This window comes from Syngnathoides biaculeatus, chromosome 1 (assembly GCF_019802595.1).
Source record: "Syngnathoides biaculeatus isolate LvHL_M chromosome 1, ASM1980259v1, whole genome shotgun sequence".
NCBI classification, from domain to species: Eukaryota; Metazoa; Chordata; class Actinopteri; order Syngnathiformes; family Syngnathidae; genus Syngnathoides; species Syngnathoides biaculeatus.
The window spans coordinates 520,038-751,420 of NC_084640.1; the positions used below are offsets into that span (position 1 = coordinate 520,038).

The window sequence follows — 231,383 nt, forward strand, 5'->3', positions numbered from 1 at the left end:
AGTTGTAATACAAGAAAACTCAGCTGTTAGCTTCTATGTTAACCACCTTGCCATCCAGCCATTCATTATCCGAGACGCTTATCCTCACAAGGGTTGCAGGGATGCTGGAGCCTATCTCAGCTATCTTTGGGCAGGAGGCGGTGGTACACCCTGGACTGGTTGTAACTACCTTGTGTTTGCATTTGATGAAAAAACGGCAATCACAGCATTACATTTGGTGGAGGTAATGCACTCAATGATGAAAACATCACCTCTTTGACAAAAACAGATGTAAAAAAAAGCACATTAACTGTGCTTTGCTAGTCTATGAAGTTCTTCTGTTTGGATATATTGTAAGGAGTTGGCCTATGCAGAAAAAGTTATTTGATTTTACTCAATTTGAACCTGTATAAACTCATGATTAAAATGTGTTAAATTAACATACATTCTTTATTATCAGGGAAAAGGGGTGTGGTATAGTCAGTTTCGTACATTTTAATCGAGTGCAATGGAAACTCCAGTGTAAATGGAATAAAATAATTGATTATGTAGCAAACAGAGGCAAATTACGGGTCCATTCTGCCTGCTACTGTACATCAATGATCTCGAAGCGTATCTCATGTTAGATTGTGTGCGTTCGTGTTCATTTAAACATTTCATCGGCTTTGTATAGCTTGTATACATCTCTGATGAATGCGTTTGAATGGCAGTGGAGAGAAGTCACGCTGTGCAATTGACTACAGTGGCAACACCTGGCGCAACCGTATCCGTGTGCCGTCCTGTGATTGGTCGGAACTGCCCCTTGCTCGGTTGTAGTCCCGCGATGATTGCGCCTCTGAGCTGTCAATCTCTCATTACAGTCCCACCCCCGAGGTATGAAATAGGCCGTACGGCCGCCTGGTTGGACCACAATTTAGCCAGGCGGCTTCCGCTCCGACCAGCCGCGAGTGCGCATCTGCTGCGGAGCTTCACGCGCGGGCAGGCTGGAGAGAGATGACAAGAGCCTCGCGGAACTGGCCAGACAAACATGGAGCTCCATAAAACGATGATTTCTTTGCTTTGGATATTCTTGCTGAACCCTTTGGAAGAGTGTCACGCGGAGGAAGGTATGTGGAAATACTTCAAAATGACTGATTTGGTCCTCAAAACAGGTCGTTTGTGGCGTGGTGAGCAACAGACAGATGCCCGCTTGTTTGGAGAAAGCAGGTGCATTCACTCCAAATGTTCAGCAACACAAGATCCAAAATGAAGTCAAAACTAAGAAAAGAAAGTCCACTTTGGGGGACGCGCATTTGGCAAGACTCAAAAAGCAGCTTTTACGCATTTGTGCTGTGCGCTTAATGCATTTCAGCCGCAGTCTGAACCACAATGAGTTTGTGACTGGCAGTTGAACATTGGCAGAGCAGCTGACCGAAGACCAAAACAAATATTAAGTGCGTCCTAACAATACCCTGTTCAAGACATTTGAATTGATTAAAACCGGGTCAGCCATGTTTCTTTTTTAGTTTAAATTCACAACTCGAAAGAAAAGTCTGTGCTTCATGCAAAAAATCTCATCTGAATGGTGCAGTTTGATTTATTCACAGCATCTTTGTGCAACTGGTTTCTTTGTCTTGTCATCCGCTGATGCTTCGCTCATTGCTTTTGTTTCGTCTTGCTGGTCCATATTTATTCCCTTTTTTTTAACACTTTGGAGCACTTTTCTAAGTGTGCTCTTCTTGCTGCTGCAAAACTGCGGTGGTTCCAAAGCTACATTTGAGCGATGTGATGGAACAAAATATAATTCATGCTGTGGTGAGATTTGCCTGTGGTTTCTTCATTGCTCCACTGATGTGCAGAAAACTGCTCAGCTCTGCACAAACATTGCAGCAAATACCAAAGCTTTTGTTTATTTTATTCTTAGTTTTGTCGGCGTGATTGACTCAAGACTCCCTTTATAATTTTAACTACTAGATTGGAGATTGTGAAATGTGTAATGGCTTCAGACCTCCTTCAGGTTTGGGTAAGACAAATTCAGTACATTAGGAATTCTTGTACAAACCCAACTTGTATCGGAGGTTCTGCTTTTACATTAAATAGTGTGTATTGGAATGTACACGCAAAATTGATCCTAAATGCTACAGCATTTATCATGATGCAATGCATCACAATTTAACTTGACAAATTCAAGAACTTTAAATAATGAATTAGAAATGTCAAAGTTAGTAACTTGATGTGCTTTTTGGTTGCTGTTTGCAGGTACAGTATGTGAGCACACTGGTTGTATGTTGCGGAGTATAATATCTGCTCATGTAGGTGGCCAAAATATTAGAAACAACTCTTTATAAGATGCTCTTTGACACCACTTTATCATGCAGCCACAAAAATACACATTTCGTACTTAATGCATCACATTAAATTTAAATTTCTCTAGTCTGGGCTCACTACAAGGGTTTGCAAGTGTGCCTAATTCACTGGCCGGTCCAGTGTGCCGTAGGAATTTATTTATTTATTGACAAGAAATAATGTATCTTTTGTTCAACTATTTATGCCAGCGAGGTGAACTGACAGACAGAACAAAAATGTTTTATTAGATGGCAAGAAGTACATCCATGATTTTTGATTTTTAAATTGTAAAATATGTCCCTTGGCTCAAAAGGTTGGAAATCACTGGAGTACTCAACCATCGTGATTTCACAACTCAGGTTCACGATTGCCAAAACATGCCATACTTGACACACACTGTACCCATGTCATGGCCATGCATCATACAGTACTCGAACACATACGCACACAAGTCAGGACTTAATACACACACTCACTTGACACATATAGTACATGCTGCGCTCACACACAAGCTTGGTCATGAAACACTTGTGTGCACCCATGATTGAAGTAATAGTTTCCGTTAGTGCTGCTGAAGTGGTCTCTTGGGCACACACATGTGGACACATGTTCAGAATCAAACCAGCGCTTTGGCACGTTTTGCCGCACTTGCACAAACACAGGGTTGCTGTTCAGTATAACGTGAGTCTTCACTGTCAAATTGATATGATCCCCTGGGCTGGATCCCCTAATATATGATTTTCTAGATGAATATTGGAGCCCAAGAGCATTATTTCATTATTTAGCTGTGTTATGTGGTGGAAGGAATAACAGTTGGCCCCTCAGCTACAATTGGGACTTCACATGTATGTACATGTTACATATACATTCATACATAGTACACATTTGCTTATATACTTTGCTTTTCTCGCTTGTCTGTATGCAAAACACAGTATTCCACGCAGTAATCATTTTAAAACATTTTCCACTTTCATGTGATTCTCTTTGTTGGTACCCAACTGGACTATGTGCATGTTGAGCCGACCTTGGAGCGGCAAACGAACACAACCGGGGGTGGTGCTTCACAGCCAGAGCCGGGTGGCCACCATCACCCACGACACACAGTAAATTCAGCCACTCCCCTCCCTCGCAGGCCGCTTTTCTCATTCCCCACACCTCAGCACTAACACACCTTGGCATCTCATCGGGCTCTCATTTACTTCCACATTCCTCCGTGCCCCCCCCCCCCCCATCCTTGTCCGGCCATCCATTCTGCAGCAAGCTGAGGGGAGGGAGCCAGTTGAACAATAAGCGCATAGTGAGGGCGAGGATTGGCAAGATTGAGGCTGTGTATGGGTCCATGCTGTCCGTATGACCAGTTTTCCACGATGCCTCGTTGTCATGTCAAAGTAATTTGAGGGACTTTACTGGCTTTGAATCCACTTATATTCACATGCAGTCTTATTACACGGATCTCCGGCCCAATTCTTCCCTGTCACGTGACTCCAGATGATCATTTCCACCAGGATGCGTAATGGGACAGGAAAAAAATTATTTCTATTTGTTTCTTCCAATGTTGGATTACTTAAACTGGAACGCAATCTTTGGCTCAGACCTGGAAAATTAATAATATAATAATAATAAAATTATAATGGTTTCATGACATCAACTATCTTACAAGTACAAAAATAAGCCAACTAATATTAATTCCAAGTTAATGATATCATTTATGTTCAAGATCTTCTGTTAACCCCTGTTGTGATGAGAAAGAAAAGGTAAGATCTAATCCTTTCCGAACAGAAGTGTTGATTGGTAAACTGAAGTGTAGTCTACTAAAGCTTTAATTTTTAGGGGCATGTTTCCCTCAATTCCTAAATGTATGAATTAATTTCCATTTTCAATGTTCCACTGTACCCACACACACACACACACACACACACAGTAGGCCAAAGCTCAAGACAACGTGCAATTGGTTTAGCTTCAACGACGTTCTTCTCTTTGGAATGTTGGTGCGTAGGTGAGCCTGCAGCTCGGCCATCTTTGACTCTCACAATGGGGACGTGTTTGCTGCAGTGTATTTCCATAAGCCTCACTATCTGCTCTCATCTGACAGAAATGATCCCACCGTGGTAATATTTTTAGCCCCAGAATATATGCATTTCTATCTTCCAGAGCATGCACGGCGCACATGCAATGGGGAAAATGGGTTAGGATTAAATTAGTATGGGGAAGAAGCACAAAATCAAATGTACCGGTATGTATTTTAATTCATTATGTGTATATTTTTTTCACAACTAATTACCTTTTCCTCTTTAAATGCATAAGGCTACTCAGATTTCAGTATGTTTGTGTAGCACCTCGTCTCTTGCAAGCGGCTTTGCAAAACTATCACTTCAACCTCTTTGAGGCAAGAGCTGTGGCAGTTTCACATTCAATTCAGTATCTTTAATGGTTGTGCACTAAAAACTGTACATTTGCATCATTCATATTGTAATGTGGCCAGAATGAACAGTTTTGCAAAAGGACATGAAACTTGTATGTCGACAATTTGTTTCTTCTGCCCCCAAGTGGCAAAAACCCCTGAGTCTTTTAAAGGTATTTTATTTCTAAAACTAGTTTATGACATAATTCAGCTATGTGCTTTCTGTTTAGTGATGAATGTACATGTAATGTCAACGGGGACTAATTGTGATACATTCACACGTGTGTACAGTACGTGTGTGGGGGCTCGATTCGATCATGCTGACCTCTGCGAGTGTGAAAAGTCAAAGTGATTTGTTTTGACGACAGGGCTGGTACGACGATATTGTCTTGTCAGTTTGTCAGGGACAGTTGGAGTAAAATGAAAGAGGACATTCACTCCAATATTAGGACAAAGGGCAGAGGAAGTGGTTGCTGATGTGTGGAAGCGTAAAGGGAACGACTGCAAGTGCAGGGGGAGCATTGAGGGAATTGCAAGCTGCCACCTCTGTTTTCCGCTTGTACGTTGCATGTAATCAAACAGTTCGGGTGTTGCTACCAGTCCGCGCAGCTGGTCCAGCAGATCCTTATTTACTTCCCAGTCCGCTGTGAAGACATCAACTGGGACTGATAGACTGACAAATTGCATGCGTGGAAATGAGATGCTGTGTGATTATTGTAAGCCAATAGGTTGATGCGAGTTCATTTTGTTCCCAGTAAGGACTGTGTATAGCATCAGCAGGCTCTTATGCTTGGATTGGCAAGACCGAATCAAGCAATCAAGGTGAAAAAAAAAAAAAAGATATGCCATAAATGTCTTTGGAAGGATTGCTTAGGCTTGATAGATGTCGTTATTATACTTAAGTCTGCTTATTCTTATTCTAGTTGTCATTCATTTCACCATTTATTTCTAGGTGCATAAACTGGAAATAGTTTAATAATAATTTTGCATTCACACAATAGCAGAGAGCAAAATAAATTATATGTGAGATACTGTATGAATTTATGAACATGTCAGAACAATGGCATGTCTTTACCGTTATTATAATTAAAAAGACAAGTGTGTAATTGGCGCAATAAGGAGTTAGAATCATTTATGCACATAACAGAGTTTGAAGAGCAACACGTAAATTGTGAAGTTTGGCAATTTTTATGAAGCTTTATCTTTATGCAAGAAGTGTATTTTAATGTTGCAGCTCCGTTTTTTTTTTTAACAAAGGTTTTTACCGTCATTGATAAATATAAAATGAAAATGACTCGTATAGTCTTGATTCAGAAAGACTGACTAATGCATGGCAGGTGACCAATATGTTCCATGATTTAGTGAAACAACTGAGAAATTGGTTAAGTTGCACTTATTTGACGTGTGGATAAAATCAAATTCGAGGCTTATGCGGGGAGATTAAGGGCCTTTTGGAAAAGACATGACCCAGTTGCATCCATCACAAGGGCCTTCTTCACCGGCGAGTGTTCAAAGATGAGATTAAAAGAAGAGAAGTCACCCACTGTAACATTTTAGGACAAATATTTGCACTTGATTTTTGTGCGGGTGCTCAGACACATTTTGCCACCACAACTATGAATGGATAAAAATGATCTTTGTCTTTGGTACTCAAAAGTGTATGGATGCCACTGGTGTATTTTTCCTCTATTTCAGCTTTGTTCTTGGAAGAATATTTAAAGTTTTGACTTTAACCTGCACAGTGAAAGTCTAAACACTAACTATATGACTTCAAGTAAGTAAAAAAAAAAAAAAAAAAAAGGAAATTGCTTTGAGCACAATGGAGTTTAAGATCTGTAATTATACCTCTGGACATTGAAAAAGCTCCAATTCAAAAAAAATATATATATTTAGCTCTCATTTGTAGCTTGCTTCGGTTTCTTTCAAAAGACCAAAATTTAGCTGCCGAGTGACCTTGTTAAATGAACTCTAACTTGCTCGCGGATGAGCTATTAACTCACAGCACGCTCTGTCACATTCTTTTTGAATCAGGGATGAGCTTTAGGGCCAATTGTAGAAGGTGTGCGTGAGTGTATGTGTGTTTTTCTTGCAGATGAAAGAAAAAGTCCTACATTCACGATTTTCTGGCTGTTTGACAAACTCATTTGTAAAACAAAATCATACCTTATTCACTATTTTTGTGTTTTTGCTATTAGTATTTTTATTCGTGTTCATGCTTGAGTTTGGGTCAAGTAGACAAGGTCATCCATTGTGTTTTAAAGGGTGGTTGCAGCAGAGGCAATAAAAAGCCCCGTAGTCCAGATGTGGTTATGCAATATACTGACAATCTTGTCAAGAGAAGGTTGAAGTTTGTTCAAATGTGATGTGAAACGTTTTCTCTTTGTGGGCCTGTGTACCAACATGGCAAGGCAGACCTGGCTTTGTGACCTTTCAGTATGTATTATCTCATAGCGTAGACAATTTACTGCACTTGAAAAATTCCATGAACCTTCTCAACATTTTCCTTGTCAACGCCTGCCTTGGTTACTCCGGCTGAGACTGGACGTCCATGAAAGCGACCTCATGATGTACTTTTCATGTCCACTGATTGTCCTTTACCACTACGGAACTCATAACACACGTTAGCAGACAGGATGAAAAATGTATACCATGTCAACATATGTATATGCCGCACAATCGAGTCACATTTTCTTGTTCTAAAAAGTTAATACATTATTTTAACCAGATTCTTTCTCAAGCCAAGATCTCAAAGCATTTTGTATTTTAAAGGTTCTTCTTAATCCTATGCTCTTAAAAAAAAATAAAATTATTAACTACCTGGAAATTGAAGCTGACCTGTTGATCTGACAGCATATTTGTTTTCATTGTCAATCCAGACCAATAATGAAAGAATTGGCCTCACTTTTGCAGTCCGTTTGGAGCGGAGCGCGTGTACTGTATCAGCTTGACTGACACTCGTCAAGTGTTTTCTATCTAATGCTGCTGCGCAGGAGTCGAGGGCCCGTCTTTCTCTTGGCTTGTAATCCCTCCTCCCGTCTCCACTGAGTAGTGGTAATGACCGTCATGTTGGAAATGTGTCCGGCAGGGCCTCATAAACCATTACCCTCATGTCTCAGAAACCCCATTAATCTTCCTGAGGGGTGTTTGACCTTTCAAACTCATTAACCGGCAGCCGGCAAAGCAGACAGTTGTGAACGTACACATAAGCTACAATACTTAGGCAATCTTACACAATCAAATACTCACAAGTGAAGTGTAAATGCTTTGTTTGTCCGAGTGTAAGTATCGTCTTTACCAGCCACTATCCCCCCCACCCCCATCACTCCCTTCTTCATCTTCTTGCCTCCTCACCATACAGGCTTGGTCAGCGACGTGTAAAATTGCCCGACCTTTTAATACACATCTTCCTCGGTGATGAATAAATACATAAATCGCGTGGCTGCGGCTCAGCCAGTTTTACGATAGCCATCCTGACCAACACCCCACGTCCCGTAGTTTTCCCACCCATACACCTCATCACACCTACCACCTGCACCCTCACCGACGTCAACACGAAAGAGGAAAGTGGGGTGTCTTTGAAGCGATAACCCCCCTGTGGATATGACTATCCTTAATGAAAGGGTGTTAGCGGCTGGGTTGGGGCCCAGAAAGCATGTATGTGAGGAGCAAACAGCCAAATGTAATAAGGGCGGTTTGACGAAGCGGGTTAAGATGCCAGCATGGAAGCTACTCTTCTCACTTTATCAGCAGGTGAGGGCAGAAGGCTGAGAGCACAGCAGGTGGGATAGGATGTAACTGAGCAGTGTGGGATCTGTTCCACCTAGTTTATTAAAATTCTGTAATGGTAGTTTGGATTAAACGAGAAAAAAAGTGGGTGTGTAAAAAGGGCAGCAGGACAATTATCCAGGTTACGAATGGTTGACCTAACCACTCGTGAACAGGTCTGAAAATTGAGAGTTCTTCTATGAAGGCATCACTGCCTAAGTGCCGTTCAGCAAGGCCCCAAATAGTTTCCCGTGGAGCGTTTCCTTTACAACTTTATTGGCTGTCCGTCAGACCATATCAATGTATCTCTGTTTCTATCTTGGTAACTGTGTGACAATCTTTTAAAGCTCGGATTTTACTATTTTTGTAGGAAACATGTTGGGTTACAGAGATGTGTATATTCTCGGGTAAAATTATGGTCTTTCATTCCATGTGTATTTTGAATATGAAAACCCTGCGTTCTATTTGAAAAAGTAGAAATGTGTATGCAGTGGCATCCTAGGGGAATAAATACATGCAGTACCCTATGGCCTATGACATTTACATTTAAATGCTTTCACCCATGTAGTTCAAGTTCTCTGGTGTTAATCCTTTGTTGGGTTTAAAAATTAGGACCGTGTCTTTTTTTTTTTTTTTTTTTTTTACTCAAAAAAATGTTGAATCACAAAATGTGACATGACATTGGTCTCCTTTCTGGTCACAAGGAATGTATAAGGATGAAGGTCCACAGTGTACACTAGCGAATAAAGCAACAGAACTGCACACCAAGGTGCAAAGCTGGCAGTTGTTGATAACTTTAATAATTATCTAGCCAATCTCACAGGCATACCTAACATATCAATAATCCCTCCTTCATCCTGTTAGCTGGTGATGCTATCGCTTATGCAGTTGCACTACTGCGCACGCTGTTCCCAAAATATCCAAATAGTGCAGACGGCACAGCTTTTTCCTCTCAGAGATGCAAAATATGACGTTAACGGTAACCGATATTTGTATGTGTAATACTCTTTGGAATTTTATCATGGTTTTAATAAACTCTGCAAGCAGAACTGTTGATCGTTGTGAGTTTTTTTTTATTATTATTTCTCCTAGCCTCTAAGACCGAGGTGTAAATATTTCTGTGTGCTTTCGTATTCCCTTTTGAAGCCTACTCGGCGGTGATTACAATCAGTGTAATCAGTTGGTGAGGTGCGCCCCGCCCCGTATCTCGGCAACCTCCCAGCCGTAAAATGTTGCTTTCCTGTTTGTGAGGCAATTAGTCTGCCAGTCAATCAGAGAGTTAGTCAGATAACCAGCTAGCTAGGTAGCTAGGTGAGGCAATCCATAGAACTAAGTCACCTCTACGGCAGCTGGTCAAGAGGCTATTTAGGGAGGTGGTCAATGGCCACGTGAATCAATGGTAATGATGATTTGGAACGGCAGAGCCAAGCCAGTCATTGTCAATGCAACAGTGCGAGCAAGAGAGACATTCCTTCCCACTGCCTGCTATGTTTCTAATTGCTAAAGCGCTCGCTGAACTGTGTTTACTTCCATTCATCATTGTTATTCTGCCTGGTTTCGCAAGGGGGTAAATACTGTTCCTACGGCAACATACAGAAGCAGCAAAAACAAGTGGATCATCCATTGGTGCCAGTAGAGCTGAAGTTTAATTTAATACGGCGACATACAAATTAGCAATATTGCATGAACAGATTTGGGGAATAAGAGGAAAATACAACTGAGAACGTGGATGCTGTTTCTTGAGATTCTTGATATCCTCATTGCTGACAGTGACTTAAAAAATACATTTTCCTCTCACCGGAGTTATGTTATTCATAAAAGATTCCAGCTCTGTCAACAACAATATATTAGTAAGTAAACACACACACGGGTATAAACAAACAACAACAAGAAAGTGTGTAACATGGCCATTTTATGTAAATCTCTGCACAATATTTAAATATAACTTTAAAAACACCTGCTTTATTTAGAAGATTGTCAATGCTTTCTGCTTATTTCTACACTCTAAAAATCTTAATCTTTTTTTAACCTGTAACTCCACTTGGTGCAGTGTGTAGCTAAAGAATATTTTGGTTATTACAAAATTTTGAGAAGGAGTGAGTGTTGGGCGACGTGCACGGTGTTCATTCTCACAAGAATCGGTTTATCGGTGCTGTAATTGATTTTGGCCTTGCAATAAATACATTTGCAGTGTGTTTAGCGAGTCTGAGCTGCCTTTTTGTGTTCAAATGTTTGTGCGTGGAAGAGCGTATTAAGTAGACCTTTTCACGGATAAATTGATTTGAATGGGGTTACTGAGGGTTATTATGAGGGTGATGGAGGTCTGTCTGTTTTTTTTGTTTTTTTTAACTACTGTATGTGTGGTGTAAAAATGCTGTTGTTTATCTCCTGTTACTTCAGAGGGATATCTGTTGTTTCTTGTAGAATTTCATGTGTTCTTGCTGGTAAATGCACTTCTGCACAAGAGTGATGCCTTATATAACAGTGGAGCGGTTAGACATTTATGGATGTCCTCTCAAGGTCAGGTTGAAACTGGTTACTTTAGCGCAGTAGGCGGTAGACTTTTATCACATTCACAATGGTTCTTTCCATCTGTCCTACTCTCTTATTCTCTTAACTTTCACAATTAAACTGGGCAGTGCTTCGTGGGTAGAGTGGCTGGAATTAATGGAAAATTAACTACAGTATGTCTCCCAAGTCTTAAGTTGATCGCAGTACATGTTTGGAGGACTTAAAGTAATGGACTTTACTGAAAGGTCATTTGAAGGAGCCTACTATTAAATCACTAAATGCTGGTAAAGCACTCAATGAATCCAATTCATTGGTAGGGATTGTGCAGATTTACACGAGAGTGCAAATTGGCTACCAGCTTGTGTGGTGAAGGTTCTCTCCCCCCCCCCCTCACCCTCCCTTCTTTTCTTTCACCTGTGCTATGGAATTTGTCTTCGGTACTCAATACTTTAATATTGGCATTCTGGCTCATACCGGGTCTATTTAGATACCTCTAGAGGAAAGCTTTAAGTCAGGGTTTAAGCATGCAATCTGATGACTTGTCTTGAGGCACATTGAGGGGACAACCTGATGAACTGTCATCCCATATTTGCACAATACTTATTCATGCCAAAGAGACATTTTACATTGTAGAGCTACTACCTAATATCTATCACCAGGATTTGAAATGGGTGTGTAGGTCAAATCCATTTTACTGCGCTTTATACTACTATTGTTGTGGCACTTCCAAAATGACAACCATCCAGCATCTATTTGGGAAGATTGAGGCATTTCTATTTGGTGTGGCTGAGAAATCATTCAACACATTAAAGACTTTAGCAGTGAAAAATAGCTGTACTAGTTGGTCAATATACAAATTTGACCTCTTTAGTAGAGGTGAAAAAGGATCATTTTGTTTTGTTCAGGATTACCAAAAAAAACTATACAACCAATTTTTACCCGGTGTTGCGGATGTGTCTGTGGTGTTGCGGAAGAACCCATTACAGTTTGGTGCAAATCATGATGCAGATGTAAACAAAACCACATTTTGACCAATGAATAACTTGATGTTCGTATGAATGGTAAAAGTGGAACTTGGAATTCCAGAAGTACAGCAATGAGTCTGTGGCAAAAATAACAGCGTTCTAGTGTGGCTGGGTGATCGGGCTGTTACATCATACAATCTACGGTTTTATTGGGTTTTATTTACTTTACACTGTACAAGAATCTAACAAAGTATTGATGGTATTGCAAGTGACAAGTACATATGTACAAAGATGTGTTCTCGCGTGCACATGCAACAAACAGTGAAGCCAGAAAATGTCCTAAAGCAGAGCAGCAGCTTGTCTGCCTCTGCTGATTTATTTTTCTCTCCTTGCCAGTTTCTGTTTCCCTGTCCCCCTGTCCCCCAAGTTGAACTGAAGTGTACATAGGAAATAGAGATCCAGTCATAGGTTTCTACGTAATTTAACGTGTATACGCAGTCATTGAAGAGTACATTTGTTCAATTGATTTTGAAAGATATTCAGTCTCCGACAGTGTGATGTTTTATCAATTTTTTTCTTTAACCTTGACTTTGTGTCTCCATTTTACATAGGCTTTTTTTTATATATATATATATATGTAACACAGACTTTGCTGTAATTCTGAGGATGTTGGCATCAAGTCAGTTAAGACTTGACATGACAATTAATTCATTATCTGACTGAAAATTAAGATTACCTCATCAAAAAGCAAACTGGGCTGTAGGTAGCAGACTCTCTGAGACGCTCTGTGTTTACTTGCCTTTAATTTTCTGTTAAAGACAATCGTTTGCTCTCAATTCATGTATGTTTGCCTTTTTTAGTCCATATTTTCTCCATCGAGTGTTTCCAAAAACTCCACCCTCTAACATAAGGGTAATGCTTTGCAAATAGCTTGTGACTGTGCCATGTTTCAAGCAGGGTTGACCATTGGTCACCGGGCACCACTTTGTGGTCAACATTTGCCCTTTACTTGGCTGTGATTACAAACCTTCTGCTCACTGCGATCATGTGACTACAGCGGTGTAATATCTTTTCTGACCTGTGACTTGGAATGGTTTGTGTTCATGTGGCGTAACGACTGCTTTGCAATCTCGACGACATCCCGAAAGAAGGATAGCTCAGGCTGTTGTTGATTTTCATTGCTCTATGGAAATAAATCACTTATTAGTATTGCATCTAAATGATTTCATGGGGTCTGTTTTTAAAGTCTTGCCGTCTCGCATGTGGTGCAACCTCGCCCGACAAGGGCAGAAGAAACGGCAGAGAGGACAACGATTGAAGGAAGTTCGGAGAGGATAATACTAAATCTAATCGGTTTCTACAACCTCACCTGCAGCCTCCCTCCTGTCCCCTCTAATTCCAAAGTAGACAAACAAATATACACATTAATGCATAAACACACTCACTCGCGCGCTCTTTCTCTCACACATACACAAACGTCAACACTTAATGAAATGAACAGAGGTCCTTTGCTTATCTTGCAGTTGGAATCTGGAAAAATGGATGCATTGCATTTGCATTTTAATTTGCCCTCAATCAGGCATTGTGTTTGATGTTGCAGCGGAATTGCCTGGTGTTTGCTCCTCGTCCCCTCCATGAGGGATGGGTACGAAATTCAAATCTGGAAATGAGGCTGTTACTTTTTCTCAATTTCTTCTTTGTCACTCAGTCTGCATGACTGTCACTCGGTTTGTTTTTCCACCACTGCTCTGCAATTCCTTTCATTTATTTATGATAACCTTCTAGTCTTTTTCCCTACCCACCCCCTTTTTTGTTTTGTTTTTATCCGTTTCTTCATTTCCTATCCTATCCCACCCGACAAACTTCTCATCTCCAGGACAGCGAATCCACAGATTTCATTAGTGATGCCATGTGATGTGTGAGTCTGCTCCAAAGGTCTCTGGCACTCATGGAATTATGACTCCAGACTCTGCTCATCATCTTAACCCTCTGTCATGCTTTCCCTCTTTACAGACATCCCACTGGATCCCTTTTATATTTCCCTCTACCAACTCCCCTGCAAGCCATTTTAAAATACCAAATTTGAGTGTGAAAGTCACAATGATAACTGTTAATAAATATTTGTAATTTTTTTTTATTTCATCAACCTTGGTCGGCACAGTTGCTGCCTCAATCAAAGTAACAGTATTTGAGACTTCAATGTTCTGTCATCAAAAGCATTCATGTCTATGGATTAATTCAGCTTTGTGAATTCTGTTTTCAATCCTGGTTAAATAAAAAATGGAATGAAAACTCAACAATTTAAAAAAAAAAAAGAAAAACAAACTACTGATAGATTGGAGAGGATACTTTTGTTCATGGTCAGTAATTTTAGTTTCTATTTTGTGCAATGTGGACAAGAAGTATGTGTAAAAAGATGAAATGTAACATCTTTTCTTGCATGTTATAAACACATCTTCATTGATCTGTTATTTTGTAGTTTAAAGTTGGTTACTCTGCTTTCTATTCCAGCCAGACCGATGTGACAAGTGTATTGTCACTAAATCACTTATCTCGACGTTTCGTGAGCGCTTGTAACAATAGTTAGCCTGGTTTGACATCGTCTTTGTCCATCCAATCCTTGTCCTCCCTTCACAATATTTTTTATAAGAAGTGTAGCCGATTTGCTACCAGGGAGGGGATGATCACTGATTTACAATGTGTTGACACTTGACGCAAAGAGAATTTCCGCCTCTGAGGCTTTCCAGCCACGGGAGTAATAAAATAACACGCCAAGCAGCTGTTTGACGGAGACTCTCTGATAATGTTAGCTGCTGGATTCCCCCCCAACCCACTATCCTGAACACTTGTACATCTGTAACGAGTCAACGATTGGAACATCAACAAATGATTTCTACGTAATGTTTGGCAGCTTTGAAATATGGACCGAAACCATCTGTGGCAGACTGAGGATCTAACCTCATGTAGCAAACTGCTCCTTAGTGTCTAGACCAGGAAAGGTTGGACTCACTTGGGCTGTAACATTGTAATACAGTACTCCAGACTTATAACAGCTCAAGCTCAGCGGCCCTGGCTACTCGCTGATTTCCAACTGGAAGACATCTATGTTATAGTCACGGATTCAGACACTATTTTGTGGAATCCAAAGCCTTCTGCAAATTGGTTTTGTTGAATAGTATTCTTCTGAAGAGCTGTAAATCCTCTGCTTTACCATGCAGTACAGGTTAAGGGTGCATCGTGCTGAGTTACTGGCGGTGACTGTATCCGAGTTGTGCAGTATGACAAAGCGTGTCCACCCCCACCGGAATGAATACGGGAGTTTTAGTTCACCCCTTTTTTTGCACATCTTTTAAAATACAGTAAAACATGAATATCAGTACAACTTTGATTGCATAGCTGTCCACATACTGGTGTATTATGCATTTTTAGAATTATAATAGTGAGCAGTGCTGGTCATTTAGGGCAGCTGCAGCATGGTGGCTGTGGTTTGTCAAGTGCTGTAAATACCTCTTATCGGTAATAATGGCGTGCACTTGACAGACAAAACATTAAGTAAAACCCCATCAGCTGCCATGCTTTTACGGATACACTATTGCTCAATGATAGATTGAATAGATGAGCAGCTGAGTGTGGGTGATAGGAGAGGTGCATCCAGAATTGTTTGCTGCTCAATCTCATGTCATGAATCTTATCACACGAACATTTATTTACACTCGATTAACCAAATGTGACCACACAATATCTTGAAAAGAACCCTCAAAGATGTATGTAAAGGCACAGTTTCCTGCTGTAAGTGCTACATGGCTGTTATCATTGCTGCAATTTTTATTTTTGGCAAATTTTGTAGGATATGAATATTCTAGATCGTGACAACAATTGGTATGTATTCATTATTATGTAAATGGTTGTTTTGCAATCGTGCATTTTAAATTGAAATCAAAGCTTTTTTTAAATTCAGCTATGGTTGAGCTTTCTTAAAACCCCATCCACAGACATTTGGCAGCATCTGGGTGTTTATTACCATCTGCGCTTGGATGCCTAAAGCACCTCATGACAAATGGCTTAGTCAATCCGTCATTTATGATTTGCAAACAAGGGTGCAAAATAACTGGAGGCTCCCTGGTTGCAAAATAAGATGCACGTACATGTAATGGAACACCCCCCACACCCCTTGCCATGTCGCTCCCTCCAGGTAGCCTGATTGGTTCCTGTACAGCTCAGCCACGTCAAAATGAGGACTCCTCTCAATAGCCCGATGACCCAACGGGGTTCACCTTTAATTTCCATGCAGGGTGTTATTCTTGTTTGCTGCATGGTGCCAAGGAGGTCACCGGAGATCAAGTCAGCTGGTGTTCAGTCAACTGCGGGGCACAAGGCTGTCTGAGTTTATGTACCAGTTTTTTTTTTATTATTTCTTTAGGCGGATTCTTTGTGTTTTGGTGGGCATGCTTAGATTTAAAAATTACTCACCTACTGTCAAACCTCGATCAAATTTTAAAGGGTGTTTTAGCTGTTTGAGATATTTATCTACATTTTCTATTCATTTCACCCTCAGTCCAGAAGACTTTACCGTATTTTAGGGCCTACAGAGCGCACCCGATTATAAGCCTCATTCAGTACATTTGTAAAGGAAATACCATTTGGTACATACATGGGCCGCACCTGTGTAAAAGCCGCAAGTGCCCACATTGAAACCGACATTGAAACACAAGATATTTACAAAGAAAGACTGTACACAGAAAGAGTCTTCAAAGTTTTAATAGCTAAGCTTGTAACGTGGTTAAAAAAAAAAAAAATAATAATCGTGGCAGCTGCACGTTAGCACAGCGCTAACAGGGCCGGTCAAAGAAAAACCATACCTAAATCGGTGAGATACAGCAGTAACACAGTAGCAACATGCTAGCGTGGCGCTAAAGCTAGTGCTATGCTAACAAAGCCGGTTAAAAAAAAAACATACAAGTAAAAATCACTGAGACGCGGCAGCAAAATGCTAGCACAGCGCTAACAGGGCTGGTTAAAAAACCAACAACAACTTACCTGTAAAAGTCACTTCCTCGGCACATATATTCCACCGGTCTCACTCTTACCTTTTCCGTTCGAGTGCCCCCTTGCAGCCAGTAAGCCAAAATGCACAAATTAGCCGCATCACCACATAATCCACAGGGTTGAGAGCGTGTGGAAAAAGCCGCGGGTTTTAGGCTGGAAATTATATTATTTATTTATGGTGGTATAACTTTGTCACATCTACCTATTTGCTTGAAGAATATTACCGTTAACTTTTGGTACAGCATTATTTTTGAAGAGAGTAAAACAATGGTTTGAACAAAAACTTCACACAAAGGTGTAATCCAGTTTAAACATTTTACCGTTTTGATTTAATATAAGGAAACAATGATCTGTAAAATCTCACAAATGTTGCCCTTGTTTAGAAGAGGAAAATTGGATGAACAACAGACTTAATAGCTTTGATCAAATATGAGTGATGACAATCAATTCCTATATTTATTTAATTTCTCCTCCTTTCGAAAGTTTTTTGTTGTTGTATTGAGCAGAGTAATACTGCCTAGGGGAGTATTTATCAATGAAAAGATTATGATGAATGGCCTTCATCCAAAACTTTACTGGTACCAATATAATGTTACAAGTAACAAATGCTTCATTGTTGGGGGAGAGTTCTGCTCCTGGCCCGGGCTGCTTTATTTTATAAATCACACGACATGTCATTTTGATTGCAAGATTAATTCGGAGATTAATGACATTCTCTCGCATCTTTCTAGAGGCCTTCATTTTATAGTGCTGATGTTGGACATGCTTTGCTGTAATGTGAGTTGTCTCAGGGAACTATGATTACGCTTTGCGGCATGTGTAAATTGTGTCACGTCACATTTCCTCTCTTGCTCATTCCGTGACAGCCGTGGCAAAATGTGAAGTATCTGCCGCTTGTCAACCCTCTAACATGCATTTGTAAATGAACACATGCATACTGACACTTGTCATGACTCAGTTTGCGTCACCAAAGTCCATCTGCGAAGATGAGTCTGTATTTGTAGCTTATGTGTATAATTTAGCACCAGTACCAAAACAGCATAAAGATGGAAAAAAAGAAGATCTGCCAAGATGATGCCAAAACTCATCGGAACAGGGACTGAAAAGAAAGACTAAATCCAACAGGGAGAAGTATAAAATATTACTGGAGCAAAAGAGGATTTAAAACAGAAAATGGCTCCAAATTATGCAATAATTATAATTTGATGTCTTCCTGGTGTTTATGCAGCCAGCGCTTTAAGACTGGGAGTTGATGAGCAGTCACCCCTTTCTCATCCCACTCAGGTCACAGCGCCCCCTAGGAAACGAGAAAAAAAACACAGATAAGTGTCAGCTGACAGCAAAGACAAAACAACTTAGACGGAACGTAACAACAACTTGCAAGAGTTTTTTTGTCTTCTTCCCAAGCACTGCCAAAGTGCCACAAAGTCAGGGACTTTCCCCCCTACAATTCTGTGCTGTGTGATATATTTCTGTAAGTTATGGACATGTCTGATAAACACTGGTACATGTTATTTGACCCCCCACCCCTTTTTTTCTCATCTTTCTTTCCTTAGCCAGCCTTCATGCGGTGCTTTCACGTTATTGTCCTTCAAATGTAACATCATACAGATGCAGCCCCTGAATTGGTGTCTTTTCTCCTGCTCATGGAAACCCACGTACCAAACATCCAATTGGTTCTTTTCACGGCATACAATTTTCTCATCTTAAAACTTCAAGTACTATTTCACAAGATCAAGAAAGAGACCTGAATTTTAGCAAAAGACTAGTTTCAACGGGTTTCATTCATTGCTAGTCTTGCGGAATCGCGTTGTAGCGATTACGCATTGTGAAAGATTTTTTGCCCTCCGTCTTTTACTTTGAATAACGATCTTTGCCAAATGGCATGCTGCCACTTAAGCTGACTAACAACCAAGTAATGATTTTTTTTTTATTTTTTTTGGAAGTCACGCAAAGCAGAGACATGCTCGTTTCCTGTGGCGTTATCTCACAGGCCTTCCCCTCCATTAGAACCAGAAGCAGCTTCCGACATTGGCACCTAAGGAAGTAGAGCAGCAGAAGCAGTGGCAGACCTGTGGGTAACTGTGAGAGGTAAACAAGTAATTAGTCCTGATAATTAAATCCTCCAGTCAGCTACCGTGCACCGTCTAAGCCACACTTGCTGTTTTTTGCTCAATTTACATAAACAGTAGAATTGGTCTGTTCAAAAAAATGAGGTATTAGCACATTAATTCTGTTCCATTATCTTCCAGGCGATAAGCAAATTAACAATTGGCTGTGGAGAAAGACATGGAATAATGGCTGGTGGGAGATGAGGCAAAGGAGGGGGTGGAAGACGCGGTTTTGGCGCCAAACAACTCGGGGAACAATGCGGGCCATAAGCTGGCTGTGTGCTCCCACGAGGCTGGAAAGACTTTGTTAAATTGTGTGTGTTTTGACTAAAATGTACTTGTCTCTTTTTATTTGCGTCGTTAGTCGTTTTCCGGCGCATTTGCATAGCCCTGCGTTAGCACATAAGTTATATTTGGGAGCGTACTGCGAAGATGTGTGGGTCCTACCTCTTTTTGTATTTCGACCAATTGGGTTCCTGTTTACTCAAGGCGGTAGATCATCAGCTAGGAATGGACTTTATACCTCTCATTAGAGTGCCTCTTTGATTTCCTTAATTACTGACCTACTGCTGTGGCTTGGCACAATCTGGCACCAACCACTCACGTTTTACTGCCGCTGTTTCACCCTGAATTATTTATTCGGCTTGAATATTAATGATTACCAAAGGACTCCTCAGTTTGTTCTACGCGTGTGCGCAGTGTTGATTAAGAATACGATTACTTGCTGGGCAAAAAAACATCACTTATTTTGGACTACTTTTGAGTTATTTTGGGGTTGCGTATCAGTAGAAGTGCAAGCAAATCTTTGGAGGACCCGTTTTACTTCTTATGATTTACTCCACTGTCATTTGAATATTATGACAAGCTGCACCCCCCCATGTAGCCCAATAATCGTCTAGTGTAAAATGTAACTATCACTCAAAACAATAATAAAAGCAGCTGAAACAACATGAATTTTTTCAAACATTAGCTCATAGTTTATCTTCTACCATTGCTCACAACATAATATTTAAGGACTTAGTTCTGCTCAGGAATTTGCTGTACGCATGAAAAAAAATCAGTAATACAAATTCAACTTTACAATATGCAGGTGTTACTGCTTTTATACTGTTCGTTTTTATAGCTACATGTATTGTGCCTCTGCATTTGTAGCTTGTTTTCATAATAACAATCAATACTACATTATTCTATATGAGGCAACCATTCACTCTCTCCAGGCATTACTTTTGTCTGTTTGAAGTTATTTTTAGGTTTTACTTTCACTGAAGGGTACCAACAGTTTTGTCAATGAATGAATGTAGGAATCTGGTCTCCTTTCCACTTTTTTAAATTTCTGCTGGAATGTAAGAACCACGATTTGGTAATATATTGAGTATATTGGCAGGCTATTGACATGATTAATACACTGGTCAGTGGTTCAAGGCCATCACATTTTTTTTTCCGTTTTGCTATTTTTACATGATACAATTGCTGTACTTATGGCTTAAATATATTTGAAAGATTTGGAGTTACTAGCAAGCATTATTCCTCTATTGTTCACTTGACAACAGAAAGATGCTTTTTGTGGTCACGGACACCCTTTCGCAGTGAGCCTCGATTTGGCTCCCAGGTTCTACAGTACCGCGTGTCCTATTGACTGGAATCATCTTTCCTACTCCCTCTTTTTTGCTGCTCCTGCCCAGCACAGCTAGTTCTAGACTCTATTGACTGATTGCCTGACAGTCCCATTGATCCCCAAGGTCACGCTACTGGCTATTGACAAATGGTCCCACTAAGCTCCCTCCCCCTTGCCATGATTTTCTCCCTCCCATTCCAAACTTGTATATTCCCCACTTTTTTTGCCCCCTCTACCAATCTTCTGCAATACAGTATATCACTAATTTCATCTTCAGTACTATCTCCCTGTCCTTCAACTCGCCCAATCTTGCGTCCCGCCTTTTTTACTCCTCCTCTACTGTTCATCGATGCAGTATGGATCGAAGAGGAGGATAATAGAGGCTCAGGCCGCTGGGGACTGAGCTTTGGCAACTTCTGACGTATGGCGCTGACCCCATTCTGGTGAGAAGAAGAAAAAGTAAAAATGATTGATATACAGGACGAAGAGGCAACGAGCCGGTGTCACTCGAGTCAATGACATGCAGGAGAGGGGAAAATTGAAGAGTCAGAGTTAAATGTGCTGTCTGGTGAAGTGTACAACAAAGCAAACATAAAAACACTTACACTAGAAGGCAAGAATGAAAATATCCCTATAAATGTCTTTTTTTATGAAATGACAATGGGTTCAATGACTACTAACATCCAAGTAAGCATCCAGACATATAGTATCAGGAAACTATTGCTCGCCTTTACTACAATACAGATTTGACAATATACAGCTACTATTCTAAAATGCCTTTCTAACATTAATCTTAAAAGATCAGCAGAGCAAAGAATCATAATTGTCCTACTTCTGATGCTTTTTTGCAATCTAATTATATACAATGTTCTGCGTGGTAACATCCACAGTATATGGTGTCTACATTCCTAACAAAAAGCCGCACAAATATACAATTCAAGTCATGCCCTCTTGAGGTGAGTTGTACATTAGTGTATCTTTTTGCACTATTTCTTAAATTCCAACAAGATGTGGAACTTCAAAAACTTAAATGTGGACCTGCCTAAGTGCGGGTCTTACATTTTGATGCTTCTGTAGTGATGCTGGAGTAGTTTTAAAGGATTCAGTGTAGATGTGTGTGGATTTTGTGTATTCATCAATATAGCATGAGTGAGGCACAGCAAATAAATGCTTAAAATATAGGCTTAGCCCTCAAGTGAAGTAGGTTTAAGGATGAGGTCGGTCTCTAATTCTTGAATGTGAAATAATCCACTTTTACCGACATGCTCACCACATGGCTAAAGCCCATGTATTAACCTAGTTTGACATTTGTTTTTTTTGCAAAACATTATATGACTAGCATGGCTTCAAGATAGAGGTTATTGGGAATGAGTGGAGACTGTTAGCGGATGGACAGCAAGCCCAGCAGTCTCCGCAAAGAACGCCTAGTGTATTTTACATTACGGGCCAGGAAGAAGCAAGGAATGAAAAGCAAGTAATGATGCATGCATGCAAATATTATATCCACATTTATTTCCCCCCTGCGGAAACATTGTGTCATTATTTTTAACACTTGAGTAGAGCCGCACAGTAGTTGTCGAGCCGGGGAGGAATTCTTGCTCTGAAGCTTTGATGTTGGTTCATATATGCGCGATCACCTGATGTCAGCGGAGCTCATCAAGTTCATAAACCCCAGGGTGGTTGTTTGTCGAATGACTTCGTAGGAAATTACATTCAAGTTCTGCTTTTTGTTAATGTTTGTCTGGATGTTTTTCAATCATTAATCAATTAATGAATAAAATGATCAAACACGAGGTGAAAGTGATCTTCCGCTCCTCAACCTTGGAAACAAGGTAAACAGGAAGGATGTGTAGGTGATGTCTGGTGAAGAAAGTGTTATGGGGGCTGCCGAAGGAAATGGATTGGAAGGGGCAGGCTAACAGATACTGAAGACACGATAGTAACAAGGGGGACAACGTATAGGAGGCCAGTGTACGATAAATGAAGACGTGAGGAGGAACTGGATGAAGGTGTTGCAAATGATAACATGAGATGATGATGCATCTGTCACTTTGTTTTCTTTGGGTCTCAGCAGGCTCGTGTCAAGATAACAGCCTGAGTGAGTGTCTAGTGCTTAAATAATACAGTTCTCTACCTGGCCGCCCACCCGCCGAGGAGGCTGGTCTAGAGTGTGACCACATTGGGTCTTGTCACAATGCAGAGTTACACACTTCTTGTATTATTTAACGGTTCCTCTTAAAGTTGGTGGAATGAGGCCACTTTACTGTGGTGTTAGCAATTTTTTTTTTTTTTTAAATGCACAGTTGGGGAAAAGGGACACAATAGGGAACATACTTAAACTCTATAGACATCTAAATAAACCTCTTTTCCAAATAATCAGACTATACTAATCAATTTTCAGTCATATTGAATGTAATTAATCTGTTATATAACATAATCGTGAAATGATTTTACTGTACCACAAGAAAGAGTGCTGGTAAATCTAACTCCAGTAGCTTGCTGCATGAATGAGCTGCAATATTTAAATACTAAAAGAAAACTTTGGTTCAGTTTGTTTAGCCAAAAGTATTTGTCAATTGTACAATATCTTGTGTACCCACAATGCACAAGTGAAGTATCTTATGCTGCTAAAGTTGCATGCATTCACTCTACTTTGAAAAGATTGGTTTTAGATACTCGACTCAGTCATTCTCATTCAAGAATCAATGGTGACCGGTGCTAGTTAATTTTGGTTAATTTGGCCAGTGTAGGTGAACGTAAAGATGGAAGTCTTTCTGTGATGCTGTCCTGCTTTGTTTGTTTTTCATGTTTGCAAATAGTGCACTCCATTTCTTTCTGCCTTTATTAGCATACTGGATCATTGACCTTTAATTTTTCTGGTTAAACAAATCTTTCAATGCCCATCCCCACTCCTTAACACTTTTTTTTTTTCTGCAGCTGGTTGAAACAGACATTTGAGAATTGCTGCAAAAACCAGTGAGGGAAGGTTTCACATCATAACTATGCATATATTATTTTACATTATATTCATAAAACCAAGCTATGTATACACATCATATGAAATGTATTTCTAATTTGCCTTTTAATATAAAAATGCCGTGTCTGCCTGTGTAGTCACATGGACATGCTACGTTTTCAAATATGATATATATATGTGTGTGTACTTTATGCTGTACAAACTATGCTTCAGACATGTCCTTGTACAGCTATGCATTACTTTTGCTGGACTTATGAAGTTGTGTTTTGGGATATGTGTATCCTGGGGGTTACCTTTCACACAGCCCCCGCAGAAGGTGAAATAAGAAAAGGATTGACCACTTATATTTTTGGGGATCATTTATGTTAAAGCTGGATGAATGAACGTGACCAGTCTTCTTAATCTTTCTCACACTCCTATTAACCTATACTATACTCTAATAAACACATTCTATACTCCTAAACACCTCATATATTTTATTCCTCATTGAGTTTAAATTAATTTTTTAAAATTTCGTTTTTAAGCGAGAAAATCCTCATTCACTCAAAATCCCCCGTTACAGTGAATTGTGTGATATGTATCGAAATCTTCAGTGCACTGAATCCACCATAGGTGATATAGCGAGGGATCACTGTAAAGCACAGTTCTTGATACTGTGCAAAAAACTATTTCAGATGGTCTTTATTTGTGTCACATTTCAATGCCTTTATCCAAATATATTACAGTACTGTTAGTTCCTTTTACTTTTGGCGATTTGAATAGGCTCAACAAATATTTCTTTAGCTGTATTGTGTTCATAGCTGATATAAATTTTGCGTCTCTGCTATTCGTAAAATTCTCATTGCAGGAACGTAAATGTGTGTAAATGACATATTTCAATTTTTGTAGCTCATCCATGAACTCCTCACTTAAAATGAAGAGCTGAAACATGTTGCATGAGCGGAAGTCTCTTTCTGTCTATATTTGAGAACTTGGTCACATTGGCCTGGCATGTTATCACCCTGGGAATAATTTAGTGATTTATTTCAGGCAGTGGGCACTTAACTAAAACAGTGACTGTTCTACATGTTCTCCCTGTCTTTACACTCTGTTCATTATTTAAATAGCTCTTGTGGCCCATTTTTCTCTTTTGAATAGTACCAGTCACGGAAGACATACGGTTTTACTCTCGGTTTATAATACAACTTCTGATCGACTATTATTACTATTTAAAATGTTGACTTTTTTAAAGGAAGGGGACAATTTTCTCTTCTGTTGCGTTTCATTGCAAGTGTTCAGTTGGCATCCTTGCTGGTTGCAACCAAGTTTTACAGTCACCTGTGCACTTTTTATTCTACAAGATTGAAAGATTCTTTCTCAATAACTGAATCGATTATTATGGTAATCCCTAGTTCATGGTGGTACATGCTGCGATGTCAAGTCTGTCCTCGTCCACTCAACGGCAATGAAATCCGGAGGCACTCTTGGCATTTTCGCTATATTATACCACACAACTAATTACAACCTCTTAACAGCCGCAAATAAACACTCGTCCCTTTTGGCCTCCAGTTGCTCTTATGCCGTCTGTGTTTTGTTTTGTCTCCCCGTTTGAATGTTAATCGAGCATTTTTTTTTCCATGTGGGAAAAGATAAATGAGATTTCTGAATGTTGGAGCTACAGTTTAAAGAGTGGAACCTCTAAAATAAGATTGTTTTTTTGTAATATTTGTATATTCACAAGATTAAAGAGAAAATTAACTTTTTTGATCATTGAACTAAAAATCCTTTCAAGACAGACTGTTAATGTATATGGGGCATCAAAGTGTTTGGATGAAGTGATAGTATCACTTTACTCTGATACTCTGAATCACTCAAAGACTTTTCTTTCCCTTGACTGCACGTGTCAATGCATTCGCCTTATCGGCGCTTTTCCTCCTCCTCCTCCTCCTCCTCACTTCAAGGAGTCTTAACAGGTGGTGATTCAGATTCAGGACTGGCACTGTGTGTGCGGTCTGGGTAGGAGCGAGGAAAATTACACTTTTAAGCTTGGCGACATTATCAGGAATATGATGTAGGGGGGAAAGAAAATAAACAGGTGTATCTTGAGGGGCATTATTATGCATTGTGCTAAAATCAAGGCATGTTCAGCTCAGTGCGGGACCTGTTTGTGGCGGCGCTGCTGTTTTCCGCATCAAATCTTTTCAAGTTAAAATGATCCCCTGTGTTTTGACTTTAGAATTTGGCGAGGACAGAAGTGCAGGCAGCGGCTTAGCGCCGCAAAGCAAGATGATCTTCTGACGTCTAACCTGCTGCTGAGTTTCCATGTTCTCCCCTCAGGGCTGTGTGGGTTCTCTCCGGCTGCTCGCGCTTCCTCCTAATGTACTAAAACACACTAATTGGGTTAATTAGAGACTAAATTGTCTGTAGATGTTAGCGCCCATGTAAATGGCTGTCTAGTTCTTTGGGGCTGTTTCTGCAGAGCAGTTCAACTGAGTTGAGAAATATTTAGTTTGGATTCTGAAAAGTTGGAAAGGGTGTCAACGTAACTACAAGGTAGCTTTTTTTTTTTTTTTTTTTTTTTGACATCCTTCCGTTGGGGAGTGACACAATTCTTTGCCCCTGCAAGAATACAGTAGGAGGAAAACAGGATGTTCTTTGGTATCCAACAGAGCTTGTATTCAAAAAAATCAAAAGCCAAAATACTGGATGCCCTCCATTTTTTCCATTTTTTTTTTTTAACCATGTCAAGTTCTTCTAACCATCAATTCGTGTTTCTTTTTTTCTTTACCCGCTTATCCTAATCAGGGTTTGCAGGGAGGCTAGAGCCAATCCCTACATTAATATGAAAAGCACTTTTACTTTTTCAACTTCCAGAAAAATTCTGAGATTACGACCCTTCATCAGATCGCACGATATTAAAAAAAATTAACTTCAGTATTCTTGGGCTGACTCAGCAAGAGTTGAGAGGCACTAAACCATATTCTCTTTTTTTTATGTGACCCTGCAGTCTATATTGCTGTGTGTGATATTTGCTTTTTGGGCTTTTAACATAATTTTATTCCCTTGTATTACTTTCTATAAAATCATTAATAGAGGGTGTACTGCTTGCTTTGTAGTTACAAATAGTAATTTTAAATGGCCCGTTAAACCAGAAATGATTGATAACAAGGATACAATCTGGGAGTTTTATAGCCATTGTTTATGGTGTAGAATTAAATGTTGCCAACTTCTCCAAACTGTTTTTCGCTGTATTGCCCATCTTGACAATTGCAAGAGAATTTTAAAGTATCCCGGCCGTGTTTAACAAGGGTAAACTTTAAATAATTATCGTTGGTACTTGCTGATTTTATGGTGTACATTAACGTACACATTCTCGTTTGATCCAGTAATGAACAGTGGAACAAAATCTGTGATGAAAACCAGCATTTGTCATCTTTCTACTGTATTATACTTTGTGTCATGGGCTGACCGCTTATTTCAGCATGTTGTATAGATAAGGAGACACACGCAGCGGCATTCATCACGAAGTTAATTGCGTAGTGGACTTCAGAGAGAGGACGGCCCAGTCTCTTTACAGTATGTCACATTACAGAAGTTGAAAGTTTAATGACTCTTTTAACGGGCGAGCCCAGTTTGAAGTTAATGTGTTCTGCCGTCACAGCTGCTATTACGGTCCTGCTGTGTGTGTGTCTGTGACAAAGTGGGTTTCCTGACACCATTTTTCCAAGAAAATAGTATGTGTGCGTGCGTGTACTCTTGATTTGCGCCTGTGTCCATTTATACATGGCATTTATCTTTTACATCCCTGTTTGTGTTTTTATGTGACACTCAATATCACCATCCATTTATCCTTTTTATCTGTTCCGCAGCACTACTGTATTACAGTATTGCTTTTGTTCGGCTACATCTTATCTCCCCTCCCATGTCTTTAAGCGGCAGGGTGGTGTAGTAAGCAGGAAGAACATTTCTCATATAAAGTGCTGAGATTCAGGCCACCCGTCTACCGTGCTTCCGCAGTGCTCAAGCGAGGCGGTAAATTTTCACCAAGCTCTAGGCTGATTTGTCTTCAATATTTAGGGGGGCAAGTGAATAAGTAGTGTCCTCGAGCATCAACAGTATCCTACTGAAAATGGCTCAGTTAGTCATCTCGTATGTGTGATGCATGTTTTTAAAATGCCTCTCCGAAACATATCGCTCCATAGTTAGGTGGAGGTTTCATTATATAGATTAAATTTCACTGAATTTGTCAAAAAAAAAAAAGTATTATACCTGTTGGGCTACATGAATGTATTTTTTTCTCAATAATATTCATTTACCTGAGGAATTTTATTGCATTTTTACAACCATATTGAGTATCTGACACAACTCATGTTTTTTAAAACGTCTTAGGAATCTTTGAAACTCGTTCTTGCAGGCGTTCTAAAAATGACGACGGCAGTAATCCTGTGGAGTTCATTTATTAAACAGATTGGTGCTGGTGCCTTTTTAAACACATTTCTCAATTTCTGAATTAAATTGAAATTTTGACTTTCATGAATTTATTCTCTTGACTTGATTTACAAGTGAGCTTCAGGCACTCTACAGTTCCACAGGGGTCACAAAACGGACTAATGTGACACACTTCTGAGAACATTTTTGCTTAAATTACCTTTAACGATGTTATGATTAATGATTAATATAATTCAATAATGTAAAGAGACTGATCATGTTCATCAACAGTGATTTCCATCCAGCCATTTTCTTTGCTGCTTATCCTCACGAGGGTCGCGGGGATTGCTGGAGCCTATCCCAGCTGTCAACAGGCAGGAGGGAGGGTACACCCTAAACTGGTTGCCAGCCAATCGCAGGGCACATTGAGACAAACGGCCACACTGACAATCATACCTTGGGCCAATTTAGAGTGTCCAATCAATGTTGCATGTTTTTGGAATGTGGGAGGAAACCCCATGCAGGCATGGGGAGAACATGCAAACTCCACACAGGCGGGTCCGGGATTGAACCCGGGACCTCAGAACTGTGAGACCAATGCTTTACCAGCTGAGTCATTGTGCCGCCTTAACAATGATTTAACAGTTTTTAACAGGTAGGAAATGGATATATATTTTGTAGAAATTGCTTAAAGTCCCTTTAAAATGTTGATAACATTCTCTGTGGTGTGTCACATTAGACTTTTTTTCATTATAGTCTGTAAAGATGCTGGGTGGTCTGTTTTATTATTATTATTTTATTATAGGCGTTCTCAAAATTTTGTTAAACATTTTTATTTCCAGGATTACCATGGGGGCAGGATTACATTTCACTGATAAGCACGTGATTGGGCAGTAGTGGGAACAAGAGCTATGATGTCAAAGTAGATGGGAGTGAAGGCCACCGTTTATTCATATCTTAAAATCAACAATATCAGTGACCGTTGAATTGTGATATACTGTAACGGGGTTAACATTGTGCCTAAGCAGGACAAATACAACATATCAATTGTAGTCCAAAAGTATTACACTAAAATGTCACTGTAAAATTTTGCAGTTTCTTGATCTACTTGGCAAGTATTCAATTTTCCTGTCAGAGACCAAGACTGAAGGTTAGCACATTGCTGTAACTAAGTCCTGTTCTTCATCTTCCTCATCCCATATTATATGCAACTTCTTCAAAGTCTGCGTGCCCTCTCCCACTCTTCTGTTTTCCGGGAAGGGGATAATACCTGGACAATAGCTAGGCCAACTAAGCATTGGCGGACTCTGCTCATCCAGGTCTCGGTGTTCTCTCCTCAGATTTTCTGAGCTACGCAGTTGGCTCAGTGTCGACTAGCTGATAAGTAGCCCGCGGGTTATGGAGAGGACAGCCAATGCCGGCACTAATCCCGGCATGAAACTATAGAATATTACAGAGGAGAATTATAAAAATGAGCCCCTTTCAGTGGGATGGATTAAAGCCGTCTGCCTTTGTTAGCCTGTGTGTCATTGTGTTACTGAGAGTTGTGTTTCACCAGACACAGCTATCTTTGTCTGTGGCAGAATGTTAGGTAAAACCCTAGCCTTTTAATGTCGTTAAAAAAAAACAAAACAAATACCAACAAAAAAGTCCCGGGGCCCCTTGCAGTCTTTCAAATGTCCCCCTTCTGACAAAAATACCTTCAGCTGAAGCAAAAAAAAAAAATTGGTTACATAGAGATTTATATCAGAACTTTGCTGTAGATGACATTTCAACTTTAGTTGTCAATGTTTCAACTGTACTTGTATGGTATTTACTAATATAATTTTGTAACAGGCACAAGAGAATCTGATTTGTTATATACAGCCTTTCACAAATTTTCCATCTATTTTCCAAAACTCCTCAACCTTTTGTGTTTTTAGTACTTCTATGATCTTTAGTTTTTTGTCGGTGCCCCTGGTTCTTTAAATATCCTCTTCAGGAAAATAAAATTAGGAAAAAAACAAAAAAAACAAAATGAAGACCCCCAAAATAAGTGCAAAGCAGCATTTTTTTGTTTCAGCATAATATAGCATTTGACTTTACGTTTGCTGCTAAATTCTCACAAGAATGTTATGGAAGACAAATACTGTATTACATACTGTACACACACTTCACCTTGCACAAACTGCACTGCAAACTGCTGATGCAAACATCCAGTAACTTTTTAGCTGATGTTGAAGTCACCATATCCCAGAAGGTCCCGAGGGTTGCGAGCAGCCTTGCATCATAGCGGCATGTCCTCACGGGATATATTGTTTTAGCGCGGGTGTATTTTGAATCTGCAATGCAAAGGATGATCTGAGCTGGAATCTGAGCGATATATCAAGTTTTACGATTTGTAATCCTATTTTCTGATGTGATATAGGATGATAGAATTGTCTATATTTGTTAGTTTTGAGTGAGCTGAGAGTGTTGCTCTGTTTTGTAATGTCCGCTGATTTTGTACTTCACAGACTTTTGTAAGAATCAAATATGAATCGTGTGTGTGTTTGTGTGTGTGTGTGTGTGTGTGTGTGTGTGTGTGTGTGCCATATTCATTTGCTATGGGGGCCACACATTAGAGTAGCGGTTAGCGCATATGCAATTTTTGTCACATCCACATTGTAATCACCTTGATTTACTGATGAAATCCAATTAGTGCTAGACCAGGGGTGCCCAGAATTTTTTTTTTTTTACCCAAAGATCTACTTTTCAAGCAGCCAGCTTCTCGTGAGCTACCGACGGGGGGGAGGGGACGATGATGATGACCCCAAATGTTATGTTGCCTCTTATATTTAAAATACAGAATTAGCTTTTTGTGCACTGTATTGTCTGTGCTTTCATTCTGGATCAGGCTGTGCCAAGGTGGAGTTTTAAAATTACACACCATCTCATCGTGAAATTTTCTACTTTGGCTTCAGACCAGACCTTTACCACTCGGAAAAGAGAAAATCTCATCCAGTTTAACCACTTTTTCTTCGATTATTCACATAGTCCGACAGTCATTACATTTTAAAACAACAACATTTATTTTTTAACATTCTCCATTAACATAGAAAGTAAACATAAGCAGCATGTTTAGCTCATCTTTGCTCTACGTTGCCCAGACTGCATTATTAACTCAAGCAGCAGTGGTGGACACTGTCATTATAAAACACATTGATGGGCTGCGTAAGTACTGTCTGTCTGTACTGAGTGTACGTCTTTAAGATGGGGGCGGGGGGTGTGTAATAAACTAGGACAAAGAGAGTGTGGCGGAGCAGCGGTTGTTGTTAGAGTTCCGTGTGCTGCCTAAAAGAAACCAGTGGTTTCTTCTTTTCATTTTCTACAGTACGTATGTGAATTGTGCCATTGGATGTAACAACCAGTCATCCCTCACTCATTGAATCCCACTGCAAAATGCCACAAACTGAATAGGTGTATGTTATTCTTTCAATTTGCATTGGACATTTTTTTGGCGCACAACGGAGAATATCTGCGAAGAGACTGCATCAGCGGTGCACAATTGCGCACGTGCGCAGTATAGAGGGAAGGTTAGTTGACGTCTTTTTTTTTCGACGCATTGAGCACCCCTGCTGTACACGATGGAACGTGGAGTAAATGTCTTTTGTGGAGCCGATCAAATACGTCATTGATTGGATCAGTAAATTATGACATAAAAGTCAATCAGCATGAAATTCTAATCACGATTTGTAGCAGTCAAATTTCTACCTAACCACACATACACTGTTACAACGGAATTAAGTGCTACAGCTTGATAACAGAAGTAGGTGTGAGGTGATACATATAGTATTACCCTGCTGATTTACTGTCCATCATCTAGGGTCTCACTACATTGAAAAAATGTTTTCTAGACCATATCTACTTGTCTATCGAGGAAATCCATGCTCTGGTGACTTAAATAGTCTGAGTGACGATGAATACTGAAATAATGATGCTCTTATCTCAATCTACTGAAATGACTGCTGAAATTGATGGGATGATATGCGACTGGTAAACACATCCACCTTACAGTCCTGAGGACCTGGGTTCAAATCTGTCCTCAGCTGTGTGGACCTCGCATGTTCTCCCCATGCCTGTGTTGGTTTTTCTCCGGTACCACAGTTTCTTCAACACATCCCAAAAACATGGACGGTAGGTTAATTGAAGACTAAAAATTTTCCATAGGTATGAATGTGGAAGTGAATAATTGTTTCTTGAAATGTGCCCTGTGTTTGGCTGGCGACGAGTTTGGGGTGTACCCTGCCTCCCGCCTACAGTTAGCTGGGATGGTCTCCAGCATGTCCACAACCCTGGTGAGGATAAGCGGTCCAGAAAATGCATGGATAGGCTGCTGAAGTCATTACCATGTCAAATACATAGCAATTGATACTACACTGCAGATTAAAAAAATAAAATAATTAACCATACTGTCTTTTTGTGAATAATAACAAAAGGCTCTCTGTTTCCATTTTGAGTAGGTCAAAGACTGAAAGACCAAAACATAAAAAAATGACTCTTATCCAAATCATCCCTGGTAATGATGAGCAATTATGAACCAACCTTTGAATTAGTCTTGGCTGTTATTTTGTCACAGTTATTCATCATGGCTAATAGAGTGAGCTTCTGCGTCCTTGTGCTATGTTCTCTAAGTCCATTTACGTCTCATCTGTTGTGGTTTCTTTTTTTTCTTTTTTTTACCTCTTTTATTGACTACTACCTCTAGTCTTTGTTCTGTCTGTCCCTGAAGACCCATTAGTGTGCCTAACTAGGCTGTGATTACATGACTTCTGTATTCATCCCGGGATCATAGTGCCAACTATTTCCTCCGAGTCGCCGATTTGACGTCTCACTAAGGAACATTTATCCCTTGGCGTTCAACCAATGTGTTCATTCGTCTCTGCTCATGTTCACCCCTCCTCCATCTGTTTGCCAGGGTTCCTCCATTTCCTCCTTTTTTCTTCACTATTTCATCCCTCCTTTGCTGATTAGTTTCTCTCCCAGTCCCTTGCCTCAGCCTTTCTTCGGCAGTTCTCCTGCAACCTTGCCCTCTGCTGCTGTAATCTCCTCCAAAAGCCTCCATGTTATCTCCTAAGCACAGAACCGTGCTTTGGGCACCCGCTGGTGTTAACCCAAAAACAATAAAGTTAAGTGTTTGGTAAATGATCTCTCATAGTGCGTCAAGCCTTCAGTTGTTGCACTCTAGCCAAAGCGCTGTGTTTGGCTTTCAGATCGACCTTAAAAAAAAGAATAAGTACAAAACTCTTCTCCTAATGGCCTTGAAGCAATTTGTCCTCATAAAAGCAAATTGGTGTCCCTTTTAAAGCTGTGTTTTTCTGTTAAAATTTAAGGTATTTCTGTACATAATATACGATGGGAAATAGGGATGAAACCATTTAGCGATAAACTGTCATTTTGAAAAAAAATAAAATAAATAACTTTAAGGTTGTGATTGTCACTACCTTGTTTAGCATAATGCGCTGTTCTTTGCGTTCACGGCCTCTTTGACGGTGACAGTGTTATTCAGAAATATTTAGTGGCAATTTTTTTAAGCAATGAGCAATAAATCTAACTATTTAATGGTGTTATTTACACTGATGGCACAGATGCACTTATAGCTGGATATATTGACGACCTCTGGAGACAGGACTGCAGGTCCGTGGACCAACACCTGGATGAAGTGGTCATGTTGACAAAAAGCCCTTTAAAATTTTGAATATAGCTGATTTGAATTCATGCTAGTTCATCAGTTCAAAATGCAACTCTACATCCTACTTTGTATGTGATAAGATGATGGAAAATTACATTTTCATGACTTTTTAATGTCTATCTTGTGTATGTCAGCATCTATTTTTGTCACTCATCAGAATTATTGTAATTAATCCATTGGTAGAAACACCTGATGATATTTCATTTCATTGAGTAATAGAAAGTTTCCCACGCTTCCACACCGTTTTGGTCTTATCGGCATAATGGAGGTATATCACGTTTTCCTTATCTATTAACTAACTGCAAGCTGACAATTTAACAATAAGAAAGAAACAATAGCGTGGTAGCTATCGCGAACATTAGCAATCTGTGTATTATTCAACGAATATGTTCTGAATTTCTGAGTTTTTTTTATATCAAATTTATTTCACAATGACAGAGTAGACAAGTTAAGCCTGACACAATATGAAAATTACAAAATGTAATTATTTACTCTGCAGCTAAGCACCATTTTAGCCTCCGTCGAAGAAAGAAATGCTGATAATGTTCATTATGGTTATGAAAAACAAATAAATGTAATAAAAGTACACAAGTAAATAAGAATAAAAGTACTTGGTAGTGATGTTGACCCTGTCGCTTACCGTTTCAGTTGACTTGTGCGCTGTCCTTGTTTCTTCCAATTGGGACTTTTCCTACCGAGCGCACAACCATGCAGCTGCAATCTAATTTAATGGGCTCTGATCAATGACGATGATAAAGTTTTTAACAGACTATTAAAATCCAACAATAAAATAACACTGTCCGTGTTTTGACAAGCCCGCTTCAGAGTCAATTATTCTTATTTCATTATTCCAGATGTAGCTTGTCATATTTTTTGTCATACTTTCATTAGTCCACCTTTAAAGAGAGTCGAAGGTTTTTGTGACTTGTCATGGACCATCGGACATCTATCTAATTAACGTTGTTTTCTTCCTGCAGTGGTGCTACTGAATTCTAAAGAGACTCAGGCAGAGCTGGGCTGGACCTCATATCCCCCCAATGGGGTGAGTTGGCATCTTCTGTTTTCTTTGCCGTGCGTGTTTGTTGACATGCCCATTTGGTGGATGCGTTTTATTACACAGCTGCCCACTTAACATCTGTCTGGGCAAACTGCCGGCGTGTTTTCTCCTCATCAGTCTTTCCCATACTTTCCCACCTTGTTAATCTCACTGTCTCAAAACTAGTACACTTATGTACATCTGTGTCTGTTAATGTCGTTTGGAAAAGGGAAGCCATAATGGTATTAGATTTATGGTTGTGCGATTTCAAAACCCTGTTGGCCCAATGTTACAGAGGGGCATTTGTTTGATGAAAACAATTTATACATTTACTATCTTGGCCAGTAAGTAGATTCTCCAACAGGAGCAGATTATTTTTTTGGTATATATTCTTCTTCTGCTTTTCTTTTCGGCTTGTCCTGATTAGGGGTCGCCAGAGCGTGTCATCATAATCCAACTAAGCCTATCTCGTGCATCTTCCTCCCTCACCACACCCATTAACCTTTTCTTTGGTCTTCCTCTCACTCTTTTGCCTGGCAGCTCCATCCTCAGCACCCTTCTACCAATATACTCACTCCCTCGCCTCTGAACATGTCCAAACCATCGAAGTCTACTCTCTCGAATCTTGTCTCCAAAACATTCAACTTTGGCTGTCCCTCTAATGAGCTCATTTCTAATCCTATCCAACCTGCTCATTCTGAGCGAGAACCTCAACATCTTCATTTCTGCTACCTCAAATTCTGCTTCCTGTTGTTTCTTCAGTGCCACCGTCTCTAATCTGTACATAATGGTCAGCCTCACCACTGTTTTATAGACTTTGTGCTTCATCCTAGCGGAGAATCTTCTGTCACATAGAACACCAGACACCTTCCACCAACAGTTCCACCCTGCTTGGACTTGCTTCTTCACTTTACCAGACTCTACATTGCTCTGTATTTTTGAACCTAAGTATTTGAAGTCGTCCACCCTTGCTATCTCTTCTCCCTGGAGCTTCACTCTTCCCCCACCGCCCCTCTCATTCATGCCCATATACTCTGTTTTACTTCACCTAATCTTCATTCCTCTCCTTTCCAGTGCATGCCTCCATCTTTCTAATTGTTCCTCCACCTGCTCCCTGCTTTCACGGCAGATCACAATATCATCTGCGAACATCATGGTCCAAGGGAAATGCAGTCTAACCTCGTCTGTCAGCCTATCCATTACTACCGCAAACAGGAAGGGGCTCAGGGCAGATCCCTGATGCAGTCCCACCTCCACCTTAAATTCTTCTGACACACTTACGGCACATCTCACCGTTGTTCTGCTGTCCTCATACATGTTCTGTAGTATTCTAACATATTTCTCCGCCACACCGGACTGCGCATGCAGAACCACAGTTCGTCTCTTGGTACTTTGTCATCGGCTTTCTCTCGGTCTAAATACATTCAGCTTTATTGTACAATATCATAATAGTAATAATAATTTAAAAGACACACACCATCCATTTTCTGTACCATCTCTTTCTATTTTCCCTGTCCCTCCTGAATTAATTCGTTCCCACCTATGAGCAATCCAGAGTATTCAATTATTTTGTTTTGGGAATCAAGCTGCAGTATACAGATGAAACCTGTTTTGCATTACATTGACTCTTAACAAAGAAATAGCTAAATAAGGTTTGAAATTGTTTTCGTCATGCATCTTTTTTTTTTTTTTTTTAAATCAGGAGGGTGTGGAGAATATTAGACCATGTTTCAATTTGTGCAGGTCTTTATACTACCAGATTATCACCTCAATTTTGAAGGTAGTGGAGCAGAACATCGCCGTAGCAAAATAGAAATCAATCATCATTAAATCGAGGTACGCTGTAATTTATGGTGGTATTTAATGTATGATTGAATGAAACAAAAACAGTCTACATATTGCTATCCACAAATAGTTTACTCATTAATCCTTTTTTTTTCATCTACTCATTCACTGATTTACACTTTTGTAGAAAAAACAGTTTGTTGGCAGGCTGGCGCTTGTGAGAGCTGAGCACAAACACAACAGTTTCACGAGATTGCATCCACTTGTCGTGCTGCCTTGTCAGAATGGCCGCTCAGTGAGAGAATCAATTGATGCATCAATCGCTCCCCTTCTGAAAAGACCATTTGTCACCGTGGCAGTGGTGTTGTTTAGCACAAGACCAGCACTAACAACCCATTTTCAATGCCTGCTTTGCTGCTTGACCGAATGTCAGAAAAAGACCTCTTTATCAATAATGGATCAATCAGAGGTTGGCCTCGATCTGCACTGAATCTTAATTCTTCATTTTTCCTGAGACATTTTGGACAACTTTATCCTTCCAAGTTTGTAGAAACGTGCTTGAGGAAGGACACATTTTGTTCCAGATGACTGAGTCCCAGTGCACAAACCACAAGTCAATAAAGGCATGCTATGGAAGAACTCGAGACCCCTGGGACCTGACAACTGTGTATTTGATTCAGTTTTCACTTCCCATCACTCTCAAAAGTCACAATGCTTTTCTCATCTTATCTGCAGTATGTTTGTGCATTTGCATTATGCACTAACATTTGCTCCAATCAGAATACATTAGTTTGCCGGGGGTGGGATTGTTTTAATGCCCACCAAAACCTGTTCAGATGCCCATGAGAGTTCACCCAGAGCCACAGATTCCCCCCCTTCCCCCTTTGTACTCCACTGCAAGGCTTGTGGTTTTAAATTATTCCTCTTGTTTTATAGCATCATAGTGGACTTAAACCAAATTATTCAACCCCATGCTCATTACCTGAGTAGTGATTTGTCTAATAATTTTTTGGGAGAACTGACATCTAGCTGGAAATGACAAGGACCAAAAGATGTGAAAACAAGACATAAAGCTATTTGCCATTTTTCTTTAACTCTTAAAAAGCTATTTATATCTTTGTTCATTTGAAACTGAAAGATTCACTCTATACTGGCTCTCAATGCAGCGTAGGCTATCAAACGATCCAATGATTCGTTAAACCGCACATTTTAATCACAATGTCCTGTTGTGCTTTTACTATATAACATTTTATAGTTTAATAACAAAAGATTGAGATAGTCATTTTCATCACTTGAAACGAAAACTTGAAGGTCTCTAACTCTTTTTATTTCCTTCAGTGGGAGGAGATAAGTGGCGTCGATGAGAAGTACAAGCCCATCCGGACCTACCAGGTATGCAATGTGATGGAGCCTGCCCAGCAAAACAACTGGTTGCAGACCGGCTGGGTGGCACGTCGAGGTGGCCAACGCATCTTCGTAGAGCTTCAGTTTACGCTTCGCGACTGCAACAGCATTCCAGGAGTGGCCGGCACCTGCAAGGAGACCTTCAACCTCCTTTACGTTGAATCGGACAGGGACTTGGGTGGCGTGACCCGAGAGGACCGCTACACTAAGATTGACACCATCGCTGCGGATGAGAGCTTCACGCAGGGTGATTTGGGTGAAAGGAAGATGAAGCTGAACACAGAGGTCCGGGAGATCGGTCACCTCAACCGTAGAGGCTTCCACCTGGCGTTCCAGGATGTCGGCGCCTGCGTAGCTCTGGTGGCGGTGCGGGTTTACTATAAGCGTTGCCTCGCCACCGTCCAGAACTTGGCCATCTTTCCCGACACAGTAGCCGAGGCGGCTTTTTCCACGCTGGTCGAGGTGCGTGGCAGCTGCGTCAACAACTCCGAGGTGGACGCCGACAGCCCCCCCAGGATGCACTGCAGTGCCGAAGGTGAATGGCTGGTGCCAATTGGGAAATGCAGCTGCAGTGCAGGTTACGAGGAGGGACACAGCAGCTGTGAAGGTAGGAAAAACATAAACAATGTACAATTTGGTGAGAAAATGAGTATGGAGAGAAAAAAAAATGACCACAAAGAACTTACTCTCATAAAAGGTGGTCAACCAATTAAAAGTGGCCGATTACCCAGAAGATAAAGTATAAGACAGGATTGATGTGACTTAATAATGTCTATTGATGTTAAAATGACAGCAATATGAGACCAATGAATAAATCAGATGAAACAACTGCAGAACAATAGACATCATCTCAAATATTTGTGCAGATTTTTCTTCTAAATCGAATAATTATTTAGAAAGGATATGAAATTCAAATGTAAGGTAATATGCTCAATAAACCTTCTTTTTACCAATGTAAGAAAAATGTTTACCCTTACATAGGGCGGCACAATGGAACAACTGGTTTAGAGCATTGGCCTCACAGTTCTGAGGACCCAGGTTTAAATCAAGGCTCCTCCTTTGTGGAGTCTGCATGTTCTCCTCATGCCTGCGTGGGTTTTCTCCTCTCACATCCCCAAAACAAGCATTCATCGGAGATGCTTACATGCCCCTTGGTGTGATTGCGAGTGTGACTGTTGTCTGTCTTCATGTCCCCTGTGATTGGCTGGCAACCAGTTCAGGGTGTACCCGGCTTCCTGCCCGATGACAGCTCAGATAGGCTCCAGTGCTCCTCCGACTCTTGTGAAGATAAGCGGCTCAGAAAAGGATGGATGCATATGTGTGTTCAGTTCTACTTCCTTTCTCCCAAATCAGCCCATGTGAAATATATGTAATCTAAATCGTTGACACAAGAAAAGATGAAGCTTTAAGTTACAGCAACATGCACACTTGGTAAGTTATAATGGGTATTGCAATTCAGCAAATATGACTGAGAGGCCATCACTTCTCATATCATATTCCACATTCATTTTTCCATCATCCATTCATCCATTTTCTTTGCCGCTTATCCTCACAAGGGTCGCGGGAGTGCTGGAGCCTATCTCAGCTGTCATCGGGCAGGAAGCAGGGTACACCCTGAAGTGGTTGCCAGTCTGTAATAGGGCACATATCGACACCATCACTGAGCCAGGAATCGGTCCCAATTTCATGAAATAAAAATGCCCACGTACAGTAAAAACTAGTGCAACATATTGCTAATGCAAACACTTGTAAGAATAAAAAAATGCAAGTACAAAGGAACATTCAGCTTCATATACTGCAGCTATTTACAAAGAGAACCGGAAAGCATGGAGGAAATGTGAGGCTTCACCATCACTACAGTATACACGTGCATAAATACATTGTAGGGTATGTCAGGTATGAAGATAAGATGAATAGAATTCCATGACATTGATATCAGCAATGAGGACTACATCGTATCAGTCATATCGCATCAGTATGTGTGCGCATCCAAATAAGATGCATAAACAACAACAAAAAAAACAGACACTGTTGCACACATCACAAGCCGTGCTTTGTGGAGTGGTGACTCTCCAAAATCTGATTGTGCTTGTGCTCCCGTGTGTGAACATGGTGACTAATGTCCTGTGCCGTCATTCTGTTGAAAACCACAGCTTCACTTCTGGCATTTGCATCCAGCCAAAATGACACACACATTTCGTCTCAAGCATCATCTGTGTAAAGCCACCGGGAGGTTGTAGTGGTGTGGGCGGAGGGTAGGTAGAGTGATGAATATGCTGACGGAGACTGAGTCAAACACTCTTCGAATGCATTGTCACCAGACATTGCTCATAGGCGAGCGACAGCTAATAGCCCCACTGTGGAGGTAAAATTTCACAGCTCCTCTTACTTTGTTGTCCAATGCATTGTGGGTGTTGGAGTCATTGGGAACACAGTTACTGTGGGATACTTAGCAGGCAATAATGTTGGCTTTTTGAATAAAGAAATATGTAAGCCTTTATTATTTAATATCATAAGAGTCACATAAATTTACCGTAATACTTTTTAAACAAATTCCTACATGTGATATGGGTATAAATGCAGAGGCATACCCCTACCAGGTGGTGCACAGTTTAATTTTGTTTAAATCCCCCACCTTCCCAAAAATCTGCTGATGTGCTAAATAAAGCAATAAATTGGATATATGATGTGGCATTGTTAAGACTGGGGATGTAGCAATGGAACAGAGTTATTGTGTGGTGAAGAATAAAAAATGTTTGTCATTCGATGAATGAGCCATTTTAACAAGTCTGAACAAAAGTGACAGCTGACAGCTCAGTGGAGGAAGCTTACAAAGTGAAAAGAAGTGTTCACTCTGATTCCATCTCCTCCTAAAGCCCAATTCTATTCATTTTGTCGGCAATGGAACTTGCAGACACACACATGCGCATGTACAGTATCATACACATTGTACATTTAGGATGCCCATGGGGATACATTTCCTTTCCTTTCCAGCAATGCCATTTATTAAACATAATAATTTGTCCACAATAAATAATCGGATCATATCTGATATAAAAAAAAAATGGGAAAATGTCATAGTAGTAGTAGTAAAAGTAGTAGTGATGAAAAGCAACATGGTTTGGGATGTGGGATTTGTGACGTAGCATTTGATCATTCTTGTTCTTGCTTTATTTGTAGGAATTTGCATCAGGTTCTGGATCAAGTTTTCAGTGATTATTATTCTTTACAATGCATGTTTGTCCTCTCAATATGTTCCACTTTTTATTCTTTTTGATAGCCCCAAAGTTTCGTGTTATATGCCTGAGCAAGATTACGGACTTGAGAGTATATGACAAGTGACTATTGTGTTGCATTTTAATACTTATTTGCAAGTGATCATTTTGCAAAGTATCTGCAGTTATTGTTAGACACTAAAGAAACTATATGTATACTCCTATTACCCCCATGCTAATAGTTTTTACATACAATATTTTGTAAACTCACAACTTGTAATTCCTTGCTGACTGGATTTAAATTCAGATGATGTTTTTTTCCAAGATCATTTTAGTTCATTTATGGTATAAATATGCAGACAACTCCCATCACACTTGGTTGGCCCTGATCCTCTGAAGAATTAGACTTGACAATGTTCATACCCATTCAAAGATAGGATAAACACACCGGCAGCACAACTACGCTCTAAGGAAAAATAGTTTTGTTGATTGGATCGTGTGTAAGACGGATGTGTGAAGGCTCTGTCTTCCTGATTGGAATAATTATGTGGTAACTACGGTCTGTGTCGACAAATAAATGTTTGTGCATCACCTGTGAAAGGCAATATAATAAATGCAAAACAGAGAATCACTGCATAGCATGAAGCAATCCTTGTCGCTGATACTCTTTAATAGGTGCGGCAGACTCTAAACACATCTTATTCAAGAGTGTAACGAAGCAAGTGTCTCAACACAGGTCAATAATATTGAATAGCCTGTGAGTAGCTACTGATAACGGAGCGTTGTGGAGCAGAGGATTATTAGCACATGCAATCTAACAGTAGCGGCAATCTCCGGAAACACTGGATTACGACAGTGTTTGCAGGGTCAGTAGTTTACCCTCTTTAGCGCTGTCACAGGCACGACTATTAAAGTCAGCGAATGGGTAGCGACACTTCTTGACGATCGTTGCTATTGTGCTTAATAGTTATAAAACATGTTTAGAAAATCTAATGTTACAATTAACTCATTCACATTGTTTTCATTTAATTTCATACACTGAGGGGACTTTTCCAAGGTACAATCGTATATTCTAATTTGCCCCTTTCTTGTGGATGTGTGCATTACAAATTACAAAAACCACACAGCTTTAAAGCAATACAAACAACTTCAACAAAAATATTTTCCAATTAATACCTTGAATGCTTCAATTAAAACTCAGAATTATTACGCCTGTTTTACAAATGGAAAAAGTACATATAGTACGCATGGAGATTTTTGCAAACATTGTTCTTGTATTGCCTCTCATTAGATTGTGCAGGTGTATGACATTAAGTGCTCTACAAGTACCTATTATTATATCAAATGTATATTTTTTTGGACATAGAAATAGCTGTAAAGAAAACCTCATGTACATAAGTGTTGTATACAGTACATGAAAGATGCGTTAGTGAAAACAAAGTCATCCATTCACATTACCTGAGCCACTTACCCTCACAAGGGCTGCTGGAGTGCTAGAGGCTATCCCAGCTATTTTCAGGCAGGAGGTAGTGTACACCTTGAACTGGTTGCCGGCCAATCACAGGGCACATCGAGACAGACAACAGTCGCATTTTCAATCACACCTAGGGGCAATTTAGAGTCTCCAATTAATGCATGTTTTTGGGATGTGGAAGGAGAAAGGCCCCGCACAAGGAGAACACACAAACTCCACACAGGCAAGGCCGGGATTTCAACCCTGGTCCTCAGAACTATGAGGCTAATGAATTAACCAGACACACCGCAACGTGTTGCCGACAACAAAGTCAGTGAATCATAAAAGTTATCTCTTGGTCTCAAGCTGTAAAATCTTCGCAATAAATGTTTCTGAGGAAAATATGTTGAAGAGGCCTTGGACTTAAATCTCTTTCTCGAGGGGGGGGAAGCGAAATTACAAACCTTCAAGTGCTTGTCGTTGGCTTCCTGTTTGAGTGTCTAATTGTATAAAATGTATGTGGTGTTAAAAAGCTCAGGGTCATTTCCCTCTGCCACTTGAAATTTAATAACTACAAATGAATGTACAGTACGCAAGGAACAGATAAATGAGGACTATCTTGCCAGCATTAATGAATAGGGAACACTTATTCCTGTCGCGGAGTAAAAAACTGTGGTGGCACTTGACCAGCCTCTAGTAAAACGTAGGAACAAATGTGCAGCAGGACATTACTGTGAATTTGCATATCTGCTCACTCAGCTTCTTCATGTGAAATGAAGATGTGAAAAAGAATAGAATAGAGAATTAAAGAGTACAGCATATAGCTTGGTTTTACTGGCTGTCAACAAGGCTCGCGTGCACGCTCTTTATCGTAAATCTCCAGCTTCACACTGATCGCTGCACACATGTTCTCCCGTCTCATTATGAAATGATGAAACACCAGCAGTCACTCCCATCTGAGGCAAAATAAATTATGTAATAATTCACCTCGCAAACTCTGTTTTCTGTGCTCCCACGTTTTCTTCCTTTTTCTAATTAATGCGGCCTGCTCTTTGCTATATAATTACTGTGAGTGTGGCGCCTGCCTTTAGCGACTTCTCTTATCTTTCTGTTGTTTGTTGCTCAACAATCCAGCTCCTGGCGCCTTCACCACCCTGCTGTTCCTTCCTGTCGCTGCTTTTCTCCTTTCCCCCCCACTTCCCTTCATCACTTCTCTGACCTATTTACCCCCCATGCACTCCCGATGCTGCAGAAGAAGCGCCGCTTAATATCTTTACCAACAGCCTCATTTGCACTTCATGATTGTATCGGTGATGTCTGCTTTTGATATCAAGCTATTTTGCTCCTTTTGTATCCAACATCTTTCCACGCGGTTTTGATTTTCCTACTTTTTCAGTGCATTTATCCATCAGGCTGTTATTGCTGCTCCACACTTTACCCCACCCACCCCCCGCCTCCCCCCCTGTGGGGACCATGTGGCAGGGTGAGGCGGGTGAAGAGGCAGGTTAACCGGTTGAAATCTGCTCGAGAAGCTGGAGATTTATATGGTTGGTTGTGTGTGTGTGTGTGTGTGTGTGTGGTGTGTGTGTGTGTGTGTGTGTGGTGTGTGTGTGTGTGTGTGTGTGTGTGATTAAGACTTGGCACAAGTGCACAATCATCTTTCTGAAGTCGTACCCTGTGTTCCACTCATCTTGCCCTGTCATGTCCTCATCAGGACCCTCTTACTTATTTTGTTCTAGGTCATGAACAAGAAGTTAGTTGTGTGTTCTCAGTTGTAACTTTCAAACTTCTGCCTTGTTTTTGTCTGGTTTTGTTTGCCTACAGAGCTAAATAATATTATTCATGCAGTTTTGTTAGTTCTTTTTCAACAATCGATTCTTTAACCTGAGAAGAAATTCTTATTCAAGTCTTTTAACATGAGTTTATATACGGTATTTATTTCAACACAAACACTATTAAAATAAATACAAAATAAATCTACGAATGGGGGGAAAAATGAAGAATACAAGTTAACATTTTAAACTTAACTGCCTGGTTTGAATAAAATGAAGAAAAAAAAATCACTGTAAGCATAGCTTGAGGGTCTGATCCAAACGTCTTCATGTTAAAATAAACACAATCCAACTTTGTCGGGAAATCTGAGCGTGTAAACATGCTTCAGGGTTAAGATGTGAATGCAGTCAGTCAGTCAGTAGAGTTGTATGAAGCAGAGGTGTTGACACATTTCATTTGAATACTTTTGACTCCCTAGAGCAACAACCCGTTTGACAGTTGACAACTTGGGCCAAAAGTAATTGCCTCCCCTGACGCATGATTGATTGATATGCCTCATAAGCAGCGCTTTAAATCGTTAATTTATACCGCACATGTATTTTGTTCTTAAGTGCTTAAAACTCCTTAAGCCATGATTTATTATATATCATTTTGACAAACATTCTCTTCATTAGTATTCAATGTATAAATAAACTTTGCTCTGATTGGATCGCCATTCTTCTCATAATGCTGCTGAAAATAAAAGGAGAGTGGGATATCTCGAGGTAGGGCTAGTGTTCACTTGCCCAAACACGACACAATTCTGACTCTAAAATGTGTCGGAATTTTTTCCCCAAATAAATTGAAGCCATTTATTCTTAACTCCTCTGAAGTTGGCAGGTGATGCAATGCTTTGTCCAAGACGCACCCGCTTGCCATTTTTCCCCGAGATGAGTGGTCATGTACTCAACTTGAATTGGGCAAATAGTTGAAAAATGTGTAACTTTCTAGCTCACAACTGCACGGAAATTGGATCCGGTCGTTTTACTAGCCTTATGCCACTTTTTGTCTTTTCCATTCAGCCAACAACCGCAGTTGTCAAACTTAAACCAATTGACACTCATTTTGACCAATGTTATGCATCCAACAATAAGGGAAAAAAATCTTTTGATTGCTGAAAATCCCTTAAATTCCCTCCCCAATTCAAAATGTTAATAGCGTTCTCACTTACCACCACAACCACAAATTTTACCCTTTCCTTATATACCAGATTTCACTGGCTTTGTGCCCACTCTGCCCATCTGGTCCTCCTGTTTCTCTCTATCCTTCCCCATCCATCTCTTCCCTAGCAGCGTCCCCTACTTCTGTTTGTCATCTCTTCCAACTGCCTTAACATTAAATAATTCACTGTCTCTTCTGGGGGTGGGAGGTGGGTGAGAAAAAAAATCCAGCGTGCTCTTTTGGGAAGGGCATCTGATATTTATTTGTCTAGCCTGCCAAGAAACATGTGGCAAGACAGCATGCAAGAAGACTGTCAGCTCAACAAACTTTCCATCACTCTCATGTAAATTCAGACCCATTGTCACACGGTATATCTCGGTTATCGAATATGTGAGCTGGGCGGAGGCCAAGTACTCACCATTCATTTGTCCACCGCCTTGATTTACAGAGAAGCAGTTGAGGAAAAGCTGTAAGCAAGAGACAAACCGGTCATTACGATCGTGAATGAGATGACCGAGGAGACGACACTGCAGTGCCGAAACGAACTGTCAGGGAATTCTTGTGCTTGTGCTGTTTGGTAGTTGCTTTGCAAGTGAGCTGAATGCATAAAAGATGAGTTGTAAAAGCGGAGGACAAATTCCAAATGCATACACAACGGTGGTGCGGAATGAGGAGGAGGAAGGCGACTCAAAAGTGGGAAAAAAAAGGTGAACAATGCATGAGCGCAACAGAATAAAAGTCAAATGAGTAAGTTTTGGATGGAAGGGAAATCAGAAGCTTGAGGACTCTTGAAACAGGCAGTTTAAAGAATGCTTGATATGAATAAGAGAAGTTCCAAGGCTGTGTTGAATTGCAGAACAAAGTGATGGGAAGCAAACTAGCAGGAGGGGAGAGATAAGAGAACTTGTCACAACCAGTGAGACGGTGGGTTAAACATGCAAATGAGAGCACATTACCACCACCCGCCTGTCCCACTTTGAATCCACCGCACCAGACTCATGTATTAAATACGGCAGACATGAATGCATTCAAGAACAGGTTGGCTCTCCAGCTTTAATCACTTTTCATCCTTGCATGATACGACATCATTTCTTTCAGCTTCCCTCTCCACATCTGAGCTATAGGGGAAAATAGAAAAATTCAAGCAGCTTAGGAAATATAGATTGAGAAAGTAATGTCTGCTGTCGTGTTAGTACGGCTTTGAAATAAATAACATTACTCGGATTTGGCCACCGGTTTCCTATTTCAGTTCTTCAGGCGTTGGAAAGGTGTTCGATGGGTTTGAGGTCAGGGGACAATTTATTGTTGAAATGATTATTATTCTTTCAATAAAAAAATAAATGAAATAGTGGATACAGACTGATTTTGTCTATCATTTACATTAGTTTATTATTTTTATTTTTTGGGGTAAATAAGTGAAATCTTAAAATGGGATTGTCATGAAATGGATGATTTTTGGTATATTGTTAATGAAAAACCCACAGCCAATATGGTCCCATGTGTTTTTTTCACCACAAAACATGATTTTGATGTATACAGCTTTTTGTAACTCCCGCCATGAAAATCCTCTCGAGGGATTTGTTTTCGAGAAGAAGCAGGAAGTGACGTAAAGGACAGTGGCGCCCCCTAGAGGACTCATTTGTTTCCATTAGTTTTACCTCCGGGAAGGTAGCTCGTTGTTCCTTCGTATTAGCCAAAATGCCGGCTCATTGCATTGCTGGACATTGCTTGAACACTCGGGAGAATGGAATTACCCTTCATAAATTTGAAAGACACCCTGTTCGTTGTGAAAAATGGATTGCACGTGTGCAGAAGATGAGAGCTTCGTGGGTTCCAAATAATAGGTAGGTGTGTATACAGCTACTAAGAAAAATAATAGTTTGGGGCGGACCACGTAATCGGTCTCTCTCATAATGTAACAAAAGAGCCTCGTATGAAATATGTCGATGTGTGCGTCGTCCAGCCAACAATGTCTCACTCAGCCTCGTCTCGATAATGTTCATCGCTTACTGCGGTGGCTGTGAACAACCCTCTAAAAGCAGCGCGCCTCGGCTCCATTATATGCCACCATGGCGCCGAAAATCAGCCACACTGGCTGAGGCGGTCACAGCTTCTGCGAAGGCTGCACATCGGGCTTTGCGACGGGGGCGGCTCTGAAGAACCCAGCTGTGAATGCGTTACTCAGTCGCGTGCGCGCATAAAGCGCCCGGGCTCGACTGTTCATCGAGTACTGCGGTGTCTGTGAACACCCTCCTAAAGCAGCACCGCTCGGCGCTGTCATAAGCCACACCGGCCGGCTGAGATGAGCCGCGATGGCCGCGGAAGTGGATTGGATGGGGATGCGGTTTGCCCATGATCACATATCATCTGAATATGGATCGAAACAATAGTGTAATATTGCCCGGGTAACTTCACTCGGTTGTGTAGTGTTGTCCTTTTTGAAAAGAGCTTCGGTGAAGGGGTGTTGGAAAAATCCGATTATCTCTGTTGTTTGGCTTCCATAGTAGCAGGCACTCCACGTTTTCAACAGAGGACGCGACTAATATTGCGACCAATTGGATGTCGAGGGACACTCAATAGCGCATGGATGACGCACGATCTGCTCACATTTATTTTTTCGTATAGACATTGAAATGAATTGTGTTATATATATTTTTCATTACTATCTATTTTAGAATGTTTGTAGGGATGACAGTCCCATTTGAAGGGAAATATGAATGGAAAGATGTTAAATGCAGAAAGTAATTGTTGTTGCTTCGTCAGAACCTTAATTTTATTCAAATGCTCTTGTTTGCATGCTTGAATTGTGAAATTCACTGTATTGTATTTTTTACCTCAGTTCCACTTCATGTTAACAGACCTCAGTTTGCAGAATTCAACTTCCTGAAAGCAAAAAAAAAAAAAACATGTAAGGCCATAAAACTGAAAGTAGACCTTTCTTAACGCATTAAAAGTTGTATGGTAACGTGCAAGTTTGTTACGCATATACCAGATTTCCTTTGTCCTGAAGCGACACAGTGAATCAGACACTGGTGCCCCAAGTCAAATAAGTATTTCTAAATAGGTGCAATGTCAATTATTTTAGTTAAGAATGACTAATGTACACACAGGGTTGTTTCCTGACTGCCCTCCGTATGCAAACTCTGGATCGGTTAAAAAATTATCTATTTTAGGTGAGAGGCCAGTGTGTAGCAATTGGCTCGCTGTCTCACAATCACTTCTTTCCAGCCCTCATTCAACCTCCACTAATAACTTTCCATCTGTTCAAAATTGATGTGGGATCTGTGTATAGAGCTAACTGCTCCCACTTAACCTTGGAGAAATGTACTTCTTCTGGTAGAACAGTAGAGAAAATGAAATGATGGTTACCAGCCATTGATCTGCAAAACACGCTTATTAGAAAATGTGCCTCGATATGAAAAGTGGCACAATTAGTTTTCACATTTCAATACTTGAATTTAATGAAATGGTAAATCTATCAGTAAAGCTTGGTGAATTTATTTTCAGGATTGGAAAAAAATAAAAGCCTCAAAATGATATTGGAAGTAATACAAAGTAGACTATCGAGCTTTACATTGTTTTGGCAACATTCAAGAGAAGAGAATTCATTCCCAGAAAAAAATATGGCGGCTGACCATCCATTCGTACCCTGCTGTCATTCTGCATGGACTTGGTGGTAGCCTGATAACCGATAAACAGTTATGAAGGGAAAAAGGAAAAAAATGCACAAAAGTCCTATTCTACCGTGATTTTGGTTCTCTTGCATCCATATCCTGGACATGACATGTTTGCATCCTTCTTATTCTACAGAAAAGTAGCAAAACATAATCCCTGCTGAACAACAACTATAGTTTGATTGTGGCTTTAATAACTTGATGATTGCTAAACATCAATGTTTATCCAAAGTGGATTACAGTAAACCTCGGGTCATCCCAAACTCACAAGAGAATAAATTCATCTTGTGCTCATTTTGATGGGAAATGCAAAGTCTGTTTTAATCGTTTATTTACCTTTGTGATTTGGAGTGGCTGCATGTATGATGTAGTGTGAGTATGCGTGTGTGCCGGCTGTTGTCTCTGTACTCACAGCTTGGCTAAGGGGGCCTGTCGTGAGAACAGCGTGCTTGTCCCCCTTGGCTGCAGCGTGCAAGCCTGTGCCAGTTTGGCTCGCCACCCCTGCCTCCCTCATTTTGTTATCATTTGTTGCACCCTCCCTCAAACACATTGATCCACACCACTTCCCCAAGGAGATTGGATAGCATTTCTAAGGACACCTGCATCCTCATTCACTCATGCGGATAATTGCACGCATATGCACGCAAACACCATTTCTTAGAACGGCACATTTGCATGGATGTGTTCCTCGCGTGCATGTTGATATGCACTGATCCAAATCAAACCGCACGCTCTACAATATTTGGCATAAAACCGTGGCTCATGTGCATTACTTAGCCATTACCCTCCCATCTGTTTGTGTTGCCCCAGCTCAGACATACACATGCTTTGTTGTGATGTATGATTATGCAGAGTTCTGCAAAAACTGATGGAAAAAAAAAACCCCACATAATCCCTTTGGATGGACAGATTTATTAGCACCTTAAGCACTCACACATCAATGAGTGAAACACATTAAAACCAGACACGCATTGTGGATTAGACAATTTTTGTATTTTTTTTTTTTTCTGTGACACTTGGTCGTTTTCTGTCTGCAGTGTTTTTACATCATCTTACTTTTGCTGTTTCTTGCACACCAATAAATGTGCATTCACAAAGTGGGCACAGTAGGAAGTGATTGGCATCCTGAGGTGTATGTTATGGGTGACATTTCCACTCTGCTACTGTGTGTGTGTGTGTGTGTGTGTGTGTGTGTGTGTGTGTGTGGTGTGTGTGTGCATGTGTGTGTGTGTGTGCATGTGCGTGTGTGTGTGAGAACGAGAGTGCAACTGGTGAGTGACTTTAGGATACCAGGATCAGTATTTTTCAGCCATGCAACAGTTGAAGTTGATTTTACAAGACTTTAGCTGGACATTGTAAAAAGAGCTTAAAATTATATATGTTCCAACTGCTCAGTAAAATCATAAAAAAAAAAAAAACTGCTAGGATCATGACCACTATTTAATTTCTTCTTTTTCTTTCGGCTTGTCCTGTTTGGGGGTCTCCACATCGTGTCATCTTTTCCCATCTAAGCCAATCTCGTACATCCTCTTCTCTAACACCCACTGTCCTCCTGTCTTCCCTCACAACATCCATCAAGCCTTTTCTTTGGTCTTCCTCTCTTTTGCCTGGCAGCTCCATCCTCAACACCCTTCTACCAATATATTCACACTCTTGTCTCTGCACATGTCCAAGCCATCTAAGTCTGCACTCTCGAACCTTGTCTCCAAAACATCCAACTTTGGCTGTCCCTCTAATGAGCCCATTTCTAATCCTATCCAACCTGTTTTATAAACTTTGCCCTTCATCCTAGCGGATACTCTTCTGTCACATAGAACCGGGCCGGGATGGTAACTTTCCGCTCCTTATCTGGTGTTGTTCGTCTCCACGGCAACGCCTGGGCTAGGAGGATGGCGCCAGGCAGTTTTCTGCGTGCAAAGATCAAGGCCAATCACCGGCTCCACAACACATCCTTGTCTGATTAGCAAATGGACAACACTTTATCTGTTGATTAAATGTATAAGGTCATATTTAATCGAATAATGAAAGTACAATGAACGTAAAATAGTCTTCAGCCTTCTCCCTGCTTTCACTGTAGATCACAATATCATCTGCGAACATCACGGTCCAAGGGGATTCCAGTCTAACCTCATCTGTCAGCCTATCCATTACTACCGAAAACAGGAAGGGGCTCAGTGCGGAACTCTGATGCAGTCCCATCTCCACCTTAAGTTCTTCTGACACACCAACGGCACATCTCACCACTGTTTTGTTGCCCTCATACATGTCCTTTACTATTTTAAAATATTTCTCCGCCACACCAGACTTGCGCATGCAGTGCCACTATTTAAATTTTTTTTAAAAAAACCCCAACAAAATATGCAACTTTTCCAATAAAAGAAATATGCATTACTTTTCATACTAAATGTAACTAAAATGTGACTACAACAAATTGTAATTTTACCTCACTGTAACACACAATGCTGGACGCACCACGAGCGATCCTTTGCAGTTCTACTGTGTATATTTGCACAGTTTGAATCAAGACTAGGGTACGGAGGGGGGGCATAAAGCACACATATGCTAGTTTGTGTATATTTTGGCTTGGCGAGAGCTTGTGCAAATGTACCACCGGTTTTGTACAAGAAATTACCGGATGACTGATTTAGGCCCAACATGGATGTGCAAACACAATCCGGGAAAACATAAAGGACTCACCCCACCCCACTGGCTTTATTGCCGTTTACGACAGGTGGCTCGTATCAATTTGCTTTTCCATCCCTAATTTTTGATATGTCTAATGTATTGTCATGGAAGTCATACAAATGCTCATTTAATTCCTGATGTTATAGATTTTGTTTGCTGTGTGTGTTTTTGCACCCAGAAGCCACAGCATCCACACCTGATCAATCGTGTTTGTTTGGTGTTAACGGGCCCTGCCGACTCTGATGGATGGCGTTTTTATGAAGCCCTGTCCATGATTAAGGAGTGCAAGTATCATCCTGTTAGACAACAAGAAGGATTGGTGGATTAGATGGAGGACAGGCAAAAGAACAGAGTATGGAGGGAATGATGGATGACTGTAGGGAAAGATGACATGCAGGGATTTAGGGAAGGAAGTCAGGGGTTAGGATGAGAAAAACCGGACTGCCTGCTTGGAGCGGAAGGTCAGAGTCAGCGGGAAGCGCTGGCCTCCAGCAAGCCACTTAAATGCACGTAATCACACACACACACATTATTTTTCAATGATTGACAAACATTGAATAAAAAATGCACGAGTCACGTTGCTATACTGGTGTCTTCAAGACCAATGAGGTCTCAACTCCGTCTTTCCCAGCCCAGTGCTTTCACATTCGGGCATTTTTATTATATATATATATATATATATATATATATATTTTATTGGTCTTCCCCCTGCGCTGTGTCATTATTCTCATTTAGCACTTGCATAAATCTTGCACACGTTTATGTGGCAGCAATAATAAACAAGACAGCGGTAGATCGGCGGGGAATGAGCAAATGGAAAGATGGATGGACAGCAGGATGGTGGAACAGTGCAAGTACTGCGAGATAGGAAGGGACATGTTTAATAGTCTGTATATAAGAGGGGCACTCTTTTGCATGACAATGCCGAATGGAAACAGACTGATGCTTTAGATAAGCCGCTAGTCATTAAAAAACCCCAAACATGGTACATATACATGCACATATTGTGCGTAGAGGTCCCGTTTGGCTGCTGGGCCATGCAGAATGACGCATCAGTCAATCATGACACAGTAGGATACTTCTTTTGTGTAGCATATGAGTATTATATACTCCCTTTGCAGTTACTTATATTGTGATGGATATTTATTGGAAAATGGAGTCAGACAGAACAAGGTTTTACAAGGGAAAGATGGCGAGCAGAGAAAAAAAATAAAGTAGTGAAAGAATACTTAGGGTATTAAACAGTGTATAACTACAACAAGATCAAATGTAAGTCGGGCTCTACCTTACACAGTACTACACTCTTTGAGGAAGGAATGCAATGAGTAGAAAATAGGAGCAGATAAGAAGGAACAGAACAAGAGAGGGTTAGTGGGCCCCGACAGTGCAACTGTAATACGGTGAGAGTGGCTAAACACCTGTAGAAAACTGAGTCCAAGTGAGAGGACACTTCAGGAAGGTAAAAAAAGTTGATTATAGCAAATAGGGACACTGAGCAACCCTTTTTTCTGAAATTGAAAACTACTGTAGGCAAACTTTGCTGTTTTGAAGGGGTATTATGGGATTTCCAGCAAATATTATGTAATTATTGTTCTGTTTGTTTGTCCGACTGGTACAGTCAAACTTGATATAAAATGTTACATTCAAAGGAAGTGGCTGGCTACCTCTTAGGCAAACATATATTGTAGCTCTATTTCAGTCTGCCAATGGTCCTGGCTGTCACGACAGTGATGTCCTCTATCCGAATAGGACAAATTGAGTTGTCCCCGGGGCTGCCTGAGGGGACACTGCTGACTCCTCCTATCCTGTCTTCACTGGCGGTCTACAGAAACAACTCTGCTAACACATCTTATTTAACCAACGGCGGTTATACCACATGCAGTTATGGCATTTCTGTATGTAATTGGCACAATTGGAGAATTTTAATGATCAATTACAGTGCATTTGCATTCCCGTGGAATTTGATGCGCCATCTTGAAATGATTTCCTTCTAACCCTTGGCGATCGGTGATGAGATCAAAGCATTTTAATGGTCATATTTGGATGTGTGTCTTGAGAGAGTCATCTTAGTGACAGGCGCACTCTAGCGATGCGTCCATCTGTGCGCTCTGCACAACAGTTCCCCCGAGGGTCTTACATACTCACTCATAGCACATAAGAAACCTTACACCTATAAACACTGGCATCAATAACTACTCTCTCTCTCTCTCTCTAACTCTCTTTCTCTCTCGCTCTCCACCGACTGACCATTGTTTATATGGCTGTAAAATTCAATTAGGCTGCAGGCAAGCAGGCCGGCCTGCATTACTGCCTGCCAGGGTGACATTTCATTTGCAATGAATCATGGGCCGGAGGAGGGCTGGGCAGGCGAGCAAAACAACACTTCTTCTGTGATCTTTCCACTTTTTCTCCTGTTTTTTTTTTTTTTTTTTTATTCTTCCCGTGCTTTACTCCCACATCTTGTTACTCTGGTTCATATCCCCTGCTGAGCTGTGACGAAAACTCTTATAGGTTCTCTGCTACTTATACAGTGGTTTTAAAAAGTCTGAACACCGTTTTTCAAATCAAAGGTTTTTGGCGAAACAAAAAAAAAAATACTAATTTCAAAACCTTTGCACAATGTTGGGTGACCTATAACCTATGCAAGTCAATTAATAATTTAAAAAAATAACTGTGAGGGACAGTATTAAAAAAAATGAGCACAACTTTTTATTACTGGGTATGTGTCTGTGTTTCGCATTAATTCAAATTCGTGATCTTTTGGCAGCCACGCTGACAAAGTTTCTTATCAATAGGATGGTAATTAGGATAATAATTTAACTGTTGGGGCATATTTTCTTCACTTGGTCACTCTCTTCATTGTATATTTATTGTCTTGTAAATTTTGTTCACTCCTCCTCACTGATGCCTGTGGACAATGAAATCCCTCTGATGTTGTCAAAGCTCTCTGCTAACCATGACTTAAGCTGTAAAATGTGACTACAAAAATGTCTGGAAAAGCCTTCTAGAACAGCTTCATTTTGCGTGTATAAGACGCATTTTAAATGATGGCAGATGTGTGCTGATTCCCATTTATGCCTTTTTTAATGTGATTTATTAATTCTGAACGTAACCATATCCCCATTTGGAAGACAATTTGCTCACTTGCGGAACCATATATATATTTTTTTTCCAATAGAGTTGTAAAGGTTATAAAAACAGCTTCAGTGAGCTATCTCAGTTTTGTTTTGGTAGCAACCAAAGGCACAACCTTTATCTTTTGCTTTACATTTTGTTTGGTCCTGACAAGCCCTAAGTGTAGTAGTGGCTCACTTTGTGGGAGAGGAGGTTCTATCATTTAAATCCTGATGTTGTGCGCTTGTTGAGCAATGTGAAGAAGCTCTTAAGGAAATGACCCAGAAACCTCTCCATCTCTTGTCTGTGTATAAGGATTTGTATTTTGTAACTCGTGCAAAAAGTGGAGGGGAAACATCAAAATGCAGAAAACTGACAGTCAATGACAATATTTGTTTAAATACCTGTCCACAAAGTATGTAGACTCCCCTGCACAAGTATGGGAACAGTCATCCCAAATTCTTTATTTTTCCTGTTTCCCGAAAGTAATCTGGTTCAACATTAAATAATATAGATTGTTTGCATACCTTTAATGCCTCTCATGACCAGCCAGAGATTACCAACACTAAGATTTGCACCTGTACACGCCGGCGTTCTGCTGATTCATGCGCTAAATCTGTGGTAAACATTGGTTTGTGCACGTAAATGAATGTTGACAACAGTGAGCAAAGGAGGACATCCGCCCGTCGCAATACGCAATCCAATCCAAGGCTCTATGTCAAAGGGTTGTCGTTCATGTCACATTCATTGATTCGTCAAATATGCTAGACTTAATTTTGGTGTCATAGGGCCAAATTGTTATTGCAGTATTGTCCTTCCCAATAAAATATGTAGGGTCCGACCTGGGAAATTGCCCACGAAAGCAAATCGGACCAATGATGGGGCTAAATTCCTGAAGTCTAATCAAGGCATAATACAACCACTCCCGCGACCCACTTTTTAATTAGGAAAAATGGTCTGTCACATGCTCAAACAGCACCACCCCACCCTGTTGACTGTTTGTAGAAGACGTCCTGCGTCAAACAACAAAAGCTATACCAAAATATGCAAATCACTCATTTGCAAGAAGAATAGGAAGAGAGAGTTGGAATTTTTGAAATTTGAAATTCTTTGAGTGCACAGTAAATGTAATGCACAACCAACATCTCTGAAACCGCCGTATGTAAATGTTTGTGTATAAATTTGGTACTTCATTGTAAATAATCTAAAGCAAAAGCTTCGCCTGTTAGGAGGTTTAAGTGTTACTTTCGGAACTACAGTCATTTGCTTTGCATTTTTAAATTCAGTCCACTACACACTTTACACTGTTAGCCAAAGAAACCCAACATATGTATTAATAATGCAACATAATGGAAGCACTCTAATATAATCTTTCTCTTATCCCTCAGCCACATACTTAAGTAGAGTCTTTAGATGAATCGGTCTGCTTGCAACGAGAATAAAAGTCCGTCTTGCATTCATTATTACTTTGTATGTTTGTATCTCCATGTCTTTTGTGTCGTTTTGTCTACATCTGATTAGATGGTTACTGATTTATGGCATGATAATGGAATGATCTTTTCTATCCTTTCATCTGCCATACGTAGCATTTTATTTCAATAGTGATGGAACCATGATAATTATGGAGTCATTTGTGCAAAACAATTGGGAATTTATTATCACGTTTTATAGCAAATTGTACAGCATATAGCGAACATCAAGCTTTATTCAGATGGAATGCGTTCATCAATGAGTGCTTTATGAAAATGCAACGTTTAATTGCATGTTTGATTTAAAGGAATACTCTTTTGACAAAGGTTCTTTTAATTTTGTGAGGATTTTTTTGTCTATTTACCTACAAGAGACTGTCAATGTCACTGATGTAGGATGAAGGACAATATTGCTTCTAGTTTATCACTGGCCTTCAATGTTCGAGGAGTTTGAGATTTGGTGCACTTAGATTAATTTCCAAATTTGTACATTGTAACACATCACAGTACAGATAGGGCCCCGAGCTTGTTTACCCACACAATCCGATATTGGGAAAATGGGAGACAAAGGTGACACCCAAACCCAGGCACAGCATATTAAACAGAGCTTCACGTGAACCACTATTGTTTTTTTTTTTTTTTTGAAAGTCACCGAAAGATCTTTTCAAAGTAGCTGGAAGAGAGGAAGTGCGGGAAAAAGGCAAGCAGGTGAAAATCTGTTGATCCGCAGCTTAACACAAATAAAAGAGATTGCATACAATACACATTTTTTATTTGCGTTGTTGGTATGGTCTCACGAAATGTATAACATGTAATGACAGAGAATTAGCTACTAGCTATCACCAGCCAAGGTGTTGTAGGCAGGGACATTCACTATCTCAGTTTTCCAAGAAGACCAGCACAACCCAACAAACTCTCCTCTGAGTTATATAATTCAACAGGAGGAACTCCTTGACCTTTAGGTCTTATATATGCATGTTTTCACACAACTTTGTGAGCGTGTGTGCCTCGTGTTGTTCTCTGAAGTCTGGCATCTCGAACATTTTCATTTTACATTCTTGCTGATATACTGCTTGAAGGTAACGGCTTTTATAAGATGATAGTTTAATCACAACCCACACAAAGGTGTGCATCACTCTGGTCAATGACATTTTTTCTCTGTATGAATGCTCCACAAATGTATACAAAAATACAGGCTATCACAGTAGATGACGACAGTGAGTCCAGTTTTTGGATGAGCCCTATAGGGAAGGCGATCTTTATTTAAATCCACTTGTTTGTACTCATGCCTAATCTCCTCAAGCAGAAAGGTGGAAATTCTCCTCTCTGCCCTGCTCACTGATGTGATTTACTCCAGGTAGGGGTGCAAAAACTGGATGGAGGGATAAAGGACTGGTGGTAAAAGTGAATGATGGCAGATGGATAGGATGCTGGGAAACGTTATCCATCTTTGCAAAGGCGGTGGACATAAAAAGCGGCCGCAAATGAATGATCATGGGGGTGGCACAAATCCCCTGGGTAAGAAAACTTCGTGGCTGTGCATTTTTTGACCTGTTTAAGAGTGGGTTCAAAATACACTGGACTTCCATCTGGTTCTCGGCAGTGCTAGTGATTAAGCATTACATTGGAGCACTAATGGAAGCAGTTTTATTTGTGATCTATGATGAAATGGATATATATGTTCTAAAGTTGCATTAAAACACTGTGAAGTGAATTTGTTGAATTTAAGTCTCATTTTATCTCTGACACAATTGGTGCCTTTACATCTGTAGTTCATGCAAATGACTTTCCAATATAGAGGCACCATTAACCTCTTTAATCTTGTGTAGCAACTATTTTGATAATCAATACATTTGGTTGTTTTTCGATTACTGAATGGGGTTTCAAAAAACCCATGCCTATATTTAAAAAGGGACATTTCACATTGACCTTGCAGAAAATGACAGGGAGGAATTCATTGTGGTTCGCCATTTGAATCATAAAAAAGTCCCTTTATGATGCAGTGGTGCTGTACACCAATACAACTATCGGTATGAGATGACTGGGAGAGACTGTGATGGTTTGGATACCTCCAGAGGAGAGAGAGAGAGAGAGGTGACTATATTGGTAGAAAGAGGTTGAGGATGGAGCTGCCAGGCAAGAGAGTGTGAGGAAGACCAAAGAGAAGGTTGATAGATGTCATGAGGGAAGACATGAGGGCACTTGGTGTAAGAGAGGGGGACACAGGAGATGCTTACATGGAAAAGATGACACGCTGTGACGACCCCTAACGGGACAAGCTGAAATTAAAACTAGACGACAACTAGAAGGATCATGTGTTACTTGACATTGAGAGAATTCCCATTCCTTTCATTACTTACTTGACTGTCCAAGTCATTTCATTCTGTTTTCGAACTTTGCTATATAAAAAAATGTCAAGCCTTTAAATACCTCTGGACACCATAGAAGACTATTAGTACTGGCCATAATTATGAATACTTTAAAGTTCTTTCCAATCAACATTATTATTGCATTATTTGGTTGCACCAGAGCTCATGGCTGTGGTTGGACGCGGTCAAGGTCGCACAACAGGCAAAGCGTCTCGCAATGATATGAAGGAGGTAATTGAAGCTGGCTGCATCCCACGCAGACACAAAGCACGCCTTTGTACTGTATGTCAGGGTCAGAGTGACAACACATTGCTATTGCTGCTATAAGAACGAGATGTTATGGCACCCCACTGACAAGTAACTGCACTTATATGAAGCCTAACTCACTCTGATGTGTACATCTGGCATTCTAAGACATTTGCAATGCTGCAGGCTTATATGGGCATTTGTCTGCTGCATCTCAACATAACCATCAATGAGAAATACACAAAAGTGTCAATAATTCTTTGATGCACATTCTTATAAGGTGCACTGAGGTTGTGCGTGATCTATTAAAATCTCAGAAGGCTTCATGCATGCCACTCAGTTAATTTCTGAGCTCTTTTAGACTTTTCCAAATAGTACGAGGTGTCCATTGAAATGCAGAAATCTCAGATAACTTCAAGTTTGGAAGTATTTTTAGATAAAAACAAATGTTTCAAAGTCGATTTTATTGTTTTTTGGGGGGGAGGTGGACCGAGAGATTTTATACAAGTAACTGGCATAAACCGAAATCTTGTGAGATGTAAATACAGAAAAATGTAGGATTGAGAAAATTCACCTGCTTTTCAATGTGATTTGATTCTACTTCTAGGTTCATGTATGAATTTAGTTTTGTACTTTCCTTGACATTTTGTACTTACAGTATTGGATAAGGCAGTAATTTTCACTTCAATCATATTCCTGCATGCTTGTTGCTCTGCAGCTTAATGAAAGTTGGACCATTGCCCAAGGTATCAGTGTGTTTTTCATTCCGAATTTCTCAGGTAGTCTGCATGGCCGGTCAGTGTTGGATGATTTGTGTTGCTCATACCCACTTTTAATGTGTTGGGCTCGAAAAGTCTCTTCCCACACAGCTTCTCCCTTGTCTTTCATTTACTTGCTCATCTTTGGCACATATTTCTCTCTTCTTCACCTTTCTTCTCAAAGACAAAAGAGAAGTTTTCTTCTCCTGTCAGAGGGATTGGATCGATCCTTCCTCAAACCTCCTGCCAGTGTCTCAGACTGCTGGGCCAAACCAATAAACTCTGCATGTGGGGGGGGGGGATTACATCCTACTTCTCGCGGAATTCTCCTTGACTTGACTTCTCCTGCTTCCCTATTATTGCCTCAAGCTCTGATACCTTCTGAATCTCTGTTGTGTAAGCTTGATCCTTTTCTTTGATCGATACCTTTGCTAACTCACCACTTTTCTCCCAGCTTGTCGCAACATTGCTTTGTGTGCCCTTGTGTCCTTCGCTTGTGGCATGTGTGTTTGGAAAGTGTCCATTATAAAAACCGACAGCGAGAGAATGCCAATTATGATACTTTTTGCCTCCGAGCTGCTCTGACAGTTTGTACATACAGTGCATGCGTCTTTAAGTGACTCGAATATGAACAGCAACTACCATTCAACTCCTAATGTTTGTCTGTGTTTGACGCTGCACCCAGGAAAAGCCCACCCCCTGAAGGGGTGAGTCAATACACAGTGTGAGAAAGGCAATAACCCCAGTGGCAAACCTCTTATCTCAAATCTCTACCCTCCCTCTTTTTATCACTCTATCTCTGTTTTCCCCTCTCTTTCTCTTCCTCGCTCACTCGTGTGCATCCCCCCTGTTTGCCTATGACCCTGGCAAAACCCCCCACCCACACCCCACTCTACTCACCCTCCCCATAACTACCCGTGTAATAATACTAGTGAAGTCTACCAAACCTAACAGTGAAGGGAAAACAAGAGCAAATCAGGAGCCACTCTCACACTGGCTTGCTGGTAAATTGGTGCCTTAGAGGGGGAAACAGTAGAGCCAGGATTTAGACCTTTGTCCCTTTGTGACAGATCTCACCTAAGCAAAACTTTACCTGCTTGCATCCATCTATGTGCATCGCTGCATCCACACAGATGTGGCTCAGGATTGTGGGATAATTGGATGAATGGGGAGATCACCAACAAGTGATTCTTTAAAAGTGACATGCATATTTGTCACTAATTAAAACATTGCTGTGTGTCTTCAAAAAAAGCCTTTCACCTCTGGTACTACCTCGGACGACTGCAAATTCATAGGTCAACTTCCACCCCTGGATCCCTCATTGGTTCCTTACACACTGAATAGCTGTTGAGCGGTTGAGATACAGCCAAGCCGTTTGGACAGATCATGCGCTTGAGCATCTTGTGAGTAGGCTACGATTGCATCCACAAACAACAAGATTAGGAGCACAACAATGATCAATTATGGTCATACTGTTTTTTCTCTGCCTTGTTTCGGAGAGTGTGCTTTGTTACTGCTGTGTGGGCCTTAGCCTCTTAGGACCAGTGTGATGTATGCATGCAGGTAACACAATTTTAGGAGGTAAAAGAACAGAAGAACAAAGTCATGGTTGAAACTGTACAACAAATAACTGCTAATTGCAACCCCAGTCAATACGGTTTTCCATTGTTTGCATTAAGCAGGTGTTATGAAAATGAAGTACTGTATATGTTGTATTGAAATATAGAACAGAAGTCATTCTTTTGTTGTTTTACAGGCAACTTTAACTGGGTGCCAATAAACACTTTAAAGCAAGCAAAGCTTGACTCTGGGGAACTGAAAAAATAAACTTCAAATGTTACTGTTGTGAAATATGACTCGAGTGAAGATGAGGTGAGGCAGGGCAGATTGTGTTCAGACTACCAACTTGTAACAATGTCATTTTTAGGGTAGTCGTACATTTTTGTGGAGATCTGTATATGCCCGACAGTTTTTTTTTTTTTTTGTTTACTTTTTATCATTTATAGTTCTGGCAGCTTAGGTCCATTTTAAACTAAATACGTAATTCTTTGTACAAAACAAAAAAACAAACAAACTACATTTGGGAGATATCATAGAGTAGATGACACATTTGTGTGTTTTTGTGAGTTGGTCTATGACCTATTGTAAATCTATTTGTTTTTCCAATATTCTTCTACTTATTATTATCATTCTTACTAATAAGAGTGCGATTGTGTGGCAACCAGTTCAGGGTTTACCCCGCCTCCTGCCTGATGACAGCTAGGATATGGTCCGGAACTCCCACAACCCTTGTGAGGATAAGCACCTCAGAAAATGGATGGATGGTTATTACTTTAAGTGCTCTGGAATAATAATGCAACAACCCATTTGTGCAATTTTCTGCAATATAACCCATGATTTGTGTGTGACAATTTGAAATAATATCCTGTTTTTAATAAAGCATGGAAAATATTTTAATTCATTCAATAGAGCAATCGAAAAAAATAATTTACCGATTAATTGGTTAGAAAAATAATTTATTTGTATCCCTACAATAAACAATATAAAGTGCTTTCTCCTCATTACAGATACTCCTATCATTCTACTGAGATAATTTTCTGAAAAAGTAGGCAATGTTCCTGGAAACCTTTACACATTTATCCAGAAGAACAACCTTCAAGTGGACAATGGCTGAAATATTTAACACATCACCCTTTTCCTCATTGCACATATTTATAAAGGTGTGCCAAGTAGTCCATACATACAAAGACTCATTAAGTTGTGTGTAAAAATGTGAAATGAGACAGGGGAACAGTATTGAGCACATGAAGAATGGGAGCTTCAAAAGGACAAGGAAAGCCAAGACAGCATCTAAAATCAATCATTAATCAAACAGCAATCCAGCAGATGGTGGTAGTAGCAAATATTCAAACGAGAGCTTTGAAGGCCAAAGTGGAGAAGGGTTCCATGTGAACGTCCGGTGAGCTCTCAATGGTCTGTGAAAATCCAGAGGAGAGGGTGTCAATCTCGCACCAGGCTGTACCCATATCTGCCTCAGGTCTCTAAAGTGAACAGCCTCTGGTGTGTTAGAGCAAGGCAGGTAAGGAAAGTCGGATCCGTAACTTCGGGTCAAGGATTGGCTCGAAGGGCCGTGTCGGCCGGACTGGGGTGATACAACTGATAATCATTTATTATTGCAAATGATTATCAGTTGGTTTAGTCCTAACTGATGGGCTACATAATCTAATTTCCAAAGTCTGACTTCAGACACATCTCATGACGGGTAAGAGCAAAGAGCTTTCTCAAGACCATCACAAACTTTACCCAATCATACCACCATAAATGTACCTTGTTCAGGTGCTCCTCACAAGATTTCAGACAGATGACTGCAAAGAATAATCAGATGAGTTGGTCAAGCGCTAAGGACATTCTGTGGAGAACGTCAAAAAACCTGAAATTAGCAGGTACTGTTGTCACAAGAAAATAGTAATGTACTCTGCCGCCATGGCCTGTATGCAAGGTTACACCACACTCTGGTCGGATTGGATGCTATAATGCATCACCCTAAAAGCACCACGCCAAAAGTGAATTTCATAGGTGGGAATATGATGGTGTGTAATTGCTTTTCAGGAAATGGTACGAGGAAAGTTCATATTGTTGAAGAAAGGATGAATGGAAAATGTACAAAGACGTTCTTGACAAAAATCTGCTGCCATCTTAAAGGATGATGAAAATGAAACAAGGGTGGATATTTCTTCAGAATAAGGATCCACAACATACCGCAAAAGGAAACTCTCAATTGGTTTCAAAGATGAAAAGCTGTTAGAAGCCAGAATCACCTGACGAAAAAATCCATTTGATAATCTATGGGAAGAACTGAAACACAAGCTTCATCAAATAAGACACTGGAACCTTCAAGATTTGAAGACTGCTCAAGTGGAGGAATCAGCCAAAACCTCATCAGAGCACTGCAAGCTCCTAATTCCCCCGTACAGGAAGCGTCTTGAAGCAAAGGCTTTTACAAAGTATTAAGTAAATACCAGTTGGCCTCTTCAATGCTTTTCCCCTGTCATTTCACACAATTTAATTTATCTTTTTTGTTCTACTTTCTTTGTATACTTGGATTACTTGGGTTTTCCCAACATCTGGTGGAATGTTCATGTCAACTGCACCTTTTTTTCTTTATTTCATTTGAGGAATATGGTGATGTGTTAAATACTTATTTTAGCCATTGTATTGAGGCATGAAGTTCAGGGGCAGTTAGATTCTTCTCCATCAAAGTGAAACCAAGCGCATACACACAGCAAAATGCCCCCACAGAAATTGGAAAAAAATACAATTATCTTGGAAATGATTCATTTTAAGATTCAATGTAAACTCAGAGCTCTAGCCCCTGATTACGCAATAAAAAAAAAGCAACAACTTTATTCTTCATACGGTAGATTTTCATCATTTCAGAAGCTATAGTGGATACAGGAAACAAAAAAAAAAGTATGCAAGGAGGGCACATGGTGTGGAGAGTATGTATAGCATGAAGAGAATGAAAGTCTGTAGATGCCCAAACTATTATTAAAATTAAAAAATAAATTCTGACTCACCATAATGTTATTTGCATATACTGTACAAACTACTTCAATCCATGTTTCTCGGGTTCTCTTATCTATCTACAGTGACTTAAATGGGAAAAATACATTTCTGCATCCCCTCCTTTATCCACATCCTAAACATTTGTCTTTTTCCAGGCATCACTTTTCAACAAGGTTCTGGTGGATTTTTGTTCATTTGATTTTTAGGAGGCACAATTAGCAACATTGGAAAAAAAGTTAATTAATATGTCAAAGCTTTTTATTTTGGCACAGTATTGTCTGTCCCAGCACTTTTGTACCATTTCGTGTACTCTCACTCGTCATGCAGTGCTCCTTGCATTGTTGACTTCCCTTGTCTTTGTGTGTGTGTTGTGGTGTTGTATTTGTGTTTTCCAAAAACCCTCTAGAAGTCTGGATTCCTGCCGACCAGCTCCCCAATGTCACATTTGTCACTTTGTCATTTGTCATTCTCCACTCCCCAGGGCTGGCTGCCTTTATCGTGTGTGTGTGTGTGTGTGGTGTGTGTGTGTGTGTGTGTGTGTGTGTGTGTGTTTGGCTGGACACAACACAGCTGCAGCCCTCATTTTGGCCTCATTACTTCACACTTCACCCCTCTTGTCTCCTGACATAATCGCACACTCCCTCCCTTCCTCCCGTCACTCTTCTCTGACTGCTCAGCGTTGGTCTCCAATTTCAGGATGAATTTTTCAACTTGACTAATCTGATAATTATGGCCCCTCTTTTTTCCATCTCCCAGTGATATCTGGGTTTTTCCATAGTGGCCCATGAGTTTTGGAAAAGAATGAAAGGAAATTGTCATGTTGTTGAGTTTAGTACAATTTTAGTGGATGCATTTTACCCAAGTTTTTTTTTTTTTTAATCAACCAAAACTTCCCAAACAATTAATTGATACTCTTCCATCAAACAACATTTCTCAGACCTAAGTAATGTCCATGCTGAGAATTAGCAAATTTGCATTCCCAGAAACACTCTTTGCATAAAAATCAAAGTTTTAATGACTTCGGTCCTGTGTGTATGTGTGTGCGTGCATGTGCAACAATATCTGTTCCTCACATTTGTACACAAATCCACATCCACACTTCAAAAAAGAAAGAAGTGAACCTCCATGTCAATTTTTCACATGTATTCCCATAACAAGTGTCGTTATATTCTCAGCATTGTCATCTAAGGCCTCCTCACAACTGTCATGATCATTTTACTGCGGCACCAATATGTGTATTCCCAGGAAGCTCGCCATCATTACAGCCTCCCTGAAGATACCCTTGTTCATGGGGGGGAATAAAGAAGCGTTTGAACATTTTTTTCGACAGTGGATGATTCAGAATTCCTATTCCACTCAATTTGGGGACTCAAACAGCCATCGAGACTTGTCACTGGGCCCGGTTTGCGGCTCCAGGTTACAATTCCCTTGTTGTAACTCATGCGGATCTTCCTTCCATTCATTAACGAGGAAGCATTATCACGTGTTTTCCTCCGAGGCCCCCGTTTTAAGCATAACAAAAGAGAGGCCATCGTCTTTGTGATTTATTTTGCTCCAGTGATTGGCTTTGCATTTAATCAGTAAGCAAGAGATGGTGAGGGCGATTGCGCCGGCGTTGCAGTGACAGCGGCACCATTAAGCTCTGGCTTTGTATGAATAAGCTTGGCTGTCGTGCACCGAGAGGTGTGAGTGTGAGCGCAAGGTTTATAGACCATGCTAAATGTCCCTGGCATGTGAGCCATGTCTTATGGCCTCGCTCTGTCTGTCTATCTGTCTGTCTTTCTTTCTGTCCGATTGGTGCGGCACAGCACCATCAAAGCGTGAAGATAACAGTGGCACTAGTCAAGGGCACACTCATCTGTCTCGCTGTCTTCTTCCTCCTGTATAGATTGCTATCTTCCTCACGCTGCATCTCTCATCTCAGTGCAACCCATCAGATTGCGTCTGTACTCACATTGTCATGTTTTCATCCCCCTTTCTTTGTCATTTTCTATGCATATTTATCTCTCGCTTCCGCTCTAATGAAATCTATTCTCGCCATGCCTTTGCCCTTCCATTGACAATGCAATAACACAAAAGATGGACATTTTGTTTGGGTACCACAGAGTAACTGATTCTTAGTTCCTTTTTTTTAATTACTTTATGTATTTTAAATCTGGCGATTACTACTATCTTAATATTTCACACAGTGTTTTTAAACACATTCAACTTGAAAACCAGGGCGAACCCAGGGGAAGAGACCTCCCCCAAGATTATCAACGTCCCGAAGCTTTCCCAAATCATTTGAATAATTATCTTTCATAACCAATGATATGTCAGAAAAACTAACCATTTCATAGGTAATAAATGTTTTTTTCTTCTTTACCTATATTGTTGTTCGTTTGCTGAAGCGCAGAAATCTTTCTGTTGGATCCATTACTTGCTTACTCACCAATTTTTGAGCCATAAAGAGAATTTCCATTTAGAGGCCAAAGATCAGGAATACCCCAAACTGACCAGAGAGCATTTTGAGTGTGTGTGAGCAATCCACTTACCCGTTTGGCTTTTGTGGATCTATTCGTATGTGGGTTATTGTGTGAAAGTTGTCAAATTGATGGAAGTGCGGCATCTCCTACAGCGAAACCAGAACTCTGCTGCTTCCCTCAGAGGCAGTCTCTAACATTATCTGACTTTCATTTATTTCTGCACTTTTTTTGTGTGATCTTAAAATGCCAGGGTTGTCACGATCTGAATTTGAGGTCGATCATGTAATTTTCAGTTAGTACAAGGTGACTTTTTCCTTATTTTAAAGGTCATAAAGCAACAAAATATTTTTTGGGGGCAGGTTTATTGGTAAACTGAAGTGTATTACCTTCATTTTGCATTATATGTATCTTTTTTTTGTCCTTCTCAATGCATTAAAAATATGATGGATCAGGACATCTTATGTTTCCAGTCTTTCGGAAGCAGTGCCGTCTCACTTCTGCCGGCATGATTGCTTCATCTTTTTTGCCCCGCCTCGAAGCTGCAAAGAAAAGTCTTTAAAAATCCACATGCTTCAGAGATCAGTGTGGTTTTAAATTAGCGCTATCACTGAAAAGTTGCACAACAAAAATAAACAAATGAATCTCGATGTAATGCCTCTACTAACTTCCAAAGTATTTGACCTCCTGATGGGGTTTTCCATGCTTGCCTTCCATTTGCTCCTCACTCGCACCCCTTCCCCCCCCCATTATGTCTCTTCTGCTGTGCCTGAGGTGCTCCCTCTGGATCAGACATGACTTGTCACGAAAGTGCCGTAATCCCTCCATTACAAAGTGACCTGTGTGTGTGTGTGTGTGTGTGTGTGTGTGTGTGCATGCGTGCATGTGTGTGTGTGTGTGTGTGTGTGTGTGTGTGTGTGTGTGTGTGTGCGTGTGCGCATCTGCGTGTTCATGTCTCTCGGGCTATGGCCTACATTGAATTATTCATGAAGCATGTTTATTCCTTCTCCTTTACTCGTGCTTTCTCTCATTCGACTCTTGGCGTGCCTGCGACCCCGCCCTCACCACCACTTTCAAATCACCCCCTCTCACGCCACTTTGTGCATTTTCCATGTGTTCACTCCCTATCCACTTGTATGACCCTGCTTCTAGGTGCTAACTGACAGTGGGTCTCACGCCATGTCAGCATGCCTTAACACACTTAAGCGTGATTGCCGTTCCCCACCCACACGCCATGAGCCAAATACAGGCACAGTACAGTCTTTTATTTCATGGACCGATTTTTTTTTTTTTTTTGCGAAAGTCACCAGATAGTAGAGAGAGATACAAATGTCAGAGTGGATCACTGCACTCACATCAGTATTGTGATACATGCAACAAATGTAGAGCTCACGCAAGTCTGGGACAAACAAGGATATGATTGTCTGACATTTGTTCAGGAGTGAAATATATATAATCAACCTCTTTTTGATAATTGTACAAACTGCCCAGCCTTTCTTCCACAAGTATAGCTGCATATTTTTCACATTATTCCTTTATATCAAGCTCACAACATGAGAAACATTTTTACTTCTTATTGTTCCACATATGCAAATAAAATATGTAAATGTAATTTGTTTGAAAGAAAACAATCACAGATTAGGATTTATTATAGATCTTTGTTATTACCATTTGGAATGAAATGAATGTGTGGACATAAACAGAATTAGGTGTGGACTCACCAGATTGGATATAAAAGTGTGTGTTGCTGCTGCCATTGTGTGCATTTGTGTAGGAATCAATACAGACTGTATGAAGCCTCGTCAAAAAAGCGAACACCTACATGTGTTGTCAATTTCAAGAAGCTCTTTAAATTACCTGGTTTTCATTTTAATAACCAGTGTGTTCGAAAGATTAGTGCAAACTACGTCTTTCATTCTTTTAACCAGTCCACTTCCAAATCCCTCAAGCAACTCCACTTGTTTACTTCACCATTGCAAAGTCAGTGTAATTTGCACCCTCTCTCTCTCTCCCCTCCTAAGCCAACACCAACAACCAATCACGTTCAATAAACGGGAGACTGTTACTCATAAAAAGAAGGATGTATGTTGCAACCAATACCTTGTGTCATTTATCGACCACTGCGCATCCGCTCTTGGTATGTCCTGCTCCTTTGTCGCACTGCATTTTTGCAGGTGTTGGCGCAATTGAGGTTCAAGGTCATACATTATTTGGCGACACCAGGCAGTGCATACAATATGTAATACTTGCGTTTTCATTGTTTATGTGTGCTAAAATCTTTGGAACTGAGCATGTTTGTTTTTTTGCGTGAACGTGGAGCATTAAGACAGGCTCAGCTGTGTCATCTTAAAAAAAGGAGGAAGGAGAAATCTCAATAAAGGTTTGTTTTTGCAAGCTGAGAGAGGCATGACTTGTTGAAATCACAGGAGGCACGATGGCCTTTTTAGGTTTGTAACTTTGAATACAGAGGTTATTTGAAGTCATCATCAGATGCCGTTTCAGTCAAATTGTAGCACCTTTGAATGGTCGTGATTAGTGTAAAATAAGCATTTTAAGGTAATTGTTTAAGCAATGTCTGTATATACAGAGGTTTGCACAACTAAACGGGTATTTATTCATAAAACCAACACATCAAAACCTTCAGATGAGGAAACTGAAACAAACAATACAAGCTGTATCGATAATAACATATGAAACCTGTATGTTTTTGTGCTTGTGTGGGTTTTCTTTGTGATATCATGCTTCCTCCAACATTCCAAAAACATGCATGTTAGGCTAATTGAAGACTGAATACATGTGAGCGTGTCTAATTTTGTCCGCCCTGCAGTTGCTGGACTAGTGGCTAGTCCACGGTGAAAGTCTCTTTCCTCCTCTTTGTGCTTTTTCCCTTTTCCTTCCGTTCATCTGTTTGCAGCTTTGAGCCCAATTAGAATTTTTCTGCTGGTATACACTGCAGTTCTGTACTATCAGCCCCGTGGCCCACACTTAAACACCAACATTTGTTCTGACCCCACCAGCTGCTCAAACTGTCCCTTGTCCTTCCTTTCTACACAGACGCCTCGGCCTGGACCTCATGTCTTCCCAAGTTTAGAATGACCTTTTTCTTCCTCCAGATGACTGCGGCATCAATACTTGTTGCATTACTGTGACTTTATTTAGTGGGACTTGACTGTGTGTGCACTCGTATCTAAGGAGCATTTGGAATATGTTTTTTTAAACTGTTATGTGACTGGGATGGGGTGAGACTTCACTGTGAGTCTTATACGTGTGGATTGTGTGAGTGTGTTGAGCATAAGAGGACTTGACTGTGCATGCAATGTTTGCGCTGTCGTTTCTCTTGCTCGTGCCACTTCCTTTCTAATGAACTGTCACACAGATCGCCTCTGTCCATCCGGGACAATTAGAAGATGTGTCTGCATGGAATGGATAGAAGTGGCGTGTGTTGGTCCTGAAAGCATTTGTTTGTTGAATTCTGATTCACTAGATGACTGATCGGATATCCGGTCAATTACAACAGCAGTATTCAATAACATGCAATAATATTTGGAATTTTAATTTAGTTGATTCACAGCGTTTTTTATTGAAAAGATGCTAACTTCGTTAAATCTTGAGACCAAAGAGCAACACAATGAAGCCTTTGTAAAATTAATGTTCACTTTTGGTTACACCTTCTTATTGATGTGTGTTTATCATTTTGTGTGTCTGCCACATCTTTATTTAACATTAAAGTTGTATTTTACATTGGTGAAGAATTTTCATTGCATCATTCTTTGAGCCCTTCTTATGTTGTCTGAAGCCACTAAATAGGATAAACAATCTGTTGCAATATAGTTTGACACACTAACGATTATAAACAATCAAACTTTGGACTGTATTCATTAGATTGTGAGTGAATGTTGTGTTGTCATTTCATGTCTTGTTAGCATTTGACTGTATATTACATACAATCACATTTAAATCTCATATCTGACATGCTTGTATTTACCTCTGCTAATAATATTTGCCTCTTGCTCAAAGTTGGGTCATCCTCCATATCTCTTTCAACCCTAATGATGAAATGATGCATAGATGGAGGCTCGTTATATACACACATACACTTTCGCCATCTTGTATACGTCTATACTTGTGTTGTACTTGTTGTACCTTCAACAAACCATCCTTAAACTCTTTCATTTATCGTTAGACACTAATGACATTTCACAGCTGTGGACCTCCACTGTGATAATATAGTTGAATGTAATCTAATTGAATGAGCTCACTTGTGCAAGCATTCTCATCTAACTACAAAAATAAGTGCTAATAGGAACCTTGCTGATTTGCCTTTAGGTCTTTTGGTACACTTGGTTTAAAATATTCCTGTGTAACCGCTTCCTTTGCGTTTTAATGCATGAGCATGATTGTGTACCTCCGTGTGCTGCTATTACTTCATTGAACACTATTAAGATGGATAACTGGTGCTTTACAGCTGCGTGGATATTTGTTTTTCTTGTTACTTAGATGCACTTTAATTCTTTAAGGGTTGACAGTCCATAGCCGTTTGTGTAATGATTATTTGAAACAGCAAGTTGATTATTGTGGATGTCTGATAGTCGATGTGTATGTATATGTATAGTCTCTTTCATGTAGTATGGGCAGAATTTAGCTTATTTTTTCTGTATTGGAATAGAGAAATTGTTTTATTTTTGCACTTTGTTTACCTCCTCCCGTTGTGATACCGTAATCAACATCCATGCATTCATGTCAGCGTCTCTGTTTTGATGAGACTCTAAAGGCATACCTTGTGTCTGATGGCATTTCATAACCTTTTTAGTGCACAATATTGTGTTCGCTGCTCCTTTTGCCCTTTCAGTCGCACGCATTCATGTTTAACAAACGTTGAAGTACGTAAAAGGCGGAGAGAGCATGGGAGAATAAAGCAAATGCCACTGAGCTTGTGTGCACTTAACGTCTATGAGTGTCTCCTCAACATTCTCATGGTCAGTGTTGCTTTTGTTTCCCTCTCACAGCATTGTTATGGTTTTTTTTTTCTGTCCCGTTGACCTTCATGTGTCAGCTAGCTTTGTCCTTGTTTGAGGTATAATTGTGTCTGCATGTCTGTCTCCTCTGTGTGGCTGTAAGAGAAAAGGATGATACTGTTACTGAATGAGAACATTAAATGCTGTTCAGCTTCATCCTTAATCCTTCATCCATCTCCCACGTTGGCTCTGTGCACATTTTATTGTCCTTCTTCCTTGCAAGCTTTGGTCATCGCTGCTCATAAACCTCTCATCATGTCTACAAGCGGCTAAGCTCTGTTGGGGGTTCCAGTCCACTTGGGCTTGATTCCCTTTGGTCATGTTGTGGTCATGTCACATTAAGCGCCAACAATTTTTGTGTCAGCAGCTTCCATCAACCCCCGCTTCCTAACTCTCCACACATACACAGGCACGCTACTGCCTCTAAACACTCCTGTTTAGTCACTTGCTACTTGATATCTGTGTGGGTTTGCTGTGCTTGTATTTCTCTGCGCCACATGCCCTTGATGCTCCAGACAGTTTGTCCCTCAAGGATGTGGTTTGAGTCATTGTAATAAAAGAGGCAGTGGCTTAAACAACGCAGTGTGTTCGACATCAGTTGTATCACTAGAGCCGCACAAGTTTAATGCTACCCCATAAAGAAAAACAAATGCAGTTTGAATATAAATCCACATTCAGGACAACCGAACACAACCAACAGTCAGTCGTTCTGGATACGTTTACAATTAATCAAGATGTCAGTTTTTCCTGTACAATATTCATAACATGGTTATTTTACTTACTCTTCCCTTGTATTCACATCAATGTAAAATTTATGTAAATATGAATAATGCATAAAACCCATAAAACAGGTATGCAAGAGTTACTTTACAAAACCTCTGCACATGACCTTATTACATCATCACTTCTTACGACACCCCTTCATTGAACTGAGGTTTTTTGAGGTATTCTCAGGTCTCAATCTCCCCTCAGGAAGACGTTAAGTCTTAAAGTAAAAAACTCATATTTGACAAGTTTTAACATTAATGCATGCAGGACTACAAAAATGTTCAAAGGTTAAGATCTTCTCATTTGAATCAATCAGAATCATTTCGCTTTGGTTTCAAATCTCAATGTTGAGCTCATCATATATTGATATTCAGCTTGAACACTCCACAAACTTCATTTCCATGGCAACAGTTTAGATTCCCCAAAGGTTCCTCTTGCTGGAATCAGTGTAATTTAGTAGCACATGTAAAACCCCCAATTTTTGCTTGTAATCATTAAAGGCAATCATTTCCACAACAAATAACCATGTCTGGAATACAGATTCCATCTCAACTGTGGCAATGGACCGGCTGTAAGTTAGAGAAGGAAAATGTGTGTAAACAAAAGTGCAAACTCTGTGCAAAGTTGCGAGCGAGAAAGCTGGAGATTTGTAGTACATATTAAGTGGTAGATGGTGGTGGGTGTTTCTGCTTCTGGGTTTTTACTGGGTCCTGACATAATATGTGTTTGTGTGCTCGGATCTTTTCATTTTTGTCTTGGATCGTGGCCATTCCTCACAGAATCGCTACATTCCTGCCGTTCTTCCCTCAGGGCACAGAGATACTGAAAGATATTAATGGCAAGAGTGGTGGGAGGATAGAGAGACTGCAAGTGAACAGGAGGAGGTGTGCATAGATAGTTGAATGAGAGGGAACATGCACCAAGTTCGGTTGCTGAAACTCCAAGATGAATGGATGGAGGAGAGTGGGCGGCAGAGGTCAGCGGAGAGAGAGCGATGCGGGTCAACAGCAGACAAGAGGAAGAGCAGATGAGATGGAGGGCGGATGGGGAAGGCTGGGTTCCAGATGGGTAAGTATTTTGGCAAGTAAACTGGAAGCTGCTGGCAGTCACCCAACCATGTCTGAAAAATAATCAAAAAGTTTCATTGCCTTTCATGCCTGCATCTCCTTTTGTTCACACTGCTCAAGCACTTTTCTCTCTTTTTGATTCCATTTCCTTTCTCCCCAAAGTAGCAACAAATAGGACTCATTTGCAAATGAAGTGAGAATGTGGCCTTGCTTGAAATGATAATACAGTATTCTGAAAAACTGACCTCCTGCCTACCTCTGTTCATATTAATGTTGGCTGCATAAAGCAAGAGTTCAGTGGTACCCAAATTGACCCTGTGTGAGGTCAACTGGCTGATGGGCTGAAGGCAGCTTTGTAACAAGGACATGGCACTTTGTGTATGTCTGTTTGCGGATTTGTGTGCTAGCATGGGCAAAATGAGCCTGTGTGTGTGCATGTTTGCCAGGACAAACTAAGATTGCATAAGACTGTGATTTTTATGTAGCTCAGTCAAGCGTAGGGAGTCCTGGTCTTTTTTTTTTTTTTTTTTTTTTTTTTTTTATAATCAGGCTATTTGTTCCAAGAAAGGACGAAACAGTGAGTGGAAACTTGGAATGTGTGGCATGCAGATGGTTTATGCTTGAATTCATAACCTGCAAATGTTGAGCACTCCAAATTCGGATAGCTCTGCCAATGGATTTGGGAAAATGTGAGTCGACCTAGTGAACAGCTTGAACTCATGAGCAGTTTTCACAGTCCCATTAAATTGCTCATAGTGATGGTGTTGATACCAACTAGATTATATTTAAGCAAGAGCACACAAAAGCAAGTGATGTTTTAGTGCATATGATCAAAGCTGTGATTCTGTACGAGACCACAGGCCACACTTTTAGCAAAATAATCCATGTGCCTCTCAGGTGGGATAGCAAGACGGTGATTAGAAAGTATGTTTATTGCACAAGTGTACCATGGGTTGTCTATAGTAAAAGGCCACTCTAAAATGTGCAGCTTTACTGTATTGTGGGCCAGAAAACCTGTCAGCATCTGGTGTGACCCCCATTTTCCTCACGCAGTGCAACACATCTTTGTTTAGACTTGATCTTGTTGTTGATTGTGACCTTGTTAAGTGTTGGCCCTCTCCTCTTTGATGTCTGTGCAGTATTGCTGGATATTGGCAGGATGATCCAAAGCATCCCAAACATGCTCACATCATTCATTCACTTATCCGTGTGTGTGTGTGTGTGTGTGTGTGTGTGTGTGTGTGTGTGTGTGGAGGACTTAATCGTACGTGTCGGGGGGGGGGGGTGTCAGCCTTTTCTGTTGTTTGTCATCTAATTAAGGAGGAGGAACTGATGCATTCAGTTCTTCTGAAACCCATTTATTAAAACAATTCATCACAAAGTTGAAAATAGTTGGATGATTTGTCAAGAGTTGCACTTTCAGCAGTTACTGCTTTTAAAGTACAGTTAACATAAGAATTCAAACAGTCATCCATCTCATACTTCATTTATTGATCACTTCAATCCACATGAAGGATATGAAGGTGTTTCTTTTATGGGCAGGAAACTAATTCTATAGGATCTCAATAACCTGTTAAGGGGGAGGGGAAAAATGTATAAAATAGTAGAATAATTCCTTATACTGACACCAGTTTTTTGTGAACTACATTTTTTTTTTTACAAAGCAGGCATCTAAAATGTGGGTTCCACGCAGTTTCTTTCTGCTCCAATAAAAATCCAGTAATGAATCTCTGTTTGAGATACAGTACACCAAAAGTACAATCGTTAACAAGCATGGCTCATCCTGCATGCACTTTTGGCTCCATACACAATAACCGTTTAACAGTTGCGGTCTGGCCGTGAGGCTACGTTAAAAATACAGAAAAAGTTCTATTGATTCTCTGCTCACACGCAGCCACACCTACGCTCAAAAGTCCACTTTGGCTTGGCTCCTTGGTGCTCGCAATAGTAAATTCGGAGGGAGGGAGCCTTTCAGCCAGCGGAGGGGATGCTGCTGTACCGCTCGAGGGAAGGGACAGATCGATCCACACGCAAATGTGCACACGCACACACAGTAACACTCCCACGCAGCAGCTAAATATGCTGCCAATTTCTATGCCCTCAATCCTGTTATATTTTCACACTTTGGGTATTTTTTTTTTAATTTAGTATTTTACACATGTCAGTGACTGTTTCTATGAACTGGTAAATGTTGAATACAAATGTATTTTTGTTCTCAAATGATCACTTTTAAAGCAACAGCATTGAGTATTTTTTGCTTTAAACACGAGCCTCAGGCTATATGCGGAATGTCTCGAGCAAATCCAGAATGCAGGTTAGCAGACTTTTTATGTCTTGCTCACAACCTGTTGTGTGTTGATGACATGACAGTTTGAAGCTGAATTCTCAAAATCTGTTTTCCTTCTGTCTGATGTCTTTGGACAGATGTTAAATACATACATGTATGTATTTGAGTCATACAAATGTGATATGCATAAACAATACAGGTACAGTGGGTCATCTTGCAAAATGTGCTCGTCCGATCTATTTTATAATGTTGATGGACTGGCCTGGACACCTCATTGTTATTCAACAACATACATAGCACGACTCCTTAAAATGCGCAGAATGAGCGGCAGTGTCATCCAAAGCATCTTTCTAAATGTGACTGAAAATGAAGCCTTGTTTTCTGCAAATTCGGAAGACACATTTGATGAGTCGCAAGCATCTCCACCTTCATCCATCCAGCTTTGTGTCGTGCTCAAATGGCACATTTGCCCAGCTCTCATCAATTTGTAAACTAGGGCAATAGGCATTATCTTCCAGTTATTTGCTCTCAGTAGTTTCGTCATGAAAACACAGCAAGTGAATGATTGTTTATCTCTCTGCAGGCTGTTAACATTGCTGGCCTGGCGTAACTGTCACTGCTTGTTCATGTTGGCTGTCTAGTTGTTATAATTATACAAATACGACAAGTGTTTTATGCCATAGCTGATATTGTAAATATTGAAAAAGACGGCTAAAGTCTGTCAGTGCTACTTCCTACTAGTTATTTTTCGTTTAGAGTTTGAAAGCCATCTGTAAATTTTTGATAAGGATAACAGACTTTCATTTTTCGTTCGACTTGCAACACCTCACTTATATGCATGCGTGAGTCTGTGTCTGCTTGTGCACTCCGATATGCAACATAACGTTTCTCGTGTATGGATGTCACTTTCTGCTTAAGGTTGGCTCTAGATTTTTAGTGTCTGGTCCGTGACCTTGCTAAGAATTAGGTGGTCTACTTTTTTTTTGGTATGTTCTTGGTTTTCAGTAAAGCTATGATGGAGCCATTTGAATGGCCGTTATGTTGTTAAAATGATTTTTAAAAATGTGGATCAAGAGGAGAGTCATTTCTGAACAAAAAAACAAACATATTACTTTCTTCACCTCTTGTCCTCTAATTGCTTTTTTGTTTTGTAGGCACATACCACTTCCCCCCAACCCCCGCATTTCATTGGTTCGTTTGCTTAATCTCCTTATTGCCTGACTTCTCTCCCTTGACTCCTTATGACGCCATCTTGCATGTCTTAATTAAATGGCTGCTTTGATGGAAGAAGGCACCACAAAAATGAATGCGGTGTAGTGGCAACCAATGGGTGATAGAGATTAATAAAGCAGTGATGAAAGGCCTCTGGATTTTCTCGGAATTCCAAATTTTTAAATTTTCATGAAAATTGGTAAGGAAAATTGATGAAAAAAAATTGCCTAAAATTAATCCGGATATTAGTTGCCAACATTGAATGCGTTTGAGTTTGTTGTTTTGCTTTCACGAGTGTAGCCATGTTGAGGCACTTACACGATTAAGAGTAACGCCCCTCCCCTCGCATTCTCTCAAGACTTTGCTTATTTTGGGTGGTCTTGACATTAATTTACGAGTTTATTTCATAAACGTTGTTAACTAAACGAACATGCTCCAAAACAACCGTTATTCACCCGGAACAGGAAATGCAAGTTAACCGTACGGAGCATGTACGAAAGCGCATGTTCAGAACTGCTTTACGTAATGCGAGCGCATTTACGTCGTACGTCCTTCGTGTTAGCCATGAGGCATGTCAAAGGAAATTCAGTTACACCAGGGGTGCTCGTTGCGTCCATCGTGAGGCAGTGTGATGGCGTAAAAAAAAAAAAAAAAAAGACAAAACAACAACAACATTAGACTATCATCCACCTAGTCGCTTGAGTCAGGTGTGGCCAATACGTCGAGCACGTGCACATAAAGGCACGTTCTAGCTAGCCGGCCTCCTATTTACGGCAGTCCCGTGATGCGTAACCCCCCCCCCCCCCCCAATACGTCACGATTGCCGACAGGAATCTTAGTTCCAAAACTTTTCCCTTCTACATGCTTTAGGAAGATATAGATCTACTGGTAGCTTTCATCAATGTATCGACGATAGATACCGCCGTAAATTACGCAAGATTATAACAATACATCACGATTGTCGACAGGAATGTTTGTTACAATGTATTGCTAGCTTGTTGCCACTAACACCGATTATGTTGAACTAAACTTTCAGCATTTTCAAAACATTGCGAGTGTAGACCGTTCGTGTTTATTCATTGATAGGCCAGTGCATTTAACTTTACTTCACATAAAATTTGTCAGATTTATTGATGATTTTTAAATACCGCTTTATATCATGTTCTACTAATATCAGTTGAAATTGGAAATTATCATTTATGAGTTTGAAATTGTAGTTTTGTATTTTAGTTATGTATTTGTTTATTTAATTTTTAATTTACAGTTATGTTGTATTAATCCAGTTATTTTAAGGCCATCCCTAATCACACCCGCAACTTTATCTGCGAGCATGACTGACTACACCTGTACATTTTTCAAAAGTAAGTGACTGTGTGTAAGTAAGTAGGTTTTTTTCGGCTTGTCCCGTTAGGTGTCGCCACATCGTGTCATCTCAGATGAAACGCTCATGTTTGTCTGGCACAGTTTTTACCCCAGATGCCCTTCCTATATATATATATATATATATATATATATATATATATTAAAGGGAACTGATTATACTATCCATATTACTAGATCTATATCTAAGATAGTGAGCAATGTGATCGAGTGTATCAGTACAACGCGACATCAAAAATTTGAGACTTAGACGTTAATAATAATTACTATCGATCATCAACTTCTTTAACATGTTTTGCTGTACGGTGTAGAAATTCTAGGATATATTTTTGTGTATATTCTATATCTATACTATAATATGTATAATGTGGGGAAAAGGACAATTTTAGATGTCTTTTTACTGAATAGTTCACTAAATTCATTTGTCTCGAGATAAGCCTTTTTTAAGCACATTTTAAGCATATTTTAATGACAAATGTGATTTTGTGGTATCTAGTGATAGGGGTATGGGGGGCAAAAAAATCTGGGCTTGGCCCTTGGGGAACTTCTGCCCAATTTTTTTTTGGTCAGGACTTACAAATTTTACTTTCAATTTTTGTCTGAATTTGTTCACAGATATCGCCAGAATGCGCCACAGCCATCCATTTTTTCAAAAGTTTCCGGGGTGGGGTGGGTGGGGGCGTGGTGCATGCTCACATTTGTATTTTCAGGAATTTTCACCAAAGTCCACTTTCATCTCTAATAAAGGAAAAAAAAAAAATCTGATAATTACACAACCGGGTCAAGGCTATTTTGCCTTCTAAGCTTAATGATGGCCTCTGATTGTCTTGCAAGTTCTCATTTTTTACATTCACACCGCAGGTAATATGAAATATGGTAATTGTAGTCTTATTCCATTTTGCAGCTAACTTCATCACAGGAACCATTTGCAAAAATGATTTAGAACTCAAGTGACTCAAAAGTATTAATTAGCAAATAGACGATTTCTTGGGTTAAAAAAAAAAAAAAATACAAGTCCTTAGTGTTCCAGGGTAGTAGTTGTCAAATCTTTTTCAACACCCAGCTCTGAGAGTAGCACCATTATGACCAACATTAAAATACAGTAGGTAATAGAGCTATGTATTAAATAAAGGGTTATTCCCAAAATGTTATAACATTATACTTTGCTTTAAATATAGGAAAAAAATAAATTCACAATTAAAATGTATCATATGCACTAAATAAAAAAATTGCACTTAAGTCTCTTAAAGATGAAATGTACTCGAATAAAGTTAAATACAACTGAATGCTCGTGAAAATAAATAGCTGCATGCTGTATTGTATTTTTTTGTAGTATTTCCTTTTTTAAATATTTTGTTTATTTTAACTACCAGAGAGAGACCCATTTACCACTAGTGTCACTCATACCACACTTAAGACTCCCTATCCAAGGACACAGTTCATTCTGTACGTCAGTACATGCAAACCAAGCTTTTCAAAAGTGTTTATTTCCGTATGTTTAATATTCATGTATTTGAGATTTGATCCCTGACATGGAGCGCGGCCATTAAAACCAGTCGGGGGCTTGTGGGTTAGACGGGAGGATCAGCCCACCTCATCCATCTCCTTGATGGACCAACTGTTCTTAATTACATGGGGTCTTGTTCACACACATGCACATGCACACGTGCACATACACAGCACACAGAGTGAATACGCCCACACATGGTGCACACCCCATCCTACAGCATTTGACACGGTTCCTTACGTGAAGTGAAAACACTTAATCAGCCTTATGGTCTTGGTGAGCCCCCCTACCACCAGAACCATCCATCTACTGTAATGGCACATTTTTTAATAACTTTGGGGCCAACTGAACAAATGCCGTAGAACCATGATGCCGACAGGTCCTTCAAATGTTGCATTTTCAAGGTTATGGTGTACTTTAGAATAAATTGCAAGAAATTATAAGACTTCATCATCACATAATTTCACTGCTTCTTCTGCTATCACCTTTGCCGATGGTCATCTCGTGGCTTTGACTATCATTGTCGCCAGCCTCCATTTACGTTCTCCATTTCTTAATGTGCTTGAAAAGTTGACCTTAGAAAACAAAATCTATGGACCCTGAACTTATTGAGTGATCAAAAAAAGGCTTTTCAGAGCCTTTAACAGTGTACTGTTGGCATCACAAGAAGTGCATCTTCACTTTTATTCATATTTGAGTGTTTTTTAATTCCATTGTTGGAAAGCAAGCCAACCCCCCACCTCCTTCTCTTCCTCATCTTATCCTTGATAGAGATGAATGATCATCTTTGGCCACTGAGAAAGCCGGCATGTGCGTAATCATAGTTGTGCCATTCCCATAAATCATCTGCTAATACGCTGTAATGGATGCACCCAGACCTTTTATATGAGGTGTTAATGTATACAGGCACTAATGTCTATAATCTTCAAGCCTTTTTTTTTTCTATCTTGTGACTCTAATAGGTGTCTTCAAGTGCTGGGGAGCTGTTAAAATCCTTAACCTCATTTTCCTTATCAAAAAAAAATAAAATTATATCCAACATTTTCTTCATTTTGTTTTCCTCCACTTGAAGTTACAGTAAATAGCAGCTCTAGTCTCCACTCCTGGGGATTTAATTTATCTGGTCAGTATTTTTCTATATCTGGGTCACAGTCTTAATTGTGCCATGGAGAAAAAAAAAGGGGGGAGGTCTCTCATTCAAGAGTACATCCTCCAGTTGGCATATTCAAAAAGGAATAAAAAAATAACATAAAATGGGCCCGTCACAACCGACTGCAGACTGACGATAATGCTTGTTAATTTCCACAACCAGGCTATATTCCACACCCGAATGCAAATGAAGGTCCACACAAAACAAAACATTCAACATCCTATCCGCTTCCTATTCGTCCAAATGCCTTCTCAGCGAATCTGATTAGCCCTCATTGCATATATTATAGAAGGGAATAATGATTTAATCCATGCTGTCCCAGTGAATTCTGAACCAAAAGTAAAACATTTTTCTCAAAAAAGAAGTGCTCATTCCTATTAAATATTACATTTGTAAGTCTAGTGCACTACAAAAACACACATGTGTTATTTCACATGCATCCCTTCTCTTCATAACTGCTTGTGGAATATTAAATGAAGACAGCACAAACATTCTGCAGGTGTGCTATGGGCTTGAGATACATGTTTATGCATGGAAAATTGAAAGTAGTAAAGGGTGACATTACACAATGCCTTTGCAAAGCTGAAACGGCGTCTAAAAAGCTGTGAGCGTGCCTAACCTTCAGCAGCATTGCAAATCAATATTACTTCTCTTACCTAAGCTATCTTTGCTCTCAAGGAGAAATTGCATGTTAGTGAAATGTGACAAGCAAGTAATACGCACGTATGTGGACACAACATAAACACACACATGTGCGGGAACACCACCCCATTGGTGTAACTGTCAAAAAGAAGCAGAACATCAAATCTCATTTCTCAAAGCGCCTCCACCTGAAATTGCCTGACATTCTCATGCAAACATATTTGCTAACGACCGCTTCTATGGGCATAATGCCAGTGATGAGGACTCTTGTGCACACACACTTACACACTATGCTCATGCATAAGCTAACATAAACTGTTCTGCAGCAAGATATTTGCATTCGCGAAATGTAAATATAGAAATTCTGATGGCTATTTCTTCCTCCTCCCCGCACTTCCTTATCTCTGACAAAAATATCATTTTGCTCTTTTCCTTCAAGCCACTTGAAACACATCCTGTCAGTCCACTTTACAATCTGATTGTGGCTCTTTAGCGTCTCTTAAATTGATTTGAAAGAGAGATTCTTCAGCACATATCACAACCAATCAGTGATTCTTCAAGTGAACTAATTATATTGTCACTTGGAGCATCATTGGCAAGTTAAATTTCCCTCACAAGCGATGAAGAATGCTGTCAGCTCAGCCTGGATTTTGAATTTGCTATTTAATATTATTGCATTAGACGTTATGCGGCCATTGATTTACTGTACTTACTCTAGCACAATTTTAAGAGATATGATGAACATGAGACAATGCAGAGCTAACGTGACAAACCGTGGTTGTCATGGTCGCCTGGGCTTCTTCTTTTTCTTTCGGCTTGTCCCGTTAGGGGTCGCCGCAGCGTGTCATCTATTTCCATCTAATCCTATTTCGTGCATCCTCCTCTCCAACACCCACTGTCCTCATGTCCTCCTTCACAACATCCATCAACCTTTTCTTTGGTCTTACTCTTGCTCTTTTGCCTGGCAGCTTCATCCTCACCACCCTTCTACCAACATAGTAACTCTCGCCTCTGAACATGTCCAAACCTTCTAAGTCTGGTCTCTCTCACCTTGTCTTCAAAACATCCAACTTTGGCTGTCCCTCTAATGAGCTCATTCCTAATCCTATCCAACCTGCACACTCCAAGTGAGAACCTCAACATCTTCATTTCTCCTACCTCAAGTTCCGCTTCCTGTGGTTTCTTCAGCGCCACCGTCTCTAATCCGTACATCATGCCCGGCATCACCACTGTTTTATAAACTTTGCCCTTCATCCTGGCGGATACCCTTCTGTCACATAGAGCACCAGACACCTTCCGCCAACTGTTCCACCCCACTTGGACCGTTTCTTCACTTCCTTACCACACTCTCCATTGCTCTGTATTTTTGACCCCAAGTATTTGAAGTCGTCCACCCTCGCTGTCTCTTCTCCCTGGAGCGTCATTCTTCCCCTCCGCCCCTCTTATTCACGCACATATATTCTGTTTTAGTTTGGGTATTCCTCATTCCTCTCCTTTCCAGTGCGTAGCATGATGGTCCAATGGGAATCCAGTCTAACATCGTCTGTCAGCCTATCCATTAATACTGAAAACAGGAAGGGGCTCAGCGCGGAACTCTGATGCAGTCCCATCTCCACCTTAAATTCTTCCGACACACCAACGGCACATCTCACCACTGTTCTGTTGCCATCATACATGTCCTGTACTATTATAACATACTTCTCCTCCACACCAGACTTACGCATGCAGTACCACAGTTCCTTTCTTGGTACGCTGTCATAGGCTTTCTCTAGATCCACAAAGACACAATATACCTCCTTCTGACCTTCTCTATACTTTTCCACGAGCATCCTCAAGGCAAATAATGCATCTGCGGTACTCTTTCTAGGCATGAAACTACTGTCAAAAAAAAAAAGTATCCCATCGCACTCATTGAATGGAGTACAAACCTCAAATTTGGTCATAGTAAAAGACTGCACAAAAATAGTGACAGCATGCAAGAGGACATATCAAAACTAGTCCGTAGTATATCCCCAGCATCTCACTGTCCTTTCAGGTTTTGTCATGTTCTGCCACGTTTGGTGAGTGTTTGTCCCATTTTGCTTTGTTTTGTCACGGTTCTCAAGGAGAAAAAGGGTGTATGTTAGCTGTTTTGTCGCGTTCCATCACACCATGTGTCCAGATGTGTCATGTAGTGCTTTCACAGGGCCGGTGTGATAGGGCACATTTGCTTCCACTTCAGTCTGATATAATGTTGTGGTTTGGGAGGGGATCTTTATTTGACTTTTTGTAATTTATTACATTTAAAATTTGTATTGCCTCCACACTATCTATCGTTCTGTGATTGTAATCCCCAGTTCGAAACATCCCTCTTCAATACATGGTTGTCAAACTCTAAAAGTAAAAATTGTCATAAATATTTGAATTGCGTAAATCCCTGTGCATGTGCGCAAATATCGATTTTTCAGTTCCAGCGTTATATCAAAGTCTGTGCTGCTTCATGGGATGAATTACAAAAAGCCTCCATAGAAGAGGAGTTTGAAGACATAGTAGCGCTATAGAGATGGCAAGTGAATGGGTCAGGGCAATGCATGTTTGACTGGCCACACAGCTAATAGCAGTCAAGTGTTATACAAGGAGATGAAAACGGAGGAAGGTAAATATTAAATGTAAGCAAGGAGAAGATGGTAACATCAGGCAAATAAAAGCCAAAGCTATGTGAATAGTTCCTGATTGACATCTGTGTTTGATGTCCTGCAGTTTACAGACTTCCGGTCCCAAGTGAGTGAGCATATGTGTTCATAAAGTCAAGTTGTTATATTGCCTTGTATCATTGGTGATTTGCCGACATTAGGTCAATCTATGGTAATTGGCCACAACATTAACACCTGCAGGATCTAATGAAATCCAATAAAAGAGTGGTTGTTAAAAGTGCTGCTCTTATGAAGCAATTATGTTCTGTTTTAATATTGTCAAAGTTATGACTTTAACTATGTTCATGATTATATTTGTTGTGGTAGACGTTTGGGTGAAGTGGTACAAATTTTACAGCAGAATACTGACAACAGGTGATAATGAAATACAGGACTCTTTTAACAAAGCAGCATTGTAATTGTTGAAAACATGTCCTCATACTGATCATTAGAATGCAATGTTGTGCATAAATAAACGCAGTTTCATTTTGCCATTTTAATAGTATATTTTTTCCATGTCACCCATATGATAAGATCTGATTGAAGTGTATCACATTTAAAGAGGAAATCTACCGGTTTGCATTAACAATGTATCCAATAGGTCATGTAATATGTACTCTATCTTGACAATGTGACGTTAAATCCTCTCATTTCATAGTGTTTTGAGCTGACTTTTATCGACAGAAGTTTTCAGCGGCGCTGCCATTTTCACCTGTCACATGACTTATGTGGGCGTGTGACGTGCCGTTCCAAACGCTCGATTACATGGGACACCATTTATGCCCAGCGCTGATTTCTCAGATTTATCTTCAACTGATGAAGAAATAGCATTATCAGTTGATTGGGAAGACGGAGGAATACTTCCATACAGAGCAGCGGAGCAAGCTCGTCGGACTCCACGTCATTCCGCCTGAAGAACCATCCGATTATTCAATATTATTTACAGCTGAGCATTGGAGCTTGCTCACGGGGGGAAAGCTCACGGGTCCGTCGCTCGGCGGCATTATCTAAATTCACAGATTAAAATCTGTATAGAAGTATTCCTCAGTCTTCCCGATCAACCGAGCGGTGGAGAGCTGCTCAAGGCTGTGCCGCTTAAGGATGTGTCTGGGAGTATTCCTCCGTCTTCGCGATCAACCGATACTGCTTTCTTCATCAGATGAGGATAAATCTGAGAAATCAGCGCTTGGCATAATGGTGTCCCATGTAATGAAGCGTTTGGAATGGCATGTAACACGTCACATACGCCCATGTAGGTCATGTGACTCGCGAAAATGGAAGTGCCCCTGAAAATTTGTAATTGTCAATAAAAATGTTTGAAAAACATTATTAAATGAGAGGATTTAACATCACATTGTCAAGATAGTGTACATATTACATGACCTGTTGGATACATTGTTAATGCAAACCGGTAGATTTCCCCTTTAAAGCCGAGTGAATCATCCTTATATTCTAAAAGAATGTGCAATATCTATTTTGTTTACTTTATTCATAACTATATGCGGACATTTTGTTCCATGTTCGCTTGGTGTAATTTTTTGTTTACTCTGCACTTGTCCAGCATGCCTGATTCTACTTGAACACAGTGATGTAACAGAAGAACAGTTTGTCGCGTCTGTATTGTGATCTAACTATGCCGGTAATGTCAACCGTTCCCCCTCTAAGTGCCGGCCTCAGTGAGCAGGCCACTGAACAAATGTGTGCGTGTTCTGTCCTTTTGTGTGATTTTGTGTTGCGTCTGTTTGTCCCGTTCTGCGTGTCAGCAGAATTAGAAGCGTCTCCAGTGTAAAGCTCATACACAGCACTGCTGACATTAATACTCCCAGTTATCCTCCTCGTGCTCTCCCGTGCGATGTCAGTCTGCGGTAACCAGACCAGAACCACGAATAAAATGAGAAAGCAAAGCTTTGACCTGAATGCTGCATAGCTCAGAGCTTGAGCTCCCTGATTACATTGTAAGGCAGCAGCAGTCACTGAGTGGACTCCAATGAGGTCTTTACTTTCCGGCTAATAGCGGGGATTTATCCCTTGATTCAGTCCGACTCAGTCATATCTTCAAAGCACTGAGACACATCAGCGCAATGCATGCGGTACAAGGGACAATTGTTCTTCTAATGGGACACTGTAAAGGTGTCAGTTTTTTTCTTCATCCATTATTTACTTAATGTCAGCCTGTTATACATGAAACAAAACTTGAATCATGTGGTTTACTCAACAGGGTCAGGCAAAATGCGATATTCACCATCCTTTCGACTTTCGCAACCTACAACATTGTGATGTTGAAGGGCACTTTTAGAATACCTTATTTTCCGCACAATAAGGTGCACCTAAAAGCCTTTAATTTTCTCAAAAGCCGATGGTGCACCTTAAAATCCGGTGTGCCATATATAGGGATCAATATTGAGCTTTTAGTGCAGCTCCATCTAATGGATGCATAACGTAACCTGTAATGCGGTGTGCCTTATAGTGCAGAAAATGTTATAAATATTTGTTTTTCATCATTATATATCTGTTGAACACATGATGCTTTAAAGGGGAAATCCAGTGCTTGCATTAACAGCGTATCCAATAGGTCATGTAATATGTACGCTATTTTCACAATGTGATGTTAAATCCTCTCTTATTTAATAGTGTTTTGAGAAAGCTCAGCTCACGGCCCGCCACCAGAGCTCACTCGTCAGACTCCGTCATTCCCGTCCAAAGAACCATCTGCAGCTGCCGGTCTGGAGCTCCTGGGGGCCTTTGTTTATGCACTTATGTCGTGCGAGTTGTCAGACTCTGCGTCATTCCGCCCGAGCAACCACCCGAATATTCAACATTAATTACATCTACAGGTCAAATCTATATGAAAGTATTCCTCAGTCTTCCCGATCAACCGATGCTGCTATTTCTTCATCAGATGAGGATACATCAGAGAAATCAGCACTGGGCATAATGGTGTCCCATGTAATGGAGTGTTTGGAACGGCAGAGTACACGTATATACACCCACATAGATTATGTGACTCGCGAAAATGGCAGCGCCCCTGAAAATTGTCGACAAAAATCTCAAATTCTCCTTTAAGTATGGAAAGGAATTTAAATTATGAAATTACAAGTTTTGTGGCTACTAAATGGCTTGTGCGCCGAGGAATATTTTTTTTCAGACACCCTCATAATTCCATATTTATTTAAGGATCAGAAAAAAATCCAATCATGTTTTCAGACTATTTTAATGTTACACGCAATACACCCCTGCATGAATGTTTTGTGTTCCATACAACTCCTTCCCTGTATTCTATTTTGAACAGAATCCCGACGCTAGTATAATAGCGCTATCATTTCACAATTTTAATCATAATCTGCCCTAGCGTGCAAGGCTTAAATGGATCAGTCATTCCTTCCCAAATCCTCCTCCCTGTCTGACACCGAAGACCCGCGTTTGTGTGTCTGTTAGTGTGTCAGTGCAAAAGAGACCTTCGTTGTAATGAGTATTCATTTTGCACAACTTAAAGCGGCCTACCCGCTGAAAGAATTAGCATCGGAATCAGCATCAGGCGCACGGAGGGCATTGATGTGAATTAAAGCGCTCTGAATTATTAATTTCCACCTGCTGGAATCACATCCTGCCTCCCTTGTATCTCTCCTTCACACCATTACCTCTCTTACACCTCTACCTTTTTATCATCGTAAAACCAAACACCCTGACATTTCAAATCAATGTTAAGTGACACGATGACAGTGTCATTTAATTTGTATTGTTTTTGATGTCCCCAACAAAGACCGGTGAAGATTTTTTTGTCTTTGTGCCAGTTTCTGAAGCAGACCTCTTCTAGAGTGATTAATATTAATTATTGTGGGCAATCAGGGGGTCTCACATTTATTGTGTGAAGTGCTTCATGATTTATTAATGATCATGTTTAAGGTTAATGGAAGCAAGAGAATATGAGAAGGAAACCTCAAATCGATTCTCAAAAGCTAAAAGCTACCTTATGACATAATACTGTTTGAAGTCACAATATATCACGTGTTACCTGAACTGGAATATTAGTGGCCATGTCTGGGGTTATGTGTGAATATCGTTTTAATAAGATATTTAACAATGATCCAGACCATACAGATGAAAATTATGCTTTAAAAGTTTTAGTTGTCACCCAATCCTTTAATGCTTTCCTATTGGCTTGTAAAAATGCCAGGGTGGTGAGTTAACCAGGATGAAATGTACAAAGTGCAGTGTGCTGTTTTAAATCCAACCATTCTGCAAATCAAGACCAAAATAATAAACCCATCACCTGATTAGTGGAGAAAGTGAACTATAAAGGCATGAAAGCAATCTAAAATTTAAATTGTGCTTCGGTGCGTTACAGAGATTCGCATTAAAAGTGTGAACACAGCCTCACTTCCCTCTGGCTTTAAAGCATTTCGACATGACAGGCCACGCCACAGTCTCTTATATTTCCACTATAGAAGACCCAAGTCTCGTTCGATGTCAGCTCAAACGGCTGTTTCTTTCAGTCAGTCTCATCTGTATGCACTGCATGTTTGCTTATCAGTAGTCTGACTCTGTCTATCTGTCAAACTGAAGGAGTCCATTTTCCCTCGCTGTTTATTGTCCTATCTTTGCACAGTACGCAGCCCACCATCTCGCGTGCATCTGTCCGTGCGTCCGTTGGCGGATCTGCTTCTCTTCACTGTCTCTCACAGCAGTCGGTCTCACGCTACATCCTCTATCTCGGAAAGAAACTGCGGATCTTTCGTCTCGCGCCTTGAAGGAAGATTTCTAAATACCTGCATGTGTGCATGTCCATGTTCCGTTTAATCGAGCTACCCAGCCGACACATTGGACAAATTGATCAGTTGCTTTGCCAGGTGTCCTAGCAGATCTCTCCTTCTGTCTTCTCTTTTGAAAACTCTCATTTCTAGTGGACACGAGGTATGTGTATATATATATATATATATATATATATATATGTGTGTGTGTATATATATATATATATATATATATATATATATATATATATATATCCAAGCAATAAAGGGAAAATCAAGGATTACAGGACATTTTGTCTAATGACTTGAATGATCTTGTTCGTTCGGCTTCATTTCCTTCCCTGCCCTGATGTTACAAACTCTTCTTGAGATTCCACATTTTATTGGTTCATTCTGACTGATGTGACATTGCACGACATTTGACTTTCGGCAGCCCCGTAAATGACCCATCGCTGTGGAAGATGATTGGCAGCGTACAAAACCAGCCTCCCTTGTTATCTGAGCAGCTCATATTGTCACTGGAACTCCTATTATTAAAAGACCGGGTGTGGAAGGGGGGTATATTAAAGCAATAAGTTGTAAATGCAGCCATCTTATGTATGTTAAAATTGTGTCTCTATGCCAGAAAAAAATACTTGTATTCTCATGGATTATTTCAAAATTGCTGCTGTTCACTCACTTGATTTTCTTTGTGTAGCGAAGGATGGATGTTTGGAGAAAATTCTGGAACAAAGACTATTGCAGTGCTGTTTCTGTTATGTCCCGAGGCTTGGATTAACAGTTAGCTAAAAGCGAGAGGCTTTTCACTGCTGTGAAATGACAGACATCAAAAAGTCGATTACAAGGTTCTTATAGAGAAAAGACACACGATTACCAATCTTACATGCACGTTTTCTGCCATAAAACCTCAAATATTGAATCAATATATAATCGACAGCGTTTTGTGCAGATAGTTTTTTTCTAGATCTGTAAAAAAAAATGGTAATTTTGACATTGGGTATTACTGCAAATGAGGCGTTGACATTAGAGACGATTTATAAATGCATGGGCCAAACATTGGGATGTGGCAGCCTGACATTTAAAAGTGGTAAAAATTGAAATCATCATTCTTTTCACACACATAATATTTGGCCAGAAGAACTGCCGATTTCCAGGGATTTAGAGTGTATAATGCAGTTTCTTACATATTCAAAAACTACTCATTAGATTTCCAAGTTGTGCATCAAAAATAATGAATTTTAATAAGACAGTCTTTACATGTACAACTCACTTCTAAAATAACTTTTTTTTTTTTTTTTCGTATTTGAAGCAGATCTTTTTTGGATGTGATGTGAAATTTTCAGCTCCCCTGTTTACAAACATTACCCCGCTCCCCCCCTTGCAAACATTATTCCTTGGGACTCAACAACAACATGAACAGCAGCTCAGTGTAATTTAAAAATGAAAAGTGCTCATGGTAGTTCAAGCTAGCCCTGCATGCCCAGTCGTGACGCTGTGCCTCCTTAGGGCGTGTGCCCCCTAGTTCGAGAACCGCTGAATTAGATGAACACTGCAATCTGTGTCTTTAGTGTGGTAGAGAAGTCTCTCACCCAGCAGTTTTTTTTAAATCTGGATTTTTATGAGATTTAGCAAAATAAATAAATTTGCCTAAAAATGGAAAATGAGATAGTGTATTGAAACATATCGGAGAGAGATATAACAAATTGCCTCCACCCAGTTAGTTTGGGGTTGCACAATCTGAGGTTAGATTTGGCTGCTTTGTACTGCACTTTGCATCTTGCTCATGTGTTTCAATAGGGTATGAAGAAAAATAAGCAATTTTGAAATCATGTGCTTTAATGAATTCTAAAAGAATTTTAAAAAATGAAAAAAAATAGTTCACAGACTAGAGAACTAAAATTAAAATTGTACTTCTCATCGTGATTTGGCTCTGTCTTGCTGCCTCGTCTGCACAGTCATGCTTCACTGCTTTGGTGTTTTTATTTTTTTTGTTTTTTTTTTTTTCCCCCTGTACTGTATAAGTTAGGAGTCAAACTCTATACTCTATATTAAGTAAATGGGTTACATCAGTGTAGCCCTGTGAGTCATCCAAGGTTCTTGACTTCTTTTCCAACATTGGCATATGCTCTACATGCGCAAGACTCAGCACCAGGAGCTAAGGTGTTTTGTATTGCTCAAGCATCCTTCAAACAGGACTTAAACTGCACTGGGAGTAAAAATTTAAATTGTTAGATAGCAGATTTGCCACCTGAGGCATGCCTTCGTAGCCAAGTACAGGGACTCCACAGTCATTCAGTAGGATTCAGTGAGGAGTTTTGATGGTAGCAGCAGGATTTGTGGTGATCCCAGAAGCCCATCTTATTTATGTACTGCTCATAAGAGTACGTAGCCTGCAGGTCAGGTGCTACTTAATTTATACAGTGTCCACTTTATGGGTGTAAAGAAAGCTATAGCTGGGGAAGCAAAGCAAACTATGAACAAACACCTTCACATAAAGCAGGATTTTAGTCATGGTAACAAGATATTTTTGGGGACGGTGAGGTCAGTGAATTTGTTTTTCTTTTATAGTTTTGTGCTAAAAAATGCATGCCTGAATATTAGAATTGGATTGAGCCAAAAGTGTTAACGCTGGAAAAATAGCTATGAGAGGTTTTATGTTTTTAAAGGGAGCCATAATGCAAAGCAGAGTAGAGAAGAAGCTGCTAATGCATGCCCATTGTTTATAATATACTCTCAGAAGAGAGATCAGAGTATTGAGCAGGAGCTGGCATCCTGATTTCACACCCATTATCACCTGCTCCAAAGGCATGGCAAGTGGAAAATGAAACCGCATAGCCAGAGAGTGCGAAATAACCACTTTTGATTCTGCGCATGTTTGTGAGGCGTCTTGTCACGCATACATTGAGCTTCATTAAGCCTCTGTTGCATGGCGTGTAGTGTACTCGCGTGTAAGGTCATAAGTGCTTATCGCCCTCGACCATATTCCCACCTTTTGTAGTCACTCCCTCAAGTGCTGCAGTTACACTTGAGAATGATGCAGATACTTCAAACGTCTTGCAAATAGAGTGCGGCGGCTGAAAACAACACCCCAAAATGGAGTTTGAGGCTTTCAAAATTGTGGGCTGGCACAGTTTTTTTTTTTTTTTTTTTTTTTAAATTGAGTTAGTTGCTTCCAAGCGCTTATTTGTGATGACCACTGATCATAAATGATGTGAAAATTGTTTCTGCCAAATAGATTTGGGCAGTTTTCTTTTCTCATCTGTGCTCCCCTGCTCTTTCATTCCTGTTTGTTCTTATTTTCCCTCTTTCAAGAACTAATGTCTGTGCAATCTGAAGTGCACCTATACACCGAGTGAACTATAATTGGATATTAAAATCCCCATTTGTTTTAAATATTAAAATGGTTTGATTAAAATAAAGCATGTTGGTTGCACTACTATCCATTTTAAGTTGTCAATACCTTTTTGAAAATAGCCCTTTAAACGCAGCTGTTTCAGTATGAAACATTTACCCTTATAAAACAAAGGCGGCGTAAATGTATGCAGGATTTTTCAGATCAATGCAACCCCGTCAAACTCAGTTTTGAAACAATCATATGTCAAGCAAAAGCTGCAAAACAGAGTTTCTGAGGCCTATCTGCTGTTTTTTGTGTTTCTTTCAGCGTGCCCCCCTGGATCATACAAGATGTCGTCCAGGCAGCAGGAGTGCTTCCCCTGTCCAGCAAACAGTGTTTCGGAAGACGAGGGCTCAGTGGTGTGTGTGTGCGAAGAGGACCACTTCAGAACGCCGCTGGACTCCCCCTCATCACCATGCACACGTAATAATATTTTACTTTTGGTCACATGTGACTCCTGAAGCGTCGTAGTCTGTTTGGCATTTTTTTGCAATCGTGGTTATGGAAGGTTTTGCATCAAATGAGAAATTGCATCCTTGTCACTTGGTCATTTTGGATGTTCACCAATACATCGCTCCACCATTTCATTGTGAAGGAAATAATTAAGTAATGTATTTTATTCTCTACTCTCGTACCGGTCACCTCTTCATTTAACCTGCACCCTCCTCTCCTGCTGCCATTTTTGAACATCCATCCTCATCCTTTATTCTGCTGCTCCTCATCCCGACATTCCACGTCTCATCTGTCTCTCCCCACCTCACCTTCACCCGCTCCTTCACCTTCTGTACCTCCCCTGCTATTGAATTGCATTGAAAAATTGCCAAGCACACCCCCAAGACAAAGACAGCATGTGCTTTTTCTTTTTTTTTTCGTGAATATAATGTAATGTTTTCTAGCCAAGGAGCCATACACACTTCTCATTTCTTTATTGAAATTACTTTTCCGGGCTTGTTTCATTTTGTGGGAATTTAGCTCCGCAATGATAGCAAGAATGCGAAGATGACTAAATCCAGTCTGCATTTGATATGACCGAGCAGTTGATGCTCCCCTGGAGAGAAGAAAAAAATATGACATTCCATGGTTTAAATCTACTTGGCACAAACTGTAAATTCTTCTAAGTTGTGCCTTTACCCTGAAAGGCCTCCTAAAAAACATATTATGTCGCTATCCACCATTTCTTCTATAGTTAACATTTAATACCCTACTATCACCGGTATTCCTCCCTCGTTTATCTTTTAACATTAGGTACACATTACATTTAAAATAAGCCCATTAAGCCATTTTCTTCATCTTTAGGCATTACATCCTATCCAAATCCAACAAATCCTAAACTATTTGCCTACCATTTGCTGATATAACAATAATACAGAAGAGCCATTCAACAGAGCACCTCAATGCAGTATGACTTCCTAAGGAGAGCCTATTATGTTTTTTCCCCCCTCATTGAACATCTTCAAATAATGAGCTCTGTCCAAGGAAAAGGAACCTACTTTTTTCCGCTTCAGTGCTGTAGGTGTCTTCAAGGCACCACAAAGTACAGCAGGATTGTGCAGGCTTCAATGTTTTAGGTTTATTGTTCAATTTGCATTCAATGCAAAACAAATGAACATTTGAAAATGTTGGTGGGCTAGCCTGGACCTCAGTGTTCTCCTTCCCCTTGTTTTCAGATTTTTCTGCATCTTTAAGGCAGTGTGAATTAGTCCTCGTTTGTTAATTGTCAATTCATTAATGAATCATAATTCTTGATTTACAAATTGAATTCATCTGAGACCAAGGCTGTTAATTAATTTTCTTGGATATCAAATCAATTGTGCTCATTAAAAATGCATTGTAAGCTCAATCTGGTTCGGGCCAACTACTTTTCTAATAAAGACAAATAGCACTGCATTATAAAAAAGAATAAATCACTTCACAAATTAAAAAAAAAATAGACAAATGAACAATCATAACTCCAAAACTCATAAATTGGGGGTGCTTGTAAGTCAAGACACCATTGTTGTATCAGTAACTGGTGATGAGGTGTCTCTGATCTAGCAGTAATCAAAATTCTAATCTTATTGAAACATGGTCTGATAAATTTGCTGGGTTAGAGAGAGAGAGAGAGGAGAGAGAGAGAGAGAGAGAGAGAGAGAGAGAGAGAGAGAGAGAGAGAGAGAGGAGAGAGAGAGAGAGGAGAGAGAGAGAGAGAGAGAGAGAAGCTTGAAATGAGCATAATAGTTCCCCTTTAACTCATTACTACCACTCACCGGTCTTTTTTGTCACTTCTCATTTCCTCCTTTCTCCATTTGCTCATCCATTTCACACAGCCGCATATTGTGACACTATTCTTCATCCTTTTGTCAAACTGAAATGTCATCCCTCTGTCCTGGAGCAACAAGCACACGTGGCACGCTCATCCCTACTCTGTGCACATTATCATTTCATCCCCCCCCCCCCCCCCCGCACGCCCCACACACACACACCCAAGTCTTTACTTGCATACCAAATACGCAAACTTTCCAATAAAGATGCATTACAGGGCCAATAGGACAAAGACCATACAGGGGAGTTGTATTGATTTCTGCATAGAGAACAGCTTAGTAATTAGATGGCAAAAAAAAAATAAATAAATGGGCTGTATCTCCTCGGAGTACTCAAGCCACTAAAACCTTGAGGTCACTAGGTCTGCATGTACATGTTTTCTATGCATATGTTCGCATTCACTAGTGTGTGCCAGCAGATTCTTGTGTGTAGTCATACTGGCTTTTATGGTGTGGTTTAATTACAGTATTGATTGCTGAGCTCTCCGATTCTCGTGCGATAACGTTTATAGCAGCCTAATGGGCACATTAATTACACAATTGATTCAGTAATTATGATCATCCCCAGATTTGCTTCATCCTCCACATGGATAGAGGAAGGGAGTCAGAAAAAGTGTTTTTTTTTATTATTAGAGAATTAAAGTAATAATAAGAGATGTCAATTTTGAGATCAGCTAAATGAGAGTAGGTGTTGCATTTGTATTTTTTATCAATATAACATATATCTGGTTTAAATAATAATCATATATAATACATGATAAACAATTGGAGGATGCCTGGAGTCCTGCATTGCGTTCTATGTAAATATGGTTTTATTTATTGCTTTATGTGTTATCGCTGATAAAGATAAACACGCATTTTTCGACAAAGTTACTTTTATATTTACAAGTGAAAAGTTCCAATGTCATCCGAGGTGCATTTCTTTGTAGTGAGTGGAAATGCTGCTGATGGTGCGATGATGGCAGCATTTTAACCGCTTTGGGGAGAAAACAAATGTTGTAAAAAGTGATGTATAATGTTTGCCAATGTATTCCTCCGCAAATTGATCGTTTGATAGCGAAAACCACCGGCAAGAATGACAAACATTAAACAAAACTGGACTGACTAGTAGCCTGGATGAGGCCATCAGTGCAGATTGTCTGTGGGATTTAATTATATGTGCAAAAAGACACTCCCAAAGGTTGAGGCCTTCCTTTTGAATGTGGTTTAAATTTGCGGCAGACAATTTGCAGGCTGATGGGATTTATGTAAATCAACAAGGAAGTTTGTATCAGATGGAGAGTGCACAACAAGAGGAAAAAATGGGAGAAAGATGAGTGGAGGAGTAGGACGGGGACACGGACGTGGATTATGCATTTAAATCATAGAGGAAAGTTCTTTACTAAGAGCAAGGCCGAGCAAACAGGAATAAAAAGTCCCAGCTGGCTCGACATTAAATGCGTGTGGGTTCACACTCTATACTCTTCTGAACTTATGTAATTCTCTTTTCAATGTGGGTCCTGTGTAGTGAGGGAACAGCTGTGGTTTGTGACGTGTTTGCTCACGGACTTGGCAGCACACCTTTACTTATTCATCGCACAGGACACACACATACACACACACACACACACACACACACACACACACACATTGCCATATAAAAGGCATGGGCTTTAATGGACGTCAACTCTATTGAGCCCTCTGTCTGCAAGGATTCTGGAACAAGACACGGGTTAGACAGGACAGTATTAGGATTATATTCAGTTGTCTGACTTGCACTCTATTGTATTTCTAAACACTCCGGGGCTTAATACAACATGCAAAAGCTCTACACAGAGAAGCTAAAGTTTTAATGATTTTGTGTACCTTGGAGGGGATCCCACCAAGAATAAAAGTGTAACCCAATTTTTTTAGATCTGACAATCAAAATAAGACAAAGTGCATTTGTGATAGCATTTCATTCATTTATGTGGCACAGTAAACACCATCCAAGTAGAAAAAGTTCTCTATAGAAAGGATGAGACAGTAGCTGCTGGTTGCTGGTTTCTCCCAAATTATCAGAGTGATTCATTCCTTTTCTCCATCTCACCAATATATTTGTTTGCCTCTTCCACGTCAAAAAAAACCCCACCAAATGTTCTCATAAACACGGGCTTTTGGGATCTTTTGTTTGCAAACAGCAGAGACGACAAGCAAATCTGTGGTCCTCGTTGTCTCCTTTAATCAATTGACCAAACCTTATGTTTCCAAACCTCTTCCTACCTGAACCTCAACAAAAAGAGGGGAGAAAACAATTATATGTAAAGCTTATGTAATTACATTTGATCAATGATGTTTTGTTAAATATATCATCTTGTAGTTTCGAACAAAACATGAGTGGGGTCTGCTGAAGTAATATTCACAGCTACCATATATTACTCTATTTTTTTCTCTGAGCAAAAATTGCCCTTGTAGCATAAACTATAACAGTTTTAGTCATTTAACATTTGAGTGTGATAATAAAAACAAACGTCCTGGTCTCATGGTACCTCTAACTTAGATCTATTTATTCTCATTGTTCAGCCCCACTGAGACAAATTAGCCTTATTTGTATAAAACTGTTGACTATTATGTTAGAGCTGGTCCATGTTTGCTGCAGCAGGTTTTTTGTTCAGGTGATAGAGTCACTTCCATGACCATCTGGGAGAAGTGAACCCATTCAAGGTTTAAAAATTAAGCCATCATGTCACACAGATGTGCATGTACTTTCTAGGTTGTGTTTTCTTGTACTTTTGTGTCACACATATATATCTTTTAAGCATCACTTTCTGGATAAAACAGGGTTTTGGTTGAGCAATGCATGGTACCTTAATGTTTATTATCTTGTTGTCACAGTCGTTGTGGTGGGATTAGTACGAGTTGGAGTAGTAGTTATTGATCAGCCTCTAGTGGAAAGGTTTGGAGAAAAATGATTTTGTTTTCAGTTACTCCAGTTGTCTTGTGAAATCTGATATTATGAAGCAAAGTCAAATCCATTTCCTTGTCTTTTAGGCCCCCCTTCACCACCTAGAGACTTGGTCTACACCGTCAAGCAGTCCACTCTCATCTTGGAATGGGCTGCGTCGTCTGACACGGGCGGCAGGGTCGATCTGACCTACAGCGTGGGTTGCCGGCGCTGCGCCGGCCGGCAGTGCGAGCCCTGCGGGGCCAGCATCGGTTTTGTGCCTCAGCAGGTCGGGCTGACTGAGAGAACGGTGACGGTGGTCAATCTCCTTCCCAACACCAACTACACATTCACTGTGGAGGCTTTGAATGGAGTCTCTGAGCTTCTGCCCAACAAGCGGTTCTACACTCAGATCAATGTGTCAACAAGCTTGCCTGGTGAGTCATGTTGATTGAACAAAGATGGTACAGTATTTGATATACAAATACTATGAGTCAGGAGGTGTCACTTTCATAGAGATATAGCTGGAAGACAAGCATATTTTTGAAGTAAATGAGAATCTAACGTAATGATAAATGTTTAGTATCTCACAGCTGAGTTTGAATAATAATACTACTTACTACTAATAATAGTTATTTCTAAAATTAAGTCAATAAACACAAGACTCGTATAAAACCAGAACATACCACATTCATACAGAGCCGCATGCATATATTTCCCCAACAAACTTGCTGCCATCCTTTTTGGTTTTTGAAAATAATGATTTGTGTGCAAATTGCCCACCCAAACAAAATCGAAATTCTTCCAAGATTGGCAATCTAATTATAGAATTGACCGTAGTGACACTGAAAGATGTACCGCGAGGAAGAAGATGATAGAAATACAATGAGAAATGAGTTGTTTCTGATTGTTTACTTAGTTCTATTGAATGTAACAAAGAGACATGAAGGTTGAAGGTTGACATGTTATCCAAATTGAGTGACAAGATAAAAGCAGCCAGGAGGATGCTGTCTACATATTTCATGACATATGTCGAGTTTCAAATGTCATCGAAGTTACATCAGTGAGATGTTAGGTGTGATCAAATAGAAAAGTACTTGCCATAATCATTATCTCTTATTAAGATTTCAGAAAGTTTTAGTCAGGAAAAAAGTACCCATATACAGTAAAGGATAATACCAGATTTTTTTTTTTATTTTTTTGCTTGTAATCTGACAGCCAAGAATAGACTTAAAACTGTGTAAACTTCAGGAACAATTTACTTAGTATTGGGATTTGTGATATTTAAAATTTCAACACCAAGATTTTCCATTTTACTGCAAGTGAATATCCGCTCCAAGTATCAGTTATCGCCCTCCTTGAGTACAAATAAGTGAATAAAAACATGTTGGTCTATCTCTACTGTACACAACATCCCCATTGAAATTGAGAAAACAATAATAATGGGTAGCAGATCAAAAGCATAGCTCCCCATGGTAAGCAATGAAAATCGAACAAAGATGTTGTCACTTAAAAGGTTTTTTGACATAGGCGGTATTTATAATTTCGACCTGGTGTTGATAAATCTTTTTCCCTCTCTTGTTTGTTGGTCACGTTAGATCTTGTCATGGTGATTTTAGATAGTGTTTGGTCGTTGGGTTTTCCGTCTTACCGCGTTATGAGGGATTGGTCAAGGAATTAGGGGAGTGTGTTTGCAAGGGTTCCCTAAGACCTTCAGTGTCAGAAAGGATTTAGACTGACATTTGGTATTGCAGTGATTAATGCCGTGTATGTGTGTGGATTGTCTTAGTCAACAGTGTTTATAATGGCATTTCATTTTGCAATGTTACTCTTTAGATGCCTTTCCTCCCGTGGCATTATTTGACACAAATTGACATTTACAATAATATTATTTGCACAGGGAAACTATTCAGATGCTCATTGACACTTGTCATCACGTTTATTAAGGCGTAAATGCGTTTCAAAAACAAAATGTCACTGGAATGCATGTTTCATGAGCTGCTATTTAGACAGTTGTGTAATGTTTACATGGATTACAAACACAAGTTCAAAAGAAACAAATGACACTTCATCTGTTTATCTTATGCAAACAACACCACAGCTTTTGGCCAGACATCGGGCCTCAGTCTGACTTTTCAAAACCAAAAATGATGCATTAAAACAATTTTTCAGTACTTGGTGCTTTTTCAAACAAAACCTTGTCACAAAGTGGAAAATAATCATCTGCAGGAGGAACACGAGCAAGAAATAGTAAATCTGATGCAGCCAAGTAAGCCGCACGCTTAGGAAAGAAAATCATCTCTCCACCTTTATCTATCTATCTATCTATCTATCTATCTATCTATCTATCTATCTATCTATCTATCTATCTATCTATCTATCTATCTATCTATCTATCTATCTATCTATCTATCTATCTATCTATCTATCTATCTATCTATCTATCTATCACAGTGTTATTATATTTAAACATAGTAACTTTTATTGCATATTTCATAGTTGATTCCATTTCGCCTATGACAAAATGTCCCAACTTGAACTCACTTTTGTTCTGCAAATTCATTTCCATGTGATTACCCCTTTTGCATCTTCGTGGCTATCTTCACCCCTTGTGCCTTGCCTGTTTGTCGGGGATGATAATTTTATTAGTCTGGAGTGGATAGTTTCTATCTAGTTGCTGGGCACGTATGAAGAAAGGCCAGGGAACTTAAGGACACTGATTTGTTGGGATCAACACGGACACAGATGAAATATTCCAGGTATGGAGCTCGTGCACCTACGTCAGAAAATTACGTGATATCGCCATATTGCCTGTCAAACAAAGCATTGTTGCAAGTTCATTCTGTTGAGACGTAACAAAAATGTCTTATAGCACGACACCCAGAGTTTTGTCCGATACTGTTTAACATTTAGAAGGTGATAGTAAACAAAGGTACATGGAAAAATTAGACACACTTGGCATAGAGGACCCATATTTAATGCAGAAGTCGATGTTTTTTCCAATAAGAAATTGGACTGTTAATTCGCTTCCTCTTGTATTGGACAACTGGATCTACACATGTATCTGGCGAGTAAGTAATTGAGATTTACTTAGAAGAGTTCGAAAGTGTGTAAAATTCTGGACGCATACAAATACTTCGTTCCTGGATCTTTTCTCAATCAGGAATAAATCCCACATAGCGATGGACCTACTCAGATTTTCTCAATACAAATACCAATATTTAAATAAATGATCCCTGGTTTTAGACAAACTTGCATTCATTAACTATGACTGGAAAAATAATTTAGGACAGGGGGGATTCTCCTCCATACACAGAAGCATATTGCAGACACGCAATTAACCTCTGTAAACCTCTCTGCGACACTTTTTTTTTTTTAAATATGTATTGTTCTCAAATGAGTCAACTTGGCACTATAAATACTTCTTGGTTATTTGAGATTAAAAGGAATAATTCCTACCTGAAGTGATCACTACACAGGCGTGTGTATTTCGTTGGGCACCATCCATTCCGTTTAATTGCCAAAATCCATCAATCTTTTCTCGTCTTTTCAGCTGCTATTCCATAGAATGATCTCTTTGAAGATTGTCTCATCTATTGTGACAACCAACAGCACAATAGGTCCCGGGCATTGGGAAAAATGTGCTCCGGTTCAGCCGACTCCCGAGAAGCTTTGTTTGAAAGGCAAACCATCGATCTTTTCTGGTCTTCTCAGCTGGTATTCTTTAAAATGATATCTTTGAAGAACTGTGTCATCTATTGTGACAACAAACAGCACAACAGGTCTTGGGCAATTTGAAAAATCTGCTCTGGTTCAACAGCTCCCACACTGTAGAACAGCTAGGTTTGACTGGCAATATGGCACCTGGCAAACTGTGACGTCATGTGCATGAGCTCTATTCTGTTCCACTCTGTTCAAGTAAATCTAAAAGGTAAATTGTCCATTAAAAACATATTGTCACTGTCGAGTGGAAACGTCATATGTCCAAATGTCACTTTCTCGGCCACATCCCATGAATGTTGACACCAGCAACTCGAAGCAACTTCATTGATTCTATTGGACATGTCAATTGTCTGAGAAGTGTTGTATAACGCCATGTCTATGCACGTCCTCAAAATTGAAAGTGTTTTTTTTTTTTTTTTTCTGACGAAAACGATTGAAAGTAGTTACAATCAGAATCCTCTTTGCCAAGCATGTGAAAAAAAAAATATTCTTCAGTAGTTTGACCACTCTAGTACATCCACAGATAGTCAATTGACAGAATACTTTCGAGACACAACCACAATAGTTAGGTTCTCTGTAATGTTCTAATCGATGACGATGTAATAAATTAGCCTATTTTTAGGCAAATTAAAAGAGCAATCATGCATGACTAGGTTGAACTGTGGTGTTGGTGTTGGTGCGCAACAGTATGTAGTAGCAAAAGAGGTTATAAAATAAACTTGAACAATGTAGTTTTAGAAAAAAGATTACTTTTTTTTTTTTCTTGGTCTCCTGAAATGTTTTTGGAGATGTGAGGACTCCGTTTGACAGAAACGATGTGCAAGTTGACTTAAACTGGAAAGGCTATGTTTGCACATTTGTCAGTAGATTGCTCCCAAACAGATGGATTTTTTTTCCTCCCCCAGAGCTCTCTAGGCTACTGAGGGTATGGGGGGGAGTTTGGCATGTTTGGATGGATGGATAAATTGGAGGACTGGGATAGAAAAGTAGCAGGGGTTGCGTGAGTAGATGTGGCATGGGGTGGATAAATGGGGGATCAGAATTATCCACGGCTGCTTATCTTGTGTTTTGTTTGTGTGTGTGTGTGTGTGTGTGTGTGTGTGTGTGTGTGTGTATGTGTGTATGTGCATCTGCGTACATACGCTGGTCCATTTGTGCATGACAACATTTTTCATGTATTTGCTTGCATGCCATGAACTCTGTGCATATGCGTGTGCACTATCTCTAAAGGTGCAAGAACGATACCACGCAATGGCAATTTCCCCCGGCTTGTTCATCTTTTGTGTGCGTGTGTGCGTGCGTGCGTGTGTGTGTGTGGTGTGTGTGTGTGTGTGTGTGTGTGTGTGTGTGTGTGTGTGTGCGTGTGTGTGTGTGGTGTGTGTGTGTGTGCGTGCACGTGAGTGATTGAAAACACACGCTGGTTGAATGTCCCGGCCCCTGGTGGTACTCCCAAAGCCCTTTAGCTGAGCCAAAGAAGTAGAGAGGGATGCTGGATGGCTGGAGTGTCGGGGTGGGTCAGGGAGGAGGATGGATTGGCATTTCAATATCCTGAGAGGATTACTGGCTCTGCTTAGATGGCTGGTCCCCGCGGAGTTACACGGACCTGAGAGACGGCCGAATAAAGGCAGAAGGGGAAAAGGGAGCAGTTGAATATAAAAGTTGAAGGGATGAGGGGAGGTGAGTGGTGTAGCAATGTGAGTTGAATGTCTTCTGGGCGCAGAGGAAAAGAGGCTCATGGATAAAGATGTAGCGCGGACAGCCATAGACGCTGTGCGGACAACAGCAACCTTTGTCTGAACCATGTCATTGCTGCGCTTGAGGACAGTAAAGACAGCAGTGAACTCAGTGAATGACTCAAAGTGGAGACGCTACCAAGGAAAAGTGTCTGAAGCACTCTAGGTTAACAGGTTTTGAGCTGAAATACCTTGGAAAAAAGATGAATGTGGGAAAAAAAAGGCCCACAAATTTAAACATGGAGCCAACAATCATAAATACAGTTTAACCATAAAATGAAATGGTCTACAGATGACTTATTTTCTCATGTTCGGACCATGCTTGGTTGTGGGTTTAAAGCAATAGCAGTGTTCATTGTATTGTGTGGTTGTTCATGTTGTTATTAACGTAGCTAATAGAAAGTTGCCACAGGAAATTATCTGAGGAATTTAAAAAATATAATCATATGAGGAATAATGATGCAAGGGGATTAAGTGGACAATGTATTACATACCTATGTAAAAATAAAAATATGGATGGGAATAGTTTACAAAAATCTATTTTCATATTTTAATTTAGTCTGATTTTGTTAAGGGTATAGCTTTGATGAGGAACAATAATTCCAAAACTCAGGGGGTCACTTAGAAATGCCCATTTTATTTAAACCACTTTAACAATGCCTTGCTTCTATTTCCGATTACTTTTATGTATCTTAATTCATTCAAGTTTTTTCACAATGATTAATTGACTGATATTGTGCAGGAATTTTGAAATGGTGCTGAAATTCCTGCTTTATCCAAGGTTGTTGTAAATTATACAAAAGGCAGTAGCATAATGTGTAATATACTGTACAAAGGTTACAAAGACACAACTATATTGTAATTTAAATTACTACCTATCATAACAGTGTCCAGAAACTGAACCTCACTCCCTTTTACAGTATAAAGGCATGCTTTTAATACGTTGCTAGATTCAATGTAATTATTGTGCCGCTAACTAATTTTTGTGGCTGTATGTTTCTCTGCACTGCTACTAATTAAGTACACGTGTTTTCTCCAATCAAAGTCTGAATCTATCAATCCAACCAATTCCTATAGCACTTAACCTTACAAGGTTCACAGCAGGGGTTATAACCTATTGCAGCTGACTTTGAGCAAGAGGGTGGACAGCAAATCGCAGGAGACATATAGACAAATGTTCACACTTTGATTCACAACTATAGTCAAGAGTTTTCCAGGATGCATATTTTTTTAAAGTCTGCGGAAGTGGGAGTACCTGAAGAATAAGCATGGTGACAACATGGAAACACCACACAGGAAGTTCCAGAGCCTGGATTCCAGCTCTGAACCTCCGAACTATGAGACAAATGTGCTAATGACTGGTCAAGCATGTCAGCAGTCTGAATGTAATTTTACCCCAAATAGGAGATGGCGCTGAATCAGACTTGAACCTCAGTTTTTTTTTTTTTTTTTTTTTTCCAACTGATGCAGGAGTGCATGGTTCCGTGTGACTATTTGAATATTGAGCAGTTTGTAAGTGTGGTATAATACAGCTGGGCTCAGTTTTTTTGAAGTTTTTGACTTTGAGTATTTGCTGCTTTGTCTGAATGACAGCTGCTCTGCTGTCAAAAAACAAAATGTTGCTTTTATTTATCAAGTTCCCAATAGCTTTTTCTCCACTCCACTTTCACACCTCTCTACCGCCTTCAGCACACTGCATGGAGGTATTTGAATCCTTTTTTTTTGCCTCCTTAATTAGAAGTGATGGGAAGGTGAGGCTTCAGCAGGCACTAAATGAATAGAGTCATCAAGCTACTTTTCAGGACTATAGCACAACCACTTAAGATGCTTTGTCACTCTGTGATGGGAATTTTAATTGCCTATCTCTTGCCTTGTAATTGGAGTCTATGAAGAGGCACTCTGATTCTTTTGCCATGTGTGCTCTGGATATGGATTTAAAGGGGTTTTTCCCCTCTCTGTTGTGAAAACTGTGATGCTCACTTTGGTGCTAAGGCAAAGCTTGAGGGAAGGTGACCACATGATACTGGTGGTACTCCATAATTCAGGGTTGCGGGGCAGACCTCAATGTGATCTAGGTCCTTCACAAAAGTATATAATAAATTTCAAAAGTGATGCCAATGGCGCCCAGTCATAAAACTCGAGATTTTTTTTCAGGTCTTATGTTCTCTGTATAATACCGTGTAAGGTGCCTCTGCTAAAAGAGCCTCTGTTGAGTCCTGCTGTGTAAACAGTGGGGATTCCTCATAGAGATGTCGCTCTCTTTCAGAGTGGTAGCCAAATTCACCATGATCCAGCCGGGGAGGTTGGTGACAGGCTAATTAGCTGATCGCATGAAGCGCAAACACTTTCCCATGTGCGCAGTGCTGCCCTTATGTACACATAATACACAAAGCCAATCTTTGACATCATCTTCACGTTGCAAAATTGTAACCATCATATACAGTGATGCTAGCTCATTGAGTATCATTGAACATTGAAAATGCTGGATCACACATGTGGTAGATGACAGGGTTAAATGATCAAATTGAAAATTATTAAATTATTTGTAATTGCAAACCATACATTGCGGTTACTAATTGAATAACAATTGTCATGACTGTGGTCATGCCACTGCCTTCTCACTTTTGCCTGTTTGGACTGCCTTCATGTGTATGACCTTAGCCTAGTTTTAAACCTCCCTCAAAAACCATATCACTGCTTCAGAGTCCTACATTTGGGTCCCACTTGCTCATGACAACAATACTGTGGTTAAAACAGGGTCATAACTTTTTTTGAACGATATGTATCAATGACATTATTACCAAAATCTAACGAGTGAGGGAAAAATTATTTAAAAAAAAAAAGAGACTGCAAAACAGCAGTTTAATAAAATATTTGGATTGTGTTTGGTACAGAACTGCACTGCCTCATACTAAGCCTTTTATCAAACTCTAGATACCAAATTAAAGTGCGGGTGACATCCCTATAAACATTCTAAAATAGATATTGTAATGAATAATACATATAACAGTATTCACTTCGTCTATACGAAAAAAAAAAGTGAGCGGAGAGCGCGTCATCCATGCACAAAGTTGCGCAATTGAGTGTCCCTCGACATCCAAGTGGTCGGCATATTAGTCGCGTCATCTGTCCTTGACATCATTGTCACTTCCGCCGTTGAAAACACGCAGTGCCTACTATGGAAGCCAAACAACAGAGATATTCGGATTTTTCCAAGGCCCCTTCTGACACGGAAACTCTTTTCGAAAAGGAGAAAACAACCGAGTGAAGTTACCGGGGCAATATTACACTATTGTTTCGAACCCTCAGGGCAATATTACACTATTGGTTCGAGCCATATTCAGATGATATCCGATCACGGCCAAACCACATCCGTCCAATCCACTCCCGCGGCGGAGATGAGCCATCGCGGCTCATCGCAGCCGGCCGGTGTGGCTTATGACAGAGCCGAGCGGTGCTGCTTTAGTCACAGTCGAGCCGGCTGAGTAACGCATTCTCGGCTGGGTTCTTCAGAGCCGCCCGCAGCCCGACGCGCAGCCTTCGCGGAAGATGTGACCGCTGAACGCGGCGCCTCAGCCGGTGTGGCTGAGTTTCGGCCCGCCGTGCTAAATAAGAAGGGGGTGGAGCCAAGCTATGTTGCAGGCTGAGTGAGACATTGTTGGCTGGGCGACGCGCACATCGACACATTTCATACGCGGATCTTTTGTTACGTTATGAGAGAGACCGATTACGTGGTCCGCCCCAAACTATTAATTTTTTTTAATACCTGTATGCGCACATCAACACATTTGATACGCGGATCTTTTGCTACGTTATGAGAGAGACCGATTACGTGGCCCACCCCAAACAATTTTTTTTTTTTTTAGTAGCTGTATACACACCTACCTGTTATTTGGAACCCACGAAGCTCTTATCCTTCGCACCTGTGCAATCCATTTTTCACAACGAACAGGGTCTCTTTCAAACTTATGAAGGGTAAGTGTTCAAGCAATGTCCAGCAATGCAATGAGCCAGCATTTTGGCTAACACGAAGGAACAATGAGCTACCTTCACGGAGCTAAAACTAATGGAAACAAACGAGTCCTCTAGGGGGCGCCACTGCCCTTTACGTCACTTCCTGCTTCTTCTCGAAAACAAATCCCTCGAGAGGATTTTCATGGCGGGAGTTACAAAAAGCTGTATACGTCAAAATCATGTTTTGTGGTGAAAAAAAACATGGGGCCATATTGGCTGTGGGTTTTTCATTAATAATATACCAAAAATCCTCCGTTTGACAACACTTGAGCTTTAAGCTCACATCAGACATCACAATTAGGCACAGCTCTTTATATGATGCAATCAATCAAGATATCTTTCCCTGGCTGTCTATCTATCCATCTAGCGATCAATCGATTGATCTCAATGTAGACACACACGCGCACACACACACACACCCACACACACAGATGTATACTGGTCTAATCGATTGAGGAGGTTTAAAAAATGTTCCGACTGGAACAGACGGTTTGACTTGACGTGACTTGCTTAAACCAATAAATGACTTGACTCAATTTGCATGAAATTCACTGCTGACTCAACTTGGCTCGCTTGATTTCCCCACAAGAACTTGGAACTTGCTTGAGATTTGAAGTTTATGAGTTGGGATTTATGATTTGAGATTATGTGACTTACTCCTACTTCTGTAGATATATTAGGGCTGTGGAAAAAAAATGGTCTCTCTGGACTAAGTCAACCACAAAAATTGATTGATGGAAAAATTTCTGAATAATTGTTAGTTATTTTCCTGACCTAAAATGGTAATAACTAGTGCAGTTAAGAGTGATTTTGTTGCCTCAAATTCTGTACAGTTCATACCATAACCTAAATTTATGCAGTTTAAGGGTCTAGCGCTATGAAATGAAAATGTATTTGCATGTTAATATCAACATAAAAAAATGGGGGAGGCAGCAATTCCTGGATAAATGTGTATAAGAAAATCAATGCTAAAACGGTTTTTGTAGTAGCATTCGTTGTTATTGATACACATTCTGACAAACATATGGATTTAGGTAAGCCTGACTTGATTATCATGTGGAGCACGTGGCCGAAGTGAAAATTAACGTGAGATTTGTCGAATTCGTCGAAGCACAATTGCACGAAAGGGCTTGAAAACCGAGACCACAATATGCAATGCCAGTGATCATTAAAGCAGCTCTGAGACACAAGTGCAGGCAAGGAAGTGATTGACAGACAGATGGGGATAGGCAAGTTTGACAGGCAGCGGCGAGACTAATGATCAGAGAGGAGTTACTCTGCTCAGAGACGGGCAAGAGCTTACTCGTCAAAGTAAAAACAAAAAAAAAAAAAAAAGTGACAACATTTTCATAAAGACTATTATTGGAAACATCCAAAATTAGGATCAATTTGAATAGCATCAACTGATTAGTTGGAACTGCATTGTTTTTGTTACCCACAATGGTCAATGTGTCTCTTTTACTTTATTCAAGTAATATTTTGGGGTGTTCTCACTCTAGTGCAGGAGTGCGGCGCCATTTTAGGCCTTTTTTAAAATACAAAAATTAATTTGAAAATGACAGAAATATATCAGGATTTCTTTCAGTAATACAATCCTGAAAACTCATCAACTTTAGCACTAACAACCACAAAGACAGCCAAGCAGCTATCCCGGCTGGTCCGAAAATAATCAGAGCGTAAAACAGGTGATCAAGGTTTGCCATGGCAACGTCAATGCTGATGAGCTTTTCTATAGAAGCTAATACGCCCTAAAAATGAAGATTTTATTTTTTTTTTCATTGAAGCTGTCATGATAAATTACAAGAAATCTTTGTCATCATCATGATCGGTTGGCAATTGACTCTTTGTCTGAGTAGCTTGTGTGCGTGCGATGTTCTGGTCCTGCTCCTGGCCACCCGCCCACTGACTGACACGTTTAATTAGGTCGTCACTGAGACGCTCTCTTTCCTTGTCACACTAATAGACACTGCCTTCTTTCCCATGCAATCATAAACCCAATCAGAGACACACGTGCACAATTTGGTGAGTCAAACCAGGGCAACGTGTAATCTTGTAGCTTTGATGAAAACTTCCAGTTGTCTCCTCTTTGTGGTCCTCCATTTCGCAGATATACTTATCCAAAGTAGCTCTGTGTGTGCATGTGTTTTAATATCCTCCCTTCCCTCTTTCTTCCTCTATACTCGTCTGAACAATAATAACCACTGAAGATTTGTATCAGCTCACCTCACCTCCGTACCCTCCCTCTTGGCTCTCTCAGCTCCTGATTTTTTTTTTTTATTATATTATATTTTGAGAATAAAGGTATGTATTTGCATTGAAGCATGAAGGCTTTTGAATAGTGATAGCCTAGACTATCTGCTTTCTCACAGTGGGCCTTGAAAGCAGCGTGCCCTGTAACGGGATTGAGAACAGCATCATTTTGGACACAATCCCATGCATGAAGATGCTCGCGTCTGGTAAATGTCAAAGCTCTTATTCATGGTTATGCAACTGTGAATCTTTGTGATTGGTTGTTTTGTTTTCCCCAAACAACATTAATAAGATAACAGAATATTTGTTACAATGTACTAGTAAATAATGAATTCAATGCAACATTCATTCAATTTGGCCTAAAAAAAAAAAAAAAAGGAAGGTGAAATTGCACACCTCATAACATCCCACATTGCAGGCAGTGATTATGTTAGTTGGATTAAGATCTGCTGTAAATTTGGACTTATATCATACAGTTAAAGGGGTTTGAACCATCCTTGATTGAGTGGACGACACAGACAATATTACAAAGCACCACTACAGATGGACAAATGATCTAAATGTAGAAACGGCGGTTGAAAATGTTAGGAAATAGCTTAAAATTGTTCAGCATTCACTTTAGATGAAGGATGAAGGGAAAGCTAATTAGTCAGCCAGCCATATCCATCCCAAACGGAAGGAAGTTCAGTTTGGATCTTGGTCTGGATACAAATTCTTACAGCAGAAAAATCTCCAGGGAGTCTCAAATCTAAGAAACTAAATGTTCCACTTCCCCGCTGTCATTCACTTAAATTGTTGCGCCATCCATTTAACTAAGGAAGGAGCCAGTGGGGTTGCATCCATTGGGGATGTCTTTGCTGCTTTTCTCTTAACCTAGAACATAAAACATATCTAACTGTAGAACAGTCTTTATTACCTCAATCTATCTAGACCACCGCTTCGTTCTCGTCTGTTCAATTTGCATGCAATGGCTTTATAGGTGCATCGTTGGATGTACTTTAAAGTTGCGCATGCTGCACAGTTGGTGGAGGAGCAGAACAATAAAGCCCCTTCCCGACGAGGGGGATGTCATCTCAGCTGAGGCACAAACTGGCTTACTGAGGCAACCTAAAATAAATTGAAACAGACATTGTGTCGAGGTGAGAATTTACATAAAAAAGTGAGACATTGATGTAGAAAGTAAAGGTGGATTCATAAATGACAGAAGTGACCACAAGTCTGCAATTTCCACCCTCTGGTGACTGTTGCCGCTGGGTGGTGGACAAGGTTCAGTCTGTCTCCTGTGACGATAAAACGGCGATGGCAGTTGAGCAACCGCTGCCTTTGTACGCACGCTTGCAAGACCCAAAAGCAGCAGCTGCCATTTTGCGCCAAAGTCAATTCGCGACTCTACCTGCCATAGAGTGTCAAGCCTGAGCTGCCACATAAACCACCAGTCTACATAACGAGAGGCCTGTATTGGGGCTCCGCATCATGAAGCGTCTTTGAATTGAAATCCATAAGAGTCTTTCAGGAAGCTAGCTTTTCTGTCACACACTGTGCATACGAAAGGCAGTGTTAAAACCGGCTGCATTATTGCGCCATTGCCTGCGTGTTGTGCATCCAGAGTTATAACTGAGATTTATAATTGTGGCAATGGTTTAATATATTATCCGGTTTTGTTGTCGTTATCGACTGAATTTGCATTTCCCTTGTGCCTGCATGACATAGAAATCTCATATAAAGGCAGCAGTTATGCTTTAAATTCACTCTAAAATATTCTGGTTCCTACATTGGGTCAAACTTCACCTCGTATTCTTCCTGTATTAGTCCCCCTTTTCTGTCATCATTGTGTTCCTTTGAAGTCTGCAAGCCTTATCTCTATCAGCGATTACTCGGCATGCCCACTGGAAAGCTTTCATAGTGCACTTCCGTCGCTAAGCTAACGAAGCTTCGAGAATGTATCGCTCCCGCCTCTTCTATACCGCATATGAAATTCATTGTCTGTTGTGCTCGTCTGTTGTAAAAAAGCATTTTAGATGGGAGTCACCATCCAATCTGGCCCTTAAAGTACAATGCAATGCACCTGACTTGTCGACTATTTGGTGTGCGAATGTATTTCTGTAATCGGATGATTTACATGTTTTGAATGGTATTTGCAACAGTACCCAACTATTTCACAGGGTATCAAATTTAACATGGTACACACAATTGTTAGTTGGATCATTTATGTTTCAAAAATGCATACCTGCACTTTAGACCTTCCAATTCTTCTTTTCACAGAGTGAAAGACCGCTTATTTTCAGCAGCATAGGTTTAAAGAAGGAAGGCGATTGTGGGTGCAAATCTATAGCGAAATCATCCAAATGTGTTCTTTGGTGGTGAGATTGAGCTCTAATGTGTTCTGGGATTCAGGGGCAAGCACCAGTCTTATGCATAATTCAGCACAAAGCAAGCAAAGAAGTGCAAACAGAGGTGTGCAGTTAAAGGTGAGGTGAGCAGATTTACTCGGTTTTTGATTTAGTGTATTAAGATGAGGTTTTCCTTTGTTTGGAGTCTCTAGAGTTTTGTTTGCGATCGTCCACTAGTTTCATCATGAAAATGTTTTCCTTCCATAAGTGGTTGTTTGACTTTGAGAAAGGATAGTAGCAGTCGATCCACATTGTATGTCAGCAGATGTGTTTGGAAATATACGCTGTAATATACAGCTCCTGAAAAGGCCAATAGAAAAAAAAATAAGTGGTCATAGAATGGATTTAGTTACGCAGGGAAGAGAGTAAACATTTCTTTATTTATTTAGGTCTCAATACAGTATTGAATGTTTGCCGGGCAGCCATTCTTTCTCTTTTTTTTTTTCTTTCATAGCCTTGATCAAATTTGTTTCCTGCATCCCATACAGTAAACTATCAATTATGATTTCTTTTTAATGTATGTCGGCAGACATGGGGTGGATTTCAGTCTGAATTTTTATCTGACAAAGGTCAACCAGTGAGTTCATTTAGCATTGTGGATTTTAAAGTTATAATGATGCACTCAACTACTGTTTTGGGGCGAGATTATTTTTGCTCAGTACTGAATAATTAAGAATTATTTTTTTCTTTATTCTATTATAACCAGTTTTGTCTGTTCTTCTCCATATTCACTGCCTCTAATATACATTTTAAAATGAATGTCTTTGTCATTATATTGACATAATGTATTATACGGCACACGTGGTTCTCTAATATTTAAAATGTGCAAAAATTAAGAGGATATATGACAATCTACTTTGCATCCTGGATGTGCAGGTAGTATTCTAACTTCCAAAATGATTTTGACAGGAACGACAAAGAAATTGAGTACCTTAACAGAGCAATCATAAAGTAGGTTTCTTTTTCCGCCTGTCAAAAAAGGATGCAATCAATTTCTCAATAGCGGCTGACAAGACAAGCAAACTGCAATAATTCTGAGTGTCACTGAAAACTCTTTTTTTTTTTTCTCCTAAAGACAAATTTAGAGAGCTGGAGTGTTTTTTTTTTTTTTAAATCTGTAGCTTAATTGACTGTCATCTTGAGTCATATGAGGTTGGAGCATAATGGAACTCACGATTGTTTTTGCAGATGTGAAGTATTATTTTTCTCTTGAGTCAAACATTGCTGTGTTGCTGCTGCCAAAATAGATAAAATGTTGGTGAAAGGTCAGGTGAAAAGATGACCAGCTAGAAAGATGGGGAGTTCGATTTTAGGCTACTGATGGGCACAGCAGAAAGGACATGGGTTGGGAGGGATGGGGGTAACAACAGAAAAATACCAAGAAGTACCGGTAACTTTAATACCCAAGAAAAATTTTAAGGTCTATGTGATATTTGGAAACAAAGATTTATTTGCAAAAAACTAACTGTAAACACCCCCTTACAGTGCTTCCTAATTGCTAATGTTTACCAAAACACGAGTATTTGACAAACTAAGCCTACCTTGTTATTAGTTGCATTTTGAGTGACAGCACACTTTACTATTTCATTAAACATGGCGTTAAGCAACCCTTGAGTGGGTGTCAGTATGCTTTTCTTGCCGACATAAAAGAAAATAACTTTATGTGCCAGTCCCATTGCACACAATGTGAGCTGTAAGTTCCAGGTTCCAATTTTGTAGTTGTATATGATTTTATATTTACGTGTCCAGCCAAAGCAAGTAACAGATAATGAAAACTATTTTTAAAAATTGAAAAAACTGCATATTATTCAGATGGCCTGAACTGTCTCCTATAGCTGCTGCCTTCATTGGTTTAAATGATGTTAACATCGCACTACCAGTATTGGCTGCAGTTGGCATTTAAAACGCATTCCTTATTTCCTCATTTCTAATCTAAAATATTTATACCACATTTAAAAGTGTTTGCGTACAGTGTCATTATTTTTTACTTTGGCTGTGTTATTTGTGTTGTTTTAGACTTTGCATTTAAGACTCAGATTACAAAAAAGTGCAAAATGGAAAAATTACAGGCAGGATGAAAAGGAACATAATGAATTTTTCGACATGGATTTTTTTTAACATTTGGTGTTCATCCATCCCAAATGAGTAATCTGTCAGGGTAACTTTGACTTTGCCCCTCATGGCTTCAGCCAGAAAAAGTTATTGTGGTTAAATTAATTGACAGACTCAGAGACGCGAAAATAAAACGGTTGTCTGAATTCGGAGAGTCTCCATCCTTTCGTCTTATGTCAATGCCAACTTGTCAGTCAATCCATATCTGCATTGATCTATTGTCAGTCGCAATGCACTTCTGTCCCACAACACACAAACACACACACACGCACGTACAGATGCACAAGGTCTCTTGAATGACTAATCCATTACTGCTGTCGTCGTCCTCTTTTCTTCTTCTCCCTAAAGTAGAATATTGGCGGACTCCCCCATCTGTCCTTAAATATAAAACGCTTTCTTTCAAATCTGAACTGAAAATACTGCCAGGTAACCCATTTTTGAAAGGAAAACAAAATAAGTTACATTTAGTTTTGTTACGCTGTCATGCTGTAACTGCAAGAGCAAAAATGTTACTTATGTCCTTGACAAATAGAAAGCGATAGCAAATACTGTGTGTGCAGAAAACCAAAGTTCTTAAAAAGTGAATTTCTTCTCTCTCTCTCTCTCTCTCTCCTGTAGCTTCCTCTCTGATAAGTGAACTCCGAGCCGAAAAGATCGAGGAAAAGAGCATCACGTTGGTGTGGAGGCAACCTTTGTCCCTGAACAGAAGCCGGACAGAATACGAAGTTAAATACTATGAGAAGGTACATGAATATGTTAAACTTAAATACAATTCATTTCAAAACACTGAATTTCAATTTTAAATTTGATGTATGTCTGAATGCGGCATGGTGGAGCAGCTAGTTGGAGTGTTGGCCTCACAAATCTAATGGCTGGGATTCAAATCCCGGCCCCGCCTGTGTGGAGTTTGCATGTTCTCCTTGTGGCTATGTGGGTTTTCTCCGGGCACTCCGGTTTCCTCCCACATGTCAAAAACATGCAACATTAATTGAACACTCTAAATTGCCCCTAGGTGTGATTGTGAGTGCGGCTGTTGGTCTCTATGTGCCCTGCAATTGGCTGGCAACCAGTTCAGGGTGTACCCAATCTCCTGCCCGATGACAGCTGGGACTGGCTCCAGCACTCCCCGTGACCCTCGTGAGGATAAGTGGCTCAGAAGATGGATATATTTCTGAATAATGTAAATTACAAAATATTTTGTACCACCGAGGTTTGTCCTAGAGGACCAGTTGTCCTTTAATCGACTCCATCTCCCGCTTCTGCTGCAAGTTTAAGATGTTTATAGGCAGTTCATCATCAGCAAGTTAAAAATATTTTCAAAGGTGTTTAAGTATGGGCCAGTCATTTGGATAACCACAGTAATTGAAAATGCCTTATCACACTAATTTAACACAGCTTTCAACAGTGCGCTTTCACAGTAAATCTGTCATGGACGTAAACCCACAGCTGTCACAGTTGCAACATTTTCATACGGTGTATTTTGAAGCAACACCACGTTTTTGGTTATGTCTGTCACGCTCACGCAATCTTTTTCACACCTTCTCGTCTTCTATATGCTTTGCCATATTTTTTAAAATATGTTACCTTTTTTTCTGTATTGCCACATCGAAAAGGGGTGGGCCAGGTGAGACAGGAAAACGTGAGCAGATGATATGAGGCAGTGAGGATTTAGTAAGATTGAGATACCAGAGGTGGGGAACAGGTTCGATTATATATTACGTGGGTAACAGATTAAGAGAAGATGACATGGTTTACTATTTCCAAGAGCAGAGTTCTGAAGATAACTGACAAAACCAAGTGTGCAGAGGATGGATAGAAAATAACCAAGTGAGGCAGCTGCATTGTTCGAAAGCCATGAAATAAAAAGGCAATACAATAACGCAACAACAAAGAGCCTGTTTTAAAAATGGTACGGCTTAGGAGGTGTGATAGCATTTTCTTCTCTTATTAAGGCATTGTGTTACACTGTGGGTCAACATAACAGCTAAAAATATTGCTAAACATTTGCTCCCACTTGTGTTTCAATGTAATAAATGACACGCAGCAGTGAGCGGTATTTTTTTCTCCTCGTAGCTGGAATTAATGAGTGCTTCAACTTTTTAAAGCATTTTTATTCCCTTATCCGGTCTTTACTATGCAGTTGGGTTTTTTTTTCTCACAAATAGCTACAGAAAAGTCACAAGCTTGGTTTTTTTGTTTTTAAATCATTGTATGCAAATCCAAGTCATTATCGTATCTGATTTGTATACCTCCGTTGGAGTCATTATGCCAAAAGACACATCAAGAGGATATGATGACTATAAATGCAGCGCACAAAAGTTGCAAGCAAATGACAAAAACAAACAAAAAAAAAAACATTAAATGAGAGTAATTATGGTAATGGGTGCTTATGTTAGTCATTCGCACAAACAGGGATTAACAACATACACTCTGCGGACACAACATTAAGTGCACCTGCACATTCTAATGAGCGCGATAGTTCATTATTGTGGTTGGGGTCTCCAGTGGTTTTGTCCAAGTGGACCACATATAAATATTGAGAGCAGTTGACAATATTTTGGTGACAGTATCACACACACTTAGCTGGATGAGGCAGATTACTGGCACTCTTTCACAAGTGCAACACTAACTATATATTAATTAAAATTTCTGTCATTCTTTATTGACAAAACACTTGCATTGCTTACCTGCTTTTTAAAAATGTTTAAACAAATGCACGAGAAACGTTGGCCATGTAACCATGTACGATATTGCACACTGTCAATACAAATACTGTATATGCAGGTAGTACATCTCAATTATATTGTTAAAAATGTAATTATTGCAGTGCTCTAATTTTAATGTCATTGAGCACAGCAAAAGGCTGATTCCTACCATTTTTTTCGATATTATTCTTTTTGTCTTAATCTCGTTTTTGTTACTAATATAATTCATTTTTTTAAAACTGCTGCATTGTTTTATTATAGATACTGTATAGAAATAATGAGTTGGAAAAAAAAATTCCATAATCTTTCGATAAATTGAGATACATGTGCAGTGCATGTTGTACCGTACTTAGCAAAGACAATGTTCTTGACATCTCTTATGCAGCCGCTCCCAATGAAGCGTACGTGATTTCTTTTAACGGCTTCACACACACGTTTGTGCCTGGGTTAATTTCCTTTTCGGTCAAATGGGACATGTGCGACTTTTTCCAAAGTCTTACATCGAAACTGTGAGAAAGCGAGCGACGTGATGAACATGTCACATCTATTTTTGTGTCTCTAATTGCAAGTTGTGTCTCCACAGGAGCAAAAGGATCAAAGTTATTCTACTGTGAAGACGTCCGCCACGCGGATCAGCGTCAACAACCTGAAAGCTGGCACCACCTACGTCTTCCTCATTCGTCCCTTCACTACACCAGCGCCCTCCTCATCACTGTCCTCTTCCCCTCTTTCATCCTCTGCCTCCTCCTCATCCTCATCATCTTCATCTTCTACGTATCCCTCCTCCTCGTCTTCGTCATCCTCCTCCTCCTCCTCTTCTTCGTCGTCATCGTCCCCGCCCATTGACTACGGAGCCTACAGCGCTCCCCTGGAACTGCAAACACTGGGAGAGTGTGAGTTGCATTTTTAACACCTTCTCCCGGCCATGTCCTGTTCTCTTTCTCCCCGCTCACGCCTCTCAGCACCTCCAGACGGCCAGTGACTTAAGATGCGGGGGGGGCGTTATGTTGGGTGTGCGGCCAGCCTGAACAATGAGGCGGGTGGATAGAATTGAGAGTCAGCAATGAGACTGTATTTGAGAAAATGTGTGAAGATTCAACAGTTTATCGATGAACCTGTGAAACACTTTGTCTTTGATGATGCCTCAGAGTGTAGTTTTTGTTCTCACAGTATGTGTCTTATGCATCTAACTTCTAATGGAACCAACCTTCTTTTTTTTTTATATTCAGCTATGGTATTTTTAGTGATGTGCTGTTTCACATATGCAGAGACAAATTTACCTAAAAGCTGGTGTGTGCATCCAGAATCTCCCACGTTCGGTCAAAAGACCAAATCTAGCGCTCCTCATTTTCTTTGACTTTTGCCCAAACAGAATTTTACACAAAAATCAGTTGAACTTTTTATGTTTTGCAAGAGAGTTCCCAGTTTCACAGTAACTTTATGGATGATAGCTTTCTTGCCTCAGACAAAGCTCAGAAGTTTCAAACAAGCGATGACCTCAGAAACCTTTCAAGGCAACCACATTCTAACATCCTGGTAACTACATAGGAAATGTAGATGAACAACAATATCTCAAAATGTTAACAATTTGTTATATTTTCAAGTTTGTTGCAATTAGGGCATGGGGGATAAGTGTTGCTTTTGAGAGTTTATGGTGGTGTTGAGCTCCGTCACGCTGAGAAGTGTTTTTAATATTTTCTTTACCTTTTTTTTTTAACCTACAGTAGCGAGACCTTTAAACAAAAATGCTGCAATTCAATTCTTGAGCATTTTAAACCCAGTAATAATTTAAGATCCAAGCACCAATTAATGTCCCCATTTTTCATGATAAAGCCTTGATTGATCATCAAATTTTGATGACATGCTCTGCCGCGATTTGCCCCAGGTCTACTTGTTCATGGGGTATTCCATTTTAACATTAATAACTTGAAAACAACGCCGTTAGATAAACAGCATTAAAAGCCAAAATGTAGTCCTCCATCAGTGTTCACAGATTTCCCTCCTTTCAACAAAACATAATTGTTCATGTCATAAAATGGCTAATGTCGTGGTTCCGACAAGTGTTTGTGACCAAAGTAAGTTTCTTTCGGCTTGTCCTGTTAGGGGTCTCCATCGCGTGACATCTCAGATGAATGCTCGAATTGTGACTACCGTGCTTTTACTTTTACAGCCAATTACATATCAAACTCAGTTCAGTGGTCCATTTTTCAATTTCAGACTTTGATGTGATTCAAAAGTCGAAATATGGGAAATCCAACAATATAATAATATATATACATTAAAAACCAAACAGTACAATAGTGTCACGTTTTCATATTTCGATCACCAATTGAAAATGGAAAGAACAATTCATACATGGATTAAAATAAGCATGATGCTGTTCACTTTTGAACGTTCTGTATTATTAATAGATATTCACCCAATTTTGTATTGATTGTTGAAATGTAACCCTTTTGAATGCGTGCAATCAGTGAGTTTCCGACAAGGTTGAAGCTCCTGAAAAGGAAATTGATTTTTGGGAGGACCTTAATTAGCTTGGTGTACCCAATGTTGCTGTTGAAGATGGTAAAGTGTGCCTGCGTAATTTAGTTTTATTTGCGTTATTTCATCTATTTATCAACAGCCCATTTATTTCAACAATGTTTACTTTCGCAGTGGCCCTGGCATCCAGTGAGCAGAGTCCTGTTGTGATCATTGCCGTCGTGTCAGTGGCGGCACTCGTTATGCTGCTGTCCATGGGAGTTGGACTGCACATTTGGAGGAGGTAAAGCCCTATAAAGAGACGCAGATTGCGCACTAACATCCAATCATGAATTCTCACTGCTCATACTAATTCACGGCATATCCTTAAATGTCGCACAAACCTCCATATGAGATGGACAAACACTATTTTATGATTCAATGTCTGTGTAGTTCAGATTACACCATTTCAAATTAAAAGGAATCAGTGCTATTAATGAATCAATGAGCTCAATGGAATATACATTTCCTCAAATCTAATGAAGTATATATTTTGTGGACAGCTAATAAAACTTTTAATAAAATTTAATAAATAATAAAATAATAAACGTTTGTCTCAATAAAGCACTGTTAAAATAATCTGGAATTAAATTTTACCCATAAGCAAGCACTACAATGCTTCCAAAATGGAGTAGTTCCGAAATGTATAAGCTTCATTTGGGCACTTTTCATGTAATAAGACGCTCTGCACTTGCCAATATGCTCAACGCACATCACATGACCTCTATGATAGTGATACCTTCTATGCTTATTTTGCAATGAACAATTTCACATTTTGCCATTTCCAAACTGATAGGCAGTAGTTTTTAGAGTATTTTATTCATGAGACATCCCTTTGATGTGATTCTTTAATGCCAGTATCTGTAGTTACATAAAGTATACTGCAGTGTAATAGTGCATTTAAGCTGTCTTGCATCCCATCAGCCTGGATAGTAATGATAAAAAGCAGTGCAAGTACATGTCAATGAAGAGTAGATTTTTAATCAAATCTGACTTTTGATGATATGGGTTTGATTAATAACTCACTGACAGTGACAATGAAAACTATTTATTATCCTTGGCACAATATTTGATAGATCTCTTGCATAGGATCATATTAAAATGTTGTCAGTGCAACTGAGATGTTGCCATTATACAGAAAATATTTAGCCAGTCGTCACACACAACACGCTTTCTCTCTCTTTCGCTCTCGTTCTGTCTCTCTCTCTCTCTCTCTCTCTCTCTCTCTCTCTCTCTCTCCTCTCTCTCTCTCTCACACACACACACACACACACACACACACACGAAGGAATTCATGGGCTGATCATGACAAACGTGTTCAAAATCCACGCAAAGCCTCATGTGATCACTTGAGCACCAATGTAGAAATAGACAAAATACATGAAACTGCCATGCACGGCTGGTTGCTTTGAGGACAGGCAAAATATTCACAGCACACACCGCGCTTTATTGAATAATAATGCTTATCTTTTTCTTCATCCCCCTCCCCCACTATCACCTCCATTGAACATGGTTCTCCATTGTTCATCACCGCTGCACCATTGTCTTGCTCCTTATGTTTTGTGTGAGGACAAGGAGTGGAATGGCTTGATGCCTCAATTATCAGGCTCTTGTGTTTGCAAAGACAGCCAGCTCCAAGACACGGCTGGAGGGTCTCAGACGTACCGATCTTCCTGCTGACTCACACACATGCAAATGAGTCGTGATGCTCACACAAAGGTTCGGACATTGGATGATAATAATGATAACTGTCTCGTATCAAACAGGGAGACGTCGGCTCCATCAAAGACGAAGCCTGCTCAATTTTTAATCTTTTAAACTTCACATGATGTTTGGTTGACTGTGTACAGATTCTTGTTCACTCTGCAATCATATAAAACGCAGCCTTCAATCTTTCCCTCTTTGATAGCCTCAACATTTTGTCAAATATGCTTCCTGGTTTGCAAACTGTACATTTTTACTGACTTTTGATGTTTTCTCATCCAAAGGGTAGTATGAATAAATGAGAATTTGTGCCGAGCCATTCAAATATGGGTGACATGAAAGACTGAAACACTTAATATTTACATGCCAAGAATACAAAAGATCCTTGTTTACGTCCATTGTTGTTGGTGGTTAGCATGCTTTGTTCCAGTCGATGTCTTCGATATGGTGTTTTTTTTTTTTTCTTGCAATGCACTGGTTCACATACCTGATTTGCACCTGGACTCGATTCACGGTCAATATCGCATTGACTGGTGTTTAACTGGCAACCGCTCCGGTGTGTAGTTTGCATTTCTCGCTCTGTCGTCTGGGATGAGGGCTCTTTCCCACGTTGTTGTTGATGTAGCATACGTTCTATTAAACACATATCACAGCACGAAATATATGCTCCAATAGACAAGACAGGAAGGATTGTGTTTTGTAGTTACTTCTTTGTCCATTCATCTTGGCCCATGAATACATTACTCACCATACTCATCGTACGCACGCATGCACACACAAACACACACACACATACACACACACAGTGGTGCCTGACAAAGTTTGATAGAGCCAGAGTTCGAGGGCATTGATTGAACATTCTCCAGGAAGCTCAGCCTTGACTGGTCAGTAAAAGGGGTGGCTTTCCCTTCACTGGTCACACGACTGTGTATGAGTGTGATTGAGTAGGTGCATGTCTGCAGGGTCAAGGTATTGGGAGATAACAGGAGAAATCAGGAGTTGTGGTCTGTGTCTTGTACAGAGCTGTGCAAAAATGACACATTCTTGTTTTTGTGATGCATTTGTTTCAGCTGTTTTAATTTTGTTCATGCAAGCATTTGCTGTAGCACTCTTGTTTTTTAAATATTTTTACTGTAAGCTCCTGACTGCCTCTGATTGGTCAGGCAACATACTCTGCGCTTACTTGAACAAAAGTTCATAGATTTGAATTATTCTGTGTTACGTTATGGAGTAGGCAACCATATTTATCAACCATTCATATGGGAGCAGGGGTCTTTTTTCAAATTAGCTAAATAGATGTCGAAATAAAGAGCCATGATTGCTATTTTTACTGCCAGCAGTAAATAATCTTTAAATATTTCAAAGAATTAATGAGTCCAATGTTTTGCTTTACCAGCCTTTCCAAGTACTGAAAAGAGCCCCTCCCCTGCCCCACCCCCTTGTCTTCTTCCCAGCAGTGTCTGCTCAAGCTCCTCCAATGTAACTCCTGCTAGCGTGGTGCTGCTCTCGACATCCTTCTCCACTCTTCCTCCTCCTCCTCCTCTTCTCTCTCCTCTTCCTCCCTTCACACAGCTGATGCCCAGGTACACTTGGCATGCATTCCCCGCACCCCCATCCTCTCAATCTTTCTTTTTTTTTTGTTCCCTGCAGTCCTCCTGACATTGCATATATCCCTCAGTGGTTTCTTTTACTTCTTTTCTTTTCCTCAAACAAATAAAATGCTAATAAGCATTTTTTTTCCTCCTCAGTTTTGTAGTCAAGCTGTTTGGCCCAGTTCCTTATAGAAACTTGGTTCTCTGGCCCAACATATTCCAAAATGTACTTAAAGTGAAATAATGTCCCTCCCCAAAAAAGCCACTGTTCTAAAATCATACCTGACGTTTCTAAAGAATTTATAGAAAAGGATTCTACCGATGCAATTTAACCCTGCTGCGATGACCCCACCCCCACCCCCCTCCTTACTTCCTTCCTCCCTAGCTCAGATGTCTTGTCAGATGTCTCCTCACATTGTATATCTGTCGACTTTCTGTCAAGATCTATGGAAATTAGCAAAACACCCAGCATGACCACATTAGGGCTTGGTGCCATTTCATATTTGTGTCGTTCTATTAAATTGAATTTTTTTTACATGAATGTGCTTTATTATTATTGCTATTATCATTAGATTTTGAGCCAAGTTCTGACTTTTTGCTATCTACAATATGCTTTTCTGTAGAGTCAATGGAACAAAAATTCTCACACATATACTTGAAAAGCTTGTCAAATATCATCCCAGATAAATTAAAAATCTCCCATTTCATTGTTTGTTGCCCTTTCAGTCCCTGGAGCCGTAATGGACAAGTGTCCCAATACATTTGCCGTTCCAGCTTTTACTCACTGACGTCTCTCTGGATAAAAAGACTCTTCGCCCTGTCGCCAATATGTTCCCTTGCCTCTAACCCGCCGACGTCTATCTGATCTTGTTTGTCTTAGTCCCATTATGCCCTCCGTCCTCGTATCTGTCTCATTCCGCCTTTCGTGTGCTCCCTTGTCTATCAATTCTTGTCTCTCCTCCTTTGTGTGGTAGCTTGTGCCCCGAGGATCTCTGTTGCATGTGTCTGCTGGTGTGTTTTGACAGACAAGGCCTTGACCTTGTCTCAGACCCCGCTGTTACACAGGCCGAGGGATGTGTCAGCCTCATCCTCCATCACGTCTCCCCACGAGAACACTCGCATAGGGATGCAGAAAGACCCCCCCCCCACACACACACACACACACACACCAAAAAAGAAACATTGACATCTCTTAAAAATGCACTCCAGAGTGTTGGTCCCTAGCCTTTTTCGCCTCACATGAAGCAATATTTTGACAGACAGACACAGAAACAAATAGTCAATCAATAAAACTGTAACTCACCACAAGATGAATGTTATAATAACTGTGATGCCTGGACTTTATTTTCCTAAATGGGGTGGCCCCGTCTTGGATAATGTATGGCAGTGAGTCTCAAAGTGTATGAGTTCTGTCCAGTTGACATTGTTTTGATGGCCCTCACTGTGGTGATGGGATGGGGGGGGCGTCCAAAAGTTTTTTTAATGCAAATTCTTGGTCTCCATGTGCTGAATCAGTTTTGAAAGCTTCATTGCCTAATTTGTGAGACTGTTCCTGCATGTTACACAGAGTGGGTTTTGTTGTCCAGATCAGCTGCTGCAATTAATACACATAGAAAATAGGAATGCCGATATCCCCTGTTAAAAGCAGCATCCTTCTTGGATTTTCACAGCTCTTTGTCTATTCTGACATTTGGGCATTTTCCTTTTTTTCCCAAAGAAGTTCTCCAAAGATGCTTGTGATTTTTGTTAGCTTGTGGTTTTGGTATTTTACAGTATCAAGTGCCTAAGACAAGCATTTTGACAAGATGATCAATGCAATGTTTTTTGTTCAGTCAACTCAGTGGACTTGTACCAGTCCTACAAACTGATACCACTATACAGCCCAGTAGATGTGTAGTTGTGCTGTCTCGCATACAGCATGGGATCACTACCTCCTCAGTTACAGAGTGAATGTGAGGGTGAATGGTTGTCTCTCTTGATATGTGTGATTGACTGGGGAATAGTCTGGCTTTCACCGGAATTTCAGCCAGGATAGCCTCCCTAAACAGGATGAGCCATATAGAGAAAAGATGGATCAATTTTCAAAATTCAAATAAATCGGATTTCGACGGGTATCCTTGAATAGATTGACCCTAAAGCATGGGTGGCCGAATTGAGGCCTAGGGGCCGTTTGCATATTTGAGTGGCCCTACTGAAAATAACATTTTACAAGGCCTGTAATGTGTTTTTTATAGTGTGTGTGTGTGTGTGTGTGTGTGTGTGTGTGTGTGTGTGTGTGTGTGTGTGTGTGGTTGTGGTGGTGCGGGGGGGGTGATGGTCATATCATCCCCCATAGATCCAATGCCACTGAAAACTACAACTACTACTAATAATAGAGGTTTTATACTGACTCTTATATAAAATAAATGAACTATTTTGACTAAAATTGGTTTTTCTTCAGAGCCTTAAAGATAATTCACCTTCATAAACACAAATGGTTTCCGCCACACTGCTCCATGTCAAGGTCGTATTTGTGAGCATATTTGATTTGTGACTTGTCAGTTTGCTTTGGATCACTCCTGTTTTGGTTGTGAATGTGGCGAGCCGCTTAGGGCCCCTGGTGGATCTATTTCAGTGGGATGCAGGGCCGTGAGCCAAGTCAAAATTTAAAAAGTCCAAAAAGAGTTGCCTTAAACACTTTAACAAGAAAGTGCCGTAGCAGTAAAAACAATATCAAGTGCTCGATGGATTAGTTTAAGCAGTTTTAATAAAACTTGAAGAATGTCCAAGTAGGTCTTGTATCCATTTTTCTGCCCTTTGAGGAAAAGGTTTTGACACCCCAGGCCAAAAGGCTACACTTTTATTTGTCCCCCCCACGTACACTTTTACTGAAGAAAATGACTGCTAGTAAACATAAAATGATGGAAAGCATTTCAAAACGCAATCCTACTGCATGTATTTTTTTTTTCCTCCTCAAAGATACTCCAAATGACTTTGCAGGGCCTATTTCATTTTTACCATACGATGGTTTATGTTCCCTTTCCACTTTGTGGTTCCATAAAATGTGTTTATCTGACACAATTATGATCCCTGTCAAAGTATGTGATGATTGTATCTATAAAAGCAGTTGATCTGGTATATAAACACCACAGTTAGGACATAGTGTACGTTCTGAGTGTAATAAAATGTGACTTTGTTTTATGTAATATATTTCGCATGTACAGTATTCAGTATTTGTAAACAATTGCATTATAGTGTATATGTGTGTGTGTATTTATGTACGTGTGTATAGATGTATATACTGTGTGGTATGTCTATACTGTATATGTATACAAAATTCAGACTATAATTCACTGAAGGTTTAACATTTTATTTTTTTCTTGGCTTGCTTTCTAGACATTTTACTAATCCAAGAAAGCATGCACACCAGCCAGAACGTCTGCTCATCACTTATTAATCTGGCTCTTCCAGTTTGTGCGTGTTTGTGTGTCTGTCGCAGTTGTGCGCAAGCATGCCAAGGTTAAGAGACAAGTTTAAATTTCTCTCTAAGCCATGAGGCCATCCAGTCAGAATTCTGAAAGTTTGCTCGTGTTTCGACAACCCCATGGCGACGAGCGCGTTGTGTAAAATGCACATCAATCAGTGTATGTTCAACAGTCTCATATCTATTTTAAACCAATCTGTGTGTGTGTGTGTTTGTGCGTGCGTATGTGTGTCTATGACTTGCTCAGTGAAATCAGAGAGAATTTCCACTTATTCAGCCTCAGATCCATCTCTTGCTCATCAGTGCCATTGCATCAAGGGGGGCCATCTGTATTACTCTTCTGTATCCTCCATCACCACGGTCGACACTCTCATTTTTGCTTTCTCCTCATCTCACAGTTATTGCACATTCCGTGTAAACGACTGCATTGCAAAATAAACAGCGTCTGGTGCTTGTTTGTTCCTCCCGATTGGGCTGGGGCACTCACTGATCTCTGTCTTTGTTTCGCTTTTTAGACAATGCGGCTACAGCAAAGCCTCTCAAGAAGGAGATGAGGAACTTTACTTCCAGTGTAAGTGACACTTGTACTTTATATTTTTCCCCCCTGTGCCGTAATCCATGTATACACATGCACACACATATCCATGTAGCCCTTGTGCAGCAGTGGTAATTCTTAATTATCAATGTGCATTCTTAGTTTAACTTTGAGCATACTGATGGAGCAGATTAGGTGGTGTGCAGAGCAGGATTTGATAGGGAGAGACTGAAATAAGGAGAGCAAGAAAGAGGGAGAAGGGGACAGAAAGTCAAAAGTGAGACATTGTGATTCCAAAACTGGCTGCTGTACACATTTCTTTTTAAAAACCTTGGTTGCTTAGCTCCCAGTAGACTTTAATTTTTTTATTTTTTATTTTTTTTTCCGGACAGTGACTGAATGGGGGTAGTGTGACATATCTTCTCCTGTTTCTGTGTGTGCATGGCAAAGCTTTGCTTAAGTGGTAATTGTGTTCCTAGAGTTTTGTTTTTGTGTGTGCACAGTTTTGCAAATGTAGTGTGTGTGTATGTGTGTGCTTGCTCATTTGCGTTATTTAATCTCCCAGCATGTTGAACCCTCAGGAGAGGTTTCGGAGCACTGTGGCTGATGAATAATGAGCCAAAGCCATGCGGCTGGGAATTAAATCTGCCCAAACAAAGACATGCCAGAAGCTGACGCACTTGCACACATTTGGCCTGATTTTCAAAGAAACGTTTTCATGGAGAACATGGAGACACACATAAATAAGCTCTAAGATGTATTTTTGTTCTCTTTAACCAGCGCACAGACACTCGACTCCCACGGGTTCATTTCTGGCTCACGACAGAGGAGCCTGCATTGCAGGATTAAAGTTTAGATTATCATATAGTAGATGTGTCACTGATGGTGGAGTGGTACACTCGCCTGACTTTGGTACAGGCAGGGTGGGTTCAGTATGTGCCCTGCGACTGACTGGCGACCAGTTCAGGGTGTAGTCCACCTTTTGCCCAAAGTCATCTGGGATAGGCTCTGGCTCTGCGCGACCCTGACCAGGATAAGCGTCTTGAAAATGGACGGATTATCATATACAGTTTTTTGATCGTGTTGCCTAAGCAATTGTTTCTCATCACTTACATATACTATGTAAAGTAATGGAATGCACCAATTTTTTTTGTGATCACGCGAGACCTGTCAATTATTTTCTCATCCTTGTCTAGGTAGTTTAGCAAAGTCCTTTTTCTTTTCAGGGTGTTTTTGCTGTCCTTTGCAAAGCAAGGATTCAACTTCAACACTGTTTTTTGTAGTAGCTTAGACTGTGTATACACTGAATGGACTTAAAGTATATAACTCTTGCTTGCCATGTGAATTGCCTCAAGTGGAAAGTCATAATTAACGATATATACTGCGCTGGTAAGTGCAAATTTGGTTCAGTTGTCAGTGGACTTGGAATGTTAATGCTAAAAACAATACACAACAGATCAGGCTTCTGTTATCATCTGAATTTTTGAAAAAAAAATGGAGATTGACTCAATGTGTATCTCCTGCTTATCCTGTACATGGATGCAAGTGTTAACTTACTGCGGCATGTAAGATTGTGCTATCATCTAACTATTTAAATATGAAGCAGTTTTAAAAATGGCATCTTGTGTTGTGTTTATGCGAATCCATTGTGTGACCTAGAAAGCAACCGTTGGGCACTCGTCGTGGGCACGGCCTGAACAGGATTAACGCTCATCTGCAGTCTGCTTTAATAAACCAGGTTTAGATATTGTTCATAGTGAATGCATGGAAAAAAATGCAAGACCAACAGAGTGGGAAAGCATCTGGGGAAATCATTGGGAAATAGGATCGAGATAGCGAGATGTGATAACACTATTGCATTTGGGCTTTTTGTCTAGAACAGCCATTGGCCCCTGGTTGTCCGCTGGCTGCATATGCATCATCTCTGTATGTGCCCACGATTAGGTGGATGCCATGTGATTTAGGGCCAACTTGTAATGATTCAAATTATAATGTGCCCACGGGCATGGCACTGGCTTGGTTGGTTGTTGGTCTCCACCTGGTGGTTCTCTTGTCCTCCTGTCTGGGATTATGTTTGTCAAATTCAGATGCTAGGACCTGGTGGTTTTGGCTGGTCTATGGTGATGGTCAGCCGTGCGGTGTATCTTTAGAACATTTAACCATTTTGACACTACAATGAATATGCTAAATTCCCAAAGGATGGTGTCGATTTTCTTATTACTCGTGTTAAATCGAGGACCAGGTACTCATACATGATCTATTACTGAGTTATTTGAAGAGTATGGTGTGTTGTTGAAATTGGTGTATTTGCATGACTTTACCAAGGTCTCTAATTGTCAATACCCGAAATAGTGTTCGTGTGGGGAAAAAGGCAACCCTTAATAAGGAAACTTTAGTCGAGTTTATTCTAATAAAGTCATGAAAAGTACTTTACACTTGTAAAGAGTGCATCTCGTGTATGAATTCTGGTACAATGTATTGTCCTTGAATTAATAAACAGGGATTTTGGGTGCATGCTCAAGTGCTGAATCGGTGGGTATGGATAATACATAAAGTATTTGGCCCCTGTTATCAAAGTTGCCCGTTCCTGTTCTACAGCGAAAATATTTGGGGTCATAAGTCCACAATTTACACAACCGTGTGTGCTTACCCTTCAGTTGCTCCTGGCATTGACACGGTTAACCCTGAAACAAATCAGCCAATGAAGCATGTCCGTGTCGGAGTATGTCTCTGAAGGGTCTGAGCCATTCCCAGGCTTGTTTCATAGGGCACACGGGCACCAACCCCTTTAGGTTTTAAGTTACGGCTGTGTTAGAAAACCCAATTTGTCAGAAAAGAGCTCTCAATCTTTTTCTCATATCTTGCCTTAAATTGAAAGGGTTTCCTTTGCTTTATAATAGGGATCTTACCTTTGTTGTCAGTGCACATACAAGCATATACGTATGTGTGTGGTTGTACACACATACATTTGTTAGTGCATGTGTGTGGGCACATGTGTGCTGGATCAATAAGCCGTTATGAGGTAGCCAGGGTAGGATCCCTTAGGTCGATCCAGAGCTGTAATCACATTTCAAAGCCCCTGTCCGGCTTTTGGAAAACCACCTGGCCTTTTCCTGGAAGATTATCTTTAACATGTCGTAACAAAGGTCATCTAATTGAGAGCTGCATTCTCCTGCTTAATGGTTATTGGCTGGGTGCTGGCCACTTTATTTGCTAGTTGTTAGTGCTCGGTAAACATAACCGGCAGTTGATAAAGGAAACGAGTCTCGCTGTGAAAATAGGTTTGTGTTTTGGGTTTTAGACGAGAGAAACAGTTGGGGTCAAGAGTAGTGCTTCAATTATCTGGAAACATTTTCAGTGGTCTCATTAACTTCACAGCAGCTCTGTTGCGGTCCTTGAGTGAAATCATCCAAGGTGATTGGATGTGATTACGTGTTTGGATTTCAGACAGAAGGTGTCTTACCTTGGATTTTGGTCCATGATTGCCTATAAATACATCAACTTAGTATTAAAATATAATTAGACTGTTTCATTTGGACGATTTCATTTCTGCTGACATTCATCCCCCATTTATTCCACTGAATATTATTCTTATTTTGCTTTGTATAAGTTTTCAAATGAGGTGTTTGTAAGATAACATTTTGAGGTGAGTGAAAAGACAAACAGCCTAGTTGAGGTGCCTATGATCGCAAAAGCCTTGTGGACGGAGCCCAAAGTCAGATTTACGCGGTCTGAGCCTTTCATCTTGCCACCTCCAGAGTTTGGCAAGGTCAAATCCGGAGATTTATGAAAAAGATTTAGACATGGTATTCATAATAAACATGTTTAACAATGTAGAAAGAAAATGGATGGATGGATGATAGAAAGTATAGTTCAGCGAGGCAAAAGGGAATCTTCATTGTAGGTTGTGTTTACTTATCAAAACCCCAATTAGCAGGTTAGACATTTGCAACAGGCTTTGAGTTATAACAAAAGAGTTTCAAAACACATCCTGGAGAAGGGTGTGAGGCAATTTCATGGTAATTATCTATCCATTTATGTTCTATCCGACTTTTCATCCCACCCTGGACAATCACATGCCACATATGGACAAACAACCATTCATACTGATATGCACTGACCAATTTGGAATCTTAAGTTAAACTCAGAAGCGTCCTTTAGGATGTGAAAGGAAGCGTAAAAGCACACAGAAAAATCATAGGGAGAACTCAGAAATGAGACAAAAATGTTCCAACAGATTAAAACATTACTTTTCCAAACTATGAGCCACCTGCTCACCACTCTTCGGTTATGCTGCCATTATGTCAATCATGCAGAAGAAAAATGTTGTTGCTGTAGCTAATAAAATTCTTGGTAAAATCATTAAACAAGAAAGTGGTTTGGGGCAAAGTGTTTTAATCAGTCTTGCAAAAGGGATTTCATTGTACTACAAGCAAATAGTTGCTTCCAGAAACATATGAACAGTGAGCCCATTTCTTTGTATGCTGAAAGCAAATGTTGGAGATCAAAAGATGAATTTGAGATGATTAACTTTTTCCAACATGATAGGAAGGTTAAAGATTTAAGAAAGATCGGATTTGTGTGTGATACAAAACATAATGTACAAGCTCCTCTCTCATGCATTGTGAAGGTAATGACAATGCTTGATCTTGCATGGGTCAGGATTATTAATCAATATTGATGATGCAATGCAAGATTGCCAGAGCAAAATGAACTCAGACAACTACAGAAATGTTTTGTCTTCCCGGGAAGATAAAAATGCAGACAAACTGATTGGAAGGTTCTTCATCATCCAACAAGACCCAACAGTCGTTCTCAAAACAACAGAGGGGTTCTGCAGAAGAAATATAAAGTTTTAGAATTGACAAATCAATTTCCAGGCTTCCACTCTATCGAGAGCACTCATTTTACCTGCTGAAGTGTAGACTGAAGGCAGTAAATAACAACTGAGAGTGGCTGTGACGAAATCCTGGAAAAGCAAAAGAAGAATGCAACAATTGGGTCATTGGAAGCAAAGGTTTTTCTAAATAATACTTTATCGCATCTGACCATCCTTTATATTTGTAAGTCGATCTGTTCCAATAAATAAATCATCGCATATACTGTAGATCTGTTCTGTTAAAAATAATTGTCTCACATTCATCTAGTGATTTTAAAATCAAATGTTTTCTATAAAAGTGATTAGCCACACTAGAAAATTGGTGACATGTCACAATTCTCTGGAATTTTGAAGTTGCACTAAATGGTTTTCTCCTGCTGACACAGTAAAGCAAGTAAAGCAGTGTAGTGCCAAACATCTTAGATAATCAATGGAATCATTTTGAAGGTAGTTTGAAATAATTTGCTGCAGCCTCTATTTTTTTCCAATCAGAGAACACACCAAAAATGGCAATAAAAAAATCTGTTTTCATTTCTTGTTGTTAGTAATATACATGTTGATGTGTGTTCATACCTCTTCAGTCAAGATTCCCACACGGAGGACCTACATTGACCCAGAGACATGTGAGGACCTGCTGCAGGCCATCCATGCCTTTGCCAAGGAGTTGGACAACTCCAGCATTAAGATTGAGAGGATTGTGCACACGGGTAATGACTCAACTAAAAGTATATTCATTTCACTTTTGTCTATAAAAAAGTAATTATGAAAGTATACATTTTTGGCATGCTATGCCCTCACGCTGTAATTTAGCCAAGTTAAATCAGTGTCTTCAATTCTACTTTGATAACAACTTGACCTACTTGTAATAACTTGCGCTGTTGTTCATTATAAAATATACATTTTATAGTGCTTCTACTAAGAAATATGCACTCATCAGCCACAACATGGGGTACACCAGTACAAGCGAATTACATCCAGTAAGAGCTTTTGCAAAAAGTATGCTTATGATAATGTTTTGACTTTGCACTTGTATTGAAATGTACTACACTGTACACGGTACTTCTCAAAAAGATGATGCCCAGCATAAACGCCACTGTAAACTCCAAATGCCTTATGTAATATTTGATGAGTGACAACTTCTCCAAATGGAGATTCATGCAGTTCTTGTATTCCATCAGGGATATTTTTTCAGACCCACCCGCAATCGGCAAAAGTCTGCAATATCGAGACTGCATCACAAATGTTTTATTTCATATACTTTTACCCCTTCCACATGCTTTAAAAACAACTTATTAAACAAGCTTCAAGTATTCCTTACCACCTGTTCTCACCCTCCCGCTTGCACGGTTCTTCAGCTTGCTTCAAGCTGTTTGTCATTTCCTGGTGAAGTTTACTGTAAAACACAATTCTTAACCATTGTTATATACATTTAAACACCAGTTTTCAATCAAAACATATTTTTTTTGTAAGAATTGTGTTTCAGCTTCATGCGAACAGAGCAAAACACAATAGGTTAATGGACGATAGCATAGATGTGATAGTAAGTACATCTTCAAATGAATTAATCAATAACATACGGACATAGCATAAAACAACACTGACGGGCTTTTATTCATGCAGTATACTCAATGATTAAAGGAGCTTAATTGGGTGGTACAAGCGGAAAGTCGGAAGACAATAAGACTTTGGGATGTTATCTCCTCTTATTCTTGCTCTTAGTTATGAAGCATTAATTCCAGTACACCTCAGTGTTTGCCGTCCAACATGTTGTGATAGAACATGATACTACAATAAACAAGTGTAAATGTAAGTACTGTAAAATAAAATTACACAATAAAAAAAATAAAACGATAGCCTAAATATTCACGATATAAAAGTGACATGAATGATGGATGACCTGCAATGAAATGATGAAACCTACCACATAATAGCAAATATTGTAATTCGAATTGGATTGTCTTTTTTTTTTAATCCATAAATCTATTCTCCACGTCCTTGTCCAATCTCTTGCCGTTTATGCACACTTTTGTATAGGGCTTTGACTTTTGTTTGTCTTACTCCCCCGAACAGGCGACTTTGGAGAGGTGTGTCGTGGCTGTCTCAAGCTACCCAGCAAAAGAGAGCTGCCTGTGGCTATCAAAACCTTAAGAGCAGGCTGCTCAGAGAAGCAGCGGCGCTCGTTCCTCAGTGAGGCTGGTATCCTCGGGCAGTTTGACCACTCCAACATCATCAGACTGGAGGGCGTTGTCACTACTGGTAAGCGACATTAGGGAAGGAATCTCTGGTTAAGATTAAACGAAGCTTTGGGCTCATCCTTAGTATCCAAGGATCAAAATGTGAATGGAATTCATCTATTACTGAAAGGAAGAACAAGAAGCGACAAGTGTAATGTGGCAACTTGTAGCATTGGAGAGGCTGTAACAAGGAGAAGTGGCTATTGAAAATGGGCTCAAAAGAAGAGAGTGGAATTAGTATTTCAATATATGGTGTGCAAAGAGGGTCAACCTTTGGGTAAGTGAGGAAAGAAATGAAAATGGCAGTAGAAAATGCTCTGTACAGCAGAAAAGGGGAAGAAGATTGGAAAGACTGCCCAGACACTGTGATCACTTCAACATCTCATGCACGGAGGGAATCAACACTCACAGCGAGGAAGACCATTCTCAACGGTGGAAGAGGAGAGAAGGTGTAAGTGTGTAGCGCAAGTGCTTGAATTGAACACCCCGCGCTAATAGCCGAGCGATGTAAGGGCCCAGACAGATCGCGATTGACACCCCGCTGTGAAAACAGGATGGAAAGATAAACCTGAGGCAGGAAAGCGACGCTAGAGACCAAGATGATCTGGTATGAGGTGGAGGTTAATGGCAAAGGCAGGTGAGGGGAGACGCTTAAAGAGTTTGTAAAGTTTTTATGATGTTGGCGTGTGTGCAGGCATGGGCAGGGTGCCTGGACACTGTGCTCAGCAGGATGGCAGCAGATGTGCAGGGTACAGTAATTGGTGCTAGAGACTCAGTGGGACCCTGGATGCACTCCAATCTCACCCTTTCGCATACACACGTGCACTCGCATGCGCGCAATTGGTGTGCATGTCACACAAATACAAGGCTGGCATGCTCTTCACTTGCAATGCACACAACTGCTATTCACTCCCATAAAAAGTAGACATATATGCTGTTTGGCTATGAATCACCTGGTGTAAGTCCCGCTAACATGAAAGTCATTAGTGTCGCAAACACATCAGTAAATATTTTTGCAGAAACCACAATTTTATATGCGCTGTTGTAGAACCTCTTCATCATATTGTTTCTAAATTTTCTAATCATTTCCTCTATTTTATGATCGTTTGCCTCTTCTAGTTAAATGAGAACGGCACTTTTGTGTGATTATTTAGTCTATGTTCACAATAATATTAATGGTATACATTTCCTTATACATAATGTGTTTGTAATGTAGCTCTTCTACTTTAGTCCTTTTGACTGTTCAATGTCGCCTTGTAAATATCAACTATCAGCCCCCTTCTACTTTATTTTAATTTTATCCAGATAGCATTTTCCACAAAGTGGAATTGCAAATTGAGTCACCTGCTTATACTCTGTAGTCAAATATAAAATACAGAATCACAATATTTTACAGTTACTACAACAAATACGAATCAAGTCGGGTAAAATAAAAATGATAAGGTCATTCCATCAGTCTGCCAGTAAGGTTACGTCAACTTGGGTATTTTGCTAAGGTTAACGCACCCCTGCAAAGTTTTTAATAGGTGTACACTTGTTGATTGAATAATTCTAGACCTTTTACAATTTTTTATTGGCAAAGGAATATATTTAATGCGTCATACGCCATCCTTTGGCTGTGATTCAAGGCCCAGTAGGAACATGGACGTCATTTAGATGGAAAAGCTCCCTCCCTCTCCGCCGTCTTCACTGACGTGCCCACCACTTTCATAACCCATTTGCTCCACCTTTTTTTCCAAACAGCGCCAAGATTATAGGTAATGGGATTAAATAAAATGCAAGAAATTGTTTTGTTGCTTTTTTTTTTTTTTTTTTTTTTTTTAAGGAACAGCAGAGGAACCTGTTGCAGTACAAGTGGTGCGCTTACATTTGCTGATTGCCAGCAGCTATTTTCAGCCTTGCCTGCAATGGCTGCTTCTCTGCTGGCTGTGTCATGATCTCAGATGTATGATCCAATTATGTCAGTACAGGTGTAGCTCAGCTAAGGCATTTTCATCTGATGAAAAGTATGGACACCGCTCAAGAAAATATGATTTGGAAAATTTACTTGACATCTTTGTATTTGCGCAGTCCTTGTGTCTTTTCTATCATAAAAACGAGATTTTTGGTGTTTAGTACTGTAGTAATAAAACTGAGATTGTATTGGAGAAGGACCTTACATTTGCTTGCTGGTTGTGTGTATGTGCTATTGTATTTGAACCACACAAACAAACTGCAGAATTTAAAAAATGGCAAGAGGCTAAAATCTAAAAGGTCCATCTTAAACTACATTCACTTTGTTCCATAACCGTAACCAGTTTTCATGAAATCCCAAGGGTTGTTTTATGGAGCACATTACTTTACTAGCTGTTGACGGCATTCCTGTTTATGAAATTAAGAACTTTAAAAACTTATGGCAGATCATTTCACTCAAATGTTGCTATGTAGAGAATATTGTGTCTCCTGTGAATACCGTGGGGCATTTAAGCAGAGAAACTAATAACAATATTTATACAATTTGATGAGAGAAGAGAAGAGATCAAAACTAAACTAATAGCCCTAGCAGAAAAGCCACTTCAGCCAGTTTGTTGGAACTTTTATTTGAACAGCAATGCACTATTCTGCCAATACCTCTGGCTATTCGAGGGAATAGAAGATTAAATTAAAGGTATAAAATTCACCTGACCGTCGAGGCACATGGATTATTAATTTGAAGACAAACAATAATCCATTGGTGCCAGCTTCCTCATCTAATTCATGCATTTTTTTAAACCTTGCGATGTATATTGCCCTTGCATGATGAATAAATTCATATTCCCTAGCCACAACATATTCTGAGAGAGAGAAAAATCTGCCTTAGCAAAAATTTAATTCTCATTCTTAATCGACTGTCAACGTGGTAGCTTGTTCCCCCGCATAGTCACTATTTGGAATTCGCAAACTCACCTATTTGCTGAAATGCTACACCATGTTTTATCTTTCTTTTGCTCTTTCTAAAATGCACTAAGATGCAATGAGATGGAATCAAAGCCCTGTTTAATAAAAAGTAAGTCCTACATTTTGCGGCTTCTTGGCACCACAGAATTTTGAAGCGACCTCCGGATGAAGAGATAAGATCTGTATTGGAGAAGCTAATTTTAGTCTTGGGCCGGATGGATTTCAAAATCATATTCGTCTGTGGTGGGGTTTACAGTTTGTGGAATGATTGTGGTTTAAACTATTAATAGAGTCAATTATCGAGATTTTGGGGGCATCAATTACTCATAGTTTTTCCACTATTGACAGTATTGCTCAGTCCCTTCACAGGAGATTGCGCTGTTATTCTTCCAACACTTTCTCAACCCTCTTTTCTTCCTGTCGCAATGCATTTCATAGCACTGCAGGATCACTGCCTCCTGTTTTGGGATGTGCAGCGTATTGTGTGCATAATATACAGGAACATGTACTCGGATCTTGTTGGTGTTTGCGCATGTGTGTCGAGTGAGTGTTTAAGGCTGCTTAAACTTGCTGAGACAGCCAGGGTACCACACAGGTTCTCCCAGCTTCGCCACAGTTCACTGAGTGAAGAATGGCTTTGCCACAAATCCTGCAGCGCTGGCAAGAGGACTCAGCTCACTTTATTCTACCTCTGTGCCTGAATATATCTCTATTACTTCACCAACAGTATATACTGTTTCCCTCCTCTACATTTGATCTTAGGGTAAATTTTCTCATTTTGTTTGTGTTCAGGTAACACCATGATGATCATAGAGGAGAGCATGTCTAACGGGGCCTTGGACTCCTTCCTTAGGGTAAGGGTAAGGGTCTGTATTTATATTCGGGACATGCTTTGCAAGCATAGCAGAACAGTGGAAACAAAAAAAAAAAAAATGCCGTCATTAAGTATAGCAATTGCAATTGATGTTTTTATTTGATAACGCAAACACAGCCTCAGCTGAAAACAGACTCTAAATATTTAATAATGACAGCTATGAATACTGTAATAGTAGCGATGGATCAAGCTAGTCAGGACTGGATTGGGCTGTGGAATAGTGAGGAGTCCATCTGCCTCAGAGTCGAGGGGTTCCTTGTTCAAAATTAAACTGTCCCCCCTGTGGTTGCATTTTTTTTTTTCCCAGAGTACTCCAGCTTTCTCCCACATCCCAATAACAAGCATTTTGGGTTATCGTATTTTCCGCACTATAAGGCACACCTAAAAGCTTTTAATTTTCTCAAAAGCCAACGGTGCGCTTTATAATCCGGTGCACCTTATATATGGATCAATACTGAGCCTTTAGTGCAGCTCCATCTAATGGATGCGTAACCCCAGCCTCTACTGTCGCAGCTATTCTATGTGCCTTATAATGTGGTGGGCCTTATATATGAAAAAAGTTTTAAAATATGTCATTGATTGTAGGTGTGCCTTATAATGCGGAAAATACGGTACTTGAAGACTTGTCTGTGTGTGAATAATGATTGCCATTTGTTGTGGACTAATCCAAGATGTAACCCGCCACTTGCCCAAATTCAACTGCATTAGGGTCTAGACACCCTAATAAGAGTAAGAATAGAATATGGGTGGATTTTCCAGACATTAGCAGCTACAGAACATAACTTTGTTGATAGAAAAATGTACTCGAGCAAATTAAAGTTCCAGTGCATCTCAAAAGTTCTTGAATGATGGCAAATCACTTTTATTTATCACGTAACCTTATTTATATGCCCTAACGTGTAGTATTGTTCATTGCCAATGTTAATGGGTTACCCTTTCGTTAAGGGGTATTTTTGCTAATATATAATTTGAACCTAATTTTTCACCATTTCAGGGCTTGGGTTTGTTTACGTATAATGGAATATATGCATGATTGCTCACAAATGAGGTGATTTAACTGAAAGATGCTCTAAGCTGGTATTGTGCTCCTCTGCTCTCTGAACCACCCTCGTGTGGTTTATAATGATTTGAATTAATGGCCTGCTTTGTTTTTATTCACCCAATGAAGACATTGAATTGCATCCGTTTGAGGTCAATACAATACTATAGTAACGAACGGGTCGCTCCTTGTGGCTCTATTCCAAAAGCAGAAGCTTTCGTCATTCTCAATTTCTTTCCAACTCTTCCATTCACGCTGTCCTTTCCTTTTAACACTCAAAATCACAGAAACATGAGGGTCAGCTGAGCGTAATGCAGCTGATGGATATGCTGACTGGTGTGGCATCGGGGATGAAGTACCTTGCCGAAATGGGCTTTGTTCACAAACGCCTGGCTGCACACAAGGTAAGAGAGCGAGTAGTGTGGTGGGCGGTAATAGACTACAGTGTATAGGCTGATGTATGTCTCAAAAGAAGTTTTCCTTTGGCAGCCGTCGAGAATACAATTTGTCCTTGTCTCCAACCGTGTTTGACAGTCATTTGTCACTAGCTTATTTGAGGAATACATGAAGCTGAAAATGACAAGACAATACTGTCAAAATCATTTTGTCACGAGGATTTGCACTGTCAGTCGGTTCCTCTTTAAAAAGAAGCCAAGCTGTCAAACCGCAAATGCGCTTGTTGCACTTTTCTAAACGCTCAATCCTGGCCTCGTGAAGTAAGAGTTTTGCCTACCACCGTACTGTCACCTTATGATTTAAACCACATTTAAAGAGCAAGGTTGGTTCAAAATGTATTTTCCGCTCGTTGTGAGTGCTCAACAATTCTTCACTGTAGTTGGGCAAAATGTTTAGGATAGCCTTATAAGAACCCCCCCAAAAAATATCTTGACAAACAACAGTCACTCACATTTGAAAAATATACAAGTGTCATGTTCGCAGAAAAAATTGCAGGTGGGATTAGGGATGGAATCTCAAGACTTTAAAATAATTTACTGGATTAGTATAACATAACTGTAAATTAAAAATAAAATGAACAAATATATAACTCAGAAATGATCATTTCCAATTTCAATTTATATTAGTAGAACATGATATAAAACGGTATTTAAAATTCTTCAATAAAAATTCTTGATCTGACAAACTTTATCTGAAGAAAAGTTAAATGCACTGGCCTGTCAAGGAATAAACACGAACGGTCTATACCTGCCATGTTTTGAAAATGCTGAACGTTTAGTTCAAGATAATCGGCATTAGTGGCAACAAGCTAGCAATACATTTTAACAAACATTCCTGTCAACAATCGTGATGTATTGTTATAATCTCGCGTAATTTACGGCGGTATCTATTGTTGATCCATTGATGAAAGTAGATCTTTATATTCCTAAAGAATGTAAAGAATGTAGAAGGGAAAAGTTTTCAACTTCAAGATAAACATGTACCTTGAGGAAAATAACCGTTCGCATTTAGATATATGAACAAACTAGTCTAACATTAGAACTTAGATCAAGTCAAAGTATATCATAATCTCATACTTATAGTTAGATACTGAAACATTACCTGTGTTATAGCCCAGAAATGTTTACAGTGTAACTCAATTTCCTTTGGCGAGGCTCATGATGCTGATAACTTTCAACATAAATGCGCTGGCAGTACATGAAGCAGCCCTGAAAATGCGCTTTGGCATCACTTCTGATCATGCTCACAACGATTAACTTGCATTTCCTGTTTTTGGGTGAATTTTGATTGTTTAGGTGCAGGCTTGTTTTGTTTACAACGTTTATGAAATAAACACGTAAATTAATGTCAAGACTATAAAAAAGTAAGCGACGTCTTTCAATATCTATTTTTTTCTACTCGTAACAAATTTGGCGCGTGTGATTTTTCGTGCTCGACTGTGCAGATTTGCGAGCATGAAGGCTCGCGAGCACAGTCGCGCTCATCAAATGTGGGTGAATGCAAGCAATGTTTTCTCTATTGCCTACATAGAAATAAAGATTTACAGTGTCATGTATGTTTGCACTCCTGGTGTAAAGGTCCTGGTTAACGCTAACCTTGGCTGCAAGGTGTCTGGTTTCAGACCTCTTCAAGAGGATAAAATAGAAGCAATCTACACTACACTGGTAAGAAATCTTTACGTGTCTCTTTCTTTTATCCTAAATATGGAATAACCCCCCTTAACTTTTGATTAAGCACCCTCAATCTTGATATTTTTATCGAGATTTGGATCAAATCATTAGCCATCAGGTTTATTTGATCTCGCACAATTTTACCGGTACGAAAATAGATGAAAAGGTAAACAATTCTGGATTATCTGAATCACTTAAAGGTGAATCTTGTTCTAGGTGTCTTCATTTTCTGAAAGTAACACATGTTTGAAGCCTTTCAAAGAAGATTTATTAGTGTGAACCTTGTTATCCTCTATTACTGAATAGCATGGAGGGAAGAGCGTAGTGCTGTGGACTGCTCCAGAGGCCATCCAGTACCATCGTTTCTCCTCTGCTTCAGATGTCTGGAGCTTTGGTATCGTCATGTGGGAGGTCATGTCCTACGGGGAGAGACCCTACTGGGATATGGGTAACCAGGATGTAAGTAGATGAAGAGACATAAAAGTGCTATTTTGGTGATTCAGTCTATGAACTGAAATAATTTCATTAGATAATGGGGTGAGTAGAGAATTGTCCATTTTGGGATAGTTCAAAAGTTTTTTTTTTTTTTAATTAATTTTGATATCTCTTCAGCCCAACTCTTCCCACTTTGAGACGTCCATTTTACATCTTTTCTGATACTGGTATGGTGCTTGACATTTCTTCCAATTCCCTGTTAAATTGCACCAACAGCGCATAGACCTTATTCACTCTATTTTTATTTGTCACCTCCGTCCACGTCAATGAACTGTGTGTCCATAGCCACCTGCGATCTTATTAGCAGAAAGCAAAGAAGTTACAGTCACTCTAAAAGATTTTTCTAGCTCTAAGCCTCCACTTTAAGTCCCCATCAGCTCCATAACCAATCCTTTTTTCTCCTAAGTAAGCAGTGACCTCTTTCCAGTGGACCTCCGTCTGTCCCTCCTCCAGTGCCATCCTGTTTTTGAAAAGTGTTGGAAAAATCCCTTTTTAAAGTTTAGGTTCGTCTTAAATATGCTCATTTTTTTTTTCTATTTCAAGGCTTGAAAAGATTGTGCTCGATGGGACTCCCCCCTGCTCCTATTATTTCCAAGTAAATGTAGAAGCTTGCTCAGTTTTGCCCCCCCCCCCACACACACACACTTTTGGGCCTTTAAAATGGTTTAATTTTACTTTCTAGTGAAAGCTAGCCCTCTTTTCACAGTAATATATTCCAATTTAATACTACAATGCAAACTATTAAAACGTATGAAGACAGAATGTGTCTTGCTGATATGTGTGTAAATTGCAGTCAGCATAATATGGATCGAATATGCAGGTGCAGGCTCAAAAAAAGCAACCCATTATTACTCTGTTCCAATTTTGAATGTACAAAATTAATATGCATGAGTTAATCAGCAGGTGCAAGCAACCCATTTTTTTAATAACAGATCTTTTTCAGTACCCTATCACAAAGCTCGACAAAGTTTCTTTTCCATCTGGTGCATATTATCAAACTTTCCATTTGCAGGGGCAAAGGCCAATGCTTGTACAGTTGCTGGGATATGAATCCGCTTTGAAATGATACATTACTGTATATCATCACAGAATTCTTGCTTGGCCTGTCCACCAGTAATTCATTGTGCCCTTTAACTCGCTGGCTTTGATTAAATGGAAAATGTCAAATGCTGAAAAGCATTTTATGAATGCGCTTTAGGGAGGTGGGAGCTGAAGGAGGCAAATGCGGGAGGAGATTGGCAAGATTGAGGCGAGAGACTTTTTTAGGAAATAATCTTCTTCTTCTTCTTTTCCTTTCGGCTTGTCCCGTTAGGGGTCGCCACAGCGTGTCATCTTTTGCCATCTTAGCCTATCTCCTGCATCTTCCTCTCTAACCCCAACTGCCCTCATGTCTTCCCTCACCACATCCATAAACCTTCTCTTTGGTCTTCCTCTCGCTCTTTTGCCTGGGAGCGCCATCCTCAGCATCCTTCTACCAATACTCACTCTCTCGCCTCTGAACATGTCCAAACCATCGAAGTCTGCTCTCTCGAATCTTGTCTCCAAAACATCCAGCTTTGGCCGTCCCTCGAATGAGCTCATTTCTTATCCTATCCACCTGGTCACTCCGAGCGAGAACCTCAACATCTTCATTTCTGCCACCTCCAGTTCAGCTTCCTGTTGTTTCTTCAGTGCCACCGTCTCTAATCCGTACATCATGGCCGGCCTCACCGCTGTTTTGTAAACTTTGCCCTTCATCCGAGCAGACACTCTTCTGTCACATAACACACCAGACACCTTTCGCCAGCTGTTCCAACCTGCTTGGACCCGTTTCTTCACTTCCTGACCACACTCTCCATTGCTCTGTATTGTTGACCCCAAGTATTTGAAGTCGTCCACCCTCGCTATCTCTTCTCCCTGTAGCCTCACTCTTCCCCCTCTACTTTTCTCATTCACGCACATATATTCTGTTTTACTTCGGCTAATCTTCATTCCTCTCCTTTCCAGTGCATGTCTCCATCTTTCCAATTGTTCCTCTGCATGCTCCCTGCTTTCACTGCATATGACAATATCATCTGCGAACATCATGGTCCAAGGGGATTCCAGTCTAACCTCATCTGTCAGCCTATCCATTACCACTGCAAACAGGAAGGGGCTCAGAGCTGATCCCTGATGCAGTCCCACCTCCACCTTAAATTCCTCTGTCACACCTAAGGCACACCTCACCATTGTTCTGCTACCATCATACATGTCCTGTACTATTTTAACATACTTCTCTGCCACACCAGACTTACGCATGCAGTACCACAGTTCCTCTCTTGGTACTCTGTCATAGGCTTTCTCTAGATCCACAAAGACACAATGTAGCGCCTTCTGACCTTCTCTGTACTTTTCCACGAGCATCCTCAAGGCAAATAATGCATCTGTGGTACTCTTTCTAGGCATGAAACCATACTGTTGCTCGCAGATACTTACTTCTGTCCTGAGTCTAGCCTCCACTACTCTTTCCCATAACTTCATTGTGTGGCTCATCAACTTTATTCCTCTATAGTTCCCACTGCTCTGAACATCCCCTTTGTTCTTAAAAATGGGAACTAGAACACTTTTCCTCCATTCTTCAGGCATCTTTTCGCCCGCTAGTATTCTGTTGAATAAGTTGGTCAAAAACTCCACAGCCATCTCTCCAAATTGCTTCCATACCTCTACCGGTATGTCATCAGGACCAACTGCCTTTCCATTTTTCATCCTTTGTAGTGCCTTTCTGACTTCCCCCTTAGTAATCATTTCCACTTCCTGGTCCTTCACTCTTGCCTCTTCAACTCTTCCTTCTCTCTCATTTTCTTCATTCATCAACTTCTCAAAGTATTCTTTCCATCTATTTAGCACACTACCGGCACCAGTCAACACATTTCCATCTCTATCCTTAATCACCCTTACCTGCTGCACATCCTTCCCATCTCTATCCCTCTGTCTGGCCAACCTGTAGAGATCCTTTTCTCCTTCTTTCGTGTCCAACCTGGTGTACATGTCTTCATATGCCTCTTGTTTACCCTTTGCCACCTCTACCTTTGCCCTACGTCGCATCTCGATGTACTCCTTTCGCCTCTCCTCAGTCCTCTCAGTATCCCACTTCTTCTTCGCTAATCTCTTTCCTTGTATGACTCCCTGTATTTTGGGGTTCCACCACCAAGTCTCCTTCTCCCCTTTCCTACCAGATGACACACCAAGTACTCTCCTGCCTGTCTCTCTGATCACCTTGGCTGTCGTCGTCCAGTCTTCCGGGAGCTTCGGTTGTCCATCGAGAGCCTGTCTCACCTCTTTCCGGAAGGCCGCACAACATTCTTCCTTTCTCAGCTTCCACCACATGGTTCTCTGCTCTACCTTTGTCTTCTTAATCTTCCTACCCACCACCAGAATCATCCTACATACTACCATCCTATGCTGTCGAGCTACACTCTCCCCTACCACTACTTTACAGTCAGTAACCTCCTTCAGATTACATCGTCTGCACAAAATATAATCTACCTGCGTGGTTCTACCTCCGCTCTTGTAGGTCACTATATGTTCCTCCCTCTTCTGGAAATAAGTGTTCACTACAGCCATCTCCATCCTTTTTGCAAAGTCCACCACCATCTGCCCTTCAAAGTTCCTTTCATGGATGCCGTACTTACCCATCACTTCTTCATCGCCCCTGTTTCCTTTACCAATATGTCCATTACAATCTGCACCAATCACAACTCTCTCGCTGTCTGGGATGCTCAGAACTACTTCATCTAGTTCCTTCCAGAATTTCTCTTTCAACTCTAGGTCACATCCTACCTGTGGTGCATAGCCGCTAACCACATTATACATAACACCCTCAATTTCAAATTTTAGTCTCATCACTCGATCTGATACTCTTTTCACCTCCAAGACATTCTTAGCCAGCTCTTCCTTTAAAATAACCCCTACTCCATTTCTCTTCCCATCTACTCCGTGGTAGAATAATTTAAACCCTGCTCCCAAACTTCTAGCCTTACTACCTTTCCACCTGCTCTCTTGGATGCATAGAATATCAACCTTTCTCCTAATCATCATGTCAACCAACTCCTGTGCTTTTCCTGTCATAGTCCCAACATTCAAAGTCCCTACACTCAGTTGTAGGCTCTGTGCATTCCTCTTTTTCTTCTGACGCTGGATCCGGTTTCCTCCTCTTCTTTGTCTTCGACCCACAGTAGCTGAATTTCCACCGACGCCCTGCAGGTTAGCAGTGCCGGGGGCGGGCGTTGTTAACCCGGGCCACGACCGATCCGGTATGGGATTCTTTAGATGAACGCTCATATTTGTTTGGCACAGTTTTTACGCCGGATGCCCTTCCTGACGCAACCCTCTGCATTTATCCGGGCTTGGGACCGGCCTACAGATTGCACTGGTTTGTGCCCCCATAGGGCTGCATTTTTTTTTTTTTTTTTTTTTTTTTTTTTTTTTAGGAAATAATACAACTGATAAATGTAATTTTTATGATTATACCCTCCCTTGTATTCTGTCCTTACAGAAGAGAATAGTTCTCAGAGTGATTCAGGAGAGGGATATATGCATTGAAATTCCCGAGGTGTTATGGTAAATAGTTTTTGAATAGGAACAGCGTTTGCTCGATGGAGGGGAAAGGACCATTGAGTAAGTCCAGAGGAAGGTGGTCAGGCTCTCGTGTTTGAGACAAGCGAAAAATGTGAGCTTTATTAAAATAGATTGCAGAGGTGGAACCCAAATTAACATTTTGCTTATCTTTGAGACAAAGTTAGATTTCAAAGAGGAGATTGATCGATCATCTTTATTTGGAGAGGCGTTAATTCAAAACTTTCATAATTACTTTCTAATATTCTGTAGTAGTGAAAGGGTGGCCTGCATCGTAATGACAGTATTAAATGTTACCCTGACGGGTATGCAATTCTATGTACTCTACAGACCCTTTCCAAAAAAATATCATGGAAAAGTTTTTTGTTTTTTTTTCTCCAGGATTCCGTTCAAAAAGTTAAACTTTCAAGGATTATAGGTGCAGGGCCCATGATTTAAACAATTTCAAGTATTTATTTTGATCATTTGGGCTTCTAGCTCTTAAAACCAACAAAATCAGGAATAAAAATAAAATAAAATAAAATACTATGACAATTTATTTCTCAGTTTTGTAGAAAAAGAGAGAAAATGATGGTCACATTAACTCAACTAAATTTTGGTACTTTCAATACGGTACGTTAATCTTACTTACTTCTGTGAATTTAGTTCATTGTCAAATTGTGTTGATGTATCAAATACAAAACCAGTTATGGATAAATTGATTTGTACTTCAATCTGTTCTTTTATTATGTAATGTTGGATCAGGGGGCTGCAATGTTAGCAGGTTGGATAAGCAATAAAAAACCAATGCAGTTCAGAAGTACAGCCTTTTGTATTAGAGCTCATTATATTCTGCTACTGTAGCAAATTAAGTGGCTATTGACTATAAACAGTGTAGTGCAATGAAAAACAGTCTTTAAGGCAAAGTGGTGAGTAAGTTAGTCATTATCATTATTTCTCTTTCAGGGAATGATTTGTGCTAAATCTCCTACTCCAGGCAATAAATATTATAATGGTCGTTCAAGCAAGAACTTTTTCCACATAAAATCACATTTCCCCATAGGTGCAGAACATTGGAGTCATACTCCTTGGGCCATTATTCAATTAGTATTACATTTCCCCTGAAATGAAAAAACTAATTTGCTTTTTGTTTCCCACCATCTGTGATGTAGGTGATCAAGGCCATTGAGGATGGTTTCAGGCTCCCTGCACCGGTCAACTGCCCTACACATTTGCATCAGTTGATGCTTGACTGTTGGCAGAAGGAGAGAACAGAGAGACCCAGCTTTAGTCAGATCCATTCAGCGCTCAGCAAGAGCATTCGCTCGCCTGACGCAATTGGCTCCTCTACGTTGGCACGGAGGTCGCATAACGTTACAAGCTGCAAACACCTCTACTTTAACTTTCTGTAGACTCATAATACCCCTTTTTGCTCTTCTGTTAGGACCCTTAGTTCCTCCATAACACTAGCAGAGAGGCCTCTACCCACCTTCCCATCGTTTAACTCAGTTGGAGAGTGGTTGGATGCCGTGGACATGGGCCGATACAAGGACAACTTCACTGCTGCAGGATACTGTTACTTGGAGTCGGTGGCACGGATGACCGTCCAGTGAGTAGCTATGCACCAATATCTCACAGTGACCTTTAGCTGCCTTTTTGTATTGCTCTCTGGTATATTACTCACAATGAATAGTTACAGGCCTGTTGCTGATGTCCTTTTGAAAAGGAAAGTGATTTTACTTAAACTCTTTTGTGTGAAAACAAATTTTGCAAAATTTTGCCAATACAAAGAGATTTACATTCACGCTAGAGCACATTGGTAAACCCTGTTGTATATAAAGCTGTTATTCTGTTGCTCTATTTATTGTTTCCAAATTGTCTATCCAGTTAATTACTCTTGGACAATAATGAACTGTATTTTCGCAGAGATGTACTGAGCCTCGGCATCACTTCCCTGGAGCACCAGAAATTGATCCTGGCCGCCATCCAGACCCTAAGAGCCCAGGTCATCCAAATGCACGGGCGCGGCGTGCAAGTGTAACAAACCCCCAAAGGCACTGCTACTGCAGTCCCACAGGTACACGCAGATGATGGATGGTAGATGGAGACGAGGCAAGAGAGACTGTCTTTCCGGGTAAAGGATAGATACACCTCTATTTACTCCTTTTCCCCCTTCTTCCTCATGCTTTCTGCAATTCCCTCCTTTATTTTTGCAACAAAGCCCTTCAGAGACAAGCACCAGTCTCTCTGGTGATGGCGGGAGGGCAGAGGAGTGATGTCATGTGACTTTTTTGTGACCTCTATCTGCACTTTGACCTTCAAAAACTGTGTCAGCGAAATCGCCATGGCGATCGAAGACACCAGAAAGATAGTCTCTTCCAGAATGGTGATGCCTGAGCTGTGGGGGGCTGTCGAAGGACTCTAAAAGGTCACTGGACTACTTTTTCTCCCTTTACCACAGTAACTATTATTATTATTATAATATTATGATTTTTTTAAAGTACTGTTTACTGGCCTTGAGTCAAGACAGACAAAAACACTTCTCCACTGGCTGCTTTCACTTGAAATAAGAAGGGACATAATCTAAGGATGTGAAATGGCGTCACAATGCCAGAACTGATCTCGTATCAGATGGTGAAGGGATATCTTTGAATATTAAAAATGGCAGACTTGTAATCCACAGACTCAACGCAGCAGCTGTCAATAGTTATAAAGCCTGAGCTATCCCATGAAAAAGGGTCCAACAGTTTGAATTTAGTATTTTAATGAGGCCTGCAAAAACACTTTAAGTGAATAGGGGTTGATGTACTGCTAGAGTAAAGTCTGCTGACAAGGCTGAATAGAGTTATAGCCGAAGGAATGATGGACTGAACTTTCAGGAATACCAGCCGGGGTGTTTTTTTTTTTTTTTCCCCCTTACTGAAGGCGAATAAAGCTGGCGGAGTGGGGGGGGGGGGCACATCAAGTAAAAGAGTTGTGTGTTTCGTTACCCTTAATTTATGTCACTGTCTGGTTCACTACTTCTCATTTTATTCTCTTTATCTTTCTCTCAAGCTGTCTTCTATGTGCAAATTAAATATTTAATTTCCCCTTTAGCCCATATGTCATCTTGTTAATCCTCCTCTCCAAAGGCTTGCTTCTGACCATAAGTACTCTAAGTAAACTCAGGTCAACTCTGGAAGATGACCCAAATCTCATATTTATTTGTTTAACAATAACCTCTATAGCTAATTTTAAAATACAGGTTAGGATGGTTAATTTAAAGTATTCAATGTAAAGTAAAAATTTAGTTGGCTAATTACGACTGTGACATATTGAACAACATGTTTTATATGAGACTAACAGTGGGGGATGTGAGCTGTATGCACACAGTATCTGTGTACTCATGAAGAGTTTAGTCCGTTATCATTGGATGTGGTGTGCTTGAATACAGTATTAGAATGTCATAACGATGTTCTTTTTTTTTGTCGCAATTGCAACGTGTTTTTCCATAACTGTTGGGTATCACGTTCTGTGATTTTCTCTGTACAGTAACCTGCCTCCTCGCCTTTTCTGAAATGTTATGGGAGGCTTGAAAGAGAGCGTTCAGCGAGGCATGAGCGGATGATCATATTTGACACTGGACCGAGATTTTTGATTGAAATCATGTAACCGGTTTGTATTTGCCAGAAAATACAGTTTGCGTTGTTCTGCTTGTTTTTGTTTTGTTTCCCAGTAGTCGTCAAAATAAAGAAACTCGGGCAGACAGCTGACAAATTATAAACTTTTACTTCAGCGGGTGACTGCAAGGCCTCACGATTCAACAGTCACAAGGTAAATATGAAGAAAGAAGTTTACTATTTCAGTCACACATACATACATACCTATACAGTACAAACAAAATGCATCTTCATGCATTGACATGCACAAAAAAATGGGACCTTGTTGCCATAGTAAATGAAATGTAAAATGTTTCCTCTTTGCCCACCTTTTACCATTATATGTTTAATACTGTAAATATGTACTTGAAAATGCTAAATCTATTTTTATAATTTGTTTGAAGAACAATGTGTTGAATATAATATCTGCTCACTGTGTATGGGGTTATTTGTTTGAATTTAGGGCCATGGCCGATAAACTCTGGTGTTTGGAATATTTAAAAAAAAAAAAAAGTTTTTTTTGTTAGTTTTTGATGATTTTTATCCATGAGAAGAAATTCTAATGGCTGTTACCCTTATGAAATGTGTTATTAAAAAATCTCCAATACAAGCAAATGTATCGTTCATCATGTTTCTTCTTTCAGTATTGCCTTTCCAATTTAAATATATACATTTTGAATTTTGCAAGATTTCAACTCTGCGAACAGATCAACTTACTTATTTTATAGTTCCTGAGGGACCATATTATACAATGCATATTATATCTGCAAGTAGTTGAAGGATAATTCAGCAAACTGGCATAAGAATGTTACAATTACATTCACGTCACTGTGTAGAATATAATACACATGGAACAGAACGTCATGTTGATGATTATGTCAACATTGAATATTTTCTTCACAATGACTCCTTCATTTTAAATTGTGTGAAGTCTACAAAACAATTCCAGATTAGTAATGATGCTCCGACCCATTTCGAGTTCTTGACTCCCGGGTTATTGTCACGACTGTCCTGTACGTTTCCGACATATTCAAAACAATGAGTGGCAGAGCACTGTTATGTACTCCAATGGTTTTTAGCTCATCCACCATCAGCTGTTGTTTTTCATATAGTACTCAAAATGTAATTCACGATGAGTAAATGTCCACAAATTGGGATATTCCCACACACAATTTTATGGCAGCAGTCATGTACAGTATTCTTGAGCATTGTATGCATTTGCACCCTAAAATAATTTATAGTCAAAGCCAACAGTTTAGTATTTTAACCATCGCCAGAATAAAGAATACTCTGGTAATGCAAGGCCTATTATAGGTAAAAATGGCATAAAATTTAACTGTTAGGAACAGGAGTATTTAGCCCACAGTATACCACTGTCTAAACAAGTTACACTCCTACACTGTCTTCCTTTCAAGAAAATGGGATAATTTTGTTGTTTTCCTGAAGAAAGGAGATTTAATATAAATGTTGAGTTTGTTATTCTAATACAAACTCTCCCAATTTCACATAAATCAGATCCTACTTCACTTTAAAATACTGCATTGTTTATATAGCACTCATTCATGTATAAACATCAACTATGCATTATTTTTTACATAATTGAACTAACTATAGAATCCATTTGCTGCACATCTAAAATTGATAACACCATAACAAATTGTGAGCAAAGTGTAAAAAGAAAAAAATACACCAACAAATAATAAATATACACTACCAATATGCGGGGCCTCGAATTGGCAAGGGCTCACTGTATGCTCTCATTTCTACTTATGCTGCAAAGAAACCAGCCAGTGGCCTTGGGAACAAACTCCTTCTCCCATTACGTTCACCTGAGCTGCTTGTACTTGGATGTGTTACAAGGTTAATGCCTTTTAATCCATTTACTCTCAAATTCAACTTTCGGTTACTTCGCCAAGGATACTTTTCCAAGTTCGCGGTTCTCTCTCACACTCTGGCTGAATTAACGTGAACTTACTAAATCCTTCTCTCGGGGAGTGGGGTTATATTACTTACTACTTTATTATGCAACACCCACATTCCGACCAGTGCTGAGCGTATGGGATATTATTGTGAATGCAAATTGGCGTTGTGGTGGACTGCTGCGGGCAATTGTGTGGGCGTGTGGAAGGGAATGCGCTGCTGCATGCTTTCACACCTGCTCACATGGGTCACCGTGTGTGTTTAATATTACGGGCCTGTGCATATTGTGTGCGTTTTGACAGGGGATTTGAAAAAGAGATTCATATTCTATTTTTATTTATTTAACAGTGGCAGAGGCAGCAATCCATACTTTTTATATTGCATTCTTATTGGCATTGCGGATTGGAGTTTGTGCCGTAATGAGTTTCATCTTTGAGCTATCGCAGGTAGTAGCTTTGGGCGACTCCCACGCAATCAAACATTCCCGCCATCGTTCGCTGTTTCACAGACCCCGACGGAGCAACATTCAAACTTCTAAGTGGAGCAAAAACAGATTTGGATACTTCACTCTGTAGTCGGTAGTACATACTGTACATAATGTTACAAATAATAAAAACAGCTGGGTTTAGCTGCAAAGAAAAGCTAATTTATTTATATAGTGCATTCCATACATAAGGTAGCTCGATGTGCTTAGCATGATTAAAAGCATTTAAAAACAAGAATAAAACATTTTTTGAAAAAATGGCGTACAGTGCAAGAAATATTTAGTTGGAAATACTCTTAAAAAAAAAAAAAGAGGATTTTTTTTTTAACGTGGCTTTAAAAACATTCTCACTTGAAGCTGACGTCACCTCTGTTGGCAACTTATTCCATTTGCGTGCAGCATAATAGATAAATGCTGCTTCACCAGGTTTGCTTTGGACTCTGCGCTCCACTATTTAACCTGAGTCTGTCAATGTCAGAGCCCTACTGGATTTATATTCTACTAGCTTTTCTTTCATGTATTCAGGACCTATACCATTTATCCCACCAGTAGCAGAACTTTAAAATGTATTCTAAAGCTGACTTGAAGCCAATTTAAAGACTTTTGAAATTGAGTAATATGCTCTGACCACTTTGTTCTGGTCAGAACTAGAGCTGCAGAATTCTGAAGGAGCTGATTCTGTTTCATGATCTTTTTGGGGAGCCCAGTCAGAAGACCATTACAATACTCAAGGCTACTTGAAATAAAAGCATGGATGAGCTTCTCCTGGTCTGCTTGACACATGCAAGCCTTCTCTCTTGATATGTTCTTCAGATGGAAAAAGGCAGTTTTAGTAACTGATTTGATATGACTGTTGACGTTCATGTCGGAATCTATCAGAACACAAAGGTTTCAGACTTGGTCTTTGGTTAGATAGTGAGTCCAGGTATTTTCTCACGGCAATGCTCTTTTCTTTATTGCCAAAAACAAGTACCTCAGTTTTATTGTGGTTTAGGTGAAGAAAATTTTGTCTCATCCAGTCATCAGATTTAGACAGTGTCACAACACCTCAATTGAACTGGAGTCATCTGTCTCGTCAGGTCAATCAAGCAATCAGAACATTGTACACGGGGGGGGGGGGGAATTCCTCTCTAATCTTCTGGAGTTTTGTCCTCCCTTTTAAATGTCCCATATCTTTGCGCTTTGCTCCCAGTAAATTCCTTGGAGAACTGCTGGATGATCTGTTATGATTTCCACAGGCCACATCCATTCGCTTTGTTGCGCTAAATAGCTGTCTGTTATCACACTTATGCCTCACCATTTTGAGACATCAGTAGGGTGGTTTCATTCCCCGATTCTCCATTTACGTCCACATAGACTTCAAGATGGTGGATTTTGTTTAGAAGATTGACATCCTCAGCAGTAGTCCATGATAGTCCTCAATGGAAAAGGGAGGCATCCTGACAACTTGCCCTGTTCCTAACTCCAGGCTGGTGGATGTCTGGCGACATATCCGCTGCTACAACTGCCAAGGTAAAAATGTACGTAGACTAGTGAAAACAGGAAGAGTTTATCTCTCATACTCAAACTGTGTCACATGGTTCGAGCAACATCTGATGTCACTTCTTCCTGTATTATGCAACCTCCAATAGGAGTGTGAAGTGATGTCATGGTAATTTTCATCAACAGCCACTGACAGTTATGGTTTTCCTTCTGAAGGCCATTATGAGTAGTTAAGTGCAGCTTGATACTGAAATATTGATATCCCGAAACCAGGTCATGATACTTTAACTAAACTCAAATCAAAATAGAGATACTTTTGATTCATCAGTCATTTTCAGTAATGTACAATATACCACTGTACACAGGAACAGAGAGGAAAGTAAACTATTGAAATGATAAATGGTTGGTCAGAGCTATTTTTGTTCTGCTTGGGTAACTGTGCGATGCGTAAGCGCAGTGTCATGCCACTCTGCTCAGTAATTCAGTCACTTAGTCCTTTAGGTACTAATGGAGTCTTGTGTGGGGCTATTTTGTAAAACGCCTCAGATTAAGAACATTTAATTTCAAGCAGTTATGATGTGGCGGACAGAAAGGCAGAGCACAGTGTTGAAGGCAGGGATACAATCCAATCCACGATCCCAAAAAGAAAAATCTGGAAAAAAAAAAACTGGAAAAATTACACTTTTGGAAATTTCAGCAAAAAGTGAAAGTAATTTTAAATTTTAAAATGTGACACAATTCCCTTTAATGGGCCACAAAAGGTGTCCGTCGTGTGCCGGATCTCTCCCCCGGACCATAAATTTGGAAACCTAAATCCACTAAAGATTCAAAATATACTTTTTCAAAAGTTGTGCTGTGTCAATGCTGAAAAAGGCAAAACTATAAAATGTGAAATTAGTCGTTTTGACCCCTAACTGACAAAAAAAAAATGACAAATTAAGCAAATAATGACTCTCAAAAACTGTTCCTCTTGTTCCCTTCTGGTACAACAAAAGATGTTATGGGAAACTGTGCTGATATTTTATATAAACAAATTTAACATGATGGAGTATGGTAAATTATGTGTCACTGTAATGTTTAAGATTTTTTGTCAATTTGATATGTCGTGCCTCTAGTTCAGGTCTTAATCTAAACTGGGATTTGAATGATGAAGTTAAAAAAAAAACTTCTGCAAATCACTTCTGAAAATGTAATGCATTTGTTTATTTTTCAACAAGTCTGCACACGGGGCGTGGTTCAGGCAGTACAGCTGTCTCCTACCTACCTGACAGTTACTGGTTTGGTTCTGATCTCTGTGACTGTCTCGGAGTATCCCCGACATTCATGTTAAAAACAAAGACTTGCATAAATTCTTTACTCATTCAAAGAGACTGAACTGGCTCCAAAAGAAGAATATTAGGTATAGAATTTAAAAAAAAAAACACAAAACTTGATCACTGAGAACAACACATGCAATTGGAGGTTCCTTAACTAAATCAGACCAGTTTAGGGTGTTTCCCGCCTCTCGTCCATAGCTGATATAGGCTCCAGCCCGCCTGCAACACTAATTGGGGTAAAGCGGTACAGAAAATGCATGGATGGATGGATGAAAATCATGTTAGTTTAATATTTAAAGAGGCCCATGGGAAAGTGGAGATGCACCAGCGATTCCCAGTTGAGTTTTGAGAGGCCACTTCCTCTTTCGTCCCTCGTTCCTCCATTGGTCCCTCAGCGCCATGCAACGATTTAACAAAGCCCAATCAAAAGGGAAGAGCTGCCCACCTCTAAACCAGTTTGAAGGGGAAACTTCCCTCAGTATAGTTGCTCCTGTCCTTTCTTTGCCGAAGCGTGTCACGGCTCAAATCGGCTTTTGGAAATTAATCCCTCCATTACGGTGGGAGTGAGTAAACAAACCGCGGAGATAGAAGAAGCAAATGGAAGGTGAGAAATCGTGAATGCCTTTCTAGGTAAAAGCTTGTGTTTCTCCACAGAGAGATGAAGGTTACGCATGCTTGTGTGAATGTGCTCTGGGAAAAGAGGGAAGGGAACAAAGTACTCGTTACAAGGGACTGAGGAAGGAAACGAAGGAGCAAAAGGCAAACCGATCCCTCGGGGAAGAAGCACGTCCCAGCTTTTTAACAGCTTGATCTTAAACCACCTGGCTCTGTCAGGCCTGGGTCCAGCTTATGCCTGGCTTTGTCTTTCCCTGGCTTCACTCAGCCACTTTGCCCGCGTGGCAAAAAGTCATTGTCTGCAAATCCCGCCTCCTGAAGCTTTCACTGCTTCCCACCGCCTCTCTCCACTGAGATGTACTTATGTGAGGCGGCGTGGGTTCAGTCTGACAAAATCTGAACTTCCCACTGAGCCAAGATTAAACTCTTAGTGACCGCACTGACAACTTCTCTCTCTGTAGTTGGCTTGTTGTGTTTCTATCTTGCTTTTTTGACAGACTAAACACCCATTTGTCTGGCTGCCTCCCGAAAGTCCATGAGAGGACTTTCCAGCCGTATCTCATCGTCTCTGTTACCTCTCAGTGTCACGACATTTATCGTACCTGCTATTTATCACTGTCCTCCGTCTTGGCTTTTTCTGCACTATACTTCACAGATCTTTCCCTCTTGACTCCCTCAGTTATTCAAGACCACAAGTCATCTGAAAACATGGATGCGAGTACCATTCTGCTTTTTATTTCCGTTGTAGTCCAAAGTAACTCCCGACGCACAGTCCCACAATGCCACTCAGTGGACGTTTAAACAACTACAACACACATCAAAAATACTGTACAGTACTATACAATCAATGCAACCATCAAACATTGTTCACTTATCCGTGCACGCAGTATGTTCCATTATCTTTATACATTAAAAAAGCACTTATATTTCTAAGAGTTATTATAATTTACCTTCAGAGGCCCCGTAGCTCAGTGGTGAGAGCACTGGTTTGGTAAACCAGGGGTTGTGGGTTGTATCCCACTGGGGCCTCCTCCACTCCCTGAGAAGGGTTACGTCAGCGTAAAAATTGTGCCAAACATATATATGCGTTCATCTGAGATGACACGCTGTGGCGACCCCGAAAGGGACAAGCCGAAAGAAACACACATAATTTACCTTCAACAGGTCAATTTACTATTCAGCATATAAAACTCTAATACTAATACTGTATTTTCTATACAGCAGGCCAAACAGGTGATACAAATAAATATGAGAAGTACTTCTACACCATGTTTTTGTACAACTAAATCTTATCTGTTTATCCTAGCCCTGTATTGCAAATCCAAGAAAATATTTTTTAAATGGTATATATTCATCTTTTATAGATACATGTTTTTTCACTGGATTTCTACCCATTCATGGGAAACACGATTAAAGACATTGAATATTTAAATCCTCAATAGATGTGATGGTTATTTAACTGCAGTGATTATCACCCCACAAAACCCAAACCCAGTTTCATTGAAATTGGGTTTGGAGTATTTTGGTTGTCCACACTAGTAAGACAATTCAGCAAACTAGAATAACAACTAGGCTGCACTACTAGAGAGGCTATATGCTAATAGTGAGGCAGAACTGTTCATTAGTTGACATCTAAACACCCCTAGTAATTTCAGTGAAACACTCCGTTATTTTGTCATACTAATAGCACACCTTTACCAACTAGCACACTTTTATCACTCATCTGTAACGTTGTTCTACTAGTGCACTGTTTTCATTTGACTAATGTGCCCTAGTCATTTGACTAATGCACAGAAAAGTCATTCCGTGGTAGGCACAAAAAAAAAACAAAAACAATAATGATAGTAAGATAGCAATTCTACGAGTCCACTAAAAGGTCTTGCTTGTAAGGACAAAGAATGTAGCAGTACGTGGGCAATTCAATATACTAGTAGGATCTTAAATAAATGCTCATCAAAGGCTCGCCGTAGGAGGGGGTAATATTTTTAGGTACAGAAGCCAACAATTCTTCTGCTGCTGGTCATAGCAGAATTTGCCCATAAACAGGTGACAACCCTGCGACAAATTACTCATCCCCATGTCATGGAGGTCACCTAAATTTAAGCATTCAAAATTGTACATTCCTATCTCTTGAAAGCCAGATGTGGTTGCAGCTTGTTGGATGTTTTGCCTTGATGAATGAATGAATAATCCTTTCAGCCAGGGCGCCATCAGTTTACTTTTGATTCCCATTGATCGAGAATAGTTATTGGTCTTGTGTTATCACCATTGTCATCAACATCATTTTGCACAAGATACTGTAGGCCGGTTCTAAGCCCGGATAAATGCAAAGGGTTGCATCAGGAAGGGCATCCAGCGTAAAACTGTGCCAAACAAATATGAGCGTTCATCTAAAGAATCCCATACCGGATCGGTCGTGGCTCGGGTTAACAACGCCCGCCCCCGGCACTGCTAACCTGCAGGGCGTCGGTGGAAATTCAGCTACTGTGGGCCGAAGACAAAGAAGAGGAGGAAACCGGATTCATCGTCAGAAGAAAAAGATAAACGCACAGAGCCTACAACTGAGTGTAGGGACTTTGAATTTTGGGACTATGACTGGAAAAGATCAGGAGTTGGTTGACATGATGATGAGGAGAAAGGTTGATACACTGTGCATCCAAGAGAGCAGGTGGAAAGGTAGTAAGGCTAGAAGTTTAGGAGCAGGGTTTAAATTATTCTACCACGGAGTAGATGGGAAGGGAAATGGAGTAGGGGTTATTTTAAAGGAAGAGCTAGCTAAGAATGTCTTGGAGGTGAAAAGAGTATCAGATCGAGTGTTGTGACTAAAATTTGAAATTGAGGGTGTTATGTATAATGTGGTTAGCGGCTATGCCCCACAGGTAGGATGTGACCTAAAGTTGAAAGAGAAATTCTGGAAGGAACTAGATGAAGTAGTTCTGAGCATCCCAGACAGCGAGAGAGTTGTGATTGGTGCAGATTGTAATGGACATATTGGTAAAGGAAACAGGGGCGATGAAGAAGTCATGGGTAAGTACGGCATCCAGGAAAGGAACTTTGAGGGACAGATGGTGGTGGACTTTACAAAAAGGATGGAGATGGCTGTAGTGAACACTTATTTCCAGAAGAGGGAGGAACATATAGTGACCTACAAGAGCGGAAGGTAGAAGCACGCAGGTGGATTATATTTTGTGCAGACGATGTAATCTGAAGGAGATTACTGACTGTAAAGTAGTGGTAGGGGAGAGTATAGCTGGACATCATAGGATTGTGGTGTGTAGGATGACTCTGGTGGTGGGTAGGAAGATTAAGAAGACAAAGCTAGAGCAGAGAACCATGTGGTGGAAGCTGAGAAAGGAAGAATGCTGTGCGGCCTTCGGAAAGAGGTGAGACAGGCTCTCGATGGACAGCAGAAGCTCCCAGAAGACTGGACTACGACAGCCAAGGTAATCAGAGAGACAGGCAGGAGAGTACTTGGTGTGTCTTCTGGTAGGAAAGGGGTTAAGGACACTTGGTGGTGGAACCCCAAAATAGAGGGAGTCTTACAAGGAAAGGGATTAGCGAAGAAGAAGTGGGACACTGAGAAGACTGAGGAGAGGTGAAAGGAGTACATCGAGACGCGACGTAGGGCAAAGGTAGAGGTGGCAAAGGCTAAACAAGAGGCGTATGAAGACATGTACACCAGGTTGTACATGAAAGAAGGAGAAAAGGATCTCTACAGGTTGGCCAGACAGAGGGATAGACATGGGAAGGATGTGCAGCAGGTAAGGGTGATTAAGGATAGAGATGGAAATGTGTTGACTGGTGCCAGTAGTGTACTAAATAGATGGAAAGAATACTTTGAGAAGTTGATGAATGAAGAAAATGAGAGAGAAGGAAGAGTTGAAGAGGCAAGTGTGAAGGACCAGGAAGTGGCAATGATTAGTAAGGGGGAAGTCAGAAAGGCACTACAAAGGATGAAAAATGGAAAGGCAGTTGGTCCTGATGACATACCGGTGGAGGTATGGAAGCAATTTGGAGAGATGGCTGTGGAGTTTTTGACAAACTTATTCAACAGAATACTAGCAGGCGAAAAGATCCCTGAAGAATGGAGGAAAACTGTTCTAGTTCCAATTTTTAAGCACAAAGGCGATGTTCAGAGCTGTGGAAACTATAGAGGAATAAAGTTGATGAGCCACACAATGAAGTTATGGGAAAGAGTAGTGGAGGCTAGACTCAGGACAGAAGTAAGTATCTGCGAGCAACAGTATGGTTTCATGCCGAGAAAGAGTACCACAGATGCATTATTTGCCTTGAGGGTGCTAGTGGAAAAGTACAGAGAACGTGAGAAGGAGCTACATTGTGTCTTTGTGGATCTAGAGAAAGCCTATGACAGAGTACCAAGAGAGGAACTGTGGTACTGCATGCGTCAGTCTGGTGTGGCAGAGAAGTATGTTAAAATAGTACAGGACATGTATGATGGCAGCAGAACAATGGTGAGGTGTGCCTTAGGTGTGACAGAAGTATTTAAGGTGGAGGTGGGACTGCATCAGGGATCAGCTCTGAGCCCCTTCCTGTTTGCAGTGGTAATGGATAGGCTGACAGATGAGGTTAGACTGGAATCCCCTTGGACCATGATGTTCGCAGATGATATTGTGATATGCAGTGAAAGCAGGGAGCATGCAGAGGAACAATTAGAAAGATGGAGACATGCGCTGGAAAGGAGAGGAATGAAGATTAGCCGAAGTAAAACAGAATATATGTGCGTGAATGAGAAAAGTGGAGGGGGAAGAGTGAGGCTACAGGGGGATGAGATAGCGAGGGTGGAGGACTTCAAATATTTAGGGTCAACAATCCAGAGCAATGGTGAGTATGGTCAGGAAGTGAAGAAATGCGTTGAAACAGGTTGGAACAGCTGGCGGAAGGTGTCTGGTGTGTTATGTGACAGAAGAGTCTCTGCTAGGACGATGGGTGAAGTTTACAAAACAGTGGTGAGGCCGGCCATGATGTACGGATTAGAGACGGTGGCACTGAAGAAACAACAGGAAGCAGAACTGGAGGTAGCAGAAATGAAGATGTTTAGGTTCTCGCTTGGAATGAGCAGGTTGGATAGGATTAGAAATAAGATCATTAGAGGGACAGCCAAAGTTGGATGTTTTGGAGACAAGATTCGAGAGAGCAGACTTCGATGGTTTGGACATGTTCAGAGGCGAGAGAGTGAGTATATTGGTGGAAGGGTGCTGAGGATGGAGCTGCCAGGCAAAAGAGCGAGAGGAAGACCAAAGAGAAGGTTTATGCATGTGGTGAGGGAAGACATGAAGGTAGTTGGGGTTAGAGAGGAAGATGCAGGAGATAGGCTAAGATGGAAAAAGATGACACGCTGTGGAGACCCCTAACGGGACAAGCCGAAAGGAAAAGAAGAAGAAGACTGTTGACCATTTGTAGTTTGTGGGCATAGTGTGACCAAGAGTGACGATGATGCAAAGTGATTAGGGGGGGAAAAAAAGAAATCTTAAAATCTGCAAGAAAAACATCCTTTAGGCTGGTGCAATGCCTTATGGATATCAGCCATTGTGAATGAGTAGAATTTAATGAGCTGTTTAATAGTCTAATTAATTGTAGCTGTGCAACTAACCACTGTTAGATTAATTAGACACAAGCAATTATACAGAAGTGATTATATGAAAAATTGTTAAATTGCTATTAATGCAGATGTGCTTTTCAATGGATCAGTAATCCTGTTTTTCATTGGCTGAGTTCAAATGTGCCTTGGTGAATAATCAAGTAAGGAAAAAAATCAAATCTGATAAAATGTCCTGATGACAGATTTAAGCTATAAAAATGATGAGACTGGCTACACCCCAGTAATTTCAAAATCCCGTGTGTAGGATAATTGTTCCATAATCATCCTGAAAATATGCATTCCATTTTGGCGCCGCGCTTCTGCCAAGGCTCCATAACTAAAGTTCGTAATGAATGCATAATCACAAAACTTGATGATCCTGTACTTACAAGCATGCCCCTATTAGAGGCCCTATTGATGGAAATGCAGCTGGCTGTCGAGTACTCTCCCTAGATAAGAAACTGCTGTGCACTGGAAGTCATCAAAGCATGTTTGCTTGTTGGCTAATGTCCCAGCTACAAACACAAGACACCATATTAGAAAGAAAAGCCGATGAGATTTTATTATACAGCAATCATTATCTCCTCAGCAACAGTTTCTGTGGGTATCTGCTTCATGTCTGTATGTTTTTTTTTTGTTTTTTTTTTTACTAACTGAAGTGATATTTCCCATCCAGTATGATACCAGGATCCTAGGAATTAGACTCCATTATATTCTCCTGATGTATCAAATGAAGCAACCAGTGAGTTGATATATGTAAGCATAACTGGCTGCTTACCATGCACCACAAACACGATAATCATGGTTCTGGCGTCACACCTGAAATGACATTCTTCGTCATTGTAATGTAAATATCCAATGTTATATGATCAGCTTCAATTTTTTTTTTAACTTACCCTATTTTCGTACGTCCCTTACAATTGTGATCGTCATACAGGGAAATCTAAATCATATATAAATATATATATATTTTATTTTCCCTGGATCTCAGACCATGTCAGTCATGAGTAAATGCAAAACCAAATTGCAAAGATACAATCAGGGTGAGGTTTGTTTCCCATGTAATTAGCAGAAATGAAAGTTGGGGAGTGGCGCGCACCTACAGTCTGGAGTTCTTCATGATCTATGCACTGTGTGCTGTATTCACCTCTCCATAAACTTTTGCTTTTGATTCACTAGGGTGACAGTAGTATATTATGCCTGTATGATTTAAAAAAGAAAAAAACGGTAGGTCACATTAGTGTGTGTGCCGTAGTCCATCATTTAGGCTGTATTACTAACTGGTAAATTAACAAGCATTAGAATGTAAAAGAAATGGCACACTGGATCAATTGAATTTTTCATATGTTTTTGTTTGTTGGATATTAGACATGTCATTATTACACCACCTGACCAGCACAGTGGAATATTTTTGGTTGCCACATCATTTAGTCTGCTACACGGTCAAAGGTTGTGAGTTTGACACTTGGTTTGGAGCTTTTAATGTCGAGGTTTTTTTTTTTTTTCCCTCTTCGCGCTTCCTTAGACACTCTTGCTAATATTTCACCTGTGCTACAGAAAAGATCGCGGGTTTTATATAATTTTTTTTTTAATCTAAAAAAAATGCTCTTGTTAAATTGGTGATGAGGTTAGCAAATGCGACTAACAGTGTGAATCTGTTTGAATTACACCAGTTTAAAAGGGTGATAATTAATTTTAATCAGGCTAGAACGTTTGAGGTAAACCGGTAGAATTAGACATTCAATATTGTTCCATGACGAACTGGCTTGTTGCGACTTTTATTGCTGCAGAAGCCTTTTTTCGTCATGGACCTATTTGGCCACCAGGGGGAGGTGGTGTTGAGGAGAAATGTGTTCTGCGGGTTTCATTGAAAATCCGCGTGATTCGCCAGTATCCACTCAAATAATAATAATAATAATCAACAGTACATAGATTACATTGGAAGTGTTCTAACTGTATTTAACAAAACTGAAGTTTTGAACGTGTCACGGCAAAAAAAACTGATGACATTGCCACATACTGCATGCACCATTTTTGCTATCAGCCAATAGCAACGAATGAGAGTCATTTTTCTTATATGGTACTCATCTCACTTTAACAAAGGTGGGTTTACAGGAAGAAGAACACTATCAACTTTTGTAAATGTTAAATATGATCGAGTTAACCTGCGATTGATAAAATAGAACCATGACGACTTTCACACAGAAGAGTTGGAATATTTCAATTTACACAATTGTTTTGGGTAATATACACAACATGAGAATATAGACTTAAAAATGTGCACTTCCATCAGAAATCCCGTTCATCCATTTTCTGAGCCACTTATCCTTACAAGGGTCGTGGGAGTGGTGGAGCCTATTCCAGCTGTCATCGGACAGCAGGCAGGGTATACCCTGAACTGGTTGCCAACCAATCGCAGGGCACATGGAGACAGACAACACTTGCACTCATAATCACTCCTATGGGAAATTTAGAGTCTCCAGTTAATGCATGTTTTGGGGATGTGGGAGGAAACCGGAGTGCCCGGAGAAAACCCACACAGGCACAGGGACAACATGCAAACTCATCACTGTGTACAGTATAATTGTCATTCAAAGTTGTACCTCTGAGCCGTTCAGTGATGGGGTTAGTGTTTCAGTTGCTGTGTACTCTCTTTTAGGCATGTCATGGCATTACCATTAAAAAAAAAAAAAAAACTAAATCATTTTGACTGACGAAATGAGAGCTCACACTTGCCAAACCAACTCCACTATTTTCCAATCATTTCCTCAATAGAAGCGTAATGAATAGTCATTAATCAAACAAATGATTAATAGGAATAGGAAGCTTGACATTTGGCCTAGAAAAAGATAAGTACAAGCAATGCAATCCCTGCATATGATTTTCATTTGATAAAATGAGGACCGGTATATTAAATTCTTTTTTTGGTGGGGGTGGGGTGGGCTGTCCCATTCACCAGACAGTTCTCGGGTGGGGTCATGGGCCTGACCCCGCCTTTCCATTGAACGGGTTGTGGTCCTCAGCCCCGTGACACAGCCACAGCAATTACACAACACTTGTGGCGGACAGCTAAAATGGTGTCACTTCACTTCGCACGTGATGTCACTCACTGATTGCGTCAAAGAACTTATAGCTCTGCAAATTGCATGGGTTTCCCCTTACTTACAGTACACTCTGGTCTGATAGATGTGTATAATTTGTATAGCCACTTCCACCACACGTCAGTTAGACAAGCCAGGTCTGCAATCCCTGCCCAGTATGCTTCCAATCTTGTCCTATCTTGTTTGGGCCTTCCCTCACTGGGTGTAGCACTGTTAACCCATACAACACATTTGTAATGTGTCATTGAACAAGGTAGACAAGATTTACCTTCCTTATCTTGTTTATAGCTCGTGTTTTATCTTTTGTCAACTTTTCCTCTAGTATTATTATTGGTTCCCTTTTCACTTTCCTTTTTGTTGTTCCCTTTAAAAATGTTCTGAGTGAATGACTATAATTTTCAATAAAAATCAGAATACAAAGAAACCACGGCAGTGGCATCTAAAAAAGTCCACTGACATAATATGGTTATGGCATAAAAGGGCTACAGATCTTCCTTTGTGCTTGACTAACAGCAGGTATTGAATTAAACTACAGAGTCAAAATAAATTTATCTCAGAATAGCAGAATAGCAATGTTGGAAAACAGCAACATTTATTACATTGCCAAAGGTATTCACTCACCTGCCGTGACCTGCTTTTCCCAGAAATATTTAAGCTGCTAAAGGTGGACCAACTTTATATTAAACCCTATGGATTACAAATACGATGTCACGTAAATTTATCTTCAAGTCAAAGTTAAGGCAGAGTTACGGCAATTCAACAAAAACTTGAATGGAGAAAGCATACTTGTGGAAAATGGTTAATCATCTTAGAAAAGTGCAATTTACTGTGCAGAATAAATCGTGAAAATACAGTCACCCTTACAGCACCTGATGTAACAATAAGGAGAAAAGAAAAGCCAATAGCCACATCACTTTCATTTCGTTGGAAGTTGCTCAGGCTGCATACGGCACAGGGGAAGAACCTCTTATCTGAATGGTAAGTGAAGAATTGAAAAGAATGAAAATGCTTCAGCGGAGAGAGAACAACAAAAAGGGTGACACCAGGAGTTAGGGTAAGGGTTAGGTCAACTACAAGAACCCTGGCCCACTGGATCTCATTCAGTTTGGGGAGATCAGTGCCTGCCATCCTGAATGTGAGGCTCACAATACTGCAAAGAGATTTCTGATCCTTTGTAGTTATGAAAAATTCAGTGTATGTTGCGAATCAGAGCCCAAAACAACTTGTATATGATTCTTTGGCTCTTTTGTTTGCTCTCAGCAATGATAGCTTCATTTTCTATTTGAGTTTGCATTCCGTGTTCAGCAGGCCACGTGTGTTGCATCAATGCGTATCAAGGATTATTCCCTCTCGAGATGAAAGACTGCGAGAGAAGGGCAACACAACAAAAACTGAGATCCAGACGTGTAATCTGTCTAATCCACAAAACTGTGAAAACTACTGGGGAGAAAAGGGGGTGGGAAGGAAGAGAAAAACATTAGACAAGGAGTTAATAAGAGGGCTAATTTCAAACTAATTTGTCTAAGGTGATTAAGCGATACTGGCTTGATGATAAAATACGATGTACAAAGGCCTCAGTACTACCTTGTGAAGGAAATTAGCTATGTAAATAAATTTTCTTTGCTCTGCTCAGATCCCATTTGTACATTTTCTATAACACTTGTTTTCATAATGCGGTGCTGGATTTTGTCCCAAGTGACTTTGGCCAAGATGCACCGTACACCTTAAATTATACAAAACGTGCTCTGTTTCATATTTTAGCCTTTTTCTTGGGTATGAATAAATTTGTCATTTGTAATTATGCAAGCAAAAAAATCCCGAAGGTAAGAAAATGACAGTTAGTTGCAAATGACCTCATTGAAGCCAATCATGAATGCCACTTTGGTGGTGATTACGAAACAATATAGCAAAAGGTGCTTTAATTTGCAGACAATCTTGAAGAGATTCTCTAATCTGAGGAGCGCTTTGGGAAGAAAGTGGATCAGGGCAACCCACAGGCAGATGGGGTGTTATGGAAGAAGATCTTTGGGGCCTTAGACAGCCTGAGCCATTGCTTAGCTTTCCAGTGGGGATGACTGGTTTGCTGGGCCCGCACAGTGCCCTGCCTCGCTTTGACCTGGCCTGTATAGCCCGCTGTGCATATGGGCCCCTAATTGGCTGGAGACTACCAGGTAGTTTACCCGTCTGTGGAGACTGAGAGATTAGATTAGCCATGTCAGATTACAGCAAGGGCGCAGTCAGACCGTGTCATCCCAGACTTGCCCACTGAGAGAGAGGGATGGAGGAGATGGGGGGGGGGGTTACAGTGGCTGAACTGTTGATGCTTGTGAGATTGAAAACATTTTGACTTGCGTGGAAAGCTAAATTAAATTCGCTTAAAGTCAAATGATTAGAAACATGAGATGACAAGGAACATAATACTGCTCAGCATCTTTTTAGAGGGCACCTAATGTAACTCTTGATTTGGGGATTTTATTTGTTTATTCTTTTGGTATTTATTATAGAGTGTTGATTATATTTGTTGAAGTGCTGTATATTTGAAATGAAATTCGCTTGAAGTTCCTCGATCCTGTTCATATTGGAAAAACAGATTGCAATGAAATTCAAATATGTGCATTTAAATACTTCATAATGCTGTATGGTTTCAAATAGGTGGTGTAGAAAGTCGAATAAATTTGCTTAGCGCTGTATAAGAAAATAACATTATATTTTATAACCTAAATGTGCAATGAAAAAAATACTGTACTATATATATGTAATATAGGCTGCATGATTGGTAAACAGACACACGTGCACGGATGCGCACACACACACACTATGCCACCTCTCAACAGATGGAGCCTCTTCTGAACCAGATAATCCGTTATTGTTGTGCATATTTTTTTTGATTATAGTCATGGTTGTCATTTCAAAACCAGACCCAAATCTGGCCCTAACCTTAGCTTGATCCAGGTTTTACGGCTGCTCCCGAGCTAATATCTTTGGCTCACAGTCTGTATAGTCGTACAAATGAGAGTTCCGCATAAGCCTCTCATTTGACACATTGACAACCTAAAGATTTGTTTTATTTCACAAGCATAAAAAGAGGATTTCACAGGGAGATTTGAAATGTGTTTACAATTGCTTTCTGGTTGTATTTAATCCGCAGATGCTTAAGATGTTATTTCTTCAAAACATGTTACTTGCGCTGGCATTTTTTTTTTCTGAGAATTTTGTCGACTGGATATTAGTACATATTATGGACAGTCACACCGGCCTTTCTTTTATTATAAATAATCGATAGAGGCAGTCCTGCTAGTTGTGGTCTTTTGCCAGATATTGATCTGAGGTTACTGTTTTTGTTCTGGGGTGCCCATGATGCCCCGGGGACAATAAAAGACGAGTGAGATTAAGACAATTAGGGGGTTGATTGCTATCCAAAAGACGAGAAGGAGAAGATTAAATGAAGAGATTTAGGTCAAAGTGGGGATGCTTCAAGGAAGGCGGGGGCAAAGCCTGCGGTGAAGAAAAGGTGGGAGGAAAAGCAGGAAGGATTGGGGTCAGAGAAACTGATCACTTCGGCATGCAAGGTTGCTCTGACTGGGGAAGAGAGTGATCCAAGGCAGAACTTCATTGGATTGACCTGAAGAGTAAGTCAGGTTGAGCTTCACCTGATCTCCAGAAAAGGCACGCCTGTCTGGGGATTTGCTTTTTCTGTCCACACTTGTGAATCAGCATTGGCCCGACGTGTTTATCGTGCCTTCCCCTCCAGTATTTCTGGATGACGGTCGTCCGGTCACCCCTACTTTTTTTTTGGAGAACAGCCTAATTAGCAGACATTTTTATTGATCCACTGGATTTGGTGCTGAAATCCCCTTCGCTGTCTGCCAGACAGATCCTGGCTAAAGTCTTTCTCTATCTGGTGGTCTGAGAGATTGGGGAAAGGGGTGGGGGTGGTCGTCCCACCTGTTGACCACAAGCCAGAAGCGTGCAGACTTTGCTACACCCTTACATCACTCTTTTCTTATCCGCTGTTCTTCTCTGCCACCCCCATACCCCATCCTCCAAATCCTTAAATCCTCTGTCACCCCCTTAATAATATTTCATGAGGCTGTCATATTTTTAATACCTTTGCCAAGAACAAAAATATAAGGGCAATGGGTATTGCTTTGATTACCCCTTATTGTTCATTAGTTAGTGGGATTACATTTGGTGCAAATCTAGATACAAATGGTGATAGATGACTTTATCTTCCTCTTTTCAATGACATACTGTAAATCTGTGTATACATCGATTAAGTTGAGTCGCTTTGTGCTCCATATACACCTCACAGTCCAACAATTAAAGAGACAGTTATCGTTTGTCATCCTGTGTGAACTACACATCGTGATTTGTTTGTTATACTTGGTTTTCATTACCTACAGTATATGAAAGCCACTTGTTAGTGTCATGATCCTGCCGCTTCAGCACGAGCTGTGCGGCTGCGCTGATTGGGAGGCACACACCTGTGCCTCATGCGGCCTGATCATCCCCCGTATATATAGGACCCGGTGACGATTGGTCGTCCGCCAGTTCGTTGAGCTTTATGTCCCGTTCCAGCACTCTCGTATTCCTGACTGAACCTGTGTGTACCGACCTTCGTCCGTTCTCCGACCAACCCTGTAAGCCTGACTCCTTGACACTTCTGCCTGCGTTGATTGTTTCCCCGTGTACCGACTCCTGCCTGTCCGCTCATCTGTTCTCGTTGCTCGACGTCCCAACTACCGCTGCTGCACCGGACTGCCTGCTCGATCCCCGACCTCTGCATACAATAAACGTGTCTCTTCTTGAACTACCTTGCGTCTTCCGAGTTCCTGCATTTGGGTCCTACCTCTCGTTCCGATGGGACGTGACAGTTAGTATTCTTGCCACCTGATCTCTTGTCTCAGCCTCATAGCAAAGTCTATCGACATCTACTGTTTACTGCCTTAAGACTAAAATATTAGGGATCATTTTAATATTTCTTGACATCTACTCACTCGTTCTTGTTGCAGAAACCTCCGCTCGCCAACACATGGGAGCACAAAGGACAAATGTGGCACCGGACAGTTTTATTGACATTTTGTCTGATGCATTCAATAGAGATTGATTGCTACTTGTTTTTGTCAAAATGCAAAAAAAAAAAAAAAACATTATACGATTATTAAAGACACAAAACAACACCTCACCCTTGAAAATTATGAAACACTGTTGCCTCTGGCGTTACTTTCAACTGGAAACAATTGGGTTGACATTTTGAGAGCTGCAAAGAATAATTCTAACAAAGTCAGTGACACAGCGAAAACCTCAGAAACAAAAGCACAGATCCAAACGAGAGCAAATGCCAACTAAAAATTAGCAACGAGTATAGGAATGCACGGTTGGGATACTGACCCAAAAAGTACAGAGACAAGGCTTACAAAATTATAGATATTAGATGGAGAGGGAGAGAAAAAGAAGGATAAGAAAAAATGTAACCTTTATCAAAATGTTAATGACTGGAAGAAGCTCGGAGAAAGAGCTTACAGCATTTGCTCATGACTACCAACATACACGCTCATTTGGAAAACTCGTGAAAATGGTACAAGGTAATGACGCGGGTTTTCACTTCTTCTGGGACGGGCTCACTAATCTTCAAAGAGCAACTCAAGAGCAGCAGCATGAAATCAGATCTATGGAGACGTTCTGTGTGCCAGTTGAGAGGAGAAAAGGCATATCAACCAAACCGATTCCAAGATCGTTCATCGTGCAGCAAGATAGTGACTAGAAACACACTTCCAAATAAAAAATAAATAAAATAAAAGGAGCTCAAAAGAGAAAAGAAGCTGAAGGTTTTCAGACAATACAATATAGATTTTACCTGCTTATAAAAAGGAGCTTTAAGGTACTAACCTCCCAAACCAATCAACACAACTTAGTGCTTAGACACAAATGGAAGGTTTTGAAATGTTATTATAACCGTCTGAGATAGACAAAGAGAACGATGACTATGATTATGTCGCAAGGATATTGGGTCTTCTTTGTTTGCCCACCATCGTCCTTCCTCATCTTGTGATGGCATGCAATCGAGATGGGGTGTGAAAATGGGGGGAATCGTGTTGGACAGACTTGGACAAACAGAAATGCTCGCCATGAGAAATACTGGATGCAGCCGATTTAAAGACATAGCAGACTGAATAATTTGAAGTGGATGCTGCCGATGTAATGTGCCTGAAGTAAAAGCAAATCTGCCTGTTGACAACAGCCTTATTGTACGATAAACTGCAGCTTCAACGTGCCGACAATATATCTTGACTTGATTTATGGTTGACCCGTTAAGCTCAAAAGACTCATAAAACACAGATGCTTCTAGGAAAACAACTAATGTTATCATGCCATCTTACATATTTAAGGTTTACGCTCAGTGAGGATAATCCCCACGGTTAAAGGGATCTGATAGAAAACTAGTCTGGCCTGAGTCAATAAACAACATGCCATTTGAAAAGTGACTCTGTCTGGTGCACAACATTGCATCTAACAATGCATCAACGCTAATGCTCTTTTTTTGTTGTTGTTTTTTTGTTTTTTTGGTAAAGAGCTCCGACTCAGCTTTTACTGTTTATCAAGACATGGACCACGATAAAAGTATAAAACCAAGAACGTCACAACAGTGAAAGAAAAACAAAAATGGGCTGGACAGAAACTCAGAGGACGACAAGTCCTGACGAGGAGTTTCAAAGTTGTAAACAAACTGGATGACTGCTTGCGTTTCTTCGTTCAGTAGATTATTTTTGCTTTCATTCTGGATGGGGGGGGAATTAAAAAATGAGCAGAAAAGATTAAAGATGTCTTCTCTCCAGATTATAGATCAATTCTCACCATAGATGATTTGACATCATATTTCAATGTAATATATGAAGGATGTTTACGTTTAAGGAAAATAATGAATCAATACTATAAGTCAGAACAATTAAATGAATGAACAAATCCAAAATTCAATTTGATGATCGTATAGATTCATAGTGAAGAGTCACCATGACATGCAAATGGCACAGAGGTCACATGACTGAGAGCTGTCCCTGACTCTTTTTTTCCATGACTCGAACAACCAGGCAACATTCTTTTCACACAATACATGACATTTGAGGACTACAATGGGTACTGTGTGTAATTATTTTATTAAGAAGTATCAGTAAAGGTGGCCTTGATTCATGTCCAAATGTTTCGTAACTGTACAGTAATCAAAACATAAAAAAATTGATGCAATTGATTTGTTGTTGTTCCAAAATGACCAAATCTACACCTTTCAAAATTCAAGTATACAGTGCTGTGTTTAGGAGGTGTGTATCAGTGAATCTGTACAATTATCATTTGGTGACGTAAATTATATTATGATTGTTTGGCCTCATTGGAGGTCTGTTCTCGGCTGTCCCATTCTAGTTTCGGTTTTGGGTATTTGTTTTCTTTGTCATTCAAACTCTCTAAGAAAAAAATAAATATGATAGTACATAATGATGATATGTACATTTTTAGAACAGGATGAATAAAGCGAAAATTAATTAGATGCTTTTATTTTTTGCTTGGTTATATAATGGGTCATCATTTGTAAAAATTTGTTTGCCTGTCTCTTGATTACACAAACGCCTGAATAAACACTTCATATTGGTATATATAATTGTGTTTCAGGAAAATCTAGTCAAATATCAGAAAGAAACATGTGAAAAATCCACAAAACCAGAACAAAACTAAGCATTAAGATGGCATCCCAATTATTATAATTTATAACCTTTATTTCATGTGACTGTTTTACATTTATAGGATGAAATAAAGGTGAAAAAAAATCTACAATTGTTCCACAACAAAAAATTTTCATTGGTAGCAGCTATCTTGTATATCAGTTGTACGTGACTAAAATGTAATAAACTCCTATTAAATGATTGATTGATTTCACTTGATTGCATTTTATCACATGCATCTGAAAATTCAGTACTTTTTTTCCATTTATGTTCTACTTTACCATGTCATAATTACTGCGGAGAAAAGGGACATTCAAACAAGAAAGACATATTTGCACAGTAATCTAGAAGTTGAATATTTAATTTGTATGGAATTCATTTGTTTGTAGTCTTCTTTTTGGTATAAATGCAAATACGAATGTGATCCATGTGATGGTAGACTTGTAAGAGCTTCACTTTGAGCAGTTACATTTTTAGCAATGTGTGTGCGTATGTAACTGGATTTTGAGCTTTAAACTTCGGTGGAGCAGGTGGGAGCTTTCTCTGTGCTATATTTTGTAAAAAAAAAAAAAAGCAAGCAGGCAGTTGTATGTAGCACACAATTAGTGACATCTTTTAGTGTCGGGTCACATCCTTTTCTTACTTTGCTCGTCTCAGACAGTTTCTATATAATTGACCCCAGATCTTTTCATGGCCTTATCCGTTCATCTCATCTGGAGCAATTATCGAGCCCAACCCCGGGTTGAGTTATCCAACAAAAGTTTCCTCTCTTGAAATGCAATTACGGTCAGCCAGAAACAAAAAAAAGATCTGCACAAGTACACTCGCCACTTGTCCCCAAGCTTCTGAGCCTGAGCCTAGACTGTCTGCAAATTAGAGAAATTAGCCCAGTCGGGCTCGAGCCAGTGAAAGACCCACACGTGCACGCACATGTGCACATATAGACACTCACGCATGCACACGCATGGCTCTGCTGCTTTCATCCCCCAAGCCACACTCCGCTCCAAGAATAAGCAATCTCGCCATATGGCAGCCAATTTCCTATCTCAGTTAAGACGAGAGTGGGGGGTGGGGGTGCGGTTAGGGGGATTGTTTATCTTTAGACATAATTTCATAACAGTGCTATTTTAAAATGTTCATGCATCAGAATTGCAAATGTAACCTTTATTCACATTATTATGATAATATGACATATGTATTACTGTTAAAGGGGTTAACCTAGCCCTATACCCCTAGCCGTGTTTTAAAAGATATAAAACAACATGTTCTGTTGTTTGTAACACTTCCCTTGCTATTTTTAACTGAGAGCTGAGGAGACAGTGTGTGCGTGCGTAACCAGGATGCTCACCTGATAGTTTTCTAAGTCTCTTTCCTGTTCACTTACGTGACCTGCTCTACATTACTAACTGGGCATGAGTAAGGAGAACAAATCAGTACACAACCTCTTGTATGTCAGGAAAAAGCATGAGTACTGTGTACTTTTTAGGCATTTGTGGAAAGACCTGACCTGAACTGTGGTAAAAAGTAGATATTAACACATATATGTTTGTGTTTACAAATATATATCCAGTGAGTTAAAGATGTTTTTCGATAAGATTTAGGTCAAGGAGATACAGTGGTAGCAGATTGCTCATTAAGTGCCAAACCAAGCAAAATTCTCGGTGTCTTTTCCAGTGGCAACAGGCCGGCCATCTGCTCTTCCTTTATTCATTCATTATCATCTCATCATTGTGTGTGTGTATAAGCATACATCACAACAGCCACTCGCTTGACCAAAGTGTACAACGTCAACAAGGTTCCCCGAAACCAACAGTTGTGTCAGATGGTTCAATCACATGACTTGCGCCCGCTCGCCATTGGCCGGGCGGTCAGGCTAAAAACGCTTGGCGCAATCTCGGCTCAAGAGTTTCAGGTGACAGTGGACGCGAGTGGCCACGGGATCTAAGAAAGAGCAGATGAGAACATTTGAGGTTGGAAGAAGCCATGGAGGGGATGGCCTAACCAAAGAAATGATGCTCCAACAGCTGAATGAATGTGCACAAGTAAGTTTTTAATTATTCATCATCCTCATTCAAAAACGTTTTGAATATATTGTGTGGCGTATATAATGATGGAGAGAATTTATGGCATGTTGGACCTCACAGATTGAGGAAATACTTGTTCAATCGGAACAGCAGTACAAATAGCTATCTGTAAATTGATTTAATTCAAAAAAGGATCTGATTTGGATCAGGCAACTATGTAGCTTTCAAATATTTAAAAAATAGTTTTAAGCATTTTTTAAAAATGTTACTTATTGGGAGTTGTATGGATGTTCTATTTGTTTCTTCTATCCTGTCGCGCGTTCTGAGAGAAACACATTTTAATGCTGTTTTTTCTTCTGCATCCATCTTTCTTTCTTCCAGATTCTGAGCTTTAATCCATATCCCTTAAACTGAGGGACTCGACCCCAAGCAAACCAAAGCTTTTCTCGAATACCAAAGCGAACAGAAGCTTTTCTGTCACCTGCAGTGTGTTTCACAGCGTCCAAAAAAAAAAAAAAATGAAGAGGGATAGCACAGAGGGAGATATGAGCGCTTGGCGGGAGGTCGACTTCGCTCTCAATTGTACTTACATTGTACCGGATCAGGTGTCGAACCCAAGTTTCAATCTGCCGAAAGCCATGACTTCCATTCCACGCAACTTATCTTTTGAGTACAACAAAGACAACGAGGTAAGAGCAGTGTTTTTGCTTCGCGAGACAACCTTAAACCCAATCTAAAATGTATTATAATTCCCTAAGAACTGTCTTATTAATGTTGTGCTTTTTCTGAGACGTATAATATGTTGTTGGGCCATCCTCATCAGGTTATTCAATGCTGACTCATGCATTTATATTTGTTTAACAGGGAGAGACAATGTTTCATTCCTCGTAATTTCCTTGAGATTTTGTGTATCACAACAGGAGAAAAAAAAACACTCACAGACACTGAGACACACACAGGCACAAAGACGTCAGGGATTTTGCCAGGTGATCTCATAGCACCTTGTTTGCTGACTTGTTAACCATGCACGCCCTCTTCACTTCCCACAAGTTCTTCCACTCTGGTGATTCATGCTATTTGCAATAATACTTAAGTCACCTGACTGTTTGGTTCCAAAATCAAATTTAAAAAAAACATTTGACTGGTTGAGCTGAACTAACATTTCAAGTGACATATTTTTACAACATAGTTATCATGTATTCAAGGGAAGTTTGAAGGATGGCATGCAAACTAATCTTTGCGGTTGTCTGAATTGTCCTCGTCCTCTTTTTTTCTCATCAAAATGTCAACACTTTAGTTCTTCTGCTTTTCTGGCTCACATCTAACTATTGGCAAACTTAGACGATCATCACTTTATGGGTGTGTTTATATAATGGTCCAACTTCATACATCATTTTGAATCTTCCTTTGGTGCATCAGTGTTTTCTGATGAAGAATGACAATAAGGAAGAAGTCAAACACAATCATGCTTTTCAGTTGTGGTCTGTGCAAAATGACTCAGCGTAGTTTCCTTTCCTGAAATACGAATCTTCTTGTTGTCATCAAGGTGAAACTGTCTTCCAAACTCATTTCAGGATGAAAAATAATATATAACGTCGCCCCTTTTTGTGAGTTTGTGAGACGATGTCAGGCACAATCCACGCATAAATTTTCATAAGCAGGATTCAAGACTCATCTCACCATTACACATAGTGAAAGTGAAATTGGGGAGGGCGTTGTGATCCAACACTTTACAGCTCTTCTAGGAAAACCTTCTGCAAAATTTTGGAATGTTTCTTTTAGAAGTTTCAGTCAAAGAACATGTGAGGCCAAAGGTCACTGATGTTAATGGGAAAAGGTTGCATTTAGTGTTTTATGGGGTCGATTTCTGGGTCTAGTTCAGTTTTGTTTTACACCATCATCTAATCATAATTTAAGAATTTGGCACGGTAAATCAAAAACAGACTCCCCAAAACAGTACTGACAAATTCAAAAGTAAGGAGCTGTCCATTTTCTTTGTAAAATTAAGTATTAAAATCGAAGTGGATGGCTGGGCTATTCTGTCATTAATTATATTGAGTTGTACATTGCAAAACCTTCTAAGAGGCTGATCATATGTTTTCTAAACAAAACTTTTAATGCCCACTCTTTACTCTGAAGTTTGCCCTGAAAGTGGGGGCACGTGGCAGATGGGACATGAGCTGTGGGTGCCAGTTATGGGGAGTGAGGTGGGCAGCGGGGGGTGTGTTGAGGAGGGACTAGGCAAGGTGGTGTGTGTATGTGTTGGTTGGGTGATTTAGGTTAAAACCAGATGATTAACTTTCGTTGGGAACAAGCTGGCCAGCCATCCATCAGGCCTCAAACTGGCAGGCACACAAGCGTTTTCCAATTCTGGGGAAAAGAAAAAAATGAGAGATTGGGGGATGGGGGGGTGAGTGTGATGGCGTGGGTGTTCTCAAGATGGTCCAGCCTCCTTTTTAGTGTTCTTGTTCGCACCACACGAGACCCCCACCAACCCCTCCCACGCCGCCAACCACTATCCCTGCTTTCCCTCCGCCTTCCTCCCAACAACCTGAGCAGTTGAGCAGCGCTAACGCGGCGGCACAGCGGTTCGTTAGCCACGCAACGGCGGCTTAGCACAATGCGCCCTGTCACACCAGTTCATCACATCCAAGAATCACCTCACTTGAACATGCACAGCCCCACGTGCCCATATCTTTACTCACCTGTTTCTGCCATAATGAAAAAGCACAAGTCTTTAATGACAGGCTAAAAAAACAAAAAATGTTTGGTTTTCAGGACATGCTGTTGTTGTTAATAGTTGACCTTTGTGCAAGGCGCTTTGGTAATCCTTTTGAACGGTAATTCCTGAATGGCAGGAAGAGGGAGAGTGTGTTTACTCATGGGGGCTAGTCGATTGGCTTGGGGGCGGGCTTATTTTTAAGATGGAAACACAAAGCTCCTGAAGACATCGAGGGCAAGTGTGACACAGATGCTGCAGCCTGTTGGTTGGGAGCGTGATTGGGGGTGGATTGCAAAAGGTTGACGCCAAGCTTGTCATGTGACTAATCAGGGCAGGTTATTGTTTTAAACGTCATATCATTTTCTGATATCATGGGGAGAAGCACAGAAATTGAAAATGAAGTGCAGATTTTCAATTATTACAAGAGAAATGTTATTGGATAATGAGTTTAGAGTTGAAATGGAAATAAAATTGCCAGAAAAAGAATATATAATCTTGTCATATTATTTGACACATATATAGCGTCATCAATCGAAGTAGGTGATGTGATTTTGTGAATGTTTAAAATGTCTGGATCTTGCAAAAATAACATGAAAGTTATGTTTATCAAATATGTCAGTATTTCCCAATATTTGCAATATCTTGCATTTTTCTTGTTAGTGATAGTGGTTATTGGTCTCATCATTTTGTTGAACTAAAATTGGTAAATTTGTAATTAAAAAAATTTTGGTTCTGTGAGATACCAACGTGGGTCAAGGAGGCGCATATACAGCATTCATAAATAAACACCGCATCTTGGCTTGCTTTGCTGTGTGTCACATTAGAGTGGACAGGAGGTCAGGGATCAGTAGAGTAGTAGGTGAGAGAAAGTGTACTGTAATTCCATCACCGGGTAAAGCCATTAGTGCGAAAAGTAGGGCATCTTGGAGGTTTAAACTTCCCTTCTGAGCTGTCTGGGTCAATGTGAAGAAGCCACCAGCATTACACAAAAGCAATGAAATTATGCAAAACAGGAATTAACAAACAATTTGTCTTGAATCTTGATCTGGTATCACCCAACCCTGTGGCCTCACGACAATGAAGTCATAAATGATGAAAATGTATAACTTTATAGGGAAAGGAGCCATGATCAATAACTAAGATAGATTATTCATTGTAAATAAATCATTTTTGATCAATTAATTATAATTTGATCATTTCTCACAGCACACTTGACAATGTTCACAGCACACGGGTTGGGGACCACCGCAGTATAATAGAATAACATTATATCTAGTTATTAGCTCGAAGTGCTGTCATTGTTAAAGATGCACAAAATAAATTTTTCAGTATAAAAAAAATACCTACATTCCAAAGGATGTATGCTAATTTTATGTGTGATCTTTTTATCAAGGTAAATGGTGTGTTCAGCAAAGAGTACATTCCTCAGGGGACTCGATTTGGACCCCTGCAGGGAGACATCTACACCAAAGACAATGTGCCCAAACAGGCCAACAGAAAATACTTCTGGAGGGTAAGCAAACAAAACAGATAGTATTACAGTACATACAGTCTATGCAACTATCAATCTATCTACTTTATCTAGCTCTCTATCTACTCTATATACTGAATAGTGTTCCATTAAAGCCAGCAAAAGACCTTTCAGTTGACGGCTGATTATGTTTAGGAAACAGAATATGTTTTAGCTACACCTTCACTGACCCAGTTTTTTTATTTTATAACTTGTAATCACTGGTGTCACAGAGGTATTTACTGGCATTTGCTGTGTCACTCAGGAAATGTACTTACTCCCAAGTAAATTCCCATTCAGCCTTTTGCCCACAAATGGTATTTCCCTTCCAGCTTTATTTCGTGTAAAGATATGGGCAGAAATGTAAAGTTCCTGAAATGGGAACCATGCTTATCAACACAACAGTGATGACAACAGTCAAGTACGTGCATGTAGAAGTTGGCTCCAGCTGTTTTGTTTTTCCTTCTAAGAAAAAAATTGAACCATCTGTGACTTTACGAGAGAGAGAGAGAGAGAGAGAGAGAGAGAGAGAGAGAGAGAAAGAGCGCATGACACAGCAAAGTGGACCACGCCTCCACACTTCAAATAGAATGACAGCTCCAGGAGTGACTGAACACCCACGACAAACAGTGCTGTCCACTCTTGAGGAACGCTGTGTAAAGGAGTGCAACACGCTTTACAATAGAACGGAAGGAAGACAGCGGATACCTTACTGTACATGGCAGGGGTGAATGTTCCTATTTTTAATCCATTTATAATTTCACATTTAATCCCCTTTATACTTATTTGGCAATCAACAATTAAGACATGAGATTTATATTACGACTGTATTATCAAGTGTGATCAAGGAAGAAAATTACTAATGTGTGTGCATTTGTCTGTGTGTGTGTGTGTGTGTGTGTGTGTGTGTGTGTGTGTGTGTGTGTGTGTGGTGTGTGTGTGTGTGCATGTATGTATGCGTGTATGTTGATGTGTACAAATGTGTGTGTGTATATCCACACTTAAAAACGGTAGCTGTTTTTAAATGACTTTTTTTCTTTTCTTTTTGCAGATTTATAGCAATGGGCATCTGCAGAACTTCATCGATGGCTATGACGTCCACAGGAGCAACTGGATGCGTTACGTCAATCCGGCACGATCTCTGAGTGAGCAGAACCTGGTGGCATGCCAGAATGGCCGCGACATCTACTTCTATACAATTCGACCTGTGGAGCCCAAAGAGGAGTTGCTCGTGTGGTACTGCCAAGAGTTTGCCCAGAGGTTGTGCAGCCAGCAGGACAATACCAAACACAGTGAGTGCAAGACAATAAAAAATATAAATATGATATATCATAAAATGAGCCGAGATTCGGTCTTCATAATCTTGCTTTTATCCTCTAACATGTTGATTTTCTCAGTGTGATACAAGAGCTCTCTTTCATATTGTGGAAAGAGATGACTCTCCAAAAGCAGTTCTTTTGTGTTCAACGTTGTAGTATTTGCCTTTAATCTTCTATCTGAAAAAACTCTTACAAAACAAAAAAAAAGTATTCTTGATTATCCTCCCTATTTTATATCTGATAACATTTAGAACACTTTGAGGATTGGTTGGATTGTTTGACAATCACTCAGTCACTGATTATGATTGGCTGGTAAATCCCTTCACTGCAAACTAAATGAAGAAATTATTTCCTTCTGTGAATGTTATTTCTCACTGGGGCAATGGTTTCCCCCCCATCTGGTTTACGGTACGAAATTCAATATTTCAGAAAGATTACAAACACGCACATGGAGATCATATGATCTAGTAAAATGACGCGTGACAATGATGCAGTTTAAAGTCCCCGAGTGAGTCATTCTTTTGAATAGCTATTAAAACTACTGTATATCCTCATCGTAAGTGATTGTCCATTGCTACAAAGTCTAATGATTCATACAAATTTAATACACTAGATGGGTTGCTGTTTAACCTGGTGACTAATGCTACAGAAGCATAAAAACATTGTAAAAGGCTTAAAAGCGGTCTCTTCAGTTTCATGAGAAAGCCATTAGTTCCTCAACATTTATCATTTTGGATTTTTTTCCCCCCAAGTATTTTATGAAGAGGTTTAGCCTCAAGGTAAAACACAAACTCTGCCAAAGACCTTTATGGTTGCATTGTAACTTGTTAGTCAGAGGGAAAGACAGAAATCAGGTAATTACCATCAACATGAACAGTGCTAGAGGATAAAAATTAAAATGGTGATGCAGTGTGTAAATCATCCAGTAATTATCAGTTCAAAGGCTCAAGCTTGACATGACATAGAAACTCACTTTACCATCAACCTGTTCTCCCACAGCAACATTACTACTTTAGGTGACAAACAGAAACCTAAACCACATGGGTTTATGTCTCATGACTCAAAGCTGATACTACTATCATTTTCCATCACAGGGAGTGGCATTGTAGGTGTGTGTGTGTCTCAAGACGCTTAAGTCTCAACATATCCTAATACTGGATGAATTTTTCATCATTGCTATACGTTATATTGACAAATTGGGAGCGCTTAATGTGATAGCTTCAGGAGATAGAAAAGCAACATTGTCCACACTTCTGGGAAACCATCGTCTTTTAGACTGAGCTCAACATGTTTTATTTCATTTCATCTTTCCCAGAAAACATGAATGTTGATGATGAGCAAGAGTATGCCAAACTGCACCTTCCTCAGCAGATGTGGAACAAAGACACAATAAAGGAAGAGGTGAAAGAGGAGAGAAAAGATGAAGCGGTGGATGTGGAGATGTTGGGGAGAGACACCCCTCCTGATACTCCTGATGACCAAATCATGGATTTTAGCAAAAAGATCGAAAAAAAGGAGAAGCTCACCAGGGATCCAGAGGATCAAGGGTTCATTCCATCCCCTCATCCTGAACATAGAGGACTTGGCCATGGAGTGAATGCTCCTTACTTACCAGAACACCTCCCTGCACTGTCGTCCGATCAACGAAATCTTCCCCTCCACCTCCATGGCCTCTACAGCCACAGGGAAGGCCTGGTCTCATCTTACCCGCTTTACCCTCAATCGAGACCTGTCCAGCCTGCCTACCAGCTCCTTCCTCCCTTCACCTCACATTATCCTCACCTCCTCCTCCCTTCATATTCCCCTCCATTTCCTGGCATGCTGCCGTCCAGAGGACCCCTCCGGTGCAGTGGATATCTTGGGACGGACGGAATCCCTTACCCTCCCCTAAGCAATGGCAATCTACTCCCAATGTCTTTGCCGTACCCGTCATCCCCACAGGGTGGTCTGAAAGAATTAACTCCTAATGTGTCACCACCAAGAGGTGCCCCAGCAACACCCGAGCTCTCTCCTATTCCCAAGCCAATGAGCCTGGTCCCCTCACCTGAGCATACTTCCTCTGGCTGCGAAGAGGCAATGAACCTAACATTGGACATTACCAAAGGCAGCTCAGGGTTACGCAATCGCCCTGGGCACAAATCATTGCCCTATCCTTTGAAAAAGCAGAACGGAAAGATCAAGTATGAATGTAACATCTGCTCAAAGACTTTTGGACAACTGTCTAATCTCAAGGTAACAGTTAATACGATCAGACCAGTTGTTTCCATTTTGTTTATCAGTACTTGCCCCTGTGCTAAAGTGCTCGGCTTTAACGCCATTTCCACTTTGTCTGATCGTAGGTTCACCTCCGTGTTCACAGTGGTGAGAGACCTTTCCAGTGTAACTTGTGTAAAAAGAGTTTCACTCAACTGGCCCATCTGCAGAAGCATCACCTCGTCCATACAGGGGAGAAACCACATGAGTGTCAGGTTTGTTAAAACTCACGTCTTTGTGTTTCATGGTGGTTAAAAAAGAAACAAAGGCTTTCTACAGTCAGGGGATATAACTTGAATTGATGCATAATTATGAAGTGAAGTGTGTGTGGAAAAACAATGTTTAATTTGTGACAGCTGTCATCTTTTGTGGAAACAAACTCTATTTAAGTTTGCCTCAGAAAAAAACCTAATGTCTGTTACTTATCACCTTTGTAACATGTTTATTTGCATACATGACCAAAGTAAAGAAGTGGGTGTGAGTGTTGTGAAACAGAACTGGTCTATTGTAGACTACCTGTTGTAAAGAACTGGAATAACAGTATCTTAATCACGTCACAATTGCGTAATTCCATGATGAGTCGAAAATAATTCCATCAATACTGCCATTTACCGTTCCTCCTTTTTACGTCACCAAAGGCCCTTTCAGAAATGTTAAACATGTTTATTTTTTTTCCAGGTGTGTCAAAAGCGCTTCAGTAGCACCAGCAACTTGAAAACTCACCTTCGTCTCCACTCTGGGGAAAAACCTTACCAGTGCAAGCTGTGCAGCACCAAATTCACTCAATACATCCACCTCAAGCTGCACCGCCGCTTACACGGCAGCCACGACCGTAATTATCACTGTCAGCTGTGCTCCCAGACCTTCTTCCACCGTTTCTCCCTTCGCATCCACCAATGCAGCTGCTGCACGGCCAATTCCGGCTCACCCGTCAATGTCACCTTGAAAGAAATGCTTGAGCGCTTCGATGCCAGCCAAGAGGCCGACACGCTGGCAGAAACTGCATCGGCACCGCAGGTGGAGGAGGCTGTGGAGAGATGGCTTGCTCGTACATTGGAAGGTGAGGGGAAGGAGGACCAGAAAGAGGCCACCTTTCTGCTGAAAGCTCTGACTGTGGCTATGAACGCACCTGTAAGCCAATCAGCACTGCCTGTTTCCCAACACGGCTCTCCAGCGGCCTATCAGGAAAGAGCTAGCGTTGTTCATCTCCACAAGCGTTCAACAGTGAAGTTGGAGGGTCATTGAAATACAACTAAACTAACCTTTGAAAGGAACAAAGGAGATTTAAAGATGGACAAAACCATGAATAGAGAAACCAATGTCGCCAAAAGTAGCCTCTGTTTTGACTGAAGACATAGCAGGATCTTTTTATTTGTCTTTTTTTTTATAATAATGTGAGCAGCACCAAAATAAGAGCGTTCCAAAGACTGGACTTAGCATACATGGATATATTTTATTACACATACACAGATTCTGCTTCCTCCCAATGAATATTACAAAAATGAGAAATGGAGGATCTTGTTAAGCTGTGAAGTAAATAACTTTTACTCAGGTAGACATTTTTTAAACTTGTTTTTCATCTGTTCTGTTTAGAGATGTTTATTTATTTAGCTGTTTTATTCCTTAATCGGCAGTAGATTTTAAAAAGACTCAGGAACTGTAACAATAATGTCTTAGCTTATCATGCTTGGTTTATTTTGCATCGTGTGTTGTGTGTTCCATTTGTTAATTTATTTATTTATGACAAAAAGGGTACATTCTGCTATGTTTAATTTGTATGTAAATGAGAATTTGCCAAAACAAATACGATAAACATGGTTTTCTAGATTCATTTAGCAACATTTAGACATAGTAGATGAAACCAAATCACCAAATGCAATGAAATATAGCATTTTTGATTGATTCTATTAATACTGGATGACATACTATATAACTCCGACTGTAATGCTTTCAAGTCCTAACTTACTGATGATTCATAAATTAGATTGTGCTTCACAGTGTTATTTTTTCAGGTGTTACATACGAAATTTTCTTTAATTGTCCAATCAAAACTTAATATTAATCTTTTTTTTTAGGTGGTGAAAATAGAATACAGTGACTGATTCTGTGGATACGGTGATTTCTGACAATAATTGGCTTTTGGTGGAAAGCAGAGCCTGTACAGTTGTTGTTTTTTTTAAATAATTTTCTAGGTCTCTTTTTACAAGATTTGACCCTGTAGTTTATTTTTTGGAAACAGGTTTGAGATAGTAAGAATCTATTTATTCAATAGTACAGTACTGAATATTTTGATCATGCTTTTATACGGTGTAGCATAATAAAGGTATTGTTTCTACAATATATATTGGCTCAGTTTCGTGTCTTTTTCTATGATGACATTTTAATAGTTTTTTTTTTGTGAGCATAAATTTGATATCGGATTCCAGGGCAAGGAATCGTATTTGGCTATTAGTCATTATAAGATAGTGTGATTTAGTCAGCCAAATGAGATAAGGAAGGTAATAAATTTTACGAACTGCTATGAAGGTACCAAAGTGAAACTATTGGGAGGATTGTTGGAGAAGAGTAGATTGAAGCAATATTTGTATCTATGTCGTTGAATCTACTTATAAAAGTGAAAGGGTTTTCATTCCGTGACATGACATGACATGATGGTGGTCTGCCAAGTCTCATAGGTGTCATGAAATGAGCACACATTATTCACATCTAAAGATAAGCAGAAAACCCCTGGAATGTATGCAATGGGCCATCAATCCTGTGTCCATTTTCATGCAACCACCTATGAGCAACTTGGAGTCTTCAACTAACCCACCATGCATGTTTTTTGGAATGTTGGAGGCAACCAGAGTACCCGGTTAAAAGGCACGGGGAGAACATGCAAACTCCACACGGCCAAAGTCGGATTTGAACATGGTTCCTCAGAACTATGAGGGAGATGTGCTAACCAATTACTCGTGTTGGTATTATAAAAATTCACAGTGCTATGTTTCCTTATTAAAAAATGGCGTATCACAACAACAACTACCCATAAAAGTCAGTAACAGTGTAATAGTTTATTTACCTGACTTTTGTGACGGAAGCATGGGTTTACTTTCCCATTGGTGTCTCAGTGTAAATGTGCGTCTGTTGTTAGGCTGGAGGGTGTAGTCTGCCGTAGGTGACGTCAGGAAGGGTTGGTTTTAGCTTTTAATGCAAGTAGTACTGACTAACTGCAGCAGAGATGGGCAAAGTCTGGCATGTTGGCCACGGTGGATGAGTGTTTGGCAAATCTGCCTTACAGTTCTGCAGTTTCGCAAAAAAGTGTTATACATTCAAGGGTCACAACATTGGTGATCCATGTATATAGAAGTAATGAACATAATATCATATGAAAATATAAAGATTTTCAGTTTTGATTGATAGCTAGAGAGGTGTATTTACTGTACCTCTTACTCTAGTTACATACATTGGTAATATTTATTTTATTTAAATGGGTGATTTTTTGAGTACTGTACAGATTAACTCCAAATATAGTTCTATTGTTTCAGTGGGATTTTTATATTTTTGCCAAACTACCTTCTGGATTTCAAAATGCAGTGTTGGAATTAATTAATTTAATATTAAGTAATATGTAAGGCTCAGATGAAACCAAGGTTGTGAAGTGTGGTGGTGGCATTAACATGTAACTGTCCTTCCTCAGCTGCAACTGGGGCCTCAGACAAGGCGGAGGGAATTGTAAACACTTCAAAATAGCAGTGTTTGTGCAGAACGTTCAAGCTTCTTCTAGAAGGCAAAAATGTCAATCAATAAATAAAATGAGAATTTTAAAAATCACAGAAAGCCTACTAGAGCAAGCAAAGTTTATTAAGGATTGATCAGAGGCACTTTATAACGGAGCTGGTGTGCGCTGATTCGCGTTAGGACGACTTTAAATGTGAATGCTCTCAATATAACCTCATCCTACTTATACACACAATTGTACAATCATATTAGTATTAAATTCAACTTTTCTTCCTCCATTTTTTTTCTTAAGATGTAGACATCTTGGGTTCTATTAACGGTGGAAAAAGCTTTGAAATTATTTATCTTGGGCTCATTTTTACATCACAAAAAAATCAACAATGCATTTGAACAGGGGTATGTAGACTTTTAATATCCTCCCTTTAATAGTGTCAGATTATGTTGGTGTTGGCCAAACAAACCTTACATGAGAATAACTTGAACTGATTAAGACTGACATTTTTCTTGAAAAATATTTTTTCCTTCTATAGGTCAAATGTTTCATCAGCACATCAAAATTTGTTCTTTCCAGTAATTTCCTCTGGTGGTTGATGAGTCTGTCTCAGTTTCACTTGTGATGAACTCTCTTTAAAAAAATTTAAAAAAAGCGTATTTCCTCTTACTCTGCGTGGGAGAGCCTGCAGCCGTAACACCTGCACACAAATGAGGCTGCGTAAAATCTCCTCAAAACTCATGCAGTATTGGTCACAGCAACTATGACAGGAAATATGGCTTCTGCTGAGCTATCATATAACCAGTCATGTGGAAGTTATATATGGTATGTGGAACTGTGACGTTACAGAAATAAACAACAGTCTCGAAGTCCAATGGACTGAATCGTTAAGTATTTTTGTTGAATTGACCTTTAAAAGAAGAGAAAATGTCTACAAAAATTGAATTAAAAGTCTAAGAGGTCCTGATTACAGGACATTGCAAAGGGTAACAATCCAAAAATAAGATGAACATCCCCTAAAAAGTGTTCAATAAGTAAACCGAGTAGAAGTTACTAAAGGCACAGTGGTTTACAATCCAAAAATAAGACAAATAAATATAGTCCAAAAAGATAATCAATAAGTAAACATTTTATATTGATTATTGATAAGTCCATGAGGCCCCGTAGCTCAGTGGTTAGAGCACTGGTTTGGTGAACCAGGGGTTGTGGGTTCATATCCCACTGGGGCCTCCACTCCCTGAGAAGGGTTGTGTCAGGAAAGACATCTGTCATAAAAATTGTGCCAAACATATATGTGCGTTCATCTGAGGTGACACACTGTGATGACCCTGAAAGGGACAAGCTGAAAGAAACTTACTTGCTGTACTGTAGTCAGCCTTGTGGGTCACTATATTATTTTATGAATCAACTTGAAAAGGCTAGAAAAGCATGCACCAATATCCTAAAAACAAAAAACAGTTTTTTGTTTTTTTTTTTCATTTTTGAAACCCAGAGAAAACCCATGATCCCAACAAAACCCAGGAAGGCATAACAAAAGCTGGAAAATAAAAACACAGCAAAAGAAAGAATACTTGTAAAGTATATCAAATAGCTTTGAATTTTATTAGCAATTATACAGTTTAACGTTTGTATTCAACCTACTCAACCTATGTGCCGCATGTGTTTATGATGCCTGATGAGCTCAATCTTCATCAGAGTGAAAGCAATTGGCCAATTTTGGACATTTCGACATAAAAGGAATTTTACAAGACCTGTTGAGAATCATCAAGTGTTGAGTGTTGTCTTTAAAAAAATTATTCTGTTCTTAGAATTGATGACAAGGCTCGGGTGATTCAGCACACTAGAGATATACTTTGGGAGGGGAAGGAAAACGAACAAAGAACAAAGGTACTACAGCTGTTTCCCAATCAGTTCCTCATTCATGTGCAGGAAAGTAGTTCAACAAAAAGTAAAATTTATAGAGCTGTAGCTGTAAAGGTATTGAGGATTACAGCCTGACTCCTGACTTTTTTTTATGGTAAGTGCATCAGAAAGTATGTGGGAATCACATCAACTAAGTTGTATGATCTTATCTTTTACTGTAATGACCCACAGGGTTTCTCTTTTAAAGGACGTCGACATCATTCGTGAATTTATGATTATACACACTATGGACAAAGTTTTTGAGACAAGAAGTCGATCGGGAAGTGAAATTGATTTGTAAGGATTAGATAATAGTTAATAGCAGATCATAATAGTTATAATATTCACCCAGGAAGAGCATCTAAGAGTTTAGCTAAGAGGGCCTTGCTAAGTGTCTGTTTTAGTTCATCGTAAAGGTATTTTGGGGGTTTGAGGTCAGGGCTTTGTCAAGTTCCTATCAGACAATTAAACCTTTGCATTCTTGCATTGTGCCTCCCTAAACAATCCTACAAACCTAGAAGCATAGAATTGCCATGAATAGCTGGAGCATTTAAGCTTATTTTTCAAACAGATAGTGAAATTGGTTTGCTTGTTCCTGTTTTCTGTTCCAGTCCTTTCTCTCCTGTACAGTGCCAAGTTGCCAAGTAAACAACAGGGAGAGAAGGACAACTTTATTATTGTTTTCAACTGGTTCTCCAAAGAGATCTTCCCGAGCAAAAAAGTAGCCCTGCTTGCTGCCTTTATTCATATTCGAGACTACTTTACTGGACTGTATGTATACTGCATGCATGATTTACAATACAAATGTTCTTCATGTTTGTGCATTACTTATGTGAAACATAGTGTGTCACAAAAAACTTTCAATTGCTTTTTAGGTGACTTCAGTCATGCAACTTGGGTTTGCCTGAGATACATTTTGTTGTTTTTATCTATCCATTTTGATACTGCTTATCCTTATCAGCGTTGACAATGAGCTGGAGCCTTTCCCGGCTAACTGAACACGAAGCACAGTACACTGAGGACAGGTTGCTACTAGCCAATCGCAATGGGCTAGTTATGTGCCTTTGAATTGTTCATTTGTTTTCATTTTAAAGCTCTTTTCAAGGCGCACCTTTGTTGCTTTTGGCCACGAATATCACGGTTCATCAAAGAATACGAGGATTACTTGTCTAGCCTGCTGTCTCCTCACCTGGTAGCTCTACGGAGCAAACCCCGTCAACGGGGTGATTCACGGGCAAATTGCTGCTGTACTTCTAAAAATGTTTATTAACATACTGTAAAAAAAATGTTGGCAACCTTCCATGAAAGAAAATGCACAATGCACTTGAATAACTTGTGACTGACAGAATTAAAAAAAACACAAAGGGTGGTATTTTTATGAATGACGTTAATCTAGCACAATGTGTGACATAACTCTTTTCGGAGGTTGGTAATTTCGTGAACCAGACCATCTAAAATTGCAACGGCACTGTTGAGGACATGATCACAGCCGACTTGGCTTCTGACAGTAACTATGACTGTCTTTAACTTGGCAGAAGAAGAACTTGATTTCCTCGTCCAAGAGGTCGAAGTATGCAAAGTATGTTTAAAAGGAACTGCAAGCAGACCTCCACGGGAGGAGGATGCAAAGGAAATCACAAATATCTATGCCTTGAAGTGGGCACATGGAGAATTTTCTTCACTCCTAATTGTTTGTTTGACCGTCCAGCCAGTGGGACGATTTTAAAAAATGTCATGATTGTCATGATTTTTTATGGATGGAATACATCTGATATCCACCTCACGTCCGCAGACCTCAGAATCGGAATCAGAATAGTATTTAAATCAGGGCTCATTTAACGTGAATTCAGCTTCGTGTTTTGTTCTTTTTTGTTGTTGCTTTTGTTTGCCCGTTTCTTTGATTTTTTCATCCTCCAAGAGGACACATGACTTGCCTTAGTCTTGAGATTTTATTGTATTATGGCAAAGCAACCCAGAACATAACTGATACGTTTCTATCTTTTACAGGAGGAAAGTCATCCACATCGTGTGAGTCATGCGCACTTTACTTTCAGTTCCATTTGTTTGCAAGCCAGGAGTTAAAAGCCATGCAAAGTAGAACAGTTGGGTGGGGCAGTTAAATAAAAACATAGTCCAGGCAATCTGCTAAATAGGTCTAAAGGTGAAAGTATTAAGATAATGTGTGCAAGTTTTCTAGTTCACATCTGTGTGTGAGCAATTAATCAATATTTGGCTCAGGGTATTTGAAGAGGAAAATAGGACACACTATTAGAAATGGATTGCTGGTACATATGAAAAAAATTTTTAATTATGTCACACAAGCTCATGATATGTATTGTCTTTCCTATTGTCTATATTTGTTGTTAACTAGTTTTTGTGACCAATCTGATCTGATTAATTATAAATCTGTGATTCTTTATTATATCATTTATCCTCCGCAAACATAATATTTTCAATACGATACATTTTTCATTCATTGACGGCATCACACATGCATTTATTTGAATGTTTCACTTTGCCGCATGTATTCTGCTCTAGTATTTGTAATGAACATTCATTGAAAGATCAGGTTTATACAGACTTTATCTCATGTTAGTAGCGTCCCTCAGTGGCAGAATAAGACACTCGCAGGAATGTAATTTTTTTTTTTCCATGGTAGATTTGTGGCGCTATCTAGGGGTGAAATTTGGTACTCGAATGACTACACGACAAAAGTTGTGCTGATTTGATCAACGACAAAACTCAGGAACCTGCTGCGCCAATTTCCTGTGCAAGTTTGCTAACCAACTCACTGATAGTGTAGTGGTACACACACCTATCTTTGGTGCAGGCAGTGTGGGATTGATTCCTGCTCAGTGATGGTGTCGACATCTACCCTGCGACTGACTGGCGACCAGTTGAGGGTGGAGTCCACCTTTTCCCCAAAACCAGCTGGGATAGGCTCCAGCTTTCCTGTAACCTTTGTAAGGATAAGCGGCTTGGATAATGACATGACATTTTCTGATATTTATTAGATTAGAATAGATTTTTAGTTCATTTACCAATATCACCTCACAAAATGACAAATTACAGGAATTGGTGAAACATAATTCATCGTAGTCGGGTAATAACATTTGATGTTTTATATTTATGGCAGTGCATGAAAAGGACAGACGACAACATTTTACTTTCTTTAGCTAAATTCCCAACTCTTACAACAAAACAACAAATCAACCATTTGGTTGAGCACAGAAAAAAATGATATTTAGTTTAAGGTTGTTTTTTTTTTGTCGGATCAAGTAAATGAATTCTGTTTGGTAAGGTTTCTAAAACTTTCATGGATCAAAAATCTATTCCTAGACCCTTTAAGTGCACTCTAAACAATCACGATGGCAGACATAATTTTGTATTTCTGACTTTCCGGTTGAAGGGGGGAAAAAGAAGGATACTATAAACCAGGGCTCAGCAACCTTTTTGAGGTTGAGGGCTTCTTTGAGCACCGATCGTATGAAGGGGTACGTGACCTTTTTGCGTCAAATTTCAGACTCAGTTCATTACACGTACATAAAATATTTTTGTTTTAATATATTGTAGTAAATGATATTACAGGTATTTTAAAATTTTAATTCACGTAAGGAAATCAGATTCAGAATTTAAAGCACAAATAATAGTAACAATTTGTGGCCTATGGTATTTTTAGAACATACCTCGCAGGCACCTTATATGATCCTCGCGGCTACCATTCGCCCGCGGGCACCTTGTTGATGACCCCTCCTATAAACGAACAGACCCCTGGTGTATTTAATTGGGGTTTTTTTCACATAATGTGTATCTCAGACAAGTAGACCAGCCTGGCCTCTCTGAATCTTTTGCCGCTTGTTATTAATTCTCCTTGGTTCACAAATAAAGGGGATGAAAAAATACTCATGTAAAGTACCTGAAAAAAGTATGGTAATTTATTTATTTATTTTTTTGTCTTCAAACCAGATGCACAAGTGCAAATTAAATAAACGGCTGCAGGTCACTAATCCCCCAATACATGACATTAGATGGGTGCCCCCCCCCCAAAAAAAAAAACAAAAAAAACTCTTAGGCTGCCACTGCTTGAAGCACTTGAGTATCGACGAATTGTAAAAGTGGGCGTGCCTGCTGTTCGTAAGTGAGCAACCACTCATGCGCACACATGTAGTCGTCCACTAGAAAAAAAATGTCATTCGATAACAATGTAGCATCATCTTTCAAACGCCTCCGACGCGCACCATTCATGTAATCCGACTTGCAGCAATCTTCTCATCCCACGGAGCCGCTCGCACTTTTTACGTGAACATGTCGAAGAAGACATTCACCAAAAGGTCTCTGGTCAAATTGTTTTCCAGGAGTGAACCCAACCTGGACGAGTCGTCGGGGAAGGGTGTGGGGAAAAAAACGGACGAGAAAAAGAGGTTGAAGTTGCCAAAGTTGAAGATAAGATCGAAGGGAAGCTCCTCGTCCGAGAAGCAGAAGGTGGTCAGGTAAAATCCGCACAGCTGTTTTCATAGTTCGTTTTTTGTTTGAGTCGGCTTTTCTAGTTTAGCTAGCTTTTCATCTCTTACTTCATTAGGTACACCTGCACAATCTATCCTACTAGAATTCATTTCAAATGGTCATACGAAACATCAAAGTGAAACACACTTCAGAGTTAATTTGGTGGTATTTTGCTTAAGGGCACAACAGTAGTGCTACAGAGAAACATTCCACCACCAAATTGTTCAGAATGCCAAATTATTTGGACTGTAGTTTTTTTTTTTTTTTTTTTTAACTTGTGGTCATCTAGCAATCCATATCAGCATGTGCTTCACACATAATTTTTTTTTTCAGTTCAAGAATGCAAAAAAAAAATACTAATAACTTTATCTCTTTATTAAGCAATGTGCAGCTTTACCCGTGTGTTTTATTTTGTGGTAAGACACTACATTTTGGTGTACTAACCATGACAGAAAGAACACAGTGCTGGTACTTTAAGCTACCTGTTGTGTAAATCTTACTGTGTGGTGGTCCAATAAATGCGTCCACTGTGTAAACACGCTGTGTAAATGGTTGTTGGGAAGTCAGCCTCAAATTCAAAAGGTTTTCAGTTTTCAAATCTTGTGCAGGCTTTCATGTGTGGTGGTTTCATGTTTGCCCCATGCTTGCATGGGTTTACTCCATGTTTATGATTGATTGTTAATTGAAGACTTTAAATTGCCCATTGGGCGAGATGATATTATGAGGGGATAATTCAAAAACAACTGAGATAATGTGCTTGCACAAATGTGCACAACTTGTTATAATTCCAGATGAACCTCTGTTCAGAAGAAACCAGTTAAATTTAAACTCATGTTAAATGGGAGTCAATACACAAATGCCCTCATTTAAGGTTCCAATTCCAACTAAGTTAAAATGCTTTTCCTTACATTATTTTTTGCTTTCTAGCAACCACCCTTGGGGTTTCTGCGAATACCAAGTGCCATTTGAGACTGATCACTATAACTTTAGCCTAAATAGGTGTATAACATGATGCTGCCAGTTCTTCACTTTTATGGTAGTATATACTTTTAATGTGTGATGAGCAGTGTTCTGGAATTACTGCCAAAAAGTCCCACCTTAGTTTTATCAAAAGAAAACACATTTTCTCCCATGCATTTTTTTTTTTTTTTTTTTTGGGCTTGGTAAAATAATAGTCCCAACTTTCCATCCTATTCCATAGCCCAGAAAGAAATACATTCTAAAGAAGATGGGAGATTGTTGACCGCTAGTACATACCATAAATACATGCAGCTTTCTGTATTGCTCTCGGCCTCTTTTTTCCAGTCCAGTTTTCTTCTTCGGTCTTTTCAGCAAATTGGGAGTGATGTCCAGTTCTTTGTAATTAACTCTTTTGTTGTGTGGTATTTTTCTCCATTTGCTGATGACTTATTTCACTCGGTTCCACGGTATACTTACTACTGTTTTGAAAAATTCTTTTGGACCCTTTTCCTGATTTACATTCCTGATTCCCCCACCCACCTCTGCGACCCATGGTTTGCGCTGTAAGATGTAATTCCGAATGGGGCAGATAAACTCTACCTGAACAGCTGAGCATTATTTTGGGTTACAAAGTCACTTTTCAGTAAGATCAAAGATTCAGTAAGATCATATCATCAATGGCGTTATTCTTCCCATTTTTTTTGTAAATTACTGTGATTTGTCAGCCATTGTATATTGTACTTACAATCATAAACAATTGAGGAAGGTCAGCGTCTCTTAAAAAAAAAATCCTTTATAGCAGTTGGAAACTGTAATTTTAGCAATTTCCCCACAAAGTAGAGCAAGTAGACTCTATCCATCTATTTGTTCATTCGAATATACATTACAACAAAAACTACATCTCTGCTGCGATGTGTTTTCTCTGCAGTAGCTCCAACTGACTGCCGACTCATCCAAGGTGATTTGCAAATTAATTTTCCAGTCATATGGCCAGTATATAAACGTAACAAGTGTTTCGTAAAACCCTGTAGAATGTCGTTAGATTTCCATATCCAGAAAAATGGAGTAACCGTGACCCTAGACATCCTAGAAGTCTTTCCAGTTCTGACTTTATGCAACATTTCACAGTCAAACCCCAGATGACTGCAATGCCGTCTGAATTTTTACTGGAGGAAGGTTCAGATTTGCATTTTTTCAGTTTTTTTTTTGTACCCATCTGTAGGCTGGGCACAAAAGAAGGTGATGGATTATTTGAGAAATTACCATTACTCAGATTGGCATTAGAAAGGTTGATAGATGTATATGTTAGCTCCAAACAATTAGTATGTGCGAATTTAATACTAAGACACATGTGTTTGAAGTCATTGAGGACACATAGACAGCAGTGTGCCCAACCTTTTTGGAAAAGGGCGTTTGTTTTGTACATGCTTGTTCAAGATGGTGCTCACGCAAAAACAACCCCATGGGTTTGTTCAGCATGTGGTTAGCGACTACACTAACTGGCTGTGTGTGTTTGCATAGCAAAAACACCAATAAATGATGAGTTTACTCAGGAGCTGCATGCTTCACCACTGGGGTAAAGGTGAACCATATATTTGCACTCCGAAAACAGTAATACTTGCTTCAGAAATAATACAAAGTAAAGATATTGTGAATGGCAGAATGACTTGAGGATTCAGTGTATATTTTTAACTGATTATAGCAAAGCGATACTTTGACATGGTCTATATTCATTTTTTAACTTTGTTGGAGCTGATGAATGTTTGACTCTGACATTTAACTTGCTAAATAAATGAATAAATTCAAAATTTTGATGTTAGTTTTACATTTATTTTAAAGCCCTGATTTATCGTTCCTCGGTGTATAGATTTAGGTGTTTTCACAATAAACATTTGACTTTTGCATCTCAGAGTTCACAGAGATTGTCAAGTCTTAACGCTCTCACACAAGATCCCGTTTCAAGCTTAGGGGGTTTGTAGCTGTCTTGAATTAAATGTCCAAATGTCAGCCATTGTATATTCTCCTCACAATCATAAACAAATGAGGAAGGTCAGCGTCTCTTAAAAAAAAATCCTTTATAGCAGTTGGAAACAGTTCTCTGCACCAAAATCTGCCCAGTAATATTTCAATTTAATATGAAAGCACAGCTATCAACAAGCAACATGAACTTCAGGCCAGGCCAAATGTGTGTTTCGCAGCTTCCACTGACTGATGGACAGGGATTTAAAGAAAAGTAGGGATGTTGACAGCTTGTCAAAGGCACTACAATGGTAGCTCTGTAACTCTGTGTGTGTTCTTGTGTTTTCATTTGGAGATTGTCAAGTATGTGTCCACCCAGCGGATGCTTCATTTCTTACAATTACACAATCTACTGCAGGGATGGACAACTTTTATTAAGTGCATGACCCTCAAATGTTTTGTTCATGCTTTTGAGGGCCATGCAGTGAACACACCCCTACCCTTATTGGGGAGATATTATTATTTTCTTCAGTAAAGTCAAGTAGAAATGATCAAAATGTTTCACATTTTATCATTCAAATGTATTAAACTTGGTTTATATTATATTTAAAGTCAAGGTAAATATTTTTAGACTGGTCCAGATGATGTGCTGTTGTTGCATTGCTAATGCACGACCCGCCACTGCTGATTATTCATAATATTATAATCACATCACATCATTGCCTTTGTTTTAGCAACATTCCCAGAAGAGCTCTTCGATTTGATCTCACTGTGCTGTGCAGGTGTATCGCATAGACGCACAAAACAAGTCCAGGATGTTGAAACAGCTGTTTAAAGCTTGAGTGCCGCAATAAAAAGTTGAAAAGGTATGCTTAAAATGGCTCGCTTTGGAGCCACAGATCTATAAACATGAGCTGGAGATGTCAGCTTGCTATGTGGTTTCCTGGACCTTCCAGTTGTGCAAAGCAGAGGTGCCTCTGAGTGTATCAAGTGACTGCCGTCCCATTTGGCTGATGTGTTGACAGCTTGTGAGTTACTGTATTCATGTGGGTTGACTCTTCACTCATTGTAACGAGACCTGATTCGGAAGTCCTAGTTTATGCTGCAGATCCCGTTTATAAGCTATGATCATAAAACCACAATTTAAAGAGTGCTGCTGGATGAAGTGACTAAAGTTACATCTAATAATTGCAAGGTTTTTTTTCTCCACGTTTTTAAATGTTGTTTAACATTACAGTGACTTATTTTGCTACAAAAGTCACACTTGCACAATATGGAATGTTGTTCCAAGAAACACCACGTCAATCTTTGTTTAGCCGGTTCTGATCAACATTCTCGATGCAATGATTCATTGATGTTTAAAAAAACAAAAAAAAACAAAAAACAATGCTTTGTCTTGTCTCAGGACAATGAGCACAATGTGAAAATACCACTCAAAACCATCACTTGCCATCACACAAATGATGTACTAAATAAGGGATGTGATTTTTTTAAATTGTAATTGTTCTACTTTGTGCTCCTCAGTCATGCTGAAGCCAGTCACAATCTGGTGGATGGACCTGGCTGGGCTGATAACATGTTGGACAAGTCAAGCTCTTCTATATACGCCACCGCACCCAGGTCAAAGGTCAGTCAAGAAGTTATTGCCAAAAATTCTTTCTTGTATTTGGCCTGTTAAAGTTTTGGTGGGGATGAAATGAAACCGCCGGTTCAATTTTTAATTAAAAAATAAGAAAAAAACAGTCAGCTGAATTTAGAGGGAAAATAGATGTAAAATGTATATTTGGTTGTTTTTTTTTTTTTTTGGGGGGGGGTGTAAATGTATTTTGTGGTTAAAAAACATTATTAGAAATGTTTCAAAAAAAGCATTGACAAAAACATGGGTTACATTTTATGAGTACCGGACGAAGTGAGTTGGATCCTTAAACTTTAAAACAGCCTTGACTTGTGACGCTTGCCTTTGAAACTCAAAAGTGCATTTTGTCTCAAAAAAGTGACAAAGAACCTAACATTGTGCTCAAGGCAAGTTGAAAAGTAGGATAATAAAACTCAAGCAGGTGAAAGGTAAAAATAAAAGTGAGGTGAATCCTTGTAACCTCAAATATGGATTCTGTTCTCCTAATCTTGTGACAGCCGCTTCAGAATGAATTTACCTAAAGTTCTTGGGAAAAAGCAGAATGAAAACTGCATGTTTCAGAATAGCAAAAATAATTAAATAAATAAATAAAGGTATAACGTTCTGACTCAGATTACTTCAATACTTTTTATTGTGAGCTTCATGAATCTTGCTCATGGCAGTCGGTATTGTACAGTATTTGTTTTTTTTCCTTTTGCTGTCATGTGAACGGTGCTCTTTGTGTTTGATCTGTATAGTATTCACACTTGAGCTAAACTATGATCGCTTGAAGGAGTCTCAGCCCATTGTTTAGTGCCTACCAGACTATGGATGATAACATTCACACTTGACCGAAGGAACCTCACTCTAAGAGCAACTGCAAATAGCAAGTGCCTCTCACTTGTTACAAAATTAGTAGTCTTAATTGTTAATACAATACAGTATGGATTCATGTTTTTGTGTGCTTTACTCAAAATTCTGAGCCAACCCTCCTCAGTGTGTTGCAAAGGGCATTCTTACTTCTAAATGGGCTGACCCCATCCAAATTATTACCTTCATTTACTTTACTTTTAGCTAATAGCATCTCTGTCATTATCTTTTGTGGTGTAGTCTCAGATGAAGTCAGCCCTTCTGTCTCAACATGCAGATCAGCCTACCTGCCACCAACAACCACAGCACTTGGTTTTATATCCAAAAAGGGAAAAAAAGCACTGCAGCTATGGAATATATTTTAGAATTAAATTGCAGAGGGGTTGCGTCAGGAAGCGCATTCCGCATAAAATCTGTGCCAAACAAAGATGCGTTCATCTGAGATGACACGCCTAATAGGACAAGCCGAAAGGAAAAGAAGCAGAAAAAGATTAGTCAAATGATTAATTGATTAATAAAGGAAACATAAGTTTGGCATAATTAGATAGCTGGCTGCAAATTGTCTAACCATTTACAAGTCTGTGTGTTGTGTGACTGGGGTCAATAGACATTTCTGACAGGTGATCTTCAGCTCCTCCCCCCCCTTAGCAACAGTTGCCATCTCCCACAATCTTCCAAAATGGCGACTGAACAGAACAGGTTTGAAGTGGATTCTCTATCGCGTATTCCAGGTAACATTGCGGTATGTTTTTTGCCAAATGCGCCAGACTTGTCCAAGAGGGTTCTACAGAGAGGTCTCAACTATTTCACGTAAGGATATGTACACGGAATTAAGATTTTGGACGGAGCAGGACGCAATGTCAGAGTTACAGCGAAATGTTGGCAATCGATGCAAAAAGTTTCATGCCTCACAAACTTCATATTGAAATCCAACAGGATAAAATAGCGGAATCGTCCTGCACATGTAAAGTGGGGTGAGTACTTTTTATTTGGAAAGATCATAATATCATAGTAATATCCTTGTAGTCTCTATAAGTAAGTGGGTGTATTAATTTGACTTGGCTCGTAATGGAACCCAGTGCTCTGTCTTAAAGGTCCGATGTGATACAAATGGGCAAATAGACATTTCTCTTGCATGACATCGCACATTTACGTATCACTAACCTTGACTCTTCGGCATAAAACATTCCACACTTCATTCAGCAGGTCTGTGATACGCTAACAAAGTGAAAGTTGTTCTCCTGCAATGTATAAAGCACTGATCATAATTCAATCAAACTCAGAGAAGTTACTTCTCCCTCACTTACCTTACTTACTTACCGAACATACAGACTTGTGTTTGTTGATATTGTCTACACTTAGTTGCACGTGCATTCCGCGAGCCTTAATCCATCGTGTACACTTTGTCAACTGTGTTTTAGGCTTTGGAAAATGAATCAACCGGGCCCCTTATAACCTAGCCAGATATCTTTCATCAGAATTCCACGTCCTCCAAGCGCATCTGAGGACCATTTTGTTTATAACATTAACTTTTCACGCGACTGACTAGTATTGCTTGTGGGACATGACGACAAGAGGGGCGGGTCAAGCCAGGGGTTAAGACAATGCGGCTATCTGATTGGCTATTATTGTATGAGTGATTGACAGGTCGGAAAGGTCCATTGTGCCATAAAAGCTCCTGTCTAAATGTACTTATTGAATGATTATTTAGTTACTGTTGACGACTTGTTGGGGGTATTGCAATCCGTTCTAACTAATAGTGGTGTTAAATTAGCTAACATGGACATGTCCCCTTGTGTATCTTTTTTTTTACGTGTGAAATGATTACAAACATTCCACCTTTTTTCCAATTTATTTCTACTTGCATTCGTGCTTCCGTCCCCTGATGCATTAATCCGTGCAAAGCTTGCTTTCCCGTTATTTTTTTCTTTTGAGTGACTGAGTTATTCTAATTCTGCTCTACATTTAACTCATTGACTATAATGTGTAATGAGTGACACTTCTTGAACTCAAAAGACAAAGTGAACACGTAAACCACCGTACGAACAGGAAGATAACTTCAAACTACTTGATGATTTGTAATCCTGTCAAGAGACAGGAACTTCTTGTTATGCAAAACATGTTCAGTCTACCATTTTAATAAGGCTGTTTTCAGTCAAACGATATAATTATATCATTTTAGTGTTGCTCCCTCATGATTTACACTGCAAGTTGAGGGCTGGTTGCCAAATTTTTGATCTGGTTTTAAACTTGCACCAGTGTGTGTACCTGCTAAAATTGTAGATTATTAGTCTTTGTAGATTCTTGCTTCAATGATTTATCCATCCATCCATTTTCTTTGCTGCTTATCCTCACGAGGGTCACGGGGAGTGCTGGAGCCTATCCCACCTGTCAACGGGCAGGAGGCGAGGTCCACCCTAAACTGGTTGGCAGCCAATCTGAGGGCACATAGAGACAAACAATCATGCTCACAATCACACCTTGAGGCAATTTAGAGTGTCCAGTTAATGTTGTTAATGTTTTCGGATATGGGAGGAAACTGAAATGCTTGGAGAAAACCCACGCAGGCACGGGGAGAACATGAAAACTCCACACAGGCAATTGAACCTGGGTCCTCAAAACTGTGAGGCCAATGCTTTTACTGGCTTCAATGAGTTATTTGAAAGAAAAAAATAAATCTGTTATGGCCCCGTCACACCATGACGTTCTGGTCAACGTTCTCTGAACATTTCAATCGTTCTATTTTTCAGCGTTCTCAAATGAGGATGACACATCTGGCGTGTGTCTAACGCATGACTAACGTGTGTCTAGCGCACGAGAAGCGTGTAATAGCAACCAAATAAAATACCCCTAAAAACCATTAGCGTGTACTAACGTGTCACTGGCGCACGACGAGCGGTTTGTCAATGTTGGACGAGCGTGTTGAGCGTGTGACTAAACGGGTGAATAACGACAGAATAGCATTTTGCTGGCGTGTAATTTTTACAGTGGAACGAATGACGCTCAATGGACGCCAAAGGACATTCGTTTGACTTTAGTTAGACGCTGTGTGCGCAAGGGGATTGTTCAGTGGTCATTTACAGGTTGCCAGTGAGTCGTTCACTGCAAAGCAAACAATTAAGTAACAACCAAGTAAAGCTAGAGTTACGACTGACTAACGATAGCCAAACACGTGGAACGCTCGGCGGACCTTCGTAAAACGTTCCATGTACGTTCTGCAGCGTTTAAAATTAAACATTGATGAACGCTGGTCTCGGTGAGAACTTTTGTGCATGTTAAAAAAGCAATCATCCCAGCGATCATTGACGTTCACTAGCTTTCAAACAACGCTCTTCTGGCGCTATCCCGGCGACCATGGGCGACTACTAATGTTTCCTCAAACGCTATAGAACGCTGACCAGAGCATCATGGTGTGACGGGGCCATTATTAGGAACTCTTCCTATGCAGAGAAGTATTTCATTTCATGTTCTTCGAATTGATATTCAGCAAAAGATTCTCTCAATTAAGTCCTGAAATATTTTATATACATATTATATATATTTCATTACAGTTTTTAACTGAACTAAGCCAACTGATGTTTGTTCATCATCTTTTTTTTTTTTTTTAAATCTACAGCTGTATCTACTGTTAATGGGGCATTTGTATTTTTACACATACATGCTGCCTAATTGATGTTTGTTGAAAGTTGTTGCTGTAACTTTTGTCCTCTCCTGTCACAAGTCACCAACAGTGGGTGACTCATATTATTTACTTGGGACAGTTAACCCAAGATGTGCTTCCTATACACAATTGTGAACCCATCCATCTTTTGTCTGGGATTAGGTGTGGCAATGGCTCAGTAGTGAGCCAATTGAAAACTGACATCTGCATGCATAGCAGCAGCAAGGACCACTAAATTACCAGTATGTTCAGTACCATAGTATTAAAAAATAGTAAAGTATTATATTTGGAAGGTTGCAAATACAATATGCAATTTTTGAATTTTTTTTCAGTAATTGTTTCTTTGTACATTTTGAAATCATGGTTTAACTTGAAGGTAAATGGAACTGTGGACGTGCTCAAGACTCTTACAACTTACTGTTTGTGCTAACACAAACCCACAAAACCTGTCTGTGTTTTACAAGCATGTCTTGGGGAAAAAAACACTTTGCCTGATCTGTTTTTGTGGACATACCGTGAGAGGTGAATAGCTTGGTCCACCTGTTAAAGTTATGGAAGCCATTTTGTTGAGCCAAACACCCCACCCCCCAACCCCTGCTCCCTCAATTCTGATCAGCACTGATTATGTGATAGTTTCTATGATCTACAAAGTCGACAAATCATTGGAATGAGTCAATGGAAAATGCCATTTGGTTTGGCGCCCGACATGCATGACTCATCAGTCCTAGAATGCACTGCACAATTGCAGGTGCTTTTAAAGATGTAATGTTGTGCATTAGTGATACATATTGCAAATTAAAACACATTACTGTGTCTAAATGCTAATATAAATTGCGCTGTCACAAATGCAATGCAATCGCTTGGTTTGCTTTTGAAATAACATTTTAATGTACTCCCAAGTGAACTGAAATTTACTTTGGGAAAAAATTATTTTGCAAGAAATCTATCATGATTTATTCTATTCAAAATTAGTTTCAATTAGAAAAGCCTTCCAAAAGTTTAATTTTTAGTTTAGAGACTAGATTTGTACCTTCCCATGAAGTAGGTGGTTACGGTTGTAATGGTATCATGGCTTATAAACATCCATCCATACATCCATCCATTTTCTTAGCTGCTTATCCTCACAAGGGTCGCAGGAGTGGTTAAGCCTATCCTAGCTGTCAATGGGCAGGAGACAGGGTACACCCTGTACTGGTTGCCAGCCAATCCAGGGCTCCCCGTATTTACAATCACTTCGGGGCAATTTAGAGTGCCCAATTAATGTTGCATGTTTTTGGGATGTGGGAGGAAACCGGAGTCCCCGAAGAAAACCCACACAGGCACAGGAGAACATGCAAAATCCACACAGGCGAAGCTGTGATTGAACCCTTGATCTCAGAAATGTGAGGCCAACACTTTACAGCTGAGCCACCATGCCGCCAATTTATAGACATGACCTTTCCAAATAAAATAAACATTTGGGGAAAAAAACACTAACGTTAATCATTTGTCCTCGTGTTGTAGCTATTCATTCCATTAAAAAACACTATATTTCGACCGGACCTGTAGATTACAGACTCTACCCCAAAAAATGTTACTGTACTTATCTAAATGCAAAACTTTATAATCTCCCAAACATTTTTGATAAACTCGCACTTGACTTTGCAAAACACAACTTTATTTGACCTTAATTTTAAAATGCTGTTGAAATTAATCATGTTATTGCACATTTTTCCACTTTACACCATGTTACAGTAACTAGAGCTCTCACGTGCCACCTGTGAAATAAATTGTCACATTTGTTTTATTCAAAAAGACATCATACCGGAGAGTGAACACACTGAGTCTGCCATTATCTCCAGTAGAGGGTGCAATTGCTCTACCGAGCTATCATGCTTGATAAATGAGGGTACCGTATTAAACTGGGCCAATATGCAAACTTGACACTTGAGCTGCATAATCTATTAGTCATGTGTTTGTTTATTCCTTGACAATTGTGAACCTGTTCCTATAAGTCATTGTTATATTTCACAAACAAGAGCCGCAAACAGTAATATGAAATTGCATTCCAACACATCACTAATACAAATAGAGATCTTTTTTTTTTCTTTTTCAATTAAACATTTATGTAATCTAAAAAGATGAGATGTGTCATCAAGATGTGTTGAAGTGGTCTGGGCCTGATAACTGAAAACCTTGGAGCTGTTGTCTGTGACCAGCATTTTCATATCTCAACTTAAAGTGCCCTTTGAATATTCCTTTTGCTTCACATTTTACTTTTTCAGCCATCAGTGAAGGAAGAATTTCAGTTGCCACGCCCGCTGGCGATTGTTCTGACTGGATGGGCTCAATTTTGTCATCGGGTCTCAGTAAAACACCTACAAATAGTCAACAGTCTTTTATCAGTCTTAGCTCATCAAGTTTGCATTCATGTGGACCTGTCAGTATGTTGTGTACGTAATATGTGGTATTTTCCCCAGATTCTCTTGTTAGCTTTTTTGACAAATCTACAGTTTATCTGTTTCAATGTAAATATTCATCAAAATGTCTCTCCACAGTGAGACTTGCATTTATAGACTTGCAGTGTTGCCTTGTGCCACTTCCCTACCTGAAAATGACACTTTGTTTGTGAGTAATTAAAAGTAAAAGAGAAATTAACTGGAACAAGTGTGGCTGAGTAAGGACATGAAGGCCACGTTGTCATTTTACCTTCATTTATCATTTCAGGGTCAGTCCAATGGTCCCAGTAGGCTGAGAAAGTGTAGCTTTAAAAAAAAAAAAAAAAAATCTTTAAAACTATGTTTATAATTATGTATATATTTTTAAATATTACCAACTCTGTACTTTAATGAACTGGTACTGGTTTTAGCAGATCATGTTCTTTATCTTTGTTTAGGGTGGAGCAGTTGTAATTCTTGGAATGAAGACAGGGTGTCAGCTTCTTGTATTATGTAAAGTCTATTGGGAACCCGAAGCTGTGGTTGAATATATTTGTTTAGGTTTGAAAGACGTCTTGTTTTGAAGTTTTTCAATTAACGCTCTGACAAGGGCTTCAAACAAAAAGCGCATATACGTTTGGCATTTGCTTACTTAGACATGTAAATAAACTGAAAAATGAAGTGAAAAATAAGGTAACATCGGCCAAGGAAAGTGTCTATTATTTTAATTTTGGGAAGTTCTTAAAATGCCCTTCGATGATCATATGTTGTTTTTCAATAAAGTAGTCACTCATGTGAGGTTCAGTTTGAGAACTGCATCAGTATTGTAACAGTTATCTTACTGAGGTACACACGAGTGTCAAAATGCATCTTTCTGTGGATGATAATTCAGATAAACCAGTTGTGAAATGCTGTCTTAGCTAGTTTATATGTTTATTTTAGAAATGGACAGTACGAATACACAACTATTGCACACCCTTCTTTCAAGTGATGTGATCATCTTCATTCGTCCTTTTGTTCTACCTGTACCAAGGTAACAATCCGATTGGAAATAAACAAAAAACACACAAGATCAGGGGACAAGCATTGATGTGTATCTCTTATATCTATCTATATCCATCTGTCTTTTTTTTTTCTTTTTTTTACAAACCTTGCTAAAATTTGCCATTTATGTTTTATGACTGTCTGCTTCTCCTCCCCAGGCCCAAAAATTGAGTCACTCTGAGACAGACCTCCAGAAGACCAACAAATTTGCTACATTTTCCTTTGGTCTGCTTAAAAAGAAGAAAAAGAAGAAGGAAGACAATCTGTCAAGAAGCACATTTGGTCTCCATAGATCTGACATTGAAGAGCAGGAGGAGGTAAAATCAGTTTTGAAGCATCGAGTTCCTCAAAACATTAAATCTGTATTCATGTAGTAATTGATTGAAGGGAATTTGAATATTTCCCCAGTTATGTTTGGAACAGTTCCGTTTTTAGAAGAGGAAGCCAAACTAATTGCATTATCTGCATCAATTATTCAATAGACCAGCAGGATTCGCTCACAATTAGAATGGATTACAATTCAAACTGATTGCATCTTGAATTGAGTTATGAAATATTAAATTATTTAAACGTTCATTTTGATTGCAAGATGTCCCTTAGTAATATATTGCAAATGATTTAGTGGATCCCCGGGATTTCAGAAACCCGTAGCCAGTGGACCTTTTGGTACCAATTAGCCCCCCCAAAAAAAAACATTGTACTAACGAAATACAGATATTATTACAGTTGGTCACTAGATTATTTATTCATCTTTTCATAGAAACATGGAGGCTTCAGAAAGATTGTGGATGACCAGGACAGCAGAAATGCAAAACTCAGCATGTCTCAGCCAGCGCTCGTCACCAGTGATAACTTTGACATCCCTTCCCCTCCCTCTATACATTCAAAACTGTTGCAGTCATACTTCGCACTCTCACAACAAACCCCTGTCAACCATAGCACCAAACCGGGACCTCAGGAACATCTAACAAGTGGCTCAGACCTTCTTTTGCACCATGCAGTTCAGAACTCACCAAGTGCAAGCATTCCTGATTTGCAGCAATACGATACAGTTCAATCAGAGGAGAAAGAAAGCATTCCTATGGGTAAAAACCAATCCAAAAGCAATCCCACATCAATCCATACATCTGTGTGGATGACTTCTGCTTCTTCCGCTGCAGAGACCGCCTCTCAGCCAAGCCAGCTCCCTTTGCTGGTGGATGCTTCAGATCAACTTTCAGATGAAGCAGTTGATCGGAACTTAGCCGTGACATGCATTAAGGGTCCTGATGATCTCCAGCCGTCTAACACCGATGGCGACATCTTGATCAGAGAGCCCACCAATTTGCTGCTGTCCCATCATGAAATCAATGTCTTAGACACACTTGATAGTCGATCTCTAAATGGTGAACCCTCCTTAACTTATGATGACGCTAATGCTACGTTGCTTCCCGAGCCAGTTCCCAACACAGAACAAGAGATTGAATTTCTTCACACTGAACAATCCCTACCTGAAACTGCAGAGTATGTTCCCCCAACTTTGTCTATTAGCAATCAACAGATAGAGCCTCCTGTCAATCAAGATGTAATTTATGGTGCTTTGTATGAGTCGTTATTTCCCCAGAGTTTCACCTCTGAAATTCTGTCTTCACGTCCAACAAGTTGTGCTGACGTTTCCCCTGAAACAAGAAACCAAAAAAACAAATCAGAACCTTTCATAGTTTCATATTTTCAGAATGAAACAGATATTTACTCCAGTCAAATAACTTCAGGTTTCACTATTAGAAATGATTCTTTCAGTACTCATAGTGACCTGCCCTCCCACCAGAGGTTTTACTCTGACAATAGTCCTCCTGCTTCTGAGGCGCAAATAAATTCTGAGATTCCCGACAGCTATCTACCTTCCTCTTCTCATTCCTCTACCTATTCTTATTCTGAACAACCTGTCGAGAGTGCTTATTCGATCCACATTAATAGAGGCAACAGCCCCGGTCTTTATGAACAGACACTCTCTTCAGTCCCTGTGGCTTCAAATTCTGCCCCTGCTGTTTCGGACTATGTAACATCCCTAGGGGTGGACACTCAGGTTACAGACTCCAAACAGAGGGTGATCCTAGTAAAAGAGGTTATTGCTGAAGAGAAAAACATTGATTCTGGACATTACTCTTCTAACCTGCATACAATGACTACAGACATACACCTGAAGCCTAAAATGGATGCAGCAGATAAAGAGTTTGTTTGTTCTCCTCCTCCCGGACTCACACAGCCTTTTTCCATGCCATGCAGTCCAGTGCATCTGAGCCTAGGATCAGATGATGGGAGCACTGCGGACATCTATTTCAGCGCAGAGGAGGACAACATGGATAGTTTGGATGAGCAGACACGCATTATGGACAAGATAGAAGAAGAAAGTTTGGTGTGTCCCTCCGAGGTCACTAACTTCCAGATGTTTTCGCCGGAAAAAGAGACAATCAATAAAATAGAACATTTTGAGCTTGTTAATACGGAGATTGAAGAAAGCAAAACAGCCAACAAGGAAATGGAAAACCATATTGATCTCCAAGATCATATAGAACAATTATTAAGAAGTCGGAGAGAAGAATTCCATGAGGTGGTAACTGGCAGAACAGAGTTTCTTAAAGATGAAGATGGAAGTATTGAGCAGATAGATTGTGTCAGCAAGGGACTGCCACAGGTAAAAGAGGAGTTTCTGGTCACACCGGTTCTGCAAGTGAAAACACCACTGGTATGCGAGTTTGCTGCACCCTCCACTTGCAGGCAGGGGGAGGGGCCTGATGAAACCTGGATTAATGTCAATGAAACAGCAGGGCACCTAAATGAAGAGAATCAGCTCTTAAATCATGGATTATATAATCTGCAAAACGGCGATGTGCAAGGTCCCAAACTGTTGCTTCCAAACTCCACAACACTGGAAGATGAAGACCTGAGCACACATGAAGTTAGAGAGGAGGAGGAGAAAATTTTCCCGATTACAGACGCAACAGCTGAAGAGAGCCCGGAACATGCATATACAAAAATCTTAACTACAAAATGTGCCAGCACAGAGAGCTCTGGTGTAACCGATGTGGTCACGTGCCTCGTAAAGGACGGCGCTGAGCTGCAATCAAATTCCACAATAATTGAACACCATTGGCTTCCACAGCAGACTGAGTGGGTGGATACAATTACTCAGAGCGCAGGAAACGGCACACAGCGTGAGCAGGTGGCAGATGAGCTGCCAGACCTCCAAGCAGACAGACACCATCCTCGTAACGACGCCACAGAGGAACTCTCTTGGAAACAGGAGCAGTTGCTAGAAGTCCATGATCCTCTCAAACAGTGGTAAGTGCCATAGAAAACCATTAACTTATTGTCATTACCGGTCAAGTCTGCAAAATATTTATAAATTGCCTTGGAATGCAGTAAATGGTCATCAAATTTGTGTCGATGGCAATTTCTTGTAAAACTGAATTTGTATAAATGTAGAATGTTTTGAAGTCTACAACCTGTTTCCTAAGGGGAAGTCTTCTTGCTGCAAAGATCCTGTGTCGCTGTAAACAGATATACTATAGTGTACATGTAGCGTCAAGACAACTAGCCATGTGTGGCCCATTTTCTCAGCTTACAGTGGAGTTACTTGATAAGGCCCAGAATGTGTCAGCATTTCCTGTCATAAAAGGAAAGGGTAAACTTTTCATGTGTGGAGTTTGAACACATTGTGCCCCAAGCATAATAGATAGGATCAGAATTTGCATTCAAATGTGCACATTTACTGGAGTATGGTGAGCACACTTGTTGCACAATATGGGTTGGTATTGATTTTTACATTTTATCTGTGCCAAGGACGACACGTTTCCGTTTCAATCGCAGACAGTTAACATGATTGCAAAGAAGCTGCTACCAACAGTTTTTATGTACATTGGCTGAGCAAGAACCTGGTAATTTGACTGTTAATTCTTAAGATTCTGGATGTTACTTTTTTTCACTTTTGCTCACATTGAGATTTTTTGATGCCTCTTAATTTTGCGATGAATGATGGAAGGTGACATATGAAGGTTGACTTGATTTTAATGACGTTTGAACTATATTATGGTTTTTGCTTTATGCTTTCTGGAATGCAGTGCACAGCATTTATATGCATATATCCAGTATGCACCAATTGCTATGCTGTTTTCAAAAATATAAAGGACCACGTTTGATGCTTCACACGCACATGCACGCACACACATAGATTTGTAAACATAACATCACTGATCTGATTGCCGTGGCTGCTTCACTCCAGTGTGTTTTACTTGTGAAGTAAAAATGTGTCTAAAGTCACAAAACCAATTGTATCTTTTTGGGAATATTGCAAGCAAAAGTAGTATATTAGTTTTGCATGCATGTCTTGGTAGTTTATTTTTGTCTTAGACCGGTACAGTCACAGTTTGGTGTATGTAGTGTTAACAGTTGAAAATGGACATGTATCTTTCCTTTTTTTTTTTTTTAGATTAAGATTGAAATAAGTACAGTATGTCAGAAAGCTACTTTGGTGGAATATCTCTACACAACTATGACTCATTCTGCATCTATGCATATTGTTGCATGTTTACCATCATACAAACATGAAGAGGTGGCAAAAGTACTCAAAAAGTACAGAAGTTCAGGTTAAAAAAATGCAAATTAAACGTTAGACATACGGACTCAACTCCTTCACTCATTCTTTTGTTATTGTGACTTCCGGTTTGTCCTGTCAGGTGAGGAAAAAGAAAGTACACACTTTGAAATGTACTGAAGTGAAAACATAAAAAAATGTTTAATACCTGTTTAAATAATTTTGTATGACAGCAAAAAATCCTGCCTAAGAAAATAGTTTCATTCTTTTATTGACTTGCACAGTGTTCATGCTGAGAAAAAAAAAAAAAAAAGCATAACTCAGTAGACAGCCTTGCAGCAAGATCATTTCTGACCGGTCACTGAATTTAACTAACAGGTCAAGTACCAGGGCAGCACTGACTGCCGGAGGAAAATTCCTTGTGTATTTTTACACACTTGGCCATTAAAGCTGATTCTGATTTAGATTTTGAAGTAAATATTGATAACTAAAAAAAACTACAATTTACTTGTATGTCTGTTTTTCCAAATTAGACCGAATTTGCATACGTCATAAAACGTTTTTATTCTTGGAGCTGACACTGTCCAGCAATCATCGAATTCATGGAATCTGTTGTCATTGATAAATGATCCCGGTTCATGTTCTGTCACGTCTCAGCTTTCCCTGTTTTTCCTCTGCCCCTATAAATCCTCGAAATCCCAATACACTAATCAATCATTCAAAAGGTCAGTCGTGGTTGACTTAAGCACTCTTCAGTTTTTTTGATTTTGTTTTTTTTGGTGGGCGATCTCATCCAAGGTCGCTAAAGAAGAAAAAAAAATGTTGGGAGTCACTAAGGAATAGAAAGTACTAAAGGAATTAAAGAGTGAATTAAGTATTTGTACTTTACCTCCCACCACTGCATAGTACAGGGGTAAGTTGCATCTGTATTACAGTTTAGTGCCACCTGATGTCAGCAAATACTTGTCTTTGCACTCGAGTGAATTCATAGATTGACAAGTAGCAGAAATAAATGATGGTTAAGATGGTCAGAAGTTGGAAAAAAAAACCCACCTGAAATGTAAAATTGTGAAACACTTATGTATATTTAAATGAAGAATGAGATCTGCTGCCCCAGCTAACACACGACACAGGTTTCATCTGTAGTGGAGTCCAGATGTTAAAATGAGGACTTTTACTAACACACATAAGTATTTGGCATTTGGTGTAATGATCCTTCAATCCAATTTGAGTCCACTCCAGATAGGACGAGTGGTGTGGTGAACCCTGCACAGATCACAGGGAACATATTATGGACAAACAACCATTCACACCTTCAATATGTGCAATTCACCCATTCTTTGCGAATGTGGGAGGAAAATAGAGTACTGAACGCTGCAAAGAGAGGTTATAAATGAAATGGTAACCCAGACCCTTGCTAACTACGTATCATTGCTGCCTACATATAAACACAATTTAACAAATTATTCCTTCAAAAGATACTAAATCTCTTTTTTCCTTACTCTTCAAAGAAAAATGTTCTTAGTATTGCTAGTATTCTTAGTAAGATGAGTGCCAGGAAATATTGGCTGGCTTAAATTCTTTTACTTTTTACCTAGTCTTTACAAGTCACCTTAATATGGAATTTTGGAATGTTGTCCCTGACATTTTTAAAGATATTATGTATCAGCAATGGATTTGTTTCTTGTCTTTAGGCACGTGTGGTAGATATTTCTTTAAGTCCAGACTTCACCCTCTGTTCTTTATCCCAACACAACGTTGTGTACCAGCCTACTTTTGTCATGAGTGGAATGATAACTTCTCAGAGAATTCCTTCCCGTGTGTCAAGCCACACCCTTACCCGACAAAAGCCATCTTGGTGAAATCTTCAAACTGGTTTTGGTTTGTTCTCTTGATGAGTTAGTGGTTTGAATTTGCATGAAGGGTTATCATCTTGATGTGATAAGTAGCCCATCTATGGCTTCTCTTCAGCCTCTCCCGGCACTAATAATTTAGAACACCTCCATGACCTAATGCCCAATCTGTGTGAAAAATTTAAATAAAAAAAAAACACAAGTGGCAGCATGTTGATTTTCCTTGCTTCAGTTTATACTGGTTCATGACTGAATTACATCACATACAGAAGTCTTCCTATTAATTTGCCACACTTGTAAATTTTTGATGAAATGCTTGTATTGGATTGCATTACATTTTGCAGTTATACGTAATGCTGTGGCCAAGAAGAGAGAGTGCTAATATAGTCAAGTAAGAAAAAGAAAAAAAAAAAAAAGCACACAATAAACGATACTTAGACCATTGCTTAAAGGGGATATTTATAAATAATAAAAGTAATAAATGAACATAGCAAAAAAAGTAAACTAAGATGTGAGACGAAAATAATTGGGTTACATTGTAGGATGAGTGTATAGAGTTAGTTCTGAGATTAGAATTAATAGTTTACTATGCTGTTAGACAGCAAAAGAACCCCATCATGTTAAAGATAATGCAAAAAAAAATAGATTGATATTCTTAAAACCCGTTGTGCTGTCTCTGTCGCTGTGTGGATGTCATAGTTATAGGACTAAGGGAAGGTTTAAGACCACCGCCATTTGTTTGATCATACCCTCGATGATGCAGTACGTGAGGTCGTTTAGTGCATTCGAGATGAACACGTCTAATAACCGTCTGGCTGAGCTTTAAAAGGAGTGACAATCAAATGTTTACTAAAGCACTATATGTTTGAACGCCAGTTCACAGAACTGTGAGGCAGATGTGCTCACCTGTCATTGTACTCGTTCTTTAAAAGTTCTTCCACAACCTGTTCCTGAAAACAAAACAATGGACAACATTTCATTGCTTCTTCAAAGTTTTTGACTGCGGAACTCCTTCAAACTGTATGACATGCCAAATATGTTGACAAGCCTTTTCAAAACGTCCAGCTAACATTTCAGCTCACTCATACCCATGAAAGTGCACGCATTTGTTTGTAACACGAACTATTCATGAGGAACATTTATTGTAGGAGATACTATAAATACATTAATCAAATTAATTTTTCACTTTTTTTTTTCCATTGTTTCTTCCAGGTCTCCAACAGCAGCTTCTGAAGCTTTTAATGCAAACCATCCCAAGATAGACGCTGACCAAGTCTCAGATGTCAAAATGAATTCAGGCTTTAGCAGCCTGAGCACCACCCTCTCCATGAAAAATTCACCTCCAAATAAACTGGATGAATCAAGATACCGATTCCGTAAAGTATCCCTGGTGCATCCGACTGACAGTGCGACCAAACAGGACACTGTGGATTTCAGCGGGATGGAGTCAAATGGAACGACTCTTGGCACAGAATATAGCTGGACAAATTCATTCGATGGTGCATCTAGATTTGTGCCAAAAGAGGAGCCGATATTTTCTGATAGTCAGAGTTACAGACTGTTTGACACGTCCACTAGCACCTACTCCACCTCTTTTCTCCCCGAGGCCACCTCATACAGCTATAACACCACAAGCGAGCTGGGAAGATCGCCAACAGGTTAGTTGGGAGGAGCTTTTTTGGGAGGTGTCTGCTGCACCTGCAGCTGAAAGAGAGGGCTGGTGGGAGGGAGAGGCAGAGAGAATTAAGTCATGCTGGCACTCATAACCGCCCTCTGTTTCAGACGACACGGACACATCCTGTTTCACTGGCGTATTCAAGGCCACGCTCGTGGAGCTCGACGACCCAGCGGCTCCCGCTTCCTCGCCCCCGGCCTCCCCTGACCTAGACGGCAACCAATTCGAGATGGACAACCTGAAGGATACCCTGAAGAACATGGGGCCCTCTTTAAGGCCGAGAAGCCTAGGTGTACGCGGGCTGCCCCCGGCTCCCGTCTCCGCCTTGCCCCCTATTGTTGAAGACGCCCCCAGCTCCATCACATCTGGCGTCATGAGTCCTACAAGTAGGATGGAGGCGAGCACTGCTGAGACTCAAAATGGAGTTTACACACTACCTGCTGATCTGGGCCTGAAGAGAAACATCGTCAGAGACACCCGCTCGCCCATGGAGTTAATGAAGAAGGTATTACATTTTTATATTGGGTGTAAGGACTATTGTATGTTATTCACCTCAGTTTATTTCATTATCATATCTAGAGCTTACACATAATAATGCACTGTTAAAATTTCTTTGGAAACTAACAGTTTTCCTAATTCATTTGTTGATAATTTACAAATCTTTTATTTCCATCCCTTTATTTATAAACAAGACATAATTTCAAACAGTGCAGAAAATGTACAAGCATAAACGGATTACGATTCAGTTCAGTTGGTTGTAACGAGACAGATTATAAAGTTGATTATTGATTGATTGTCAATGAGTTGTTTATTATTGTTCCATTTATTTTTTTACCAATTACCAGCAGGAACAGCCTGGAGCAAGAGACATGCCCCTGAGGGCATCTGCGACCAACAGGATTCTCATGAGGAAATCCTCTGATTCTTCAGAGGAGCACAAATCGCTCAATGGAAACGGAGCACAGCAGTCACCCACAAACTCCCGTCTGGAAAACAGTGTCATCTTTGGAAGTTACAGGGGCTCCTCCTTGGATCAAACGCAGGAAAACAGCAAGTTACATCGCTCGGTGTTCCGCACCGGTTCGCTACCAGATTTCGGCTCTTCCAATATTCTAAAGGAGCACAGCGAAGTCACCACCACGACAGACTCATCATCTCGCTTTGAACGTTTATCTTTTCTCTTGAACTCTTCGCCCTCCTCGTCAAGCTTCTCAACAGGATCTGATGACCTCAGTACTCGCAAGAGTCTTCCCCCCCTGCAAAGCATCACCTCGTCGGCCTCCAGTAGCAGCCCCTCTCGCCTTCTCAGCCCCACCGGTTCTTTGGAGAATCACCGTCTGTTCCCTACCACAGAGTCCTCCTACTCGAAGTTTGGCCAGACAGTGAGCCAGGGGATTGGCACAAGTACACTTAGTACCCCTGTTCTGCAGAGGAGCTTCAGTCATGATGCAATTTCACCAGGAGGCCAACAGAATTTGCTGATCAACAACAACCTGCTCAAAGGGTCTCAAGTCCATAAAACTGAACCAGAGAGGAATGTAAAATACAGAGCCTTTCCTGATGCATACGTGAGTATTACAATCTATTCACAGTTACCCATTCCTGTTTGGTTGAGACGCTAACTCACTGACCTCGTTGCATGATTTGTAATTTACAGTAGATGGAAAATGTAAAGACATTGAATCCCGAGACAAAGGCTAAATAGTGGTTGTTTCCGGACCACGTCAAAAGAATGTACACTGACAGGCAGTAACATTTTGTTATTGTGTCATCAACACAGTACATTTTGATCAGGTCTGTGCTGCATACCTCATCCTTTGCAAAAATAACAATAGGTTGACTTTAGAGCAGTCGAGCAAGGTGACGTCTTCTGTGGATTGTGAGTGCAAACACTTACCCACCTAAGTCGCACTCCAACATGTACCATTCAGCCACATAATAAAGTCCCAATTCCAATTATGCTGAATGCGTTATTAAATATATTATATATATTAAATAACTACTGTTGTGCATCTAAGATAATGTTATGGCAAGTAGATTTTCTATTTCATGCAGTGGAGTGAAAAAAATATTGTTGAACATGACAAGAGGAAAGAAAAGGCGTGTGCATAAAAACTTGTTTTCACGAGTTATTGCATGCAAGTTGTTAGGCATCTTCCTCAAATGTTTTTTCTCTCTCTCTCTCTCTCTCTCTTTCTCTCTCTCTCTCTCTGTCTCTCTCTCTCTTTCTCTCACACACACACACATTTTCTCTTAGCTTGCACTCTTCATGGAGCCAGTCAAATATTAAATCATCTTACATTGTGAATGCAAATAGTGATTGTGAGAAACCCCTGGGCACGGGTTGGAAGACTATTCTAAAGTGGCAAAACCAGATTCTTTGATCAGACTTTTAATATTTCATTTGTGCCAAAGGAGTGCCAGATTCTGCTCGGTCTGTCGGTCTTACTAGGGACAGTGTACAGCTGTCACTGGTAGTTTTAGAACAATGTTTGCACAAGTTGCGCAAACAACATCTGCATCTGAAGAGTGGCTGCAGTTTATTGTGGGATAATTGTTGCATTATGAAGCTCCAAAGATAAAATGGAAGAAACATAAGTTTGGGCCTATCTGCAGAATACAAAACATTAAGAAATGAAAGAAATATTTCACAGCTAAGGTACTAGAGGACAGAGGTGTGAAAGGAAGGGAGAGTGTCCCATCTGTTGCAAAAACACAAAGTATTTTAATGGCTTTCATTAACTTGGAAGATGATTAGTGGCAACCACCCACAGACAAATGTGTTTGATCAAGTTTGTTGAGCTATTTAGTGACATACTTCAAAGGCATGACAGCAATGCTGTGTGTGGGTGTCATTCGTGTATTCAAATATTTAGATTCAGGGAAAAAAACAAACACATTATGAAGTCATGTTATACTCTGTACATAAACTGTTTGGACAAACATCCAAGAAAACCGCCAACCTGTACCGTTCAATTCAGAACACAATAGTGGGATTTGAACATATGAACCCCAATTTGGCCTGCCTTTTGATTGTTGCAGGCCAACTTCCCACTTAATGAAAACAAAATCAACGTAACGTCTTCTTTACCTGACACATTATTTGCAAGCAGATTTAGTTTTTGCACATATCATGTTCTACCTATTCTTAGATCCACAGTCTAGCTCCACCTTTTAACTACAGCACTGGTTTGTAATTTGAACATAATAGAATTTATTATTCCAGGGGCAGCCCGCACAATTTATTATTAAAGGATTAAAAAAAATAGTTTGTTTGACCAGTTTTCTCTGAATGTTGAATCAAGATTTCCTTTTCATACCTTTTTTTTTAAACTTCCATTACAAAGTTAGATAAATTAATTTGTGAGATTTAGTTCCACTTCAAATCTTTAAAGTTTATATTTGTGTGAACAGTTTGGGTAAGGCTCTGTTCCTGTTCCAGCGCCAAGTCTCTCAAAGCATGTCCGGCTGAATTTGGTGTGGAATAACTTAACTGGCTCAAAGAGATTTGATTTCCCTTTTGGATGAACTCAAATGAACATTGTCACCAAGCCCTGGAGTTGTAAGCAATACCTTTGTATGCTCCTGTATAGTAGGAATAAACAAGGATGTGATTTATAGCTTACTCCTCCTCCTTTGTGTACTGAGGAAAAGTGGGGCACACTGGGAAAGCGGGAAGCGCAAAGTACGTATACGTGTTGTGTCATGACTGATATTGCAGCTTGTCAAAGCTTTTCGAAGATTACGTTCCACAAACGTCTTCATGCATTTAAACCATCAGTGACACAGCTGACATGAAGGCACACGGCTTTTTTTTTTTTCTTCCTGTCTGCAATGTTTTCCTCACACCCATTTCAGCTATCTGTGCCGATGACAATGAGGCCACACCTCACCTTTTGTGTTTGTTTGACTCTCTATAATATTTGATAAAGTTGACTAGACGTCTGACAAAAGGGATCACTTGTTTGCATTTCACATGTACAGTTAATAAATGTTAACATCTAGTTATGCTGCCATTGCACATTCTGCTTACACATGAGTTGTTTTATTTATTTATTTTTTTTACTTGCCCAGAAGGAAATTTCTCAGTTTTTCATGGAAACATACTGTAGCTTGCATATGGGCAAAAGGTTGCATTACACAACTACACTGTACAGCTGTATTACAATAACATTCAAGAGGCAAGCGGATTTTGGAAGGATTTTTTGTACTATTATTATTGAAGGAATATATATCCATCCATCCATCCATTTTCTTAGCCACTTATCCTCACAAGGCTCACTGAACTGCTGTAGCCTATCCCAGCAGTCAATGGGCAGGAGGCGAGGTACACCCTGAACTGATCGCCAGCCAATCGCAGGGCACATAGAGACAAACAGCGGCATGGTGGCTCAGCTGGAAAGCGTTGGCCTCACAATTCTGAGGTTCATTCCTGGACCTGCCTGTTTTCTCCAAACATGCAAAATTAATTGGACACTCTAAATTGCTCCCAGGTGTGATTGTGAGTGCGGCTGTTTGTCTCTATGTGCCCTGGGATTGGCTGGCAACAAGTTCAGGGTGTACCCCTCCTCCTGCCCGTTGACAGCTGGGATTGGCTCCAGCACTCCCCGCAACCCTTGTGAGGATAAGCGGCTAAGAAAATGGATGGATCTCTCTCTCTTATTTATATATATATATATATATATTCAAAATGAGAGCGGTTTTATTCATGAAAAGTATATTTAATATGTCTGCTGGCCACTGGGAACAGGAAGACTTTGCATAAATATATACAAATTGGAGCAACTGGTCAGAGCTTTGTCCTCACAGTTCTGAGATCCGGGGTTCAAATCCCAGCCCCCGCCTGTGTGGAGTTTGCATGTTCTTCCTGTGCCTGCGCGAGTTATCTCCTCCTAAAACATGCGGAAATTGGAGACTCTAAATTGCCAATTGGTGTGATTGTGATAGCGAATGTTTGTCTCCATGTGCCCTGCGATTGGCTGAAACCCAATTCAGGGTGTACCCTGGATCTTGCCCAATGACAGCTGGGATAGGCTCCAGCACTCCCGTGACCTTCATGAGGATAAGTGGCTCAGAAAATGGATGGGGAGAAAAAAAACATTGATCACACAGTTACATGATGCTGTTTATGAACATTTAATCCAATTATTCTTTTGCCCACCCACCAGGAGTGGGAGCCCACAGAACACTGGTGGCACACGTGCAACACTTTGATTTATCACAGCTGTAATTTCAACAATGCCAGGCATCTCAAAGACAGTAAAGCACTTTTGAACTTTTCAATTTGTTTTTTATTTTATGAATGCGTCAAATGTTCCATTTGTCCTTATGTAGGTCAAGCAATATTTACAAGTAATAATACTATATTCTCTATTTTGTATTATTTCATTTGTTTTGTATGCGTTGTCCATAATGATTCGCACGTGCCTCACAGTTTTGAGGTTAGCGATTCAAAGTTTGCTATGGTTTTCTCTCCTTGTACTCTGAATTCGTTCCACATTCAAAAAAATATGCGTGTAATGTTAATTAAAGACTCTAAATTGTCTTTAGGTGTGAGTGTAACTGGTTATTTGTGACTTGCAAACTAGTCCAGGGTGTACCCCGCCTTGAGCCCAAATTCAGCTGTGATAGGCTTCAGCTCACCCGTGACCCAAATGAGGATAAGCAGCATTGAAAAGGGAAGAATTTGTTTTCATATATGCAGCAAGAAAGCCACTTTTATTATCTTGGTTGAATTATTTATTGGGGATTGATACCTGTTGCCCAATAGTTATGGCATATCATATACATTACATCATATTCCACAATAGGGAAACTAAATAATGATGTTTAATGCTTGATACACTGTCAGTCAAATGTGACAGAGAGAGATAATTCTGTCAGATAAAAATTCAAGTTAAGCAACATATTCACTGGGTTTCTGCATAATTCAAATCAAGCGGTGTTTCCTGTTGAACTCATACAAAATAAGTTGAGTGATACCTGCGAAAATGCACATTACTATTAGTGTTAACAAGCAACCACGTTAGATGGATCCAAACATTCCACGGACGTATAAGGGACAGCATGTCAATAATGAAATGTGCAAATGTACAGTGACTTCATTCATTCATTGTGGTTTCAGTGTGTTACCATTGAACATTGACTCATTATCAGTTGGCATGACACTGAGACATCAGGTTAAACAGGTACAGGTTAATGAATACTTGTCTCTCAAAAAGATATGATCGCAGAGGGGGAAAAAATGCACTTTTAAAGCAGATAGCTTTGAAGTATTTCCAATAGGGTGATACCTCCTTTCTTTCACTACACATAAATAACAGCAAAGCCAAAACACAAGTGTAGCACATAGCCCTGCATTAAATTGGGCCTGGGTATACTAGTGTAATGGACTCTACATGGGTGTCAGAGCGTCTGCATATGGTACGGAATGCTCCTGCATGTCTTTTAACTTGTACATTTAAATTTGAGCACATTTCCCCCATCTTGGTCTCCTTGCGCAGCCTGTTGGAGCACTTCAGGATTCATTGTAAAATTTTTTTATTTGCTTTTAAATCATAAAACGTTCTTGCCCCACCCTACCTTTCTGAACTTCGTCACCCTTAAAATTACCATGTTTAAATGTGTTTTAAGAAGCACGTGTGTTTTTGTCCATAGCTCACGAAAGAGAAGGAACATGGAAAGCTCAACCCTCGCCCCGGAAAGGTGAGTCCCTTCACATTCTGTGACGAAATCTGCTTTCACTAACATTTTGAAATTGAGCTGCAACCATTTATTGCCATCACTCTAAAAAAGTTTCTACCGTGAATCGAAACTTCTGTGTATTTTGTTCTCCTGTGGGTATTTGGCTCAGGCAAAGAAGAAGCAAGGAGTCAGGGACTAAGTGGGAGAAAATGTGGGAGAAATGTGATGTGATGAAGATTTTTAATCCATATCACTACAGTAGTTTTAATTTGTGGGGCCCAATGAGGCAAGGTATTATATAGTTATGCAGTAGATATAAGCTTTTCTTTAAAAAGTATTTAGTCTACTTCAAAGTATCCTGGAACTTATTTTTTTCCAAAATAACTTATCTCAGCAGCAGCAGCATTGCCTCTGCAAAGTCTAATCAAATTTAAAATCAGAACAATCCTCGTTTTAAAACATCACTTTAGTGTATACTTTGATGGCTTATTTTATTTGATTTACAAAAGGAAAGTATGGGAACATTTATTTTTACTGGGACATTGGTTCTATTTTGGACATTTTAAGGAATTCTTACAATTATCCACAGCATTGTTTTATAATTGAACAAAAATAAAAAAAACAATACCAACTCAGTCATAGATTTAGGTTGGATAAGGGAAAAGTTGGGTATTCCACGTTTTAATAGCTACACAGCAAAATCCTACCGAGAAATGAAATTATTTCTAGTAAAAAGTAATCATATTACACTTAAAATAAGCACTATCACGCAAAAACTTTTGTTTTTAGACAATAACTTTTTTTTTTTTACTTGCAAGTTGAAAAAAAATCTTCCTCCACTGGCACTTGAAACAAATTATTTTGTGATGTTTGTGATTTTAAGTGTAGCCATATTTGTTTTGACAAATTTCATCCTCTGAACACAAAAGTAGAAAAACTGTGATTGTACTTGGCTTTTTTATTTATTTATTTATTTATTTATTTATTTGTGCAGATGTACATTTTTGACCGGCCCGGGATGTGCGGCCAGCGGATCGAGCTCCGCAGTGACGTAGTTGACGCCACGTCTTGGGAGCTGCAGGAGACTATCTCCATCCGGGTGGTCAGAGGAGGGTATGTCGAAGATGTGGACTACCCAGTCATTGTCTCCAGCATTCTTTTCCTTTCCAATGGCTGCGAATAAGCGATGCAAACAAACTGATTTGTAGGCCAACAAATTAATCTTCAAAATAAGACCAAACGACGCTTTGAAATAGAATTACTTCTTAACATGATACGTGTAAAGAAATACCACTGAGGTATATATCTAGTTTTACCTCTTTTCCTCATGCCATGTCATTTTTTCTGTTAAAATGGACATCGGCAAAGGCAATTTTGAGTTATGTAGTTATTTTTCTCTAAATAAACCCTTATTTCTGGGTGTGCTCAAATTGTGGTAGAATAGGGTTTGTTTTTTTTTTTTTTTGCACTTTGCTGGCGACATCCACATGCCTTAAATAGTTAACACACCCACATGAAAACTAGAAACAGACACTGGTAGTGCATAACGTTTGCGAAGATTGTTCACACAGATAAACTAAAGTAACCTCTGAAGGTCTATTCTGCTCGATCAAGTAGGGTCCAGAATTCACAGATGAAGCTGACAGGCACCCCCTCCTCTTTAGATGGGTGCTCTATGAGAAGCGCAACTTTAAAGGAGAGAAGATTGCCCTTGATGAGGGAGATATCGAGCTCACCTGCCCTTTTCAGCAAACAGAGGAGGAGGGGGAGCACCAGGTTAACGGACAGAAAGTCACCGAAGAGCAGAAAGACGAACAGAATGAAGAAACAAATGAGGAACAAAGCAAAACCAAACCAGCCAGGAGGTTCATCATTGGTTCTGTTCGAAGAGCAGTGAGGGTAAGAGGAAGAGACATGTGGCCCTTTCTGTTTTGTGTTGATGAATAGTTGAACTGATAATATATTCTGTCATCATTGACAGATTGATGACTGCAAATGACCATTCCTTTATTAAAAAAAAATATATACATTCATGAGATAAAATAGTGACCCAATGCATGGAGCATGAAGTCACAATGATGTTTTATTGTGGAACTTTTCAGTGAGGGTCATTACTACATTTATTGATAACATGTCAATACTTGATATATTGATTCAAAGAAGCAACAACAACAAAAAAAAAACTATTTTCCATATTGGTATGTAGAATTAAACCAAAAAAAGCACTCAACTATGTTAGTTAATTTTTCTTTACTTTTAGTCACAATTGTAAGTTTATTTTGGGATTCTAATTTACAATGAACTTGTTAAACCTTAATATGCAATACATTGCTCTATTCCAGTTGCACATATTTAATATGAAATTAATGTTCTTGATATTATATATGCTCCCTGTCCTCTTCCTCCTTCGCCACATCTTACTCTGCCTCTGTCCCTGTTAATTGTAAAGTTTCATTCAATACTACATTGTCAGAGTTCAAAATGTGTTTCAGTGGGTCAGAATATGTTTGCAAGTTGGGTCTAACTGGGTAAAAAGTGCTTAATGTTCTAACAAAAGGGTGACAAGTTCATTAAATGGGTTCTAGGTAATGAGCATTTCATTCATACAAACAGGTTTTAGCAAATGAGAAATAGTGGAGTAATCGTGTGTAGAATGTGTCTTTGGGTGCGAATGTGTAGGAAGTACTGACCTCTAGTGGTGAAGAGTTCTCCATGGGTCAACTGAGGAACTGAAAGTGGCATTTCGTGAACTGAAATAATGGAGGGGGGTGAAATTATAGCAGGCACATTATCTTTGTAATTAAGACTATTGATTTGCACCCAAAATACCAAATCCTTTACAGTGAGGAGTTTCTGTTTTTTTTTGTTTTGAGGAAGAGGTTAATGCTGCATGTGATTGACTTAATCTCATCTTTTTATCTCTCACTCCGCAGGACTACAGTGTCCCTGAAATCAGTCTCTTCCCAGAGGAGAATGCTGAGGGCAAGAAGGTCATCTTCAGAGATACATCAGATGACGCTAGAATTTTTGGATTCCCCATCAAGGCTAACTCCATCATCATTAAAGCTGGGCTGTGAGTATTGGCAACGGGCCGAAGGCAAGTAATGCGTCGGCACGGTGATGAGTTTAGCTTCGTGTTTGATTTTTGCACAGGTGGCTCGTATTTGAAAAGCCGTTCTTCGAGGGCATACCACGCGTGTTGGAGGTTGGGGGATATTCAAATCCAGAATCCTGGACTGCAGAACAGCCATATGTGGGATCGCTGCATCCACTCAAAGTAGTAAGTGAAACATACAGTACATATATAATTGAATATATTTGAAAAAAGTATGGTGATTTATGTTCTGTACTAATTATGATTCTATTTTTTTTTCCCACAAGGGGGAACCAAGAGTGGAAAATATAAGTGAACCAAAGGTAACAGAGCACTCACACAGCAACTACTGCATCCATTATGAATTTCTAGGGATCAGTACTATTATGACTATAAACGATATATAATACAGGTATATGTAACCTATAACATAGGTTGCAGACCAACAAAATTAGCATTAGCACTTTCTGTAGGAAATATGCTCCATATTTTTGTTTTGTTTAGATTAGGAATTGAATATGCATTGTAACCAGTTGTTTTCTATTTTTAGAAGTAGAAGCTATACAATGAAATATGAGTTTATGAGGTCTACAAATATGCTGATCAAACACCAGTATATTTCACCTTGGCATATTAATAAAAAGTCTTTCACATCTATGGAATTTCTCTTTAAACTCTCAAAGTTAAATGAGAAATGGCATAAAAAAGGACGCTTAGAAAAGAAAGAAAAGAAGGTCAAATCCACCAGCAACACGAATAAAAGCCTCAGAATTTACAGAACCTTAACTTAAAGATGGAGTCTAAATCCTATGGGGTCCGTTTGCTAGAACCTTTCAACTATTTGTCTGCAGATTGAGATTTACGAAAGGTCGTACTTCAGTGGCAAATCGAGGATCATCACCACGAACATGAAAGATTTCATGACCAGAATCGACAGGCAGCAGGGGGCATTCATGTACAGCGTGGGCTCCCTCAAAGTGCACGGAGGAATGTGAGTGCTGCTGGGAAATGTTTGCGGGCCTCATATTGGAAATCAATAATTATCATCATCATCACAGTACATTTAAATAAATTTTTAACGTGTGTGTGCGTGTGTGTTGATATAGCTGGGTGGGCTATGAGAAGGAGGGCTTTCGAGGGCACCAGTACCTGCTGGAGGAGGGCGAATACCACGACTGGAGAGTTTGGGGAGGCTCAAACTCCGAGCTACGCTCCGTTAGGGTCCTACAAGCTGTAAGTTGAAAGGGATGTTCATTTCTGTACTATTTATTTGAGTTTTAACATGTAATGAATGTATCTTAATTAGTCTTTAAGGTGCCATTGATGCCAATGTATTTTTTTTCCATGGCTATATACTGTATTTAAGATGTCGGCCTCGATCAAACTGTTGTCAGTTTGGCATTTGCTTATTTGCAAGCTCTTTAAGAACCTTGTGTCTTGTCTTTAGCCCCACTTTCATTGCTATGAACATTCTAAAATATATATTGTAATGAAAAATACATCTAACATTATTCACTTCAATATTGATTCAAAAAATAAATAAGAGCGGGGAGCATGTCATCCATGCGCAAAGTTGCCATATTGCCTGCAACGTCATCAGCAGATGTTACACTGGGACATTCACCATTGAAAACACGTAGTGGCACCTGCTATGGGAGAGGAACAACAGAGATTTTTGGATTTTTCCAACCCCCTTTCTGACACAGAATCTCTTTGTGAAGAAGAGAACATCTCACAATCAAGTGACGTGACTGGGGCAATATTACCCTTTTGTTTCAAGCCATATTTAGATGATATGCGGAACACGGAGAACTAACAACAGACTCCCAGACAGTATGTATGAGCCACCCTGGCCTTAGCCGTCCGCGGCACCACCGACAAAGCTGTCCACGATGGGCACATCGACACATCGAGCACACCTGATTTACGTACGCAGATCTTTTGTGACGTTTTGAGAGGATTATGTTCCCCCACCCCAGCTATTGTTTATTTTTTTGTAGCTCTATACACACCTACCTGTCATTTGGAATCCACAAGCATGAAGAGTAATTCCATCCTCCCGAGTGTTCAAACAATATCCAGCAATACAGCGATCTGGCATTTTGGCTAACATGAAGGAATAAAGAGCTACCTTCCCGCAAGTAAAACTAGTATAAACACACGAGACTGCCTGAGTGTGCTTCTGCTGTTAACGTCACATCCTGCTTCCTCTCCAAAGCAAATCCCTCCAGAGGATTTTCATGACGGGAGTTACAAAAAGCCATATACGTCAAAATCATGCTTTGTGGTGAAAAAACGGATGGGTCCATTCCAGCTGTCTTATTTTCATGAATAACATGCTCAAAATCATGCATTTCATGACAGTGGGGCTTTAGGGTTGCATTGTGACTTGATTTCATATTGATTTGAATGCTCTGAATTCGATTCAGTAAGAAATACAAATACACTAATATTTGAGTCTAAATTTTGCTAGTTTTGAAATATGTATTTTTGATGCCATATGCCGCATTATATTTTAATGTGTATTTAAACAATTTTAAATACCTATTGGTAATTGTAAAGTTTAAATAAACACTTACTTTGTAATGTATAATAAATTGAAACATTTCACTGAAGTATTGGCTTTCTGTAGCGTTGTATGAAGTATTGTGAGTGACAGAGCATATAGGAGCAAAATATTTATTTCACTGTGAATATGAAATTAAGTCTGCAACAAGCAGGGGCTAACTAAACTTTTATCTAATTTCAAAAGTCATTGGAAACATGCTCAAATAAAACCAAAGCATAACAACAGCGATGCACGTAGACATTTTTTGATGTGTTTTATTACATGAAACTGAAATTGAATGGAACCGCAACATACCTATGACTTAATATCAGCATACGCAGGGTGGGGGGTAGGTAGGAAAAAGGTAGGGTGGGGGGTAGGTAGGAAAGACCAAGGAGTGCGAATTGAATATACAATGATTTATTGTATTTAGAAAAGAGAAAAGTGAGTGGAGTTTCACTCACTGATGTGGAGAGGGAGGCGGTTGAACGCTGTGATCGCGCTACATCTTCATCAATTGCTCGCAGGTTTTCAGTAATGGCAGCGGGGATCGGTTGCTCTTGCCCCGCAAATGGCAGGGGAACACAATAGATTTGATAATGCTCATCGTATGATTCCCTAGGACTTGAGCGAACCCTTAATGGTGATGTTCGAGCAGCCAGAGGAGGAGGAGGAAGGTGCTCCCGCCCAAGAAGAGAACACCTTCGAGGTGACTGAAGCCATTCCGGATGTTGAGCTGTTTGACTACAAGACTCACACCCGCTCCATCCAAGTATTCAGTGGCGTGTAAGTCGAGAGTAAAAGTATTCTACTCGTGTTGTTGAACTACTATAAAAGAATCATTTAAAAAAATCTGTTGACTTGCCACCTACCAGGTGGGTGGCGTACTCCCACGTGGACTTTTCTGGTAACCAGTACATCTTGGAGAAAGGCTTCTATAGTAACTGTGCCGACTGGGGTTCCCGTGACACTCGGATTTGTTCTGTGCAGCCGGTTCGTTTGGTGAGGCCACAGAGAAGCTGAAAATGATTATTATTATTATTATTATTTTGTAAGTGTTGTGCAGGACCGTAATGAATGTTCATTTTATTTGGTTGGCTTTTAGGCTCCGACTGATGGTAACAGGACTAGGAATGAGGTGAGGATTTTAGCAGTTCAACTTGTGTTTGAATGGCTTCTTGACCAGAAAAAACAACACAAAATTATATTTGTGTATTTTTTTTTTACTTTTGATGATGACACAAAGCGTGATGAGACCATTCAATACACCTCTATCAATTAATTTAATGACAGTTCCTGAACAACAAATATGGAATTGGAAAACTACAGACAGAATAAGATACAGGGTTAATCTTTCAGTAGAGAATTCTTGAACGTTTTTTTTTTTTGTTGTTGTTGTTGTCATCATTATTATAGTATTTTTGCTTAATTTTTGTCTCCTAGTTACGAACCACCCTAGTTTGCAAACAGGATTTACTGAGCCTGTGCATCCAAACGTCGTCAAATCTGATACTATACATGTTTTTAATCCAGCAACGTTTCCTGCATCTGGATTTGCCTTTCTCAGATACTGTTGTACTCGGAGCCAGAATACAAGGGAATGTGCCTTATTTTCAACTATAAGCAGGATGCTGTAACTGAAGAATTCCAGATCAAGTCTTGCAGGATTGTTGGACGAAGGTGAGAGATTTTAAACACATCTCTACTTCTTCTTCTTTTCCTTTCGGCTTGTCCCGTTAGGGGTCGCCACATGTGTCATCTTTTTCTATCTTAGCCTATCTTCTGCATCTTCCTCTCTAACCCCAACTGCCCTCATGTTTTCCCTCACCACATCCATAAAACTTCTCTTTGTTCTTCCTCTCGCTCTTTTGCCTGGCAGCTCCATCCTCAGCACCCTTCCACCAATATATTCACTCGCTCGCCTCTGAACATGTCCAAACCATCGAAGTCTGCTATCTCGAATCTTATCTCCAAAACATCCAACTTTGGCTGTCCCTCTAATGATCTTATTTCTAATCCTATCCAACCTGCTCACTCCAAGCGAGAACCTCAACATCTTCTTTTCTGGTACCTCCAGTTCTGCTTCCTGTTGTTTCTTCAGTGCCACCGTCTCTAATCCGTACATCATGGCCGGCCTCACCACTGTTTTGTAAACTTTGCCCTTCATCCTTGCAGAGACTCTTCTGTCACACAACACACCAGACACCTTTCGCCAGCTGTTCCAACCTGCTTAGACCTGTTTCTTCACTTCCTTACCACACTCTCCATTGCTCTGGATTGTTGACCCCAAATATTTGAAGTCGTCCACCCTCGCTATCTCATCCCCCTGTAGCCTCACTCTTCCCCCTCCACTTTTCTCATTCCCGCACATATATTCTGTTTTACTTCGGCTAATCTTCATTCCTCTCCTTTCCAGTGCATGTCTCCATCTTTCTAATTGTTCCTCTGCATGCTCCCTGCTTTCACTGCATATCACAATATCATCTGCGAACATCATGGTCCAAGGGGATTCCAGTCTAATCTCATCTGTCAGCCTATCCATTACCACTGCAAACAGGAAGGGGCTCAGAGCTGATCCCTGATGCAGTCCCACCTCCACCTTAAATTCTTCTGTCACACCTAAGGCACACCTCACCATTGTTCTGCTGCCATCATACATGTCCTGTACTATTTTAACATACTTCTCTGCCACACCAGACTGACGCATGCAGTACCACAGTTCCTCTCTTGGTACTCTGTCATAGTCTTTCTCTAGATCCACAAAGACACAATGTAGCTCCTTCTGACCTTCTCTGGACTTTTCCACTAGCATCCTCAAGGCAAATAATGCATCTGTGGTACTCTTTCTAGGCATGAAACCATACTGTTGCTCGCAGATACTTACTTCTGCCCTGAGTCTAGCCTCCACTACTCTTTCCCATAACTTCATTGTGTGTCTCATCAACTTTATTTCTCTATAATTCCCACAGCTCTGAACATCGCCTTTTTTCTTATAAATGGGAACTAGAACACTTTTCCTCCATTCTTCAGGCATATTTTCGCCCGCTAGTGTTCTGTTGAATAAGTTGGTCAAAAACTCCACAGCTATCTCTCCAAATTGCTTCCATACCTCCACCGGTATGTCATCAGGACCAACTGTCTTTCCATTTTTTCATCCTTTGTAGTGCCTTTCTGACTTCCCCTTTACTAATCATTTCCACTTCCTGGTCCTTCACACTTGCCTCTTCAATTCTTTTTCTCTCTCTTCTTCTCTCTTAAACACATCTCTACTGTATGTGCAAAAAAATCCGTGGCTTCAAAAATGACAATCATCAACTATTTTTCAGCTGGGTTCTCTATGAGAATAAGGACTTCACAGGGACCATGTATGTCTTATCAGAAGGAGGCTATAGCTCATTAATAAGCATGGGCTGCACGCCGAGCACCTTCATCCGCTCCGTCAAGGCTGTGCCAATGGTGGGGAAAAACTATACTCCAGCATTTATTTGATCCTTTCTTGTCTGGGTCTTCAGCGCCATCTTTCTCTGTGTGCAGAGCTTCTCGGTTCCCTCCATCTCTTTGTTTGGACAGGAAGGTCTCGAGGGAAGAGAGATCACAACAGACTCTGAGCTTGTCAGCATGGTGGCGGAGGGGTTCAATGACCACATTCTCTCAATCAGAGTCAACAGTGGCTTGTAAGTTTCTGTGTATGTGATTGTGGAAGGGAGTCGTATGCACAGCTTACTTCACCTGTTTATCAAACCAACCAAACAATTTTTGCAGTTGCTGTATATGCATTTAAAAAAAAAAAAAACATCTAAATCGATCTCAGTACCAAAGCAAAAAGTTGTCAGTAGTGTTTACTTTTTCTTTTCTTTTTTTTAACCTACTTATTTTATGTTTTGGTACAGCCAAATTAAAGTGTGTTTTTTTTAATTATAAAGCAAGTCAGATATCTCGCGACATTCACATTTATTTACAAGTTGTTAAATTTCTCTCTGTTAAAAAAGAATTTGAAATATTTAGTTAAGTTGAGGGCGGCACGGTGGAGCATCTGCTGAGCATTGGCCTCACAGTTCCGAGGAGCGGGGTTCAAATCCCAGCCCGCCTGTGTGGAGTTTGCATATTCTCCCTGTGCCTGCATGGATTTTCTCCAGGCACTCTGGTTCCTTCCCACATCCCAAAAAACATGCAACCTTCATTGGACACTCTAAATTGCCCCTAGGCATGATTGTGAGTGCAACTGTTTGTCTGTCTCTGTGTGCCCTGCGATTGGCTGGCAACCAATTCAGGGTGTACCCCGCTGCCTGCCCGTTGACAGCTGGGCCCGGCTCCAGCACTCCCGCGACCCTTGTGAGGATAATCGGCTCAGAAAATGGATGAATGGGTAGTTATGTTGTAACATTGATTCATTTTGACAAAACAACTGTGATCGTATCCAACATTTCTTTTCACTATTGGTATATGTGGCAAGTCAATAGAGAAAAAAAAACTAAAAAAAAAAAAGAAACTTTGGTTACCCCTGTTTTGAGGCAAAGCCAGTTTTGTTTGTTTCATGTGTGCAGTATATTTAAAAATATTGTCTCGTACCTTTTGGCCTTAATCCACACATACTTCAATGGAAGCTTAATCTTTAAAAAGAAAAACTGGGCTGGATCAACGTTTTTCTTTTAAATGTATTTTTAACATACATTAACTAACATCCATTATCTGATCACAACACTTGGATCTGTTTTTCTTTCCCAGCTGGGTGCTGTGTGAATTCAGCCACTATAGGGGGCGCCAGTTCCTTTTAGAACCGATCGAAATTACTAACTGGCCCAAATTCAGCTCTGTGCAGACTGTTGGCTCCATGTACCCAGTCCGACAGGTTTGTCCACACGCGATAGTTACACTCATCTAACTTCTTGACTATCACACTTGGACATGTGCTGATGACAGAATTTTAGTTAATTTCCACAGAAAAATGTGAAAGGAAGTTCTGAACTTGGTTTTACCAAAAAGTGTTTTTTTTTTTTGTTTGTTTTTTACTGACGAAAAAAAGTGTCTTGTCCGTGTATTTAGAGTCGAATGTTGTGATGTTTTGCAGAAGCGCCACTTTTTCCGTATCCGTAATGCAGACAGCCAGCACTACATGTCCATCCAGGGTGGGGTGGAGGAAATGAAATCTGGACGGGTGGTGGTCACACCAGAGGTGGAGCCCTTGAGTGACATATGGTTCTATCAGGATGGATTCATAAAAAACAAGGTAGTAACTTCAACATACCACTTGAAGTAATGTTTTATGAATAACATAATGAGGTTGTGTTAGACACACACATACAGCACAGAGTAGACTTTCACCAATGTTTTGCGGTCGTGTGTAGCTTTCCCCGACCATGAGCCTTCAAGTAATGGGCACTATTGAGCCGGCAGCCAAGTTGGTGTTATGGAGCGAGACCCGGCAGCCTTCACAGACTTGGATGGCCCAGATGAGAGGACGACTCAGCAGCATTACTTTTCCCGGAATGGTCATTGATGTCAAAGGTATGAACAGGGGACTTGGAAGCTAATGTAGTTGATTATTTTTTCTTTTTCTTACCATTTTTTAAAAATGTAATTGCAGGTGGCCAAAGCTATGACAAGGAGCATGTGGTGATTATGCCGGAAAGTGACGAGAGGTTAAGCCAACAGTGGGAGATTGTACTGATTAATTAAACCATCACAGAGATCTTGCTCACTTTGGCAAAGTTTCTGATGACATGATCAGGATATTAGCCCAAATTCTGAGGACCAGAAATAGTCCTGTGCATAACTGCCTTATTAGATTAATCTATAACTCATTGTATTAATCATAAAGGCAATATATAAGGTTACAATCCTCCTCCAAAAACATTTTATATTTATGTTATGTATTATACAGAGTATAGGAAGCTTTATTCCTGCATATTTTCTGGAGGTAAAACTCTGACCCACTTTTTTATGCTTGCAAGTTCACAATCGCACACTCCATTTTTAAAATTTATTTTTAATATATACACAACTACTGCTTAAAATGGACAGTTCCTGAATAAAGCCAAAGAATGTACGCTATGCAAATATATTTTTAAGATATTTTTATAATGCATTGAATGTTTACGGTGTCCCTCTTCTCTATGCAGTACATTGTATGTCAGCGTGTGGGTTCCGAATATCTGTTTCATGAATCTTTTGTGAAATTGCGACAAAAGAAATTTATATAGAGAGAGTAAGAAAGAAGTAACTGATATCTGCGTGAATTGTAAGTTGTTCTTTGTTACTAAAGTCATAATATATTAAAGAGGGTGTGGTTTTAAAATACTAATAAAACAAACATTGTCAAAGGAAAAAACTAAGTTGTGATCCTTGTTTTATATTACTATTAAAGAAAATATTGCTATGAAACTCATACTCATGCTCTGCTGGACATTGTTTTTCCTGTGCAGGTCTTTAAATATTTACATTAGCTATCCTTCTCACCCTGCACTTCATTCAGTCATTTTTTTTAACCCAAATGCTGTGTTGTTCTTCCCTGTTGAAAGATTCTCGGCATTTAAAACAAAATAACAGACACCAGAAAACTACTTTGGCATTTTATACATCGGTTCCTCAGGTTGAAGATAAAAGGTATGAACAATTTTGTATGTCAGCTTTGTTTGTTATTACCACAAAGGTGTTGGATTTCTTTTCTACCTCTGCAG

At 39.9% G+C, this 231,383-nt stretch overlaps 3 protein-coding genes and 2 long non-coding RNA genes across 11 annotated transcripts; 3 read left to right on the forward strand and 2 right to left on the reverse strand.

Annotated features, from left to right (window-relative positions):
* Positions 1-877: 877 nt before the first annotated feature.
* On the forward strand, positions 878-149,791 carry LOC133497960 (ephrin type-A receptor 7). Of its 6 annotated transcripts, none has more exons than XR_009794169.1 (19): positions 878-1,085; positions 34,790-34,854; positions 37,972-38,644; positions 93,131-93,286; positions 98,173-98,502; positions 114,906-115,030; positions 117,576-117,885; positions 119,648-119,756; positions 126,787-126,842; positions 132,267-132,392; positions 133,756-133,941; positions 137,628-137,695; positions 139,036-139,152; positions 140,782-140,868; positions 141,181-141,333; positions 147,114-147,304; positions 147,386-147,550; positions 147,868-148,369; positions 149,473-149,791. XR_009794169.1 is itself a non-coding variant. In XM_061814466.1 (19 exons), exons 1-18 carry the CDS (start codon positions 1,007-1,009, stop codon positions 147,980-147,982), a joined length of 3,111 nt encoding a protein of 1,036 aa, XP_061670450.1. In that variant the 5' UTR covers positions 878-1,006; the 3' UTR covers positions 147,983-148,018; positions 148,163-149,791. The 6 variants fall into 6 exon arrangements, 4 of the variants coding, with proteins under 4 accessions (XP_061670450.1, XP_061670533.1, XP_061670284.1 ...); XR_009794163.1 differs by having other exon boundaries at positions 147,868-148,075; positions 148,163-149,791; XM_061814466.1 differs by having other exon boundaries at positions 147,868-148,018; positions 148,163-149,791.
* On the reverse strand, positions 131,504-133,078 carry LOC133498309 (uncharacterized). Its single transcript, XR_009794270.1, has 3 exons — positions 133,004-133,078; positions 131,718-131,775; positions 131,504-131,640 (listed from the first exon to the last, which is right to left on the reverse strand). It is a non-coding gene; the product is annotated as an uncharacterized LOC133498309 (long non-coding RNA).
* Positions 149,792-173,648: 23,857 nt separating the features above from the next.
* Positions 173,649-176,667, reverse strand: LOC133498278 (uncharacterized). The gene is made up of 3 exons (XR_009794258.1): positions 176,538-176,667; positions 174,423-174,495; positions 173,649-173,749 (listed from the first exon to the last, which is right to left on the reverse strand). It is a non-coding gene; the product is annotated as an uncharacterized LOC133498278 (long non-coding RNA).
* Positions 174,351-183,940, forward strand: prdm1b (PR domain containing 1b, with ZNF domain). Of its 2 annotated transcripts, XM_061814750.1 has the most exons (6): positions 174,351-174,521; positions 177,948-178,067; positions 179,116-179,356; positions 180,699-181,615; positions 181,723-181,851; positions 182,315-183,940. In XM_061814750.1, exons 1-6 carry the CDS (start codon positions 174,351-174,353, stop codon positions 182,879-182,881), a joined length of 2,145 nt encoding a protein of 714 aa, XP_061670734.1. In that variant the 3' UTR covers positions 182,882-183,940. The 2 variants fall into 2 exon arrangements, with proteins under 2 accessions (XP_061670734.1, XP_061670809.1); XM_061814825.1 differs by lacking the exons at positions 174,351-174,521; positions 177,948-178,067 and adding an exon at positions 178,662-178,791.
* A 7,431-nt stretch (positions 183,941-191,371) lies between these two features.
* Positions 191,372-231,016, forward strand: LOC133498354 (uncharacterized). The gene is made up of 25 exons (XM_061815103.1): positions 191,372-191,740; positions 196,197-196,299; positions 204,438-204,596; positions 205,040-207,600; positions 211,918-212,363; positions 212,488-212,885; positions 213,226-213,948; positions 219,038-219,085; positions 220,059-220,177; positions 220,729-220,963; positions 221,998-222,137; positions 222,218-222,344; positions 222,446-222,481; positions 223,010-223,149; positions 223,265-223,391; positions 225,329-225,492; positions 225,582-225,708; positions 225,812-225,844; positions 226,274-226,386; positions 228,033-228,162; positions 228,241-228,380; positions 229,432-229,555; positions 229,775-229,933; positions 230,052-230,211; positions 230,291-231,016. The coding sequence occupies exons 1-25, from the start codon at positions 191,556-191,558 to the stop codon at positions 230,380-230,382; spliced, it is 6,789 nt and encodes a 2,262-aa protein (XP_061671087.1). The 5' UTR covers positions 191,372-191,555; the 3' UTR covers positions 230,383-231,016.
* The last annotated feature ends 367 nt before the right edge of the window (positions 231,017-231,383 follow it).

Bases quoted from the DNA above. Each gene is read 5' to 3' on its own strand.
- prdm1b (XM_061814750.1), top strand. From the start codon at position 174,351: ATGAAGAGGGATAGCACAGAGGGAGATATGAGCGCTTGGCGGGAGGTC. The intron at 179,357-180,698 runs GTGAGTGCAAGA...CATCTTTCCCAG, and splicing joins GCAGGACAATACCAAACACA to AAAACATGAATGTTGATGAT. The intron at 181,852-182,314 runs GTTTGTTAAAAC...TTTTTTTTCCAG, and splicing joins AGAAACCACATGAGTGTCAG to GTGTGTCAAAAGCGCTTCAG.
- LOC133497960 (XM_061814300.1), top strand. From the start codon at position 1,007: ATGGAGCTCCATAAAACGATGATTTCTTTGCTTTGGATATTCTTGCTG. The intron at 93,287-98,172 runs GTAATAATATTT...CTTGTCTTTTAG, and splicing joins CCCCTCATCACCATGCACAC to GCCCCCCTTCACCACCTAGA. The intron at 137,696-139,035 runs GTAAGGGTCTGT...TCAAAATCACAG, and splicing joins ACTCCTTCCTTAGGGTAAGG to AAACATGAGGGTCAGCTGAG.
- LOC133498354 (XM_061815103.1), top strand. From the start codon at position 191,556: ATGTCGAAGAAGACATTCACCAAAAGGTCTCTGGTCAAATTGTTTTCC. The intron at 222,138-222,217 runs GTGAGTATTGGC...ATTTTTGCACAG, and splicing joins ATCATCATTAAAGCTGGGCT to GTGGCTCGTATTTGAAAAGC. The intron at 225,493-225,581 runs GTAAGTCGAGAG...GCCACCTACCAG, and splicing joins ATCCAAGTATTCAGTGGCGT to GTGGGTGGCGTACTCCCACG.